Below are 228,529 nucleotides of genomic sequence, written 5' to 3' on the forward strand. Positions count from 1 at the left end.
TGTCGATGTTTGGGTCAGAGGGAGCTCACGGAGTACGATTAGGTTAAGCTCCGCCTAGAAGTTGCTTTCGCCAAATTGTCGGTAAAACTTATTTTCACTTTTGTTACTAAGTATTAGCCAGATTCCGAAATGAAGCTGGGGGGATCTGTTCCTTCAGATTTTTCAAAAGATTTTACAAATATATTTTTACATTACATTTTTTTATGTTAAAGGTATAGAATAATCAACATTTAAATAAATCTAATTTCGTGTTGATAGATTTTAGGTGAAATCCCTATTAAATATATATACGCATACCGCCATTTGGAATGTAGATTTTGTCAGTAATTTAATTCGTTACGTAAGTTAACTGCGTGCTTCTGCGTTTATTTTATTTTTATTTAAAAAAAAGTAAAAGAAATGTAAAAAGTAACGGCTTTTTAACGAATAATCCGCACTGTATTTAAAAGTGAAAATAGATTTTTGAGCGCGATTTTAATAATAAAAATTATTGAAAATCTGCCACCTTCCGACCTGACATCTGATACTATGCGTGGTCTTTTATCATCCAGACGTCGAACTATTAGGGATATTTCATATCGATATTTACAATGCCATACATCATACATACATAGAATAAATCCGATGCTTTGACGAGGTACTGAAGTAGCAGTTATTTAAAAAAATGTTAATATATTATAATGATTCTGTAACTGTGACAATGTAAAGAACATTGTACAATCTATGGTATTTGGTAATTGTCAATTGTCATAGTTATTGTTAAATATTTACTAATGAAACATCAATAGAACAATTATACCAAATTATTTTACCTTAAAAGTTATTATATATTATTAAATATTTCCTTTAAATAATGGCAGATGAATATGCAGCTGTTAAACGTAGCAAATTGGTTTTTAAAGGAGATAAACCTAAGTAAGTACATACAGTCTAGTAGGAATAATTCAAAACAGTAGTTTTTATGGTGTACTTAAATATATTTGTCTTATACTTATATTTGTCTTTTATAAATTGTGTATTTTAGTAAAGTACATAATCAGCATTCTATGCAAGACACGTCTTCTATTATTATCTCTTTGACAACGGTTCCTACACTACATGTATCTTGCTTGCTGTATTGCTTTTCAAAAAACCCATAGGTAGACCTCATAGGGTTGAGTGTGGATTAACCTCTGGGCCAAGTTCATATTAGTTGTCTATAAAACATAAAATTTATAGTGTACTATAAAGTAATATGCAAATCCTTATTGGTTTAGGTTTCCGAATTCCCAGGATAAGAAAAATTACAATATTTCATCCTACTTCTACTGAAAATATATTGTAGCACTTCTAGTAATTTTTACAAAAATTTTTTTAGAGCTAAAAAAAGAAAACATAAAAATAAAGATAAGTCAACACATTCTAAAATTGATGAAGATTTGGTAAAACATGGAAATTGGTGGAAAGTTGAAAAGATTGAGGATCTGACTGGTCCCATTTCCATTGAATTTGGAAATCTAACCTATATATCAGCATTAGATAATGGTTTATTTACTTTGGGTGCTCCTCACAATGAAGGTGAAGGTCCATCTCCCGAGGAAATATTTACAGCTTTTCCTGCAGGAGAAAACAAATTTGCTCTCAAATCAGGATATGGAAAATATCTAGGTATATCCAAAGATGGTGTAGTTATTGGAAGATCTGATGCTGTAGGACCTATGGAACAATGGGAACCAGTATGGCAAGATGGTAAGTTAATTGCTTTTACCTTTATATGCACAGAAAAAATAAGAGTATTGGCGCAAGTAATACAGTTATATTTATAAATCTAGGTTAATATGCAGGTTTCCCCAAAGTATTGAGTATAAAACAATAAAATATAATAATAATCCAGTACAATCTGAATATGAGCATGGGCCTGGGCCTCTTTATTAAAAGTAATTTATTTATATCACAAGGTAACACAATGTAACTTGTGAATGTCAAAAAAAATATACATTAAATAGTATGCTACATGCTGGTGTTTGTTACAGGTAAAACAGCAATACTTAGTTCATTAAATAAATTTGTCTGTGTGAATAATGAGGATGATTCTATAGTAGCTATACGTTCCTCCGCGAGCAATCAAGAGTTTTGTAATATTCGTAGTAATAGAAGTAAGGTCGTGCAAAAAGTTTTAGTGCCTGAGGAAGAAGGGGACTTAGCAGAAGTTGAAGTCAACTATGTGTAAGTAATGGAAGATTTTGTGTTATATCTTTATTTTTTTTATAAATTGTCTCTAAAAATTTTAAAATAACAATCTGGCCTAGCGTAACATAACAGTAATAAGTAATTGAAAATAATATTATTTAAACTAATAATAATTTAGTGCATAAGTGCATAAGTCTTTTATCATAATAAAATGAATGTCTGGTGGTAAACTTTTCATCTATGAGAGAAGAGAAGAAAACAATGAAAAAAGATTACCCATATTTTTCATTTTCAACAATAAAGTGGTAGGGGTTCCTTTTTAGGCTTTTCTTTAGTAACTTTATCATTAGTACCTACTTTCAGGGACAATGAAGACATATTTTCTTTATTTCTGCTTTTCTTTAGCAAGTTCTTTATCTTGTTGGTTGGTTGGTGAGTTGACTGCCTCATTCCTTTGAGTTATAAGTTCATTAGGCATCAGGCTTTTTCCTTTTTGAGTTGACCAACTAATAGTTTGTATTTTTATTAAAATACACACTGATAATATTTGTATTTGTAACTGTATATTGATATTTCAATATAACAAATACTAGGTCAACGATTCATCGTAATCGCACGCTGCGTCGGCACTTTGTACTTTTAAACAATAATTGATACGCGATGTTTCTAACCGAAATGAAAACAACAGCTGGGAGCTATAATAATTGATTTTGTAAAGATGACCCAAAGTTTGAAGCTACATAATTTGTTTTTGATATATCATTATTTATTACAATTAAAGATAATTTAATATCCCTGAGTAAGGCTGTAGATATATTTACAATTCTATTAGCAATAATTTATTTGTTTCTTTTTCAGAAAAAAGTTTCAAAAATTCCAAGATAAAAAGCTGCGCATAAATGATACAGGTGTAGTAGAATTAAAGAAAGCAAAGGTGGATGGTAATCTTCATGAGACATTATTAGACAGACGGGCCAAAATGAAAGCAGACAGATATTGTAAATAGGCAATAAATAGCTCATTGTTATGAGACTCTTTGATTAATAAAAGAATAATATCATAAGAACAGCCAAGTTTTTTCAATATTATATAATAACATAACAACAATGTTGGTTGCATCTATCGGTTCTTCAGTTAAGATGATTACCAATAGTTTGACATCTTATCTTTTTAGAAGATGCTGACTTCAAACTCACTAAGTACACAGTAAGTACGTATGTTACGTTTACATGAAACCTTTCTATTTCCCATAGATTTTTATGGGAAATTTGCTAAATAAACAAATTTACCTTTGTATATTTCAGTGTAACTATTCTTATCAAAATTTCAACCAATTAAGTGTAGATATTAATATTGCTATGATTTTATTTTATTTGCAGGTCAATAATATTAAAACTGAAAATATTTTCCAAATGATTTATTTTCCTTGAATGACATTCGGTAAGAGGGCCTAAACAATTTAGATAAATTTGATATACCATTTATCTTAAAGAGAATGGTACTGACTATGTCCCGCAGAAAATTTGAATATACTAACTACTTGCTTATACAAAACGATATCTACATCTAAACCTAGGATTAGACTAGATATCTAGTCTATCGGAACTTGTTTCAGAGACAAAAGTCATGATACCTAAATATAGTGTACAAAATAGAAACATTGAGTCTTTAGAATATTGAGTAAGTCTATATACCATTTGTTAAAATATTCTATAAAAGAAAATATATTGAACGGGGGCTTTATATTTAATTAATCCAGGTATCATGAATAATGCCTATAAAAATGTATTCATCTGAAATTAAAGCAAATCCAAATTCTTTAAATTCCTTTGCATTTGAACTTATCTTAAAATTAAAAAATATTGGCATAATTACAGAATGTTCAATATTACTTAAACATCCTTCTTGAAGATAGTTCTTTTTCAAATATAGAAATTTTTTTATCAACTTCAATTATGAGTAATCATTCTGCAATCATTCATACAAACATCATAAATTCAATAACATTGGCAGTACTCGTTCATACATGAAAATGACACTATACAAGAAAAATAAATTTATATTTAGTGATTTAAATAAATGAAGACAACTGTACAAATTAAATAAATAGCCCATCAATTTTTACAATATTAGCCGACTGACTTTATATTTATTAAATGTTGGGTTGGCTAAATCATTTATTTTCTTTGATTCCAATAGTGCCATAAATCAACCTGACCCATGTCTTCTTTGCATTCTAAATATACACTCTTAAGGCATATGGCAAAGTTTCTACTTGGGTTCAAATAAATTTTTGGCACTAAATAAAACTTTTAATGACGTTAATAGTGTGGTTACAAAGTATGTGTTCCAGAATATTTATTTATGTATATTATTGTTACAATGACTACTTGTACTATTAAAACAATGGGTCGGTGGGCATGAAATAAATTATCTAATATAATGTATTGGAGTATTACTACAAATTTCGTGCGATGAACAAGGAAAATATAAAATGTTATGTTATACAAATTTAATATACATATACCGCGACCACAATTCAATTTAAACAGAAAGCCGCAAAATTAGAGATCCAAATATTTTCTATTACGCAAACATATTAAAGACCAATTATTTTATAAAAATGAAACATCAATTACCGGAAATTTTAACATTTTCATAACAAAGGATGTATGTTGCGTAAAATAATAAGTCAATATGAACAGGTATAGTATGCTCATCTCATTTGAATAACGAGTAATGACGCCATAGATCATTTGAGAATAAAGTATTTATAAATATTATCTATGGCATTGGCTCTATTAGAATCAGTCAACCCGTGGCATTAACATATATGCCAGTGAAACTATAGATATAACTGCGTCAAATATAAAGTAATCGCGGTATTAATAAACATTAGGGTTATTATTGTAGGGTATGTGTAGAACATAATATACATAGATAAACAATATACACTTAAATCTATAAGGCAGGCCCACAATGAACCATCTTAGTGCAAGCCTCACCCAATCCTGAAAAAAAAAATGTATAAATATTTTTAAGTTATGTAAATATCTACTGTTTCCGGCCCAAATTATTAAATAAAATATAGAGCAATGTCAAACATAAACCATAAATCTCATTACTTTATCATTGAAGATCTTCTAAAATTAAAACGCCTTTTTTTAAATTCAAAGTAAAGAAACTTTGAAAATTTAACGAAAATTTTGATTAAATTTTAAATAAGACGCCTATTTAACGGATGGTGGACTTAAATAATTAAGGCTTACCCATCTCAATGTGGTCTCAGCTGGCGTGCATAGCTGCGTCTCCACGTTCTGCTCTCAGCCATTCCACAAATTCATCTAACATTACAGGCCCTGGAATAATACATATAATTAAATAGACTAATTAATTCTAAGATAACAATTTTTTTAGTCCCACTATAGGGTATGTTAATAAGTAAGTCTCCTCTTCTTGTCCCCAAACCCAAATCACACCAACTCTAACCCAGGATATCTGGGATATCAAAGCTATACTTTACATAATCATGATTAAAATATATTGGCAAATATAAGAAAAATAAGAATTTACGGTACGCTCTTACTAGATATGGTACTATCACGGTACGAATTGAGTACAGAAAATATAATACAAACTAAATAATAATTTCCAGCCAATGTGTAAATTTTTTCTGCATGAATGTTGTATTTATATTTGAGTGTTCATTTTGTTACAACCCAACCAGATAATATTGTTTAAAACAAAAAAGGTCAGACTACTTTTCCAAAAAAAAAAAAAATTTTTTTTTTTTAGTTAATTTTTGTTGTTAGCTAAAAACACTTAATGTCTGCTCCATACATATATACTTACAAGCTCCATCCGCGTCATAAGCAGTGAGGTGCGTGTCGACAGTGCGGCTGAACTCGAGTATATTACACCACTGGTCACGGTTAACGACCCTGTACCGCCGTCCATGAGTCAGAAACTCTGCGAGGGGTAGGCGAAGAGGCCAACGCGGTAGAAGTACTCCTAATAGTGCACGAGCCGTACTCGTGTCTAGTGAACGTTGGTCTTTATCCTGAAAAAGTCAAAATTGTATTGAAGCTAGCTAAGTAACAACGCTGTTACGGCGAGTATTGGTAACTTATTTATTTATTTCCAGTAAATTTTCCTATCCTAACAGTTACAACTAATGCGATAGAATTCCATTATATTACCCACACCAACTAACCTACATACAAACATTAAAAAATTAAACCTAAATTCCTAAATCTTATAACTAACAATATAGACTTGGCGTCACAGCGGAGAGTTTTGATTTTGATTTTGATAGCTTTATTTTATTTGGGGCAGTAAATGGAAATATAAATAAGATTATTTTTTTAGTGACGTTCGTAAATGTTCATTGTATACAAATCAATTATTTGCAACCATATAACATTTAAGTTAATAAATATAAAACCAAATCAGGTAAGAAAGGATTATAAGTTATGAGTTATATATAACTAGGGATTGACTGCAGCTTCTTCTACTTCATTAAACTTTAATCCCAGTTATGTATGTACCCTTAGTGGGCGAATTTTCAGTTATCCATCCTTACAATTAATTTATTTCTAAAAGGTAGTAAAACCCTGTAGTTTAAATGAAATCAATCTAATTGAATGGCTTTAGCAATTATAATGGCACTTATCACAATGCAAGTACTATAATAAAATAACATATAGCACATTCTTAGTCAGAAAAACAACTTTAACTCACCCTTGCAAAATCGTAAGAATATCTATATATTGATTTAAAGACATATGGATCATTGAGCAAACTTCGAAGATGGTCTAATTTGGTCTGCAATTTGAGTACGCTGTCACATTGTAGATCTGTTAAACCTGTTATAATAACAATTGTTAGAATCTTACTTCTTTTGCGAAGCCCAAATCTCACCTTAAAAGCTTAGTAACTATCACAGATTTAAATTATTAGGTACAATGATGGAATATTTAAATAATAATTGACTACCTAACAACAATGTAGTTTTTATTTGACCTTATTACATAAACTTAACTATTAAATACTTTTGCAAATATTTGGTAAGATACAGCAAAATGCAAATCATTTGTGAGACTTGCTTTAATTTTGTATAGTGATGATCATACCAACAAGAACTTGTTTTTTAAAGGTTTGATAAAATTGTCTCTAGCAAATCATAAAATTAATTAATACTAAATTTATATTATCAAATCTTGCTTATAGTTTTTTATATGTAATTCATGCTAACTTTGCCAAGTTATATTGTTCAAATTTCATTACCTTATAAAAAGCTTTGGCAAACAACTTAAGCTTTGTATATTATTTAATTTGATTTATAGTGTTTTTAATCTTCACTGAAAAAATTAAACAATTTCTATATCAATACAAACCTTTCAACCACTCTTCTTGTGTGAAATAACCCATTTGTTTAGCTCCCATTTTATAAGCAATGACCAACATAACCACATTTTCTGGATCCACTCCTATATCTTCACAAAATTTTTCCATACCTTCAGGCCCTGAAATAAATAATAACAATTAAGAACTTTTAGAACCAAAATACATGTGAATTATTATTATATTGTATAAAAAACTGTCTATAAAGTTTATACAGAATTTAGAATGATGACAGTCTTACTGCTATTATAACAATAGAAATAATTTAAGACATTGGCATATTTTATATATCACATTACATGTACAATCAATTAAGTGATGACATGATATAAAATACATGGTTGTAAAAGTAAAATTTCCATAAACTAATGAGTGCCTTAATTGTTTGATTCTCAATGTGTTTAGATTTGTGAGATATTTGAATTTCTGTAGTAAATTTTGTCTATAATAATTGTTTTATTTATAATATTGTGGTATTTAAGTTGTAAAAATACTGATATACAGTATATATATTTCCTTACCTAATACATCTGGTTCTGCAATTGTGGTATATTCTTTAAACCAGACTAAACATTTTTTAGGACTAAAACTTATATCTTCAGTTTTGGAATGTCTTCGAGAACTGAAAAAAAAATAGCATCATATTGAAAACAGCTTGTGGTGTACAAATTAAAATTTCAAATACTTATACAATAGTAATATTATACACTGCTTGAAATTGCACCTTGATGTATAGTTTGAAAAATCTATATAATTTAGAAACATTACAAGGTAACACAAGTTAAATAGGAATATTTGTAGAGTAGGTAAAATTAAGCAATGTTTTTTGTATGTTTACTCTTGCAAACCAGTAAAAACAGTCAGCATGACAAATGTATATTATATTATCTTATATATGTTGCAAACTATTTATATTCCCTTGGATAAACCAGTCCAGTTTCATAGGTATTTCATGCCAAAATTTCAAGGTTAATTTAAAGTATATCAAAATTTTTAAATTCATTGGAAAAAAATGGATATAACAAAACATTATAAATTATATTACATTTTATTTAACAGACCTTGTGTTCCTTGACCTTTTGTGGTGGTGGTGGTCTTCAAGAGAGGTAGTACCTGGCAGCAAATCAGCTGCTGCACCTCGCGTGCGTTTACTGCATCGCGGCATTGCTCTACCACCCTATACACAATTTGCAATATGGAACTACATGTATTATATATTTAGAATAAAAGTATTTGATAAAATATAATATTAAATGTAATTACTAAGTCTCAGAATATATACTATACTATAAATAAAGCTATGGATGTTATCTAAATTACTTCTAGATTGCTGAGACTTCATAAGTTAGCTTGCTGTACTCAATGTCTATTGTTTATAGCTTAAGAAAAACAATGTAGACTTTAGGAATGTTCAGTTACTCTAGCATTGGTGTCTACTAGTAGTGACAACTTTATAAAATGTTTTCTTATTTCAAAGCATTGCAGTTAGAATAATAAAACCTAAGTACTTTTCATTTATACTTCTAAACAAAATCTCACCCACGCAGGAATAAGATCACGTCAATATGAAGAAAAATAATTATAGCATAAATTTACATTTTCAGATATATCTATCAAATATATTTCACTATCAATGTTAAGTTAAAAGAAAGTCAATGTATTTGTTAAATATTTACATAACATTAAACCATACTTACGATCGGTGGTAGATTTGACAGGAAGTTTGAGAACTTGAATGGATTTTCGTCTCCTATTTTGCGAATTTGTGGAGACAGCTTGACGAAAAAATGTCCTCTTGACAGGTCGATAATAACCTGAAATAAAAATCAATGTGAAAAAAAAGTTTGAAGGACGTTAAAAAATATAGTAGAAATTCAAATTATTAATATAATGTAAAATACCTTAAAATAATGTCAAAAACCTCTACAAAAGAGGTCTTTCTGTTCTCTTAAAAAACTACAAACTTGCAAAAATTCCTTTATCGATGTTTTATCTAAGGAAATTATTAAATCAAGCTTTTGGCAACGTAAATCAAATACTGCTTAAACCATATTAAAATAGACAAATTTCTAAAATTTTTTAGTTAAATCTAGAGTGCAAATAGCGGCTGCAAATACTTAATACGAAAACCTCAAATTACACACTTTTTTATTTACGCTACTTTAACCACAGGCTAGACATGTCAAATTTATTGCTGAAATACAGATTGTGTAGAATCTATGAATATGTAATAATGAAGCACTGTCACAGATAAATATCTTCACCCTTCACTGGTATAAAAACATTTGATCAAGATAAACATTTAATCCAACTTAAATTAAATGACCTATAATCGAAAGTTGAAGGCCTTGAAAAAAGCGATAAGTTGATCTAGAACAAAAGTCAATTTTGTTTTAAAAGGCAAAATTTAAGAAATAAAACCACTAGATATTTTTTTGTATTGTATTTCATAAAACAGCAAAATATTCAAAAACGCTAACAATAATTGGTAATAAATAACGAGGAATCTTTGAGCACACTTATAAAACAATTCTTAAATCTAGAAGAAGTGATTACCACGCGTAGGCAAGACCGAGGCCGTTAGTGTAAGTCATGTGGGAAACTGCGGGTGCAGCAGAATAAGCCACTCCCAAAAGGCCACCAGCGACCTGAAACAATAATTTTTTTTTCTTCAAATAGAAGTTAACATAGGTACCTAAAGCTGTTTACATTTGGGATTTAAAAATCTATTATTTTTCAGTCAAAGTGCGTAATAATAATAAAAAATACATATTTAAAACACATCTAGGTATCAAGTTAAAGAAAAAACTTATTCGACAACACACATCAACGGTTTGGAAAAGTTTGTTGTCATAGTAGTGTAATTATCAACTTACTCTAGCGGTTGCTAAAGGAGCAGCGACATGTGACACGACCGGGCTGGCAAAACCATGATAAGCTGGTGCCACCGCAAAACCAGGGTTGCTTACGCGAATATCAGCTTTACGAACACTCGAGAATGGTGTGTCAATTGCTTTGCTGTATGTCGATATCTAAAATAAAGGATATATTTTTAGACGTAGACTTTAAACAACAGACGAGAAAATCCTTTGGTGTTTTACAAATAAACTTTTACGAGAATTGAACCATTGAAAATTGAATTCTTCCTGGGAATATTGTAAATACCAAAACATGTTAGTTTTCCTCTTTCAATCTATTAAGATAATATAACGATTTTTTAATTATAGAATCTATATCAAACATTTACATTATTAATTTAAATTTCAAGAGAAGGTTTAGTTATTATCACAGTTTTAGGAAAAACCGTACCCGCTAATTAATATAAATTAAAAAGCTTATACGCTCATTTTTATAAGATATAGTTATACCTGACCCAAATTGAATGGGGACCGCAGAATATTGGAATGCTGAGTAGCAATTGCAGGTTGCGCGGGGTATGAACTGTATGGGTTCCAAGCCCCATATGCATACGGAGTTCCATAAGAAGCTGGTGCCAGAAGACCTCCGGCTTGAGCAGCCACCGCAAAGCAAGCAACAATCAGTACCTTAAATAATAGAAAACTTTTACGTGTATCACTTTTAAGAATTATAGTAGAGTACAGACGACTGACTTTCTTTAAATAATTAATATTTAAAAACAAAAACAGCTTTACAACGGGCATTTATTGCTTTTTACATTTTCAACTAAAATTTTAGATTTTTATTTCTGTGAAAACTAGATTTAACTTATATAATCAAAAGAACCACTATAACGTTTAATGAATGGTAAAAAGTATTTAATTTGAAAAGTATTACTATTTTATATGTAATTTTTTAATTATCTTCGAATCTTCGAATGGGTTCCGTAAGCTATCCTCAAGACAAGTGGATAGATTATGTTTTACTTAAATGTTATTGTCTAACAATATGCAGACATATACCTAATGGATGTTTTTAACTGGCGTATAAACGTGATACAACCTTTTAGTTTCCTATAGTATGATATCAAATTTCAACGGAATTAGTTAACATTTTCGATGAAAGCTTTCAGTCGTTCTCCCCAAAGACTTTTGTTATCAATTATTAACATTATCATCATAATTAAATTTTATATATAAATAAATAAATAAATAAAGAATAAAACATATAATCTTAAACTTTTCTCTATCGGTTTCAAAAAATACAACCAACAGTGTAAGTGTATATAACTGACAGCTAACAGGTAGGTACATAATTTCTAAGACAATTTATTTAATTTCTTACCTTAGCAATCATGGTTGTTTCCTTTCACGCACTAGACTGATATGAATTTAAACGGTCAGTGTAACCCTTTTATAGTAGGCTTAATATAAATACAAGGAGCTTGTATAATAACTAGATACTCATATATTGTCTCACATTGTATGCGTGAGCTTAAGAAAAGCCTAGGTGTGGTAGAGCAAGGACACCTCATTGGGTCAAGACAAAACAGCATAGCATAGTGTGCAAGATAATAAATAACAATAATATATTATGACCTATATGTGTCATATATGCATTACTAACGATATTTGCACAAATTATATACTGGAAAATGTAATGGCATTAATACATTTCAATCTAGAACTTTCAATAAAAACACCATACATTTTAGCTGATTTATAAATTACTAAATAAATTATGGAGAATTTATTTTGATCGGGATAATTGTCTCTTTTATAAATCTAAGACATGAATCTTATTTCATGCGGTAAAAGTAGAGCAAATAGGAAAAGCATAACGATTTCTAGATATTTAATTATATCCGTCAAAGAAAACTTACGTATAAGTCTATCATTAAATAATGTTGTGAGTTCAGTTGAGAGATCAGTTTATTAGTTTACCCAGTGTGAAAACGTATAGCGAATTTTAAATAATGATTACCATATTAATAACGATGTTGTCTTGTTTTACAACAACTAGCTCGCGGTGGTATTCTGCGAGTTTACAAAACAATAGTGCTGACGAATCATTGAAAGAAGTTCAAAACTTTTCTCCAATATTGACTATTGATCCAGAGCGATATAATTACATGAAGGAAAAGTTTAAAGAAGGGGACACAGAGATCAACTATAAGAATTCCGAGCATCGAAAACGCGAAGATCATACCGAAAATATTAAACATCAAACTCAGCATACCTTTAAACCGAAAAGAAAGATTTCAAGTTGCAGGGAACCACCAAGAAGATTAAAAAAATTAAAGACAAAATCACCAAGAGATAATCGTTTTCTAGATATATTCGAGGTTGTTGAATTTGATCATATCCCTTGTACATCTTCTAATGGATTGGAAGGATTATGCCTTCATGAATATGATTGCCAGAAGTCAGGTGGTACTAATATGGGAGTGTGTGCTGATGGCTATGGAACGTGTTGTATCGGTAAGGGTTACATGTGTAATTTATTGACAGTAAATTAATTAATAATGGAAATTTGAAAAACAAAAATGCCGAATCGCAGTTATAAATGACTCAGTTCTGACAACTCTCTGAATAATGTTAAATTTAAAAAGTATAACTCAATGGAACCCCCTTTTCATAGTTAAAAGTAAACGTAAATATGCCGTATAGAAATGAAAAGTAATAAATTTTGCCAGTTTTTTTACTAATTAACATAATTACAGTATTAATTTTCGTGCCAATTCATGCTGCGCCCGGCCTGAAACTTTGACGTTCATAAGTGTACATTAAGTTACCTAGATGAATAAATGATTTTGAATTTAACTTTAAATAACCAGTCACCAGAAATCGTGAGGTAAAAAATAGACTCTAATGTAAATACTTGTTAAGATTTTATCATAATTTCAGTGCAATTCACATGCGAGAGTAGATCTGCATCTCCTAACGGGTGGTTTACTAATAGAGAGTTTCCCTTGCCAACCTTTGACAGATTATCGTGCACCATTACTTTGGAGAAAGCATGGCCAGAAGTTAAGCAAATAAGACTGGATTTCTTAACATTTGAAGTATGTATAGCCAGTTGATTGTATATACTGTCTCCGTGTTTTAGCAAACAAATTTTAATTGTTTCAGCAGAAGGGTATATGGCTAAAAGACCTATTAAGAGTTACAGGACATCAATAACATCTCATAAACTATATATTATATGATTCAGGATGCCTAACAATAATACACAAATACGGAAATATACATACATATATGAAAACTATTTTTTTTAGTTGTTGCCTCCCAACTCTGGAAATTGTGAACAGGACCAATTTATAATAACGGGACAAGATGTCAACAATGTTTTACCAATCCTATGCGGAATCAATACGGGCCAGCACGGTATTTCCTATATTTTTATAAAATTTGCTTTGACTTATAAAACTGCCTGATGGGTTGTCAATGGGTGATAAATAATATCTAGTCCAAAGATTGTTCAATGTTAAATATATACCTACATTTTATTAATCAGAAATTTAATCATTTCTGAATAATCTTTAATAAATTTACTATCGTAAAGATTACGAAAATAAGAATTTTTTTTCGTAATCTTTATCTATTTATTATATTAAAAATATTTATCTATTTTATTTATTTTAACCAAAGTAGAACAAGACAAATATGTTGTTATATAGAAACTTGTTAATAGGTTTTCCTCGTCATCTATTACTCAGGTCATGCCGCAAACAAACACACATTGTGTTATCACATTAATTACTTAAATATATATGACACACAAAACACAACTCCTTGGTACAGCTGTTGTGATCACTGATCCAGTTTTCTTAATGCGCTCGTAGATTTTTAAACATCTCTTAGTATCTTCTTTATGTGTGAGTCTTTAACCTTACCTCAACCGAGACTTGTAACGATAAATTTTTATGAGCGTTAGTTTTGTGTTTTTCAAGAACCTGAAAGCAAATGTTCATTCTTATATTTTTTGCACGAATACCTATTCGTTTACCTATTTGTTTTTAGATTTATTGAGCAGTTTAAATAGACGCCCTGGGCACCCTGGATGGTTTAGATTCACAAATCAGCCCGGCAAATGGCGCTGCAGTCGGTACTTTCATACTTTGTTAATTATCGTAATCCCTGGAAATATCATGTGCGACAACGTCTATTGGGTCCGCTAGTATTGTATAGATTTTAACATATTTTTCTGTTTGCAGTCTATGTAGAAGTTGGAAATTCAGCAGGCCCTATCAATTTGTCGATCCAAACTGTCACACCTGAGAGTCGTATATTTGCTATAAAGGTATATCAACTGATAATAAAAGTATAAAAATATTCATGTAGATAGCTTAATGCACACTAATTGTCGTTACTATTATTGCCAGTTTTCAACTCCAAGCGTAGGACAGACGAGAAGTATTGGCCACTCTCCGTTAATCTTAAATCGCCAATATATTTTTTTACGAAATGATTGTAAGCAACCAATATATCATGCTCCTCGTCACATGTTATTTATTTAATGATTGTAATTAAAAATCTAATAAATAAATAAGAAAACCGAACGTTTCACCTTTATCAGCAAGTGGCGAAATAGGAGCATACACTTACACTACCTACTGTGGGAAGAACACGGTAGCAATACGAACAGTGTATAAAAAAAGTAAAGATTTATTTGATGTGTCTAAGACATAAATTAAGGAACTCATTTGGTAAATTCTGACACCTTTAAATAAAAACTCCCACGATCAGCTAAGATAACATAACATAGTTATTAATTTTTAATTTAATCACAATAATGTCTCCCCAGCTAAGAATTAATAAACTGTCTACATGGCCTTAATAATAGATATACCTAGATATAGGTATAGGTATACAAAATGCGCGTTCTTTAAAAATTTCAAAAAAAGTACAATCACGATTAAAATCCCCAACCTTAAGTACTTAAATAAAAATACGACGCACAAATGTATCTACAAACTTAACAGAAGATACACTCAATGACATGCAAATTTGATGATAAATTTTCCTTATAATGTTATATTTACTAAGGATACAAACATCAAGTCTGTATTACCTAAGTGTGACCTAATGCGGAAAATCTATTTTGGCAATAAATCCCACAGTAGAATAAATTCTCTTATCTCGACTGCCTGAAAAATCAATCAATAATTTAGGGGCAATTGCTAAGACTGAAAATCAGAGAATAAATAAAATTAGACATTTTATATTGTTTTTTACATTAATTACTTGATTTGTTCAGAACCATTATTAAATATTTGTTTTGACTGTTTAATTCGTAAATTAATACATAATATCTACCATCACTATGAATACATAATAATGGCATGATTATGAGGCAATAATTAATTACTCTTCTAATAAGAAGTTATCTTACTTACATCAACTCATTATTCGTGGGCGATAAAAATGTTATAGATAATTTGATTGCCTATCTTTTTTAATTCCCTTTGTAGAATATACGTTGGCTTTTATCTAAATAATATGATGAATTCCCCTTTTTTCTAGATTACACAACTTTTGCCAAATAATGCCTTATCACCACCGTCTGGATGTCTCCAGTATTTCCAAGAAGAGCAGGGATATTTGGTATCTTTTAACTATCGGGACATTTCCGAAATATCGAATGGAAAAACATCATCTTATCTGGTAATTTAGTTAGGTATATTGTATAAAAATTACATTTTGTACTATTATGTAATTTTTTAGAGCAATGCTATTTATCAATTTATTTGCAGAATAATCTAAATTATGTAATTTGTATACAACGTCAACCGGGTTCTTGCAGTATCACTTATAAAAATGCTGGATACATGCAGATTGTAAATTACGATGGTGGTGAGTGGCATGTATTTATTATTAAATGAAATTTAATAATTTTGTAAACAATTGAACCAAGGCGTTATAATATCTTAATTATCTTTATCAGTAGCGGTTAAATTAATACCGGCGGAAAACCATTAAATTTACAGTTTTTGTACATAATCTTTAAGAAAAATATATATGAATTTGATAGTCCTTCCAGAGTTATAAATACTTTGCCTGCCTTATTAATATATGTAATTTTAGAAGGTCTTCCAATATTACCTCCAAGGCAAGCAGGAGTAGAAATCTTTAATTGTCCGTCAGACTGGCTGTTAATATCTGCAATACGACTTTGTGGAGAAAGATTAAATGATGGGTCTTCCATTCAAGACTTCTCTTTTGATGCACCAGTTACAGGTACAAAATATAGATAAACTAAAAAATAAATTTAATACTTTGCATGATCTTCATAGTTTTACAAACCCCGGAGTCTATCAATAATTATTATAAAATTTTTCACAGATCATACATGTGGTTAGGAATAACAGTTAAACATCCAAAATATTCTTTATTATTTATTTTCAGTCAAGTTTAAAAATTAAATAAATGCATTTTTCATCTCTTTCAGATAGTGCTGTTGGTCCTATTATGGTTTTGTTTAGATCTGATAGTGTTTACACTGGCCGTGGATTTAAATTACACTATCAGCAAAATTTGTGCTTAAATGCTTCATAAATTATAAAGATATCATTCATATTAATCTATTATAAAAAAAGTTAAACTTAAACTGCAGAAATTATTATTTTATTCTTGTTGATGTAAAAGGTAAACCGTTTTATATTGTAATTAGTTAAGCTATCTATTATACATTTTTTAATATTATAATAAACATTTTAATAAATTTTTAATGGCTACTTTCTTTTTTCTTTTTACTTAAACCATCTCTTACAATTTTGTGAAATGATAACATGATGACTACTAAAATACCACGTAAAAATCCCATAGTCACAATTTGAAGGAACACTTGACTTACACTATCTATATTTCCACAGTATAGTAGGGATAAAAGCTGCCCACTAAATCCAAAAACTGAATAGCATTTTCCTTTCTGAAAAAAAAAATTAAGCTTAATTGAATGGACATAATAATATATAAACTGTATTAATATTTGATGGAACCTATCACAAATTGTCCTTACTAGTGCATCCTGAAGCATCTTCCTACCAACTTCAGATGGAGAATGAAGGCCTCCTGAACCCGATATCTGTTTGGTTTCTGCAGGTTTTGTGAGTTCCTCTTGTTTAAACCCAGGTGTGTCTGTATCAGGAGGAAATGCAAGAGTCAGCCTTACATTTGTTCCTACCAGTTCCATAAACACTGATTCTGCTAAGCCTCTAACTGCCCATTTTGCTGCACCGTACGCACTGTAGCCATATATTCCTGAAGAGTAAAATTATATATAACTTTAATAATATCTTGAACCTCAGTTCATATTATTGGACTTACTGAACTTACCTAATAAGGCAGCTTCTGTTGAAACAAAAACAACAATACCCTCATTTCTCTCTTTCATCTTTGGTAAAACATACTTTGTTGGATATGCAGTTCCAAAATAATTTAAATCAATCATTTGTTTAATTTCATCAATTTTCATTTCTTCAAATTTACCACAAATACACATACCAGCACAATTAAATAACATGAATATTGTTCCAATTTTATTTTCCAAATCAGATAAACATTTTGCTATGGTATTATAATCAGATGTAACATCCAATGATGCATATTGTACTTTTTGTTCTTTATTTATAAAATGTCCTTGCATCTCACTAACTACAGATGATAGTTTCTTAATATCTCGACCAATAACTGTTACATTAGCTCCTAATTTTACGGCCTCGATGGCAACAGCCTTACCAATGCCACTCGACCCGCCAGTCACAACAACATGTTTATTATTTAAATTTTTGTAGAATATTTTTTTATCTAATGAGAAATGTAAAAAAAGTAAAAAAATTGCTAGCCCAGATACGATTGCACTGATACTTATAATACAAATCATCTTTTGAGACACTAAAAGCGTTCTGTTCTCCAACTAGATTAAATAAATAACAATTAATTATTTTAATTATTGGGCACAATTTAGACTATACATAAAAATATACTTCAATATAACTCAGAGCACATTACAACTGACTAGTGAGTAGTGACTACATATTATTTTCCAGTCAAGTGCTTACAGTTTACACTGTAGTCTTGCTTTTTTTTTAAATTTATTTATTAGCCGGATTGTAGTGATGGGCCGAGTTGACTATTTGGTAACTCGAGTAACTCGAGTTGAAACGGATACCAACCCGAGTTGCAACTCGGTTTAACTCGGTTTGCCGCTTAGAGTATTAAGCCAGAAAGGAGTCGCCTTTACGCGCGTCCCCCTCTGTCAAAGTACGAACCCGCTGGACATACCCGTTATATAAAACTGTTTCTCGACCCTTCCGCGCCATTCCGGTACGACGCTTGTTAGTGTAAAGAGCTCCGACAAAAATGACTGGATGCAGTGTATTCGGCTGTAAAAAAAGGTCTGACACATCGAGTGTACAAAAAGACAACGTGACATTTCATCTGTAAGTATTTTCTTAAGTAATATTATCGTATATTATAAGAATACGTGAAAATTAAATAAATATTCATTGCCGAGTAATGCCGAGTCAATGTTGCCAGTTTATTGCAAAGTTCCGCACTATGACGTTTTTTGTGGCTTAATTTTTTATTTGCATAATTTTTTTACTAACAGATGGTACTTACATAGGGATCATATTGTTCAATGACTTAAGTAAATATGCTTTACTATTGATTATTAGTTGTCCTGTTCGTGGATTCGCTCAAAAGTACTTTGAAGGTTTACCCGACACTTCAAATTTTCTTATTATACTAATGTCTTTAAATAATGAAGAAAGGGCGTGAAAAATTATAAAAATTTATCACATGAATTTATCCTAATAATGGTTATTTTCCTAAGTTGGTAGTTAGCCACACCAACTTTAAATGTGTGCGTTGCGGTTACTCTTGTGTAAGCAAATTAGGTTTGTGTGCGTGTGTACAAACATTGTGCAATTTGTTTCTGTAGTAAAATTTTGTCTGTGTGAGTGCCTCGTCCCCCGCCGATGTTTTGGCAGAAAAATTAATTAGCATCGTTCGAGTGATGGCGTCTCCTTTCTGGCTTAATACTCTAAGGTTTGCCGTAAGCGTCGCGTCGCCATGTCGTCCGTCCGAGTCAATATATGCCGACTCGGCGTATCGTTCCGTAGGTTGCTAGTTTGCTACGTTCACGGTTCGCCGGGTCAGTTCCAGGGGGCTGCGTCGAGTCTTCGAGTCAATGGTAGTCAAATAAAATTGAGCCCATAAAAAAATCAGACGTTTATTATTATTAAAAGTGACAAACGTCACATCACAAAACGAATTTACTTATGTAGCGCAAAATAAAATTATGGTAACATTTTTAAATTGTAAATAATAAGAAACTAAAATAAATCTAATGGCACTTTATTCCTTAACTTAAACACAACACAATTTGGTATTTGGTCATCTATCTATGAACTAATACTTATTTGAAAAAAAATGTAATCAACATCTGAGTAATGACATTTATTTTTATTTTTTTTTAACACTTTTTTTATTTCCATGAGCCATTCTGAACTTAATAATGTCTACAAATCAAATAACAGAAACTTATAAAACTGCAAGAAAACAATAACAAAAAATTTAACAAAACAAATAAGCGAGCTGGCTGTTTATCTCAAAACTCTCTCATAAGAAGTAAGAACGGAAACCAACAACGGTTCGAGCGACGACGACCGAACTTCGGTCGTCGGGCTGATTCGGGTTGTACGGGCCTCGCGAGTCGCGAGCTAGCCGAGGGGCCCCAGCCCACCACACCGCCCGCAACCGAAGGACGAAGTAAACATACTTTCAAGTAGTACAAAATAGGTCATCTTACATAATTATAGCCTTCTGATATTTCAGTTTTTTTATATATACAGGGCGTATCAGGCACGCGATCAGGCAGTTATATGACCGAGAGGCTAAGCAGCAGGTGAGTGTCGAAATCTCCCATTTCCTAAAAAGGATGTCTCTTTTCAGTCTCTGTTAACTAGGCCCGGCGCCGGCGACAATTACTCCAAAAATATCGTCATAATATTTATGGGCGAGTCGGGGCCCGCTGCCCGGCGCTACCCGCGTAACCTGTCGTGCTATTTTAGTGACATGTTTGACAATCTTTCCGCAGAATTTTTCCAGCTGCGATCTGTGCTCAAGCAACATGTCGGATAGCCCATCCCGGGATACTCTCATGGCGATCTCGAGCTCTAGATCGCACCTCGCCCTTTCAAAAGTAGCACAGTCAACAAGTAAATGAACCACCGTTTGGTCGGTTCTGTCGGTCGTCACAGTCGCACGCGGGGGTGACTTCAGTTTGAGTCTGTGTAAATAGTGTCCCAAATCCCCATGGCCAGTCAGGACCTGCACCATGTGACGTGCAAAACGCCTTGTCTTTAAAGATTCACTTTTTGAGTTAATTATTTTTACCCTAACTAAAGGCGTAATAAATTCATTGTAACAGTGACATTTATAATTGTCATCTGCCATGTGCGATATGTCAATTGTAATAGTTTAGTTACTAGTTAGACTTAGTATTGTAGTGTTATTGATCATAAAAATAGATGGCTAGCAAATTAACCAAAATAATACATTAACTAATTACTCTTTAGTTTTGCTAATTGTTATTTTCTTCTGCGTTTACTAAATTTTAGATATTTCATTGATACATCGCTTAACTGTTGAACAGCTCTTCGAATAAAACGAATACTTCTAAATGTATTCAGGAATTGATAAGTTCTCATGTTTTATTTAAATTTTTATTTAAATATATATCTATATCAACAGATTCAATTGAATATCACGTCGAATCAACATGAATATAGAGGCAAACAGGCTTAGTACCTTTACTAACTGGCCTTCGTCAGCTCCTGTTGATCCAATAAGAATAGCCCGAGCTGGATTTTTCTACACAAGTAATGGAACTGAGGTTGAATGTTTTAGCTGTGGTGGAAAGATTTCTGAGTGGAATTATGGTGATCAAGTTATGGGGCGTCACCGTATGATGGATCCCAATTGTTTGTTTGTTGTATCACCCCATCTATCTGGAAATGTTCCTTCTGTAGTTAATCCAGCATATACCTTAAGAAGTGAAGAGAGTAGTTCATCAAGACCTGTAGATATATCTGTTACCCCTATGCAATATGAATTAACTCAAGATGATCTTATGTATAGAAGTGATGCTCTAAGACTACTTTCATATGTTAATTGGGATGTAAGTAAATAATTGTCATAATTGTTTACTTATTACTGTAGGTTATAAATGGTTGTGTAAAGTTTAAATTTAATCTGGTTACTATTAAGTGCTGAAGTATTGCATCATCTCTCTATCTTCTATACATATATAACAATTACGAAAAACCAGTGTCTGTAAGCAGAGAGCATACCCAATCATATACAACAGTAACCACAAAATGCAATCATTGAATAAATTAATAAGCCAATACATCCACATCTCTATCAGAATTATGTGGAATTAAAATGTTACAAGAAAAGCAGATTAAAAAAGTTTATCTGCTATGTGTAAGAGTAGATGAAGATATTTTTCGATCAAATTTAATAATAACTGAATTAAAAAATTAAATGTGGTTATAAAAAATTGTAATTTAATGAACTTTTTTAGGACTCATCTTTTTCACGAGAAGCACTAGTGAATGCTGGTTTTTATCATGCTGGCGGTGGGCGTCTGCGATGTGCTTGGTGTGGTGGTGAATTGAGATCATTAACTAATATGGGATTAGAATCACCTCTTGAGATACACCAGATGTAATCAATTATTTTAATTTTATATATATATGAAGCAAGGGTGAATAAAAAACTACCTTCAGTAGAGTCACCTACATTCAACACTATTAATTATTTAAGTAAATAAAAATAAAAAATTGTATTATATTGTACTGTGTAATATGAACTCTTAAGTATTGCTTGCCATTTCAGGAGAAATTAAAAAATTTCATTACATGTTGTTTTTTCAAATAGTATAATAATTTCAAATATGCAGTTTAATAAATATAAATTTACAGGTATTTCCCAATGTGTGAATTTGTAACTAGAAGAGCGAGAATAGATAATGTTAATATAGAGATATCAGAAAACATACATGACTTACCAGAGTTCAGAGTTGATACTCCTCAACCACAGGGCACAATACCTCTGCAAACGTAAGTAATAGAAAAGATACTATTTGATATACAATGTATGTGTATTATATAAGTTGAGCAAATTCCTGAGGATGGAAAGAATGTACTCTGTGTGTGGGATACAGAGCATAGATATTATATATGATATATGTTACTAATAAAAGTCTATTGATGAAAGAATTTACAAAATCAATATGGTAATTCCAGATGTTTCGATTATCTTACTTAGCAGACATACAAACATAAACAGAATGTCAGCAAACAAAGCAATATCTTATTTATATTGTATATTAACTATTTCAAGGTCCAGGTTAATCCAATGTCTATAGTTTATCATGTAGGTTAAAGTTTCAGTGAGTTAGTTATTTCTTGTCTACTAAATGATATCAATAATATCTTATATATGAGATTTATATAGGTATATTTTACATTAATCAAAAACAAGGGCTCTTGTATTTCATTAATGTAATTTTATGATCCCATATCAGTTTTGTTTAGAACTTTACAATTTTTAAAACATTTAATAAGATTAAATTTTGAGCATCTGTATGTATGACACTTGTAGTTTATTACATTAGTCAATATACTTTAGAGTTACTTTTATTTAGTTTACTATTGTTGTGAAATGTCATAACAATTCAATAAGAGGCATTACTATGTTCATAATATTACCAATATTTTAAAGCAAGAATGTAAAGTAAGTAAGCCTTGTGTATGACATTCAAATGCATTGTATTTCCAAGCCTCAAACCTCTGAACAGGACCATTAGCATATATAATTTCTGTTTTGGAATGCATTCATTTTTTTTATAATATAAAAACCCCCATGATTCACCACAAACAACGACTACAAATATAAAAGGTTTTAAACTTAATAATGGTATATATTAAATATAAATTTCTTAAACATTTCTCATAGTTCTTTCATATGCTGTGTAACTTTCAGAAGTGGAGCGGAACATAATGAGCAAGTAGTAGCAGCTGGAAGTACCTGGAGAGATCTGGGAGTTGTTAGCGGAGGAGCTAGGCATCCTACAAAGGCCTCTTTGGCAGCCCGAATGGCAAGTTTTGATTGCAACTGGCCCCAAGATCGGCCTCAAGCACCTTGCTCATTAGCTGAAGCTGGCTTTTTCTATACTGGATTAGAAGATCAGGTATGTTTGAAAAATTTTTAAAACAAAATTACTTTAGTGCTAGGTAGTAAATATCTTCTGTTTTATAATATAAATATAAATTATGTAATGTATTGTGGTAAATTTAGTAACAGTAATAGAAATACCTAATAAATAATTATTTTTGTAAAATAACATATATTTGACAATTTGCATTTTGCAAAACGCTCCTTTGACAACTGACTGCCTGCCTTGACTGCCTTTTTTATTCTATCAATCATTCTCTTTGATATACTTTCCATTATACTCTAGTAAGTAAAGACTTTATTATGTTTTAATATGTATAAAAAAATCGTTTTAGGCAGACAAGCAGACATTCAGGCACGTCACATGTATAATACCACTTTTTTATTTTTATTTTATCTAGGTTCGTTGTTTTTATTGTGACGGTGGTCTGGGTAAATGGGAGGCGGGCGATATACCGTGGCGAGAGCACGCGCGTTGGTTTCCACAATGCGGATACGTGTTACTCGTTAAAGGACAGCAGTTCGTTGATACGGCCCGTAGCAGTAACTCACGACGGACGGTAAGTTAAAATTAACCGTTATGCACAAGCTTATTATCAAATTCTTAATCATTAGGAACTTTTTTAAGGTTTCCAGGGATTTCTTTAAATAACAAAAAAAATCTTTGTTATTTTAAATTAAATTGAACTACTTATCAAATATATAATACAATCATAAAATCAGTATTGGCCTAGAGGCTTTATCGTAGGACTCTCATACTTGACATCTCATGTACCCTGCTGTGCACTAATAACCTTTGTCTGGCATGTCTTACATGCAAAAAAAAACACTTGTCAGCAAAAGGCTAATTCTTACATATCTATGAAAAAAAATTGTCAAAGAAACGGATAATCCAAGAGCGCTGTACCTCCACTAGATTATTATTATTTACGAAAGTTATTAGCTCTGTTTTGTTTACTTTTTTAATGTTTGTGTGACAGTAACACTGTACTAAAAGTTTGACGATCATGTGTGGTCATTACGATCACACATAATTTTTTTTTTAACTTTAAATCACATTTTATGTTCAAAATATACTTATTACATTTGTTGCTAACCGAAACTGATGTACATAATAATATCAAGCCTTTATCCACATCGTATTTTCATATTATATAGTCAAATAAATATGTGTATATACCATTTTTATTTTTTGTCGACATTATCAAATTATTGCATAATTGTATACTCATACATATATTTGTATAATTACATAATTAATAATAATTTCAAGTTACAAATATAGAATAGAATCATGGAGTCGGAGTAATCTCGGTATATTGTCATTTTCATTTATACTTAAATCGTGGTTTCATATTTCTGGTCAAAAATTTGTTCCTGACTTTCTCTTTCTCCCTTTGAACTTCTCGTTCGGGTTCATCATCGTTGTCACATTTTCTCCCTCTTACTGTGTTATTAAAACTGATGTAAGACATTCAAATTATTTCTATATTTTAATTTCAGGTGTCATCAGCTGAACGTGGCATACTAACTTCAGGACCCCGTAATGCTTCTATAAACTTTCCGGTTACTGAAAGTCAGGTAATTATTTTTAAGTTAATCATCAGGCAGGATGCTCATATGATGTTTAATGTATTGTTTGTGGACTCAAATTGCTAGAAGGCTCCTTTGAGAAAAGAACAATACCAATTGTTAAGAAGCCGGCAACGCACTCGCGAGCCTTCTCTGAATGTCTATGGACGGTGGTATCACTGATCATCAGATGAGCCACCAGCCCGTTTTTTCGCCTGATAAATAAAAAAAATCTTTTCGTAATGATAAAGTGTTTTTAGATAGAGAATTGTATGGAAAGCAATGCGGCGGCTGATGCCCTTGGAGCCGGTTTGGATGCAGCGCGAGTCAGACGGGCTATTGTTAGACGGTTGCAGGCCACAGGTCAGTATTTCTAATATATAAAATTCTTGTGTCACGGGCTTATTAACCGAACTCCTCCGAAACGGCTCGACCGATTCTCATGAAATTTTGTGTGCGTATTGGGTAGGTCTGAGAATCGAACAACATGTATTTTTCATCCCCCTAAATGTTAAGGGTGGTCCACCCCTAAATTTTTTTATTTATTTTTTAGACAAAATTTTTCGTTTTTATTTTTTTACGATACACCATACAAAAATACATGCAACCCTAAATTTTCACCCCTCTACAATCATCCCTTATGTTTTTTTTTGTTAATTATAAACTTTAATTTTTAAAAAAACTAAATTGAATCACCTTCCTAAAAGTTATAGATCACTGATGTGCAATCATTTAAAGTTATGTGATTAAATTTTTAAAGGTAAGTTTGACACCAATTCTAAATAACTTAACTTACCTAAACCTTTACTAACTAAAAATAATCTATTATGCGTATTTCATGTTGCATTTTTTTTAACCTCGTCGTTATTTTATTGTAATTTTTAGGATCGCCATTTCCGAATTCCGAGTCGTTGATAGATGCTGTTCTGGATGATCAGTTGAACGAAGAAGCCTGGAGTACGGTCTCCAGTCAGCGATTTGCTAGGGACATACTCGCTGAGACACTGCGAGTCTTTGATACAAGAGCTAGGTATGTTTTTTTATTCTATTTTTTATTCTACTTGTTATTAATATTATCTTTACATAAATATTTCTTCTATTTTCAGGGCCCTACACCTGGATGAAGACAGGTCCGACAGCAGGCAGTCTTCCGAGAGCTCTTCAGCATCACCCCTACCAGAACAGCCTCGACCAATTAAATTAATAAATTCAGAGAAGGAAAGACCAAAGACACCAGTTGAAAAGAAAGAGATGACCTTGGAGGAAGAAAATCGACAGTTAAAGGAAGCCAGACTATGCAAAGTGTGTATGGATAATGAGGTAAGGAATAAGTTTTTTGTTTTAATTAAATAAAGCAATATTTTTTTATTTAATTCTTTTTGTAAAAATCAGTAGAAATTATAATAAATTATAGGGAAGGCAACGAGCGGCCTTAGTTTTTCAGCGATCATTTCAGGCATATTTTAACCTCTAAAGTTTTTATCCCTAGACCTAAAAATTCTTCTTAACTTCTTAACATTGGATTTCACTAAAGATTAAGATTTTCGAAATGTGTATTAAATAATTTTAAAGCTAATATTACAATTGATAAGAGCTCATCAGTCAAATGTATACGAAAGATGTGTATGCGCAGGTCAGCATGGTATTCCTGCCATGCGGTCATTTAGTGTCCTGTGGCATGTGCAGTACGGCCCTAACATCATGCCCCTTATGCCGTGCCTCGGTTAAGGCGCTCGTCAGGGCCTACTTCGCCTGACAACCCACCAGGTGATGCGAGACAATTATAATAATTAATTTGTTTTAAGCCTATACAGGGTGTTCCAAAACCGACGACATGCGAAATTGCATTTAATCTCTATTTTTTTTTTTTGACGTTTATGAGTGTACATTTTGTTACATATATTAATTAATTATTTTTGACTTTGACTCTAAAACAATAATATTTATGTAATAGACGGGAGTTCGCCATTTTTTTTTAATAATTTTTAATACTGAGTGTGCTTGGTGGATCGTTACCATGGTAACAAAGCAACAATCTTTAGTTCATGTTTTCAAATAATTTTGTGGTTTTATTAGGCTAATAATGTACCGTGTGTATATGTAAAAATAGAATAATTTTTATTTATATATTTTAAACTTATGGATACTGTGAAGCAGAAATGATGTCACAGAGCGTATTTTTTTATTTAAAATATATTTTTGGATAACAATGTAGGTTATCATTTTACTGATTAAAAAATGTTTTATTACAGCACGAATACCTTATTTTGCCGACGCTACTTGAGCTTGCAACCAAACCACGATAGCACATTGTCGTTATTATTAAAATATTTATTTTAATATATGTGATAGTTGATATTAATTAAGTTTATAATTGTTTAAAATGTTTGACGAAATATTCTGACGTGAAATATGGTATACTATAAGTAATAATTAATGTATGTATCATGTGATTGCTGTCTGAAGAAGATTTTCGAAATATGGCGCATTATATAATTAACTTTTTATGTGAATAAATTTTTTAGTATTATAAAAACATATGATTAAGAACAAAACTTTCCAAATAAAATAGTTTTTTTAACAAAGCAAATTACCGTTAAATACATGGTATTAATTCTACTTAAGACTTTTGTCATAACTGTTAATTTTACGGTAAAATATATACTTATTAATTACATTGTCTAAACATATAATGGGATGTGGCCGGTCTTATAAAATTATTGCATGTACACTGTTTCATTTATGTTTGAAATAAAATTTTACATAATTAATTATGAAATTCCAAAATCTACGTAGATTGTAAAATTTGAAACACCTTTGTAGTTGAATTAATTGGATCTTTGTTTATGTTGTAATAAATCAATCAAATATGTATCTGATCTTATCATTAACTTTATATTGTATTTTTTATAATCATTCAATGACTCATTTGATGACGTGTTTAAAATTCTTTTTTTTTTTTTTCCTTTGGCTCTAACACTGTTTGTGCATTAGCCAGCGTCAAGTATGGGATATTTAAAATTCTTAAATTCAGATTTGATACACCGATTATAGATAATATTTTTTTTATAGTTGTCAAGTGTTGCCATTTATTTGCTTTTTAAACATACCAGCTATAGTCTACTTATCGTTTAGTATCACATCCGTACTTTACGCATTTGATTTGACATACGCTAGACATGGCTAAATTTCGACTCTGAATGGGTATAGACTTCGCTCGTCTGGTAGTTAAGATTATTGTTTGATTTCTAAATATCATCTGCTAAAACATTGCTATTCTTAAATAAATTCAGAGACTATTTTAATAGGTGTTTAAGTGTCTCAGAATGTTTGTGTATAATTAACATCTTGTTTGCGATTAGCAGAACGAACAATGTTGGGAATACTGTTTCCAAAATATATATTTTATAAAAAATGCAATATGAAGTTTCGTTTTCTAGCGTTAGAAGTCTAGAAGTATAAAATCATTTTTCTCGACGATATTTGACTATTGACTCCGATTATAACACCGAGATATGTTTTGAAATATGAGATGTTTTTGTGGATTGTTACAAATGTCTGTCAATTAAATGTGTAATAGTACGACTGACAAATCAAGATACATAAGAGATATTTTTAATGTCTTCTATTAAGGGAAATCATTAAGATATGTCTAAAAAATATATTGACATTAGAAAATAATGTCATTTAAAATGTCATATTGCCTAACATCGCAAGTCCGTAGTGTCACTCAACAATATTGATACTTGATAACATTTTATAGATTTTACTTATTTGCAATTGTACTGTAAACACATATAATTGACAGTCTACCTATATAAAAAAAATTTCTTGAGTTTTTTTAATATGGGCCTAATATAAACTAGACTTCTTGACCAATCATGTATAAATACTTGGCGAAATTGCATTAGTTAATTATATTGATAATTGTTTGTGATATGGGATCGTTATCAATAAGCGGAGTGGATTCATGGTGATTTCACTTTACATATACGAGAAGAATAGAGCGAACAAAACTCACTAAACTGTAATCCAAACCTTATTACTTGTGTATTAAAGCTGATTTTTCATTGTCATAAGTTGGTGATGTCTGACGATGACGTTTTCCAAGGGTCCTAGTATGTAAAAATGAACAAAAACGTCTTTTTCAGTATAAACATTATTATTTCTTGAGATTTCAAATATGAATTGCACTACACATTGCGAATTCATGATAGCACATTTACTTGGATGTTTTATTCCGTTCCGCTTTTGTTGATTCGTTTCAAATGCAATTTAAGTCAAGGTTTTCAGTAATAAGTGTGTAGAGTATATTGTTATTGTGTTATGATAAGGATCTGACTTTGTCGAAATATATTGGTGGACTGAATTGTTCACTTAGTTATACTGCGTTTTATTTCGTGTACCATTCGTATAAAGAAATCTGCGCAACATTTTTGAAAGATCTGCAACACTTGTAAACCTTCTGGCACACTTAACATTTGGTGAACCTGCCCATTTGCCCCTTTTCTATAAAAATATATCAATATTTTTTTATGGAATCTCGCTGTTGGCCTTAAGGGGCCTATACAGCCCAGCTCGGGCTGTTTTGGCGAGAGTATCTTGGGCTGAATGGGTATTTTTTCCGCAACTAGCGCAAGGGCGTCTCTTGTGAACACGAACCTCGGCTTGCGCCGTCGCGGGGTGATCAATCGCCAAAAATATCAAAATCAATCCATAAAGTTTTAACAGATTTTACAAAATGAAAGCAGATTTTAATAACTAAAAAAAACCGTTACCGATAGCTATACTTAGAAGTTTAAAACAAAAACACGAATTATTTCCCTAACAATAAATAATGATCTATACTACGATTAACTTATTTTAATACAATGTCTTATGTTTGAATATGGATGATATCGTGATGAGGACAGGAAGTAAGTGTAAAGGGAAAATCGTGAACTCCTAATTTCATAGGATAATACATTCAAAATGCGTGCGCGTTATTGACTTAGGGCCTGTTTCACAATGTATGGATAAAGTGTCAAATAGCTATGCAACACATAAATTATTCGAAAGATAAAAGTTCCAAATAAGATACTTCGAATTTCATGACGTATAGCGCTATCTGACAGTCGTGAAACGCAAAAATACTATTTATCCTACCAATAAGTAATAAATAGCTTATTTGGAACTTATCCGGACATTGTGAAACAGGCCCTTAAAATTTCAATTCTGTCGTGGACATAATTGTACATCGGCTTTATGTCGATTGTTTATTTTGGCTTTCATGGAACATACAAGTCTATTAGACGCTTTGTGTGATTTTATATACATATTTCATGCAAAAAACTTCACCTTTGATCTGATCAAGTATCGGAACGATGATAAACAAGTATGATTTAAAACAAAGTGTTGTCATTTAATATTTAACTACATTTGTAGTGTGTTGTGACGTAAGATCCTAAATCGTACTAATGAGCACCCAATTTCCTGTATTTCATCAGATTTGTTTTAATTACCAAACGGCTGTAAAACGAAAGTTCAAACGTCCATCATCAAAGGCAAGAGCGATTTAGGAAAATTGGTTCCGATACTTGGTCAGATCAAAGGTGACTTTTTTTAGGAAATATAAGTACACGGCGCCCGACGTCTGGACCAGAATAAACCGAGATCATGTTCAGAAATATCTCAGACGACGCAACTAATGCTTTTGGAAACATTATTTATATAAAGCTTCACGCGGAAAAGCTAGACTGTTACACAAATCACACTTATTCATTCATAATTTAGGTAGTTTTGCAAGAAAGCAAAGTTTACTAGGCATTGAATTGTTTAGTCACGCTTCAATCCCTGGAACTATATAATGCATTTCTCATAAGGTCGCAAGCTTTTCTATATAATATAGTATGTGTAGCTACTTAATTTCTATAAAAAATATGAGATTTAATAATACATCATAGTATAGTAAGTAGTAATTGCGACGCATGCAAATTACACGTAGTTCTCTCAATATTCGTAACCGTATGATGTTGCAGCCTTGGGATGGCGCAAAATCTCAACATTTAAGGTTGTATAGCAATCAGTCCCGCTATTGGAAGTTAGAAGGAAGAGTACGGTACTGATGTTATGTTCGGTGTTAGAAGGGGCCTTGAAATTGCAAACAACTTCAAGAAATTGAAAAACTACCAACTAGAAGGTTTGAACATTTATAACAAAAATTAAAGATAAACAATGTATACAATCATGACAAAAACAAAGTCGCTAGTGATGGGCTCTACCCATTTCGACTCTACGCATTTATCAACTCACAAATATAGCAAATAATAATATTACACTGGCCGTAGTTACCTACAGCCATGTAGGTATAACACAACAACACCCCCCCTTAAATATCCCCAAGTGTTTTTAACTTAAACATGACTAATTGTATTAAAATGCAATGTATAATTAATCGCTCATAGGATGTTTATGATGAAAATGACTTACGGAATTGTTTCTTGTAAACAAAAGATGACTAAAGCGTTTAACTTGCGCTATCTAAATAGAGCACATATCATTTTGATTAATGTCACGGAATAAATAAGAGACCTTTGGACGGCTTGGATGTAAATATTTACTGTACCCACTTTCCTTATTATAGATTCCTCCGATTGCATCTGTTTTTTTATGTAGGTGATCTCATTGACATTAAACATATTGATTTTTTTATCTAAGACATACCGTTTTGCTTACGATAAATATTTTAATTTATTTTAATGTACCGTAACAGGAGGAAAATTGTCAATTAGAGAGAAATTTCCATAATGAAGAGCCGAGTTGAAACGCATGACTTTTAGGGTTTCACGCTTAAACCATCACGAACACTGCTCTTTGATGATCCATATATATTATTTATTAAATATATCTTAACATAACGAAATTTAGTTTACAGATCGAAAATATTGAATTTATGTTCACCTAAACATTTTAAATCGAGTTACTTCTTCTAATAGATGGCGCCATGGCGGTCTCCGTCCATTTATAGCATAATTTAAGGCCAACGGAATTAGAAAATAATAAAGTTGTCATTTTGAAAATCTACCGAAATGTTAGCTATATGTAATAAGAACACGAAATTAAGATTAATTTTGCGTAATTATTCTCTATAAGTTTCTAAAGGTGTATATAGCATTTATTGAAGTATTAAAGTGAAGAGTTTAGTTCAGTTATGATTTTACATTTACTTATAGGAAATAGCCTTACACTGTATTAGGAATGTTAGGAATGATGAGGTCGAGATGTTCCCACAGATCCACTCTCTGATAAAGGAAGCAGGAAGACAGACTTGTTGAGCAAGTAATCAGTTAACACTTAGTCATTTTTATTTGTAAGATCGTGCTTTCGTCGCACATGTTCAATATTTTTTATAACAGGGCATAAACAAGAGGAAATAATTCTGCAAATAATCGGTTCTGTCGAAAGGCAAGAAAACATAATAAGAAATTTGACTATATAGAAAATTCTATCACACAAAATTATCTAAATTATAATAACAAATTAATAAAATTACTAAAAAAAAGATGAAACATAGTATAAAATTTAATTAAATTTATTTAATTTAATTGTATTTTTTATAAATTAAAAATATTTTTTAATTTATAAAAAATATTTTTTTATAAATTAAATTGCTTAAGTCAAATTCACATTATTATTGTCACTACACTCTTTCATTTTACGTGTTGTTTTTCATGAATGTTTGGAAATCACCATCAAAGTTGTGGTTTGCCGACGCCATATTGACAGTTTTAATAGTTTCTGATTTTGTTTAAATTAACAGTCAACAGGCTAGGCAAGTAATGAAACGTCATTAATGCAAGTTATAAATCCAAGTCATTTGCCTAACTGTTGATCAACTGACTGAACATTTTTCAGGCCGTTAGTTAAACGGCTAGGCTGTTAATTGAACGGCTGATTAAGCTAGTTGGCTGCGACATATATATATATATATATTTACAGATTAGATATAAGAAAATGACGCCATCTAATTCTAGCAATATTGACGTTTCTATGGAATTGTAATATGACATTTCCTTTCGGAGCGATTAAAACAGGAAAAGTTTATTAGTCGCTTCCATTGGAACCAGGTGATACATTTTAAAGTTGTTTTTCTGTATAATATTCCATCGTATTAAGTGTTGGAAGTTGGAACTAGCGAACAAGCGTTTTTTTTTTATTTGTATATAATCATATAGTGTAAGTTGTACAAAGGGTACTTACAAATATGTGTATTTTAAATATGTATTAAGCACCTGCGCGCATCCTGTTATGTTTAAATAGGAATGCGCGTTGCACGAACAAACATACATACTAAAATGTATCAAATATATATTTCTGCATTGCTATTACAAAAACAGCTCATAATACTTTTAGATATCATAATTTCCTACGGACAGAGGCCAGTAAAATTCTATTAAGTAACCACAAAGGCAAATATAGTCTTTGGTTACCAAATTTTGTAAATATCCCTTACTTTAAGGCATTAAAATAGGCATTAAATGCTATGCTACCTAAATAAACAAGAGAATTTGCTAAATATTTTTTATTAATAGAATGTTAAACGGTCCTAAATACCTTGTGAGTTTAATCGTTATGTCAGTACCTAATTAAATTAGCCATGAACTCGATTTCCTCTTTGAATTGAGATCATGGCTGTTGATTAAGGGAAACTAGCTGATGTCTTTTATAAAAGAGTTAGATAGATATATTGAGTTAAATATTTCAATGTAATTAAAACACTATAATGCAATTAATTCCAAGTTTCAATAAGACGTAACATGTATCTGATAAAAACTCTTCTCCTAACACCTTATTTGAGTTTGAGATAATATTCTTAATAAAACTTTGTTCTAAGTAATAAAGAGTGCATTGAATAAGGGAATAAACTCGGGACTTCAATGGATAATGGTGGCGTGGACTTTGATCGGTGCCTCGCTTAACATTCCGACCGCTAGATGGCGATACCCGTTCGACAACATTAAGTTGACCAATCTAAGCGGCGAACGATGACTCAGCAATAGGTTTTAATTAAATATAGGTGTATAGACGCGACGTCCTTGCAAGGCTGCATTTGCCTCTCTCCCCACCTACGTTACGTAAATCCTTGTATTAAATTATCAACGGAAAATGTCTATATAAGGATTTCTTATGATTACTAGTTCTAGCTAGTTAGCTAATGACCGGATTACGCTTTTGATATCCGGTGCAGTAAGTTAATTAAATCTTATTACAGACATATTTAATTTGTTTCCCTTTTAAGGCTTTTACCATTTCACAGTTTTAACGAATCATAGTGTAAATTGTATTAAAGGCGTGTTTATGAAAAACTATTATAAAGTTATTCTTTAACAAAAAAAATTCTTATATTCTTTGTCTTGCTAACTTTGACGAGTATTATGTAGATCTCACTTTTCTAAGTTATTTAGCTTTTATTAATTACTTTCCCCTGGAAAATTATTAATTATCGATTTGAGTAAATTAATGGAAACTCAATTCCTTTTTTTTTAGCATGCATGCAAAGCATTTATTTTACCATGTCCGTTTTTAAGGGTACCTAGTTACGTATGTTATATTGGTTATTTTAGCAATAAAAATGGGTTTCGAAGAAGGCTGTTCAGTAATACGTGCATTACAAAAGGATTTAGTGATATCACAGTGGCGCCATCTGTCTCATTGAATTTAAAGACTGCGTGGGCGCCATGCACATGAGTCATAAGACACTCCTTATATTGCATCCCTACTAGGACTTAAGGTAAAGTACACTATCACGGCCCTTCCTTACCATTATTAATACATAGATTTATTTAGACTACGCTCCCTAATAGCAGCCAACTAATTTGTTTATATTTCAACAAGCTTTTACCCAAATCGTCGTTCATGTTAAATGAGATAGATTCTCCTTAACGATAAAGGATCATGAAACAATAAACAATACTCGCTGTTATTTGGGCTCATAAAAGCAAAAATTGGTGCATTAGAGTGACTTACCACCCTAGAGTTGATAGGATCTCGCTTGATTTGACATCACCTTGGCTAGCTCGTCTCACCAAATTTCCAGAACTTAGTCAATGTAAGACGCCACTATCGACATCTTTATATGTTCGCAGAGTAAGTTTAGAGTAGCGATATTGTGTAAGTATGTTTTATTTTTTTCCACATTATTATCTTATCACTATAATAACATCCGACAGATAATATATAAACAAAATTAATGTATATATGAATAATATAATAATAATATAATATGTGTCTTGGTCTATCTAAATGGTATATGCGGAAGGCAAAAAAAGCAAGGCTAAGCTGTTACCGTGGCCTGCCTCGGGCGATTGTTGGTGGCGCCGTGGGGTTTTAGTGGGTATGCACAGTGGCGAGTCCCACATAACCCTTCACCTTCAGACAATCGTGCCGCGGGAGGGTATGCGTAACGCATTTCCCCACGATAAAAAAAAACTAAATGGTATATAATGTCGAATATCCTAGAATACGATAATATATAGCTAGTAAATAATTTAATACCAAACAAGCTAGAGCTAACGTTTTTTTATAAAACTGGAACTATTTATTCAGCTGTTCTGAAATAGGGATGTTGCCCGTTGGTTAATAATTCCTTTATTCCATTTAACCGCTATCAGTTTGTACCCTGTAGGTCAGATAAATGCAATATCATGAACACTGAACATTCATATGGCATGTGGCTGATAACACAAGTATGACAAAACATATTTTTGTGGGAGTTTCGTACACAAATAATAAATTTTAATATGATATATATCATAATACTGGTATTATGAAAAATAATTTATATCCCATAATCTCTTAGATTCGATTGTGTTTGAAAATTCTATGAAGAATATTTAGAGTCATACAGGTTTTTTTTACAATCATAAGAACCTGTATGGCAAACGAAGTAACTTAAAAATTAAGATGGACATGTTCCCCGGATGGGGGTTGGTTGGGTACCACGGAGGCAGTTAGATGGAAGCTCCATGGATTGGTGAATCCCCGGCAGGCCAAAGTTACGATGGCTGGATGAGTATACGTATGTTAAGCCTACAAGCCATGCTAATTATGAACTTTAAGCAAAAGACAAATACACAGGACTGAAGGTTTTTACTCGACCAGGCCAAGGTTCGAAGGCGCCTAACATATGTTAGTGGTGACTACGGACAAAAACTCTTACAACTAATAATTTAGTCTTACATAAAACCCACAAACAATCAATTTTTTCTTGTTTTCTATAATCGGTAATATTCAATCCCGATTATAAAGAAAATAGGCAGGCAAAGACGGTAAGTGGATACCACGCCTAAAATATACCCATTTGCAGAGAGCAAGACCTCCAATTTTTGCCAAAGACGTATGTAAAGAATTCATCCATCCATTGTCTACAAGGTGTGAAAACCGATAATTAAATTGGTTTTTGAAATCCCAATGTAATCCAAGGCAAAAGGATATTACAATTCACGGGAACAAAGCAACCTCACTAGTGCTTAGAAAACACACATTTGACTTACAAATACTAATAATGTATCCGCTATTTATGCAAGTATTTCTAGTTCTTAAAGATGTAATGTTCGTAATTCAAGATGTATGTTACTACACTATATAAGTTCTACACAGCTACCAAACCAAAATGGCTACAGGAAAACTGTTGAGATTATTAGTATGTAGGATAGCGATAGTTGGGGCTCGGAATATCCCTGTTGATGTGATTCAACGCGTGACCATGCCTGCGCGTGCGCCTATCGGACATTGTTTCACCGACAATAGCTCAGCTGATGTCATCAAACACATGTGACATGCTTTAGAATCTATATACTAGAATGTGTATGACTTCTAGGATTTTTTTAATGACTTACGCAATTCTGTTACATTAAAAACGCGCGTTTATAACCCAATTGAATGATATAACCTACCAATTCCCTACCATTGACAGATACTACTAGATGAAGGTATGGTAACGTAGGTATTCTATCACAGAAGAAGGTTGTCAACATCACATTCAGAAAATAATCTAGATGTTGTTGGCATGCTGTTGTTAAACTCTAAAATATATATACCTATTACCTCAGCAACTTCAGTTATATTTTTTGACGTTTTTTTTAACTCTTGTAGAAATCTCTTCTCTCTTCTTCTAATCTCTTTTTATTTATGTTATTATAACAATATTTATTAATGATTATCTCATTTTTTCTCTTGAATTCCAAAGAACGATTCAATTAATTCTCGTTAAGTCATAAGTATAATTTAGATTTATTAACTCTTAGATGAGCCAAGTTTGTTTTTGTTTTCGCAACCCTTCTACCCCTAATTTTGTGTTAGTTACAATCTCATATTTTAAACCATTAAAGTGAGTTGTTACTCAGCATCAAACAAAGAGTTTTATTTAAACATGGCCACAGTTAAACCGTCACCATACTTTATTTAATTCGAGTGTATCTTCGCTTAAATTTCCAAATGTAGGTATCTAACATAATTCAATAATGTTCAACAAAGTTGCAAATTATTGAATAATTCTAGTTTTTAATGTAAACTTCATCATTAATTACACCACACTTTTAATTAGCCATTATTCCAAATTAGAAAATTAAACCTACTGAAACGTTATACATAAATCTAAGTTGAAAATGTGTACCTATCGGCATTACATAACACTGTTACACAAGAAATTAATCACGTAGACGGAAAATCGTGATGAAATTCGAGTTACACGAGGCTATATTAGCTCCAATGAATGGGCAATTGCTTGTTGCCCAAGAAGTCTTTAGTCTACCTTCCGCAACCAGTTGACGCAATGTTCTATGTAGGCACTCACATATTCACTAACTAAAGCTTTACGCAAATAGATAAGCCATAGAGATTAAGATAACACATTTCACAACTAGTGTAAAATGTCGCTATCTAAAGATACTTATATAAAACAAAGTGGCATTATCATATAGGTTCTTTGTTTAAAAATTCCAGATAAATACAATAATGTCTTAATAGTATATATTCTGACTGTCTGCTAAAACACAAAAAAGTAAAGAAAAGTATATATCGCACAAGACGTGTAAATTCAACTACTCTATAGCCATTTTGAATACGAACATATTCTTCGACTTTGAGCGTGCTTTATCCGCGTACACTGAGTAATATCAGCTGGAATTTCGAAGCAAGACTTGTGTTATTCCGACTACTTAGAAGTTGAAGTGGCTGGCGCCAATGACACGTCATACCACTATTTGCAATAACAACTTAAATAGCGAGAGAATAATGTTAATTCTATTTTAAGATTATACAATTATGGGCGTATAATAGACGACCTTTCCTACTACTTTGTTTTGATGTGTACATTGAACGGTATAGTACCTTCCGGTTAAATGAAGCTGCACAAAGTATTATGTTTTATATATATGTATTAGATTGTATATTTTCTTATACAAAAACGTTGATAATGGAAACGTCAGGCTAAGACATATGACATCCGGACCTAAAAGGTGGTACCGTGACTGTTTTTTTTAAGTTTAGAACACGGACCAGTAGGAGGTACATATATTTTGTCTATATGTTACAGATATCTATTCAAATCTAATAAAGCGGTAAAATGTCTAGCAGACTAGTCATCTTTTCTTTTCACTTTGTAAGTTCCAATCCGATTCTCAATAGTCTAAACTAAACTATGCATTCGCTAATATCAATCCATACATTTTTCCTCACTTTTACAAGTTTTTCTGTTTTTATAAAAGAACGGTTCAAAAAAATACTCTTTAGTTGGCGTGATAAGCTAACATATATTTTTTAGGAAAATCGTAAGCTTTTAATGGTAAAATAATTTTTGTAATAAGATAGATAATAAAGTTTTGTTTTCGGTTCACGGTTGTACCTTACACGTTTGTATTTAATCTAACATTAATAAAATTATATGTATACATTTTGTGTTTTGTTGTAAATATTTTATTTTCGTAAGGCTGAAAAAAAAATCAAAGGCTTATTGTTAAAAATAGCTTTAACGTTCAATACGTTGAAGAGAAATAATCGTGATTGTGCGTTTTGTAAAGTATGAATGATCAGGTAATAGTATGAATGGTTGCAGTCAAGACTCAGAGACATCCAATTAGGGCGCGTGCTTTTGTAATTAGTACGTAGGATGTTTAAAGACCTTAAAATTTCCACGAGACCATGAAGGTTATACAGAAGTGATATTATCCTTAAATTAAAACATATTTAGTATAAAAGGTAGATTTTATTTTAAGATACAATTTACATTTCTTTTTTTACAGTAAATAAGTTCATATCGAGTCATCGAACTTGCTTTGTTTAAACGAAATAAAACAAATATGCCAATTAAATGCCTATTATGTATTTGTCCTTGTGTCTGGAGTGTTAATTGAATAAATGATTTCTTTGATATAAATTGCATTAAATAGCAAATTATTCATAGTAGCATTGTGTGTAGAGAAAATAAACCTGTAGCTTTGTAATCACAGAACGAGTGTTTGTTCGTTATGACTGTGGGTGGTGAAACCTGCAGGTGTGTTATTTGAGATATGGAATGTATGTCTTAGTTTTGTTTGTCTTTGAGTCGTAGAACCTCAGATGAAAATTAAACACGTATGTTACTGTGATTTTTCTAACCACCGTTTTCTTTGGTATGGCCGCCGTTCGTATTAAGAATACATACAAATAATAAATAAAATAAATAAAAATATATAAAATACTTTTATTTTGGAACATAAGATCATCATAATATAATTTATTCCTCTTTATCTTATTCGGGATAAAAAAACCTATTGTAGGTACATACTTACTGTGTTATTTGTTTTCAGTGAAGACATTAAATGCTATAATTAATTATTATGAAAAGTCTAAACACTCGATGACGTCATCGACATACCAAAGAGTCAGAGTTGAGACAAGGCTTAACTTCATCTCCCATATGTCAAAATCACTGGAGTAAAGGGGTACGAAGCAGTCAAAAAATTATTAGAGTTAGACACGATACGGAACTCATATTTTGCTAAGACTCGCCTCCAAATCTTACAATAACCTGGTAATCATGTAAAAATAGAATGTCTTAAAATTCTATTAACTTAAGTAACCCTTAACCTATTATTAAAAGGCATTCGTAAACCATTAAAAAGTTACATAACGCAATAGAATACATTGTTATTAATTTTATTAAAGCCTTTGTTCAAAAATTGAAATAGAGGCAACCCTAATGATTATTAAGTCTGTTGACTACGCACTTCCGTCAGCAACTGTTCATATCCGCCGATAAACAAAGGGTCAAAGGGTTTCCGTTCACCACTTACCGCTTACATGCTATTTTAGTTGAAGATAATGGAGGAAGCCGTACATCCTTATTGGAGACCCGTTTTAATATTAAAATGGCTCAAATACTATAAATACTTAAACAGACACGTTTTTGTAACAATTAATTAACAGTCAATTAGTTGTACTGCGTCATATTATTGCAGGTTTTATTTCTACGTGCTTCTCGAATCTCAATATTAGTAATGTACCTACTTGGAAAAAATAAAGGGCTGCTTTTTGCTGCAAAGTATATTTAATTTTATCTTGTTTTGTGAACAGAATAGTGATCTGTATATAAGTATAGTAAGTATAAGTATTCTGCACAAAATAAATTTGTATAATAAACTAGCGGATCCGACAGACGTTGTCCTGTCTATACGTCTTTAATTTGAAAATTTCAAACTTTTTTTAATAAGCTAAAACATTCTGGACCATTTTGATGAAAATTATTATTCAAATGTTATGACACACAGCACATGGTCTACAATAACACAATGATAACAAAACTTTTTTTTAATTTGATCGCAGCGCTAACTGTCGGGACAGACTAAAATTAAAATTCGAATATTATTTAAAATTTGACAGTGCGATGGTAGCGCCGTCTGTCGGATCCAATGTAAAACATTCCAAAATCAACAACTACTAATTAATTAAAAAAAACATTGTCCAGCGGATAGAATTGTGAATCTAAACCATTCCCAGATCCCCTTGAACACACACAAAAAAAATCGTCAAAATCGGTCCAGTCGTTTGAGAGAAGTTCAGTCACATACACACAAGAAATATATATATTAAGATTTGTAATAGCAAAAGTAATAAACAGTATAAATATGTATTACTTCTATAAATGTGTGTGATGAGGCAATTAAGATATAGTATTACTAAAGATCTTTTCACATCGCTATGATAAACAAAGACAGCACAGCAGAATTATCGGTCACAAGATAGTTATGATCATAAAACATTATTATAAACTAATCCTATAGTAGATATATGTACTTATATCGAAGTCTATGCGACCAATATAAACTTTAGTTTATAAAAATGGAGAGGAAAAATACGTGACCATTTAAAAATATATCAGGGTTTACCCCAATTAACTGTATTAATGATCTGATATATTTAACGATGACCTGTTAGTAAACAAAATAGGAAAAAAGTTTGTTATGTATACTTACATTGTTTAAAGAAATTTTCCTTTGTTAGAATCTTGTCATATGAAGTTTGGGGAGCTTCGTCTATAAGTTTAAATACAAATTTTATTTTGTAAAATAATTATCCTTATAATTGCATGCAAAATATAATAAATAAGCGTTGTTTATCACGCATGAACAATTAAAACGCGGGTCGTTGAACTTGCCAACAATGCGTGCAATAGAATCTTTGTCCTTAAAAGAAGCCCTTACAAAATAAAGAGGTTGCTCTTTTAAGCAAGTACAATATACATTGTCAAAGAATATATTTTTATATCGGCATACATGTTTGTATATACAAACTTTTTTTTGACGCCAACAGAAGCAGCAGGTTGTCATTAGCGCATCTCATGTAGCTAAACTAAAAATCGGCTAATTGTAGGTCATTGTTTTTCGAGAATTGAAATCTTAGTTTCTGTTTAAAAGTGTAACTAAAGACTATTTTCTCTTGAAAATATAAGAATAAATTGTAGGAATAATGGAAAACTATATTTTTATCGCGGTATGTAGAGTATGCAATTGAGTACGAATATATTTTGATTAAATCCACCTTTCCGGCAAATATAACAATCCTTGACCAAATTTGGTCTAATCAAATTCATTAATATAATTCAGATAATTAAGTTTTCTTACATAAACTCTGGTTGGTTAAATTTAAAAAGAAGATTTAAGTTTAAATAATTGAAACTTTGATATGCCGCCACATTGTTAACAATGAAATGACTTTAGCTTGTATAGATGAGTATGTAATCGTTCACATATTCATCAAGCCAAGTCAGCTCTGAGATGAAAGCTTGACCGACTCGAAACAAGCTTAGATACTGCAAGTGACAAATGAGCTCACTATATCCCGCATTATTACCAAAGGCGTTATACAGCATGTAGTCTTGGTCATACGGCTGTCCGCAGACCTTCAAAATGTGTGAACAAACCAATACCACGCAACACTAGTCTTAAGGAAAGTGGCGAATGTCTCATTTTTGAGAATGATTCTTTGTTTATTAATTTACATTCAGTGTGTCTTGGTTCTAATCAATGTTAGATTAATTAATTAGTTATTATATGAGTAGATAGATCTACTCATATAAAATCGCATTATTTTGTTAATAAATAAATAGAAACAAGAATTGCTTGTTGGTAAAGTTCTTCAAAAAGAATTATATTAATCTAATTCTAACAAAAAATCCTTCTTGTTTTCAAAAATTCAAGCGAAAAGCCAAAACTCGCGTCTTTTTTCATACACTAACAAACACTCAATATAATAACTAAATTAAACGTCTGTTTTGACACATGACACATAATTCATTAACAATCTGAAAGAAATATATTATTATTAAGTACTCATATATTTTCAGACGAGGGATCGATAATTTAAAGAAATGCTTTTATAAACAGTGTGCTACAATTTCATGAATCAATTTGCACAGCTGCTTAAATGGACTAGATTATTAATGAATTATTAAAAGCAATTGATTGTCATTTTTCCAATTATGAATTTTGAACCATTCACCCAATTTATTCTATAACTCCGGCAGTAAACATTTGTAGCTTTAGTTGAAACAACTGACCTATGTTGAGTGAATATATAGATTAAATCAACAAGTGTGTGTTTTATAACAGAGGACAAACATTGCCCGAAGACTTGGAAATGCGTTAGAGCGCATCTTGAAGGACCAGGAGTTGCTTCGGCAAAAGTATTTGTGATTTCAATTTTTGAACAGGCTGTATATTAGAAAGAGATCACTTGGAAACATTGGAAACAATTATGCATGACAACGTCGTGATGACCACAAAAGTTCATTGTGGTAACCACCGTCATTTCTGCGGAGAACTATTTTAAAAATGGATTGCAATAAATAACTTACAAACAGTGAAAGTAATCCCAAGTCTGCAACATTGTAGATTCCGACAAACAATCGTTTTGAGATGTAATAATACAGTTCATAAATGGAACATTTTTTTTAATTGTTGACATTAAGTGATTTTGTTTTAGTAGTTGTCAGTCAGTTAGTTATATAGTCTCCTTTTATGGTATTATTTTCTAACAAAATGTTCGTTCTTTGCACATTAATGGTCTCCAACTTTCTAATTCAGACTCTAACATACGCCGATGACTTTGAGGATTTGACCTCTACTACAAACAATAATTTACTAACGCCATCTAGTCTAACAAAATAGTGAATAGTCTAACAAAACTACGTGAATACGAAACCAATTATTAGCTAAATATAAAAATTTACAAATAAATATTGGTCTAGAAAAAATGGTGGCTGCCAATTATTTAACTAGTACATACATGATTTTTTTACATGTTTAATTCGTTCTGAGGTTAAAACTTTTTAATGTCAGTATTGCTAAAATACCGAAACCGAGTCATCATCATCAGCTGACGATGGACTCTGATGGTTGGTACTGGATCTCGAGGATGGTAAGCAGCAGACATACCGTCATTGAGCTCGTTGTAATCAGCTCAGCGAGACGATACTAGAAATGTAACTAAATGAACCTGATGATGGACTCCGAAGGTGGGTACTGGGTCTCGAGGATGGCAAGCAGTAAACATACCGTCATTGAGCTCGTTGTAATCAGCTCAGCGAGACGATAATAAAAATGTGACTATATGAACCTGATGATGGACTCCGAAGGTGGGTACAGAGTCTCGAGGATGATAAGCATTTGACATACCATCATTGAGCTCGTTGTAATCAACTTAGCGAAACGATACTAGAAATGTGACTATATGAACCTGATGATGGACTCCGAAGGTGGATACTGAGTCTCGAGGATGGTAAACAGTAGACATACCGTCATTGAGCTCGTTGTAATCAGCTCAGCGAAACGATACTAGAAATGTGACTATATGAACCTGATGATGGACTCCGAAGGTGAGTAGTGGATCTCGAGGATGGTAAGCAGCAGACATACCGTCATTGAGCTCGTTGTAATCAGCTCAGCGAGACGATACTAGAAATGTGACTAAATGAACCTGATGATGGACTCCGAAGGTCGGTACTGGGTCTCGAGGATGGCAAGCAGTAAACATACCGTCATTGAGCTCGTTGTAATCAGTTCAGCGAGACGATAATAAAAATGTGACGATATGAACCTGATGATGGACTCCGAAGGTGGGTACAGAGTCACGAGGATGATAAGCATTTGACATACCATCATTGAGCTCGTTGTAATCAACTTAGCGAAACGATACTAGAAATGTGACTATATGAACCTGATGATGGACTCCGAAGGTGGATACTGAGTCTCGAGGATGGTAAACAGTAGACATACCGTCATTGAGCTCGTTGTAATCAGCTCAGCGAAACGATACTAGAAATGTGACTATATGAACCTGATGATGGACTCCGAAGGTGAGTAGTGGATCTCGAGGATGGTAAGCAGCAGACATACCGTCATTGAGCTCGTTGTAATCAGCTCAGCGAGACGATACTAGAAATGTGACTAAATGAACCTGATGATGGACTCCGAAGGTCGGTACTGGGTCTCGAGGATGGCAAGCAGTAAACATACCGTCATTGAGCTCGTTGTAATCAGTTCAGCGAGACGATAATAAAAATGTGACGATATGAACCTGATGATGGACTCCGAAGGTGGGTACAGAGTCACGAGGATGATAAGCATTTGACATACCATCATTGAGCTCCTTGTAATCAGCTCAGCGAGACGATACTAGAAATGTGACTATATGAACCTGATAATGGACTCCAAAGGTGGGTACTGGATCTCGAGGATGGTTAGCAGTAGACATACCGTCATTGAGCTCGTTGTAATCAGCTCAGCGAGACGATACTAGAAATGTGACTATATGAACTTATTAATATTTAATATTAAATAAATATTAGGTAATATTTACTATAATACCACTATATTTCTTTGAGTTTATTGAAAAAATAATCAATTTCAACGATTCGTCTTCCAGTTGAAATTTTAAATATTTTTCTTGGTTCTGAAACCTACGAGTGCAGCATGTTATATCTAAGCCCGAAAATGAAATCAGAGTCAATCAGACCCAGTACCCACCTTCGGAGTCCACCATCAGGTTCATATAACACATTTCTAGTATCGTCTCGCTGAGCTGATTACAACGAGCTCAATGACGGCATGTCTACTGCTTACCATCCTCGGGATCCGGTCCCCACCTTCGGAGACCATTATCAGGTTCATATAGTCAAATTTCTTGTATCGTCTCGCTCAGCTGATTACAACGAGCTCAATGACGGTATGTCTACTGTTTACCATCCTCGAGATCCGGTCCCCACCTTCGGAGACCATTATCAGGTTCATATAGTAAAATTTCTTGTATCGTCTCGCTGAGCTGATTACAACGAGCTCAATGACGGTATGTCTACTGTTTACCATCCTCGAGACTCAGTATCCACCTTCGGAGTCCATCATCAGGTTCATATAGTCACATTTCTAGTATCGTTTCGCTAAGCTGATTACAACGAGCTCAATGACGGTATGTCTACTGCTTACCATCCTCGAGATCCAGTACCCACCTTCGGAGTTCATCATCAGGTTCATATAGTCACATTTCTAGTATCGTCTTGCTGAGCTGATTACAACGAGCTCAATGACGGCATGTCTACTGCTTACTATCCTCGAGATCCGGTCCCCACCTTCGGAGACCATTATCAGGTTCATATAGTCAAATTTCTTGTATCGTCTCGCTGAGCTGATTACAACGAGCTCAATGACGGTATGTCTACTGTTTACCATCCTCGAGACTCAGTATCCACCTTCGGAGTCCATCATCAGGTTCATATAGTCACATTTCTAGTATCGTTTCGCTAAGCTGATTACAACGAGCTCAATGATGGTATGTCAAATGCTTATCATCCTCGAGACTCTGTACCCACCTTCGGAGTCCATCATCAGGTTCATATAGTCACATTTTTAGTATCGTCTCGCTGAGCTGATTACAACGAGCTCAATGACGGTATGTTTACTGCTTGCCATCCTCGAGACCCAGTACCCACCTTCGGAGTCCATCATCAGGTTCATTTAGTCACATTTCTAGTATCGTCTCGCTGAGCTGATTACAACGAGCTCAATGACGGTATGTCTACTGCTTACCATCCTCGAGATCCAGTACCCACTTTCAGATTCCATCAGGTATCAGGTTCAGCAACTTATTTTACTTGGTTGTACAAGTTGCACTTGAAACTTGACAACTCTAAATTTGAGTTTTGTTTGGGTAGGTACTTATATACATATACTTATAACATACAATAATTTCCGAAGTTCATGTCCTCGCCTCACTTGATATTTCTTTTTATATTTTGGCATTTCTAAAAAAATCCGCGGGTAAAAACTAAAATACGCAAATATTTAATTATTATTGGCTTCTACACACAAGCGTAGTCCTCCCGTCGCAAAGCGTTGAGGTGGACTGAAGACAAGCCGCATGCAGGGCTCGCGGGTGTGAAATTGCGGAGGGAAGCCCATTGCGCTTGAGTTTATTTACCTTTTATTACTTTCCATGCCCAGGAAACGAATTAATACAAATTTTTTTTTATCAAAATAATAATATATGCTATATCTAATAATACGTGTAAGATTAAAATAAATCGCATAAACCGTTTTGGAGCGAATTTGTAATTTATGTCTAATCTACGGTTCGATGGTAAATTTTTTTTTGGGAAATTGGTATTGCTTTTATCTTTTTTGATTTTATCAATCGATACAGTAAGCTTCAACCCACAATATATATTTTTTTCAAATGCATATGAGCGACAGTTCTTCCAACAATTTAATTTAAACTAGGGCTAGTTGACCGATTTGAGCACTGTTCAAGCCTTCAGAACCGTGTTTGTTGTATTGCTTAAACCAAGAAACCTATCCTTCGTTAAAAGCTTAAAGCTTTCCATTAAATAGGGTTTCATTAGAAAATACCGTAGGAACATTCTTAAAACAGGGATTAGCAAAGCACTAACAATAATCATATTTTATGGTAATTTAAGCTGTCTGGTTGGTTTAAATTAGAAATTAACTTTACTTCAAGTAGTACTAAAGTTCTGTTTTATGTGCTGCCCTCTAGCAGATGCGAATTTAATTAGTTATGTGTAAACCTAGTGAGAACTTATCTTTCCTGTATTCCTAAATAAAATATGTTATTTGAATGTTTTTAAAACGCTTCTTTTACAATCGTGATGAAGCAATTTATTTTCTGTGATATAATCATAGACTTTTAGTTTTCAACGTATAATTTAAGATAGATTTTCTGTAACATTTAAAAGTAAAAGCTTACCTCAAAACAGTTAATAAATACTGGTATATCATACAAATAAATCTGGCCCATACCACATTAGGTTAATTTTCTTACATTAATTCCGTATGGTATGCTTAGGTCAGAGGCTCAGTTGATTTCCAGAATGAAAAGATATGCTTTTGAAATTTAAAGCCACGCATGAGAATCAATATAGCGAAATTTTTTGATATATTCATAATAGGTTACAGTCAAATTAAGTACTTTTCTGTCTCTTTTCATCACATCGTATGCATGATTTGACAGGAAGAGACGCAACAGTTGTTATAATATAATAAAATGGATCTCTAACTCGGTATTGGTGTATAAATGGATTGCAAAAATGTCCCAAAAGGAAATATTTATACAATCGGAAAATTTCCACAACATGTTGACATCAAGAACCACTATCGAGTATTGATAAATTGTAGTTGCAATTACGTACACATGTGTCCTACATCGAGTAACATTTAAGGCATTTAGACTAAACGTGATATTGTAACAAAATGAGAACCGAGCTAAAATAAACACGAAATTTTCCTTAATAGCTATAATTATTTATTTTATTTAAGTTGGACAACGTAATGTCCTGTTGTCCTGAATATGTCGGTAATAATGCACATTTTAGATAAACAGCTTCTTAAAGTCGTTATAAACTGAACATTGGGAAAAGTGGCATCGAGCGAGTGTTGGTTTTTATTTTATACAAATCCAAACTAAAAAATTACCTATTATTCTTAAAAGGCCGGCAACGCACTCACGAGCCCTCTAGCATCGAGATGTGCATGTCCATGAGCGACGGTATCACTTAACATTAGGTGAACCTCCTGCCCGTTTGCCCCCTGTTCTGTAAAAAAAACCTTAAGCAGTCCTTGTTTCTTATTACTTTCTGATTCAAGAAAGGTAACAGCATTTTTAATTGTCACCTACAAAACTGTACATCTTTCTCGTTCTCTTGACTATTAAGTCGATCTTATAGAGTTACAGTTCGGGATTTAATATAATATATTCGTTTGTATATTATTTGAAAAGTTTTGACTTTGAATGACTTATACATATACTGTATTCTATCATATGAAAATATTTTATGGACATCTGATGATCTGTACAAGATTTTTTGTTTAAATGATTGCAGAATATTGTAATACTTTCGTTACTGGTTTGCTCGTAATACATATATGTAATTCAAATCGTTATGGAATTATTAGGTGTTTCGTACCTTTGCAAAAGCGCATTTGGTGTGCCTCTAGTTATTTGATACCATTTACAAGAACATCCTAGGTTTAGTTTTCTGGAAACATCGGTGGTGTCGTCTTAGGCGGTATCAAATGTTAAAATTGTATCTAGGCGAGTAGGTAAGAATCGCTCGCATATATGAAGCAGCAATATTTTATTACTTACATGCCCCAAACTGGATATTTTTTTCTGCTAGCGGATACATTTTTTTGAATGTGAAATTTACCTATCCTGTATAATATGTCTGCTTTCAGTCTTTCGACGTGTTTCACCTGCTTTAGGTAATTTTATGGAAAGTGAAGCGGACGTGTAGCAGATGGTGTCCTAAATATAGTCGTTTCCTGCAAACTATTCGAGTACGTGAACGATAGTTCTCAGAAAGTAAAATGTAGGCTAATGAATTGGAAAATCCATAGTTGGTAATCTCGATTTGACAATGAACGAATTCACGTTTCCGTCAATGTGGAGAATGTATTGAATAAAATAAAAAATAAAGGTAACAAGTTTCTTGTATTAAAACATTTTTCTACTACTACTAGTACTACTAATGCTGTGCGTACATTCTGCCTCTCATAAACACTTCATACTCCTGTGTTATCATGTCACTCTTTCACACATACTCGTTATTATATGTATTGGTCTGAAGACAAATATAGAAACTGAGGCGACGCATAAATCTCGAAAAATTTACAAAGTGTCGATGTCGCGAATATTATGTTGTTTTGAACTCGAAAACAACATAATATTTGTTGGTGAACAACTTGGTGTATTACTTTTAAAAAAAAATGTATTATTCAATAAATGATTATTTGCGTGAGACATTGTAGTTGATATAAATTTAATAATATATGATATGATAGGTACGATACAAACAATTGCCCAATTCAAATAACTAATATGTAACTAATAATGTTAAATTCCTTTAGGCCATTGTATGGCAGAATATGAGAACTAACGATTGTACCACCTTACACATTTTTGTATCATATTCTTGCCATAAATTATTATTATAGATACTTGCATTTCCTGTTGATGACATGTGAGTGTTTAAGTATTATTAATATGTTTTATAATAATAAAGAAATGAAAAGTTAATATAATAGGTACTCACTTTCGCATTGAGGGAATTATGTTAGAAACCCAAATTAAAACAGACTTCGAATTTGTTTATTATCTAAAGGCGCTTATTGTTTACCACAATCGACACCTTATCAAGATTTACGTCACAGACTCTTATCAATATAAACGATACCTATAGATAAATTATTATCTAAAGTATTTCAGAGGTCGATCTACTCATGATAGATTATAAATCATCACTCAATCATGATAGTGTATGGTAACAAAAAAACAGTGCTGCCTGTCCTGTAGCAATACAACTGAAGAGACGGCGTTACATGTTCTGACCGACTAACAACTGTCCTATGTTTGGTACGACAGGTAGAAAAAGAAAAAGAAGAAGAAGAAGCTATGGGAGTAAAAGTTCCAGAGGCGAACTTAAATAATGTTAAACAATACGAGTAGCGCCCAAACCCAATAACCTATCTCAATCTAATTTTAACCATTTGTGATGGACATCTTAATCCAAATATTGATAAAAGTGCCGTAGGGTTTGGTTATTGGGATGCAGATGTCACGGTCTGATCTCAGATAGTTTTCAATATAAGATTGTGGATTAATTCGGGAGTAAGTTAAGAGTCATCTTTATAGAATATGCTGTAAATGTCATACAAAAAGTTATAAAAAGAAATAGGTACATAGTAGTGTTTAATCATCCGGTTTATATATATATATACCATTTACGTACGTATAATACCTCTGACGACAACATAGCTTTGAATGTTAAGAATTTTAGTGTTGGGTATTGCATTTAATAAGCCAAATAATAATATTAAGATCAGTTGGAAGATATTAAATTTTAATTGATATTGTAGATTTTAGCTAGGTACTGTTAAGCAGTCTTTTGTTCTTGGCAGCCGTGTTATATCGTCCTGCGGAGTATTTGGAGAGTACACACACATTAAAATTAAGACATTTATTTATTTTCATATAAAATCCTTAATTGAACGTAAGTTATGACAACAATATTAAGAAAACAAATATTAGGAGACGGATTTATCTAAAGTGTATCATATGTAATGTTTATTAGTGAGAAAGCTGTAAACTGACAGAACATGTCCATAACTTAATCATCGTTTCTATATACTATAGTGTATATAGAACGAGGTAAACGAGACAGGAATTTGTAGGGTTCCTATGGCCCGTGTTTACAAATCAGAATTATATTTTAAATGTTAAATGTTAATTGGGACAGTACTCGTTAATAATAAAATCTTGGAACACAGGCTGATTGTATAAATTCCTTTCATTCACCATTGTCTGCTTCGTTAACTGTTACAATGGAAGTTATTTACTCAAGGATATCGTCATCAGATGAGATATGTATTAAGAATAGTTTAGATCAATTAAGAGCGTTCATTGAGTGACTCAGTCTCCCATTGAGATATCATGTGCGGATGCCGTGTGATTGTGTGCACTATGTACTATGCAAATTATTCGCCAGCATCACTCACTTTACTCGCATTTACACATATACTTCGAGATATGGAACATATCATTATATCTATATATTCGGTGCGTGGGTTGGTAATTAAACTCCTCCTAAACGACTGGACAGATTTTAAAGAGATTTATTTTTATCTTATACGTAAAACAAGACAGTTTCTATCGGGTCTATTATAGATAATGATGATTAAGTTAACCTAGGAAATGTATAGTCATGAAGTCCTGGGCTCGATTCCTGGCAAAAGAATAATTGTTTCTATTGGTAGGCGTAGACTAAACAATATAATACTTATTTCTATGCCTTTTTTTGTTTATATGTTATGTATTAACATGTCTAAATATATTTAATTGTCGAATCTATGTTTATTAATGGAATTTTTATACTTGGACTAGATTTACTCAAACTCAAAATAACTTAATTCATATATATTAAGTTTCGTATACGTAGGTATCCAAGTACACTTATGAACATCAACTTAATTGGTTTACTTTAAATTTAGAATTTCGGGGAACAAATGTTTATTTTGTGTTCTATGCACCATGGCCCATGGGAAGCATACAACTGGACTTCAAACAGGTTAAATATTTTATTTTGTAGATCGGCAATCTCTTGCAACTTAGTCATTGTTGCACAGCAACAAATATAAAACTGAGCGGAGGCGGTCACTCAAGAACATTTAAAAGGACATCGCAAGTCAAGGAACGTAATTATACATAATATAGGTTTTACTTATTTTAGTAAAGAAGGTTATTCTCCTTAAACAAAGCTGTGACTCACAATTTGCTGCGTAAATATTTTTATTTCGGCTTCCTCCGTTGCTCTTTGTTTTGCAAATGACTCGTAATTTGCCTCTGCTCCGCACCAACGTTTATTTTCATATTTTGAGGCACCGCATATGTTCTGGTCAAAAGGATTATTATAGTCGCTCCTAAGAAATGTACATTTCATTCTTTTTGGTTTAATTAAAACCGAACTCTTCACTCCTAGGCGCTTTATTATGCTTTTGCCATACTGGTCTGCCTTAAAGCTTCTTATGTCACTTGAAAACTCTTTTTGTACTAAGTGCAGTTTTTAAAAGGCTGGCAAAGCACTCGCGAGCCCTCTTGCATTGAGAGTATCCATGGGCGGCGGTATCACTTAACATTAGGTGAGCCTCCTGCCCGTTTGCCCCCTGTTCTATAAAAAAAATGAATTTAAGGTTAATTAAGAAATTAAAGATTGAGCAATTATCAACCATCAAATATAGAAACTATAAATAACATTCGGTTTTAGGTTAATGAAATAAGCAATTTTAATCGTCGCTGAAGCACTTAAACTATAAACAGAGTCAATTAAAGGTCTAATGAATGTCTCATTATAATGTGGTCTTGACAAGCTTTCAAATTACCTGGCGTTCAGCAATATCAGCTGTATGAATATTTATTATTAAACCGCTTAATGGAAAGGCTAATGCCAATGAACCGCGCATGCAAATCCCCGCCTTTGACAAACTTAAAAAGGATCTGTTCCGAGATTTCTGCATTGACACTAATTCTGTTTTGGTTACAAAAGACGCGACTGCATACAAAACAGGTGCAAAACAAAACGTTCTTTGCAATGAGGTCATGTACTTTCTACACGGATACAAAATTGATCCCGATTTTAATATTGTGGACATGTGTGAGGTATTTGTGGATGAAGGACCACTGGGGGATGACGCAAGTGTTTACCACCAGAGAGAGCAGAAATAAAGTGCCCAAGCTATCGTCTCTCGCCGGTCAATGTACAATAGTTCACATTTCATACTTAATATTTTGATAACATTGCATTGTTCTGCCTATCGTATGACTTTGCTTCTAGAAATAAAGTTATCGGTAGTTCATTATACACAGTACATGTTGGATGCTATACGTAATCGTTATGAGATGCTATTATTTGAAATAACACTTCCATTATACTAAACTAGGTGGCAATTTCTGCATTATTTATTTGACAGCGTCCACTTATACTGTCCTCTCGTCAGATTTTATGAAAGTTATGACTCAAAATATATATTAAATTGGCGTGGCTTTGATAAATAAGATGGCGTTCGTATGATAGCTGTGTCACGGACCTTTGGAGCCGTTGAGCCTTCTGACGGGGGATAAATTGCTGTCACTTATACATTTAATCTTGCAAGTGCTGTTTTGCTCAATAAAAAGATTGCCCTTGTGAATTAAGATGTGCGGCGCGCCAGCGGTTATTGTTCAAGTATTTGTGTATGCATATTTTTTGAAAGAAAATACTATACTACTCGATTTTTATTTCTATCGTCTACAAGATTCTTTCTTCTCCAAGATGAAAATTATTGATAGCCTGAAGAATCAATCTTTGTTTGATTTTATCTTTATAGTTTATGTCTTATGTCAGGTACATGATGCCTTTGAAACTATACATAACTTTATAACTTATCTTACAGATATATTGTGATGGACTGTTGAAAGTTGCTTTTAAATTGATGACTCATCGGATTCATGGCAATCCTATTTGAGATTGTGAAGGCTTGAAACATAATTTAGTTTACACAAGTATGTTTGTGCACGCTAAATTTGTTTCAAATCGATTGGCCGACTTTTAGCACGCACGGCAAGATTTCTACACTTTTGTTTTGAATTTAGTAATAAAACAATGTTTGTTCTTAGAATACTTTGTTATATTATTCTTACAAAACTTTTAAATATTTATTGTAACTCTTAAGTCAGTAAGTTAAGGTGTTTTCCAGTATACAATATTTAATTTTATACACTTTATATTCAGAACCTAAAACCGTAAATAAAACAATTAAGATTTATTATGATTTTTAAGGATTACTACATAATTAAATCCCTATATTTACTTTTGTAAAGCCGTCAAACACAAATTTTAGTAATAAATAACTCAACCAAAGCATTTATATAACATTCGTACGCGGAAGTGTCTGCGCAATTCGACAATTTAAATAATATCACCATAGTGTTCGATACCAACAGTACAAAATATTTCAACGAACCGTTATCCACAAAGTAGTCTAGATGGCGGTCTATTTGAGTTGACCCTACACGGCGGGTCCCACCATTCAGCTCCATTACCAGCTAACTTGCTATTGATAAGTACAACTTTGAGACCAACCTTGTTAAATTTATCTGATTTTCCGTTAAGAGTTTCCGCCTTTTACTAGACATTTGGTATTTATTTTCATGTAAATTTTCCAAACAATTTTTCTTAAGTAAGTTCATATAAGATTAAGTATTTTGTTTTCATTTATTAGTGGTGCTACAACCTTTTATGGAATGGCCTTCAGATTTTGTATCTGTTTCATGGTCATTAGTCAATCTAATAGGCAAATAGGCGATCAGTTTGACACACGTCGTCGACAACGAGGCAAGCCGCCTTAGAACCAAAAAGTTTCCTCACGATGTTTTCCTTCCACGTTCGAGCGAATGTTAAATGAGCACATAGAGAAAAGTGTCAATTGGTGCACAGCACGGGGATCGAATCTACGTCGTCAGGGATGACAGTCGCAAGCTGACGCCACTGGGTCAACGCTGCTCTATAAGAGGAAGTATAAAATATCTAAATTGTCGAAATTAGAGTATAGTAGGATATTTGAAACAACTATAATATAAATAAAAATTGTTAATTTAATGAAGTGGGTTAATTGGATTTAAAAATCATTTTTTATCAATATATATTAATCATTATTCACAAGAATCTATAGCAATATAATACATAAGAATATAAATAAATAGACATATTATATATAAATAAATATCATAAATAGGACAAAATAGTAAAATATTCTACCCATTAGTTTTACGTTTTAATTTGTGGAAACTATAGATTTTAATTATAATTTATCTGGAATAACATTAATTTAGTTTAACAAATAAAAAATAATTTAGTTTAAAAACTAATAGTTTTATAATATTATTATACTGTTTGGCAGGTTCAGTCGACGTTTGGAGTTTGTTCTAATATACAAGACAGTAAAAAGGTATTATTAGTTATAGTTTGTAATGATTGTAGCGCCACTATCTGAATACCGTGAATATCTCTATTACCTAACAGTTCAACGCGAGGACATCACATAAACAGAAATTGTGACCATTAGAACCATACTCTATTTTAATCAATCAATTTTAATAATCGTAAAATATGATACACATAATTAAATGTGAACATACTACACTTGCATTTGTTTTATTTTTTATAAAAATCCCAATATATAATAGTACATAATATAATAAAATAAAAAAATAAAAAATAAATTTGTTGAACTAAGTGTTTTGTCTAGAAATAGTCATTTATATACAGTTACTTTTAATACCTTTCTTTTTGTCATTGTTATAACGCTTATAACTTATACCATAGACAACAGAACTGATGCATGTCCACATTCCTTCGCGACCGTCCTCGCCTTAAACGGGTGGTTGTCGCCAACAGCCGTCTCACAAATGCCTGACATCACTGGGAATATTCAATGTTAGACAAGTGCATGATATAATGTGATATAACTCCTAATTTACCTAGGAAAAATTGCGATTCGGACACAAATGTTGTACGCAACATTTGAATTTTTTTCTAAGAGAAAGCGTGGTTAACCTGTGAGAGTGCTCGTCACAGTGAGAATTGAAGGAAGGTTTCATGAGAATCTCAGGGAAGCAAGAATATTTGGTGATATGAAATAAAGTCATAGAGCTAGGCTATACGGACGGTATACGGACGATAGACTAGGTGAGAAAATAAAGGCAAAATGTTATAGAATCACAAAACCACCACCTTGTCTAGCGTGAATGTTCGCTCTTCTCAAAACTTTAATAACGTAGATATTTATTATGTACTTTGTATTTTAGGTTAATTTTACAGTGCATAAAATCGATTTCAATCATATCATTTAGCCTTGCGGTAACATTTCTGCTATCAAATAAATCTGATGTCAGCATAGATAAAGAATATTAGATGTACTGGTGATTCGCATTTCGCAAGCACGGTGGCCTGATACCGTTACATTTCGGAATGGGACCGTCCGTTGTATCGGTTCGTAACCGATATTACCCATTTTGCATACCTATGATTTATCTTAAACTACTAGGAAACTAGGTTCATTAACTACTATTGGTGAGCAACACTACTACTATGACTACTAGAATGGCGGGTCCGGTAAAATAATAATAGGAAAAAAAAAAAAAAAAAAAAAAAAAAAAAAAAAAAAAGTATTTTATTGAATCACAAACATTAACATACATGTAAAATTGAGGTAGCCCCAGTAAGTTAAATAATACTTGTGATGGAGCAACCTCGCAACTTCCCTTAAATTATAGATTACAATGTTTGGACCAAAACAACTGAAATATGACTTGACAAACTTAGTTACAAAATATATTATTTTTCTATTTATTTATTTTTGAATTAAAAACTAACTAAATTAAACAAATAATAACGCACGGTCTTTGCGTGCGTGCGTGTGAGTGCGTGCATGTGTGTTTGTGTGTGTGTGTGTGTGTGTGTGTTTGTGTGTGCGTGTGTGTGTGTGAGTGTGTGTGTGCGTGCGTGTGTGTGTGTGTGTGTGTGTGTGTGTGTTTATCTGATTCTCGTCAAAATTAATTCTGTTTCTTCATATGTGATAGTTTTCAACCACCCAGTTACGGTATTCTTACAATTATATAATAACATCGGATATATATTTAATTTCTGATTCAGTTTATTATAGATGTAGGCAGCCTGTGTAGTATATTGACGTTGAGCAGAAACTGTGTGCACGCGTGGGGCGTATGCTACAATATCTTTACGTCTCTTCTTTAGTTTACCTGGACTAAATGGTAGTGTTTTGTGCATACGTAGGGTGATATGCAAAATGTATAATTTTCTAACGCTCAATAAGCCACTATTTCTGTAAAGGTCATCGGTAGAGTATCTATATGGTTTGTAGTTCATTACTTTAATAAGGGCCCTTTGAGATCTCTCTAAATCTAAAAACTTAGTTTTAGTTGCTCCTCCCCATACGGGAATGCAGTATATTATAATAGATTGAGCCAGGGCTAGATAAACTTTATTAAGCAATGACGCGGGCATGACGTAGCGTAAGTTTTTAAATATCCAAATAAGTTTTCTAACCCGGGCCATAATTGTTTCGATGTGTAAGTGCCATGATAACCTTTGGTCCACTGTAACTCCAAGATATTTGGTAGAGTTGACACGTTCTATGGTCTGACAGCTACAATTCTGGGCAATCGGATCACCACACCTATGAATCCTAACTCCAAAGTCGTAACCCGGCTGAGATCTTTGATTCGCAGTAAAACATATAAAATTTGTTTTATTAACATTAAGTGAAAGTAAGTTGGTATTAAGCCAGCCAGCTACTTCAGCCAGACCTAGTTCAGCTGCGGATTTCACAGCCATCCAAGTCGCTCCCGTGTACACAATCGCGGTATCATCCGCGTATGAGTAGATCCGTCCGCCATTGCTCCGAATATTACAAAGGTCATTTATATATATCAGGAACAATGTCGGGCCAAGCACGCTTCCCTGCGGGACGCCATATTCCACGGTTTCTTCTTCACTTATCAAATTATTAATTTTAACTTGTTGTTTTCGACCTTGTAGATAACTTCTAAAAAGGGAGAGAGCTGTATCACGAATTCCTATGGCTTCCAGCCTGCGCAGAAGAATGGGAACGGAAACGGTATCAAATGCCTTTTTAAGGTCCAAGAATATTGTTACGCATTTAATACCTCTGTCTACATTATCAATTATGTCATTAGTAAGTGCAGTCACGGCATCTTGTGTAGACAGGCCCTTCCTAAATCCGTACTGTGTGTTGGATAAAATTTTGAATTTATTTAAGTAATTGACCAGTCTATTGTTCAGTAACTTTTCTAATATTTTAGAGATACATGGCAGTACGGATATAGGACGGTAGTTATTGACGTCGTTCAGGTCCCCACTCTTATGCACAGGCGTGATCAACGATCTCTTAAATACGGCTGGAAATATTCCTGTTTTGAAGCAGGAATTAGCCAGCTGGCTAATGAGCGGGACAATAAAGTCTCTGGACATTTTCAAAAACTTTGTGGGTATACCATCCCAACCAGGTGCGCTCCCAGAATCGAGACCCATGAGTATAGCATCCACCTCACGAGGACTAGTCTCAAGAAGAACAAACGAAGACACCCGAGAACAAATGTCTGTAGTTGTTGGGTTACCGAAGTTAAGTAAAATGTCCTCAGCTAAAGTTGACCCTATTTTAACAAAGAATTGGTTGATACGGTTTAGTGAGTCAAGCGGATTCGGAGTAATATTCAGTAGACATGTATTTGAGGATTTGGGGGTTTTAAATTGAGTTACTTCATTAATTTTTATCCAAAGCTGTTTAGGATTTTTAACTGAGTTAGCTATTTGAGTTTTATGAAATTGTCGTTTAAGTTTTTTAATTAAGTTTGAACAGAAGTTACGAAAGCGTCTAAATGTTATTTTTAAGATTACGTTAAAAGGATTTTTCTTTAGTTTAAGTTGCATTTTATTGCGAAGTTTAATACAGCGTAGGGCTCCTAGTGATATCCAAGGTTTAAGAATTCGCTTGCTATTAGAGATTGTCTTAGTTTTAGTGTTACAAAGTAATATGGTTTTTATTTCATGGATAAATTTATTAGCCAAGGTCTCCGGATCATTGTAAATATTGAAAAATGACATGTCTGAGTTAAATAAGTCTTTACACGCGTTTTCAAAGTCAATAGAAGTTGAATACCTATGGCAGTTTCTAGTTACAGTTTTTTGTGCTAGGTTTAATACTACCATGGCATGGTCCGTGATAGTTGTAGTCAAGACAGCCACAAAAGCAGAGCTCTTAAGTTTATCGAATTTCAGAAAAACATGGTCGAGGCAGTTCGACTCTCTAGTAGGTAGACAGTGCCCGGGAAGCAGCCCATGTCCTGCCAGCATGTTTAAATAATTTAATCTATTGTGACGCTGTTGTAAGGATTCAGACTCTCTACCTATTAGGTTGATGTTTATATCCCCAGTTATTATAATATTTTTAGGAATAGATTAGGAATTATAAATTTTAATATGTTATATCATAATCCTATATAAAATATATTTTATGGCAATACTATACAAAAAGGGAATATTGTCAATAAAATTACAAACGTCTAATCAAAACGAAAACTGTCATATATGTTGACACGTAAGCGAATTTCAACATTCCGTGAAAGTCATTGCTCCTTGCGGTTTTACCTACATTGTTTGTACCTAACACCTGTACTCAATAACAATACAATACTGTGTTAGTATTGTTAAAAATTTAACTCCGAATATCTGAAACAAAAGACGATCTAAAAAAAAGCAAACAAGACTAATCTACTCGTAGACAAAAAAATATCAGACTTATGTAAATTGATGATATATTCCAAAATCACACGCAGATTTCAATGTGAGTAATTGATAACATCTATTTATTCCCATACGCCATTCAAATATGATTTTAAAATTCAGAGTTCACATCAAGTTATTGTAATTTCTCAATCCTGCGCATCTGCGACCCAGTTGAACCAAAAAGCGTTTCAAAAACATTGAATATGAATGGAAACTGGATTGAATTTATTAATACGTAATTAGGTACGGGCCCAGTATTAGGGGGGACACAAAAGGTAGCGAAAATGAATAACAAACTCATGTGACCCCTGGCCCTCTATTAAATACTAGAAAACGTGTTCAAACATGTATTACAGGATATGTTTTAATTTTCATACTTTTTGTCATCTCGTTATGGCTATTAAACCAACTCGTTTTTATAACGAGTACTGAACGATTTAGATTAAAGATTAAAATGTTTTGCAGAACTCGCTTGCGTATAGCAAATAAATGTTTGGAGAATCAAGGTAAAACTGTATGCCTAATCGATTGCTTGTTTTCTTGATATATTCCAAACTTAATATGAAACAGTGTAGTATTTGTATCAAGAACATGTAAATCACTTGCTATTGCCACATTATTTTTCACAGACGCGCGCCACTCGCATTTGTCTATGTTCTTTTAAGGTTCTATTCCTATACAGTAGTGAGTACTTGCTTTATACGTATGTGGATCAAATATATACAAAGGCGATGCTGATGTCACTCCGCGCCCAAGATGGCCCGCTCCTTAGATGACGTCAACGGCGTCTCAAACAATCAGCAGATAACAGATGGCTACACTTATAGATAAGTTTTATCTTAGTACAAAATTCTTTTAATTTCGCTTACTATATGTTTTTAAAAGACTTGGAAATAAATAAAAAGACAGTCATACCTTTATAAACTTTATTCATATGAAATGGAACATTTTCTTTAAATATAATTTAAATTAACTTTGTAATTTTGTCCTAAACTGTGAATATGAAATGCTCCATGTCTATGCGTGTATGTTTTATGGCTTGTATGAGAATTAAAATGATGTTGGCGCCTTCACCTCGTTCCAAATAAGTGCTCTGGTAAAAGATATGTAATATGTTTCAATATTAGATTAAAATTAATTTGTGCCTTTTCAGAAATGAGATTAATAAATCAAATGTTAGAGAAATTGTTGTTTTAATCAAAGTCACAATACATAAAAGGCAAAACATAAATATAAATAATTGTATAAATTTAGTGTAACTGTGGTATAATTAACACTATTAAAGATGTGAACAATGTAAGCGGGTTTTTAGGTTAATTTCGTGTGACACTAAGGAACAAACGACAAAAACAAATGATTGTGAATTGTACAGTTTAATTTTGTGTGCCCCTTATGGCCATATTGAGAACTGATGATCTCAAGCGCCACGTCATATCCCTACAAGAGTCATACGGCAAAAATAACTTTTGCCAAGCCCTGATGCAACTTCCCATTTGAGAATGGGCTACCAGCTGCCCGATGCAAATATAGGGCACGTAAATTTATAGGAGTTCTGATAGACGGATATTTTTGATTTATCCCTATCATGTTTGATTTTAACATTGAAAAAGCGATGGAAGACGTGTCTCCATGCATGTAAAACTGCGGATTAATGTTCTTAATTTATATTAAGTCGCATTGGAAGGAACACAAAGCATCTATTTACTTGATACGATTTAAAAATTATATACAGTTTTTTATTACTGCCATTGTCCTTAAATATTATATATTAGTCCTATTTCAATAGGTAACTACTGATAGCCTACGCCTTAAATGTGTTAAAACAGCTTTTATTATTAAATTTCTTTGTAGGAAATGAATCATTCACCTTAATCGTAGAAAAAGAAATCTATAGCTTTTAGGTCGTGATAATGGCTCGACAGTTATAATTTTAGTGGTCAATGGACTCGTGAACTTGCAGAATTTGGCAAGAGAATAGTTATTACCGGCTGCGGGCGTTTTGATATGTTTAAATAGAAAACTATGTCGAGTTTTATCATTATGTGGTTACATATCGTTGAAAAAATTCCTTACTTTAAACATTGTTACATGTATCATACAATTATATGGTAACTTCTAAAAATAAATTACATAATATAATTAACATAACACTTTATCGAATCTCATTTTTTAACTTACTTTAACGTACCTTTTTGTGTAATGTTTTCTATAATTTATAGAATTATTAAATGTCTAGTTTTAGCTAGTAGTTGCAAAAAAACAAAGTTTTGCGTGTACTAAATGCGCTCTTAATTTTTTCAGCAAAGTTACAAAAAAGCCGTTTAAAAACCTTAGTTACTTCGCGAACATGTTACCGCGTTATAAAATGAGGACCGATTTTTAAGGAACTGGAAACAGGCTATTTTAGTAAAAGGAAATCAAATAATGTAGTAGCTATAAAAGGCGAACACTGAGTGTCTCAAATTATAGCTTAATTTGTTCCAATATTAGGCTAACCAAACCTATAAAAGTCGGTCATAAAAATGTAATTTAATTGATATTAACTCAATTAGGACAGATCATTAGTATTATACTGCCATAGTACGTCAGTTGATTTTTTTAATTTTAAGATATTAAAAATTTATATATTTAATGAGCGCCAAATTTGCAGATTTCTTTGTTCTTAAAGGATATTTAAGTCGGTTAAAGCTTTGCTTCTTTTTTTATTTCGTTCTTATTTTAATGTTATCAAAATTCTCATACTCATATCACACATAGAAATTAATAAATTTTCATGCATTATAGAAGAGTCTTTAAGTCCGGTTTCTTAATGGGGTGATTTTGCAATGCTACGGAATTCAGTGATTTGAAATAATGTACAAAACATTTATTTTTATGTAAACATTTTCTGCAGTTTCGAGCTATCGTTCAATATCGTTCATCAGTCGTGGGCGAAGATCAACTGAGTCATATTCTGTTATTCTAATGGCCGCCTCTGCATGTCTGGTTATGCACTAGCCTTCACTTATTGCGTGTTTAGTGACATTCTTGGGACCTAAACTGTCAACATTGATGTCATTGGTTATTTTAGAATCTATCGCAATATTTCTGTGACATAATCATGTGATTTACGTAATTGTTTAGTGGGCGTAAATTGATAATGAGCACTCATTGTGTTGAAAATTCACTGAAATACACTGCTTCGTGAAAGGTTTTAAACTATGTATTTATTGTTAAAATTTTATAAATATCATTATCAATAAATACACATATAATATAGATTAAACGTTTAAAATACTACTGCAGCTCACAACGATAATTAGATATGAGTTACCGACCCATAGAGAAAGATATATTTAATTAAACAGTAGTCTAATAGAAGTCTTACAAAACAAATATAAAAAGTAATGATGTATAATTTGAAGAATATAATTACTACCTATCTATGTCTATTGCCTAAAATCCGAAGTTTACTAAATGCTCAGTTCTGTCCATCGACTGTTGCAGAATAATTTCCGATTAACTTTGAAAAAACTTTGTTTTATATTAGGATGAAATATGTTTTATGCGTAAATTATGAAAATAATTTTGTAAAAAGTTGTTAAACAAATTAAACTGTTTTCTGTAAAATGTACATCTTAATACTATGAGTACAATTTATAGTATTTTTGTAATGGAAGAGCTGAAGCATAGTAAAATGACACGAGTATCTTTTAATAAAAAGGGCCCCAAGGATGCTTCCACGAACTTCGTTTATCCAAAATGTTTTTTTTAATTTAAAAGCCTTTATTTTTCCATGAAGTTTTTCCAATTTTTCCTCCATACATACCTAAAGAGGTCCAGGAATGCGACAAAAAATTACTCGACTTGGTACAGCCTGCTTCGACTTTTGTACTTAGCAACAAAATTTGCGTTTCATTTTTATTTATATAATAAAAACAAGGTAAACATGTTTCTATAGGCGAAGTAGCAGGGTATATGATAACCGTATGCTGTGAAGGTAAAAACTGGATGTATAAGACAGGACGTAGAGTGGAGCTTGTCAAGCGGTCGCACCAAAAGCAGATGCATTCCATTGTTGATTGGAACGGGTTAAAGCCGCGGCCTGCGACGGAAAAGTCGTACCTATGTCTGCGATGTCCAAAGGAAATATTTGTGGAGCGGGTAACTATATTTATCGCTTTTTTCTTAACATTAAGGAGCTCATTTAAGTGTACTTTTGTCAACAGACAAGTGAATTGTCTATTCCAAATTTATAAATTGTGTTAAAAATCAAATTTAAAAAGATTATTAATTATTATTATATACTGCCAAAGTTTACACGTAAATAAAATTTTACTAACAATGTCAAATCGTAATAAGCTTTTAAACTTGTGTGATATAATTTGTAAGCGGTTAAGTAATATTGAAGTAGAAAGGTTCCTAACTGGAGGAGGTCTATACCCGCGAAGGGGTTTTGATCGACGTTACTGAATTTAGCTAAGATTTTTTTTAATAGAACAGGGGGCAAACGGGCAGGAGGTTCACCTGATGTTAAGTGATACTGCCGCCCATGGACACTCTCGATGCTAGAGGACTCGCGAGTGCGTTGCCGGCCTTTTAAGAATTTGTACGTTCTTTTCTTGAATTGGAATTGGTTCGGAAATACATTCAGTAGGTATATAGGATATTTTAAAAAAATCATGTCTAAAATGTAAAAACTATATGCTGTATATCTTGTCATGATTGGAAATGAAACGGGCTTTATTATTATTACTATTAAGGCTTCTAAATAGTAATTGAATCAAGTAAATTAGTATAAGTGATGTCTTATCCAGTATGGTGCAGACTTATGTGGTATTGTGGCGGTGATTGCAACGCGCGTTCCCGTGAGAACGCGACCGCCGCCCGCGCCGCATGCCATGTGAAAAAGGTCAAACACCGAGATACTTTTGCAAAACGCAGATTCGAGTGCGGTGTATTACGAAAATTTAAAGAAAAACACTTTTTTACGGATTATAGTTATGTATTATTGTATTTAAACTTATAATTATTTGGACATAATTTTAAAGTTAAACCGACGCTTTACGCTGTAAAGCACGCGAAACGTCGGTAAAATTGTAATGTAACGTCGGTAAATGTGTAAAAGTTATGTTAATAAAAGACAATACTATACGAAAATTTAATTGAATTAATTAAAATATCGTTACATATTCCATCGGTAATCATGCACTTTCTGGATTTGGTTTCGGGTATTCTCAAATCAGAATTGTAGTTATGAATTACTAACATTTTTCTTCTAAGACTAGCTGTACCTACAATTTTTGTCATACAGACATATTATGGCATAATTAGTCAGAATTAACCATTTTGTGGGATACAATTATTAATATCATTATTATTTTTCCAATTTATCGGTTATTTCAATTCAATCTATTGGTGATGAATTGGTACAATTCAAAAGGGATTTTTTTTAAATCAATGGTTATATTCCAAGCGTATTCAATGTTCTCGAAAGCCAAAAAATCCACACTTTTCTTGTTTCACAGCCTGACTCTTGGGTTTTCTGACCAATTAACTAATATATTTTTAACGAGTACAGTTGTAATTCAGGCCGTGTCGGTGACCCGTAATGGCTTGAAGGACGGACCGAGCAACATTCCGATCTAGCAAGAAAAATATGTTTTGCTTTATTTGTCGTTAGTCAAGGCCACGCAGCCTGAAAAAACATTGGTAGCTTAGTTAATCTAATTAATGAATAATATTTTTATGTTCCCACTAATATCCCAAGTACAATTTTTATAATTTAATAGCTGTCTTAGACATGTTGGACGGTTTTGTGCGGTTACGCACTACAAAGCAGTAACTCCTAAATCAGGAAAAAACAGAAATGAAACTGGGTATTAATTAAAAAAATATTAATGGTAATTAGTAATTCTATTGCGTAATAAATTATCTTTTAGGGCGTTACCCGTGTACTCATCTATGTTTCATACAGCAAGTTGCGTCATATTTGCTGGGAAAATATTTTCATCCTACATTATACTGCGCACTTTGCTCCTAAGTACGCCGTGTGAAATCAGCGAACAATGAATTTCAAGAGACATTTCTCAAAGCGGCTCATTGAAGAAGTTACACCGACCAGTCATCGTTGGCCTAACCTGCCCCTCAATAGTCATAGTCCTATAACGCCGCACCAGTAATCTTCATACAAATGAAAGGTCTAAACAACTGGTCGTCTGGTTCACATACTGCATTCATTGAGCTTCCTTCACACGGTCAAAGACGACAAAAAATAATACAAAAAACCGTTACGCTCCCGAAATGTTCCCATAATCGTGAATAACTCATTGATAAACCCTGTATTGACTTTTGATTTCTTCATACAAGCTTTGCCTTAAAAAATATCTTATCAAGGTTTTCGGATAAGCTACAGAGTAATGGTAAGTTATCTATTGAAAATATTTCCAAGAAATATTCATGCGGTCACAGTACTTACATTATATATGAGGGTAAATATTTCTTGTTATTAAGCGATAATTATACGTGTTTTTAATTCATTCTTATTCTTATATTAGGAACACAGCAGACATTGTACATACTTTAATATATAATAACTTCGTTAAAACGAAATTGCATTATGAGAGTTAGACCAGTAGTTCGTAAGAGGTATTCGTTAATTCCTCTCAATTTAAAGCAAAAATTGTTATATGCCTATCTGATACCTAATCCCCTAATTTCGCCTATTGTTGAGCAAAAATTTACATAAATATAATACTAGTGAAATATGTTTTTTTTTAAAGATTTATGATTTCCATAATTGTCATGTGTTTTAGAAAATATAGCTTGTCACATATACATACATAATATGATGGTGTATGTATATTTGATGGTGCAATTTTAATAATTAATAAAATAATTACAAGCTAAAAGTTGTTATTTTATATACATTAACTGTGTCTCATATTTCATGGGTTCGAGCTTTTTATTCGACGCCATTGACGTCGACGCTTGTTTAGTGCTTCAACTGAAACAGATGGGTCACAAATGTGCGTGGGACCATTATAATTATTCTGTGAATGAACCGCTTGAAGGATCATAAACATTCCCACGATTCACTGAATATGATAAAAAATTTGACCCAAGTTCGTAGTATAGGACTATAAGTTAGATAACTTATTGAGAACGGAGTCTTTACTTTTTGCCATATTTTTTGTTATTAAACGCTTAGCTAAATTTAAACTTGGAATTTAGATTTTGTAAATTTTAAATTGTTTAAATATAATAAATTCATATTTATTTATCCAATCAAGTATACTTACAATATATATTATATTATATATTTATATATATATAAATTATATTTACAATTCTTTTAACCTGTAAAGTTATAATAAAAATAATTAAAAGTTATATATATAAATTTTTAAATAATTTGGTATACAAAACCTTTAAATTATTTATTGAATATAAATAAATTTATATTTAAGGATGATCCGACTAAAATCATTTTTATTGTTTTTAAACAGTCTGAAATGTTACATTTTTATGTGAGCTTAATCGAAACTAGTCGATAAACAGCTGCGGAGGCTTGGTAATGAGCTTGATACTCGCTTTCAAATTAATATAAGGGAACAGCCAACAATGATAATGATACAGCGAGGAATGTCGTTAACAGTGTAACTTTAGTGCACATTAAGCTATCAAGGCATCAGCCTCGTCTGCATTCTTGGGTCGGCTCCCGAGGCCGGCTTAGGAATTTCTGCAACCAGCAACCCGAGACGGAAGGAGCACGGCGGAAGCGGTTCATGGAATTGCTCTGAAATCTACTGGAAGGTTCTATATCACGACAAGCTGTATTTAAATTTGAACCGTAATAGTATGTTTTCAATGGTTAAAGTAGCTCAACACAAACACTGTGTCTTCTACACTTCGTATTCTCGTGAAACCGTAAACTTTATACTGGTTCAGAAGACTTATGAACCAAAGTTGTGCCAACGTAATTTATATCTTATTACTTAACGTTAAGTTTTATAATCAAAAATATGTCATTGAAACTTACGTTGTAAACGTTCGAGATATATCCGTGCTACGGCGCGCAACCGTTTCGCTCCATCGTACCGTGCATCCTGCTATATGTTTGTTTTCTTAGTATTTTTTATCTGTAAATAACCTTTTTAATACATCCAAAGGTCCAACTAAGGATTAAACCATGTAAAAATACAGCAGTTAAATTAAATATTACAAACTTTGTCAAGAAAGCTTTAAGTATTGTTAAACATGATTGCGTTATGGCGACACGGTTTCGAAAAGAACCGTTTATTTCTCAAAAGCCCTTCGACATTGTGAAAAGGTAATATTTGTTGATGAATACCCGACCTCCCGCCGAGAAAGTATGTTCCGAGGCGCCTATATTTTGAAATACGTGAATGCCGTCACAAATTCTCCTATTTGATTGTTGATTAAACAATCGAACTGGACCCGCATCGTTCATCCGTTTCAATTGTAAATAGTTATTGGAAATCAATTGACGCCAGTTAAACAATTCAAGTTGAATGAAACCTTCGAGGACGATATTAATGTCAATGACAATAAGTGCCTATTTAATATTAATATATTTCGGTATTTTTGTTCTTGATTTATAACCTTTAAACACCTGTATCAATCAAAATGCTTTAAATTTTTTAAGCAATATGAAATATAAAAACATATAATAGAATCAATTTATTATGCATAGCTTATAAAAATTACGAAACGTAACCCACTCTTCCATTTACAATATTATTTATTATTATTATTCTTATTTATTAATTATATTACATTTTAAGATGAAAGCAAGCATTACTAGATTTAGAATAACCAAAATTCATTTTTATACCAATGATAGATTGCTAAAAAAGGACTAATTTTATTTATTAGGACGTATATAATAGAAATTTCTGATGAATTCTTAATTTGGTAAGACTGTTCTATAGGTGTGGTATAAGTTAGTCATACAAGTAGTTCGGTCTATTGCAGTATCGAGTGGAGTGAAAGTGAGGTCGCGGCGCTTTCTATCCGCCAAGCCGAGTTTCACAGAGGCTTGCGAAAGCTGTAATGCGAAACTCTATTGAACAGGAATTAGACTAGATAATTAAACTATAGATTTATATTGAAGTAGACTAAAGGGCATACGAAATTATTGTTAAATTAATATACAAAATAAACTCTAACAACACTCAAGCATATTTGTATCGTTACAAAGAGTTGTCGTTAAATAGAAAGAAAAAACTTTATTATTAGAAAAAAGTTTCTTACAGTGTAGTCTTAGTAATTAAATAAAAAACAAACTTTTGAGAACGCTATTGCGTATAACTAGTCTGTTATTTACACCTGATGTCTTATGCTTCACCAGAAATTATGTTGTATTTTAGTACTAATTTTATTGATATCTTACGATATTGAGGCATTTTCGTGATAAAGCACGTTCAAGCAATCCCAATTTGTATACAAAAGAACGGATTGAAGAAAGGATTGCTTAGAAAGTTTTAAATGTATTATACATAAGCCGATAGTCGATTTTGTTACGGGCTAGAAGAATAAAGCGACCAAATAACCTACATATCTCCGCAGTATTAACTAATTTCGCCAACATAAAAGAACTTTTCATTATTTTATTGTCATTATTGAGGGTAGGTGTCAGAAATAAAGATTATTTATTATTATTATTAATGCCATATAGAGTGTATCAATGTATGGAAAACATGCTACACCAACCAAAGACTAGTGATATCGACGCTTCAGAGGATTTATCGTTAAATCGAGGTACGTTGCAGAGAATATCGAATTGAATAGTACTGTAAAGTTAATGGTTTTAATTGCTTTTGTATAATTAGTTTATTAGAAGCCATGGAACTGATGCATTCCTGTCCCTGTGTCCATAGGTTCAATTGCTTATTGGGCAATCAGTGTTCTGCGACGAACAGATATCGGGGTTACATGCCAGTAATCTATAGAGACGTTAGAAACAGCAACGGTAAACAATTACGAAAATAACAAGCTATTTTTCGGCTATGTAACAGCACGTTTCAGGGGTGTAGAGCGGCCAATATTCTGTCAATTACTCTACATAGACAGTTCTATTGCCTTGGACTATCCCAATGGCTTAACTGCCAGACGTAATAATAATTGTTTAGACAAAAATAGTACAATTTTCTCTATGATGGTCGTGGGACGTCAATTTGCAGTAATTAGTTTAAACGTCACAATCATATATTAACCTAAACAAAATCGAGTAGGCTTAAATATGGCGTTCAGCTTACGTTGCAGTATAAGTAGTCGGGGCAATTTGATTTACATAATATTGTTCTCTATACTTTCGCTTGTTTCCCTAGTTCCTCCAGTATATGTATCATTTTATACAAACGCTAAATGTGCTGAGAATACAATGGCTCATTTTTATTTATTCAAAAACGATACTGGTTTCTCCGATGGCGACATGCTTGCTCCACCTATATAGGATCAAGGAAAACGTATTTACCAAGAAATTTAAAGTTACCATGACGAAGCACATTCAGCTAGGTTGTATGATATATAGCAATAACAGGTTTTGGGTAAGTCATATGTATGGACCATATTGGCAGTATGTTTTAAATAAATCTGTGAAAATTCCATCATTACACTGTTGAGTACTTTAAGATTAGTTTTTTTTTAATAGGTTTTAAGTTGCAGTTTTGTGTTGTAGAATTAGATAAAAATAACTATTATACTACGCTCAACAGAAACAACTAAAGTCATAGTCAATCGAGTACTTTATTTATTTATTAAAGATTACCACACCAACGATATATGTAACAAACTCAGTCTTAAACGTACAACAACGTAAACATTTTAAGAAAGCATAAATGTTACAAAAGGTAAAATTAAAATGCCAGAAATTTAAAAGTACCTAATATAAAAAAGTAGAAAAAAAAACCCAGGAAAACAGCGAATTAGGTTTGAGATAGGAACTTAACAATGCTTCCTTTAAAATCGAGCATCCAACTACAGATGTACCGAATACTTTGGGTTAATAAAGCAATTATAGGCTTTTAAATAATAGTGAATATAACTCTTAGGAACTACGCGATACCTTATCTCAGATAGCGTTTTCTCAAAAGGTCTCCATATTAGGAGTACTTAGCATATAATTAATGTTACTGCGCATATCGGATCTATGGCATCAACATGACAATCATATTAAATAGAGTACTAGATAATACGTGTAACACTTACTTGGGCCTTCGCGAAACAATGGTCACGTGTTGATGGTTATGCGCACACAATGTCCATTGTGCAACTCCTGCGCAACCATTGAGAAACGAGATCCTCAGCCTTAATCTCAGCCCACGTCTGTCTAGAATACTGACGTTTTCATTAGTGAGAAATTAATTTTCTAGATTACACTAAGAATTATATCAAACTGGACATTTGTAAATTGTTCGCTAGGTACATACATTATTTTGAAAACATGTAATTGAAAGACATCATAGTTCTTTAAATGTCCTTCATATAGGTGTTGCAGAATTCTTTATGAAAATAATAAATTATGAAATAATCCTATGAATTATGAAACACGGCAGGTTTCAAAGCAATTTTATTAAAGTACATAGTACATCATACGATACTATCTACTTATTCTAAAATACATGGCAATAATGGTAAACATACATTTTACAAAAAAAATAATCTAATATTACACTCCTTATTTTAGGTTTTACTAGTGTTTTTTCTCTTCACAATGCGGATTAGGTATCAGATAGGCGCTTAAGAATTATAATCAAACTATAACATATAAAAATATATCAAACTCTGGATTGAATGCTCTACTGCGTTTATTTTGTTTGCCGAATCCAAATAAAAATGTCTTTGTTAAACATTGTGGTGCGATCTTTGTCTTACAAATTAGATGAGTGTTTCATTGGTTTTGACCGCGGTTTATTAGGTACTAATCAACCTTGTACGAGTTCTAAGTATATAATACATTGCTCTTTATCTAAAGCATTCTAAGAAACAGCGCACACTTAACCAGCTATGGTAACGCGGTGAAGCAATCGTAAAGCTTATTAGTATAACATATGACGTCATTTTTTAAATTTGGTAATGCCAGCATTCGACCTCGCTGTTGTGGCGTCGTGAGTTCTCAGACAAACTGCGCAGAATAAAAATAGTATAGAGTTTTTTTATATAAACGTGATTCGTTCTATAGGATATACTTAAAATACTTAAGGAAAACTTATCTATGAATAGTAAGTGTCTTTAAGTACCTATTCCAATTAATATAAGTATACGAAGGTCAAAACCTCGAACATAATACTGATAAACCTAAATTCCGCATTCGGCATAGTTAAACAAATAAACCATATTGATTATATTATCAATGTTCTAAATGCGACTATCGCCCCGTTTTTTTTAGGTTGTAATCAGTGTAGTATAAATATACATCTATCTATTTATAAAAACTAAATGAGTTTGCTGCACGAACTGCTGCATTTTAACTAAGGTACCTACCTACCCATTTGTCTCTTTCTGTCAAATTGTGTTTACACTGTAATGAAAAGAAACAGTTTACTTTGGTTGAAACGGTCCAATTCTGAATTGTTTTTATTACTTTATTTGGGCTTCAGACAAGTACAGTACATCGCATAGGTTACTTCTTTAATTATCCCGTATGTACGTGTAAAGATGAAAGCCCATATGAAAGATGATGAAAAGATGAAAGCTTATATTACCCAAAAGACCACGCCTTTTGGGTAATATAAATATTCACAAACTTAACACTCATTCGGGAGTAGGTTCAGACTGTCTCGTGGAATGATGGTTTCTGAATGTAACCATTAGCACAAATGATTATGCAAACGAGACCCGTTTTTCGTTTCTTCGTTCTTCGTTCTTTGTTGATGAGTTGGTGTACTTCTTTCAGTAAAATAATTCATAAAATAATTAATACGAATTCCCGGAATCACTAATTCCGGGAATTCGTACAACTTTTAGGATTTCAACGACTCTAATGTAGATTTTTAAGTATTTAAAAAATTCAGAGCTGCTTCCGCGAATGTAATTTTTTTACTTGGACCCTTTTCCAAAGTTGTTCTACTTTGAAACCTTCTTTAGGATTAAAGAATTAAATAAAAAATGCTCGAATTCCCCAGTCGCCTCTTAGTCTTTGCACTTAGCAACATATTTTGCGATTTATTTTTATTTATATAGATTAATAAAGTTCACGAAAAGATGTGCGCTATTTTTATTTAATAGTGTGTTGCATGCATTTCTGACTTATACAATAACATAATATATTTATTATAGTTATTTCCAAATAAACGAGAAATCTGTACAATTTAGTTCATTATGTTTTATAATCTACTTTTCTTAATTACTTACTGTAAATATAACAATTAGTTAATTACAATTACAAAGTACTTTTATTATTAATTAAAATACAATAGTTTTAGTGAAGTCATCATTAGTTAACAATACTGAGGTCATTTTTTATCCAAATGTCCAGTTGATTGCGTTTGTTCTGATTGCTTACAATTTTATTAATAAGAGCCGGCCGTGGGAACCATTGTTATGAGTTTATGGAAAAATAAGTCTTGAAGCTTTAACAACCGCAAGAGTTAAGTACTTAGTGGTGTAGAAGATATTTATTTTCCGAGCTTTGATCAGAATTCTAAACTTTCTAAGGATTACTTTCAGGCTTTTGAACTTGAACGAATTTTATTAAATTGAAAACACATGGGCCCCTTTAATGATAAATCGATTATACCATACTATCGTAATCTAGTTTTTTTGTGACGTCATTGTCTGACTAGTTAGTCTTAACCTAAAATAATAATTTATAAAGCATATTTTATTTATTTTACGATTCGATACATAATTTCATGACAGGTTGTTTGACAAGATTTTAATAACCGTTTAAGGTACTAAAAACTTTTGTAATTTTTATTTTTAATTCTGTATAACTTTAAAATTCAAACTAAACCCGACAATACGTTTCTCTATGCAAGATGGCGTCGCATCAGTCCTTGTGACATACCGTCCTTGTAAATACGTAAACAAACGTCAGGTTTTCACGTTATGCTACTACACAAACACACACATATTTTATTTCGGTCAAAACAGTCTCCGACGAAATTAAACTCAAAGACACCATAAAGATTAGACTTTACAATTTTATTTACTTTAAATTTGAATAATCCTGGCTGTTTTCACTAGACTGACGAATAACTTATATATTTATAATTATTGATTTTTTTAAATTAATTATAAATTATATTACTTCAAAACGTATTTTAAGTAAGGTTACCTAAGTATTACTTTAAATAACAATTTATTTTACTTCACTTACTACTTGTGTTTTTCAGCTGCTGGGTAGGTTAGGTTAAGTATATAGTGACTGACATAAGTTTGCGTTTGTCAGACAGAACTGTCGATATTCATTGCTTACTAAGAAGTTATTTTTATTAGGATAGATAGGTGGGAATATAATAAGACAATAAGTAATAAATATATTTCGCGACTTACTATAACTAAGAATAAGAAATATAAATTACAATATATTTTTTTAATCAAAAATTTTCTTAATTAACAGAAACACATCTTAACAGTTTCTATTAGTAGTTTATTTTAGCTGCTCTATTTAAACCATTGTTTGGTTGGTTGATCTCGAAATCTCGCAAGATATTAATTCCTAATCCCACGAGATCTCGAATTAACGATCTCGAATCGATATCGAATACAGTACCTTCTAGATCTATCATCAGAATAACTCAGCGGTACCATCATCCATACCACTATATGTTTGATAATAAATCTAATAAGTAAGTATTGTGAGTATAAAATTTCTGATTTTTATTTAAGTTTTTTTTTCCAGTCTATTTGTATAGGAGAACGATGCTATAGACAGACCACACATTAAAGGCACTCCACTTTTACGTCGGACGTAAAACAAGGATACAATTTTTAAAGTTCTATAGTACCGAACCTGTTACTGTTTTTTGTTTTATACTAGGCCACCTTGTTTAATTCTGGCCCCAGATGTTGTAGGTCACGATTTAAAATCGCCATAAGGGTGTATCATGTTTCTTGTTTTACAATGAGGCTTCAAGGTTGCAGATGTCTAAGTTAAAAAAGGCCAAAGTAAACTAGAATAGTTATATTTTATGTGTATAATAAAATATGTGGTCGTATTTTTATACGGGTAGCAAGTGCGGGTAGGTACCTATATTTTTAAATTGGATTATTATACATTATGTAGTAGTTAATGTTAAATTAAACGCATTTAATGTGTATAAATATAATATGTGTTTCTTCTGTATTGACGTTTATATAGATTTTTTTCTTGATATTTGGTATAGGTACCAAACAAGACAACAAACGATGGTAAGTAAGGTACGGAATAAATGCTCAAGGTGAATTGGAGACATAGAAAGATCAGAAAAACTTATAGTTCTTAAAAACAATTAAAAAAATATTTTTATTATAAAGATTTATTTTTGAGGCCGCGACCATTAAGGTGCTTTAAGGAGAATTAAGGTGGAATAATCTGATCTGTTAATTATTTCATCAAAAAAACCTGCTTTTTTCTTAATGTCACTTTTATCTTTTAATATTTTTATTATTAATAAAAGATGGAACGAATTATTATTCCAAATATTAAAATGTTTTGAAAAATAATGAAATTAGATTAAAACCTTTTTGATCCAAGGAGTATTACTTTGAATGTATAGAACATTTTATACAAGCTATATTTTTATAATGACAGGTTAAACTTATAATATTTTTTTCCTAGACAGTATAAATACAACTTTAGACCATTACAATTCTATGTACTAGGCGAACGCTTAAATCGGTGTATCGAGATAACTACTAGGAGAAGGGATTAGAGCGTTGAGTCAGCGTCTTGCCCCAAATTCCAGAGAACACCATCCGCTGCGCAACCTTCAATGAAATTCCATCTACAACTCAATGGCCTGAAGCGCTAGTTTGGCGTGAATCAATGAAATCAAAGACCCGTTGTGTCGTGGCCTGACCAAGCCATGTCTAGCAAATACTTTATGGTTTCGATGGCTGAAATTGTTCGGTTTCCTTTAGAAAATTATAGTATACGGAAATGGTAAGGTCTGTGATTTTGTAACTACCTACTACAATATTAATAATTAAGCTTCGTTTATTCCTTGAACATTCTTCCATATTTACAAAAGTAACTTTTAATTAGGTCCTTGGTACGGAGGACAGCGTATATCAATGATGTGTTTGTCACGGAGAGGCGCTCTTGACTTTAGCAACACCCAACGCAACAAAACATTTTAGTCTATTCCAAATTGCTATAGTCACATCAAATCTAGATTACACATAATATTATAAATAAGTATAAAATAACACAATTGTATTCAAACTGAGAGATTCAGGCTTTCTTGGTGGAATGCAAGGTACGATACTAAGTAAATGCCAATTTAGTCTTTTCTTAAACAGCGCTGGAAAAGTTTAACGTATATCTCAAACTATTTTAACAGACTATAAATATAATATGACACAATAGAAAAACAGGAAACAGATTTTGTTAAGGAAACTCAGAATTATTTTTTAGTCTAATCTAATCTTCTCGTACCATTATTGCGAATAAGGAAATAATTTAACACCAGCAGGTTGCAGTAACGGTTTGATTGTTTGACTTGGGTATTTCAATGCTACAAAAGATTTGATGTAACTTTCTGGACCCCATTCCCAAATCACAATAGAAACGTGACAAGGAACACGATTTCTCAAATTCCATAAACGCTTTTATTCAAAAATACTGCCTGCGTCTAAGAGAAGTATTGGAATAAAAAACTTAATTGAAAATGCTTTGTTTTAGGTATATGAAGCAGTATTTAAAAATGTGACTATTGTCTATGCGCTATTGGAGGTATACCTTTAGGGAGAGCTCCTCTACCTAGCAGCGATTTCAAGCCTTGAAAAATATATATAAAATATAGACTTTCGACGAGACGTATTAAATTATTAGTGAGACGACCTTCAGGGATACTAGCGTCCCGGAATGCCTTCGCTGGCTTTAAAAGTCCTATTTTCCAAGAATCGTGATGCACGCGCACCAAGCGTATTTTTTTACTTTATATAGTTTAATCAATAAATTTTGATCGTCTACTTTAGTATTTGGCTCCAGTACAAATCGGTTCTTCGATACATACTACTGTGCCTCTAATTAATGCAATTTTTATATGAAACTATCCTAGGAAGGTCGGAGACTTATATTTGATAAGGCATTTGGTTTAAATTTATCTGATTCAATTCATACAATTGATCAAATATGACTCTACAATGTTTTCAATGACAATGTGTTGTAACATAACAACGATGTTTAGTTAATAAATGCCATTCTTCGCGACATAGCTAGTTATACAGCATTCCATTATACCGTATTAATAAGAAAACATTACCGAATGAATTCAGTTTTTTATCAACCTTTCTTCTGTTTTTATAATTTATACGATTGCATATCACATTGAACAAATCCGATAAGCAGGGCTTTATCTTAATAAATGATAGAAAAAGATATCAACTATTCATTTGGATATAATTTTATTTTATATTTTATGCCTGTTTAAGTATAATTAATAAGTAAATAAATAAATAAACCTTTATAAAAATCATTTGACAGATTATACTAAGTAAAATTTTTGATGGCAAAATGCAGGATTAATATTACTACTAGATATTCTTACGCTTACATTGGTAGAAATTATAGAGATGACAAATACTTGTACTTACAATACTAAAAATGGAGCATAGTAACAATAACGTTTATTCTAAAAGTATCAAGATGAGTTTGTTGTATTGTAAATTCCTTTGCCTTCTTAGCGCCAGCCTACCTGTGGAGTAAAAAAAACATTCTGGCTGTTGGGCCGAGTCGGCGCTTTTGAGATAATTTATAAGGCTCTGCCTTTCTCGGAATTTCGAAATCTCGCCAAGATAGCTTCGAGCCCAGCTTCAGGGAATGGAATGTAACGGATTTTGATAGGAAAAAATGGCTTGCATTGGTTCGTATTGTAAATCAGATAAAAAACTCCAATTATGTGCAGCTGTCATTTTAGTTGGTTTAACGAAGCTATTTAATGTTGTAACAGCGAGCGTAGAATGGAATGCACTTTCAACATAATATAGAAATAATTGTATATATTTTCAAATAGAAGAAACTATTACAAGTTATTTTCTGTAGGTTATTTCAAGAATTCGCTAGACGACTTTGCGGATTGTCAATAATGGCTTTGATATTTAAAAAAAAACTAGTAAACGTGTAAATATAATGAAAATGTATTCGTCTAGTATATAGTTGAGCATTATGGAAATTGTATAAATATATAATAAACGAAACATCACACAAAAAATCCGTAAGAAATTTATTCTGAAATCTCATTACATCGTTTTCTTCGTATATAACCGCGTAGGCTGTAAAGCTGGTTTATGTACTTTAAGCTGAAGTTGAACCCCAGCCGTCCTTACATGGAGTTCTGGGAAAAGAAGGCCGCATACCAAGCCAAGAGTTTCTATTGGTAGATCACGTGGTTCAAAGATTATAGTCCTAACAGACCTGACATATTCAAAATGTCAATTAAAATTTTGAAATTTGAATTCTCTTGGTGATAAAAGAAGGTTGTTTATCACATATCAGTTTATTAGACAACAGACAGTTTTTTTAATGCCAATAGTTAGTGTAAACAAAACGATCAGTGATTTTTAAATTCTGTACATCTATAAGAAATAAAATTTATACCTAGTAAGGAACCATTAAGTCGTAATACCTGAGTAAACACGATCATTAATCTGTATTTACATTTAGCTACCTACGTTATAAACGTTAATTACAGTATTTTTAAACATATTACGTATAAAAATAATCTCGGATAGCTATGTTACTTTATATAATTTTGGAGGCCTACAAAATAAAACAGTACCAGTATTTTTCCTCTTTCTCTATAGGTACAGTTTATTGCTTAGTCACGAACAAAACCAGAGAACGGCTACACTACACCTCGTTAGGAAGGTTCATTCATTGAAACTACGCTAGGGATTTAATACAAAACCATATTATCATATATGTTAACAATATTGTGTTATTATTAGATAGACATTTTTTTCTAAAGGTGATCTTAAAATAGTACTGTAACTACGTCTGAAGTATTTTGGCTGTTCCTAGTAAGGCGAAACCAGAGTAGTGGACAACGAGTTTCTCATGAAGTGGAAGGCTCGCACATGCGTTGCCACTGTCTATGCTCTCTGCCCTCACTGTAGACGCGCTGATGAACTATCAAAGAATTATTCTTGGTTATTTAACAGACAGATTTCATCAGTCCATTTAAGACGCAAACATGACTAGGTATAAAGTTAGTGCTGTATAAGGAAACCAAGAAAATAGGTAAATCGATTTTCACGCCAACCTACGCTGTGGGCAAGGCATATGACGACGTCGTCCACAACCTACGCATTGCAAACTGCATATAAATCATAATACATAGGTATTTTTCCTAGTCAGTGAAGTGAACTGAAGAGTCAGTTAAAAGTCGAGTTAAATTTGTTCTAATAAACAAAAGGTACGGTGCATTTGTGCCTACACAAGTATGTATATAATTTACAAATAGTTTGGAAATGTTAGGACTTAGTTTTTATAATTATAAGTTAAACATAATGCATAGACGCATGACAGCATCGATAAGACAGAAACGTATTAGTTTTGTTTTGTGATTTTCATTTTCTTATCTACCTATAAATATGTACCCAACTAATAATAGTTATATACATATTTCCGGTAGGTTTTTCGTGTATATTGTTTCCTTTATCCCGATTTTGATGAGGGATGATTGAGACAGCTGTTAAAGCACGTGGAATGGCAGCTGACACCCGCGCACGAGCAAGCTGCATTCACACCTGCGCTTGTTTCGCGCCAAACTTTACCTTACATAATAATATTTTTTATCTCTATGCACAACAGATGTTAGATTAGCATCTGCTTAAAGAAGTATTTAATAGGATTCTATTTCGATTTAATCTCTCTATCTGAAATATTGCTGGAAAAACCACTGTGCCACATTAACTTTTTAAATCATTAGTGCCCAGTTGAGTTTTCATGCATATTACCTCTTCACAGTTTTCAGTATTTCACAAAATTATGCAATTATCTGCATCTGTAAGATGAAAATGTATCATTGTTGAAGTGTGTAGGTAGGAATAAGAAGGCGTAAGAAATAGTACAGATTATTATTTATCCTTTTAGAAAGTTATCATTTAACACGCTTATGCCAGGGGTAACTTATATGTTAAAGGTTAATGAATGAAAACCGCGGTGTATATTAATATATTAAAAATGAGATTTCATTGGATCAGATGTTTATGCTAGCAGATTGTAAACAATAAGATAAGTACTAATACATTTTACGTAACAGATTATCGTCGTATCTCAGTCACTATTCGTGTTCAAGCGACACTGTTCGCGGTTGTTTGATTAGGTACAGGTGAATTCAATACAATTCTGAATTTAAATGTGGTTTCTGTGATCTCAGTGCATAGACAATTTATTTCGTTATATTTTTAAATTGTCAATATAGAAGGATTTGTAGAAATAAATATATTTTGGAATTAAACTTATTAATATTTCAAGTGAGTGGAATTAATTTGGATTTCACAATTGACAGACGAATGGAACATGGGCTGGATACCGATGGAAATGAAGCTGCCGTTGCAAGCACATCAGCGGGTAAGTTTAAAACCAAATGTCAATTATTAACGTTTGAAATAATAACATAATTTCTCCTTCATTTACGTTGGGAGTTTACTATTACTGGTCAATAATAAAAATAAAAATAAATCTTACAAGGAAAAGTTTTCGCCTCTAAAATAAAAAAAATATTAGGTACCGAAAATCTACGTGAATTACATATTAATTGTTATTTCATAACATATATAAGGCGTACAATAAACATACACTTGGTTTAGTAGAAAATATAATAATAATTAGGTAATACATTTTAAACAATTTTTTTTTGGAATTTAGAACCTTCCTCTTGCAAATAACGTGCATCATGTTAATAATGTCATTATTATTGTGTTGAATATATATATATATATATATATATATATATATATATATTGATTTATATGTGAAGAATGCAATTCATATCTTTTCATTATATAGGGTTGTCACCTAGAAAAGAAACAAAACACCAGAAACATTTTTTCATTGAATTTTGTTATTTATCTATCACATACTAAAGGATTGCTATAGGCTAAATTCAATTAAAGCATTACAATTTCTTTTCGCTTAGTTTACGGGAATACACATAAAGCGTAGGAGGCAGCCCTACGAACTAGCCACTTGGCGCTCAAAGTCGAACGCCCGTTCGCATCGCGGTCGGGACTAGTCGGGAGTCGGCAGTGAGCACGGCTTGGCAGTCAGTGACTGGCGCACGGTGTAGAGTGTAGACTGTACTCTGTAGGCTTGAGATTGGTTGTGTAGTAGGGACAGTTTTTGAACGTCAGCGTGACTGTGACGCACATTTTATCGGAGTATACCGAGCGCCACTCGCTCCGTTTGCGGATTGACTCGAAGACACTAACGTCAAATAGTTGCGAGTTTCGCACTCGTGGATCAAGAATTGTAGTGTTTGTTTATCGGTTAAAGAATTCAAAATTTAAAGTGAGAGTGATCATAGTGACTAAGTAGGACTGGGTTCTGATGTGCTTTAAATATTTAGTGTATTTACTTGGATTGCAAATGGATTCTTTGAGAGGTGAATATTTTTCTTACATAACCTATTCGCGTCAATATGTTGATGATTTGGAACGAGGGCAACGTCATAATAGTAGCTTTCCTGTTATAAACATAATTTAAGGAAATATTCGCAAGAAAAGAATATATTATGTTGTTGATCATGAAGTGGTTTTTTCCCATTGATTTTTTTAAATATGCTAGTGATACATTTTATAATGGTGTAGCCCTGTACATTAATTACCATTATTTAAATTTAATGTTTAAAGTATAATTCTCTGATGTTCACGATACATAGGTAAGAGGTTCTGTTAATGGTAATAATTAATTTTAAATCTAGTTGTGGTTGATCAATAACAGCTGTTTGTCTTGTGAAAGTTGACACAGCTTTGTCCTTTATTTATGAGTTATGGTATTCAATGTCACATAATGCTTAATTTTTTAAAATCTATACCAAATTGAAATATCTCGTAGGAGTTATTATATTTAAAAAAATATCATATGATATATAGTAATTCAGAATGTGGTAAATTATTTTATATAATATAAAATTAAGTGAAAGTAAACATATCATATATTATATGGATATAAACAACCATTGCACTGTAAACAAATGTTATTGGGAATGATTTCCATCCTATTTATTTTGTTGATATTTTGATACATGCTTGTAGCGCCATCTGTATCAAAATTGAGTAAAGCATTTCTAATATCCTGAAGCCGTAAACAATACAATCCACAATACAATACAATCTATTTGATTGTAACAATAATGTTTTCCAAGTATCAATGACTATTTATATATAGTGTTAATTCTAGGAAGTGTTATGTTCTATTATCAGTTATTGATAGCTTATCAAAGATATTTAGAATTAAAAAATAATGTGTGAATAACCCCACCCAATATTATAGAGAAAAAGCCCATAGAATAATAGGTTTTCATGGTTGAGTTAGTAAACCCTAGTGAGCCTCAAGCTACACAAACTTTGTATGACCTCACCACTCAATGCTATAATAACAAGTTGTTTTTTTGGCAACAGCCAATTTGATTTACGAAACCAAGTCAGAAATGTGATGAATAAGTGTTTATATTGAAGTTTTCCATTTTTAGCTATACTGAGCTAGGCTTAAGAGACTTAAGCCATATAGTATAAGCACTATTTCCTTAAAAACATATATTATTTATTAAAACCCCACTGTTATGATATAAGTTTTTTATTTGGTCGCATATCCATTGGGTTGTTTAATGTAATATATAAAAAAGCCTATTTTAAATTTTATAACAAGGACCATATAATTTTTTGAAATTAACATATTATAATTGTAAGTTATACTTGGGCATGATTAAGTAAATAAGTTAATTGAAATGACTTCATTTTCAACACCACTAATTACTTAGGTGACAGTAGTTATTATTGTTCTAATTAAACAAAGTCAATAATCAATTAACAACATCGAACAGTAAACTGTGTTCTAAGCAATATATTATTTTGTTTAAAGTCTTCATGCCATTGTTATAGGTAGTCGACCTTCTCATAATCATAGCTTCTTTGTATAAAACAGCTAACAATAATGTAAAATATATCTTAGACCTTAAATAACATTACTTTTACCATGCATTATTTTAAGGGTAAAATTAAATTGTCTCATTTGACAGAAATCTAAATTTTTCCCTGCGACATAGCTTTACCGATTAAAGTTTATAATTATTACCTAAAATTTGTATACTATAAATTACCCATAAAGTATTCTGAGAATCTCGTTGCTATATTATGTAAAGCAAAATGGAAATATAATAAAAAGTCTATACAGCATTATAGACCTATAATAGGGACAATGTATTTGTAAATTGTGTGGGAACAAGCCTAGGAAACTGATCGTGGAATGCAGTCAGCCCGCAGCTATCGTGGGAGTATCATTATACGGACCGCCTTGTCGTTGGCGGCTAGCGCCTAGCGGCATTACTCCTAGCAAGATCTATGTAGATTCGTTAAGGATCGTATTGTAAAGGAATATTAAGATTAGATTATTGATACTTCAGTTTCATATCGTAAAACTGCACCTCCTAAAAACAAACATAACTATTAAAAATAACAGGCTTAGATCACATTATTGTATTATTAACTAATTAGTCAAACGCTGAAATACATTTTATTTTACATGCGTGGGTTGTCACTTACTCCTTGGGTGGGAATAATTTTTTAATATGTTTTCGTTAACGCACTAAAACGAATTTTTGAAGCTTTAAAAATCTCTGCGTCCACTCACTCATTCATTCAGCTTTGTTATCAACATTTCCCATCTGGCGGATGTTCATATCCACATTTCCGGGCCGCGATCGTTTAGTTTATTTTTAAAGCTTTATGATGACATTGTTTGTATAGGAGCGAACCACCCATTCATATCCGATTCATTAAGGACTCATTCAAGTTGAAATCAGTATGATAAATATAGGTCTAGACTCCAGGGGCTTGTGCTTTGTGTCTACTTTCTCAAGTAGTAGGTAGTGCGTAGGCGCTATAGGCATAGTGGAATTCGAAAGCTGAGCGTCGACCACCCATAGGCATGAAAACACCGCCCCTCCCTCCCTCCTATGGACACGCCGGCGCCGCCTCTCGCCGTTCTCTTAAGGCACAATGCTGAATTTCATTTGCGGCATGAGCCTTGGACCTTGGAAGTTGATTCTTTTGTTTTGTTTCCCATGAGTTCTTTGTCTTTTTTTGTCTGAAAGTATCTTGACAGAACGCCTGATATAGCAGCACTCCACTTATGCATTCTACTTTAAAACCTTAATTTTAATATAAATTTTGAATTTATTGTGTTTGTAATGACAAATATGTATTTGTAATATGTTATAACATATAGTTTCTAGGCTTTTCCTCCTACAGGCTACAAGTGTTCACAATACTGCAAATTTAAATGTTATCAAAATTATCAAAATCAATCAATAACCATAATCTTAAAATGCATTTATTTCATTTTCTAACGACAGGTACTCTTTGTAATAACGGAATGCAAGCCCACATATACTTTTTACCTAAACATTACGCATTTAGTAAAACCGAGATGTATTGCAGTCTGCGACTAAGTACTGTCCGCATTCCACAGCGTCACTTTTTATTCGGTACTCGCTTAGACCCGCCCTGCGGAGCCGCCACATTCCTAAGGCTGTTTTTTACGCTGTGTGGTCGCGGTTTCCGCTGAGGACGGCAACGCCGCGTTTCAAATATGAATGAAATCCGGTCGGCGGGGGCGGTGCGGCAACGTCGCTCCAGACGCTCCGTTGATTGAGAACTACATCTCCCGCGTCGGCCCTTCTTTCGTACCTCACTTGTTTGTAGCGACTGAGTGCATACGCACTATACATTAATAGTTATGTCCCATACCGCGGTCATAACATCTGTCAAAATCCGCACGTGACGATCGATTCCTTAGTTAATTATATGGTAATTCACGTTGGTCAGGGATATAAAGTAATTTTCTTTGATACTAATGTATTCATGTAGGTTATCGTTATCAGCTGTTTCTTAGTGATTTTATATGAGATTTATATAAGAAACCTGGCTTAAGTTTCGTTTCAATAGAAAATTTTACATCGACCCAAGCGTATAATATATTCATTGTATATTTCTGTGGGCCTTTAATTTGATTTTTGGCTTTAGATAATAAATCAGTCATAAACTATAAATTTCATAATAAACTTCACACAAATACATAGAATATAAAATCTGCAACTTTGATGTTATGTGAAACTTGAAATCGTATACATTTTGAAAACTGTAGCAGACCCCACACAGCTGTAACTGTACATGGCACCCCACGTAGAAAGAACCCCTCGTATACGCACGCATGCGTAGAGGGGCAGTCAATATACCCAATGCAGTCAGAATACCAGAATACGTACGATGCCCGAGTCCATCTGTCCTCCATCAGAGTATTACGAAAAAAACATATTTTTTTTACTGTTAGCTTTAATGTTATCTATAGAAATGTGTGATTTGAGTGTTACGTGAAAATAGTGTTTCATTTAACTACAAAATGCCTATTTTAGTGGATAGCAAACACAGAAATGGTAATTATCGATCGGTTGTGTTCGGCCATTATGACGTGATAGATTCTATATTCCAGTTTGATTTGGCTTTTAGCGAAGTTCTCGCTATAGTGTTTCTATATGTGTGTGAGCTGAGTGATTATTGATTGTAAAACAATAAATGACGTCTTAATATTTTATATAGAAAATTGTATATAATATTAATACATTGCATCTTCATTAATCATAACATACACAAACACTATTATATTCTTAGTCGCTAGACACAAACGTTTGTATCGGTAGGCCTTTATATTTAAGCTTAAAAAATTGATTGTACGAGCCGAGTGCATGCGCACTGAGTGCAAGAGGTCTGGGGTAGGGAGGAAGGGAGGGACTGGGAATGGAATGTCGATGACGAAGCCAGGCGGGCCGCGAACTTGTTGTTATGTGAAACTGTACTTGAACACTTGCCTTTAGTTCGTCTATCGCTCTCGGGTAATATGAGAGCTGCATTCTTGGTAAACAAGATGTTAGGCATGAGAAATGAATCTCGCTATTTACGACATGGGCAAAAGTCAAAACAAAGAATGAAATTAGTTCGGATTAAACCCTCTTACATGAACTTTACTCAGAAGTATGATAATACATTTATTATGTCACCCTTATAACCCTAAAATTTGGGTGAAATTAAATACAATTCAAAGAATGTTATTTATCTTTTGCGAGTTTTGTATTTGTGCGAATTAAAAATAGTAATTTTATCTTTTCTTCTTTTCAGTGGCCAACACTGCTTCGCCCATAACGCCTCAGATGATGAGCCAGTTGTTCAAGAGACGACCACTAGTAGGCCAACTAGTCTTACCGACGTCAGGATGCGAGTCAAATTCAACTTCACCATCAACATCACCCACGGCAGTTTCGCCTACTTCTTCCACCGATAAAACTGACAACCGGGATCCACTGAGCTTCTATCCTGAAGACATGCACAGGGAGGAGGAGAGGCTCAAAACATTCGATAATTGGCCAGTAACGTTTATATCGCCGGAACTTCTCGCTAGAAATGGATTTTATTACCTCGGTCACGGCGACGAAGTGCGTTGCGCCTTCTGTAAGGTGGAAATAATGAGATGGGTCGAGGGAGATGACCCAGCTCAGGATCATAGTCGCTGGGCGCCGCAGTGTCCCTTTCTGAGACGTCAGATGGGTGCTGGAAACGTCCCTCTCGATGCAACTGTCAGCGGCGGTCGCGACGAATGCGGTGTGAGAGCGCCAGTAACCGCGGCGCCTGTGCGTATGCCAGGCCCAGTACACTCCAGATACGCGTCCGAGGCCGCTCGTCTTCGCACCTTTGCCGACTGGCCTAGAAGTATGCGCCAAAAGCCCGAAGAACTGGCGGAAGCTGGCTTTTTCTACACGGGTCACGGCGACAAAACCAAATGCTTTTACTGTGATGGGGGCCTGAAGGACTGGGAAAATGACGACGTCCCATGGGAGCAACACGCCCGTTGGTTTGACCGATGCGCTTACGTCCAGTTAGTGAAAGGTCGCGACTACGTACAGAAAGTCTTAGCCGAAGCGGCTATCGCCGAGGCGCCTAAGAAGGAGAAAGATACGTCAAGCGGAGACCCCGCTCCACCCGCGACTACAAACACTAACACAAACACAAACACCGCGCCTGAGAACGAAGATACCCCTGTGGAGGACACGAAATTATGTAAAATTTGTTTCGCCGAAGAAAGAAACGTGTGTTTCGTGCCCTGTGGCCACGTGGTGGCCTGTGCCAAATGTGCCCTGTCCACAGATAAATGCCCGATGTGCCGAAGGACGTTTACGAATGCAGTGCGCCTGTACTTTTCGTGAGGCGAGTTGTAGACTGGACTCGATGCTAGTCAGATCCGCGGGGTCTGTGCGTGCGCGAAACCACGCTCTATGACCGCTTCAAACTGTGATTTTACCGTTTAATTGTTTGTTTTAATGATTCAAAGCGGTGGGGCAGCTCTCGTCACGCCGAGAGTTGTTGGACAATTCTCGGCGCGCCGAGAGGATTTCGAATAAGACGCGATTCACGTAAATGTAGATGTTAAAATGATTTTAAATTATTTATTGTTTAAAAATTATAATGTCGTATTTAAATAATCTATTGTAAATATTTTATAGCTTATCATTTTGTCCCACCGGAAAATAGAGAATGTAACGTAGTTGTGTGACCCGTGCAGTATGCAATGTTGACAATTTACACTTTGGAACCATACATTAGCTATACATGTCATTAACTATATACTTTATTCTATTATCTATTTCATCTACCTTCTTCTGAAAATACAATACATCTGACATTGTGTACTGTATTGGATTCAGCTAAACATGTATAATTTTGATGTTTTAATTATCTATTAATTTATAATATAATATTTCAGATTAGAAATTTAAAATTCAGTAATTGTATTTTGATGACATTGAATGATAATGTAAATAATTTTCATTTGACAATAAAGTAAAAATTGGAATATTAGGTAGACATAATGATAAGCGGGAATTTTTTAGAATGGTCACTAAATCATAAAGTGCAAATAAATTATTTTTTGTCGCCAGATTGCACCACAGAGTACTGAAAAATATTTTACTCTGCATTTAAGTTCCACGAAGTCAACAAATACGGAATCGATACTGAGAATTTTTAAAACAATAAAATGTAACAAGCCATATCATAATATATAACTTTTCACGCAAATAATAGAACTTCATACTGATTTTTAGTTATAGACATGCAATTTAGAATTACTATATCACTGAAAATAATTATTATTAATGAGAGAATTTATAAAAGTCAGATTCAATTTGTTTTTGTCATAGGTAATTATTATTTCGCCCTGTTGATGTTATAATAAACAAAATGTTAAAAGATATGTTGTTTGATTTATACTATTTTAAGCGTTTTCCTAAAAAGAGTAATATTGCCTGCAATTTCTAGCTAAACACTGGTGATGAGAGAGACCAAAGATATTGAGTGCTAAACCTACCATTTTACCCAGAAAATTAGTATATTCTCTGTAAATCAAATGTAAACGCCATTTAAATACATATATATTTAGAAAGTCGTGTTAGTTACACCAGTAATGACTCTAGATCGGCTGGACCGATGTTAGTTATCTTGTGCTCTTCTTTGATGGATTCTTCTCCGCTCCGAATACTAGAATAAGTAATAAAATATCGAATAACAATAAATTAATTTCACGACAGCAAACAGCATGTGGTGCCATCTGTTGACAGAACTACGCATCATATTACATAAAATGTGTGTCAGTAAAAGAAATTTGGAATGAGGAGATGCATAACCAGGCTTAGATCTTGATCGAAGTAAGCCGCAATATTAGCGCTAGAGAGAAGAGGCCTTATGTGTATAGCTTCCATTCTTCTTTGGCAATGGCAAGCAATAATTGTTTATGTTATTAGCTTAATTAAATCCTAAAATAAGTGTAACCAAAGTAACAACGACAACAACAAATATTATTAGACTGTAAAGTGGAACGAAATTAGCCAGATCATAGTTATTCATAAAAATATTTTGTACAATACGTACACAAAGTGAATTTATGAACTGGGTATGAAAGTGTTCCTTGTAACATTTAAATATTCTTCTATCTTTCTTGATAAATTCATCACAAACTGTTAATAGTTAATTTAACAATTTTATTTCATTTGTGTTAAATTAAATAAGCAGCTGCTTTTAAGCATATATTAGTGATGTCCCTAACATATTTTATTATTAAAATGAAATACGCATATTATGAGTTTATTTATTTTATAGATGTTTCATCATCGGACGTCGAGGCAGAATACGAAATTCCACCCGTATCACCTCGACGTCCGCCGTTCCACAACTGCGCGTTTTTCCAGGCAGTTTTTGCCGCGCACCACCACTCTGTGGAACCAGCTGCCAACTGAAGTATTTCCGAACCAATTCGACTTAGGGTCCTTCAAGAAAAGAGCGTACCAATTCTTAAAAGGCCGGCAACGCACTCGCGAGCCCTCTGGCATTGAGGGTGTCCATGGGCGGCGGTATCACTTAACATCAGGTGAGCCTCCTGCCCGTTTGCCCCCTGTTCTATAAAAAAAAAAAAAAACTTCTATACAACAAATGCAGTACACTTAAATTATTAAATAAAGGTTGCTGGCGGCTTTCGAACGATAACTTCCAGTCCAGTTTACTCGGAAATTGTTAAATGCTTAGCTAAAACAATAACAACAGTTAAATAATAAAATGTACTTTTTAAGTGACCGAAATTACTAAAAACTGCGGAGCAGTGTTCGTTATGGTCCCTTTATTGTCCAAATCCGTAATAAACTCGACTATCGACATCATACGTACCGAACTTTCTAAGAAATCCGTTCTTTAGTTTACAAATTGTGATTGCTTGAGCGTGATTTATCACGAAGATGCCTTAATATTGAATAGCAAGTTATGAATAAAAAATACAACATTATTTCTTGTGCGGCAAAAGACGTCAGGCGAAAATAACAGACTATATGCAATGCGTTCAAATAAGAATTTTGCTTTATGTAATTACTGAGACTAGCCTGTACTCATTTTCTTTTTTTAAGACAGAATTTTCTTTTTTCCATTTAACGACAAATCTTTGTAACGTCAAAATATGTACAGTCTCGCGGGTGTCATTTTATAGAGTTCACACTGTATATAACTATGAATATTTTATTACGAGAATTAATAATAATTGATAAGATAGCCGAAAGACAAGGAATAATAAAATATACCTTAATATTTAAGTTTTTAAAGTGCATTGTTTTGTAAGTTATACTTCTTTTGGTGCGATAGAGAAAAATGATGAGTGAATTTTTACGATGCGCGGGCACACCTAAATTGGACATCGTAAGTTAGGTCTAGGTGGCATGGAAATCGATAACTATGTTCAAGTTGTATATTCTGGTATTTTTATAGAAATTTAAAAGTGTTTCGTAACAGTACAATTAAACACTGTGAATAAATAAATATTATTTTATTGTTTTTAAATCAATTTCATATACGACGGTGATAGTATTTACTAATAATTTATATATTTAAATAAAATCTTTTTAATTAATTTTAATATTTACTTATTACTATCACGACTGCGTATTAGTCAATTTTTTTTCCTTACATCAAAGAAGTATAACAACTAACGCGTGTATATAAATATGTACACACACTCTTTTTTATTTTATAACATACGATTTTATAGAGACAAACTTCCGTCAAAAAGATTTATGTTCGAAAGAAGAGATAATTTTGTAACGGTTAAGATTAAAAAAAAAACAAAAACAAATATCAAATCATTTTATTTCTAATATTTACGCAGCAAGTAAAGATTTTATGTATTTGCTGTCAGAACGAAGTAAATCTTCTTTCATCTTATTAATTTCCAACATCATGTCTGCGTCAGATTTGACAGTTTCTTGTATTTTCTTGCATTTTCGTAGAAATTCTTCGATTAACTGCTGTCCCTCCAAAGTGTCTTGAGTTTTAACCGAAGCCTCGATTTCAAATAAATTTGTTTCGAGTTGGGCCTGTTTGGCTTCTGCATACTGTAAATAAATACGGATATTATTAATTCATACTTTTGTAAAGTATAGTAGAGGAATCATAAAAACTTTTTTTATTCCATAGACACAAATATGAAGTTACATTTTGGAATATACTAATGCAGACTTCAATTGCTTTTTTTAATTACAAAACACAAATTCGGTTTTAATTGAAAGTATAATATATATTGGCATTCCTATACAAAATTTTATAATATTAAAAAAAACATTTAAAAATTTGAAATTTATTTTACGGTAAGATATATTTCTTGTATTTTTGGTATACAAATTCTAACACAATGTGTATGCCAAAAAAATACAAGAAAATATGACATCACAAATTTAACACACATACACATCAATTACATACCAAAGGAAAAAACTTAACAAACACAAAATTAAAAAAAAAAATGTTTTATACTTTAGCCTCCAAAAAAACAAACCTCAATAATGGATTCCGGTAAATCGGCCAATTTGGCGACATGCAATCCTAGAGAATGCGTTGCAGGTCCAGGGACGATTTTATGCAGAAGTAGCAATTGGGAGTCCACCACGGAGGCTTCTGCATGTGAATTCACAATTACATTCGGATGGAGACTCGGCAATCGAGTCAACTCGTGATAATGTGTCGCGAAGAGGCAGAAACATTTGCTTTCTGTCGCTAGTTTCCTGAAAATAGTGTAAGCTTTCCTTTACGTGTACATTTAAATACAATACAAAACATCCAAGGGAAATGTATGGAAATATAATTAAAAGTTAACATGAGTATAGCTGGCCCTTGGAAATGCATTACGCTCCATCATCAGCAGGTGGTGATGATAAAGCCCCGGTTTAAACCACCCTTAGAAAATCTGTTACAATAAAATTAAAAAAAAAAATGATTTTTTTTAATAGCAACAACTCGAATTGTCAATTGACTTTAATTGTTATTGTTATCGCAAAAAGCATATTAAATCACAAAATAACGGCTTAATACAACTTTAAAAAAAATTATTATCGAAAACTTCGTTGGCAATAGAGTCGCAGTCGAATTATGTAAATAATGCAATAAATATGTATTTATATCCGTTAGAGGTTTTATTTTTAAGCGTCTATAAACGTTCTAGGTGAGATCTCTTTAGTCTATCCAGACACATTATGGCTAGATTTTGTATTAGAAACCATAGACCAATACTTATTATAGATGTCATGTGGAATATGGTGTAATGTTTGCAGTTCCTTACAAACGTTGTTTTAAAAAAATTGTCTATTAAAAGAGTGGCGGAGGGTTTATTGCCAGTTCTTCTCTTCCGTTCTACGACCTTGATTTGAGAACTGGCTATAAATCTAAAATTAGAAGCATTTTTTTCGTTCATGTGTACAATCTTATTTATTATGAATATTTATTACCAATATGAATATTTATTTAAATTGGCTTATAATTTTTGCAATAAAACGGGGTAAAGACTCACCTGATATGAGTGATAAAAAATTGAAACATTTTTTCACTCACACTGCCGGCGTTTTACTAAAATTATTAACGTATATGCGTTAATCATTATTTATTTTATTTATATAATAGGGGGGCAAACGAGCCTGCGGGACGCCAAAAAAGAGCAGTCATCATCATCATAGCCCGTAGACACCCATTTTTGTCGGATGCGTTGCCAGCCTTTAAGGGAGGAGTACGCTCGAATTTTGAATAGTCCAACTCGAGGACTATTCAAAATTCGAATTCAAGGAAAACCCCCGACGGTAGTCGATTCCACAGAATCGCCTTGTGAAACAGACTGTGGAAGATTTAAAATTTTCCCTTACTCAGCAATAGCCCAGGCGATGCCGCATCCCTCGTAAGTCGATGTGCCACGCCCAAGTTCATCTACTAGTACTAGTGAGTCCGGAGTTGCCGTCTGTAAAATATTATTAACCTTTTATTGTATGTCGGTTTAAATTAATTTATTAGAACTATATACAAGAAAATGAAAATCAGATACCTATTGTAATTTCTTACTTAAAAATTAATTTTCAAGTATAATAACTGTTTAGGCTTAAGTAAAATGTGACAGCTTAATTTTTTTTTTTTTTTTTTCTATATACATGTGTCTTCACTGAGACATCATGGAACATTACGATCTAGCCTAACTTAAGACTAATAAGTAATTTAAGTCTAACCTAATTTACTAAAAAGGATTATTATATAAGTGAGTGTCCAATAACACTACTTACAGTCTCTATTAAAGGGAAGAAGACACTCTGTTCTTGTGTTCTATTTTGCAGACACTCTTTAGCACTTGATATTTACGTACATTATCACTAAATCACTAGTTCAAATGGTTTTGTCCTTTTCAGTCTTCTCACTAAGCCCGTGGTGTCAAGGAGTTGGATAGCCTCGACATTCACGTGATGGTGGAGCCTATGTTCGTGTGCTCCAGCAGTCTTTTTTATTACTGTAGCGACGTCCTCAACATTAAGGTCCCGGTGGAGGTCGTAATTGCGAATGTACCAGGGAGCATTGACTATTCCCCTGAGCACTTTGTTTTGGAAACGTTGGATCACTTGGATGTTACTATTACTGGTGCAGCCCCACAGCTGGCAACCATAAGTCCATACAGGTGTCAGGACTTGTTTGTATATCAATAATTTATTTTGTACTGATAAGGTGGAATGCCTTCCGAGCAACCAGTACAATTTAGTGTAACGGAGATCCAACTCTTCGCGCTTCTTTCTAACATGGACCTTCCATCGTAGTTTAGTGTCCAGCGTCATACCTAGGTACTTAGCTGAATTTTCGAACGGAACTTTGTCGTTATCAATGTATACTGGCAGGTAATTTGATGTCTTGTTGGAAAAGTTAATGTGAACTGATTTCGACTGATTTAGTCTTATCCGCCACTTCTTGGTCCACAAGCCAACAATATTTATAGCTCTTTGTAGTTTTGCTACCGCTTCCTTTTCAGTAGCTGCCGTAGACATGATAGCAGTATCATCGGCAAAGGTCGCGATTATGTTATCTTCTAGTTCAGGGATATCGCACGTGTATAAGAGGTACAGGACCGGACCTAATACACTCCCTTGCGGCACCCCAGCTTTTATTTGTTTCAGTTCTGAATAATCATCTTCTTGTCGTACCCTAAACGTTCTTTGTGTTAAATATGACTCGAGGATATTTGAAAATTGACGAGGCAGTAGTTTCTTCAATTTGTAAACAAGTCCTCGGTGCCACACTTTGTCAAAAGCCTGAGCTACATCTAGAAAGACCGTGGAGCAGACTTTTTGTTCTTCTAGTGCTATTTCAATATTATTTGTAATTCTATGGACCTGCTCTATGGTAGAATGTTTATCTCTGAAACCGAATTGGTAATCCGGTATGAGCTGCTTTTTGGCAATAATGGGGTTAAGACGTTTGAGAAAGAGTTTCTCAAATAGTTTTGCTATAACAGGTAACAGTGAGATTGGCCGGTAAGATGTTACTTCGTGTGGTGGTTTTCCTGGCTTGGGAATCATTATAACTTCCGCAACTTTCCACATACTGGGAACATATTGAAGTCGAAATGTGGCATTAATTAAGGTTGTCATTTTAACTACGGCTTTACGGGGGAGATGCTGTAGTACCTCACCCGTAATTAAATCAAAACCTGGCGCCTTTTTCTTAGTTAAACATTTAATTTCTCTTATAACTTCTTTCGGTGTGACTAGACGGATGTTTAACTCTTCTAACGATGTTTCTTCGAAGTCAAGTGAATCTTCTTCATCGATTTGAAATATATTTTCTAGGTGATCAGCAAACCTCCTAACTTTTTGTATGTTACTTGCAGCCCAATTCGTCATGTGACAGCTTAATGAGCATAATTTCAATAAAGCAGCATTTTATAACTGTTCTTTTGGTTAAGGTTTACAAATCAATACTTTGTAATAAATATACTAACCTAACCTAACCAAACTAGATAATAATTCGTTTTTTGGACGCTTAGACTCGTACATACTCAATTTAATCAAATTCAAGGTATTGAATTGTAAACCCAACCCGTTCTTTTTGTAACGAAAATTAACTCATTGAAAATGTGAAGAATAAATGATTTGACAAAGGAACATTTAATAGAAAAAGAATAATAATTGAAAAAAAAAAATAATTGAAAAAAAATTTTTTCTTTGAATACTAATACAAAATTTACTAGTGCAAACGTTTTTTATATTACAAAACAAAATATAAAAAAATGTGACGTTGGATCAAATTATGAATTTCCCTTCCAAAAACGTCTAAGTGTACATAGTAGCCCAGTCATATTAGGTAAGAAAAGGGGTCAACCTCGGAATGAAAGATAATAAGCTGCAAATTGGTATGAACCTTTGTTTTGTCATTCTGAATGTTGTCTCAAAAGTCACAATCGTTATCGTGTCCGCGTCTCAAGATATTCAAGGTCAAAGGTCACAAAAATCGGTTTTTCGCGAATATCTGGCTTCCTATCGGTTAAATGAGATTTGCATTTATTATAAAAGTTGTAGGCTATAAAATTCCCTACAACTTTTGTTTAAACTTTTTTTTCATACGACCAACCGTTTTGAAGGTAGAGCGCGAAGTGCACATCGTACAGACATAAACCTGTACAACTGTCAACACTTCCACCAACAAGTGCAGCAGCTCATCAACACATAAAACGTGTCTACTACCAGATTCAAACGTGGTTAGGGAAGGACTTAGAACCTCAAGAATGGGGCTGGATGCTTGAAAATGAAATCCTGGAGCCCATACGAACGTTATTACCTCCAGCACCAGCCGAACTACTAAACGTAATATTTTGCAATTGCAAAAATGGTTGTGGTTCCCGCTGTGGATGCAGAAAATCAGGGCTACAATGTTCTTTAGCTTGCGGCCAGTGCAACGGACAAGCTTGCCTCAACGCTTCACTGTATCCAAGTAATCCCGATGAAGAAAATACATATGATCCCGATATTCTGGAAGGTTTGGAGATGAACATGACAGATAATGAGGATGATGACAATGAATCGAACATTTTTGAGCGACAAGAAGAAGAAGAAGACGAAGAAGAAGAAGATAATTAGCTTCCATTTCCAATTTCATTAATATTAAAATCAACAAAGATACTTTTGATATTTGAACTCACATTTTGATAAATGTATATTATGCCGTATTTAATAATAAATAAAAATATGTGTAAAATATATACTCTTACTATCATTTTAACTTAAAATAAAACTAAAATATATAATCCAGAATTAATAATATTTTATACTTAAATAGTTAAATATGAATAATTATATATAAATAATCAAGTTACTTACTTTAATTAAATATAAATAATTAATAGTTAGAACATAAATAATAGGCATTGTTTAATAATTATAATTATTGTAAATAATTGACTTTATAACGTACTGATAACCATAACTCACGCTTGACCTTGCATTAGGCCGTATATGACTGTACGATGTGCACTTCGCGCTCTACCTTCAAAACGGTTGGTCGTATGAAAAAAAAGTTTAAACAAAAGTTGTAGGGAATTTTATAGCCTACAACTTTTATAATAAATGCAAATCTCATTTAACCGATAGGAAGCCAGATATTCGCGAAAAACCGATTTTTGTGACCTTTGACCTTGAATATCTTGAGACGCGGACACGATAACGATTGTGACTTTTGAGACAACATTTAGAATGACAAAACAAAGGTTCATACCAATTTGCAGCTTATTATCTTTCATTCCGAGGTGAAACCCCTAATATGACTGGGCTATAGATACTTTAACGTTAAAGGTATTTGAAAATGAAAATAACCTCACCCTTAAAATAGCAGCCGACTCGATCATCTCCAACATAAAAGTGCTCTGTCCCTTTTCCTCTCTATCAGCCGCTCCCACTCTCGCACAAAGGGCCCTAAGTTTCGGCACCGTAGCACTAGAGGCCGGGACCAAACAGCCCGCGTGTGCAAGTAGCGCCACAATGCCACAGGACCGCATCCACGTGGACTTGCCGCCCATATTGGCGCCTGTCACTATGTGCATTAAACACGAACCTGGAATCAAGGAAACAGAATTTTAAGAATTATTTCAATCTTATTTATTAAAATAAATATATTTAGTATGGATAGCCAATATATTATATCGTAAAAAATGCATTTTCAAATGTTGCAAAGAAAAATGATTGAATTAGAAATCATAACCCAATTTTTTTATGCCAGAAGCACTAGAACGCAACAAATTGGATTTTGAAAAAAAATTCTATGCTTCTCAACTCTTGTTTAAAATATGCTAATTTTTATTATTAATTTAATGTGCTCAATTTTGCTTAGTAATTGACCAAATGTAAAATAACTTTTTAAGTAGTAAAAATTTATATGCTTGTCATAAGATACATCTTATTTGGTCCTTCGATCCGGATTTCAATGAACATCCTATTAATTATTAACATTATTTGGCCTAATATATAGTATGTACCTCGTTTAAAAACAACATCATTCGGTATGAAAGAGACGCCTTCTTGCACTTCAAGACATGGATGTCTCACATCTCGTAGGACGAACTCATCCAAGCTTTCCGTAATGGTTGGTCTAGTGTATGGATATGGGGCAGTTGAAGCCGCAACAGCGAAAGAGACAAGCACATCCAGTTTTGATAAAATATGAGAGAGACTGAAGAGACATTCCGAATAACCAGCTGAAAGAGATGATTAAGAAGGTAATTTACGAGACATTGGAGGATTATTCACCCTATACTTTTTTATATAAAACGGGGGCAAACGAAGCACCTGATATTAAGCGACACAAAGCTTACGAGTGCGATGCAGGCCTATGCGCTTTTCTTAAACGACCTATTGTGTCATGTTAATCTCATAACCATGACTAGTGGTCATGGTTATCAGATTAATGAGCAAGATTGTTACATAATTAGTTAGAGTTTGAAGAATTGTTAGCTTCAAGGTGCGTTTTACAAATTTTTACATACAATTATATAACAAAATAAATATTTTGTTATATTTTCAATCAAATCAAGTCACATCAAACATACCAGCGATACCAATAATCTCTGCTACCATTTTATCCTGTTCCTTTTCATAGTTCATTTTACTTTGTACATAGTCTTCTGTTATGTCATCTAATGCGTTAGTTTTGAATCTTACTCCACCCTTGACAGCGTCTATTATAGTGTATTTTTTGTTTCCACGTAAAGCTTGTTCCTCTTTTAGTGTTACCCTTTAAAAAAAATAGTCGTTAATAGCCTTTCACAGAGCATACGATAGGAAATTATTTTCTTTCATCTGACATGTAACAGCAGCACAATTTCTATAGAAACTTTCCCATACTGTAAGAGGATTGACCATAGACCAGGCCAAACAACGTGTCCTTTGACTAAAGCACTTTGTCAGGAGCCATCAATACTTTAATGAGTGAAACCCAGATTTCGAAAGAGTTCTAGTTATTCGCAGTTTTCGTGATAATTTCTTCAACTAGGATAAATTTGGTTTATCTACAATTTGCCTACTAAAAATAAAAATTCCACTAGAACGCTGTTTTGTCTGTTTTCATCAATAAGTAAAGATAATTTTACAGACACTGTTTGTGTCTGTAAAATTATCTTTACTACCTTTTAAAAATTACCTTTACTTAACATGTTATTAAACAGATTTCTATCATCAATACTCTACTGATTTTATATACCCTTTTACCGTATTTTCGGTGAAAACAGCAGCTTTTTGTGATACAAAGTGATTTATTTGATCATAACACTGTATTATTGAAGTAGAATTTCATTGTTCTTTCCTACTCAAAAAAATTCTAAGTGCGACAGTTCAAATTGTCGATTACAGTTCCTAAAGAATTTTCGGTACAAAATTTATTTATACTCTCACACTCATCATCTACTATTACACTACCTTTCACTGACACAAATATGTCAGCAAGATGTTAAGACTTACCTAAAGTAAAACCCATTTTGTGGATTATTTTCAAGTTTAATAGTCTTTTTGGCGTCCATTTCTAGGTCTCTGGCAGCCTTCTTCAATTCTTTTTCGGCGGACAACTGAATATTCTCCAACTGCTCATGAAGTAATTGAAGTTGCTCGTCAAAGGATGGCTTTACTAGGAAATCGCCTGTAAAACAAATGCCAGAGATGAATACAATAAATTCTGTATTACTAAAAAGAGTTAAATATGTATGCATGTCAAAACACATGAAAAAGGCTCAATGTTCCAAATTCGCCTGTTTCCGTTTTGCTTAAACTAGTTACAAAATAAAAACTATGAATGTTAAGCATTTCTACAGATAGTCTATATACTAATGTTTAGCTGTTTAGGTACAATACCTTGGTCTGGACACCCTATACAGAAGACATTTAAGAAAAAATAGCATGTTAACAATTACAATAAAAGAATAATAGAGCAATAAAAAATATCAGGCTAACTAAATTTTAACACCATTGAACACATAATACTTTTTAAAACTAAAATCTCCTTCAAGTAACATTTACCATATCCACACTTTACAGTTCTTAGTTTTTAAAAATTCTATTTAACATATAGGTTTCACAGGAATAGAATTCCACCGGCAATCAATTCCAGAATTGTGGACATTGTACCATGCATGTTATGAAAAAAAAATCGTCACCGCTAAGTATGTATTATGTAAAGACTTTAGGGGGGGTTTCTTTGATATTCTTAGCTTTTACCTTACACATTACCCAAGGAGAGGGGAGTGGGGCTTAATAAATTGCAGTTCATCTGCTTTAGAATATATGAAAATGGTCACGTGACAAAGCGTGAGACGTATCCATGCCAATTCGTTTAGCTTTAATGAGTGACGATTGTCAAAGATTGTTATCTTGAGCCCATGGTCAAATAATATTCAAAATTAACGAGAAAATCACTGACGTATTTAAGTTCAGCTAATATACCTCACCTCTGTCCGCAGCATCCATGTCGACAGTAGCCTCTATCATCTGCTGGAACTTTTCTAAATCGTCATTCAACTCGGCAATCGGTTCGGCCAGTGAAGAATGAACAGTTGGACTGTTGGATTCTGACAAACATTGGAGTAAATTCGGCAGTCTTTGAATTGCCTGTAATTAAAAAAAATGCTATTTAATAAAACTTATTTAATAATCATTAACCATTATCAATCTGTAAAATCATTTTGAACAATTTGTGAATGTTGTTTATCATTTAAGGACAACTCTTTATAACAACAAAAAACGCCTTCGCGTCCCTTGAGTGTCGTTATATAGAGTATACACTGTTTACGTAAAACACGTATTTATCCTGAACATGCTTTATCAGATTTTCTCGCCTGTACTATATATATACTTATTTTTACCAAATCGAGATGCAAAGACAAACATATACCTGATATATCCTATAACAGTCATGTAAATTTGCCTTTTTCCTTGTAAGTTTCCTGGCTAAGGCCTGCAAATCCGGAATCCTTCGCAAATGATCTTCATGCAACTGTAGTCTCAACTGTGAGTTCTCAACTAACAATTCTACAATATCTAACCGCTCATTAATAAGGTTTATATCTCTGAGAGGCTGACGGAGCCATTGGGCTAATAGCCTGAAAATAATTCAACATTAATTTAAAACTAAACTAATAGCGACACTTTTTTTTTTTTATAGAACCGGGGGCAAACGGGCAGGAGGCTCATCTAAGTGATACCGCCGCCCATGGGCACTCTCAATGCCAGAGGGCTCGTATACTTATCAGCGTATACGCACCGTTTCCCTTGTTGGGTGCGACATCTATCGAGTAATCCAAACAAACTTCTCGTAGGCGCATGATTGGAGTCTCCAAGCTCCGGTAACACATTCAACGCGCTGAGCGCCGCCGCGTCCAAATGCAGGAAGCACTCTGCTTTTATTGAATTCAGGTGAAATCTGAAATTTATTTATTTATTTATTTATATTGTACTCCTACAGCTAACACAAAATACATATAATAACAAACAAATACACCGAGAACATAGCCACAAACGGAATACATGATACATTATAATAAAAAGATTTAAAAAAGGGAACAAACAAACAAGGTATTTAATACAATTAACTGATTAAATTTAATTAATTAAACCTAAATTGGTTGTGTTGTGTAATGGTGTGTGTGTGTACGTGATGGTGTGTATGTATATATATACATATTCTCACACTAAATCGCATAGCTACCCTCCATTCTTAATTATACACTATTTTTTAGCTTTGCTATTGTAATAGCTTTTTATATATTTCCAATTTCCTTGGACTCATGCGACTTTTTCGATACAAAAAGTTCAATCGGGATTAGAGTGCCGCAATATTGCGGGTAACAAGATTGGGAGGAAGTTGTATAGATTTGGTGAGCGCTGTGTATGTTCTCGTGTCATATGTATTATCTTCGTCTGAAAGTGTGTGATGTTTGAGAGAGTAAATAACCTAGAAAATAATTAAAAAATATGTTTATAATAACATATTTTTTTAAAAGATACACAAGGAATTATACTTATTCCACGTCATTAAATTTTAATCTGTAGGCATCTGTACTCGTAGGCAATGAAGACAAGAGGGTGTAGGCCGAGAGAAAAAGCCGGGATAAAAAATTCTCGGTACTCTAGAAAAGATTTAAAAGGACTTATGTTCCTACAACCATTTTCAGATCTGTTGTATCCAAATAGGAAAAATCGCGCACAAATAACGAAGTGTGAACTACGATGGTTGAAGTCAAGTGGTATGATATCAGAATTTGAAAAGACTTCATATTGCGATTTATGACATCATATTGATTCTAGTTGCAGATCGTAGATGTCGCTACAGGAGTAAACGACGCAAGCATCACGATATTATCAATGTTTATACAAATAATTAAAAAGAATACATTTCTGAATACAGATTTTTATTTCTAAGAAGTGAGAGATGAATGCCATTATTCAAGTTTGAAGATAATTGTGACTAATTTGAGTTGAGGCGATAATAATAAACATAGTTAAATCACAAACAATATATCACATCTGCTAATAATACAAAGTAGACATAATATGCAAAAGTGCTTAGAGCAGTTTTTTTTAAACTTATATCGTGATTATTATTTATAAAGATAATAATTTAAGGATGAAAGAATTAAAAAAAGGGAAGAGTAATGATCTATATTATGGACGATGAGAAAAATATTGTACAGAAAGAAAGAAGTCTTAGGTTCCAGAAGCATAACAACACCATATAATAATGAGCTTTTTACATTAACATTTACAATGGATTATTTTATTTGATTATTAATGGAATTAGAAACGAACTTACATTAATAGCGTTAATTAATACATTAAAGTTGTGTTATATGTCACAACAAAAAGCCTTCAAATAAATATATGCTGATGATTTGTTTAATTTGTCAAAAGTGTGCATAAACTGTATTACGAGGAAAACGCTTGCCATTTATAAATTAACCCAGTTTCGTGCAAATAAAAAACCCACGAGGCATCTAGGTCACAAACAGAGTAATAACCGTATCAATAGATGTTTCTAGAAGCACGCGCCAATGATTATTAATTAGTTGATATTATGATTTGATAGTTACTTCCTTTATACGCAAAAGATTATTAGATAAAGCTGAGCTAAAACACTAATAATACTGGTTTTGTTGTTATCAAAGAGTAATTTCAAACGCCAATTACGAAGAAAAAATATAAAACTTGACATGAAAAATATTATTCCTATATTAGTGTGCCAAATAAAATAAACCAATTAATTAGTTTAGTTCTAGTTCAGGGAGTTAGGGGAAAAAATTACCTTTTTTCAAAATTAACCCTATCTACCTAAATTAATATATATATATTCGTCTTATAAATGTTCTAAAAGTTCAGAATGTATCTTTTAAAATCTGATATTAATTTTATCCAAAAATATTAATAATAACAAGTATATTTAAACTAAACGTTGTTTTTTTAAACGCTTGAAATTGCGGGGATGTTAAATAACTCACCTTCCAAAATTAGTAGCATCGTTAACGAGCGAAGCATATCTTATAGCTGCGGCTAAGCTCAACATGGCAGATGCCATTCTTGTTTCGGGAAAGGCATTAGCATCTTGTACTTGAGAATCCTTGAACTTTAGAAGACGATTTAGATCCTGTATCAGACCTTCAGTTGAAAAATCGATTTTTTTCAACCTTGTCACTGTTATATTGGCTCGTTCCATTACTGTATTCAGCGCTTTGTACTGTAAATATATGCAATTATAAAAATCGTTGAGACAGATATTATACTGACATATCTCAAGATAAGTGACCAATGATATGTATGCCTGCATGTAAGTCTACTGTATGAAAATGAATTAATAATTTGCGACCTAAATAACACGGCTTACTTTATGAAAAAGTCGAGTTTGTACCCATTACAATTAAAATATGTTTTTCTTAGAGCGACATTTATTAATTCATTTTCAAAAAACACAATATTTTACAAAAAAACCATATAGAACGGGATACATAAAATATATATATTTTTTTTATCGAATACATATGGGAATTACTAGATTGAATTACAGCAATCTTGGTCAGGACTTATATCTAAAAAAAAGTGCGAGCGTACGAAAGTATACATATAAAAAGTGAAACTTTTTTATAAATTATAATTTATAAAAGACGTTTTATCCGTAAAAAAATTACCCTCATGCGCCTAAAGATGTTTCACTTCAAAAAAAAATTAAATGTGTAGTACTCATAGACAACGGTCACATTAAAGCCTTTGTCATTTCAGCATCATAATTGAGGCACATATTATAGTAAGTGATTTCAATACAAAGTTAAACTCACATCAGCGTTTTCCGCTTGCGGTATAATACATTCCGTGGGCGCCATCTGCACGGTAACAGTTTCCAATTGTGTCAGCAAATCGTCATCGGTGAACTCCGAGACGGACATTTGGTAGTCATTACCTGATACGCACGCCACTCCTATGAGGCGACCCTGGAAACGATTGAAGGTCTTAAATAGTAGAGTGACATATATTTAGAACTTATTAAAAAAACTGGGACCCATAAATGAACAGGTTAATGACCCACTGCTAGGCATAATATAGAAAATATATAAATAGTTAAAAAAAAATATCCTTAAAGTAAAATATTCTTGGAAAGAGTGTTTTTGTTTATACTCGGGTTATCTTTGCTTCTAGTAAATTAAATGCCATCGGGTCAAGAATCCGAGCCCATATCAGTTATCATGGTCAAGTTTAGATACTAAAATACGTTAACTCAATTTCTTGTACAAATACATTTTATTATTTATTATTGTATACATGATTTAAAAACAAAAGAAGTTTACAATAATGTGGTGGAAGGATAAACTGTCCACCATTGTCATTAAACTCCGTACTAATGATATATACGTTTAACATACAATTATATGACACGTTATATATAAAAATACAAGCTTTTTTTAAAGCACCGGTTTCTTCACAATGTTTTCCTTCACCGTTCAAGGGAATGGCTAATGCACACATAGACAGAAAGTCCATTGGTGCACAGCAGGGGACTGAACCTACGACTTCAGGAAGCTTCTTCGCATCTTTATGTATATAAAATTATAAAAATATTTTTTTTTTAATTACCTTAGTGATAGCATCAGTCTTAATATTGATCGCAATTAAGCAACCATTTTCATTAGTGAATCCTTCACCTAACACCTCCTCTAGTTGAGTCATGCATCCTGGCGATCCTTTGTACTTGAGGACCCATTCGTTCTTACTTGATTCAGATACGTAGATCTCAACGCGGTAACGACGGACCTTAAGATTTTAATTTAGGAATTAAAAATAGCAATTGAAATATATTTTTATCCCTTCCCCTAACAGTAACTCACAATCGTATTAAACTCGTACTTAAAAATGACGCTTACGTCATTGACTTTTAAGAATTAAAATTATATGTTTGATGATGATTTATGACGTGATTCATACGCCTTCTATATCGACTCATTTATTCGTATTTAATAAATTATAGTTTTGCATTTTTTTGCATTAAAATATAATTCCTTAGTATGGTTATCTGGTCGCTTATAAGGGATAACATACGTCCGCAGCCTTGTTGTACAGACATTCTTAGAGGTTAATTTAGCCTACCCTTCCAAATGACGGGGATGACGGATATGCTCCAGGAATCTTGGTCACCGCATGAAACGCGACTACAATAAGGCGAACCTATTGCATTACCTTACGCCGGGTTTCGGAGAGTGTTACTGCCCTGATAGTGCCTGCCTATTTGGCTAAAGCTTTAATACATGAGCATGGCAATCCCTCTAGGCAGAGGTTGACTGATTGCGCGGGTATAATAACCTCTATCAAAAGATATTTTCAGTGAGCAATGTCTTCACATCACACATGGCACGGGGTTGTCACCACGTTTTCCAAAACTCTCGTATAGCTCACAAGATAAAACATATCATAGTTTGAACTTCGGTTTTGTTAGTTGTAAATAGGCCCACAAAGTGCTCATAAGTATTCCATACATAAACTAATTGTTTGTCTTTTAGAACTTTTGGTATTTTCCATATTTTTGTACGGATCAGAGTACGGGTCACTTCGTGCAGCGGAACGGAAAAAGAAAGAGTCATTCGAGATGTGAAGTTGTAGCAGAATTTTGCGAATACATCCGTGGGCAGCAAAAAGAACCAATAAGTCCAAGGAAAAATCACCACCACTCGCTAAGAGAGAACCAAATAGTCTCGACAATTTGATAATTATAGGGATGAGTGATGGCAGGAGAATTTTGAGGTCTGATCAGATAAAAGACAATTCAACTCAACATCCATAATGCATTGAGACAAGCTGAGGATAGTATGTTATGCTGTGGAGGCAGCAAGTCGAAGTATGGCTTTTAAAGATAAGCAGTCAGCTTCAGTAATGAATTTTACAAAGTAAAAGGAGAAACTAATTTTTCAGTTTTTAGTATGCTAATTATTTTTTATATGTAGGGTAGTGCTAATAGAAAACATTAATATAAATAATAGTAAACCGAAGTGCATGATTAGATACAATTAATATTCCTATTATATAAGTGATATAACTTACCAATAATAACTTCCGAATCAATATATCAAAGTTCCCTTTCGAGAGGACGAGATAATCTTGGCGATTAGGTTCAATGCCCATCTTCTTGATGTTGGATACTGATGAAAATACCTCCCTCGCAGCGGTGGTTGCATCCGCACCATGGACACTGTAGTAGTCATTGCGATCAAAGATTCTTACGGTTGTGGGAGGTTTCTGAAAAATGCTTTATAAGATTAAGCTAACTGTATATAACAATTATGAATAGACTTAGTGTGTGGATCCACCCATTGGATGTCTCATAAACCAAGTAGTTGTACAAAACAAAAATATTTTAAATCTGTTTGAATAAAATATCGAGTGGCTATTTTCTGGATAAGGAAAAAGTAATTTATATTCTTTATAATTGTGACTGTATCCTTGATAAACTGACCTACATTTATAACAGGAACAATGTCACATTATAAAACTTGATTTATACTTTAAAGGAAAAATAAAGTGTATTATAAACATAAATTAAAATGTCATATGAATTGAGACAAGCACAACACAATTTGATAAACAAATTTCAGGTCTATTTTAATATTATGATCTAAACATGTTTCAAACGGCTTTACCAATCAGTGGCTTAGACCGTATTTCGCCACATTTGATACACTGTCATGTTAACTTATTGAAGAAAAATAAGTATTGCTCGCAGTCGTTATTTTTTCTAACTTATATTTATCAGTTCAAGTGTGGACACTTAAGAATAAGAATTTTCATCTTTTTAGTAGAATATTAAATATAGCTTACATTTGTTACATAGCAATTGGTCTATGTATTGCGATTTGGTTACAATGACAAACGAATAAAGTAAATACATAAGTAGATGATTCAGGCATTCATCACAAATATTAATAAATATGTTGTCATATAATTTGTCAAGGTTTTGTGAGTGCGACGCATTGACTGCCGTATTTTGCTCGTTGGATTTTCTGAGAAGAGTCATGACCGGTCAGGGGCTATCATTCTAAGATATAATATTAAAATCTGAATAAATTCTCATCTCCTTCGCGAGCAATGTCAGTGTCTTAAAGTTAACGCTGTGAAGTGCTTGTAATTTGTGTTTAGTGTAAAATAAAACAAAGTAAGTATTTTATTTAACGGTTAGGTTTCTATATTTATTTTAAAATTCTTGAGTCAAATTCACATTATAATTGTCAGCCATTTATTTAGTTAACTCCATCAAAACACCATCAAAGTTGTGGTTTAGCGACGATAACGACAGTTTGAAGAGTATCGTTTCGAGTTTTAGTGGAATTAAATTTAAATTAACAGTCAAAAAATTAACAAGGCTAGGAAAGTAATGAGACGTCATCAATCCAAGTAATTTAATCAACTGCCTAAATACGGCTAGGCTGTTGATTGAACGACTAATTAGGCTAGTTGGCTGCGACATATATGTCTTAAAACTATATTCAAGTTGAATTTTTCAAAATAAAGGCGTAATAAAATAAAATTTATTACTTTCAGATTTAAACGGAAGCCAGAATGAGGCTTTTAATATTAATAGCCACTATGTGGGCTATAGCTTATGCGAAGCCTGAAATGTACAGAGAAAGTGAAGATTTTCAGTATTCAAGAAGTTCTTCAGACGAAGGCAAAAAGTCGGGATTCTATGGATCTCAGAGAGGTAATATGGGAGGTAATTACGAAAGGGCACACAATATGGACGGATTAGCTCAGCACCAAATGAGTACGGCTGTTCGGCAAGTAGAAGGTGAACTCGGCGAAGGAGCAAAGGCAAAGTCAGGCAGTGTTTTCACAGCCGCCAACTCAAGAGGAATTTTTGGATCCGGGCACTACGATCTCAGTCTACAAGGAAGAAATTTCGACGAAAGTAGTGATAGTGACATACTATCGCATTCATCTTTAACCTCTCAAAATACTGGCTACAGAAGCTCGGCGCATAACTCCGGTTATAACCGCGGGTACACAAAGAGTTCTAGACAAAGTACGGGATTTGCATCAGCCGATTTATCTGAAGATCATTCTACCGATTTTACCCAAAGTAAATTCGTAGATGGTGCCCAACAAGCTATTAATCAACACAGCTACGGTAACCAAGAGGCTTTAGGCAGTGATTACAAAATTTATTCTCACGCTGGAAATCGGGCACAGAATCAAATGGTCGGTACAAATCTTCACAGCACTTACGATGCATACGGTAGGCGAATCACAGATACTCCCGTAAGAGTTATTATGAGACCAGGTACAAGTGTAACAGTACCAGTTTCTGCTCAAACATACGACGCGTCATCTTCGTCATTAAGAGGTGCATCTTATGGTCAAAACTCTTTAAACACAGAAGCTGAAGAACTAAGCAATAGTGATAGCAGTGTTTACGTTAAACCAAATACAATTTATTATACTAAGCCAAAACATTATGAATCATCTTACAATTATCGAAAAGAATGGGAGAAACACAGTGCATACCCGGAAGGAAATATTCCGACAGAAAACCCATTAACAAAAAATAGTGAACTTTATGACGATTCCCTTTTATTACAAAACGCTAAGGGGCAATACAATGCAATAGATTCGAGTAGTACTCACGGTGGTAGCGATGTTGTCCGGTCTAGAAACACTAATATTGGTCACTTGAAAAGCGTGAATGCTGCTCAACAAACTAATAGCTATAATACAAAGTCTTCATCGAGACATCAATCTCAATATAATTATGAAACTGCAAGTAACCAAAACGCAGCAGCATCGGCACATTCAAATTCTTACACAGTGGTAACTCCAAGTACCGGAGCTGCTGTAAATGCTTACGACTTAGTGGAAAACATTGACTCAAAACCGAAAACTTATCACTCTTCTTACGCCTATCATAAGTCATGGGAGCGACGCGGCGATCCTTACGTAATAAAACCTATTGGTGGAGATAACAGTGCACAAATATCACAGAAACTTGTATCTGGGTCTGCTAACCAAGGCATGTATTCATCTCATCAATATGGGTCTCACTACAATCAGGCGCATCAGAGTTTAACGAAAGGTGGAGTAGATTGCGACGAAAACGGTCACATCCGAGTTGCCCGGTCATCTCAGGGCCAACCTTGGCAAAAAGATGAACAACAATTTGAGGATCTAGGACAAGAAATTCAAAATCAGTGGGGCGGACTGGAGGACCTGGGACAGCAAACACAAAACAAGTGGGACAACCTTCAAGGACAGTTAATTCAACAAAGTCAGAAATTAGAAGATTTTGGTCAACAACATCAAAATCTGGAAGATCTTGGACAACAAAATCTAGAAAATTTTAGTCAACAACATCAAAATCTGGAAGACCTTGGACAGCAAAATCTAGAAAGCTTTAATCCTCAACATCAAAATCTGGAAGATTTGGGACAGCAAAATCTAGAAAATTTTAATCAACAACATCAAAATCTGGAAGATTTTGGACAGCAAAATCTAGAAAGCTTTAATCCTCAACATCAAAATCTGGAAGATCTGGGACAGCAAAATCTAGAAAATTTTAATCAACAACATCAAAATCTGGAAGATCTTGGTCAGCAATTACATAACCAATGGGACAAATTTGACCAATTTAATAAACAATCATCAAGTAAGTGGATCTAGTGTAGATTGTGTTAATATAACCTACAGTCATTTGTGTAACTCTATGTCTTTCTTTAAGCATTAACAATAAAAATGGATACTTGTGGTTTTAACAAATTATAAGTTATTTTCATAACACTGCATTTCATTTCTCATTTGGTTTTGTTTAACTTATATAATTTTCGCTTTTACTTTTTATATCTTTACTTTCAATAACCCTCCTAACATGTACCAATAATAATAAAAAAATTAATTTAATAGTAAATGTTCAATGCAATATAATATTGGGGATACATTAACATGTAAAGGATGCACTTATACATAAAAGTTTTTCAGAGATCATTATTTCGTTTACCCTATGCTAACAATTGTGATCTTGTGTTTCCTAAAAGCCTGGTTAGTTAGTACAAGATAAACCACTTAACAGGTGTAAAAACTGAAGTATGGAAGTAGCAATCAAGTAGTACACTTCTAATACACTTATATATTGATAAATGTAATGGAAGGAATGGAATCACTAAATATAAGTCATTAGTACTCATTTGGCTTTATGACAAATGATAATTGAACAAATTATATTCAAATCTTTTTCAATTTATTAGGCATTATAAGTGAAGAAACACCAGAGTTAGAATCCTTTGAAAAACCAAAGGTGAATAAGGAAAGCATAGGTCCATTATCAGACTTTAACCAACATCAAGAAAGTGACAAACAAAATGCAAATACCTTCTGGAATCAACACAAAAACTTTGATGCTGGTGATGTTTCACAAAATACCGATCAATTAGAAGGCTTCACAAATGAAGACTTTCAAATGAGAGACAGCCAACAATTACAAAATCAATTAGAATTGCAAAAGAAATTAATTGGAACCATGTATGATATTTTAAGCAAACATAAAAAAAATGACGACTTTCAACCTTCAATCTCTTATAGTAATCCAAGTAATTACCATCACAATATAAACTACAATGATGGTGAAAACCAATATACCGGATTCTCTCATTATAGTCATGAGGCTAGTAACAATGGTATGAGTTCAACATGGCAGAAACAATACAATATTCAAGGAAGTCATAATAATAATAAGCCAACAGCACCATTACAAAATTTTTGGAGCAAGCTAGATAATTTAGATACACAAGGAATGATAAATACAAATAAGGGCACAAAAGATGAAAATTCATACTCACAAATGTCAGATATGGACTGGAGCAACTCAAATTGGGGACAGTTTCATGCACACCATGATAATCATATGTTTGATGGCTCCTTCACTCATGATGAAAAAAATTCAATAATGTCTCAAACTTTAAAGGCAACCACTTCAGTAAATAGTGTACTGTCAAAAGAAATTGGCTCAACAACATCTAAACCTACATATAATCCAATATCCAATATGCCTATAAGCCCTGTTGATGTTGGCCGTGGAGACATAGGGGCAGATGAAACAACTGAACTAAACAATGAAAATGAACGCACAAATGTTTACATTCCTAATTCACCTCACAAACATTATAAAACTACAGATGAAATTGAATCTTTGAGTTTAACAGAAGAAAACAATAACAGTGCAAAAGTATCACATGTAAACTCACAACAGACTAGTGAAGACAAGTGGAACCAATTATTTAAGCACCATGATGTAATAGAGCATAAAGTTGAGGATTATTCTTCAACTCAAACGTCTGCAACTACCAAAGCAATTAAATATAAACCAACGGAAAAGTATAGTAATACTTACACAGGTAAAGATGCTATTGCTAGTATAGAGAAAATAAATAAACAAAAAGATACGACATCTGATATCGTTGAAGATATGGCTCATAAAATAGAACAATTCCCATACCATAATGAACAGAAAATTAGTAATCAACAAGATATACTCAATTCATATAACTTTGAAGAACAAAGTCACGAACCAGCAAAAGAAAGCGAAATTCAACAAAATGTGAATGAACAATTTGAAGAGTTTGGACAGCCAATTCAAAACACTTATGATATTGGGCAATCTAGCCAATCCTTCTGGGAACCAGCTAATTCAGAACAGAGTGAAGTACAACAACTTGAAAATTTTGGAAGTTTTGAAAGTATTGAAAACCAACAATTAGAAACATTGGAAAGAAGCAATGATAAACTTCAAAGTCAGAGTTTGTTGAACTTTGAACAACACACTTCTTGGGAACCAGTAATTGATAATCAACCTAACAACCAGCAGCAAAAACCTATGTCTACAACAATTAAAACATTTAGCCAAGAATTAAATGAAAAACAAGGAGATCCCCCATCCCTCCCGCATGTAATTACTTCAGAAGAAACAGCAACCGAAAAAGCAGGCTTTTGGAAATCTTTTGGTAGTAAATTTACAGGAGCAAAAGACACAGTAGTATCTTGGTTTAAAGGTAGTTAAAATATAATACGTGTGAAATAATTAAATGTTAGAATTAAGTTATATAAAACTATTTTTATAATTATTTCTCTTACCTCAGGTAATGAATTAAAGTATTTAACAAAGGCTTGCTGCTTGACCGAGTCTGAAAAAAAAACCTTAGTATTTAAAATATGATAATGTTTGCATGAAAGATGTGGATAAAAATTAAAAGAATTACGATATATATGACCTGAAATTTTATTTTATTATCTGTTTTAATGTTTAACTCATTTAGGTGTTGAAATAGTTACCTAGGTTTAGGGCTTGAATGGGTTGAAGTGAAGACATTATTAAAAGGTCACAATACTTGCACTCTACTAAAAAATACAATAACAAATAAACTTTTATTCAAAATACTTAAAGTAAAAAGTTTTAAATAAACTCTATAGCTAAACGTATATTTGAAATTTTCAAATTGGATCATGACAGCTGACATTTAACATATATATTATAACGTCTAGAGCCAAAGACCTATATTATATTGTAGTCTGTACTCTATAGTCCACTCTTACTTTTTACAAGATTTTATTTCTATATTTATTCTTTTTCTAAGATCGAAAAGATTCCATTTTTTATAATGTTGAAGATGGGTCATCAATGGCACGGTAAAACATAGAATGAAAGCTTTAATGCGCATATTTGTTATGACAATTGACAGCGGGCAGCACCGTCAGATTACAACTTCTAGATAGTTGAACTTTCTATTTTTTGGTTCGAAACTTCGGGGACACCTAGGCCCTACCTAGCACTTAGCAGATTGCAGAAGTCAGCACTGTCAGCAGTAGCACTGTCAAAATTAATAACAGAGAAGGCTGGCTACAAATTTTTGAGGCCGTAAATTGCATTATTCTTTAAAATGACTCTAATAATACTTATATGATAATATTATGTTGGTTTTCCTGGGTAACTTAATTAAACTATAATAAATTACAGGAAATGTGTGAGAAATAAATGAGTAGATATGTTAGTTTTCAAATGTGCTTTATTATTCTTCTTTTCGACTTTTGTGTTGTCGTAAGTAAAACAAAAATGTATATTTTTAAATTAAATTAAATTATTTTCTTCTTAATATTGAAATAGCGAAGATTAATTCTTTATAAAAAAATAATCTATTTAAATCTGAACGAAATACTATTGCTTAGAGTCCTTTCACTTTCCAAAACACGTAAGACTAATGTTTTGTTTTCTTTTAGACTAAGTTCGCAAGTTTCAAAAGTTTATTCATTGGGAATTGGTCTTGCCTGTTTATACTTTATCAGTGGAGCATTCGGTAAGTAGGAAAACTCCAAAATTTTTAGATTTTTTTAAAAAATATATATATAATATAAACTAACATAATGTTTTTAGCTGGCAAAATCCTGTATGACAGATACCAGTACATTCATATACTAGGCTCACTAACACCAAATCCAAATGTGACCTCGTATGTAAACAGAATAGCTTCTATTTCTGCATCATTCCTCTCATTGGGCTTCCTCAGTTACCTTTTTCTTGTTTTATTTAAGGTAAGATTGACATATTTATAAAAAATTTCATTGAATTGTAAACCCAAAATTATATAGGTTATTATTACAGTAAAAAATACTCATCAATATCTTAGCCAACATCATTTTTAGCCGGGTTTTCAGGATGTTAAGTAACAAGATTACCAGAACAGACCAATTATGAGTCTAAGTGTGGAAACTGAGTCCACCATGCATAAGTAACAAGAAAGATCTCTCTTTGGTTTAGTTGACAAAACTAATAAAGTATAGTTATAGATGTAAACAATGTAATAAGAGCATGAAGTATGTGGTAATATGATCTAAATGGCCAGCATTCACTAAGGTTAATGTCTTAAAGATCTTAGTAAACCACTAGTTATGAAACTGGGTCAGCTCTATGTAGCTTGCTGTATAAGTGTGAATGTTGTAAGAATTACATACAATTTACCAAACAGTTTTTATTGAAATATGTATTTCACTTAAAATTATATAAAGATAAACTATGTTAGTACAGTCATGCACTAGTTGCTTTAATAAATTTTCAATATCCCGTTGAATTTAAAGATATCAACATATACTTGAGCTTTGATGCAATTAGTGAAGTTAATAGAAATGTGCTTTACATGACACCAATTTTTGACTTGAAACTTTTTTACCTAAATTTTTTATTGACTACAAATATATTGATATGCCTCATAAGCCACACTTTTCATGGCTTTAAAGAAGTTTAACATGTTTGCAGAAAGATGAAACCACTCTCAGAGCACTTGAAATATTTTTATGTGGATGTGGCACTCTTTATATGTGGGTACAGGTATGTATTTTTTTAATATTATGTTTTCTTATAGCAGTATGTTTTTTTTTCTTAAATACATTTTTCTCAAAGATTCTGCACATAGATATTTATTTGTATAATAGAGAAAGGAAAACACAATATGCCATTATTCACTTAGAAATGGCCTTACTTGTATTTTTTCCATATTTATGATAGTTATAAACTTATCTTTCAATAAATTTGTATACCTATTTTTTCATTTCCAGAGTTTACTCACAACATATACATCAACTTTATTTTATGAGAAAAAACTGACAGTATTGAGACAATACCTAGCCAACTTGAGCTTCCTGTTTCTAGTTCTTATGGCAATATTTGGGACCTTATCTGTATTTTTGCCAGAAGGTAAATATTATATTTTTTTTTATTGGAAATATTAATTAAGTTTTTCTGTTAGCCAACACCAAACATATGCTTTTAAAAAACAATATAAATGTCCCAACATTTTGTGAGAGATTAGAATTCAAAATATTTTTTAAATACAGTATTATTCTGTTGGAAATAAATGTTAAGCAAGCAATTTCAAGAATAATATTCTTTAAAAAGTTGTATCTATTTTCTTATTAATTTCAGGTGATTCTAGCGTAATGTACATATGTAACATATTATCATCTCTCAGCAGTTACACAATGACAACTATTTTCTGTATATTTATATTATCATTTGAAAAGGAATATGTATATTTTTCGGAGGTAAGATTTGGTTGAATATAAATATATATTAAATCTTTAAATAAATCAGCGGCGCTACAACCTTGGCTTTAGATTTCTATATTTGTTTTGAGAACATATATGCAAGAAGGTGATCAGGTTTCCGCACCCAACTTATGTTGAAGAAATGTTGGTTTCCTTACGATAGCTTCTATGAGAGCAAATAACACCTGCTTGGGGTATTTGTGGCTCATGTATAAAAATTCAATGGGTGCACAGCCGTAATTCGAACCACACCTTATATTATTCTAAATTCTACTATCAACCACCACACCAGACTTACCCAGAGATTCCGAGTTGAGGCTAAGCGCTAAGCGGACTCCCGGATGTCACAGTTTCCGCTAAGTTAGAATCAGTCTGTGAATTCCTTAAGCAGTCAAATATAATGTAATTATATAAGAACTAGTATTACATGCTAAACATTTTGAAACAGTAATGTATCTGTGTTAAAATGTCAATCTATTGTACAAACTATAAAAACTTAATAAATGGCAGTAGGATTGAGTGTCAGAAAATGAAGAATGTATAGTGAGATATAAAATTCCACCATCTATCATGTGGTCTTCGTTATTATAAAAGTCATATTGATTTCAGGGAATCCGTTCCAATATGTTAATAGATGACACCTGTTCATTGAACAATGCGTCAGTCGACGAAAGTTTACTAGACACACATACAATAAGGAGAATATTGCCCCGTACTGTGTCCTGACAAGAAGCCGTGCCCACGGGCACGGTAAAAGCGCCATCTTACGGCAGCTTTAACGAAACGAATTTCGAGATTTTGGATAACCATTTCTCGCAAGAGTCGAGCCCCGATAACGACAGTGGCATGTCCTCGGGTGAGAACGATGACTCTCTTAAAGTCAAGTGCCTAAACGATAGTGTAAGGTGGAATGAGATTCCCAGTTGTTCTAATATAAATGTGATTCCCAATGATTTCATTGTGATCAACGTGACATGTGATGTCGAAAAACCTGAAAGGACGGTAGGTACAAATATAAGTGATTGTGATAACTCAAGTATTTTAAGCGTAGAGACTAGTATAGTTCCCGTGGCGAACAATGAACTCGTCCAATCGGATAGTCAGAAATTGGTGAGCCTCTCTCTCTCAATACTCTTGGCCGCGATTCTACAGGCGATGCGTTGTTTCGCCCAGTTCTTAGAGGACATTGTAGCTCCTCAGCGGTTATGAGAATTAAGTTCCTGTTAATTTTATTTGCACATTGCTTTTTGTATTATTTAGTGTACGAGAAGGGTAAAAGCTATCGTATCAATGTATTCGAAACGTCCAATTTAATATAAGCATATGTATGAAAGCGCATCAAGGACTCTTGATAGTGTCTGTGTGGAAGGAGAACCGGCGTGGCACGCAAGCATATATGAAATTTGTTGCTCGTCATTTAATTTATTCCCAAAAAAAATCTAATTTATTAGTTCTGCTACCTTTTGCGATCTAGCGACGGTTGTCTTTCCGTATATACTGTCTGTAAATAGCATATTTTTTCATTTCTTAAGTTGTACTTATAACTATACAGTTAAAAGAGCTCTAGTTTCGATTCGTATGTCATAGACAGACATGTTTCTTTTTTTTATATGGCTTTTATCAGTGTCATCTGCGTTAGCAACATTTTTTACTTTTCAATACTTGATGGTCTCTTTTATAAAGCATTTGTTTGGCTAATGCACAAACCGTGCTAAAGCCAAAAAAAGCATTTGTTTTTTTCATAGGTTGTCTTTGAGACCATAGACAGAGATATTTTTTTTTGAGTAAACGGAATTGTTTATCTCATAGAGATTTTCTGCTGTTTTTATGGCTATTTACCCTGTTTTCTTAGCTTTAGGAGCGTGCCCTTGCTTGTGGCTTATTTCACTTTTTTTTAAAATGGTTGTGTTAAGTAGTACAATTTTATAATTGTTCCTTATTGGTTCCTCATAGGTAATAGAAAAACATTTTTCGTTATTCATTATATAAAGAGAACCTATACAATGTTTTGACGAAAGATTTTGTTGATGGGTATTGGCGGGTATAAAAATCCCAATTTATAAAAAAAAATATTAATTCTATTAATCAACATCAAGCCAAATACGTGAGTCATACGAGGGGGTAAGAAGAAAACACATTTTCTAATAATAATTTAATAAATTATTGAAATACACAAATACTAACACACATCAAATAAATTATGAGGTTAAATAGGTTTATTTTTCTATTTATTGTCTTTACATGGAGGCCTCGTTGATAACTGTTATCAGTCTGTTGTTTGTGTTATGGCACTTTTTCTTCCATTTGATGGAGTGTTCAGGCGTGTCGTGGTTCGAAGGCTGTGGCGAGTTTGCCACAACTATGGACCAACGTCGGCCGCGACGCTCGTTTACATTTGGCAGTTCTGCTATTAAGTTGTTCTCGTACTCGCTTAGCATTAGATAGTTTTCTACCTGCAAATATATGAGGCAAGTAATTATACATATTAAGCATTTATTTTGTAAGAATTTGTTCCATTTACAGAACGTAGATTAACGCTAATATCCTTTTAATATTATTAATCGTATATGACAGATCTGGCAACCCTAATTCCTGACTATAGTACGGACGCGGAGCACGAAGAATTTCGTACAATGACCCCTCATCTTATGTCTTTGTCGCTCGCGCATAAACATATTGCCGTTGCGCTCACAAAGATGCAGTGACCGCCGTATTCAGAGATTGTAAACCTAAAGTCATAACCATAAAGACATGCGGTGGTGCACATGTACTTTGGTTTGTTTTGTTATAAGTAGTATATATGTTATAGTATAGTATATAAGTAGTAACGTATCTGGCGAAACATCTGATAGTTCATCAGAAATAGATGCCTCTGACTAAAATTAAATGTTTTTTTTAAGAGTATTTCTGTTTTTTTTACCAAATCTTAGTCGCAATCATAACTTTTCCTTTTTATAAATTCATCAAGCCGTTTAGTCTAAATAAAAATCAAACCTAACGTTTTTAATATTCGTACTTATAAAAAAAATGTTTTTAACCACTGGCAGTAGGCCCAAAGGTCATTGTACGAAATTCTTCGTGCTCCGCGTCCGTACTATGAGATAAATCATTTAAAAACTGTATTTTTTGTTAACATTTGGTGCAATATTATGACGAAAAATTACAAAAAAATACGGAGGAAATTCAACATTACTGTTACAATATAAATACTGAAATAATCATGTCAACATAAATAGTTAAATTTATTTTGAAATGTATACTTGTACTATATGTTAATTACGTTTAATAATGGGTCAATTAAAATATTGGATCATATGTGCATTTTAGAATAAGTTTTTTCTAGAAAAAAAAATATAGTTCAGGTGATATCACAATGTATTTGTATGCAAGTTAGTTTCTTTAGTAGCCACGTATAAAGTTTAAATAAGTTGTTACGCTTAAATGCTTAAATTGCTGAACAAATATTGAGGAATATTGTTGTTTTATTTGTACCTTGACGCTCAGAGAGTAGGAGCTAGCTTAATACTTACTTAAAACCTATATGTAAAGTGCCAAAAACCTTTCATTTGGCAATTGTTACCGGCATCACCTTCAAAATGATTATTTTTATTAAATAGTTTACGGAATAGTTCAGATATGTATATTATGGCACTGTTAATGCTCAGCTATTAGTAATACTGTGATTTTAAAAAGCTCTTTAGACCCGTAGTCAATTATTTTTTATTTTTGTATTTTATCGCATTTATTTGATTATTATTACGAAAAATGTAAATTTTTTACGGGCTTTAATAATCAATTTTGTAATCAAACGCCCGAAATTATATTATGAACTTCACATATATAATATTGTATTAATGAGTTATATCGTATAATTTTACATCACATATTGGCAGTGTATTATTATGTAGCACTTTGTATTTTTTTTAAATATAAACATTATTCCTGAAAAATAGTTTAGTATTTTCTCACCTTATTACAGCTAGTAATACAGTCGCCCCCACAATCTAGATCCTCTAATAAATGCTCTGGGATGTCTAAGTCCAGATCTAGGTCTAAGCCACCCTCTTCGCTAATGCACGTCAGCTCTGGCGGGAGGTTAGGCGGTGGTGACCCGAGACTACCTGGACCTATGCTGTCCAACAGGTCGCGCCCAGTTCGACCTGGGGCCACGAGTTCTGCACCTAGAACTATTTTGGAAATATTGGCAATTCTAAGCGTAAATAAATACCTAATAAACAACTAAAATATAAAACAGAAAACTACATAAAGACAATCGTCCTAGGCTTTGAGGTCGCTGCAGTGCTAAATTACTGTATGTTAAAAACACACGTCAGTATAGTTTGACAGATTTTTCAATATGAAAAATACTTTTTGTAAAACAACGAAATAACGAGTACGAATAAGAGTGGCTGGCCGCGCTGTTTCTCTTTTTGCAGACTCTTTGATAATATTGTTCTGCAATAAAATACAGAAATAAAGGCCTTTCAGTCAGGTAGGCCTGGTCAGTAATAAATAATAAATACATTACATACTTTTAAATATTTATACTATATGTATACTTAATTGGTTAGTGTTGCGAGTAAGCACTGTCTCCATAAAAAAGAAGGATATGTCGCTGTCAACTAGCTTAATTAGCCGTTCAATTAACAATCTAGCTATAACTACTAAAGTTTGTTTTCAACATTTATAAACTGGCTGGGTAATGCTTAGGCCATTCGTACGATAGAGTCGTTATTTGACAGAAAAAAAAAATGAAACATGACAAAAAAAATTGCTTTAAAATTAAATTGCTTGAGTCAAATTCACATTATAATCGTCGCTACACTTTTCCATTGTACTCGTTGTTTTTCATGAAAACACCATCAAAGTTGTGGTTTGCCATATTGACAGTAGTCATTCGCCTAGCTGTTTAATCCACTGGCTGAAAATAAACGGCTAGACTGTTAATTGATTAGCTAGCAAGCTAGTTGGCAGATACCTGCATGTATAATGAAATCACATACTATAAGAAAAAGCCCTGGTGGTTATACGATTAGTAGTAATATACCTAAAGCCGTGGCTGCGCCAGTAGCTGCGCGCGGTTCTCGATCCCGACTCCGGCTGCGTCGAGCCGGCCCATGCGCGGCTTCGCACGACGCTGTGCCGCCATTCTCTCTGTAAAAACATTATAAAAGAAAAGCATAGAAAGTATGTAAAGAGAGCATCGATTAATCTATCCATAATATATAAAAAAAAACTTGTAAATTTTATACTTAATTAAGTTAAATATTACAAATATTAACGTAGCGGCAATTAGTGAACATTACATATAGCTATAATACTCATATAAAATAAAGAGATATCAACCTAATAAAAATATATTTATCTATAAAAAAAGTTTTAATAAAATATGTATCTCGTAAAACCAAAACATAATTATGTACGTACTTGGTTTGTTTGTGCGCTACACTCCGTCGATGCAGGTCAATACAAAATAGCGAGAGCGACCCTATGAGTGAGCACGTCGAACTGAAGTAGTAACCGGCCTTTCCGCCGCAGCCAACGTTTATATACCCTAGAAGAATATGATATATAAGTTACGTTTATTTTTTTGGAACATAAGATCATCAAGGTATCACTTATTCCACGTCGTTAAATTTGAACCTGTAGGCATCCCTACTCATCGGCAAAGAATATAGAGTGTAGGCCGAGAGAAAAAGCCGGCGTAACAAACTGTCGGTACTCTTTTTATATCATAGACTATCGACGGAGAAGGATCACTAGTTAGCTGTGGGCAGTTTAAGCACTTAAATTTTCCGACATTAACTTCACCGTTCATTCCACAGCCATTTTCTTATTAAAGACCCTAAATATTTCCAAAAAATTAAGATATAATATCAGGTTGCGATCATAAAAAAAGTCTTTGCTTTGCACCATTGCAAATCAAAAATTGGATTTTTGATTTGCAATGGTTGGATGTTTGGTATAAGAAGTATGCCAATGTATAGTTTAAGGTTTTTATAAGAATTATTAATCAAGAGGTGCTTTTTTAAATTTAACGTATACTACTTAAAGTTTAATATCTTTAAATTTAAGTTTAGAGCATATAAAAATATGAATATAGACGATGTTTCGCACATTCTCGTAGTACTTTAACCTGTTTTGCCGTTTAAGTCCCATATATATACAATATCGATAATAAAACAATTTTATTCAATCTTACCCGAAAGCGGCACTCCAATAGCGATAGGCACAGCTTGTGAACATTGCACGAAACCCCATGTGCGGGCGAAGTTTCGGGATCGCACGCGTTCGTAAGTGTACATTTTTAAGGAGTAGTGGTAGCCACCACAGAATATACCTAGAAACAAATTAATGATACGAGTATACTAATTTTATAATATTTAATACTGCGGAAGTGTATGTTGATTTATGCCAATGGATGTTTAGCATGCATGTTATTGTCATCAACTGTATTATCATCACTTTATTATACATACTATTGATTTGTTAATGAAACCGTTACATAATAAGGTCTGTTAGAACACAAGTGTATTCTTTTAGTTATGTATCTACATATTATCTAATCGAATATGTCGAGATTAAACCTAATAATTAAATATTACAATGGCGCTAATATGTCATAAATTATAGAAATTTCACGTCGCAAAAAACATTAAGAGAAAGTTCTTGGTGAAACAATTTTGGTATAAGCATTATAGGAAAAAATATTTAAAGGTGTAATGTAGGAGGCTACGTACCATAAACCCAAGCAAACATGACATATCCACTATGCGACCCTTCAACAGCAGTAAGAGCCATTGTCGCCAAACCACAGACAAACACCGCAGCCTGGGTCAAGTACTGTCTTGCTATGCGGCACTCAGCTGATTTCTGACGTACCAGTAACCCAAAGGCAGCACAACCTACTGCCCAGGCTAGGCCTAAGTACGCTTGGAGTATTTCTGCTGTGTCACCCAAACCTTAATACATAAAATTAAAATTATACAAACTATAATTTGCAAGTACCTATTGCTGAGAAGGGTAACCTGTTGTTAAACTTTATCTAATTTAACTTCATTTTATCAATTTCTGTGAAGTTGCATTTAGTAGATCATTTTTCAAAAATTAAGGTCATAAAGAAGTTCTTACGTGTCTGCACTAGTACACGCAAACATTTTTTTAAATTGATTATGTTTCTTTATATAAGAAACCTGCAGCACAAAGCACCTATCTAAAAATAATTCGACTGGTCGATTGATCTCCTATCTACGTATAGTTTATGTGACTACGATAATAGTAGGCATTGTTACCCTGCGGCACTTAATAGTTATGTCATCATCATTACCGGAAAACTGTCATCTATTATTACAATATGATTTATTGCAATGTCGCTTAAAGTTCTATTTGAGGGGCCAAATCTTGGTCCAAAGGTTATTTAAATTTTTCTTTCCCAGTAACGAATACAGCTGATAGTTAAAAAAAATGTGTTTATTTTCGATTCTACGCACAGAACGATTTCTAAAATCAATTATTAAACATATCTTAATTAATGTGAAATCAAAAACTAAATTAATTAAGGGAACCTAATATTTTTTTTACTATAAAACACTTTTTATCCCAATTGTGTTTATTTGATGTCCTATTTTGTATAAATGTGCATTGATAAACTCACCTTCTTCTTCAGCATGATACGCGAGATAGAAAATCGGCGTATTAATCCCAAACGCAGATATTCCTGTGGACATGAGAAGTATACGCACTGTCTTGGATCTTAGAGTAGAGAAGTCAAAGAACGGCTGACGATCATCGGATTTATTTCTATCTTTCATTTTTCTCTTGATCTTATTTTGGTTTTTAAGGTGCAAAATTGCCCGGCGTTGTGGATGATACAGAGATGCTGAGCGGTAGAATGTGCCGAGTATGAATGTTACAAATACGACTCCTGTTACTGCTTGTAGACCAAGTCTCCAACCGATCGCTCTGAAAAAATCAAGATCTTCGGTATAAAAACACTTCCTTTTACCAACTACAACATTTTCGTCTTATTAGATATTCAGGCGCTTGTTAAGGCCCTATCCCAGCACGAATTGCTGTGTCAGTATCCCGGGCTCTACTGCGATGCATCATGCACAGTGAAGAGCTAGAGCACTGAGGCGCGCCGGCCCGTAATAACAATTTGTTATGTAAAAATAAATAAATTAAATTTGTTGTTTTGTATTTTTTTATTTAATTACTTGGCTTGCGATAAAAAATATCGTGTAAATTTCAAAATCATGTTCCATATAAATTTTCGTCATAAACTGAATTCAAAGTGTCAAAAATTGGCTGTTTGGATTTCTTTTCTATCGAGTGAAGTTATATCAATCGTGTATCGATCTTTCTAAATGGATACATAAACAAACTGCAATCTTTATCCTCACTAAAGGTTGCAGTGGCGCTTTTCTTTTTCTTTTTCTTCTTTACGTGTCATGTGAGGTATTTTATCTCAGGTGTTTTTTTAAGTTTCACGTTGTTTATTCAGTTTCAGCATTCATGGGTCGAAGAAGCGCGCGAACATAACAAGCGCCCCTTAAAGAGCGCTTGTTATGTTCAGAAAGAGTGTTTAACATTAAACTTAAACTTAAAATATTCTATGTTCATTTATTAACCATTTTACGAAAATTATTCTTTACGAATCACTACATATTATAAAACAAAGTCGCTTTCTCTGTCCCTTTGTATGCTTAAATCTTTATGAAACTACGCAACGGATTTTCATGCGGTTTTTTTTAATAAAGATTTTCATCCATTAAATAGTGGAGAAGTACTGTTATTTTTGAGGTTTCTAATGTGATGTCGTAAATAATTACATTTTTTCCGCTTACATTGCAAACGCAGGCTGAACCCTACGAGTTTTATCAAAATAATGTACTAAGTATTGTACACATTGAAAAGGTCTACAGAAAAGTCCGTGATGGTATATGTCTATCTCTTATGGATAACCCACATTTTTATATACAACGTTCACAGATTTTCTGTAGTGTATTTAGTATCAGCATTGCACCCGTGCGAAGCCGGGGCGGGCTATTTATTTACTTATTTATTCTAGTCGCTAGTGTATTATTTAAAGTATTGTATGTAATATATAAAGGGAACATATTATATATCACTAGTGATATATAAAGGGAACATATTATATATCACTAGCGACTATATAGAATTTGGATGTTAAATGTTGAAAAATCTATTTATTTTTTACTGTACAAATTTGGCTACAAAGGTAAATCCATATGTTATGATAAATCAGTGCATTGCGACTTATGACATTTACCATTTTATCACTATACCTGATCGCCCCTCTGATGAATGTCGACATGACAGCAATACCGAGTCCACTTCCGCTGACTATAAATATTTCTACTAGCTCTCGGCGTCGCTTGAAGTACTGGGCCACCATCAGAGTGGAGCAGTCTCTCGTTAGCCCCACACCCACACCGACCACGGTCCCTGGAAATTGTTAATGCTCTTCATTTTTTAAAATTAAATTGGCAAGTTTTGATTAGTATTCAGGATAAAAAAAATGCAAGATAAATTGCTTTTTAACACAAAATACAATTTTGGATTATAGAATTTAACTGTTCTACGCCCTTGATTTGAGAACTGGCAGTAAATGTAAAGTTAGATTAATTTAATGTACATTTAATTTTTTTGACGTTCATGTATATTATGTTACCTATATGAATGAATGATTTTTGATTTGATTTGGATTTAAACGATGTCTAATGTTAATATTTATATATATATATATACATATATAAGCGAGGTAACGCAACTTTTTTCGCGTCAAGTATAACGCACACAGTGTAATTGGAGCTATGTTCAATATTACCAACACTGCAACTGTCATCTTTAATCTGTGATTAATACAAAGAAATTGAGATCTAAATGAGTGTCAAATTATTTTCTCAAAAAAGGAAAGGAATTTACCGACCCAAATATTTTGTTTGTATCAGCGTAGATAATAGGTATCCAATTATAAGTGGGCAGCCGTATTTCAATAGTAATAATTTGGTACAATTACAAAAACAAAGAGGTAAAGTAATATGTTTTATTGTATGTGGCTCCTATCATGCCAATTTATTTTATCAGATTAAATTCGGTCCAAGTGTATAATGAAATGAAATTTCCGTCCATTGGTTAAATTAAGCTAGGGTTGTCATTCTTAAGAAAAAATGGTAAATCGTTTTAAAGTAATTTGAGTTTGTACGTCCCATAATGGCATTGGGTCAGAGGTCCGTTCAGTTAGTCAACTAATTTAATGATCAGCCTACTGTGCCTGATACAAATGAGAATTTTTTTTCTCATATTTTGTAACATTTATAGGTATTGGCCGAAATTACCAAATGCCTCGTTAATCCACAAAGGCATTCTATCAAAATCTGATTTCCGTTTAGTCCAAAAAACCACGTTCAACAGTAAGTTTGGATGTTTGTTATTCAATAAGAATTAGCAAAATTATTCTGGAGCAAAGGTAAAGAGTCTAAAATATCACTCAGGACTTCATTAAAAAGCTTAGTACCTGGCAGGATAATCATTATTTTAAGACACATAAATATATCTGTGTAACATTACATTTTTCTATGGAACCTTAAATATTAAATAGCCTATATCTTACTTCGCAATTCCAAATAGGGTAAAATATTTATTCATAGAATTTACAATGCTATGAGTAATGTAATAACGGTGTCATAAGCTACTCAAATATGGAGAATCATAAAAATGTTTCTCAAAATTCAATATTAATCTTATAGATTTTAGAATTCATTCAACGAAAGTAACATTAATTACTTGTAGTAACTTAATTGTTTTGTGAAATTGTGAATTATGAAAGTTTAAATTTTACATTCAATTATGGATTATACCTCTTCAATTTTCATTTTGCTTGTCTTGTAGTTCAATAGCGACGTCACCAGTTTAAGATGTCTATTACATTACATTATCTTATTTCCGTCATTGTCTTGCAATTTTTAGTACTTTCATTTCATATCAATTTTGTGGATGATCTATTTCGGTTGCGGTATGTTTTGGAGACGTTGAAAAAAAGCAGATACATTTTTATCTCAACCAAACTGGCTTCATCATGCGACTCTCATAACAGAGGTCGTAAGTTTGATTTCCGGCTGTGCACAAATGGACTTAATTCCTATATGGGGATTTAAAATACGTTCGATCGGCGAAGGAAAACATCGTGAAGAAACCAGCTTGCCATAGACTAAAAAAGTGGACGGCGTGTGTTAGACAATTATCATTAAGCAGCTACAGAAATCTTAGGCCTGAACTAAAAAGGTGTAATTTTTTTTAAACAGAATGCAGTCAACTTTAGGGCTCGAAAGATCTAGATATTTTTTCTGACCTCCCATATGATAATATGAAGGGCTTTCTGTTAGCATTTACTCTTAAATTCTTTTGTTATTTTAGGTCATATTTTGTAGTTCTCTTTCATTTGTGTAAACTAATCACTAGGTGCACGACGTTCGCACCTATCGGTGCACGCATTAGTTCTAGTTTATTGATGGGACTAATAAATAAATAGGCTCGTGAAGTGTCTAATCTCAATATTTCTCGGGCACAAAGTGAAATCAACTCATATACTGCAGTTAAAGGATAATTTCACTAAAAACAAGCATAGAATTTCAATTTGCAAACCTCGAAACAGCAGCGTTCGAGGTTTCGTTTTATGCGCGAATCAAAATTTAAAGGCAATTGAAAATTTACGATTACGCATGCTTTACGACTTTTGCACAATTTACAAGAAGGAAACGGGACCTTTGTCTCATCCGATGCTGGAAATAACAGAAACATCTCGAAATTGTATGTTTATGTAATAAAACATTTAAATAGGTATAAAGCGTAATAATTAAAAGTTTTTAGGAATGAAATTGCTCAAATTTAAATGAGTAAATCTGATTGCTATTAGTGCCAATAATATTATAAAGAAGTTGCATAATATCAAAGTATAAATTAAGTGTCAAAGATTTGTCTATAGCTAAAAATATAGGGCTGGTGCATGGCTCTCATATTCTTTTTTAAATAAAGAACAATTATAATCTATTTTCAAATTCATTTTAAATTGTTAATTATTTAAAAAGTGGGCAATTACATGACATTAGGATGTAGTATTTCAAATTTACCTTAATAATAACAATATAGCGATAACCTAAAAACCTTATAATCAATAATGTATGACATAGTATGTATCTATGAAAACGTTGGTCAACTGGATACTTGGCTACAAGTATATTGACAATTTAAATGCTAATACAAGTGGTTAGCAAAGGCACTTCATTCTTGACGATATGGCATTTTATTCAATAGTTTTCGTAGTTTACATAATTTAACATAAGTTTAACTACTACAAATTGTTTTTTTCTTAATACGAGCTAATTTAAGCTTTGGTACAAATAACAATTATTATAAGTAAGAAGTTTAACAACCTTTTTATCTACATTATTACAAATAGGTGCGTAGGCGATATAACTTTCAATGTATTTGCAGCAAGATTACATTCAAGTCCATACCTACAAATTTAATTTTAAATCTAATAAATGGGAAATGTGCATAGTTATAAACACAGAATACTAGATAACGTAATACGGAAACTTGAAAATATCCTCAATTCTAATATTGTCATTTTGCAGGATAATAAAATAATATCTACGATATTCGACCTCGCTGTTACGTGAAGACTCGTATCAATGAGGCACAAACAAGTTTTCTTTAAAATTGAATTATATACCAAATTGAAAATAACAGGTATTTTTACGATACGTGTAATTTTTTTTATATACAACACGGGGCGAACGGACAGGAGATACACTCGACGTCTGATATCTAGCGAGTGCGTTGCCGGCCTTTTAATAATTGGTGTGCTCTTTTACTGAAGTGTCCTATGTCGAATTCGTTGAAAATACTTTAGTTGGCAGCTGGTTCCACATAGTAGTAGTGCCAGGCAAAAAGTGACGGACGTCGAGGTGATACGCGTGGAGTTTTGCTTTTGCGTCCACAGCCTATTACGATATTTATGGATGTTTAAACTTCCAGAAGCTAAGTAGAATCCTAAGATGCGGCGATGTTGCGATGCAAATCGCCAAAAATAAAAGTAATAAGGTGGCCTTCAGTATGTTTACAAAACAATATTAATAAGCAGTATGTGTAGTTAATTAATGCGTAATAAAAAGTACTAGGTCTCAATAAATTCAGCGCATTATCGTTCGAGCATTGAATATCCGCTACTCACGCCAATTAACGAATTCCTTTGATGTATAGCGACGCCAAATAAATTGAGTCAACGAATAATATTAATTAAATTGTATATTTTATGAAATTTATATGAACTGACATAATATTTCAGTCATGATTTCAAATTCATGTTTGAGAGTCTTTTGATGTCATAATTTTGTCTCAATTTGTTTTACGCATTGTAGTCAGTAGAATCAACAGGAGGGAAAATGAACATGTTAAAAGACGTTACATCTTTGTAACTGACTTCTACGAAGGCTAGTTATAAATTGTCAGAATGTTATTTTATATATGCTACTCGATTACTAGGCTTTCCACGTAAGTTCTATTTCTGCCACTATTTCCTTCGGGCGGACTATCAGTCTGAGTATGGAGGAATCAAAGTAATTCTTTAAAATTATTTGATGAAGTAAAACTAATCTAGACTATATTATGTATAAATTATAATAAATAGTTGGAATAAGCTTGTACGTATGACACATGAAGTAAACTTTACGATCAATGCTATTCGAGAATCGTAAAGTATGACTCCCGTATGTCAAAATCCAATCCCTTTTCCACTTACGGGAGTCACTTAGCACACTCAGCGCTATGGTATCGACTTCAAAATTTATTCCTAATATTGGGATTTCTTTTATAAACTATTTAGATAGTTTTCAAAAAATCTGTATACGTTCTCAATTCGAACTCGCCGCCTATGTTACCAATATGAATTGAGGTAACATGATTTGTAAACAAAAAGCGTTTTTTATGTTCCAGTGAAACCACAGGTGTATGGAACATCGCCAAATACGTTTACCCTGTTATTGCTAGAATGCACATAAAGACCCACTCGTCTATACTGACCTCATAATGAAACAGCGGGAAAATTTCCGCCGAACTCATTGAATTGCATGCATTTCCTTTAAAGTGCTACATCGACGTTTCAATGTCTAATAAAAATTCACAACTGACACTTTGCGTGTTTAAAATTGACCAGAGCTACCCTCATTTTATTACTTTAGCAGTTTCTGATTGAATAAATATTTATGTGGCGTCCCACAGTGCGCGCTAATTGTTTTGTAATCCTTGCGGTGTTAAGATCATAAAATTGCTGTAATTAGCTGTAGCCTTATTGTTTATAGGTGTCTTTTAATTGGATTTTTTAATTTTATATACATTTATTTAAGTATTGGTAACTTTTGTCATGTTACACGGATGTTAAGAGAAACCGACTGACGTCACTAACAAACCTAAGTGACACCTATTATATAAACTGTCTGCTTTCTTCTGGAAGTAATACTTCTTTTGGCGCGTTATAAATGATGAGAGTAAATTTTTAAAATGCGCGTGAACACCGCCACGAAAAACCCGACACAAGTTTATCAACATTTCAGTTTTTCTATTGTTAGTGTCGTTTATTCTACAAACGAATAAGGCAAAAATACATTTTTTGGAACGATTATTATCTTGTTACACCAAAGAGGTATAACTTATAACCCGTGTAGATAAGTACAGGTAACATATAAGATATTGTGAGGTAGATACCGCCTTGTGAAACCTTGTAGTACAATTCTTACCGTAACTGAAGAATAGCTGGTGAAACTGTGTCGCGAAAGAAGTAAAGAGACATCCGAGAGCTGCTACAAGACCTCCAACAACAGCGGTGACCCGTGTTGATTTCCGAACGCAGAGCGCAACCGTCACAGGTGACAGAGCTAACGCCACGCTTGCTGACATTGCCCCAAGACATCCTGAAATTAATATAAAATATTTACTTTATCTTAAGTAAAATCACTATTTTGTTTTGGCTTTGTGTATTGTTTTAGTATTTTGTATAATAATAATGTATTAAGTAAGCTGTTAGATTACTTATAATTATAGAAAACGATTAGACACTTAGATGTGTGGCTGGTCAACGGTCATGGCCGTTAATGCTAGTATTACCTATATTATAATAAGGAATATTATTAGCATTCAAATTATTTCTAAATCACGGTATCATCCATGTATAAATAGCTATATATAATTTAATATTATAGCCTTTTTTCGGACAAGACAGTATTTTCTTTATTTTTCTTTATTGTTCTTTTGTTCCACTTTTTCATGTCCGTTTGCCAGGTGGCAAAGGCCTCCCCCAATCTTCACCATTCTGGCCTTTCTATGGCCACTCTACCGCATGTTGTCGCGACTTGTCGAATGTCGTCGTCCCACCTTTTTTTAAATTTTTCGATCGATCGAATTTCTTAAAGGAATGCAATTGACTAGTCATTGACGAATTAAATCTGTTACATAAAGCTTCTACTGGGTAATAGTCAAATAAAATAAGCATTAACTCGCAGAATTTGAGCAGGTTATAAGTAACTCACTCTTAGCGCATCATTACAAGTCCAAAGCCAGCTGTCCAAAACTTTCGGACTACCATAACTTCAGCAAGTTATTTTGATAGTGTAGGCATAAAGAGCGTTAATGTCACATATCTTTGAACAATTCATTTGGGACGAATGGGGAATTAAAATGCTTGGACAAACCAGAGATATTAATAGAAAGGATATATTTATTAAATTACGTACGTATGTACATGTAATGTATGATACAGACATGATACGGACGAAATCACGAGTTTTCCTATATTAAGCAGATATGTATAATACAAACGACTTCTCCAGGTTGATATTACATTTGATCTTTTGTACCATCCTTCAAGAACTTTAAATTGCAGTTTAATTTTGTAGAATGAAAATTGTATAGGTGACATTTCAAAACATCTTTTAAAAGCAACTCGTCGAATAATGGATGCTGGATCGCTAATTAATTGTTATTTAGAAGTTTTACGGTGTTTTAGATAGCGTGAAAAATAAATCAAATGATTCATTACACCTATCTTTCATGCTTTGTAATTAAGGTTTAATCGTGCGGTATTTTTGTGTACGTGAGGCGTCAATACATCATCGTTAACAGAAATTAAGTAGCCGCTAAAAGCAAAATTGTCTTAATGACGGTATTAAACATTGCGATAAACAGAAGGTATCGTTTGAGCTTCACCGACATCATGTTCTGTGTTAAATTGAATTTAAATGTACACTTTTTGGCTTAAACTTCTTAAGGCGCATGAGGGTAATTTTTTTACGGAACGTCACGAAGATATGCAGCGTTTTTGGCGCAATTATCAGCCTTTGCCAAATTAGATACGAAGTCATGAATTTTCGAATTTTGAATTTCAGGCAGAGTGTTAGCAATTAATGCTTGAATGAAATGTCACTTATATTGTCGCATACGTATTAAATCACAAAGGGTAAGAAAACAACTATAATTTAAATAGTGGGATTTTTGAAGTTATACTTCTTTTGGCGCGATGGAGAAAATGATGAGAGTGAATTTTAACGATGCGCGCGCACACCAACACCTAAATTCGACATCGTAAAGTTAGGTCTAGGTGGCATGGAAATCGATAACTATGTTCAAGTTGTATATTCTAGTAATTTTTTATTTAGAACATGTGTTTCGTAACAGTACAATTATACAGTGTGAATAAATAAATATTATTTTAGTGTTTTTAAATCAATTCGACGGTTATAGTATTTACTAATAATTTATTTATTTTAATAAAATCATTTTGATTGATTTTAATATTTATCGTTAATTACTACTGCATTTTAGTTATTTTTTTCCATACGCCAAATAAGTATAACTTCTAACACGTGTACATAAGTACATAGACTCTTTTTTAAAATAAGAATAACTACATGATAAGTCTACTGAATAGTAAAAGGGTAGCCTTATCAATAATTTGTCAACATAGAACTTAGTGAATTTAATTTTTTGTAAATTCTTACACCAATAAACTATAGTAGACGATAGTGCTTGAGGCTGAAAACGAGCTCTGCTGAAACCTTCGAGTCCATACAGCACACGAAATTTGAGTAGCCTTACAGTATATCTAATAGATTAAATTGTCCCTATTCCTCTCGTATCACTTTGCAAATATAATCATACTTTAACTAATTGAACCTTATGAAAAATACTATTTATTTTCATCTATAAAGCAGATGCGACTGACAAAAACGATTGAGATTTACTCTATTAAAAAACTATTTTGTTTTGTATAAAGTTTTCTTTTCTGATTTTTTTGTGAAATTTAATACATGCAAGTATATAGCGCGATTAAAGTGAGGTGTTTGAGTTCCACTATAGATGGCAGATGTATTAAGCAAAGATCAGCTGATGTAAATAAACATATCCATTTAAATAGCTTCATCTTCAATTAAAAATGTAAACTAAGTCAAATTTTGAGTTGACTAGTGGAAAAAGCTGATTTTAACACACGCAAATTCACACACACACACACACACACACACACATTCAATACTCACACTACACGCCCATTTATACCTGTATACAAAAGTACAAACTCACACCATACATTCTCTTTATCATATTATTGTTAAGTCTGTAAACCTTATAATTGGCGTTTCAATTTAAACATTATTTTGTATTATATTAATTGCAATTAATCACTGTAAACATTTCAAATAGAATTCGAATGCAATTGCATGCAAAATGCACATTAAGAAATATCCTGACAGATTGTTAAATGACTTGCCATTATACAAGTATCGGTATAGAATATCCAATTAAAATAATGTTTATTGGCAACGTATGTATGAACGAAACAGATTTAGTGTCCCATTCATTTGCCATCTTCAGCATTATTGAAAGGGATGATAGATTTAATGGTTTACATTTAGAGTCGCCGAGCCATGTCCTGAATATCTGAGTAAAACAAATAGTTTCCTCTTGTATAAGTCATGGTTATAAAGCCATTTGAGTCTACATAAATGTTGACTTGCTTCAGAGATATTTTTTATATCAAGCAACGATGTTGGTCAAAGTGTCGTATATACTAAAACCTAAGTTATTACTAGAGAAAATTTGTTTCCGTTGAAACTGAATTCGGTTACTTTGAAATTTTCTTGTAAATTTGTTTTTCGCCAGACCGTGTGTTTAGTTTAACGAATGGTTTACATTATGTTTAGCAGTTTAAATGGTTTTCTTTCACGATTGTGTATTTAGAAATTTTCACACATTGTTAACGGATATTTTGTATAGATGGCGTAAGTACCCTGGCATCCAGTACATTTTATTTCATGTATTCTTATTTATTAACACTTCGTTGCATACAGAAATATTATACAATTGACATAATTAAATAAAAAGGATTGCAACTTGCGCGCCTATTCCTTTCGAGCGATCTCTTCATTTTTTTTATAAATGATTTGTAATGTTTATGACGATTTATCAAGTAGATTGTAAATTTTAAATCTTAGTCTCTATACCTCTGTACGAATTTCATAATCTCAACAGACTAATAACGTTGAGATTTTACGGCTTTATTAAGCTTCAACAAAACTTTGTTATAGAAGTTTCGCTTTACGACAAATAATATATAAAATGTTATAATAAAGAGGAATTTGCGCGGACATGACGTGACCAAGTTTAAAAGACATTGTACAATTCTCACTTGTTTGTTTTAAAGCAATGAGATTTAGCTTAAGAGCATACTTTACTAAGGTGTTTGAGATGCCACGAACGTAGAATTTATGAAGGTTTTTATTTATTTATTTGGAAACAAAACGGATATAGCTTGACAATAAAAATAAAGTTAAAAATAAAACATAAAATAAACACATTAGATGTATCCACGATAGGTTTCACTTATATACTATATGATACAAACAAAACAAAACATGACAACGACACATATACATGGCAGAGTTAAGACATTAACAGTTGTTTTATTTTATTTTTAAATAAAGCAGTAGTGGAGTGCGATAGATTGTCAATGTTTTTGATAGAATCTAAAGAAGAACACATCCTGTGAAGAGGAAGTTTAGGTGCATTGTCTAAGGGTTTAAATAATAAGGTATCCTTGTTTCCTTCGTTTGTCCATAGATTGAACTCATATTTACACAGACACTGCGAAGAAATGGAGCGTAGAATGAGCGGGCGTGTGGACGTCAAAGATTATCATATACGTGCATGACTACGGCTTATCATTACTACAATATTCCTGTACAAATATTATCTTAAAACATTCGTCAGCTCTCCTACTAACATTTCATTGTAAAATAAACGTTGTGGTTGACAAACGCTCTTATTGAAAAACTTTCTACGCCAAGGTTCGTCGACATTTCAACTACAGAATGGCGTTTGCTGAATAAATCTTTTCGACCGTGTTAAATCAAGCATTACTGATTGATGTAACATTTGTCGCCGACTTATCAAATTATATGTATATGACGATACACACGAAGCAACACAGTTACATATATTTTACATCCGGTCTGGCTTTGTTCCGAATTTATAGCTTACGGTTTCAAATAATTTTAGTAAAGGGAAATATATTGAAAGAATAGCTATAAATAACCCATATAGTTAAGATTAGATTTCTAAATCAGTTTCTATCAATTGTCATAATCTATAGACTACTCTGTCTTAATCTACATTTAGTTTATGCACATGTAACATACATTTTGGTAGCTAGTTGCGTAAAGATCGCAACGCACTTGCGAGCCTTCTGAAAATGTTAGTGTTCATGGGCGGCAATATCACATACCATCAGATAAGCCTTTTGCCCGATTTCTTCCTATTCTATAAAAAAAGTTCATAGAGCCTTTTTCTCTAAAATACAGATGCAGTGTTGTAAATAGAACGACACTTTATCACGCTAATTGAACAATATATTAGCAACTGTTTAAGATGTCATATTTCAGAGCTTGGTAATTTATCACCACGCTTAAAACTGCTATAGCTAGGTGCAACTTCAAGACTGAATACGTTATTAATAATAAATAGAATATAAGCAGGAGGATAACAGGTAAGTTTAACTTGAAAATGTTCTTTTTGCTGAATTTGATTTTGATTCTCTTATTGTTTTTGAATTAATGCATTGAAGAAGAAGCGCAATCGACTAATCATCGCATTGAAGTAAGTTTGTAAGTGAACTCATGTTATAAGTTTTGCAATATATAATAATTATGTAATATATCTGAACTGAATTATGTAACATACTGAAGACAAATGTCCTATCTTTGAAATAACCCTTTCATTCATAAAAATAATATCACATCACTAGTAAAATAATATAATAATTAATAAAGACATTGTGTGTCGACGGATACAGTATAAGATTTTGTTAAAAAGATGGTTTGACACTTATCTAACAATCGTTTTGATAATAACCTTATTTAATCTACTAATATAGACTTTGTCTTAGAAATAAATTCATAGTTCTAGCTTAGTGACGTAACCTGTTGATAATATCCATCATTGGATATCATTTAGGAGGATAATATGTTTTTCAGATCGGCTAGAATAATTAACAGAAGAAACATATTCGTCAAAATGGCGCTAAAACCCAGAACACAACACGAATGAGCGCACACCACCGCAGGACTGTCGATACGTTTAGAAGTTTGTATGAATTAAATTAAATTAAAATTATTATTATATGAAGGATTTTGTACAATAATTAAAAGCTTTCATAATAATTTAATCAAGTAGTACTGTATTTTTCACAACCGTATAAACAAAGAATTTCGCTAAACAAAAGTATAAAGCCACAATCACATTTTTTAAATTCAAAACTATTCCCACAATTTCTATGAACGAGCTGCAGTTGCGGCGAAATATAACTTCATAAATAATGGCCAAGTTTATTCTTTAGACAACAAATGCACTGGAACATCTATATTCTTGCATAGTTCTCGAAACAGAATAAAGAGATCGCTACCTCATCCCCTTATAAATGAATGAAGTTTGTAGTTTCTATTCAGAAGACTACCGGATGTAACATGTATATAGCTATCAATATACACAATAAAAAATATATTTTTAAATCAATATAGAAGATATATAGAAGCGGGAAGACTCTGATTTTTTTAAGTAGTAGTTTTAAATTCTTAGTATTATTTGTTGCTTTTAAATGTCAAATTTCAGTTTTTTATTATTCTATTTTGGCTTTCTGTATTGTCTTAGTATTTTGTATTATAATGTGTATAAGTGTAAGCTGTTAGATTACTTACAATTAAATAAATAAATAAATATTTTTTAGGTTAGATCTTTATGGTTACAATAATCGGAAATATGGATAATTTTGATAAATGTATATATATAAAGTATCTTTGAACCGAAATATCGTTAATTATGGAACATTATGGACAGTATCATTTATACTTATCGTTTTACATTTAAACTTACATTTTTGTTATTCATTTGTAATTGTTGTTGACAATTTCCACACTTTACCTAACAAGAGAAAGAAGTATATGAACACAGAAATAAATGTATGGAAAACAATTTTGCTGTCATAAACTAAGTTATGGAGAATGTAATTTATAAAGAACCTCTATTATGTTATAGGATTGCTTCCATAAAACATATATATAAAGTTTATATTTTATGTTATTAAAACTTTATTTTTGTTACATCAAAGTTGAAATGATGAATGACTCTTTTTAAGAATTTAGACAAAAATTATTGAAACGAAAAATTATAGATTTTTACACCAAGAAAAAACCTATAATAACAACCAAAAACAATTATCTGTGGCAACCACTTCACGCATTGGCGCTTTTAAAAGATACACCAATTACCTTACATCTTTTCTGCCAAATTGCCAAAGTTAAGTATTTTCTCTTGAACTTTTAATAGCATCTAAAATATCTAGCTCTTCAAAGGATTCTTGATTTATTGCTTGTTATACATCGATGACTTGTTTCTTTCATAGAACTTGTGACGTTATTGACTGATGCGATCATAAATTAAAGTTTTCCCTTTGAACGCTTGAATTCCCGTTTCTTATATTCAATTAATGGACGTCTGAAAGTTGTTTCAAGAGTTATTGCCCCTTTGTTACTTTTAAATTTATTAACTCTGCCATTTCGAGTTGCTAATAATAAATAATACTAATGCATCACATATACAAAATATATATGTTTGAAGTCCCGTAACCTAATGTGCCATGGCACACATTCTCGTATGTATCTGTTCCATTAATCAAGATTATTTATAACTGATAAGCGTTCCAAAACTATACGGTATGGAAATATTACATATACATATAATAGTAATTATGTATGTTTGTTTAAGCTTTTTTTATCTATTCTTTCTGGTCAAACAAATAGTAATCTGGTAGCCGACGAGGACAGTAGTATTTAAATTTGTATGCTATCTCTTAATCTGAATCATATAAAACTTCTTTTTTGCAGATTAAAAGCCACTTGTCTAAGCTAACCAGACTCTAAACAGTAAATAAATACGCTTGTCAAAAAAAGCAATTACGAAGTTTTAATTACGTCCATAAAATCGAAAATTAAAATTACTCGAAAACGGAAAAACGTCCAAAACTTATTCCAAATTCGAGATCGAAAAATTAATTACGGTCTGCTTAATAGAAATTACGCAACTTATCCCACAAATCATGTTGTGATAATTCTAAAATTATATTAAAAATATATTCGGTCTTATCACGACTGCTGTCACCGAGCTGAAACATATTAAACGCCAGTTTCGATGATAAATGTGCTATGAGGTTGGCAACACTAATATATCGGTATCACCCTACGTCGATCCTAATAAACGATTGTCGATGATTGGCAGTTAGGGCGGCCACCCGCTTCACCAGCCTTTTTGCCAGTCTAGCGCTTTTTGCGAATATCGTGCGAAACAGACGTTCGTCATAATCGTGTCTTATATCGATACTTTTTCCACCTTTGGCTTTGCCCAAGACATCGTATTTTGCTATGGCGAAAGATTTTACAGTGCATCTACTTTTATAGTGCCGGCAACGCACTTGCGAGCTCTCTGGCATTGAGAGGGTCCATGGGCGGCGGTATCACTTAACATCAGGTGAGCCTCCTGCCCGTTTGCCCCCTGTTCTATAAAAAAGAAAACTTTAACATTTACTTAGACTTTCTTAAAGATGACTGTCTCATAGAATAGAATAGAAATAAGGAAAGATAGGATCGCTTCTATATCATTATATGATTTAAGGAAAGGAAAATGACATATGGTCATTTCAAAAATGTAAATCTTTGTTTTAACTTGCTACATTCTCTGGTAGATAACAAAATATATTGTTATAAATGGATCGCACTCCGGTCCCATGCAAGCTATTAAATAAACATAGAGCTTCCTGTATAAGTTGTGACTTAAAGCTTATCTTGAGTTAATGCTGCCATTCGAGGAATAAAGCGAGATACCACTGCCAAATGACAGTATTGATTTAACTGTTTCTTTTAATTTTAACCATATCTCTCCAGTATTTGTACTACTTTGTAAACTTATATGGATTGCAGTACTAAAATGGTATCTCAGGGCAATTATGCATTTATATCTATTATTAGTTTTTTTTATTAAGATGAATAAATTACTGTTATTTTTGACATTACAATTAAGTAAAAAAAAATATTAACCTATTTTTAGAATAGATCTCAATTACATTTCTTACTTTGTGCGCTCATTTAGTTTAAACTTTATTTGCGGGCTTTACTTTTAAGCTGCCTATGATGTCCAAGAACGATGTTCCAACTATGCATAGATGCGTAGTTGCATCACTATACTACTATGTTCTGTGTGAATTGCAAATAGATTTATTTTTATTAATTCAAAAATTAATGCTACTCGCGAAAATATTCGCGAAAAATCGTCACGTGATTTATCAAATGTATCAAGGGAAAGTTCATAAATTGTGTGAGCTATAAAATTATTCATTACGTGTCTTTCGCAAGGTGATGATTAATGTAACCGTTTATCAGATAGACGATATCATTCAATTTATACGCAGCGAGAATATAATATTTAGAACGGATTTGGAATTTATAACACATTTGTGTTGAAGAATTTTTCATGCGTATTTTTACGTAAAATCCTTTGTTCTTTTGACGGGTTTTCCCTTTGCTGTTCACAGGTCTTTAGATAGAGTACAATAAACAAAGACAACGCAATTTAAATAAATACTAACAGCCGTAAGTAATCAGATTCGTTCATTAAAAAACCCTTGTTTAGGCCATTTTGAGATTTTGGTAAGTTTATAATCCAATCGGAAGCTAAATAATATCTACTCTGCCCTCATAAAATACTATACTAAAAACACTCACATATCACTTCTTTTGGTGCTTCAGTTATCTCATTCTTTAGATCAAGATATTTATAAAGATTTATCTACTATTAGAGATAATGACGAAACAGATACAGGAATCTGTGACCAAGACGTAAAAGGTTCAAGCGGCATTTTTTTATAAGAGATTATTTATTAGACGGTAATTTCATAAAGTAAATAATACTATTTCAACCTTTTTGCCACATTTCTTTGCATTATTCAGTCATAAGTTTTCTATTAAATATAATCGGATTGTGGCAATTGTAAATGTATTATTGACTGTTAGTTTTACGAGTGTCGTCCCTTTATATATTTAAACCGAGCATCCAGACTAGACAGATTCGTAGCAATAAAATTACTTTACTTGAGTCGATTGCCAAGTTTAAATATATTCACTTAACTTAAAACACATGGTAATTTTTGTAACAGTCTTACCCTACTAATATAAATTATTTATTGTATTTAATACAAAGAAAATATTATAAGCATACAATATATAGTATTGTTACTTCAGAAGTGAAGACACCATAATCATTAAGTCAGGAGTATCCACTTCAATTCTCGATACCAATATTTTGGCTAAGAACATGAAACCTATAACCCATAGGTACTAAAATTGAAAATAATTATATACACAGACTTAAAAGTACTAATTCTTCGTGATTTACAATTACCTGGCAACTCTTTAACTTTCTCTGCTACCGTCTATACTCTATAGTTTTCGTAGTACGGTACGAGAACCTTCAATCAACTTTAACTGCACCCACAACACTATTTAATTATAGAATAGATTCAAACTTGATTTAAGTAAACAGGCTTTAGTTAAATTAAGGTTTTAATTCTATCCAAAATTTGATTAACACAAGCCTTTGTCTCGTGTAACGCAATTTCGCTGCAACATATTATGTATGAGTTGAATTTTCGATTAGATTTATTTTTTTCATTATTTATATTCGGGGGCATTGCATTAAGACTGTGATTGAATGTGTCACCACTCTATATAGATATCACATTTAATTAAACTTACGAATCATTATTTGATTAATGAATCGTAGAACAATAATGGTAAACAAAATAGAGATGGTCAATGTTTTTTTTTCTATATTAAGTAACTCGTTAAGACACAATAAAGTTTTTTGACAAAGATCAAAGATCCACAGGGTTAAGCCGATGAATAAATAAGTTTATACTTAAGTGTTGTCTCAAGTGAAATATGATAAGCTTGAAAAGGATATGCAATTTCAAGAATTCCTACAAAAATCATACGTTTGTATAATTTTAATTTATAACTGTACTTTATAAATTACAGTATAGAAATACAATTTATTTTATGATGTACTATTGTTAATACAACATTTAAGCCCTAGAATAAACTATCGCTTTTCGTTCAAAAAATCTTTAAGATCAATCAGCACTTTGTATTCGAAGTCAAAATACGTCTCTTGTTTTATCTTGATAGCAAAGCAATCTTGTAAAGCATAGACTTCGTTAGAGAAAATCGGATCGGTGAAACTTTCAACAACTATCCAGACACTATATGAACGATTTTAAGTAAGTATTGTCGAAGGCTTGGAAATCTTCCAAATCTAGAACTTGTGGAGGCGCACATTATTGACGAATTTAAAGTACCACTCAATTCTATTCTTAAAACGGAAAGTTGAAGTGAAAAGGGTTTTATTTAAAACGGTATTGTTTCAATTACACCGATTTAGTGAAATATTTATTAAAGTTTAATTACTACGTTTTGACATTTTATTGATTTTATCTTTCCGAAGGTCAGTACTGCATAATAATAATATAAAATAATATACAAGAAGTCCTTGCCTACTCAAAAATGAGTAAAAATAAATAAAATAACGTAATTTTTGTAAACAAGTTTGCTATTATTAAAAACAATAAGCGTGTGATCCGGTATTGAAGGTTTCACTTGTCATTTAAAAGTAACATTATAATGTAACTGTATAAGGGTTGACATATAAATGTTGTTTAATTGCTGACTCAACCTTTCTGTTAAAATCATTATTATGTAATTGGCTGTAATCGAACTTATTTACTTGGTAAATAATCCAGTAGATAATTATATACTACTGTATTACGATATTGACAACATATTTTACCATTATTGAAGGTGAATTGATTTTATTGTGCACTTAAAATTGTTTTAACAATTAAAATAATTTTAGGCCTAAACGCTATTAATTTTTTAAATAAGTATCCTTATTAACTATGGCATTTTGAAGTGGCGACAGTGCCGTCTATTACTCTCAAGCAATCTCTCACAAGTAACGCTAATAAGAAAAAAGTAATAAATAAATCTAGTAAGTAAGCCCGATACAGTTACAAGTTAATACAATAATTCAAAACATTTTGTATCGCCCCGATACAAAACCTTATCCATCGTACAGTGAACTGTCATTCTGGTTACTTTGCACATACCTGCTTGCATTTGCACCTCCGGACCGAACCGTTTGATAGCTTCTACAGCGATCACTGCAGAAGCCTGATGCAAGCCGTGGGCAAGAAGCTGGGCTATCGTCGCCGCTACAGCGACCCCCCACCCCCAACCGCCCTCGGGGTAGTAATGTCGGGTGAGAGTCAATAACTGCCGAGGGTCTAGCTTTGTCTGGCGAGCGGGCACACCGCCGCTGGCCTCTAGCACCAAAGGCAAAGACCTCGTACGCAGCAGCGGCCCACCGCCCGACGACCATGACTCTTCCATCAAACCGAGCGCGCATCATGCGCCCGCGTTACTTGCATCACCGCACCCTTTTTAACACACTCATGTCCGCTCACTCATCTCCCCGGAATTCACTTTAATAAATGGCATAGAGGCTCACAAATCACTATTCCAGTAAACTGTAACTTTATACATCCACGTTAAACTTTTGATCATCGTGAAAGAGAAGACCAAATAAAGAGTCTTTATCGAACCATTTGACATATCTATGAGTCTGATAATAACGTCGGATAAGCGTTTGAGATAGAATCGTGAAGAAACCGCGTCTCGGCGCATTCAAATATAAATCTCTTTACTGTCGCTGTTACGCACTAAAGCTTCGAAAAAGAGCTTAAAGCTTTTCTTTGATTATGTTCTAAATGCAATTGGTTAGACGTCTACAAAGGACATTGTTGATAGCTATTGCTTTGCTCTATTATGTTTTGTGGTAGTTAAATAGAATTATTATCTTGTTGTGTATGGATTTTTCATTTTAATAACTCAATAAATAATATTTAAGGTTAGGTTCATAGCAACAGATTATAGTGTAAGTATTTTTCGCCTTTGATCGTCGTAATACGTGGAGAGTGGAGACAACAGTCAAAAATATCTCTAGTAATTCATAAAATTATTTTACGACTGCGAAAGTTTTGGAGCGGGAAGGAAGACGAATGATTGAAGTTAAGTAATTGTATAGAAAAACTTAAGATTTAAGTAACAAAATACGTCTATAATATTTCTCCATTCATTATATATTTTATTTACCCACGGGGTTACCCTGATTGCATGGATAATGAAAAAAGATACACAAACTACCACATGACAAAAATAGATATGTATTAAATTTTTATAATCATCATTCAACGTAGTCCACTTAATATCACACGCAACGGAATCTCACATCGCTAAAAATAACTGTAATTCACAACTAATAGGATATGAAAGATATAATAATATCATACTGGTAAACAGATGTTTCATACAAATTTGTTTTTGCACTCGTTCGGCGACAGGAAACTCATTTATATAAAGATCTTCACGCGATTTTTATTGGCTAATTAAATGAAAATGTTCAAGAATGTCGGGGTTTGATTACAGTTGAAAAGCATTCGTCATGGCTAACTTTTGAGCTGACTTATAAAAGGTTTTATTTTCTTTTCATTTGTTTAAGGACAAAGGAATTAATGTCAAGACTGGACTGGAATTTTTTGTTATATTATAAATAGAACCGCGGACTAGCGAGATATGTTGACAATAAATTTTATTTACTTAGTTTGTTAGTATTAATTCAGAACAGTAGGGTGATTCTGTAAATGACGATGAGCCAAAAACTTGATTAGACATATCTCTAGGTTGGTTGGAGTAAATTTGCAAATTAATTCTATACATTTACAGAATGGCAAGAAAGAAGGCAAATTTCTTTGTTACCTGACTCAAACACGAGCACACGATCAGCTGATTGTGAATGTTTTAAAAACTATGCTACGTCATGACAAAAGATGTGTTTGCCTGCATTATTTGAGTCTTAAGACTATTAACATAACACCATAAACTAAAGTATAATGTTCATTATGGTGTCGTTATGTGAGATAGATGTCTTGTTTAATGGAGTAGAAATGTAAGATGTTATGTCTAAATCATGTAAGTATCTGGACATTTTGAGGGTCTTTTATCTCTTATACCGTGATTTACTTAACGAGCCCTTTAGTAAACTTAAAATGAAAATGTAAACCGAAATTATCATACAAGTTTATAAGACTAATTAGGATAAAAAAGGCTACATTGAAAATAAAATATTACGTATGAAATTGAATGTGTTCGAAAGGAGAAACATATGAAATTCTTTTCTCTATGTCTGTGTATGCTTATACAAAACTGCTTGCCTATTTATTTTTGTATTTATATAAATTTATTAAACTTAGATAAGAGGAACATGAAGAGACGGAAATACATCCGTTGGAAGTCGTACCAACTTGTTTTTACACTAAATTTCATCGATATAATGTTAGAAACTGTACTTAGAAAATTTGGCTTGTATTAATGTATTATGAAGAACCCAAAATCGTGTATAAAAGGCTTTATTTCTAAATCACAATTTATCGCGAAACATTATCGAAGTAACACTGAAAGTTTTGTGAGAAATCTACGGTTTGTTTACTCATGTTTATTATTTCCTCACTGAAACATAACTGCTTTATTTATGTCTAAGCTAAGAGTCGGATTAAACAGCTACGTTTCTATCAATGAACAATAGGTATGCGAACCGCACAATTTCTAGATAAAAAGTAGATGGAAGATGTTAAACACTAATTGGCGTGGATGCGTTGGCGCGTTTGATTACGTTTAGTCAACAATAGAATGCAATAAGGAATGCAAAATCAACACCGCGTGCCATTTTACGAAATGATGAGATAAAAGATATTAAGTTACAGTAGTATCGAAAAAGTTTTTATTTTAGATCCATATTGTCGATTGTCTTTGAGCGTCGAATATATGCAACGTCGTTCCTATATTTAAAAAATCCTGTAATTATAAAGAAGACATGGTACGTCGCGAATTGAAAGGCGTCTAAACTATTTAGAAGAGAATCTAAGAGTAGCTAAAACTCCTTCTTGTCTTTCTGTGAAAGGAAATAGATTAGAGTCACTCATACAAAAAGAGATGAATCATGAGTATGGGGAACAAGGGGTATCTTTTTACACATATATTGGCTTACTCATGCTGGAGCCACTGGTTCTATTGAGACTGAGAAGCAATTATCGTATGGGGAGATAGAAGTAATTCTGTGAATAAATGTTTCGTAACTAATTATAAATAAAATGTTTATCAATAATAGGAATAGATGTTATAAATATGAGTAACAATAAATATTTTTCTTTCGTATTTTCGACAAGTATCCGAGATCTCTAAAATACCGAAATGTCTCGATTGCAATTCTTAATCCTACGATATCCTGTTTTGACGATGTCCAGATTTAATTTACATCTATAGTTCAAAACGCATTGACACGTGACACGATACTTTACATAATTAACATAATACGTCCAGTGTGATCAAACATATGATATCGTCTTTTGTTTTAATAATAGTTCATTGATAATATTCAAATCTTGCCTAATGAATGCTTGGGGAACCAGAAACCAAGAGAGAAATAAGTTCTACGGACTTGTTAGAAACATAATTTCATTATGTTATATATACACTGTGTTGATAGAATTTTATTTTAAATCTGAATGAACAAGACCGAGTTTCTTGTGGGTTAACATATAATCTTCCCTATATGCCAATTCTAAATGTCGCTAAGGAATCCGAGACACTCTTATAATTATTTATGGGACTATTTTGGACGTATGTTCTTACAAAAACAAACACTGAAATTAGAAAGAATATAATGAATGTAAGGAGTCCGATGGAGCACGGAGCGTATACTGTTTGCTACACTGATGATTCAAAAGTCCGTCTTCTATGCCTTTCCAAAATACAGCGACCTTATATATATCATATTCTTTGTTACTATGGTTCCGATATTTCATCCATTGTACGGATGGGGTATAGACAACTTCTCAATCGTACGGATCTGTAACCAATATACAACTCTCCACCGAACGGACCTTGGATGCTTCTTCAGCAAAGACCTCCACGCGTCATGGAACGTTTGAACAGAGATTAGCTCCCACCACTCACGGATTTCTTTTAAAAATATTAGAAAACTCTCCTGTGTTTGTGAACCCCAACCACACACTGTGGTTGTAGTATAATTGGAGACTTTAGTGATTAAATTACTTAATTTAATTTCAACCTATTTTTTTATTATTTTAATATAACCTTGTTATAATTGTAGTTGTGTTTCTAGTTGTATCACCATGTAAATAAACCCGTTAACAAAAACGCTACTATGTTAGCCCACTTTATACGAACGGAAGCTACGTAGTTTTAACCACATTCCGTATATTTTGGCTATTTTTTTGCGACCTCTTTAATTATAAACGTCACATATCAATCAATTTACATTTGGCTTTTATAGATACTGATGAACCTTCACTCACTACCTACTCGCCTATGTAAGTACCGTACAAATTTAAATCGGTAGTTTTTACCAAATCCAGTAGTAGCCGCAAATACATACAACTGGGTTTTCATGAAGCGGTTAAAGCAACTTAAATCAAATAAAACAGGTTACAGATGTTCTATAGCTTTTTATCAGGAAACAAAAACATTAATTAATTTGCAATTGCACAATAAATTAGTTTGATTGTCGACAAATAATGGTTATGCAAATTAATGAGTACACTATATCTGTTACATTTAGACCTGTTTTGTACTGGTTTTGATTAAGAAATCAATAAATGTAGGTACGTAATTTCGAGTTGGAAGCTTGAAGAACTTGAATTGTTATTAAAAAAATTATGGCTCCACAGTCGGTCTACCGTTATCCCGAACTTTTGGGAAAAGCTATATTTTTAATAAACTTTACTAATAATTTCTGAATTCTACTTTACAGATGAAACTTGGTTTGTTGCTTTTACATGGAAATATTTATTTTTTGTGTATAGCACATTTAAGTTCAACGGGTCATCGCGTACATACGATATTGTTTTTTCTTTTTTATTCAAATCGAAATCAGAAAAATCAGGATATGTATTAATCGCTGAAAATCACTGGAAATAATCGTTAAACTATAGAAAAAGTTTCGTAAAAAAGCGAAGTCATGGGCAGATACTGGTATGATATATATAGATAGTGGTAAGTGTAATTGATCTGACTTTCCCAATCGTGCGTTCAATAGAAATTAGAAAGTAAGGTTCAAGTTCATAGGTGTAGGTTAAGTTGGAGGACTGGAATTAAAGCAATTACTGTTGCATAGAATTTTCAATACGAATTAGTAAAAAGTTATATGCACCCATTTAATGTTTGCTGTATTTGAAAAATGTTTCCGCCATTTTATCCCAAGCTTATATACCTTATCAAATTAACTATTAAATATCTTAGAAAGGATTTTAAAATTATTTGAAATTTTAATTTTTTAAACATGACGCAGTTCATAGTAACTTTCAACTAATTTTATTTGTTTAGTCTGATATTAAAATAGACATTTAGACTAAAGAAAATTTTATTGTTACACAGCCGGGATTCGAATGTCCAGCATATTTTTATTTGTTCAAAAATAAATAAATAACTATTTGATAAGCAAACATACACACACACACCCACCCACAACAGATGGGATTCTTTCTATGAACCACGGAAGAACTCTTCCATTTTTTATACAAAAGTGGAACAAAGCAAAACATTTAAAGTTAATAAGTAGTATAAAACAATTAATATTGTTTATATAGCCAAAAAAAAACTGTACTGTCTGTTTAATAGTTTGTTTAAAAAAAATTAAAACTTCAAAACTTAATATAAAACAAAAAAGAATGTACACAAAGTATAATATTTAATAATATGTAAATAATTGTTTTTAATATTATATATAAAACAAAACACGAATGTTATTCTTTATTTATACCTAAATTTATGTTGCTTTCAAATAAATGTATGATGATTTACATTGTAATCATGTTTGTATATTTTTAGAGATAAAAAAGGGAGAAATACCACGTCTTTTAATTTGGCCTACCGCAATTAACTTGTCCACAGGCTTATAACTCGCGCGCTCGGCATTTTTTCAGATTCATTTAGAAGATAGATGTGCCATACATTAGTGTCTGTTTTATTGCCCGCGTGTCACCATAACAATTACGTATAAAGGTTTATGATTTATAAGGAGATTAGAAATCATAGCAAAGAAATAGTACAATAGTAATACAAAAGTATAAATATGTTCCTTAATATAAGTATATTTCTTATTATCTAATATTAAATTAGTATAACAAACACAATCTCTGAGATCTATGATCTGTGATCTATGTATGGTAAAATATGATATAATGGCGCGTGACCCCAAATATTAGTAGAAGTAGTCTTAATGTTACTAATTGAATTTAAGTTTTACGTTTTTATTGTAGATAATATCAAAACGTGGATAGTTAGCATTATGTAGCTTTAGTTTAGTTCTGGGACTCTAATTTCTGTTTACCTTCTTCTTCTCTTTCTTCTTCGTCTCTTCCTCTAAAATCAGTTGTTTTTTCCTATAGCCTAGATGAGTAGACTTCTGTGCCTGATACACGCCGTCGTTTGTTTCCGTCTAAGGCATATTTTTTCCTCACGAGATTTTCCTTCACCGTACGAGAGAGTACTAAGTGCCTAGAAAGTGCACAGCCGGGATTGGAACCTACGAACTCAAGAATGAGAGTCGCACGGTGAAGCTAGGACGAAACACAAGTTTTCAATACATACCGTCTGCTGATAACAAAAGCTCACTTTTGTAAGATTCATGCCTAATTTGATTATATCAGTTGTGTCCCAGAAAATATAAAAATAAATTTTCCGTAAATAAGTTCTAGAAAGAAATATTAAAATGTTAATTGTCCGTTACATTACACGGAAAATAAAAAAGATACTTGTGCACTTTTTGGCATTTTGATCGAGATAGTTATTTCGTTATATCCTCTGTTTAGGGCATTTTACGAGCACTAACAGAGGTTTTTTATTGCTTGTGCCATAGCAGGCGCCGCGTTGGATGACATTTCTTTTTAAAATTCTTACTGAAATCATTTCTGTCGCGAAATACCTTTTAAGGTATCTTACGTGTAACAAGCATTTTAAGGGTCTTGTCAAAATGTGCAAAATAACTATACCAACATTAACAAGTTTGTTTCATTATTACTTTGAATACTACAGGGTAATTATTATTTTTTCTTTGCGTTATATTTCATGGTCGTTAAAGTTTGTTGCCATGGTAACCCTACGAGAAAATTTATTACACTATGTTCTAAGCGCGTTTAAAGCGTGCTTTGGAGTTATCGTTATCTACTTGTTGTTTTATTGGTTGCTTAAATTATAGGCAAAATATATAGAGATTGTAATTTAATTATATATTTCTCTGGTATATACGCAGATGTTTGTACAAGTATATGTTTCTATTTCCATTTTTTTTAATTAAATTGATTTATTAAGTGAATTGGCGTGTTTATCTTATTTTTGTATATTTAGCTGCACACGGAAGCCATACCTCTTCATTTTGACCGAACAATACGCGTTATAACTCGAAATGATACTTAAAAGTTCCATTAACATATATTTATGACCGAACAAATTTGTATGACACTTAAATGACACATAAAACCTATTTAGTTAATTAATACGACTATTCGACAATCGTAAATGTCAGTTTTACACACCATATAACTCTTTCGAGATTGACTCCCATGAAATGACGGCAGTGAATTCTTCTTTTATCTTACAGTGATATATATGTTTCTATGCATCTATTAATTCACGTCGGTGTAGTCGCCTTGATATATGCAGATTGCTCTTTTTGATGTATGATTTGCGACACCTTGTCTCCGACTTATTTACCTTTATGCAGGGAATAAATTGAATTTAAAAACGAGTGTCTATCATCGTTACTATTTATTCTATATACTATTTTATAAACTACAAATTTGTCACGTTAATAAATTCTGTATTTTGATATTTTATTTGAAAATATGTACCTACTTCGAAAAGCATTTACCCTATATTATTATATAGATAAACACACTAGCAGCTTAATAAGCTGATGTGCGCGTTTTGCGCATTTGGTAAAATTATCCAACCTGTTGTTAAAAGAGTTTAGCGAGGGAAATAGGTGTCTAATAGTGAAATAATTACACTGTCAGAAAGCCTATTTCAGTCAGCCACTACTAGTTACCAGTAGTTTAATATAAAAAGATTTATGTTATAAAAATTGCTTGTTGGCACTTTAATTTGTTTGCAACGATATATTCAAGTTCTTTCGCGCGAATATTGCACAGAAGCGAATACCTATAAATTGAAGTCTTCGTATATCTGTTAGTTTTAGAACGGTGTTAGTAATTGATCCCACAGAATCGTGCACTCAATTTAAAGTATTGCATTTCGTGCTGAATTGAACGTTTTTAAATGTTCCAGGCTTTTATGTACGTTACTCGCATTACAATCATTTTAATTGTTATCGATTTTAGCGAAATGTTTCATTGAAGTATCATTATAAAGTTATAAATAGAGAAATTAATTTTCCTAAGTATGGATTTGATTTGACAAAATGTTTTATTTAAAACATATGCAGATATTTACAAATGCTTTCAATTTTTTCCATACGCTTATATCTACTCGATAGTACTATACTTTAAAAAATAGCGGTGTACTACACCTTTATATATAAAAATCTAATGATCTAGTGTTTCATATAAAACTCCTTAGCGGCGGGACTAATTTAATATATTGATTTTTTGGTAAGTTGTGGATTCGAGAATGATTTAAATTTATCATTAGATGATATGTTGGTTTTTATTTCGGACATGTATACTGGACAAATCTGTCCACTAGTATATATAGTATAGTAGCAGCTAGTATAGTTTATTCAATATTATCGTAAGCATTCTGGATTATTATATAGATATTGGATGGACTGAATATTGATTGGATTGTAATAGTATATTTACTGAACAAAGTTGTTGCAGGAAAACAATGTGAAGAAGCATTCTGAAGCGATGTTTTGATTCACAGTCTTTGCGCTAGTTTTCATGACGTACATAGAATATAATAAGTGAAATTCATTCGAATACAGTTGGATACAACATATGACTGTTATTTTAGAACCTTACTCGTCCACTAGGATAATACTGCTATGTTATTTATTGCAATTCGTGGGCTGCAGTATTCCGACGCCTATGTAATTGTGTGAATATTCATAGATGACAAAATGAGAATGTCCACTAGCCTGTCACATGTGATTGCGAGTGAAGTTTTGTGATGGGTTTGTAACTAGGTCATGTCTAATCCGTCCTTTTGAATAAAGTTCGATTTTACATACAATGTTCAACAATGTATGAAAAGCGAAGTGCGGTAGGAAGGAAGTTCGGTAGATATTTTCAAATTATGAATATTTTCCGGTTTCTGACAAATGTTTTTAAAATAGATTCATTATTTTAGTAGCGGTATGCTGGGTTATTTTATTTTTACACAAAATTATTTGTCGATTTGCACACATTAGCGCAAATTATTAGTTGTATAACTTTTCTTTTATAAGCCTTTTTGCTAAGGAAATTAATTCATAGACTTCACATAAAAATACAAATTTACTTTATTTAATCACCAACGACGTTACAAAAAAATATATTATAAAATTATATTATTATAATTAATCAAATTCCCCATTAGGAGTTCAATTACAAACACACGCTCAAAAAATTTATATATATAAACATATTGGTAACTATGCCAACTTAGGAAGGTTAATGTTAAAAAATCATATAGACTCATATTTGTTATACATCTTCAACTATGAGGGTTTAGAACTACCATACTATTCTTACACCCTAATATACTGTTGCTATTCCAAAATGTTGGCAATAAAGGGATATCCGATTTCTTTGAAAGTTAGTGTCATCAATCGTCAACCCCCGAGATTTAAGATATATCGTGAAGGAGTCGATCACTTTTACGTTCTTATCGTGCCTTAAATATCTAATAACATTGAACGCTCCTCCCGGGGAACGAGGTTCGAATTGTTTCAATTTTCCCGTCTATACATTTAATTAGCTACTTATGACAAATGTGTTTCAAAATATCGGTGGTAATAATCCTACGGTCATTCATAAACGCTTTAGAGAGAGATTTGACACGTTAAATCATTAATAAAGTGACTTTAGACATAATTTTGTAGTTATTTCAAAAACTTAAATTAAATTTAAATTTTAGTTTAAAAACATTTGTTTAGCAGAAAGCAGATGTTAAATGTACATACATGTACTCTGATGTGTATTATACGACTCGTAGGACCTATAACTGCTATTTTATATATAAAAACCCGGTTAATCAATATAATTTTTAACTAAAAACTACACTCTCGTCACCCAATAATATAGGGTAGATGAAATTCCGCGTTTTCAGATGATGTCTGCTTCAAAGAAGGTGATCAGTTTTCTGTGCGGACAAACCCTAAATAGTTATTTCTTAACCGAGATCGTATCTAGGAACTCCTGATTTCTATCTGCGTTGAGCAATAAAGTCAAGTTAAAGTAGCCATGTTGATGGTTACCTTTGAAATGACAACGAAGATGAAGACATCACAGCAAATCGCCCTTGACATGGCAGTAGCTAATGTAAATTTACAATTAATTTAAATTCTTTTTGATCATAAGTGTACTTGTTCACGTATATTAATAAAGATATTAAGAGTTTAGGTTTGAGCTAATTCAAATAAATGATCACTTTAAACCTCCTCGACCGAGGAAAATGTTGAGTGTAAAATGTAAATGTATATGTAACTCGATGCGAATGCGATGCTAAAGATGCGAAAACTCTTAAAAGGTAAGAATCGATCAAAATAACAATTGATAATAATGTTTGATTTTTATTCTTGGAAATTTGTTCAATAATTTAGTGTCAGGTCGAGTGTGTTATTAAAAAGTAATCTTTGATTTAAGACAAATGTATCGACTTTATAATTGGTATAAAGTTACATATTAAAGTTATACATTGCTAAGTGTCAGACATTCACCATGTATGGAAATTCTGCGCATAACATGCGCCCCGCGGTGCGGGTAATTAAAAATGAATGTATACATAAACATAATTTAAATTTGCACAATTCGGACCAAATTAATAAGCGGTAAAATAAATTCTAATCAAACAAATTAAAATTGTATCAAGTCTTCAGGAATTTAATAAGATGTTTATAAGTTGTGAACGCGTCTGCTTGTATATGCGCGTATATACAGGTAGTGCTTTGGAGTAGGATCTTTCCAAGACTCACTGTAAATAATAAACTGCTTGAAAAAGCTGTATTTTTATTCTAATCATACTTTTCTCTTAATTTTGAATTTATAAACTCAATCCGGCTCCTATATATAAACAATACAATATACCCTAAATCCAATACAATTCTTACAATAGAACAGAGATAAATAGCATAGATAATAAATACGTACTCTTGGTAAAACTTATAAGCCACAGAGTAATAAACAAATAGAACATGTTACACGTCACAAGCGAAAAGTTAAGAAAGTGTAATCAAAATAAAGTTATGTGCGAATCCTTGGCTGCTGCTCAAAGGACACAACGTGATCAGAAATATTTTTGGCATTGCCTTTGATTTTTATATCTATGTGGTGAACTTAACCAAAATTACGAGTTTACGCAAGTTTTAAGTACTTGTTACGGTAATGGACAAATACTATTAACATTAAATATTATCGTTTAGTGGATGTTAAGAACTTCAGGCAGCGATAATTTTGAAGCGAAGGTTTTACAAAATATAAAACCTTGTGGCTGAATTATCGCACATTTGAAGGAAATATTAAATTAGATTTTAGTAAATATAAACATTACGTTACGGATTTTTTTAACTATATTTTTATAGTCTAACTCATAGTTCTTAATTAGAAAACGAATATTTATTTTTAATAACGAATACGTACATATTCCTCTTAATTATAATTTAATTCATTACAATTTAGTATTTACAATATTCTTAACCTACAAAGTAATAATAAAAATTATTAAAAAGAAAATCAAAACAAATTTAAAAAGTTTGGTCCCTGTGGAAGTGTACCTTAAAGGCTGGCTCTAAGTAAATAAGAATCGTAATACAACGAATGCCTCGCTGTATTACGATACTTATTCAGTAAACCAGGAAAGCTCTGAGTTCACCGGTACTATCTACCAGGCGCTAAATATTTAATAATTGCATGTGCACTTGAAGTCCATGAGTCTCTACTCCAAAGGGAACTAAATCGAAGTTGGAGGAAGACTCTTACTCTGTACTGTTGATTATTTTGTGCCTGCTCTACGGCCGGCCCAGCTTTATTACTTGTCTTTAATAAGTCTATTTAATAAGTCTTGTAATAAGAATGTACTATTTTTAAAATTATAAAAAAAATATATTTTGTAGCAGTATTTGTTTTTTACTGTTTTGTCAGAATATTATTCTGTTACTTATAATGTCCTTTTATATATGTAATTAGAAGTCCGCGTAATGTTTACGTATTTGCAATATGTATTTATGCTATTTTGGTATCATGAGTACAAGTGTTACACTTTTACAATATTAAAAGTGAAAGTACGATATGTATCTTAAATTGAATACAGTTTATATTATAATTATAACATAAATTGGTTTCAATATTCAATAATATCAGTTAAAATTAATTACTTCGATAATTATACCTTAATTGAACGGAGATTGCTATAATTTATGGGTAATTTTTTTCGCGTCGCGGTAATGTGTATAACTTGAAATTAATCTCTAGATATTATTATACTATACCACGACTTACTTTAAGAAATTGCGTAAAATAAATGATTGTCACAGTGGTCCATTAAATTATCAGAAATGAAAAATAATAATAATTTATAGAATTAAAAGAAAACAGCAGTTAAAGACTAAGTCAAGAAGTTTAATAATAAAAGAACCACGCGTTTTTTTATTATTTAACTTCTGAGTGAATAAAGTCACTTAATAGCTTCTTTTTATTTTACGGTAGGCAGACGGGCAGGATGCTCACCTGATGTTAAGTGATACCGCCGCCCATGGACACTCGCACTGCCAGAAGGCTCACAAGCGCGCTGCCGCCCTTTTAAGAATTGTTACGCTCTTTTCTTAAAGGAAAGTTTTTTCCTAAGTCGAATTGGTTCAGAAATACTTCAGGGGGCAGCTGGTTAAGTAATCTTACATACAAAAACTCAGTACCTTAAACTTTCCTAAAGAAAACAGATCAGCCTCTAAGTCTTCTTGAATTTTTTTAAAGACAAATTTATTTAAGATTTTATATTGGTTAATACGTCATAGTTTTTTTAATGCGTTTTCGTATTTTATATCTACAAAGTAAAGAGGTTCGTGCTACATAAGCTTTGTCCTAGACTCAAAAAGCTTCATACATGAGTAGCCCTTTTTGGCTGAGCAAGTAGAATAAGTGAATGGTGAGCCTCAACACGTGCCAAGTCGTGACTATAATAGTTTTTATCAACCATATGTTGCTAACTTACACGGCTATTGAACACTACACTTCTAAAATCACTTGAAACTTGGATTTGAGTTAATAAAAGTTTTGTGCGAACTTTGACGTCGTTCGATTGCGGTACGGGGTTTCGGGAGCTGGTACGCGTCCGCAACGCGTTAGTGTGGAGCTTACACTGATTTTTTGCTGGAGGCATCGCCGCTTGCCGCCTGCTCCAGATTCGACGACCGGTGCGAACGCGACGACACAGAGAAGGCTCTGTACAGAGCTTTGTTGGTTTTACTTACGGAGCCATTGTTACGGAATCTAAGTATCTACTTTCTATCGTACTATGATGTACGTTACCTGCTCAGTTTAAATCTAGGGAAAATAAAGTAGTTTTCAAAATTAATGTTTTCACTACGTAAGCATTACCGGGGCAGAGTGGATAACGCGATGTATAACCACTTTGATTCTCGACTATGTATGCCTATAATAAGGCAATAATTAAAATTGATATTGTTATAGTAGGGACGTTATGAAACGCGATTCAAATATGTTCCCATATAATATAGTCGTTGATTGAATATTTCTGTATACAAGATGCTCTGTGTCATATGTCTACTATCCTACTGTAGGAGTAGTACTTGACTTAGTACATGTTGCGTTGTAACAGTCAACTCTTTAAACTAGCTGCATTACATCACTTACATGTACTAGACACTATTATAATTTATCGTGTTTCGCAATTCGATATCCTAATATTATAAATGTGAAAGCGAGTTTTATTACGTTTAAAATGCTGTGCAAACTTTGATAAATATTAATGGTATAGACAGTATTTGTGGGATTATCCGAACACTAAAAGCAGTCTTACACACTGGGTATTAACTATTATATATAACTATACTCCTAGTCAGCAAGAAACGCGACTCTCAACTCGGAGGTCGTATGTTCGTAGCATGGTTGTGCAACAATGGAAGTGACTATTACACATGTTCAAGAATAATTGTTCCACCGTGAATCAAACTATGGATCTCGCTACAAGCGCTGCTAATCAAAAGTCTTAAGAGACATTTGACTCAATAAAACATTTATCAATTCGTCATAGATGCGACTTAATAAATCCACTTCATATAAAATATTTTTCTTTAATTAAAAAAAATAAGAAGTATTTAATTAATATACTTCTGTCAAGCTGGATATAAAGATAAAATTGTGAAACATATTGAATTAAAATATGTTTGTATGCGACGTGATGTCAAACACCCGACGGTTACACGAGAAGATTAATTTTGTATTTTGTAATACACTAATAACACGCTTTTACTTTTCAAAGGGAATATAAATGTATATTAATATTAAAAACCAGAATGTATGAAGTAACCTATATCAAGGGGTATATGTAAAATACACATGGAAATTAAAATGGAGCAATGAAGCTTAGTCAGTGATAATATTTTTATAAGCAAGTTTGTAATAATTCGGTGTCGCTTCTAGGTATAGGAAGTTTTGTATGTAAAAACGAAATCTATTGGGTAGCCGTGATCGCAACACATTACCTCAGATGAGGATTGCAGATCCTAAGATAATCTCTTAAACAAAGCTAAAACTAGCGAAGCTAGGCGTTTGATATGCAAGTTTACTTTGTCTATGGTAGGAATGCGATAATTAAGAATTTTCAACTGAACTATTCATACTACTATTAATTAACCGTATGCACTATGTCCGACGCACTATTCAATGTTGCAACAACAAATTTATAAATGGAAGCCACAGCTGATAAATAATCATAACAGAATATAGAAGGAGGATGAGGTTGGTTCAGAATGATTGGGCCAATTGGCCGGCCTAGATTTCATATACGCCCTGGTATCTGAGTTCAAGTGTTCACAGAAACACAAGATCGTTGAAGGTGACGTTCTCTTGTCTTGGAGTATAAGGCTCAATTTGGATCGTTGCACCAGTAGATATATAGAAATATTTTATTAATTCAAACAACCAATTCCACGCTGTCATTTCATTACGCACATGAAAAAAATGAGTTTGCCCTCAACGGGAAATAAACATTCATGAAATCATTTATTAAAAGTAACGCGTTTTAAATTTGATGCAATCATCGCATTTTAAAAGTTAACATTAATAATGTTTATTTGAGCGAATTCTTAAAATATGTTCCGTCGAGAATATGTTTTAAGAATATGTTCTCTTCAGGTTCCATCTGTCTGAGATGTAACTTTATCAGTTTCTTTCCTAATGGTTTGTATCATTTACTGAAACATAAAGGAATACAAGAAACTTTAACCATTCTTAAAGCGTCTCCAAGTTTAGTTAACAATAGTTTTTTTGTTAACATAATATAATAGGATATTTTAACTTACATAAGTCTTTTTTTTAATATTTCGATATCTCTGTAATTTTATAATTAATTTTGGTTATGTCAATAAAATAGTTTATGCATTTGTCATTGAATCTGTATCTATATGTTGATTTGTAAAAGAAAATTATAGCCAATTTTTAAAAACTCCAAAACGTCGTGAATTGTAATCAGTACTTCATAAATGAATCGTAAATGAATTGTTTCTCATAAGAAATACAATGTGATCGTTCTACCATTAGGAGGCGATGCGGAAACGAAGTAATTGAATTGCAATAAAATATTCACAGAATATTTTTCCATTCGATTTTTAGAAGGAAAAAGTTAATTGAATTCTAATGGAATTGATTAAAGAAAACGTGCCGTACTTAATGCTCATGATATAAAGTATAATGAAAATATTTTACAGCGTTGCGGTACATTGGACTTTCGCCAAAAGAATATTATCTCTGGTACCACTCATTCAGCCTCCTATATTTCAGCTTTAGCACATCCGGTACGATGTTAATACTTAACACTTTTTGGATTCATTGATAATTTGTTACGTTAATTGAAGATCATAGAGAATTTATTTCAATATTATGATTTAATCTTGATGTAGTTTACAGTGACAAGATATAAAGCGCTGTCGGCGCCAGCGGAAAACATTGTATGACAAATCTTAGTGCTGAAGCATGCGCATTAAGAGTGTTACAATAGGTTTAATTAAATAGCATAAGCCACAAATTTTATTGAAATTTGGATAAATCAGCCATGTATTTATAATAATATAAAATTGCGAATATTAAAAATGATAACAACAAAATTAAGTGTCTTAAACCTACCAAAGCAACTGCAAACTTTCAGGCAATACGAAAATATATTCCGGAATACTTTTGTGCCAACTGGATATTTTTCTAAGTCGCACAAAGAATGCGGCTTAAGAAAATAAACCAGGAGAGCAATTCTCATTACATCTTTGCCGCGGACAGTAAGAGGGCTGTGCAATTAAACCTAACCGAAGGAATGCGTGGTTTAAATTCTTTGCATAATTATCTACATAAGTGAAAATATACCATGCAGATTAAAGGGTAGTTCCTTTACAACACATAATAACAATATATTTTCGTATTACTCATACATTTTTAGAACCCATTTTAGAATAAGCGAAGAGTAGTGACAAATGAAATCGCCCTTTTGTTGTAGTACAATATTCGGGACGTGTCTTAATCAGCTCATGTATAAACATGAGGTAACTGTGGTCTCATTCAGTCAGAAGCACTAAATGAGTTGCATTTAACGAACCCTTTTGTTAACGTGGCAATTACTTCGTGGTAGATTTACTCAAATGGAAAATATAGTCGAAAAAATGTAGAATCTGTTTAAGTATATGATGTCGTCTGGTTGAATCACAACCAATTAACACTTTACAATGTTGGTACAGAAGTCCTTCTTTGCAATGTTTCAAAAAGCTTCTAGAAAGTGTAGAAAATTATGTACAGAGTAATTGTTTGTTGGTCCCGCTCAAGAGAAAACGAAGCTCAAGCTTCAAGATGTATGGTGAACAACCCGAAACAAACCGAACATGAAACGCTATTTAAGCTACGCATGTGGTCAAAAAATACATACGTATTCATAATTCTTCAGCACCTATTAATATATACTTAATGGTTTCAATAAAATGTGTCGTCACTCCGTCGCTTTTTAAATTAAACTCATTTCCCGATGTTGACGGAAATTCAGCGTAAGAATTTCTTAATCAAAGCAAAAGATCCATTCATTAAAATCAACTTTTATCATTTCCTTTTGCTGATCCAAGTTCAAAAAAAGATGAATCACACAATCCATCACATCTGTCGACATGATGAAGATGCGTTTTAAGATCTCGCGTTAAAACAAAGTTGCTGTCAATTTTACAACATTTAAGTAAATAGCATGAACGTATTTATTTTAAAAGAAGAAGTTTTAAATAATTAATGGCGAGCTTTTTGTAATAATTGCATAACCAAATAATGACTCAAGGTCTTTAAATTCATTAAATAATTTTCTGCTTTAGCGTTTCTCTCCTACGTTATATTAATCCACTTATTAATAAGTAATATAAGCATAATTATAATAAAAGAGAGCATGATGTCATTTGTTTTATTAGAATGACAGCACCACGCAAAATCGTAGACATCTAAGGGGTTGTAATTGTCAAAGCTCTCAAAATTTGGCTCAAAATGCGATCGAATAAAATTAATATCTTTTTTATAGGTATTCTGAGTTTTACGTTTTTAGCTAGTCCTTATGTTGCGCAATAAGAGCTGTGGTTGTTGAAATAACTACGTATATATGTATATTAAATTTGTTTACAATAGTGGTATCGCTGTAGAAATACCGGCGCAATAAGAGCATCAACGTTGTAAATAGTACGGTGTACTATTTACAACTTGTACATTCGTATCATGAAACTGTTACAATGACGACAGTTGTTTTAGTACAAAATTTAATTAAAGAACGTTCCAAGATTCAATCATTAGTCTATTCCGTGAGAAGTCTGAAATCGCCAACAGAAAGGGTACCTTAAAACATAATAATAACATTATAAAGCATTTATTGCCGAATCTCAAAAACAAAAAAATAAATTTAATACGAAAAATGTATAGAAAGTTTTCACCAATAAAGGCGTATGAATAAGACGTTTTACAAACTAGTATCATAAAATTTGGCGCCAAATGTTAATATTTCCTTCATACATCGCAAGTTTTATCTAAATAAACAAATTTACTTGCATAGTCGACCGTTTAAACATATGTTAAACTAATACCAAATACTTTTGGAAACATAATAATGGGCGATAACATTTTATTTAACTGCCTTATTAAAGTTTTCCTATGATAAATATTTATGGTATTAGAAAGCTCACTTTGGTTAATAAAAATAATATTTATCTAAATATAAATATAATGTGTCCTATTTTTATTGTCTCTTTCACTGTCGACATTAATTTTTATTCCTTTGTTTTGCTCCGTTATTTTATTTCTATATATAATTATGTCTAAGTATATCTTACATGCAATTGCACTTCTTGCACCTTATCTAATTTCATATGTTTTTCTTACAAATTCTCCATTTCATTTAATTATTTTAATTTTCCTTAACCTTTGTTTCAGTAACGGAGTGAAAATAAATAAATAAACTGATTGATTGAAAAATATATTCTTACTATTGGCCCATATTTTATGAATTTTGATATCTTGGACCAAGAGTTAATTCTAAGTCTAAATCTATTATCTTCAAAGATTATAGAGTTGCTTTTGACTACCGCCCTAAGTTAGCCGTAAACGATGGAGTTCCTGTTACGATTTCGGTAAAAATAAGAAATTTTATTGAGCTTAATTTCTTTGAAATAGTAATGCTAGAGTTTTTAAATACCTGTAGTAAAGTGCAAAACCTATGTGTAGCCTATATATATATCGTGAGGCTCTAACAAATGCGAAAAGAGAAACCAATAATAATAAACACAGTGTTTCTGGTCAACTCTTCCGAAACGGCTGGACTGAGTTTATTGCGTTCTTTATATATGTTCGGTAGGTGTGAGATTATATTAAGTATAATTTATTTCTTGGGGCAGGACTAATCTACTCTTACATTATAAAGAAGAAAGATTTGCATGTTTGATGCATAGAATACGCTCTAAAAGTACAGGATTGATTTAAAAAAAATCTTTGACCATTTGAATACCCTTCGTAAACCCTGATCACGTAGAACGTAGACTAATTAATACAGAAAATTTAAAAAAAAACCATTAGGCTTCTAAAAATTCCTAAATCGCTGACGCTGCGGAATCTAATGAGAATAGGGAAAGTGATGTACTGTAGTACAGTGTTTTACAAGACTTTAATATCTACAAAAAGTCCGTTATAAATATTGTGGAGGACAGACGCTGATATTAATAAGCGTATTAAATTAAATTTAATAAAAATATCTTGTTGTGTTAGCCTGCCAACTTAGTTGTCTATATTGTCTTAGATAAATATAAAATTTTGATAGATACTTGTATGTACGAAGAAAAATTTAGTGTTTATCTCAAATTATATTACAAAGTGATGGATATTTTATTTGTATGAGTTCGGGTTCAATCTGTTTATTTATTCGAATTTATTTCTTTTAATATAAAACCGTATACTTTAGATTTATAATATTTACAATATTGTCTTAATAAATGACCGAAATAAAATACGAATGAGACGATTGTACCTGTATGCAACGCTTTCTTAGAATAACTTATTTAAATATAACAAATATTAACAAATACCGTACTTTTCTTGCTTTTGTATAAATAAACATGTCATTATTTCAAAGCACGCATAGTTGGCATAGTTACTTAAGCGACTTGCAAGCGTGGGTTCGAATCAAGGCGGTGCACCAATTTAATTTCCTTTCCATGTGCGCAATCAAAACATGCTAATACAGTGCAGGTAAACATCGTTTGAGAATGGCATGTCTTATAACCCAAAATCTACAAGGGTCACACTCTACTTATCGAAAATTAAAATTAATCTGCGGGCAAGACCACTGGATTCTTTCAACGCAAAAAAGTCAGTTAATGTAAGTAATCACTGAATCCATACAAATGTACTAACATAAGAGAGAATGGTGACGGATAGCGACTCTGTTGATAAAACCATTGATTGTTTCAGGGTAGCAGGCACAGGTGGTTTACTGAAGATATATTTATATCTTAAATGAAATAGACTTAGAAATATGGCTTTCCCATACCCAATTGATTAGAAAAAATTACGTATACGCGCTTCAATTCAATAGTAGAAATGAAGTTCAAGGAACTGCCGCAGCTATGCGTATATGTAATATTATACAAAAAATTTGGGTCTATGTATATTTGACCTCATGTCTCGAACAGTATTGCTTAAAATGTTCACTATAATCATAGTTAGACTTGGCACCAATTTCGATATCTATTATTTTTACAACGAAGATGAGTTGTTAAAGTACATCGTATATAATGCATATATAATGCATTTTCAACAGTATATGTTACAATCTATCTATTCTTAAATACATGAACTATAAAAAAAATACAATACAAATATAATTACACATATAATTTTAATATTAACTAGTAATTTTTTGCCTAAAAATGCCTCTGTATAAGTGTTCATTCTGTTATATTCGTAAATAATTGGATTGAGATGCGCCTGGTATATTTGTGATTTGGATACTTATTTTTGTTAATTCAGGCATTAAAAACGCGTAAAACATATATACATATATATTACAACATATATATTGCTTGAAACTTGCTCGTATCTTTTATGTTTTTGTTCACTGACATAGCGGCATCGCGAAGACGACATAAAAATGGAACATTTTAAGGCAACAGTCAGTCTTCATTACTTGGTTTCTTGAAATGTACAGTTTAGTTCTAACTATAAGACTACGATAAATAACAACAGAGAAACAGAATGGCTTGGTTCTTCCGGCGATATTTTTAATAGAAAGGAAACATTAGTTGCAAGCCTGCTGTAGCTAAGGACCATAAGAGAGCTTTGAAGCTTTTATTTTAATTAAAAAGTTCAACTACGGTTGTTTGAAGTGGCAAAACGTTGTGTTTAATGTAGATAACTTATAAACAACGTGTGGATACGGTTAGAATTGCAATTGTCTCGTTAAATGTCTTTTACGGCCGAACCCAATGATTAATTCACAATCTCAGATTGAAAACAATCTGAGATCAGACCGTGACAGTATCGATCGATCTCGTATCTGCATCCCAATAACCAAACCCTACAAAGACAATCCATTTTTGGCGACGAATAAAATGCTATCACTTCGCTCTTTAAACTCATATTTGATAATGAATATAAACAAAATAAAAATAATAAAACCGTACAAATAATATTAAAATATACACTTCTATGTTTAAAACATATCAAATATACCATCGAGACTATTGATGACCCACTCCATAATATTGCGATTCAAATATTTTACACCTTGAACCATTTCTGAAGCTAAACTCTAGGATGAATTAACTACTCTTTTTTTATAATACGGCTTATTTTAATGCTTTCATCATCAGTAAATAGAAGAAATTGCCAAGAATTTATTAAATGGCCATATTTATTGTTTAAAAGTCATCCAGTATTTTCAACGAAATAATTATTGATTGCAAAAGCATATTTATAAATTAAGTGTTATGCCCTTGTCACTCACGTCTCATATATCAATAAACATGACAAAACATAATTTAATTAAGGTATATAGCGGGTTTATGAATAAGACATATATAACTTCTATTATTTAGTTTGAATTACATTTGTAAATGAAGTGAAGTGCATAAAATTTTCCGATATTTGTTTATTAGTTCATTGAACCCTTGTTTGTTTTCCCTGTTTTTCATTTACCTTACCAGGAAATCTCGATACCTCATTCACGAGCATATTAATTTTCTTACCCCGAACCATAACTTCTCCAATTTGTTGCATGGAAGTGACTTATAGCTTGCAATGTTTGAAATTTGTCTTCCGCCCCTTATGTAGTGATACATGTGCAGGGAAAATGTGCGATTGTTTAGTGACGTCATTTTCGACAACATATTAATTCAAACATGTAAAATAGAAGTTTAGTTAGGGTAAAGTATAGTTTATTGTCGCATTAAACTTGGTGACATATTTTTAGACAATTTAAGTGTCTTTTCATAAATGCTGTTTATATTTAATAATATATTAATTTTGGTAATAAAATTAATGTTGGTAAACACGTGTAAAGAAAACTAAACAGTTAGATTTATTGTTAATCCAAAGGTGAGTAAAGAATCGTTCAAAATCATTAATCTTAAAAATATGTTCATCGAATTGTAAAGCGACTACCATAATTATTTAATGTTGGTACAAAATCTCATAACACCTTACGCAGGTGAGATTCAGATTCATCATTTTGCGCTAAGTTTGATTCCTGTATAAATATAGAATTCCACAGAGGGCACTCATAGTTTGCTCGAAATGTCTTAATCGCAAGCAATAGAATTCTACCTCTTTTATACTACTGAGGTTTATCTTAAATCCCACTTTAGTTAGGCCTCAGTCCATCGTATCCGTTGTGTTATTGGGTCGTCATAAATTGTTTGTTATTGCCTAAGTAGTATTTTATGACGGTATAACGTCGGTTAAAGGCATTAGTTTGAAATATTACACATTGTCAGACATACATGATCACTTGTAAGGATAGGCAGATTTGTAAAGAGAGACTATTTCGAATGTTAGGTACATGTAAAGTTTAAAACCTGAGTTAAAACTATGAAGTAAGGTCATAAACAGGCTATAAAACGCGACATTTCTTCATTTAATTACTAGTATACATATCAATAATAAAGAAACATCAGAATTGTACAATTATCACTGAATAAAATCAAAGTGTTTTACACTCTACGATTGCAACTAAGAAAAACGAAGTTGAACATGGAAACCCACAAAGAGTTGCTTGTACGTTTCCATATCAGACACAATACGACGTGTCAACAGTCTTAAAGTGTGAAGCATGTCCAGATCGGTTATGATAAAGAAAAGTGAATGTAAATTGTACGTGCATTAAGGTTGCTTCAATCATGTGGAATAAATACAGATTATAAATGCGCTGAATTGTGACATTTTGTATTACAATGCTGGAGTAAATTCCATTTTTAAATAATCTGTGACTAGATTGATTAGTTTTAGACGGGAGAGTTACTGCGCACTTAAAACATAATTGTTATAACAGGATTTCCTTGTAGCTTTAAGCCTAGCGAGTCCTTCAGGTAATGTAGGCATTATACACAAGGAATAATCTTCGTTTTCTAAAGAAATCTCTTAGCTAGATTTCCCTCTATCAATATACCAGTGAGGACAAAATGTAACGTAATATATCGCGATAAATAGTAATAAGATACCCGACTTTATTGATTTATGAACTTTACAAACGGACACATGTACTAAGGTTATCTCAAGATTTACTGATATATCTGAAGTGTAACACTCCTTTTCCATTAACCAACAACGCTAATAGCTTTGCTTTTCGCTTAACAATGTACGAAATGTAAGTAATAAGTAGCGATGTTGTCTTTGTTTTTGGCGAGTTGTTTTCTGATAAGTTTGTCATGCCGTAATTTATAGCTTACAATGGATGAATGTTGCATAATAATATAGTAACTTAGTAAGATTGCTGATCTTAATGTAATAATTATAAAGAGACAATTTCCAGCGCTCATATATGTGCCTCGCTTCATTCACGTTTGACCAGACTGTTTTCTGGTACGTCCTGCAGTAGTTCTAGGGATGTACGACAAAGCTGACCTGACTGCACTATCCAGGATTTCCAAATTCAATTTCAAATTCATTTATTCATATAGGTATTGCATTTACTCTCAAATCAACATCAAGTTCTCAAATTAAGGGCGTAGAACGGAACAGAAGAACTGGCAATAAACTCTCCGCCACGCTTTTCATATGTACAATATATATGTATATGTAGTACTCATTCTTTAATATATATATAAATATTATAATTTAGCTTTACTATACCCTTTTGGTAGAACAGCGTCAAGCTAGCTTCAGCGTGCGACTCTGTTGTACACCAATGGACTCTGTTTATGTGCACACACACATATGGTTAACACTCACTCGTACGGTGAACGAGGAAACGGCCCTAGATACAAAACCTCGACGGCGTGTGTCAGGCACAGAAGCCTGACAGTTGCCTATTATACATAGGTACATAAATATGAGACCCATACTTAAATATCCCAATATCATATTAAGCCCATTTGGAACTAGCTTTAGATGGCAAAATTAAATTTTATTGCGTCTTTTAGCTGGTATGGGCTCCATTTAAAATTTTCTTTCTCTACGTACCGTTTCGAATCCTAAAGTGTTATTGTATGTCTTCATTGAGACACAATGTCCCTTAAATGTCGTAAAATTTGCTATTCCAGACGTGTTGAATCAGACAAATTTGCCACTATTCTAATCCTTATGTCCTTACTTAAAAACGCTTCTCAAAAAATCCGTTAATTCATATTTATACTTAAACTATGGTCGAATTTATTTATTGACGCTTATATTTTGTAATGAATGGTATATACATATATGAACAATATATTATAGCAACCAACACGTATAAAAAGTTTAAGTTACTAGCAGATAGGGGGCACCATCTGGGGTTTTTTTATTTCATTATTTGGTGATTACGTCAAAAGTTATTATTTATTTTAAATTGTCTAGGCTTGAAAATGAAATGTTCTTTCGAGGATACCCCCTATTATTTATGGGGGGGGGGGGGAGAAATTGCATTAAAGTAATACTTAAATGGCTCCTTAAAATATTAACTCAACCGTGTTAACTAAAGTGCTATTTTTCTCTATTTATTTTCTGTTAGGAACAATTAAAAAACAATTTGACAGAAAATAACGAAATAGGACTTCAATTAAAAGAGACGATCATACAACTAACCTGACTGTCACAGCATACGCTAGCTAAAGTATAAATTAGATTGCGCTGACCACCAAGGCTTTCCATATAGAGCGGTACAGGCGGCTCTATCCATCTTTATACTTGATTTATGTCAAGGATCGGTTATGATTTATAAATGAATAAAAATTAACCGCAAGATTTATTATTTTCTTTTTCGTTTATTTTCTCATATGTCCATATTTGTTAAGATAATGGTGACGGATCGCATGATCCCGTCAAGGATACGTGTTTGTTTTACACCAAAAGATTTATTTACTTAAGTCACGACAATGTTATCTTTAATCTCGTGACACGTCTGTGCTTGTTATTTAAAAAAAAACAATGTACCTGATTACGTGTATTGTTAAAAAAGGTTTTATCCTTAAGAAAGTTAGGCGTTTTAAAGTCATTTAATAATGACTAACTTAATATCATACAGACAGACTTATGCGCGTAAGTAAGTTTCTTTCGCCGTTGCAAATTATTTCTTGCTTCTGGAGTGCAACGAACACCGATACACTCATCCATTCCACCACCACAGCATCGGTCTACCGAGGTTTCTCTTGCTACCAAGTTGTGATTTCATTAACGGCCTGGATATTACTTCTACGTTCGCAAAATAAGCGTATTATATATCGATCTTCGATGTTCCATAGCCTCTGGGACTCTGGAGTGGACAGTACCCCATTTGCATATAGTTTTAATAATAATATTGAGATAAATATAAAATATATGGTGAATATCGTTTCGTATATATGCGTAAAAGCGTTGACACACAGCCCTAAAATCAGAGTCAATATTGGGAAAGTGGTGGGGAGCACCCTAGATCGCTATCTAGGAAGTAAATCGTACCCTTATTTGCGTATGCTACTGCCTATTCGAACTACGAGCCTATTTCATCCCCGCCACCATTTTCCCAATATCGCCTCTGATTTTAGGGCTGTGTGTGTGGACGCTTTCATAGGAAGTCTAGAATAATTTATTAATTCTACATTTACTTTTATCTTTTCTCATAGCTGTCAAAAACTTAAAACAAACACTTCAGATATTAAACATCAATACAAATTTTCATTATACATAAGCTGTGGTGAGAAATCAGGTTTTCAGTTTTGTATTACGTTGGATAAAAAAATATTTTCCCACTATGAGAAAAATAGGTTAAATGTTGCTTGCTTTATTTAAGCATTTGTATTTCTTTGTACCATCCATTGTTAATATTATTTAACTTAAAACGTTGAATAATTGCCATTTAAATAATTGTGGCTTAAGCCATAGTCCTAAATACATTGAATTATCTGAAATTGTATATTAATAATTAGAAATTTAAAAAATTGCGTTTTATAAGTAACTTAATAATAACTCTTTATCCGTTCGTTGCTTTAGACTGGTCGAGCTTATCGTTAATTTATACGACGTATGAGTGATGGAGAATCTGACGTGCGATTTAAATCATTCGGTAGTCGAACCCATTAAGACCTAAAGTATCTCTGGTATTTAAAAACAACTTAATATTTCATTAGAGATTGATAATGAACGAATAAAAAATAAGTAAAATACGATTGTGTGTGTAAAAATAAACAGATTACCTTTACATTGTTGGTTAATTTTTTATAATTAGAATTTTAATTACCAATTATCCAAGGTTCTGGTAGCTGCGATGTGATCGCAGGTGGCTAAAAGTCCTTAAGAACAAAAAACTTTCTAGTCTTTGGTAAGATAATTTGCGTTCATTTATTTTTTTAAATTTTAGCCTCGGTTGAGGTTTTGATGTTTTGTATTTTCCTTGGAGACACGATGGACGGTAAACTAAATGAGGTTTTCATGTTTAAACTTATGAAGTAATATCATAAACAAAAAATATGCATAGATTATTATTATGAAATTATTTTTTGAATAAACCAGTTGGGTAAAGTCACTGTATTCGTATACCTTCTGTGTAAAATAATATTTCATAACAATTACGAATTCAAGTCAATTTGTCGAAACTGCGTTGAATCTCCGACATATATATATATATATAACATTCAAAATACTATATAATAGATATAGCAATTGATATTCCAATTTAAGTGTTGAAATTTTATGTCGTACGAACTCAAGGATGCGACATCAGTGCTCACACATTAAGCTTTGGAAACTGCATATCGACAAGTAGCGACCGCCATCGCTATTGGTAGTTACGGACGGCTGGCTGTGATAAAAAAGCTCCAGAAGAAGACATAGAAAACCATCTTTACCATAGACCACGTCGCTTCGACAAGGCTGAACACCATCCCAACCCATTGCAAAGCATTAAACAATTACCCCTTCCCTACAATAAAAGGCCCGAAAGAGGACCTGACACGTTTTAACGTATCTATTTATAAATTAAAAGCCGCGGCAAAGCTAATTCAAATTAGCGTATTTACCGCCTTTTTATGACCTTAACCGGCAAGGGCGCGGTACCTTACTTCGTACTTTGCTCACTCCGGTAAGCTTCCGTCCTGCCCTTCAGGCGATTGAATACCCCGTGGTGGCCCAAGCTGAGTTCCAAGACTCGAAGAAGACAAAGCGCTAGTCGCAGGAACAGCCCATTCCGGCCGAGGTACACTCGAAAATGCAGCTCGTGCTGACCTATCAAAGCCATCCATTAAAAAACACGGATACTGTCTAAGAATGAGGAGACAACTAAGATTGGAACCAGATAGAAATGATGGTATTAGAAATGAAATTATTGTTCGTTAAAGTTTTCTTGTTAAAAGTTCTGTTTGCAATCAGGAACTGTTAAGCGCAGGTAACGTGGCAATTCATAGATTTTACTCTCCACTGCTCACTTGACTTCCATACTTTAGTGCGCTTACAGCAAAGGTAAAACTATTTGGATGTCATTCAGTTTTATATAGAAGTAAATTATTGTTCTATTTAGCCCTTACCAATTTGTAAATGCGATGGAGGTCAATGTCCTTTTTTAAACATTTGCATAATTGACATTTATTTTTATTTTCCATCAATGATTTAATTGTTAAATATTTTTGATGCAATAATAAAGTATGAAATCTGCGTTTAAGTTGTTATGTTAACGTATGTTACATATGTAATCGTGTACCGGATTTTTCGTTTTATTTTAGTTAAAATAATGCGTTGCGAAAACGGATCATTTGGCCGAAAGGTGGATCGTTATTCCGCCCACGCAAGTCAAATCTTCAAACACAAATATCTAGCGTGTGGAAAACTGAAAAGTATTTATTCAAGTGTAAAAAGCGTGTCTTCATAGAAAGTGACATATTAATTAGAAAACAAAAATCGTATTTGGAAATTCTTCAGATTATGTTAGATTCTCCTAATTTACTTTTCTATTTATAGTCTTTATGTTAGAAACGCAATTTGTAGCTCTATTTATAACTGCACTGTACTTGTATAGGAATCAAATAAATGATTAATAAAATTGCTGTAAGACTTTTTAATGACGGACACCATTGAACTGCAAATAATTATTACACTACTTTTAAAACTAAAATATTACTAAATTATTTATGTGTAGTTAAATGATATAGTTTTATTTATATGTTTACAATTGTAAGCATTACAAGAGCAAACAAAATAGTAGACAATGATATTGCTTAGAACTGTCCAGTTAGAAATTTCTAATATTAGAACTATTTGGTAACGTAATGTATATTGTCGTTTGTTTTTGATAATTGGCGCTTGTAACTCTTGTTACATGTGAAAATGAACCTAACGCGAGTATCGCCAAATATTAGATAAGTTCAACGGCTGTGACTCAAATGCTGTATTTGATATCCAGCTCTGAAAGACAATCAGCTCAAAAGAAGTGTCATTTCGGGGATCGGCGAACTAGTATGTCAATCGCTGTTTACTTTTCTTTGAAAAAAATCGATAGCAGCGCCCTAGAAGCAGTATTCTCCTTCAGCACAAGAATGCTTCAGCGTACTCCGCACAACAGACTCTTGAATATTTGACTATAATCGGTGTCGAGATCATCCGCCATACAATCCTGACATGGCGCCCTGCGACTTTCATTTATTTCCAAGAACTTAAGATAAAATTCGAGGTATTCGCTTTACGAGCCCAGAAAATGCGGTGAAAGCGTATGAAAATGCCATAGAAGAGACCCCTAAGGAAGAATGGGCCCACTACTGTTATCAGTGGTTCCATCGAATGCGACGATATGTAGAGAGGAACAGAGATTACTTAGAATAACAAAAGTTTTGGCTACTTTCTACATTAAGCCGTTTTTCATTTTCTAAATATTATTACGGTATTTTGAAACATATGACATATTTTTGAATTTCGAATTTGTCAATTTATTTTGTTGCCATAAATGTTTCAACTTTTTTTAAATTGAGAACAACTTTAATTTTTCAATTTATGCGTGGACGAGCTAAATTGTGCACGTTATTATCTTAAATGTCTTAATTGGATGTATCAAAGGTCTAATTGTTCTTAAAAGGTAAACTCAGTTATTAAAATGTAAATTATTTGACAGATAATTGATGTTAAAATCCCATTGAATCTCTACCTTCATAATGATTGCATATAATCGTTACTCATTCCGTATGTTCTTGTATACAATACAATATATACCTGTTGTGTCATTAAAGCTTTTGAACCCTGTGATCGTGCATTCGCAACTCGTTTGCGCACCGATGATTTTTTTCATAATTAGAAGAGAAGTAAATAGTAAACCATATATTTAAAATGTTTGTGTCACGGTGTTTGTAATTCAACTCCACCGAAATGGCTCGAACGATTGTTGCGAAATTTTTAGTGCATATAGGTTAGATTTGCGAATCGGAGAACTATCTATTTTCATACTCTTAATTAAGGGTGGTCCTTCCACCCCTAAATCTTAATTTTATTTTTTAGACAACATTTTTTGTTTTTATTTTTTTATACATTATACAAAAATACATACAACCCTTAATTTTCACCTCTCTACGATCAACCCCAGTCATTACAGAACTACTGACTTGAAGTCTGAGTTTTATATAAAAAAAAATTCACAGAAAACCATAAAAAGTTTTCATTCGGAGAAAAGACTGTTCGGTTGCTATGCTGGCAACATGTTCCATTTTGGTATGTATTAAAAAGGTAGGCTAAGTAAAATCATATTAATGAGATATGAATATCGCTAGGGCGGATAGTATATATATAAAATGCACTGAAGTCGTAAGCTATCACATTTAATTAATTATCACTTGCTCTAATAAAGTATCTATTATTATGAAGATACTACGTTAATTGATAGGTTGAACTTCTCACTTCTCTTTCGCCTAAGCTTCGACTCAAGACATCATATTACCATAAAATTACTACGTATGAATAATAAATTATTCGTTGATGTCATAATAAAATATGACGAGAATTCAATCAACGTTAAATGATTTATGTTCTCAAAGACGTTAATTTGTTGAACAAATTATGCAAGAATTTTGCAGTATGGGCATATTTTAAGGCCATTTTAAAAAGGTTTATTTTTGCAGTGCGAAGAATTTTAATATGACGAACAAAAGACGGTGTAACCATATTTGTGTTTTAGTACTCGCAAATAACTCCGCATATGTTTATAAAAGCTATTTATCGCCTGTAATGCAGGTTTAAGGTCGAGTGACCGCTAAAGTTATTTACTTGAAAAAGCTTTAAATAATCTAAAGTCATATCTTTATGTAAAAACGTACCAACAGGCCATTTAATGTTTTTTTTAATTTTTTACGGTCGTCCACTATTTATAATGAGATCAAGTTTCTTCTACCAACTCGAACTCGCTTTGCCGGCAATCAGATCTAGGAGTCCTAGGCTAGTAGGCATTGAATAAACCAACCATTGATTGAGCATAACGGTTGATTGCGATTGGTTAACGACTGATTTACGAATTCAAAGTACAGTGAAAGACCTTCTAAATGGATCTATATATGGGTTTAGTAAGCATTTTCGCTTAAGGGACTATGAAATTGTAATAAGATTGCCTCAAGCGTATATCTAAAATCTAGTCTTGAACTCTGTAAGAAGAATATTAAAAGAACGTTTAAGAAAATCCAAAAAAGTGACTAATGGACATTAAGTCGGCTTGAAGAATGTTGATTAGATATTTTTTAAATCCATTCCAAGTTCGAAGTTTGAATCTGACAGCTTTGATGTGCACAAAAACTTTGCGGAAGTGCTACTAATGGATTACTAGTTATCTGTCACTTACACAATGTGTCATATTGTCTGTGCATAAATTATGTTACTTCAATAATGCCTTCTAATATAAAAAAGTACCTTAGACTGTATTCTATTATAATATTTTATGGAAATTTCATGAACCGCTAAATGGTGCTGTCTAGCAGACACGAAGTAAAAATAAAATATCTCACTCGTCGTGTGTGTTGCCGACCCTTGCTGCAGGATTAAGCCTTGCAAGAAACCTTTTTTCGCGTTCTTCAAATCTATTAATAATCAGAGTTATATTTTGAATATTTGGATGTATATTTTTACGCGCATCAACAGCAATTATTATAGGCAACTGTTAATGTTTGTATGGTCGATAATAATGTAAACAGAATATTTTTTCCTTTACTTTTGTAACTTGATCCTAAATCATACTTAGAAAGCCTACTCGGGCTTTTATAATGTATTAGCTTGCCATTGGCTTCGTACTGTGTTTCATGTTGTGTATGTTTACTGTGTGCTTCATAGTATAGCTTGGAATAGTATATCGCGAATTTTCTGGTTTTTCCATTTGACATAGCTGCTGCCAATGTCCAGTATGATGATCGTAGAGGATATTTAAGCTTTAGTACAATAAAATTTATCAAAAATAAACATTGTATAGTTATTGATCCTAGATTCTATTTATTATATGTATTGATCTTATAAGAGAGTCATCTTCAAACGACAGTGTAATTACAGTTTTACTATATCTATTTTTAATGTTAATTATGTAATGTCGAACTTTCGTTTGAACGATTTTCAAGATTTTTTTAACGGACGAGAAGAAGTTTGTTTTATTCAAATAATTGAACTAACGTCTATTAAGCATTAAAATTTATAAGTAATGTGCAAGTTAATTATTATTAATACGGTCGATTATCTCTGTATTAACAATTTATTTTTATTGTCAGTATGGTTTATTATTCGCGTAAATAAAAAAGATGTAAAACGCTAAAACGCCCTTCTACTTACTATGCGAAAATAGACAGGAAAAAATACTAGGTAGGTAAGTCGTAAATCCCGAATAGGTGAAACTTGATAAAAGGCGAATGTACCATAAATACAATTCTATATTTAGAAACAGTGAAGACTATTCGTCAAATAGGATTGAGACTTAGATTAGATTTCTAATATATTTCTATCTACAAAATATACATTTTGGCTAGCATATATTTGTTTTACTTTACCTATACCTATTAAATTATCAAAGAATACGAAAAAACGATAATAGTATTTGTTATGTATTAGCAAGAATTCCTTTTGCGTGATGTTAGTAATTGTAGTCATCATAACTGATCTGAACTGTCACAGACACATGATCAGTTATGATTACCAGTAATTATCAGTAACAAGATGTGGAATAGCCAAATCTTTTAACCTTATAAACTCGCGATCATAGTTCCTGAAAGTTACTTAGCCTCGGGGTACTTATTTTAGAATGTGTCTTTATCGTAAAATATCGAATGTACTTAAAAAGGAACCTACACATATCACATAATTTTTTATCCAGAACTTGACAGACGTGTGGCAACACTTGATGTTAAATCAGATCTGGGCCGGTTGGTAGCCGTGCCGGTCTAAGACGGTTGCGCATTCAGATGACTGCATAAGGTTATTCTTTACAGTATATAGATGAGTTGAACAATGATGATGAAGATAATAAACAATGTAATCAGATCTGGCCTTTTGGAAGGCACGCCTGTTCCGGAGATACCCGTTAAACTACCGCTTACATGAACCTATACTGTCTAAATAATTTTATTTTGAATGCCACCCCTACAGTAAAATAAAAAAATCTTAATAAATTACAGACATAAACGCTTATTAGGATACGCCATGAAAAGAAAATGAATTTTAAAAATTGATTTCGCTTAACGCTAAAATGTTTGGTTAACTTTTATATTGAAGATGTCTGCTTAAGATTATGACAGGACATATTGACACCTACGCTTTTGTCATTCCAGTTTGAGGTATTAGTTTCAAGTCTTGAATTTTATATATTAAATACATCCTACGCAATTGAAAATGTTGGGAGCGAACAATAGAATAACTTCTAATGCAAGATGATTCATCTAAGTTTGAGTATAAAAACCTTTCCCAACATTTTCAATTCGGAGCTCTATACTGGGAGTAGTCACTATAAACTAAAGTTGGTAGTTCGACCAATAGGTACTTATAAAGACAATTAAAGTATTAATTATATTAAGGACTTCCTTTAAAATGTGATTATAGTTAATATAGTAAGAAACGGATAAAAACGTAAGACTCAGCATACTACGACTTGTCTAAGCACTCGAAACGAATTTTGAACTAGTTTTTTTTCATAATGCAAATAGCAAACCGGCAGGAGGTTCGCCCTTATTGTTATAAATTTATAGCTGTTGAGATTCCGAGTGGATTCTTTTTGCCCCGCGTGCGCTGTAATAAATAGTGCTAAAAGTAGACTTTACCACCTAACCACAATATGTTGTTGAAAAAAAGCTTCCGCCTATTAAAAGTCCAGACTTACCAAAATAGTAACTCATTTAACGTGACTTATAAAATTTAAATACAAAAGTCATACAATTGTTTTGTTACAAGAAGTTTAGAGATAAAATTAACACTTTTGTATTTATAATAAGTATACGCTGTTTTTATAGCTTCAGTTCTTATCAAGAACGTAAATTTCATTTAGTTTTCAAGTTTCACACAAACATAATTTACTAACTGAATAGTTCCAACACGACGTTTGCATAGTAAATACTTATTACTAAACCACGTTATCTCACATAGTTTCGCATTCTTGTTTTTCAATTGTTTTTTTTAATATAATTTAGGGCTTTTAATACATATAATAATGTAAGTCCATAGTGTGTATTAGGGAATTACTATCGTTATTTAACTATTTATTTTATTTAATTCACTTACAGCAGAAGCTCAATGGGAAATGTGTGGTGCAAATGACATTATGTTAGTAAACAATGGAGCTTAAAGTTAAGTTCGTAGTATGGTTGCATTTTGTTTGGTTTAACTACAGACGATTGCTTTTTGATATGAGTCCTAATTATTCTCTTTCTAGAAGTGCTTTTGAAATAATACAAATTCTTTACATTTATACGGTTAAAATGTAAGGGAGGAGACTCTTACATTTTTCTTTATTTTACCATTGGATAAACTATTTGGGTAAATTGAGCCGTGGTGTTCATGATTTAAGTCAAAATGTAAGTTGCCGCCTGGTTGACAGTACCAGTGACTCCATAGGTGGTGTTTTTCTCCCTCAACGAATAAATATCGCAATACAACGAGGAAATCGTTACTGCCAGCGATAAGATATACTTTAAAGTATACTTCAGTGTTCTTTTATTATTATAACTTTTAGTTATGTTATTATTCAATCAGATATTTGTTTAGGTTAAGTTTATATTTAAATTTATGACCCGTATAATAAATAAGTTGTCGCAGAAGAATCATAGCTTGCATAGCATAGCACTAGCTTGTTTTAAACGAATCACATGTGTTTAAGTGAATATAAATAATAAAATACTGTGTAAATTCTCAGAAATATGGCAAACGTACGTGACGCGCCATATTTGTTTTCTACACGCAGCTTGATATAGCAGCTAATAACATTTTTATCTATATTATTATAATAAATCCTTTTAAACATTGAATTCTAAGGAAATATTTATTGGAATAACATTTTTATTTTGCTTTAAATAGTCCTTGTATGAAGGAATGATCGACTACATAACAATTCGCTACGAACGTATAACGGCGCTACAACCATAGAATTGCCTTGACCACAAATTGCATCAATTTCTCACATATATTTTATTGACCAGTAGGTGATCAGCTGTATCTAACAGGAGTCGATTTTTGTGTTTGAGACATGATGGTTTCCTCACGACTCTTGCCTTCGCGGTAGGAGCATGTGCTAATTGCATACATAGAAACTAAATTGGTGCACAACCATACCTATGCAATTTCTTCGATACAATATTCCCCTCGGAAGTTGTGATGTGGTGCCGATTAGGGATCTGGCATGGATATAGTTAGCGCTGAGTCTTCTGAAGTTCTCATGTCATTTTCTATTATTATCATAAGTATTTGATTGAAAATATTTTAACGTGTGTCATGTTTGACAGTTTATAACAAGAGCCGTAAAACAAATCCAGTTCAAATCAGTTAAAGGTCGCACCGTTAAGCCAGTGGACTAACTCTGCTTTGTTTTCTACAAGCAAATTAACAAGAGTAAAACTGACGTACACTAGACAAAAGAATACTTTCTATCATTTGTGTGAATTTGTAATATGTGAGAAATGGCAAGTCTTTAAATGAAGTGACCGCAGCTAGACCACTCAACTGCAGACTTTCTTCATATAATTCAAAATGTTAATCCCTCAATTCCAACAAACAACTCGAGTTTTTCGGCCACCTCTGACCATTACTTACAAAGAATAATGTGTTTTAGTAATCGCCTGGACGCACTTGTCTAGATAATTCAGTATTGTTGTACACGACTTATGGTAAGCTTGAAGAAGATAATCGTATATTATTTTATTTACATTGCGGCGAACAAAGTCTACAACTGAATGACTAAAGAACGAAATTTTTTTTTAATAAATTAAGGATTGAATTCCGATAATCAGCAAAATAGGCATGACACACAAATGGGTGCGATTAAGTCGTTGTTAGTATTATAATTATTGTTTGGCATGTATGCTGTATACAAATAAATAAATAAATGCATAGGCTAAGACCGGCATACATTTATTTTAACACGGACTTATAATCTATAGCACATTAGGATCAACATACCCCTTGTATATACCTATTAATAATAAATATATACCTACACTTTAAATTATTTCATTTTCAATTTTTTCAAAAGGAATTGAATCGTTGTAATGTCGGTTTCAGGATGTTTTTTGGTGATATTTCTGTCATCGTATATAGGCAAAAATAATTAAGTGCACAGCCGCGCGGTTGAAGCCCGACTGAATGAGCAAAAATATAATTCTATTTTTTATAATCCGTTATGTGTAAAGTGATACTGCCGACACTACAATAATGGCTCGTGAGTGCGTTTCTGGCCTTTTAAGAATTGATTAAAGTCGAATTACTTCGGAAATACGTTGCGATACGATAAATAATAGTTTAATAATTTGGAAAAATCTTAAACTTAGTGTAGTAGTGTTTGAAATATATTAATAATCTAATATATTTGCTCGTTTGAAAATCTGAGGTTAGAATTAAAGAAAACCATTTTTTAATTGGGCCCAGCCCAATCAAAGACGACTATAATATTATGTTTAATAGTAGCAAAACTTTTTTTGGCAGGAGGCTCACCTGATGTTAAGTGACACCGCCGCCCATGGACACTCGCACTGCCAGAACGCTCGCAAGCGCGCTGCCGGCCTTTTAAGAATCGGTACGCTCTTTTCTTGAAGGACTCTAAGTCGAATTGGTTCGAAAATACTTCAGTGGGCAGCTGGCAATACATTAAATTCCGCATTATTACGCTTGCGTGTGGCATTTTTAGCAATATAAGGCAAGCGAGGGCTTAAGTAAGATACCGTAAGATCATAAACAGTTCGAGCTTGATAACGTGCATGCGAGACGTTTACTAAACCTACAAGCTCGATAAATATTGTCCTACATATTAAATTATCCTGAATGAGATGGTGGATATAAAGACGGAGTAAAAGTAGGCTTTTCAAGGTCTTATATAGTGCAAGCTGAAGTTTTTGTTGTGTTGAAGTCTATGCTGATTGGAAAATATTTTGGCAGTACATGGAACGCAATATAGCAAGGCCCCATGAGTAACGCGAGCCGTTGGTTGGTAGTAAAAAATACAATTACTTAATTTTTTATTTTTTTTATATTTTCTCCACTTGCTACGGTCCTGACATAGTCTCTGGTTTTATCCACATGCATGACTTTCACCATGATGGTTTCGGTTTAAAAAAAATAGGTCAGTTCTTAGATCTCTTTGTTAGGTGTAATCGGCGGTAAGTACATATGGAAAAAATATTGTGTAAATCAATTTCGTGGCATATAAAATATCTTCTTCTAAAGTCTACGCATTATACTTTGTGATCAGTGTATGTTAAATCTGAATATGAAGTGAATCAGGTTATTAATTAATTGTATAGAAACAATGACAAGATTGATTGTTTCGTTACTAACACTACTTGGTGGAAGTAATTTGAATTTCGAACAATGGAACCTACCAAAATTTGTTGATGATTTAAATGCATTGTTATAATACACGCTTTAGTAATGTCGGTGAGTTACATTTGCTCTGCAAATATTTATTAATATTTATTGTCAGTCTAAAAGATACCGAATCTACAAATTAATACACACAACCACTCAAAACAGCGCAATAGCGTTCGTAATTGCTTCTTATCCCAGACGTACAAGACAAAAGATAAATGAATATATCGCTGTCAGCAGTCGTTGATAGACATGACTCAGTCTACGCCAGGCGATGTTTTCTTGTTTTAAAGTAGCAACAAATTATGCTAAAAGAAGTGAGCTTCTTTGGGTACGAACCCAAACGGCTCGTTATCTCGCTGACGATACAAAAACTTGCGAAAATGTATTAAAAAAGGGTTCGTTGCCCGACCACGAGTGTCTTTATTTGATAAATAGTAAAATCTATACATATATAAAAACCGATGCCTGTATGCAATGTTGTTAACATATTCGAGATCAAATTATGATAAAAATGCGTATAAAATTGCTTAAAAGTAACACCGAGTTTGATTAATAATTCTTGCCTAAAATAATAATTTTAATTAAGCAAATTAATTCGGTCTAGGTGTCCTGATGTAAAAAATATTAAAGAAATAAAGTGCTCATTAACTTTGATATAACCTAATATAATAAACGTGACATCCTGTAGGACATACTGTAATATATGATAAAAACTAAGCATAAAAAATAATTACTAAAATATATTATTAAGAGATTCATTCATGGCTTCATCTCACTCTTAAGCATTTTTCTGCTAATCTTCTCCAGCAACTTCTTTAAGCCCACCGAAGATGACTTCTCTTTATATTCCCTCCTGGGCTTCTGCACCGTATTACCCCGTTTGTCCATTATTGTTTGAGCGACCCGCTCAATTCCACTTGAGGTTTTGCAATGGTGATAGTGTATCAATAATATTTGTTCTTTCCTATTTCTGTTCTTTTCTTGTCCTTTAGTTTTAATTTAGTACATACTTGCTCTAATCATTGTATAATTGAGATGCTTGTTTTTAGTGTATGTTTGAACGAGCGTTTTATTACCACAAGGGTACCTCTATTACATAAAATATAAAAGCTAGTAAAATAATTACGTATTATGTATTTCTATTTCACATCCACATAGATATTATAGACATAGAAATGGAGGATAATTCATTTTATAAATTATGTTGATTTACTATAAATACATGCAAATATTGTATAGCAAAAATCTATGAATGGCTACTCAAGTGAAGTTGTAAACAGAACGTGTACGAATTGAAATTTATCTGTGTCCAACTGACCGAGTTGGGTTGGGATTGTCCCAATCCCGTCCCGCCAGGAAGCTTTGAACGGGTTTTTGTCGCTTGTTTATAGTTATCGCTTCCGTGTTTGCGAGCTTCCAAAGTTGACTGGGACGAGGTTAGATGAGGTTAACGTTGTTAGTGACCATAAAAACGTAGCGGTGTCTCCAATACAACACGACGCTGGTGTTTTCAAGTTACATTGCGAAAAAAATATTATATTTGTTCTCATTAATTTGATAAATGAAACCGTGAATAATACTGATATGTAAATAACATATTTATTTTCGGACTTTCTATAGCTATGTGCTGATCTGACACTCGCTCTTACGGTGAAGGAACATATCGTATATATATATATATATATATATATATATATATATATATATATATATATATATATATTATTCACGTCTTCTCTTGACATATATTTCAAAAGCTGCTTAACCGATATTATTGAAGTTAGGCTGTTCCCTAAGGTGGCTTAGAAACATTGTGGACATGCTTGAAATCCTAAAATTGAGTAGAAATATATGGGCCGAAAAAAGAATTGAGAATTATTTAAAAATTTCTAATAACTTTTATTTTAGTCAACATTAGTCTGGACCAAGATTTATATCCTCGCATAATTATGTCATAATTTTCCTAAATAAATCTTGTTTTCATTTTTTATATTGCTTTTAAGTTTTAGCGCAGTCATCATATAATTAAGATAAGAAGGTTACAAGGAAGATATATTATTCGTATATAGACAGAGGCACCTGTTGTTGAGAAAAATAGGCCGTACTCGTCGGAAACAAAACAAAGTTATAAGGATATATTTTTATCTGAATAATCACTTTTGTTATTACCCTCGGATTAAATCGTGATTTATGAGATCAGACTGATAGTAAAACCTCTAAATTACTGTATGTGTATGGTTTATTGCGATTTTTCGAAACGAAGCGAATCGATATCTAATTCCATTGCAAGGGATTAGATATCGATTGATATTTACTAACGTGAGGACATAAAGACAATATATATCTTCGTTAGTTATTTTAGAAGACATTTAGCATTTTTAAATATGGAACTTCTAGGCAGGCATTAAATAAACGAAGTAGTGTTTATGATCTGTTTATAGTTGATAAGGTGTTTTGTTGTAGTTATTAATTAATGACTTCAATTTTGTATGTTCCGGATAGCGTGTATTATTAGTTCAATGTATTTTTCTTTGGTCAAGTGTGTTAAGGTAAGTAAGTTGTTTTAAGTTATTCCTATTAAAATTACTTATTGTAAAATACTTTTAACGAATAATTAAACAGTCGCGTTTTTTTATAAATCTTTACTGTAAAGTTCTGATGGAACTCGGCATATAATTTTCGTTATGCAACGCAAAAGAAACTAATATGAAGAAAAATCTATATCACAATCTTTCAGTTTCAAATCGTTTATCAGCGCCATCTAGTATTTAATAAGTGTAATGAAGTACTCATGTAATGCCATCTACATTTATTTTATGTAAACTTTAGAAGAATATAATGCTTTGGAGAAATTGGTTTCAAACGCTGAACAAAGATGGCGCTTGTACAGATTTTAATACATTGTTTAGTTTAGCCGAATGTAATATAAGAGCGGGGGAGGGGGCTCCCCAACCCCACCGACACACAACAACGAGTGCTGCTAGAGCGAAGACACTCCACAGCACCAGCCACCAAGAGGCTCAGGCCCATTCCAGGCCCGCCAAAACGGCCGCCACGCCGTTGAGGTGGGCGTGAAACTGACACCCCCGCAAGCCCACGGGCGTAACGGGGCTCTCGCCGCCACCCACAGGTGCAGGGCGGAAGACAGCAGACCCAAATGTATGCCTTTTTTAAATGTCGGAATAAAGATGGTAATAACATTTTATTTATACAGTCATCATAGTTCTTGTAAGCTTGTTAATTAAACATAATATTATATCTAATTTGTATTACTTAACTAGATTCTTTATAAAAAACAATGAACATTTAATATAGCTAATATTTATTGTAATGAAATGTATTGTATTGTATTCAATACCATTCTTTATTCGAATAAATCTCGTATGGAATTTTATGTTTAATGACGCTCGGTATCTTATCGTTTCGATCCCTACAACATTCCTGAAGAAATAACGTTTTATCGAGAATTTATAAATACCTCAGTGGAGGTGAAATAATAAAACTCAAAGGTCATATATGAAGGCACCTATTAGGGTGTGTCGCCAGAATGTTACACTGAGGCTGGACCATGTTATAGGCTAGTAAACACTATTTATGAGGTCGAAAATGGCCTAAACCCGCTCCATTTTATTTCAAGGATAACGCGTTAAAGCGTCCTTCAGCTAAGTATTATGTAGGCATTTGGTGAAATACCTTGACATAAACGACGCGAAATTAATGAGCATTTTTTGATCACGTATTGATATTCTATTTGAATATTCTATATCCAAGTTGCAGTGTCATTGGAAAAGGGATAATAACAACTTGCATTTTAAAATCTAAGTAAAAATAATAAAAATATAAAGAATTAATTTTACTATTTTTAGATAAAATATTCTGCTAATATTTTTAATTATTTTACTTTTGCGATAAATTCTTATAAAACGTTCTTATGTAAAAAGTCTTATCAGAATACGTGTCATTCCTGTATGAATAAATCTTTTAAATATAAGATAGATCTATGAATAATAAAACGAGAAAAGCGAGGTCCAGTTACAGGATAATAAATTTCGAGGAATGGACACAAAACATGGAATGTCAAAAAATAAGAGTGACCTTAGCTGGTGAAATTTATAGCGGTCTTCAGAGGATCATCTCAGATTACGTGTAAATGGTACGTTGTAAAAAAGTTTTACATTAATCTATACAAAAGAAAAAACAATATCGCATTACTTGACCAGCTCACATGTATGTTTCGAACGGAACGGATTTTAATAATTAAGTTATCTATGACAGACACACGGAAACACACAAAATAATAATATATCAAATATAATACTATCATTATAATAAAATCAGAAGCACACACACACAGAAACACACAAAATAATAATAACAATATTCAAAAAAGAAAATAAAGCAGTAGTAACTATGGACTATCATTATAATCCTCGAGTCTCTACATACGAAGAAACAGACTGTCGTCTAATTATGTTACGTTTTCCAGTTTCTGCGTAACGTCGCAGGAACAATTGTATGATAAAATATTTATTAAATAACCCTTAATTGCACAAATTCACTTGTGGTTAAGAGGTGTTGATCGAAGGAAAACGTAGTTTTCCGACACTAAGAAAATCGGAAACAAAATAAACACGTTATATTTATAATAAAATACCTCTATACGAACATATGTTGTTGATATTATGAATTAGGCAGCACATAAGCATGTTTTACTTCGCTGTTTGTTGATAATAAATTACACTTGCAAATGTTGGATACGCTGTCTTTCAGAAATTACGGTTTTATTTCAATCGTTCCCTCATTACATTTCAATACTCGTCATAAATTGGGATATGATTATTATATTTCCTTAGATTTTATTTTTATACGGCAAAAATTGTTTTGACATAAGCGAATCCTATATTCGCTATTTTTATAAATAATTATTGTTACTTATATGGAATAGAGTATTGTTATAATAAAAATACGTTTATTTAAAATAAAATACGTTTATTTTGGAATATAAGATCATCATGGTATCACTTATTCCACGTCATTAAATTCGAACCTGTTGGCATCCCTACACATCGGCAAAGAAGACAGAGGGTGTTGGCCGAGAGAAAAAGTCGGCGAAAAAAACTCACGGCATTATTTAAAAAAAAAAGCAATGTTATTGGGTTACTAGTCGTAAATGCGTTAAAAATGATTGAGTTTTATTTGTTTTTAAAGTCTCATTAAGTAACGACTTTGTAGGATTTATACTACTAATACGTTTTTGATAACGTGGCGATTGACGTTACGTTACGGGTTTGGGTGCTAAGCAAAACATATCAATGCAAAAACACTTCCGCTGATTACTTGTTTGTCCTTAATGTCTACCGAGTTAACAGATGATAGAGTCTTGATCATGTAATATTTTAATATGCTCCATTTACCAGCTTTAGAAACCGATTAGCTGAGTATAGACAAAAAGCAGCGGATTGCTTGGAGTTGATAAGTTATCTGGCCCAACGCCAAACTAAGTAGGATGTTAAGTTGAGGTAAGATCAAGTTGAGATAGCTACGCATATAGCAACACGCTATTTTATGTAGAAGTTTTTTATACGATGCTTATTAGAGAGCTGTGTTGGCCCTAATGTCTTCATATCCATACTATCATCCCTGTGTCTGCGTGCACATTTACCACGCGCCCGTACGGTAAAGAAAAACATGGCGATCATCGGAAACTCACTTGATTATTATAAAAAACAAATGTCACGAAACAGATACAGAAATCTGAAACCCAGACGTTTTAGCGCTATTTTCTCCCAAATTGCCAATATAAAGAGCAAGTAAAGACGATACTTGAAGTAACTGAGGGGATAAGTACTATTTAATTTGCTATTTAATGCGTAAAATCACCGATCCTCCTACACTGTATTGGCCCTGTATCTGTTTTAGTGATAATTTTTCTTTTATAATTATCATATCAGTATCTGTAGGGCCGCTGTATGGTTATTTTCCGTTGAATTACAACACAATATTTATATGTACGTTATTAAATATTCCAAACGGTGCATATACACCAGTATATCAAACAAATCGTAAAAACCGTGTGAAAAGAAACAGAACAAGAAATTAACGGGGATATGTTTTCTGTAAATTGTGTTTTAGTAGACATACGTATTTTCATTTTTATTACATATATTCATAGCACAATGAACAGATTGAAAGCTCCATTTAGAAGCACACCTATAGTTGGTTGCTACATCGTCCATTAGCGAATATTAGTGCGGCGAGCTAATCGCAGACCATCATTTATCACTAAAGACCAGTCATCGGACGCTTAGATAGGGTTCGTGTGCTACAAAATTAATTTTAACGTGAATATTCATTGCCTAGCCGTTGGGACTACTTACGTATCTTCAGGACAACGAGAAAAGATTGCTTTAATTTAATTAAGTTTGAATTGGTATGAAAAGAAGATTTTCAGGTAAAATCGAATCTGTACAATGTGATACTGGACGTATAGGATAGATCTTTAGTTAATGTTAACACAAGGAATCGATTTTCGATTTCCGTTTAATTTTTGTAAATTTAATTATTTTGTTTGGTATTTGTTTGAGTAATTCAAAACGAATAGTTCCCAGTTAAAAATAGACAACATAAATTAGTCGTCCGTTATAAGACGACGTAAATTAAAAGTACAATTTTATTTGATATTGATTGATAGGAAACTTCTAAAATAATTATTTAACTTAACCAAACCAGACTGGGACATATTCAAGGGTACGAATCTCACTTTTTGCCTTGTAAACCGTTTCAGGGATGTAAAGCACGATGACTGAGCTATACACAAGCTCAATGACTTCAGTGTAGCGTAATACATATATATTATTTTAATACATATACACCAAGACAAAACTTCTGAATAAGTCTGTGCAAATTAATATAATGGTTCATTCGGAAAAATCTGCACTGTGTTGGCTTTTGCGTGCGACCTAGAGATTGTGCGCTCAAATTACGCCTCTGCACCGATAGACTTTTCTTTCTTTGTGCAAATTTAACAGTCGCTCGTACGGTGAACATTATTATGAGGAAACCAACATGCCTTTGACGCAAAAATAGCTACAGTTGTCAAACGCTAAGTTCGATATATTACATGACATGCTTGTAGACATTCGTATCAAAATACATTCTATTAATTTGTATTCTAATAAAGAGATAATGGTGATAAGGGTTTGTTCCTGTTCCGTCTATAAAGAGGCGCATTTGTATTCCACAGGAGTACAATGTCTAGAGATTGGAGTTTTTCTCAGCTCGTTCCGGCATCAAATTAAAAGATATTTAGAACTAGCCAACGGTGTTCAAGATATTTATACACCTTTGGCTACGAATCTCTTATTTTTAATGAGTTTTGTATAAAATATTTATATCCAAAACTCATTAAAAAATGTATATTTTGTATATAAGTAATCGCGAAGGGTTTTACATATGGCAATAAGTATTCATATATGTTTATTGTATATAGGAACGGAAAATTGCCTACAGTAAAATTGTTACTACGGCTGAGTCGAACAAATGAAAGTGGTGTTTTAAAAACGGAATTTAAATCAAAAGCCGAATTAAGCTGAAAGCAGTTGTTATCTTTTTAAACAGTCGGGATTCATTTATTATAAAATTTTAATATTGTTTCACTGTTTTTACTTATGTAATAATCCTGAAAGTCAATACTTTCATTAGACGGCTGTAGCATAGCTGATGACTAAATGAAGCTCATATAAACCGTTAAAAAATAGATTTCTAAAGTTTTAAAGAAATTTGATAAATCCGCTACTATATTAAAAAATCTTTAACGTACTATTAAGTGTTGTTTAAATTTTACGTCCTGAAAGGACCCTTTAGGGATGGGCCTAAAACAATATTGTTTTATATTTCGTACCATTTAAGGCTGTAATTTATATTGATAAAGATAATCATAGTATAATTTCTAATGTGATAATAAAAGTAATAATCTCGTATTAATTTTAATTTCATCTTGTGACTGCTTTACTGCAAATATTGAAGTTCCTCCTATATGAGATCACTCTAATGAATACCGCAAAATGAATGACCCAGAAGCGCTAAGTATGTCAATTGTCAAAGCAATAAATATTTTTAAATAGGCATATTTTAGATATTGCTTTATCTGTGTTTGGTCTCTTATAACGAGGCATGCGATGGACACTTGACTACCTTATTAATCTCTTTATAAGCCCTTAGCCGCACGCGTTTTCGATTTTCGATTCAAAAATAGGTGATTGGTGGCGTTGTGTTGGTTTCAGAAACTGAAGGAAAATCCCTCGATGCACTTCCTATTTACCTCAAAATGGTACAATTAGTTCTTCTATACTGGATCTCTGGATCCTAATCCTTTGGATTGTTTTGCTACAGTTCAAACAATTTTTATTAAAAACTTGGCGATTGAAAAGAGTGGCGGAAAGTTTCTTGCCAGTTCTTCTTGCCCGCTCTACGCCCTTGACTTGCGAACTGGTAGTAAATGTGAATTAACAATTAATTTTAGTATTTTAAATTTCATAAGTGTACTTCTTTATCTAGATGAATGAAGATATTTTGTTTTGTTTGTTTTATATGGTTGTTCTCTTCGTCCATAATACATCTTAAGTTTATACTATAAACTACAATAACGAAGAATATAACTCAATTCCTTTTCAATTGAAATTGATCTATTCAACAGAAATTATGATTCTAGTAACACTGAAGACTTAATTAAATTGTCTTTGAGGAGTGGGTAATTATTATTTGGCGAAAGGTGTACATTAGCATTTAGTTAAATTAATTACATAATTTCGTAGGGATCACTGTATTATTTTCGGGCAACTAATCTTAAAATCATTATAATTAATATTTAATCACTTTTGTAACCGTTAGCGTCGTAACCTGCGAAGGTTGCTGTAAAACTTTTGTGTATGAATATTTTGTGAAATGGTATCAAACAAGTTTTCAAGAGAACATGTGGAGTACAAGGAAACAAAGTTATTTATGCGAATTGAAGTTGTACGGTGTGGTGTTGCGGTAACTCTACAAAGTATTAAAGGATAGAATCAGGTACTCTGTTACTTTGTTTAATATCTCAATAACTGACAATGTGACCTAGGTAAGTTATTATAAAAGAATTAGATTAAAACGTATTATTTATATATTACTTATTATTAGTATTGTCTTTTATTAACAAAACTTTTACACATTTAAAGAAAACACTTTTTTAACGGATTAAAGTTATGTATTATTGTAAACGTTTCGCGTGCGTGGTCACGGTGACTGAAGACAAAGGTGTTAAATGTCAAAAAGTATCACAGCTGTAGAAAATGTTGTATTATCTGTATTTATTTCCCCGGAGTTGATATCGACTAAAAGATGTAGGGTTTCTGCAGAAATTGCTCACGGTTAAATTCCAATTATGTTTAAATAATTATAAGTTTAATGGAGTGGCACTTGAAGAAGAAGAAGAAGAATAATAAATTTTAATCCGTTAAAAAAGTGTTGTTTATTTTAATTACTTCTTATTACTAACGCTACGGCTGAATGTATTTCAGGCCGCCGGTTAAACGGCGCCGTTTACTTAAAATGATAGTTTAAAAAATGCTAGTTGGCTACAACATATATATCTTGTGCATAAATTTATAGTATGTACTAATGAAATAAAAAACAGCGAGACGCGTTCACGCTTTATATCTTTACCTATATATTTATACTATATATATACCATGATGTTGCGGCAAATGGAACACCGAAAACAGGATCAAATTACGTGGAGCATTTTCCATGTGCTTTCGTAATCAGAGGATAATACGGCAAATTATTGTTTCGACTTCTCTTACGGTTCAGTTGCTAGACCCCTAATTGCGGTGGCATTAATGCAAGGTTCTGTTATTCTGTAACAATATTGGCATACAAAAGAAAATTTATTTAGTCAAGACTCATTTCTACCACTCAAAACTATAGGGGTATACGACAGGAATAATTCTACTAAGGATAATTCCAACACGAGTATCTCAGAGGCGCTCGGTGTCTCTTTCGCATTTTACTATGAACTCCGGCAAATATGTTATATTATATATATATAGTATAAATAGATGCACTAAAGCAATTCTCTATGAATTTTCTAACTAAAAGTACATGCAATACTTTCCCCCACTTCCAATAGCGATATCTATATCCTAATTTCAATCATGAATTTTTGTTCCCGGTGGGCTCAGGATGCCTTAACAGTAGTGTATGTAGAAAGTCTAAAACTGAATTTGTATGAAAATTTGAACTTCTGGAACACGAACTGTCATTTTCATACAAATTTAGTTTTCGACTTTCTTCATACACTACTTGATATTAATATTATTATTATTATTATTATTACTACTTGAAGCCCCGTTATATCCCAAGGATTCGACATCAGCGCAACGGATATATATAAATTAACATTGAACTTGCAAACAAAAACGTCAGGATCCGTATTGTCAGCATGGGCAATTATCTTCTCTGACATAATTAAGAAGAACCATTTAGAAAGAGCATTTACATGACTCTATACCTTATCTCCTAAATACAGCTTATTCATCGAATAATCACGTAGGAACACCTGCTCAGAATGTAAAATGTCGTGCGAAATGGTGCATAACAGCCTGTGAATACCACATTATTACGTGAACATCTGTTTAAAATAGAAAATGACCTTTTTCTTCTCGTAACATTTTACTATTAATGTTATTGAATACGTAAAAGATATTTTTGTAGTAGATACTTTAAAAACGGGATTAATAAACATTGCTGTAGTTTTTATATATTTTACTATAAATTATTATAGAAATATTTATGCCTTTTTAAAAAATAGTGAATAAAAATTCAATGCAAGATTTATGATTTAGTAATACTCATTATTACTATAATATTATTTTTTGCTTAATTTTATAGCCAAACTAGCTGCATATATCCTATACTGGTATATTAACTAAATACTTGAAAATAAGTGAAACACATCACAAATACTTACCTACTACAACGATAAAAGGTTGTAGTTACACTGAACTGCCACTGCCTAAGATTTCTGCATCTCTTTCGTGATATATATAGAAATATTTTTGATATGTATGTAGGTGAACAGCCTTCTGTGCCTGACACACGACGACTAATTTTTGGTTCTAAAACATGCCTTGAGATGTTTTCCTTCACCGAACGAGCGAGTACTAAACTACTAAGCGTGCACATGGAAAGTCCGTTGGTGCACAGGTTCGAACCTATGAACTCAGGGTTGAGAGTCGCAAGCTGAAGCCACTGGGCTAACTTTGCTCTTAAATAACTTATAAAGGACAACAAAACTCCTCAAAAATGTCTGGACTGCTTTCAAAGGTACTTTTATTGAAATATATTAGCTTATATAACTGGGCGGCAGTCAATAAACAAATATAAGGAAGTGACATTAACCAATTGTTATTGTATTTTGCCTTAGTACACGTCAGTACAGTATCAGCACATTTATTTTGTCATATAAATAATTTAGTGTGACAGCTATAAAAGACAAATAAATGTATTACATCAGGTTCTGTACAAGACCAAAAAAAGAAAAAGTTTGGTTACATAATTCTACAACTATTAGTGATAAGAACAAAATATTTGATAGTTATTTTTGGTACTTGGTAGTTTTATTGCGCTTATTCATTTATAACTTTGTTCTCAGATGGAAAGGCCTTTTCAGAAAACCTTTTTTTACTGTGAAGGTTTTGGTACCATCTCCACTTTTTTACATGTTGAGCCCATATTTGTATTCAAGTATCAGTCTCCTTTCTCAATATGTTACATTGATTTATGTCTCTCAATCTGTTACTTTTCTCTCATATAGTGTTCTAGTGAGAACATTATATGAGAGAAAATATGTTATCTAAACACGTTTCTAAGGTTTTTGTCTCTATTATTGTTACTAAACTCATCGTAATATATAAAACAAAGTTGATCACTTATAAGTGGGAAATGGTTTGACCTATTATTTTTAGAAATGGTTTTCATAACTGGTAAATTTGTTATGTATTTAAGGTTTGAATCGAGAAGATATATCTAATATTACATTTATAACCCAGTGAATCAAGACGAACAACTAGTATCCTTTTTTTTTTAATCCTCAAATTTTTGATACAAGAGACAGTTTCGCTTCCTCAGACTTACTGAACCTTCTATTCTTCTATCCTTCTTCGTCCTACGTCCTGACTGTTCAGGATGTGCGCATTTAAAGAAGAAATATGATATGATTCGATTTTGGTTGATCAACAGCATCTCTATTCTCTAGTCCACTCAATTACTTACCATATTTTATTAAGCCGGGGAGCAATAATTAGTTGCTTTATATAATGTTATTTGGCTTGTCATACCACCGCGTTCCCAAAACTGTAAAAGTTAGTTCTTTGAAATTTCACGTGAAATAAATTACTAATTATAGGACTACTATCCAATACATAAGCTACCAATTTCTACGAACTTTAGAATTTAATTAATCGTTTGTTGACATTACACTGGAAATGAAAAGTCGATTACACTGTGATTTCTACTATAAACTATTGTTTGTGTTCGTGTAATTAAACGTTACACATCCACAATGTCAATTTATAATCCAAGTAAATAGTCCCGAAAACCATCAAACATCCATCAGCCTATCAAAACATACCCAAGTTTGTTTAGATATGGAAAGTATCTCCTAAAATTATACTTCCGACTTTTATTCGCAAAATTAAAATAAAAATAACTTATCTATTCTATTCTATTCTGAAGGATGTCTATTTATAGAAAACAAATGAATTTCATCTTCGTAAATCGCATATTAGATACGTTGGCAAAGTGAAATGATACATCAATTGTGTTTAGTGGTACAAGCGTGCAGTAAGCAAAGATTTCTGGAACTTTCCTTCTTTTAAATTTTTTAGTCTTAGGGCCAGATTATTCTTGCGCTACCTTCAACAACGTACTGGCCAACGATTGACTTGTAGACAATTATATAATGAATTATTTTAAAGTGTACCTCACCACGTTAAATCTGTTACTGTAATGCAGGTCATTGACATTAGTCCAATGTATATAGGTTTAGTCACGAGTAGTGACAATTGTTATCCAGCATAGTCTTAAAGGCGCTTCTTTCAATTCAAGTATATAGCGCGAAACATAATCTACTTCGATCATATTCGTTCTCTCGCGTATATTCTCACTTCGTTTGTTTTTTATTGTTTGCTAAACAGCTCGCTGTTGGTCTCAAAGTCTATAGAGAGAGAGAGAGAATTTATAAAATCATAACTTGAAATTGTGCTATTTCATTCCATGAATAATCTATATATTACTGGGGATTTAATAGATGAAGAGATCTGACGTAATCATGACTCAGGGATCTTGGATATAACCCGTTTATTTTCAACGCTTTAGTCCATCATCGAGATGTAGGTTTACTCTACACTTTAAACAACCTATAAAATTTTCAAGTACCTGTAGTTATTTTAGAAATTAGAGAACTATCACTTAATAAATTCAAAGCCCTTGTTAAAAGTAAATTAATTAATAAATGATCCTAATCCTTGGGATTGATTTGCTCCAATTCAAACAATTTGTATTAAAAACTTGGCGATTGAAAAGAGTGGCGGAAAGTTTCTTGCCAGTTCTTCTTACCCGCTCTACGCTCTTGACTTGCGAACTGGTTGTAAATGTAAATTTACAATTAATTTAATTTGTTTTTTTTGACGTTCATAATTGTACATGTTTCCCTATATGAATAAAGACATTTTTGAGTTCAAATATAATAAGCTCAGACCTGAACTAAACAAATAAATCTTACTAAATTTCCACTTACAATTACAAAATTTATTGCATTGTTACACTTTATAATTTTTCTTGCATTCATTGGCCTCGAACCTCTGTATGAGATGGTGATGTGCTGGCTGGATGTTAGGCTAGGTCAAGAATTATAATTATGATTGATTAGATATATGTATAGAAAAGGTTTTTGGAATATTTTATGCGGTGATATATAAGGGGTGAAGGTCTACCGTCTACACCGTGAACGGAAGCGAGGCAGCCATATCATTATGTTGATTACCTATTCGCGGCTAATCTAATATATTTAAATATACATTAACTATTATTGTAAGGATTTTGTTTATGGAAACCACGCGATAATACGTAAAAGTCAAAAAGTAAAATAATATATCTATAGTCCTGATGTATTTTGAAATGTTGTTTATTGTCAATGTCTTGTTGGACCGCAGAGTTATCTAAGTATATCCCAGAATCCTTCGAAGAAGAACTACCTCCTTTAGTATTAGTCAATGATGATTTTTAAGTTATAGCTTTTTCTTTTGCCTATCTATTTCTACTACAGCAATATATATCAATATATGTTGTTGTCATAATTATCATATATAATATGATAAGTGTCACAACAATATAATCCTGTTCTTTTATTACTTCAAGTGGTAGAAAAATAATGAATTTCCATATAAAATTAATTATTCGTATTATATCATCGTAAATCCTAATATGTGATCTGATTGACTATGTAAGTAGTCTAATCACAGCCGCCATTAATGTCAAACATGTAAATTCAAAAGTGTGTCAAGTAATTTATTCAAACTAGGTTCTGGTTTTTCTATAGACGCTTAATAACTATCATTACTTGTATCAATTACTTCACAAATTAATGCAAGTGAATGATACATGACTTATTTGTATTAATTGTTATTATAACGTGTATTAATAGTTCTCTTATGGGTATGGTAACTCGTTGAGCGTACTTAAAAGGCATATAAGAGCTTCATTTAATATTCTTAATCGTGTCCTAAGTGTATATTTTATATACCACCTAATGTTTCCTGTTATTAACCGACTTTAATCCAAAATGTTAAAGATTTGACGCAATTTGTGTAAAAAATTCATCTGTCCTGCTGTTGCTTATATATCTAGCTCAATGGTCTCGTAATTCTTTTGATTGATTTTTGAAAAACTATACACAGATTTATGTAGGCTTTAGGACCTGACACATTGCCCGTTTCGGATCTCAGACATACTGGTTTCCTTCCAATATACCTTCACCGTAAAAGCAAGAGTTGCACTTGTTTTAACTGCTTGAGAAGTCATTGATCACAAGGCAATGTTGTTTATATCGTTATAAATATTAAGTTACTCCAGTTGAAATAGAAATGACATAATAAAAAAATGTGTAACTTAAACAAGAATAATATAGTTTACATTGAAACAGTCAAAAATATTACATATTGTCTCGACGTCAATCAAGCTAAAGTGTTGGCATTCGTTTGTTTTGCGTAAAAATTCATTTTTTCTACCTTTTATGAATGATAAGTACTATATCACACTTGAGTTGTTAAGGGAAGTGCCGCTTATACGGCTTAGTAAACATAAATCTTTAGACGAAGACAAATAAACAAAATGTTTAATCAAGAACAAGAGCACAAAATTTCTGAAGACGTCAGCCTAAATATAATTAACATGAAACATGACTGTATTTTGACAGAAAGAAGAGTTAGTTCGCTCCGGGCGTCTTTGAATCAAAGTAAGGATTACAATAAGGTTGAGGGTAGGTTAGTAAAAAAAGATACTGACAGTGATCGCGGAGTGATTGACATTCTCGATTATAAATTGTATTTTTGGAAAATTATATTCAATTTTGGAATTTACTGTAACTTTCTAAGGACTTTGGGAATCGCCTTCAAATACAGTGTACTATAGAAAAACAATATATTTATGTTGTAAAAATTTCACAAAATCATGGCCCCTACCATTATTAATTTAAGCTAATTATGTATATATTTTGTATACAACATTATAATACTTCCAACGTTTATCGTAGCTCTTGTGGCTCGAAATATTAAATGGTTGCAAATACAAATAAAGTAGACTGGATAGATACACAAAGATCAATCAAACAATCCGAACTAGTGTTTTATAAAAACAGGCATTCAGTGTGCTTATTAACCCTTAAATTGTTATCTAGCTTAATGTAAACTGTTTTTGGCAAGGTTTTAGCTATTTATAGAAACTTTTACTGCCAATGCCGTTTGAGTTCATCAGTGGGATTGCACATTTTTCAGCCAAAAGCAGTCCAAATTACAGGTTTGTTTTTTTTGTTTAGTGTTTCTCTAGTCTAGTAACGAAGCTTTGTGTATTTGATTAATACTCCAGTCTTATATGACTATGTAAATCTAATGTTTAATTACCGTTTTAGTAAGCCATGTATTTATAAAGACAGCTACGAAAAAGATAGCAAAGCTTTTACTCAAACAATATACACTTGTGCTTCAGTGGGTAAAGTGTGGTTTCCATATTGCGTTTGACCAGAAGCGCGATTTTTATGTAAAAGGTATTCAAATCAGACGAGGTTAAAGCAGAGCAGTGTTGGCCTAGTGGCTTCAGCGTGCGACTGTCATACCTGAGGTCGTAGGTTCGATCCCGGGCTGTGCACTAATGGACTTTCTCTCCATGTGCGCATTTTTTTTGCTCGAACGGTGAAGAAAAACATCGTGAGGAAATCGACATGTCTTAGAACCAAAAAGCGACGTGTGTCAGGCACTGGAGGCTGATCACCTACTTGCCTATTAGATTTAAAAATGATGATGAAACAGATTCAGAAATCTGAGGCCAGGACCTAAAGAGGTTGCAGCGCAACTGATTTATTATTTATTAATCAGATTATATATTTTTTATTAATCAGACGAACCCCGAGTCCAGAAAAACTAGCTTGTATTCTCTATTAAAGCTTTATTATTAAAACTTGTAAAAATATCCGATACATAAAAACAATGCCTGTCCAAAGCACATTAAAATGCTTGACATGTCGTATATTGCGTTTTAAATCTGTCGATAAAATATTATCTGTTTTGTATACATTCGTCGATGTATTTGTCCGCATCGTTTTTTAATTTTCGTAGTTAATTTTGTGTCAATTATATAATGCAAGCTACGCTACGCTACAAAAGTCTAGATAATTGTTTCTGTCGCGATGTTTTCTTATGCCAAAAATGATATATAATTATATTATAAAAAATCGGCTGAATTTATCATTAAGAATAAAAACTGCATGCTTAACAGTCTGTCATAAAACAAAGCCTAAATTAGATCTCAGAATGTTGTCCGGTTACTATATACCCATATGTTTAGCTGAACATCTAGTGCATTTCGAAGAATCCTTTTGATCATAGCCTGTATCTGTAGTACGTTACATATCATATGTTAAATCGAAAAATACAATTAAATTTATTCTTTGGAATCCTTCATATCACAATTTAGATGACTGGCACCACTGGTTAGGTATATAAATTTCACGCTACTTCCTTCATTAATATTAAATTATTCTGATTGTTTACGAGATATTCTCAAAAAGGTCAGTCGACAAAACTTAATCCTGGCAGTTATACATCATCATAAATTTACGGGTTTCTCTTTCAATCAAGTTCCGTAAACCATTTGGTAAGATCTATATTTAGAAAAGGAATAATAAGAGATAAAGAGTTAAAATGTATTTTTTATTTTTTTTTATTACAATCGGACCTGATCTTATGTTCTAATATAACATCAGGTAGGGTACGCCTGTCCAGGATATGCCAATTTATTCACCGCTTAAATTCATATATTATAATTGTCAAGGGTTGTGGAAGAGGAGATCCACTTCGAACGATGAAGAGAAGAGAAACGGCGATCTAAATGGCGCACCTCGTTGTCTAGCACCTCGGAATGTTAGCATCGAAGGGCAGCGTGCTTCTAGATGAACGTTGTTTGGTATTTGACCATACATTGTTACAATATCTCTTAAGCAAATTAGAATATCCACGACCAATTATTCATTCAGGAATCGACGTGATGGTAAGAATATCTTTTATATAAACTTATTGATAAGTTTTTCTTAAGTCACTGTAGCGGAATAATGTTCCGGATCAAGAATGAATGTTCAATAAGCCGACGCTTTTGAATTTGTGAATTATTGCTTGAGCCATGGCCTTATTGTTTGTAACTTTATATAACTTTACATTTTGTGTCAGTTTATTGTGTTGATTTCAATGATAAAGGGTTATGGCTATAATGCCCGTAATTTATGGAACAAATTATTAAAGCCATTATCGACGGTTTACTGTAATTAATGTTCCGCTAGTCAATTATATATAGTGACCATACCAAACATATATAATTAATTATTTTAAATACGTATAAAACACTCACCATACGTGTAAATTGGTGCAACACGGTACTTGACTGCAGCTGTACAGGCAATAGCCCCAGTGCCGCCTCCAAGTTGCAGACCATGTGAAAGTATTTGCACTATAGTACCAACGACCGTAACGGTCCAACCCCAGCCTCCTTCAGGGTAGTACCGTCTCGCGAGAGTGAGTGCGGCTCGAGCCCTCAGGGCCGCCGCTGTCTCGGCACCCACCGTTGCACCCGCACTAGCGCACCTAAACCACCACACTCATTAAAAAAACAATCAAACAACACCACTATATATAAAAACACTGCACTAACCGACGAAATTGTGTAACCTCACGAGTAACTTCGTAACCAACACTTTTCGAGCGGCCGCGTTCTGCGAAACTCTGTTTGTCCTTGATCTGATTTCTGATACCACACGTGCACTGAACGTCTGTGCGAGGATATGATTGACGTGATCTCGATGCGCACTGTCCTTGGCAATCGCACTCGGGGGTCCGCCAGGAGAGTAGGCGTTCCAGTAGAGTTCGTCTTCGTACGGTACTAGGCCGTCGGTTTGGACACCCTTGCCCCATGTCCAAGGGAAATGATGAACTGCGATCGACGTCTTGACACGCAATTGAAATGTGATTGCCATAAGTAATCTTTTTACGACGGAGCCTATTCTTGTATGGAAACTTGTGATGTGACTCGATAATTTTATCCGATGGTATATCAATTTTTGGATGACCATTTTTTATTTTTGTGATGTCGGTGTGCAGGGATTTCCAAGTGGCTATAACTTCATCTCGCACAAGCGTGCCTCTGAAATTTGGGACGGTGTTCGAGTCCGATATTTTATTAGCGAAGGGTCGACAAGTGTCAGGGCTTGGGACAGACGCCTCCCGGAGTATCGTGGGCAAGCTGTCACACCGACGAAGAGTCATTGTCACTTATATTAGATGAACACATTTTTAAACTTCGATCTGTGGCTGTAGGCTGTTCACGTCAAGGCTCTGTTCCTGAAACAAAATTAATTTATGTTATATAATTTAAAATTACAAACATAATTAATAATATAATATTTCAGTATACATAATTTTTGTTTTAAGATGATATTCACAATTTTTAAATATAAAACAGCTCAGTATTACAAGTTCTATTAGCGGGTGCATTTAAGTTTAATATTTTATGCAATTTGGGGCGGCCTCTCTACCGAATACTGAAGTTTAAACATTTTATTTATTCTTAAAAAGTATATCTGTAACAACAACAATAATTATTGATTACTGTAATCAGAACGACGTCGTTACGCACGTTTAAACTATAATAACAGTATTCGAAATGAACGCTAGCTATTTCATATTACCAGTACATTCATTAAATCGACATTGAGTCCCATTTCCCTTCTAAAATTTATTCTGCAGTAGTATTAATATAATATGAATTATTCATTATACAATGGTAAACTAAATGCTGCTTATGTAAATGTATATTAGGGAAAATGTGATCAATTATGTGTCGGGGTCTAAATCCATAGCATTAGGAAGGAAATATTTAGAAAAGGTACACAGATTATCTGTGGATTTTCATTGTATTATAGAAAACAGAATTAAATTCTATGACAGTAAAAATATATGTGTTCTTTTAAAGTTCCCCGGAGTTGGTATCGACTAAAAGATGTAGGGTTTACATATACCAACTCCGGATACTAAATATAGATAATACAACATTTTCTACAGCTGTGATACTTTTTTGTCATTTAACACCTTTTGTCTGCAGTCACCGTGACCACGCACGCTGTAAAGTACGCGAAACGTCGGTTAAATTTAAAATTATATTTAAATAATTATAAGTTTACAATAATACATTACTTCAATCCGTAAAACAGTGTTTTTCTTTAAATATATAAAAGTCATGTTAATAAAAAACAATATTGTGTTCTTTCCAAATCCTATCTAGGACCAAATTCATCAAAATGTTTTTATCGTTAACATTACGGGTTACTAAGTATGACATACGGAAGTTATATTCTTAGCTCTTAATCTCGACCCGATGTCATATTATCTTTTCGGGCATTAGAGTTTAATAAGAAGAAGAATTCACACTTATTTGAATGAATATTAAATAAATAAACAAAGAACACAAAAAACGATTTACTAAGACAAGTATTAAAACTAGCGATGTGAATAACAGATTGTGAAAACATCAATTCCAAGATGGTTAAATGGAAAGTGGACGAATGAAGCTATATTTACACTTTGGAATTTACAAAGTTTTCAGACAATGTACAATTCCTCTGGTCATTCATTGTAAGTAATTACATGCACAGATTTCTTTGTTACCTCATTACCTAACAGACAATTGAATTTCTCGACAATTCTGTTATCTCGGGATGATCCTGGATTTACTTTTTTTTAAATCGCTTTCTATTAATGTTTATTAATATTGTGTCTGGCTCGCTTAGTTAAGATTTCTTAATATTTATAAAGTCGTTCGCTTCTTTTAATTTACAAATCGGTTGCATAGAACGAGGCTTGAGATAAAGTAATTCTCTATATATCTAAGAACGCTACATGGTATTTACTATACAGGTTTAAATTTTAGAAGTGTAATTCGTTTGTGTAAAAAGTATATAGGTTGTTCTTGTGGCATTCAACGAATCATAATGTTGGAACATTCTATATTATTACATTTAAAATCAGATTATCTCTCAGATTTTTCATAGAAGTTTGTATACGTTACATAACACGTCAACTTATCTTATATATAAAATTCTCGTGTCGCGGTGTTTGTGGTTAAACTCCTCCGAAACGGCTTTCCCGATTCTCATGAAATTTTGTGTGCATATTTTGTAGGTCTGAGAATCGGACATCATCTATTTTTCATAATTAATTTTAGATAAAAAAATTTTTTTTTTATGATACAGCATTAGTAAATACATATAACCCCTAATTTTCACCCCTCTACGATCCCCCCTATTTTTTAATTATAAATGATATACATGGCTATCAAAACGACGTTTGCCAGGTCAGCTAGTATACATATACGTGTATTATTGTTTCTTATCCATATTTTTTTCTTTTATATGCATGCAATTCAGCTTACTCTACTCACATGCAAGTCATTTTTGGGTCTAATAGGTATATGCCGCGCAATATAATGATAAAACCATTACTTTTTGTATAAAGCAAGCCGGCAACTTGAAAAACAACATAATAAGCCATTAAATTTTAAAAAAGAAGTCAAAATGCGGCGGCGGCGGCTTTGTTTCATATTAAATAATTAAAAATAAGTACTATCGTGTATAGTGAATTCAATAATTGCAATAAAATATAAACTCGCTCGTGTTAATGGTTCGAAATTGTTTTTAAAGACGGCAACGCATTTTATTGGCGCTAATTTTTTGACATGACACTGGTTTGAGAAAATTGACGCACGCGCAGAAATCTTGGGCTATAAAACTGGAAACGTTTTTGGTTTTTCACAGTTCGCAAAAAAATAATTTAAAAGAAATATTAAAAGATGTTACTTTCGTTCTATGTTAATGAAATCGGAGCTAATTTACCGCTTTACATTTATTAATATATCGATCTAAATACATATATATATATATATATATATAAACGAAAATTATTTTTTGAAACCCTTAATATAAATAATAATCTTTAATTAATTCATTATGTAAATCTTATTTCACCGGATTTTGTAGAAAAATTGACAGTACTTTAAAAAACCAACACAGTTTAGTTTGTTGAATACTTTTGTTAGTCTTTATCGAAATTGCTTAGATATTCTGTTCAAAGCACATTCAAACGCTTTCAAAACAGACCTTTTCAAAATCGTTTAAGAAACGCTAAAACAAGGTAAATAAATCAATTCATCTATGATCTATGGAACAGTTGGCAAAGTTCCTACTTGATGATGCTTTGGTCTGTCGAAATCCGAATGCTCTTCAATGATAGGTAAGTACTAGTAATTTATTGGCAATTGTAATTTATGGAAGGCAATGAATCAAATGCAACGATTTTATTTGCATAGCTTTTGGCGCACTTTGTTAATGCTTTATCCTACTAATGTTATTATCTGTGCTCGCTTAGAAGCAGAAATTGAATTATTAAAATTACCTGTTCCATATAATACGCCAATATTAATATGAAAAAATATCACTTTGAGAGGAAGTTCAGCGTTCCGTCACATCGATCTAAGAAATACATATTTATGTGCACTTATAATGTTATGAGACATTTTGTAAATTATGATTATCATTTACGCATTTTTGTTCAATAGGTCAAACAAGTATTTTTTTATGACATTTAATATCCTATAACCATGTTTAAGCGATTTTGTGAACAACAATCGTCTTTAAAATCGATATAAATAAAAATAAATTCATTCACATTAATATTCGGAAACCCCTTTAAAATGTTTTAAATTCTGCACACAGGTATCACAGTTACAGAAGTTTATGGTTCGGTTCAGTTCACCTTCCGCTCACATCTTAAGCGGGGCGATAGCGGGTAGAATTATCAAAGGAGAGGCATTGTGCTGCATGTGTTTAAACATACCCTTATATCATGAATAATGACAAAAAAGGAATTCATTTTACAAATTGAATATTTGTTGTCATCAAAAAAAGAAAAAAGGTAAAGAAACGATATAAACGCTTGCGTGGTTGTCTGTTTTACAGTAATACAAAAAACATCTTGTATAGTATCACGGGATGAAAGCTCAGTGATGTCATGTGATACCGCCAGCTTCCGGTGAATGGAAATCTCGCGATTGCCGGCCTTTTAAAAAATGGTACGCTCTTTTAATTAGTTTCGTTTGTCCCAGCACCGAAACGTTCCGAAAATACGATAGGTACCTGGGGTAGTCTCTCGTTGAAATGCACTTATATATGTCATATTTATATTGGTTTGAGTAAGCTTCGGTAATCCCACTCGCTCCACGAAACGCGTACAATAAGGTGAACCTATTCCATCAATTAATGCCTTTCTGTGAAAAGTCGTGCCGGCCCTTTGAATTAAGATCTGAAAGGCAAAACCCATTAAGTCCGTATAATATGCCATGCCTGGATTGTGAAACGATCGTTCTCATCAACCAATGAATTAAAAAACAATGAATATACAAGATAGATTGTATAACTGTGACTTTTTCAACAACTGCAGTTATTTTAATACACTTACTTACTATTTGAAGTCATATGAGTTTGGATTATTTTATATTACATAAAAAAAATAGCTTTAATCCCTAATAGGTGATCTCTTCCAGGCAATCCTAGTAAGGATATAATCGCCAACTCTTTGCTGCTACTATTTGAAGTCATACGATATTATTGTCATCGAACCTAATCCGCTACGTCTAATATGTGGTCGAAGTATTACAGTTTTACGACTTTTATTCTATGTAGGGGTGTCAGAGTGTCCCAAATACTTGTGACAGACGCTTGAGACTGCCTGTCTTTGTGATAAATCAGATGCGATCACAGTGATTTCTTTAGAATTAAAAAGAAAAGGTGGCGGAAAATCTCTTACATAAGGAAATTGATTGTTTTTTCAGGTAAATTAAACAATATGACATTGCTTTGATAATAATAATGTATGCCATAAGACGCCCTGTCTCCGCAGATCAGTTTATCTATGATAGATTAATATATCATAACGGGGATTTTAGTTTGTTCTCGGGTAAAAGAAGGTTTTATTTGATAGGTTGATTATATTTTTTACTATAAATTATTCATAAGTTATTATCTAAGTTTCAAGTAAGTGCGTTCTAAATATCTTAAATAAAGAAATGTTATTCTAACTTACATAAGGAAGTCTAAATACAGAAAAATAGAAATGATTTTATCTCTAGGTAATTGTGTTTTATAATAATAATCTTAATGGGCCCGCAGCCTTAAATAGCGCCAGGCAATATTTATTCAATTATAGCTGAAAAAACTAAACTTCCTTACCAAGACAGGCATTTTATTGCAAAGATTTTCTTCGGTTTTACTAACTTTTTTGGTATGTATGTTTCAGTGATTTTCAGCCGTTTTCAGTCTTCCATAATCTAATCTCTACCGACTCTTTAGCTGTATTATTTATAGAAATGTATTAATTATACTGATTTGCGCATAGTCTCTTGTATGTTTCTACATTATTTTATTCTTAGACGTTTAGTAAACCATAAAATATAAACAGCCACATAATTTAATCCCTTAAAAAATAAAATAATCAGCTGAAAAAATATATAATAAATAAAAACTAAATGAAACTAACAGTTGCGTGTGATTTTTGTTTATTTTTTTTGTGTTTCAACATATTGTCTAAATTCAACGTATTCACTTACACAGATTTTTTGCTTCTCTTCACGTAAATATTTTACTATACCCTTTTGATTGCGTAAGTTTAGCATCAGCTAAGTCCGAATTTAACAGTGGCAATTAAAGAATTCGATATACAATTACACAAAAGGTCACAACGAAAGGTGGACCCTACCCGTTGAATACTGATTGAAACGAATTTCGCGAACTGCATAACTTTAATAATTCAAGTCTGAGAAATTATTTAGAATGACTCAAACGACTCCGTTTTCAATCTTCGTTCAGCGCTGAAAGTTGTGCAGAACTTATTATATCTAATTGGACGATTCATATTATCCTCTTAACACTAATTACTAGATACAATTGATCTAAGCTCAATAATTATGTTCAGTTCAGTGAAAATACAATTAGTTTAACCAGTTGCTATGAATATATTATTATTCCTTATTACACTAGATGTCATATGGAACATGGTGTAATGGTTGCAGCTCCTTACAAACGTTGTGTAAAGGAAAAAACTTGGCGATTAAAAAGAGTGGCGGAGAGTTTATTGCCAGTTCTTCTCTTCCGTTCTACGCCTTTGATTTGAGAACCGGCAGTTAATGTAAAATTAACAGCATTTAATGTATATTTCTTTTTTTGGCGTTCATAAGGACATTATATAACCCATATGAAGAAATGATTTTTGATTCGAATAACAATACTGATAGCAAAATAGTAATGTAGCAATGCCGGAGACTTTGCAATGAATAAGTTTATATTAATATTCACTGATGGTCAACTATTTGCTAGCCAAGAGGACTCAAGTCGATTATCCGCTGAATTTATTTCAAAAAAGGGGCCTCGGAATTCTGCATTTGTTATTTTTCTATTAGAAAAGCATGTGACTACTTCTGTGCCTGACACGCGCCGTCCACTTTTTGGGTTTAAGGCAAGTCGGTTTCTTCACGATGTTATCCTTCTCCGTACGAGCGAGTGTTAAATGCGCACAATTTTTTTTGACATCAAGGTCATTGGTCCACAGCCAGCCAACACTGCTTGAATACAGGTAATCTGACTATGTGAGTTGCCTAAGTATCATTTATTTCCGAAATATTCAAGAGCTGTGCAAAGTTGGGACAGTTAGGCGAACAATGAAAGAAAGGAACCAGTCACCTTTCTTTATGGGTTTGCACATTTGCTCACGATTCGAATGTATGCTATGTTAATTTATAACAGTATATTTTTAAGAGAAACATATACCATATACATCTATCAACAATCAACACCTATCCTGTAAGTTAAAATAATTCATTCATTTGACTTCGTTTTTCTGCTTTTCTCAATGCAATATTCGTAGTATTTTGATTAATCCTATTATTTTAAGCAAGCATGTCAATTAAAAATATTATCACTACATTTTGAAATATAATTTAAAATGCCTACGTTTATAACAAGCGACCTCGGTATGAGTCAGTTCCATATAATTTTAAGACATAAAAACTATCCTGTGTTAAAATGCACGACATGCGCCCGCAGTCTTTCAAAGTATAAAACTATTGAAATAGCTTTGCATAAACCGAACCACAAAATAAACCTTATTTGAGAAAGACATCAATCTCCTTTCATTCCATTTAATTTTTCGCCAGACTGATCCATTCGAGAAAGGAAACGCAAACAAACTATAACCAAATTTGAAGTTGTCGTTGTAGACACAAACTTTAAAAGTAAGTAAGAGTTTTTCAATCAGACTTATCACCGGTCCACATGATATGCGTCTGAAGATGCTTTATGTTTTCTCGAGTGGGGGCTCAAAGGAAAACAAGGTGATTTGCACTAATGAAATCCCTAGAGTTAAACAAGTATTTGCTTATACATACGTGATTCATCTAAGAACAGCGTACGTACTTCCCATGATATTATATTTAAAGTATATATTTCCACCTATTACTAGTAGATAGTAGGTTTATTCAACAAATTTTATAGTCTTATTATTCGTACATGAATAAATATTAGAAATTGTTGTAAATGGTTTTAAAATTATAATTAAAAGGTATAAAACATTTATATTAATGTTGTTATGGTATAAATTTGGTTATGGAATAGCTAAGAACCCTGGCACAGGAATTTATATATAAAAAAGGTTCCCAAAACATTCACATCGTAATGCGTATTAAATAAAGAAATAAACAGGATTTAACACAGTAGTGTCTAACTGTGCTTCAGTGTTACTGGAAAAAATAAATTCAATGGTATAATGATAAAAACAACATCTAACGCGTAGCTATAACATTCTGGCGGTAGATTTACGCTAAACCCAATAACCCATCTGAATCCATTTTTAACCATCTGAGTTAGACATCTTAATCCAAACATCGTTGAAAGTTCGGTCGGATCGGTGAATGTGGATAGACCTTTGTATGAAAATGACAGTTCAACTGTGCCAATATCCAATCTTAAAGTTTTAACTTACACCAGTTTCTTAAAGAATTTAAAAGCTATTTGATATGTTTTAAACATAGATTTTATTTACTTTATTTGGTTTATATTGATAATCAAATATGAGTGTAACGAGCGAAGAGATTGCATTCTATCCGTCACCAAAAATGTTTTGTAGGTTTTGGTTATTGAGATGCAGATAGGAGATCGATCGGCTGTCACGGTCTGCTCGCAGATTGTTGTCAATCTGAGATTGTGGATTCATTATTGGGCGTTAGATGGTATCTTGAAAAATACGTACGGTACGTAATTGCTATCGAATTTGGTTAAATTTAAAAACAGTCCATAATTCATATTGTAAAGGCTACGTCACTAATATTTCGTGAACAAAGCCTGAAATGTATATGCTATGTTAAAGCTGTGTCGATTGTTGAACTAACAATAGTTGAACGTCAAAGGATCCTTTCAGTAGCCGGTAGCGAGTTAGCCATCAGTATTACAATGACAGCTTTATTATGTATAATTTTAGGCGTCCAATCCTATTCATTTATAGTATACTGTTATATTATGGCATCATAGTCTAACCATGTCTTTATGGGTTTAAGGACGTAACTGATTGGTGATAAATGTTGCAGCCGCTGAATAATATATACATATTTATTCAGATTTATTTGAGAGTGTTCTATATATATATATATATATATGTGTATATGTATATGTATATAACACTCTCAAAAAACACGCTGTGTTTTAATAAATTTATTCAACGGCTGCAACATTTATCACCAATCAGTTACGTCCTTAAATATATATATTTAATAAAGCAGTAAATGTAAAATTAGAAGCATATAATGTATTTTTATTTTTTGACGTTAATAAGTGTACATTATGTTACCTACATGAATAAATGATTTTGAATTTTGAATTAAAAGAATATTAAAACGCACTATTACTTTTGAATATAGAATATCGATCTTTTGTCTGTAGTAAAAATAACAATGAAAGCTCTTTAGCGATACAGACTTCGTAGTATTGACATTTGGCTAAAACGTTCTCAAGCAATGGAGATATTTTTATAAACTCACTTACAAGTCTGTCGACATTCAAATATTAGGATTTGAGATTGAATAAAATATGCATGCATTTTTACTTAGAATACTAGACTAAATAAATTTATGGAAATAAAGTGGTTACGTAACAACATTAAATACGTAGAAATAAGATCTCTCAAGCATATATAATATTTACAATATGTCGGTACCCAATTTGGGAATTGAGTTTAAGCAAAATTCGCTTTAAATTACTCTATATATTTTGATAAACATTACGGTTTCTATACGTTAAATACTCAATGCTGTGTAAATAAACATAAAATCGTAGCATTTTTAATTAACTGTGACACTTATTATGGAAAGTTACAAATTTAATTAAGTACGATTCGATGTCGTGTTCTTTAAACATTAAGATTTTTTGCATGTATTTTGATTGGTCTCATTTACATGAAAATGCACACTGAACCGCGATTAATAATAAGATAGTGCGGAGTGAGAATTTTATGTAAAAAAGGGCTACTAAAAACTTCGAAGTGTTTAAATATACCAACACCTTATAAGATTATAAGGCATGACATCCTTGCCTGACCATAGTCACTTTCATTATTATCTTCATTTGTACGAAGGAAAATACTACTTGGAAATCAATCATGTTTTGTTTTTATTATATAGGATATTTGGTATTCTTAAATATTATTAAAATATATATTTATTAATATAATAGTTTTAAAATATTATTTCCGTGTACACGGTTTAATAATTAATTAACGCTTTTTTAGTAGATAGTAACATTAACATTTAACATTTTTTCATAAGTTAATTTGCTGTGAAAAACTTCTAGTATGTATATAAATAACATTCATACTCCAAATTACCATTAAACGTAATGTTAGTAATATCACTCAGCCTTAATAAACCGTAGAAGTTTTAATGAAATATAATTTTTAATTCTCCGCGAATTCTAATTTCAAACTGTACTCTAAAGTGAAAACAATTTCATGTTATTTTAGCCGCCACTTAAACTTCTGCACCGGAAGTTGATTCTGGGTGCTTTTATCTCATACTTAACGTTACTTGTATTACTTAACACATAATATGAAAATGTATATTACAAATTTAGTTTCATAAACCATCTTATATATCTGTACGGATCGAGCTTTATGAGCGTATTTACTTAAATTGACAATGATAAATGAACCTTATAATGTACCTGTTTATCTACTTCTTGTTGAATATTACTGGCAGTAATGCCTTATAATTATTGTTATGCTTTGGAAACTAAGGCAGTAGTAGAAAATGTGCATTTTGTATATCAAAGATAAAAATACAGATAAACATAAAAGGATGTTTATTCAACTTCTTCCTACGTTTTTGAAGGGATTTAATGTTATTCTTAACATCAAGGCGAGGTTATAAAGTGTTTTGCCGATGGTCAGGGAGCTAGCTGATATATATACGCTCCAATAATATATATTATACATATTATATTGTAATATTAATAGTATTGTCTTTTATTAACATAACTTTTACACTAACATAAAATTTACATCTTTTAGTCGATACCAACTCCGGGGAAATAATATACATATAATACAACATTTTCTACAGCTGTGATACTTTTTGACATTTAACACCTTTGTCTTCAGTAAACGTGACCACGCACGCTGTAAAGCACGTGAAACGTCGGTAAAATTAAAATTATGTTTAAATAATTATAAGTTTAAATAATACATAACTTTAATCAGTAAAAAAGTATTTTTCTTTAAATGTAATATTAATATTGTTTTAGTTGTTACTTATTAATGGTAACTCAGAAACAGCGATGATAAAAATATCTTCCTTCCTTTAAGCTATATCTAAATTCAATTTAAGATTGATTTGAAAATGTCCTTCCAACACATCTTTATTTCTCTGTAGAACTGGAAAATACTTTAAAGCAAAAGGGCCGCGCGCACTCATGTGTGTCTTCTATTCTTGACTAATACATTTCAAGTGTCAAATAGAAATAAGTGCCATTGACTAGCAGATCCTGTGTGATGTGTGTAATGCCTTCGCCATTATTAATAAATATAATTTACTAAAAAATCTACGATACGTTAGTTCTAGACTATGAATACAAAATCCATTAATTGGATAGTATAAATATCGCTTGAAACTGTAATGGCAATCCAATACGTGTGTAACCCCGGCAGGTGACAGAAAATAAAACCTATCGTTTTTTATGCGGTGTTACGATATTGTTAAATGCTATCATTATCATGAATATAGCTATTTTTATATCCTCAGTTACTAATGCCACTAAAACAATGTTTTGTAGTATGGTAAGTATTAATATAGATTTGATTTGATTTCTTCAGCAAAAACTTTGAACATTTATTTCATATATATTTATAAAATATGTACATTGACCTAATCGGTCTTTGTACATATTCTTCTCTAGGAACTCTTCTTTTGCACTTTTTATCCAGATTTCATTATTTTTCTCAAAAAGCATATATCGAACAAAGTATTGTCGTAAAATAATCTTATCTTTATTTGTTATGAAGTTAAACGAAAAAGAGTATATTATATGTATAAAACAATAAAACACATTTGCATTTAACAAAACTTAACAAGATCACTTGATTGATTTATGACACCAAGAAGTTGATTGTAAAGCAGTCGATACGTCCGTTAATTTCAAATGTATTAACATATTCTTTTATAGAAAAGGGGGCAAATGGGCAGGAGGCTCACCTGATGTTAAGTGATACCGATAAGTGCCCATGGAAACTCTCAATGCCAGAGGGCTCGCGAGTGCGTTGCCGGCCTTTTAAGAATTTTTTTTTTCAATGTTTCGTACTCACGTATGAGAAGACATTGTTGAATTTAAATATTATAGATATTTATTTATTTATTAACACTTCGTTGCATTGCATAAAAGGAAAAAAAATATTAAACATAATTTAATGAAAAAGGAACTGGCGGCCTTATCGCTTTCGAGCGATTTCTTCCAGAAAACCAATGTGAGTAAAGAAAAAAAAACATGGATTAAATTACAGATATGTTAGAGACCACTGAAACTACTTAAAAGATATATTTTTCTTCTTCGTGAAGGATATCGTCAAAACACCTTAGCCGACAAATACACTGATAATTTTTGCCTAATCTTGCTTTATAAAGTTGACTAATTGATTTGATAAACTCGGTTTAACAAAATTGAGCTATCAAGATTCAACATGCAAATAAGGTGTTAACCCAATGTTATCGGAAAGTAATCATTTCAGTCACGTCATTGATGCAATGTCGGTCGCAAAACGGGCCGTTGGAATGCGATCTCGCTCTTCGTGGGTGTACTGCAAAGTGCCAATGTTCACTGTACGTCAAGATCACGTCGACGTTCTTTTTTTAAATCACGCATATCGTCAAGTTATGATTAAATTATGTAGATGTTATTATTTTTATTTGATCGGTTTGTAGCCTGTACTTTAGACATACCTCAGTAACTATTTTATTTATAACACTACGTTACATTACAATATAAAAATTGAACATAATTAAATAAAAAGGAGGGCAATTTGCGGTTTTATTGCTTTTGAGCGATCTCTTCCAGGCAACCACTGTGAGTAAAGGAGAAAAATGTATTAAATTACATAAGGAAGGCAAGAAGTGCAAAAATACATATAGCATATAAGAATAAGAAAACTAAACAGGAACAAAAAAAATTAAACTAAACTGCGTTTAGTTTGTTTTTTTGCGTTATTTTGTAAAATGGTTGTACTGATTTTAATGTCGTGGATCGAATTTGTTTGTTTGCCTTTATTTCATACTTCGAATGTTAGCGAGCAACTTTTAGTTTTATAACTTTATGCTTCCCTGCTGACTCACACAGACTAGGTATTTTTTTAGTTACTAAAATACGATATAAGATTTTACTCCAGCAAATAAGATGTTTTTTTTATTTAAATTGTGGGCCATTGCATGTTGTAAGATGGAATAATGGTCTGGTTCGGTCTTTAATCGTATTTAATTAAATTAAGAAATAAAATCGTTTTCCAGAAATAATTGAACTTATTAGCATGTAACGAAATCCACGATATTTTAATGAGACAATTATGTTTACTTACATGGAAAAACATTTCTAAAGGGCCGCGGTGAGTTTGTGTTTACGAATAGCACTGGAATTCTTGGCATAGCTCAGATATACTTTTAAAAAAACAAAGCAGCGTTTAGTTTTTATTGGAAAAGTTTTTACACGCTCTCTTTATTGTCTAGTGTTGGCTACACAGGGTTCATTTATTTCATATGTAGGCATATGTAGGCATACAAAAAATATCTGAAATGTAAGATAAATCGTATATTATAGGTATATTTATATTATTATATAGTTGTATGTATTATTTGTATAGTTGTTTTTTTTCTCTTATAGGTAAAATATAATCTACTTATAGAGGCAACATAATAATTTGTTTATATAATTTTGTTTTACTACTTCAGAACCTAATTTAAGATTTATGTGTTCTTGTAAAAACTTTAAATCTTTTGATTGCCGTATGCCATGAGACAACCACTATCATATTCAAAACAAATAACTAAGATTCACTAAATTTAACCTGAAACATGTATTTGTGTTAAATTAAGCTATATCGTATCAACGCTTATTCTAATGTTATTAAAACGTCTAAGGTGAATTAGTTCGCTTCGAAGTATAGTCTGGAAACTGAACTGTAAATATTTATAATATTTAATTATAGGACCTCGATAGGCATCGATACTTTGAATAAATTTGTTTAGGCTTAATTAGATGTATATTAATTAAAAGCCTGGAGGGATATTCAAAAAAGAAATGTGCGAATTGTGTACCGCTAGTAATGCCTACCTTTCTGTTACCTCGTTTTATAGAATTATTTTTATCCTGTTACATTGCTTAAACGCCTGCGTTACCGCTCGTCATTTTGCCACCTTGCATTTTCATCAATGTACTATAAATTCATACAATTTCTAATGAAAGGTAAATTTACCTTTTTTTTGAATCTGTTTTAAAACAATTCTTTTATTAAATTACATGTAACAAGCGCGTCAATCTTTAAAAAAACACCTTAAGGTAATGATATCATCAATTACTTGCAAATCTGAAGAGATGACAGTTTAATATAATTGCCAGCATCCTGCAGCAATTCCATTATAACCTCTCCAATTACACGTGCAGGATTGACTCTTAATATAATTAGTACTTTGAAGTTGTATTCACTATAATTTAGCTAATCATAGAAAACAAACAGCAGGTCGCATACATCGTATTTTAATATGAAAAGTAACGCAAAAACTTTGGAAATGTTTCTATTCGAATTTTGTATGACATGCTTTTCCGTTGACAGAACTTGGTTATTTATGAAGTGTATATTGTATGAAGAAAGGAAGTGTTATACTTTTATTTATTTATTTACACTTCGTTGCTAAAGAAATACAAATAACACAAAATATATAAATTACAAGGGATGCAACGGGCTTTTAATATTTGTTTATTTGTTCGGTTATATACGGTTCGAGTTTAGTACTTCAAAATCGCACGAACGAATACGAATTAAATGCCTTTATTGAATTCAAAAACACTTCAATAATATAGTAATTCTATCTTCGATATAAGTTGGAAAAACTGAGTATTTTAAGAAATATATTATTTACGAATAATATTTTCAGCTTTTTAAACATCGAAACAGCACTTTCATTTAATATTTAGACAAAATATTTTAAGTAAGTAATTATCCACTTAAACTCGCTTACCGGACAATTAATTTGAAAACTTTGCAAAGCTGAAAATAGAAAATTTAAAAGGAAAACATTTTCCGTTATAATTCGTGTCTCCTTACCGAGGTTTTTAAAATTTTATACAACGTGTTATTAAAAATCACTGTTTCAAGTTATATTATATTATACTTACGGAGAAATAAAGTTACGAGACATTCGCGAATCAACGGACGACACAAACCACGCTCGCTTGGTGCCGTTGGCGGGCGAATACTGTGTGATAAACGTAGAACGCATTGATACCGGGGATGAAAGAACTGCGGACTGGGGCCCGATTTTTGAATTTCGCCTTATTCAGTTTTAGTATATATAATATTGTTTGGTTAAGATTGGAAAACTAGACTTAGCACTAACATTAAACGTCCCCTGTACGTATAAAACGTATTAAATTTTATTCCCTAAGATTATTTAGAATAAATATAGTCAATATAAGCAAATGTCTGTGTCAGTCAAATGTATGTATGTACATTTAATTTTAAAATTACACTATATATAAAAGAATTTACTACATACTTCGATGGGCAAATTATAAATGTAAAAGGGGACCTTCACAAAAAAAATCTTTGAATTGAAATATGTATACTCTGAGAAAATTATTTTCCTGAACGCTAGGCAGACATGCGTCAACCAACCCAAAACAAGAATCGTACAGAACCGTTTAAGCAACCAACATAGGAGTTCAGGCACTTCTCTTTCAAATTATTTTCAATTTGAACGGATTAAACAGTACTAATCCGGATCTGGATATGTTCCGTATGATAGGATGATCGATCTCAAACCCAGTGTTTTGCGTTATTATATCTATATTATCTTATTTTTGTAACATTTATGTTTACCTAAATTATCATACATTTTAGATAAAAGACTTTACAACATATACAGTAGATGTAGTGCTATGTATGATGTGCAAACTTTATTAAATAAAAAATAATACGGAGGAATGTGAATTTTTAATAGAGTAATTACTTATTACTATAACTGCATTATAGAGAAAATAAAGGATTATACAAGGATTAAACAAAATCTAATTAAAATTAAGAGAAATAAGGTTTAACATCCATGGCGTTGGTATTTAGCATAAAGGAAAAGTGTTTTCCTCTTTCGAGAGTAATTAAAGAGAGCGTTTTGCGACCGCACAAACACCGTCATTGTTTTAAATTAATTTACATTACTCGTAAAATTATTAATTTTTATCAACGAGTGTATTTTCTAACAAGCATGTATAACTATAAAGTAATAAAATTGATAACACTTTTTACTCCCTTCGCTGTCTGTGTGACCCCAAAAAGTATGTTTGTGCCATTTCTCGCCAATTGCTGCCTTTTAGCTGCTCCTCTCTATCAGCACTCTGTCGTTCCACACTTTATTTACATCGCAATAACTAAAGAAGAAAAAAAGTAGACGAAGGATTTAAATTGGCGGATCAAAGTGAAGTTTGACTTACAAAGAGTGATTTTATTCAACGAATCAAGTAATTCAGGTCTATCAATTTGTCTATCAAGTTCAATTCTAGGTCCTAGATTTGATTTCCAGCGAAACGATAGTTTCGGTATTGTCTACAATACACAAAAACTGAAACCGATGCAGTCGGTATATTTCTGTAACAAATGTAATTTTTCTGTAACAAATGTAATATTTGTTTTTTTTTTTTTTTTTTTTTTTTTTTTTAATTTGTAAAAATACTTTTAATATACCTAATAACTAACCTTAAAATTTAATTATTAAAAAATATTATTAAAAGGAGTCCCTTTAGGCAAGGTTCCGAAGATACTAGCAGCGTTCCCCCTTTGAATAGCTAGACTATTTCTTTGTGCGAGGTAGCTGCCAGCTCTTCGTTCTCCTGTGATGTCGACTAACCTTTTTGATAATTCTCTAAAAAGCTTTAATGCGCTAGGACCCCACGGACCAAGGGTCTCGACACCGAATGGGACAAAATCATATTCAGAGCCTAGAATAATAAATAAATATATTTGGTCCAATTTAAAAGGATATTTGAACGAAGTTCCTTACGGCAGGCTTGGAGGGGATAGGGATTTTGCTGCGCGACCGAACTGAAAAAAATGCGTGGTTTTTATAATATAAATCCTACGCAAACTAATTGGTGTAAGTCCAAAGTAACTACCGCATATCGACATAAAATGTTGACATATTAAAAAAAAATATATTGAGTGGATAGCGATCAAAACCAATTCAGGGCATACATGATTCTTTAATTTTTGCCGCTTAGCTTTAATTAACCTACCGCAATCGTATAATTTTAAATGGATATGAAAAGTTAAACTCCGAAAATGTTATTTTAAAATTATGTGCAATACGATACAAGTTTAATTTACAGTTAAAGATTATTACAATTTTTCATGTCAAACTGTTTTTGTATAGTGTCGATAATTATATACCGAGTAAAGTGTCGATTGGGAAGTCTGAGAATCAGTGTTAGCTTTAACTATAGCGTGCGACTATCAACGCTGAGGTGTTGGGTTCAAATACCGGAAGTGCACTATGTATTTAACACTTGTTCGTATTTAAACGTTGACAGTGAGAAACTAGAATGTCTTAAAGCTAAAATAAACGACATTTGTCGGACACAGAAGACTTATTATATCTATATATCTAATTGTCTTTAAAAGAAATGCAGTCTGAGGCTAAATCCGAAAGAAATATATTAGACTGGGCTATTATTAGAGTCAAGCCTGAACATTATGGATTACGCCTACCCACAACCATTTTGACACCTAATTTATTGATATTTACGATGCCGATCGGGATCGATTACAATATATCATTATGACTTTCAAGATGTCTTACGAAAATAGAAATAGATAAAAACGTAAACCGTAGAGCTTACATGTGACACAAAGATTGGCATAGTAGAAGAAAAAACCTTAATTAGTATTTCTAGAACCTACTTCTATCTTTGGAAACAAAGTTTATTTTGTATAAAAATAGACAGACGTTACAAGGTTTTCCGTTCCAAGACGAACCATTTAAATAGATTTTATATAAAAGAACTCTAGCGGCGTGTGGGCGTTTCAAACCCCGTAGGTCGTAGCAAGTGCTTTTAAAGATACACTTCCATTTTTAAAATCAATAAATGTCTAGTTGCTCTTATATTTCCGCCTACGACGTTTGCAGCTAAATATCAAATAACAGTTACGAAGATTAATTTTCTAATTGAAGAACAGCGCTATGGACTAATGATATTTCATGTACTTGGCAAACTATTTTATTATATTACATTTTACGAATAAGTTTTTTTAGGATTGGTCGGCATATTCTATATTTAAAATAATTGTAACAATAATGAAGAACACTTGTAGTTTGGTTTTGCATATCTAATAGTTCCTGGATCCTCAACGATCTGATACTCAACGGATCAAAATTCAAAGCATCATACGCAGTAGACAGCTCAAAATAGCGTATTCCAGGATATTGGCAGGGGAGCATGTCGTTTTTTCAATTTTGATCATAGATTTGTCGGAAGCCCCGCAGTTGTGTGAATTCAAATGTGTGATTACTGTCCAATATTATTAGAACAGCTTGTGATCCACAATAACGCACCATTATTATATTGGGTAGAGGGGTGCATTTTTTTCAATACGGTGAATGCGAATTCCAAAATGGACTCCAATAATCATGTGTGTAAAAAAAGACTGCGATAAATTGAATGACGTTATTTTAAAACTTGTATACAAAAACTGCAATACAAAATCAAATTTTTTTGTCTTTATTCTCTGCCAATGAAACGTAAGTAGAAATAAAAGGTTTGATCCCTCTTAGCATACTTTAAACATTTTTAGCACGTTTTTTACTATTAAAAATAAATAAATATAAAGCGTTAAATCGTAAAGGAATTCTATTCGCCGCCAAAGAAGTAAACTTTTAAATACTATGTTTAAATTTCTAAGACATTCAATTTATATACGTGGGTAACACTGAAAAGTTTAGAATGAAAATAAAAGTTGTTATTAAATAATCTTATAATTCATTCTTCATTCATTCTCATTTCTTGCTTTCTGCCAAATTCTGTTTCCGCTGTGACCTAAAGTTAAATTTTACTTTAACTAAATTGATACAATAACCTTGATTTATTTTAAATAAATAATATAATAATATATACATAGGTTAGAATAATCTATTCTAAACAAATGAAAGCTGAAAGTGCATTGCCGAATCCCAAAAGAACTTACTGCAGGCACTCTGCTGCTTACAGAATGAGATATACCCAAAATCCTCTCAGGTACTCCCAGCACCGCCACATAAGAGAGGATTTCTCATTGTGTACGGGTTATCAAGAGAATTGTTAGGAAATTTTGGGAAATCTTAATTGCAATATTCTTATACCATATCTGTGATAGGTATGGTATAAGATCGACGTCCGTGTTTCCACAACTGAGCTTTTTAAGGCAGTTGCTCACGCACCACGAAGGATTTTCGAACCAATTCGATTTAGGTTCCTTCAAGAAAAGAGGATAATATAAAAAAAAACAAACAACAATCATTCAAATTATTAAAATTATTAAAAAAGTATATTTGCACACGATGTTTAATTTATTTTTCCTGTAGCATAGTTGACTTTTCGTCTTTTAACATTGACAATTTTGGCACGTAGCCCAGTAATTACATTTATACCTTTGCAAATATCCTTAATGGAGTTTGTTTTTACGTGGCTTTTGGGGTATGCGTAGACTTTTGTGGATGTTTATAAGGAGTTAACAGCCTTGAAGTTTATGTTGTTTATTATTATAATGAATATATGAATGTGAATATAAGTGATATGTAGTAGAAAATTTGACGTTTTGATAAAGATATTTTTAACAACTAAATTATGCGCTTCGTTAAGGAGAAACTATTTTCTAGTGTGAAAACTGGCTTTTACTCACTCTTGGAAAATTTTCTATTAATTAATTATGCCATCAAAAACATAACAACATCTATAGAGACCATATCAATATTTAAAACCTTTTATATTTTAAATAAAACTGGGATTACTGAGACTCTGGAAAAGTGGATCGAAATTGCTTTATATTATAGTTTTTCCTTGATTTATACACTAAACACTAATTGTTATCAAAAATTTTGAAAATTATAATAATAATAATAGTCATTGAATGAGTGCGAGATAAAATGAAGAAACTTTTTCTCGTTACAAATCTCAAACGGCTGGTCAAATTGAATTAAATTTAAAATATACCGTGTTTATAATATAATGCCTGCTTGGCTCATAAGGCTTGTTATATGCGCAACAATGTTATAGAGGGGTCGAAAATGGCAAGAACTGTTTCGAGAAAAGTTGCCGCCGTTTATTTGCTCGGCGTGGGCACTACAGGGCTGATAAGCTGCAAGAGCAATCACAGTGTTATGACAAAATATCTCAAAATTTTCTCTCGACTAGTACAAAATTTCTTGTTTTTTTTTTTTTAATAGAACAGGGGGCAATGTATGGTATGTTTCATGATTCAATCAATCAGATTGTGAATTTATATAAATAATTGCGGTATATCGGTTTGTTAAAATTAATAGCAATGTAATTAAGATGTCACTTGTAGATAGTACAGTATCGGTCAGCTGCACTTGTTTGAACAAGCCAATATCATGAAATGTTGTTTCGGTGCAGGGCGTATGCAAACTATGAACGTTAAAACGCAAAGGTTTCGTCGTTACGTTGGCATTTAATTCAGCTATAATTTTATTTTTGAAAGGCATATTGCTAGCAATAAATGTCATTCTGTCTTTTACAACTGTCAAGTTATTTACTGAAGGTTCGAGACTTACGAATAGTTATTACCACATAATTTTTTTTTTCTTAAGTGTGTTATTTTCCTAACCGTTAATTGTAATGTTTGGTAATTTTTTTATTACTAGTGATTTGTCGTCTTGAATTCATTGTTTTTAGTTATTAAAAGGTAACACAGCTAAAACAACATATCACATAATGACAGACATACATATTGCAAAAAAATCAAAGGTTTTTTATTTATTTAAAATAATTAAGATGAATAAATTATTAATTATATTTAATAAGTATTTTTTTCATATAAAACAATAGTTTATAATAAACAATTTATAAAAGATATGTTGTTCCATTAAGAAAACTGTAATAAACATAATGTTCATGTTATTAAATAAATAGTTTTGCATAATTTTCAATTTGTATATACCTTAATATTAATTAATTTATATGCGTCAGCTGGTTTATTTATATATCGCTACTTACAGTAAATGATTGAATAAATTCTCTCTAGACAGACTTGTAATTTTAAGTGAATAAAGTATAAATAATTTTCAAGTGTAATTAGAGCGTAGTAAAGCCAAGTGTGCCTAATTTGAAGGCTTTGGTGAAACTTTAATAAGAAAATTACTTAGGTCATTTTAATGCAAAACTTAACAAATTCAGCGCTACTTGTATTTTCGAATATGGATTTAATTACATTCTTATTTATTTCTCTCTATTACTGGAGGCTGGCCGTCAGACTATTGAAGCGTGTCTCGTCCTGTGCCAGATGCAGCAACTCTTCCGCACTCTTCCTTCCACTCTCTAGCGTTGCGACAATAGCACAGCCGTACAAGAACAATTGGTCATATGTAACAAACGATAACTCGGCGTCGGAGCTTAATGATGATTGAATTTGTAATTTGATTACATACGTTTATGTAATAATGTAAATATTGTCATGGTAATGTAAATTGGGTATATAAGTAGCAGAATTTATTTATTTAGGTGGCACTTTAACAGCGAAAGCTCCAAAACTTTACACGTTTAAATATTTTAAGATGTTATATTAAATATATATTTTAAATCCCTTTAAAAAAAACAACGACGCATGCGCTTTCGTATAAAAATATTTTTTTACGTTGCCACCCAATTCAAAAATAATTCGAGAACTGGGAAAGACCCGTAAGTATTCCGACTGAGATTATTATTGTCAAATGGAGCGGAAGATGAAAATTAAGTTGATTTTAGGTCGGTTTAAATTAAATCAAGTCTTTAATGGTTCGTAGGTTTCCGCTATTACGGTGATCTAAATGACTCGTGACATTCAGTAACTTACTTGTTTAAAGCTTTTCGAACATGGCTTCAGTAGCTTTTTACTTAAAGTATTTTTTTAATTAGTGCATTTACTTTATATGTATGTTTGGCAAAATTTATTGAAAAATTGTATTAAACTGCTGCCCAAGGTGCAATAAACGCAATAGAGGAATTAATTTGGATGGTGGATAGACCAGATTAAGGAAACAGGGTCAAATCCATGGGTCAAAGTCAAATCGACAATTGTCATCCTTCTTTGACTGACACCGATTTAGCGCGATCAATACATATTAAATAATATATTAATATCGAGAAGGAATTATTAATATTACTAAAGTTTACCTTAGTATATAGTATAAATATATAATTTTAATCGTGGGTACGTAGCGTATGGGTAACGTAGTTTTCTACTTAATTGTAGCTTTTGTATGTAATTTTTGTATTTCATGTAAGTTTGACTAACATGCTTTTACTTGTTATTATATTATGGGAATTATAACAGTTAACAATATGCCAGTTTTATAAAATAAACATTGGCTCTTTTTCATCGTATTTAGTAATTTACAAGCGAATAAATAAACACATGTCTGATTGATCCTTATTTATAAGCACTTAAGAAATAATAAATTATGATCATGTTTAACATATTTAGTATTATTTTGAGAAACAAAGAAATGTAAGACAAAGTTACTTAGATAAAAAATGGACGATCGAAATATAAAAAAGTATATATAAGTCTCCATTATCTAAAATACATGTTTAAATATTTATTATTAACTTACCACTTATACAATATTTACTAAGAAGTAAGATAGTTATAAAACTCTGTCGTAAGAACGACGACGACCAAAAAAAATTATACCCCTTAATGATTAATTTAACTTAAAGGAAATTTTATGTCTCAAGAGCTTTATTCTTAATACACCTACTATAGAACTGTGCATGTATTTTGAAATTATACGGCGTATGTCGGTGTAAGCTTTGTGGCAAGTGGTGGAAGTAATTGACCTATATTCGCCCATCTGATCGAATCAAGTGTTTAATTTATGGGCTTTCATTGTTCTTGCAGTGATTATATTGAGGAATAACAATTGACACGTTGTTATCAAGTATTTGATGTGTTATAGTCTATTCCTTTGAAAATTTGTATGCAGGTGTGTTCCAAAACTATGATTTCCTCGTCCAGTATTGAACTAAAAAGATAAAAAGGTATTTGATAGGAAAATGTTATCAATATAAAGCGGCTTTTATTTAAACTAAAAAGTTTCGTGGATCCAACGTAGGTTCTTATTACGAAAATAAAATACACTGACCTCGACAATCTTTGGCTGACTTAATGTTATACTTAGAGTTTTCTTTGTTTTCTGTGCAAGTTAAACTCTCTAATTGCGTAGTCATCCCCACAGAACCTTAGTTGCAATTAAGTCACCGAGTCGTTTTAGCCTTTCAATATTAAGTATTTTCTTTTGCCATATATTTACGGATGATTATTATAAATATGCCATGAACGAGTATCGCTTATACAAAATAATTTTGTTTGTCAAAATGTTTTTGTATTTAACTGGAGTCACAGGGACAGTTACATTTGCAACCGGCTATCTATGGCTGTCAAGTGTCATGTCCTCGGATCCATTAGAAAACCGCACCAAAGCTGTGCCAAAATTTATTACACAACATAGATAAGCGGATTTCACACGATAAATACGAACGTAAGCAACTGTTACATATTCAAAAGTGAAATTAAATAAACCTCATCTTATCAGAAAACTGAGAGAGCTGAGTTTTATCATTGGACGTCGTTCCATAACTTTAGTTTAAAGTACATTTACAACGCACCACCAGTATTTGGAACCAACCCACTAAAGTATTTGCAAGCCAATTCGACTAATAGTCCTTCAAGGACGTGCGTAAAAGCACGCCGGAAAGCGTGTTTAAAGCATGCCGGTTTCCTCACGATGTTTTCACGAATGTTTAGTGCTGCACAGCCTTAGGTCGACACTCCGATCTCAATAATGAGAGACGCTGAAGCCTCAGGGTCAACACTGCTAAAAGATGCTGAGAATGTAATAAATAAGCTTATGAAATATTTATGTCATTAACAAGGTCGGCAGTCAACCATAACATATAAACATAATATGCTGACGTGGAATTTTACCCCTTGAGAATTACAATATTATCAGTTAATGTAAAAAGCCTAGTTTTTAAACGTGCTATTCTCAAACCTGAGATCGTTGCTTTAGAACCCGAAAATACACTTGCAGGAGATGGATTATCTTCGTGACTTTTAATAACAAAGATCACCTATGAATACGTGTTGTTTAATGATGAAATTAATAGATAAAATAATATGTAGGTAAATTTACGAGTAAATCTGCAAATACAATTTGGATACTCTAATACATCTAGACAGATTTTTTATACAAGATTGATAGCTCTACAGTAATAGGATTCTTGTGAATTCGTTTTCATACTAGATTAATAGTTTTTCAAACTTATATTGATCATTTCAGAAAACAATTCATTTTAATATAAAAGTGTCAATTTTATCTAACAAGGCGCGTCATATTTGCAATATAATCTATATTCCGTCTATCGTTGAATTATTCAAGAAAAATTGAAAAGATGCTATGAACGATATGATATGACCAGACAGAGTGGGTAATAAACTATTTTAAATCCTTCAGAATGACGTTATAAATTGAATTCTTTATATCTAAGTGGTAATTATCTATTTTTATAGACTTTTAGAAAAATTGTTATTACATCTTGCTATAACCAACTTCATAGTACAAAAATTTCACAATATCTGTGTTTTAATAGATAATTGTCTATGTTTGTTTCTAACTAGAAGATGTCTTAAAGTCTCATCATCAATCAAACAATTATTCTTAATAATATATTAATCCCCTGAATTGGCATATTAACATTTATTTTTCTTCATTCAGGGCACTGTAAGACATAATATAACCAAACCTTAGCGCAGTCGAATCTGTCTATGTTTTCATCTTATAGAACCCAAACCAACATGAGAAGCCAAATAGAAACCAAATCAGAGAAGATCGATGTTCAAGAGCAAAAGATTCTACAAGTACCTGACATTTTCTAATAATTCTAAACAGTGATTTCTGAATAAATTTCTATTTATTAATTATACATATGTTTTACCGAAATATGACCGATCAAAAGTATCAAAACCTTAAGTAATCATTGAATTTAAGCAGACTATAAAGCATCGTATTTATTCACGTGTCTTTTTAAATTTTTCGATTTTGTGACAAAATATTATCTTTCATTATGTTCCGAGATTTCTTTATATTCTTGATCGTAACTTTAACGACGATTAAAGTGGATCGACTCGTCTCGAAAACAAAATTCACGAATTTTAGAGGCTTTAAAAGGAATGCAAGATGTTTAAAGGCTTTTATTACCAATTACTGATATTTTTATCAATAAATGCCATATTTATATCGGATTACCGAGTAACAATGTTTTTCAAGTTTTGTGTATAGCATTGACCTAATAATTGATGTAAAACGGTGTTTTATATAGGCAAGAATAAAATAAATTATTTGACTTTCAAATAATACAATTATTTTTTTCAGTTTCATTAAGGTTGGGTTTTTGAAAAAACTTTTAGAGATGTTTGTTCTAATTGGAAATTTAAATCTTTTTCTATTTTGTATAATCAATAAAAAAAAAACACTTTTTAAAGTTATTTATTGAGAAGAACTTAGTTGGCTTAAAAGTAACGAATTACAAGATATAGGTCGGTACCGGAAATATTTAGTAATGTCTATATTTATCAGGAGAACACATTTGTTTTAATATAGGTGACGATTTCAAATAATAACAAAACCCTTGGTACGATTTTTTTATATTCCGCTGCTCAAATTTTCGCGGAGAGTCTGGAAACGGGACAATTGCGTCCCACTGTTCATTACGGGGACACCGGGTTTCGTAATTGTAAAAATGGACAGTCCCGGTCGTCTGGTCACGTTATATTATATTATGTGTATATTGTATGTTTCTGAAAAATCCACGATGTCACATTTCAGATTAATATAATGATGTATTTGCAAATTACTTTTAAAAGTATTAAAAAATTCTTAAAAGCAGACATTGAAATACTCAAGGAATGTGATTAAATTGCTTAATAAAGGACGAAATATCTTTACAAAAGCAAACAATTGCCAATCTCGAAAAACTAGACAAAATTGGATGTCTTTGAAGCGTTTATGATGCTTCGGGTTGCCAGAGTACATATAAAGCTTAATTGGCATGTTGTAGGGTAAAATAATATTAAAAAAATTATAGACTTATATATAACTTTCTTCCGTTGAAGTAGCCATATTAATCCCCAAACAATAAATTGACATATTGTTACATGGATTTCAATAAACGTTTTGGCCAAAACGTGTAATGTACAAATCTCTTTTAAGATATTCATTCAAATCTAATTGGTACTATACTCTCTCAACTATTTTATTCTTATAGGTAAAAAAGTACACTTATGAACGTCAACAAAAAAGGTGTTAAATAGATTATAATCTAGATTTACTACCAGTTCGCAAGTCAAGGACGTAGAGCGGGCAAGAAGAACTGGCAAGAAACACCCCGCTCTTTTTAATCACCCAGTCATGTAAATTGTTTCACCTGTACCAAATCATTCAAAGAATTAGGATCGTTTCTATAACCATCAAATTTACAAAATGCTTTATTGATTAATTTACGTTTGAAGAGAATTTTGAATTTCCAGTGATAATGCTTTAATTTCCTAAATTTCTTGGGAGTTTGTTGTAAAAACGATTACGACTTGCATATGACGAGTGTTTTATCTTCTGGAGTCCACTGGTACACTACTGGTAAAATTCACCGTTTGTTTTAATATCGTTTATATTTTTTTACATAACAGTATATAACACAAACAGTAGCTATAAACCAAAGTATTTACAAAGGAGTTACACAAGTTATAGTTGGAAATAAATAAGACATCGTCGTCTAGACGCCTCTAGATTATTGAGTATAAAACAGCTTATAAGCTTAAATCAAACCAATTTTTTTATAAATATTTCAAAGCCAATCTAAAGTTAGACAGTATATGTAAATTTTTTGGACGTCTTGGGGCAAAGCACTATATAGGCAAGGCACATTCATGTTAAATAATCCATGCGCGTCTATTGCCAGTTGCAGGCATGTACTTATATCATTTGTATATTGTAAGTGCGACTTCGCATACATCACTCGTACTTGGTATTAGTTAGTACGCGAAGAAGAAAGAAGAAGAAACTCGACGCTCTGTGTCATGCACACCATACCCACTTGCTTATATAGAAAAGTGATATATGAAACAGATGCGGTATAAGCCCATGCACAATACAGATAATGTTAGTCATACATTTCGCTAAATTTCAAGTATTGGTTGGTGACAGATTATTTATACGACATTTATCATTTCCAGAGACGAAGCTTTACGTTTATAAAATAAGAGTGCTGTTGTTGTTTATCTTTGGAATTAGGTTATCAGTTACGGAATAGTTGTATTAGAGAGTAAAAGAAAATTGGTTTTTCCATTTAAATGTTTATTTCCAGAAGTAGGTTATAATATTTTTCCCGTTGACTTAATCAAGATATCAACAGACCTCCTATTCTTTAAATACGTTATACTCTTTACTATAACGTAAGTGTATATGACATGACATAACAATGACATCGCATTTGAACTTTTTAAATTCGTACACTAACTCTGTACAATATACTATAATACCATTGATGTACATATAGAAGTAATATTCAATTTAAGCATTCCATTATAAGATACATAATTGTGTTTGCTAACAGTATTTGATAATTCAAATAGCTAACACAGGTACAATACAGTACTTTTGATGTAATGTAAATAAAACACATCAAAAAACATTGTGGCGACTACAATAAAAATTGTTGACACTTCAATAGAAGCCAGCTAAGTACAAAATAAAACATATATTTTCACAGTTGCGAATCCAGACTACTAAAGTACACTGACGGGTGACTAATCAGCGTTAAAGTTTATTTGTCTTCAAAACGCAGTTACAAACTGTTTTCCAACAGTTCGCATGATCATTTACGAATCGGAAAGTTTGACGCATGAGTTATATGTTTTATCGATTTGGGATTCCAAAATAAATGCAGATATCCAATAAACTGCACAGTTAAGAGTTATTTAAGCTGTCCATATAAACACTTTTTATCACTTCGCAATTTATTTCTTTTTTATGAACTAGACGGTCGGCGATCCGCAAAACGATATTTGTAACTGTTTTGTTTCTCGTCTGGAAATAGTCTTAACGACTGTATAATATTGTGCTTGCTTGTCTTTTGTGGAGTATGCCCCAAAGGTAGACACATTTTCGACCAACTAATCATTAAAGAGGTATAATAATAGAACTACATAAAATGTGTAGGATATTAAAACATGCTTGGCTATGTGATGTTTCATGTGTTTTGAAAGCTCGTAATAAAAAGTTACAAATTTAAAAAAGTATATACTTATATTGTATATCTATTCAACTGATTGTTTGAAAATTATTAACGATTATATAAGTACGAGATGAAAGCTGCATTGACATGACATTTTTTTATGTTACAGGAGGCATATGATAATCATTCCTCCATTCATGTGAATTTCCGGAGACAGCTAGTGTCTCCTATTCTAAATAATACTTTCATATCATTTATATACACTTATCTGTCTCGCGATAAGCATTGAATTCGTAACCACATTTTTAAATACCTTTTGAAAACATTGACGACAGATTAAAAGGACGATACGGTTTGCGGTACTGAACTGTAATCACCAAAGCCAAGTGTCTCCTTGGATAGTATTTAATGTTGTGCATTCAGAGTACTGTGCACGCAACCTACTGCCACACTTAGAGATTAAAACTAATTGCTTTTACGACGTGCTCTGTACTATACCAGTAGCTCTACCATGTGCAAAGTATTAAACGTTAGCAATTGCCAATATTTATATGAAGAATATTAGTTTTGCTCGTTGTGACAGTTTAACTACTACGCGAAAACTCTACGCGATAAAGCATATGATTAAGAAAATCTTAGTGGTATTATAAGAAATGTTTACACTTGGTTGTTAAATCTCTGCAAATTACTGAAAATAAATACAGTAATTTAAACATTAATTGTCATTGTCCAAGATTATAGTAAAAAATATATTTTGGTAATTTTTGGTTAGTATAAACCTATTAAGTTTTTTTATTTTTTACAATATTATTATTTCTTGGCTTAAACTTAAGTAAGTGGTAGAAAGGTTTTATTTAGTTTTGCTTCGTTTACCAATTCGTCTCTAATTCATTCATTTCTAACTACCAACCTGAAAAAAAAAATGTTTCACTTAGAGTTAAAAGTTATTATACCCATGCGCATTAAGGGTTATTAATTAACATAGGCATTTAATCATTTGAAATAACGGCACTGAAATGCGTTGTTTTATTCTGAGCACGCAGATACTTAAGCGGGGTGTTCATGCGTCCAAAAGGAGGGCTTCTGACGCATCCTTGCAAGCAACCAACTTTCCCCAGCTCTACAAATCAGGGCAAAATGGCCGATGTAATGGCCCTTGGTGCACACCAAAGTCCATTTCACAGCATTCCCAGCCATCGCAGGTGATTTCAGCGGCTGATCGCGTGTCGGGATGCAGACAAGGCTACGCTGTAACCGCTTCCTGCC

General features: G+C 32.4%; 11 protein-coding genes and 2 long non-coding RNA genes across 23 annotated transcripts; 6 read left to right on the forward strand and 7 right to left on the reverse strand.

The window, feature by feature from the left end:
* The first annotated feature begins 771 nt into the window (after positions 1-771).
* Positions 772-3,237, forward strand: LOC110993163 (protein FRG1 homolog). The gene is made up of 4 exons (XM_022259305.2): positions 772-915; positions 1,358-1,728; positions 2,013-2,205; positions 3,028-3,237. Exons 1-4 carry the CDS (start codon positions 854-856, stop codon positions 3,173-3,175), a joined length of 774 nt encoding a protein of 257 aa, XP_022114997.2. The 5' UTR covers positions 772-853; the 3' UTR covers positions 3,176-3,237.
* Positions 3,238-3,571: 334 nt separating this feature from the next.
* Positions 3,572-9,749, reverse strand: LOC110993164 (DCN1-like protein 4). The gene is made up of 9 exons (XM_022259306.2): positions 9,474-9,749; positions 9,270-9,386; positions 8,634-8,749; positions 8,094-8,194; positions 7,566-7,694; positions 6,910-7,034; positions 6,022-6,229; positions 5,439-5,528; positions 3,572-5,180 (listed from the first exon to the last, which is right to left on the reverse strand). The coding sequence occupies exons 3-8, from the start codon at positions 8,735-8,737 to the stop codon at positions 5,455-5,457; spliced, it is 741 nt and encodes a 246-aa protein (XP_022114998.1). The 5' UTR covers positions 8,738-8,749; positions 9,270-9,386; positions 9,474-9,749; the 3' UTR covers positions 3,572-5,180; positions 5,439-5,454.
* A 251-nt stretch (positions 9,750-10,000) lies between these two features.
* On the reverse strand, positions 10,001-12,143 carry LOC110993166 (pupal cuticle protein C1B). The gene is made up of 4 exons (XM_022259308.2): positions 11,815-12,143; positions 10,941-11,117; positions 10,449-10,604; positions 10,001-10,220 (listed from the first exon to the last, which is right to left on the reverse strand). Exons 1-4 carry the CDS (start codon positions 11,824-11,826, stop codon positions 10,125-10,127), a joined length of 441 nt encoding a protein of 146 aa, XP_022115000.1. The 5' UTR covers positions 11,827-12,143; the 3' UTR covers positions 10,001-10,124.
* A 632-nt stretch (positions 12,144-12,775) lies between these two features.
* On the forward strand, positions 12,776-17,147 carry LOC110993157 (the record flags this gene model as incomplete). The annotated part of the gene is made up of 8 exons (XM_022259291.2): positions 12,776-12,950; positions 13,377-13,534; positions 13,748-13,856; positions 14,687-14,772; positions 15,996-16,136; positions 16,226-16,325; positions 16,557-16,709; positions 16,921-17,147. Coding segments are annotated over 8 exons (1,029 nt in total), but the record flags the coding sequence as incomplete, so codon positions are not given.
* Positions 17,142-18,505, reverse strand: LOC110993159 (3-ketodihydrosphingosine reductase). The gene is made up of 3 exons (XM_022259298.2): positions 17,808-18,505; positions 17,491-17,732; positions 17,142-17,400 (listed from the first exon to the last, which is right to left on the reverse strand). The coding sequence occupies exons 1-3, from the start codon at positions 18,352-18,354 to the stop codon at positions 17,197-17,199; spliced, it is 993 nt and encodes a 330-aa protein (XP_022114990.2). The 5' UTR covers positions 18,355-18,505; the 3' UTR covers positions 17,142-17,196.
* A 2,160-nt stretch (positions 18,506-20,665) lies between these two features.
* On the forward strand, positions 20,666-29,676 carry LOC110993152 (baculoviral IAP repeat-containing protein 7). Of its 2 annotated transcripts, none has more exons than XM_045634494.1 (11): positions 20,666-21,657; positions 22,066-22,208; positions 22,466-22,603; positions 23,532-23,736; positions 24,122-24,280; positions 25,224-25,301; positions 25,553-25,655; positions 26,178-26,322; positions 26,399-26,612; positions 26,926-27,059; positions 27,545-29,676. In XM_045634494.1, exons 1-10 carry the CDS (start codon positions 21,259-21,261, stop codon positions 27,046-27,048), a joined length of 1,707 nt encoding a protein of 568 aa, XP_045490450.1. In that variant the 5' UTR covers positions 20,666-21,258; the 3' UTR covers positions 27,049-27,059; positions 27,545-29,676. The 2 variants fall into 2 exon arrangements, with proteins under 2 accessions (XP_045490450.1, XP_022114975.2); XM_022259283.2 differs by having other exon boundaries at positions 20,669-21,657; positions 23,529-23,736.
* LOC110993168 lies at positions 21,439-39,924 on the reverse strand. Of its 2 annotated transcripts, XR_002600177.2 has the most exons (4): positions 35,298-37,289; positions 23,574-23,719; positions 22,552-22,595; positions 21,439-21,524 (listed from the first exon to the last, which is right to left on the reverse strand). It is a non-coding gene; the product is annotated as an uncharacterized LOC110993168 (long non-coding RNA). The 2 variants fall into 2 exon arrangements; XR_006751277.1 differs by having other exon boundaries at positions 22,552-23,719; positions 35,298-39,924.
* Positions 39,925-67,690: 27,766 nt separating this feature from the next.
* Positions 67,691-71,577, reverse strand: LOC110993167. Of its 2 annotated transcripts, XR_002600176.2 has the most exons (4): positions 71,443-71,577; positions 70,491-70,679; positions 68,252-68,351; positions 67,691-68,015 (listed from the first exon to the last, which is right to left on the reverse strand). It is a non-coding gene; the product is annotated as an uncharacterized LOC110993167 (long non-coding RNA). The 2 variants fall into 2 exon arrangements; XR_006751278.1 differs by lacking the exon at positions 70,491-70,679.
* An 8,153-nt stretch (positions 71,578-79,730) lies between these two features.
* LOC110993158 (death-associated inhibitor of apoptosis 1) lies at positions 79,731-88,904 on the forward strand. Of its 6 annotated transcripts, none has more exons than XM_022259296.2 (3): positions 79,731-79,796; positions 80,895-80,956; positions 86,779-88,904. In XM_022259296.2, exons 2-3 carry the CDS (start codon positions 80,899-80,901, stop codon positions 87,858-87,860), a joined length of 1,140 nt encoding a protein of 379 aa, XP_022114988.2. In that variant the 5' UTR covers positions 79,731-79,796; positions 80,895-80,898; the 3' UTR covers positions 87,861-88,904. The 6 variants fall into 6 exon arrangements, with proteins under 6 accessions (XP_022114988.2, XP_045490451.1, XP_022114987.2 ...); XM_045634495.1 differs by having other exon boundaries at positions 79,746-79,821; XM_022259295.2 differs by lacking the exon at positions 79,731-79,796 and adding an exon at positions 80,597-80,708.
* A 2,417-nt stretch (positions 88,905-91,321) lies between these two features.
* LOC110993151 (DNA mismatch repair protein Msh2) lies at positions 91,322-112,997 on the reverse strand. Its single transcript, XM_022259282.2, has 16 exons — positions 112,857-112,997; positions 112,659-112,708; positions 106,590-106,784; positions 105,132-105,308; positions 104,339-104,491; positions 103,508-103,743; positions 101,278-101,436; positions 100,909-101,116; positions 100,466-100,625; positions 99,486-99,660; positions 98,579-98,763; positions 98,009-98,227; positions 97,355-97,587; positions 93,375-93,466; positions 92,021-92,246; positions 91,322-91,580 (listed from the first exon to the last, which is right to left on the reverse strand). The coding sequence occupies exons 1-16, from the start codon at positions 112,891-112,893 to the stop codon at positions 91,347-91,349; spliced, it is 2,739 nt and encodes a 912-aa protein (XP_022114974.2). The 5' UTR covers positions 112,894-112,997; the 3' UTR covers positions 91,322-91,346.
* On the forward strand, positions 107,539-112,791 carry LOC110993149 (homeobox protein 2). 2 transcript variants are annotated; one of them, XM_045634660.1, is made up of 4 exons: positions 107,539-107,697; positions 108,084-110,010; positions 110,119-110,181; positions 110,777-112,791. In XM_045634660.1, exons 2-4 carry the CDS (start codon positions 108,102-108,104, stop codon positions 112,582-112,584), a joined length of 3,780 nt encoding a protein of 1,259 aa, XP_045490616.1. In that variant the 5' UTR covers positions 107,539-107,697; positions 108,084-108,101; the 3' UTR covers positions 112,585-112,791. The 2 variants fall into 2 exon arrangements, with proteins under 2 accessions (XP_045490616.1, XP_022114973.2); XM_022259281.2 differs by having other exon boundaries at positions 108,084-110,181.
* Positions 112,998-113,358: 361 nt separating the features above from the next.
* On the forward strand, positions 113,359-116,479 carry LOC110993165. Of its 2 annotated transcripts, XM_045634662.1 has the most exons (8): positions 113,359-113,439; positions 113,539-113,619; positions 113,799-113,875; positions 113,953-114,110; positions 114,832-114,903; positions 115,131-115,269; positions 115,498-115,616; positions 116,229-116,479. In XM_045634662.1, the coding sequence occupies exons 2-8, from the start codon at positions 113,567-113,569 to the stop codon at positions 116,343-116,345; spliced, it is 735 nt and encodes a 244-aa protein (XP_045490618.1). In that variant the 5' UTR covers positions 113,359-113,439; positions 113,539-113,566; the 3' UTR covers positions 116,346-116,479. The 2 variants fall into 2 exon arrangements, with proteins under 2 accessions (XP_045490618.1, XP_022114999.2); XM_022259307.2 differs by having other exon boundaries at positions 113,369-113,619.
* Positions 116,480-117,856: 1,377 nt separating this feature from the next.
* On the reverse strand, positions 117,857-213,980 carry LOC110993185 (monocarboxylate transporter 10). Its single transcript, XM_045634661.1, has 12 exons — positions 213,911-213,980; positions 198,547-199,232; positions 198,247-198,479; positions 130,439-130,612; positions 124,928-125,087; positions 123,274-123,581; positions 122,360-122,581; positions 121,822-121,959; positions 121,047-121,173; positions 120,667-120,773; positions 119,589-119,806; positions 117,857-118,072 (listed from the first exon to the last, which is right to left on the reverse strand). The coding sequence occupies exons 2-12, from the start codon at positions 199,155-199,157 to the stop codon at positions 117,857-117,859; spliced, it is 2,514 nt and encodes an 837-aa protein (XP_045490617.1). The 5' UTR covers positions 199,158-199,232; positions 213,911-213,980.
* Positions 213,981-228,529: the final 14,549 nt, after the last annotated feature.

Source organism: Pieris rapae, chromosome 3 (genome assembly GCF_905147795.1).
Source record: "Pieris rapae chromosome 3, ilPieRapa1.1, whole genome shotgun sequence".
Lineage (NCBI taxonomy): Eukaryota > Metazoa > Arthropoda > Insecta > Lepidoptera > Pieridae > Pieris > Pieris rapae.

Coding starts and splice junctions, on each gene's coding strand:
- LOC110993163 (XM_022259305.2), top strand. CDS start 854: ATGGCAGATGAATATGCAGCTGTTAAACGTAGCAAATTGGTTTTTAAA. Junction 1,729..2,012: donor GGAACCAGTATGGCAAGATG/GTAAGTTAATTG, acceptor TGTTTGTTACAG/GTAAAACAGCAATACTTAGT. Junction 2,206..3,027: donor GAAGTTGAAGTCAACTATGT/GTAAGTAATGGA, acceptor TTTCTTTTTCAG/AAAAAAGTTTCAAAAATTCC.
- LOC110993164 (XM_022259306.2), bottom strand. CDS start 8,737: ATGCCGCGATGCAGTAAACGCACGCGAGGTGCAGCAGCTGATTTGCTG. Junction 8,195..8,633: donor AAAAGGTCAAGGAACACAAG/GTCTGTTAAATA, acceptor TTTTTTTTTCAG/TTCTCGAAGACATTCCAAAA. Junction 5,529..6,021: donor TTATGACGCGGATGGAGCTT/GTAAGTATATAT, acceptor GTATTATTCCAG/GGCCTGTAATGTTAGATGAA.
- LOC110993166 (XM_022259308.2), bottom strand. Junction 10,605..10,940: donor CCCCATTCAATTTGGGTCAG/GTATAACTATAT, acceptor CCTTTATTTTAG/ATATCGACATACAGCAAAGC. Junction 10,221..10,448: donor CTCCTTTAGCAACCGCTAGA/GTAAGTTGATAA, acceptor TTATTGTTTCAG/GTCGCTGGTGGCCTTTTGGG.
- LOC110993159 (XM_022259298.2), bottom strand. CDS start 18,354: ATGATTTGTATTATAAGTATCAGTGCAATCGTATCTGGGCTAGCAATT. Junction 17,733..17,807: donor AACAGAAGCTGCCTTATTAG/GTAAGTTCAGTA, acceptor TTTACTCTTCAG/GAATATATGGCTACAGTGCG. Junction 17,401..17,490: donor AGATGCTTCAGGATGCACTA/GTAAGGACAATT, acceptor TTTTTTTTTCAG/AAAGGAAAATGCTATTCAGT.
- LOC110993152 (XM_022259283.2), top strand. CDS start 21,259: ATGAATATAGAGGCAAACAGGCTTAGTACCTTTACTAACTGGCCTTCG. Junction 24,281..25,223: donor GCAGTAACTCACGACGGACG/GTAAGTTAAAAT, acceptor TTTTAATTTCAG/GTGTCATCAGCTGAACGTGG. Junction 25,302..25,552: donor TTCCGGTTACTGAAAGTCAG/GTAATTATTTTT, acceptor AAGTGTTTTTAG/ATAGAGAATTGTATGGAAAG.
- LOC110993158 (XM_022259296.2), top strand. CDS start 80,899: ATGGAACATGGGCTGGATACCGATGGAAATGAAGCTGCCGTTGCAAGC. Junction 80,957..86,778: donor CGTTGCAAGCACATCAGCGG/GTAAGTTTAAAA, acceptor TCTTCTTTTCAG/TGGCCAACACTGCTTCGCCC.
- LOC110993149 (XM_022259281.2), top strand. CDS start 108,102: ATGAGGCTTTTAATATTAATAGCCACTATGTGGGCTATAGCTTATGCG. Junction 110,182..110,776: donor ATTTAATAAACAATCATCAA/GTAAGTGGATCT, acceptor TCAATTTATTAG/GCATTATAAGTGAAGAAACA.
- LOC110993151 (XM_022259282.2), bottom strand. CDS start 112,893: ATGTCTTCACTTCAACCCATTCAAGCCCTAAACCTAG. Junction 98,228..98,578: donor AGAGATTATTGGTATCGCTG/GTATGTTTGATG, acceptor CATCTCTTTCAG/CTGGTTATTCGGAATGTCTC. Junction 92,247..93,374: donor ATCGCCTGGGCTATTGCTGA/GTAAGGGAAAAT, acceptor CACTATTTTCAG/GAAACTAGCGACAGAAAGCA.
- LOC110993165 (XM_045634662.1), top strand. CDS start 113,567: ATGTTAGTTTTCAAATGTGCTTTATTATTCTTCTTTTCGACTTTTGTG. Junction 113,876..113,952: donor CTTTATCAGTGGAGCATTCG/GTAAGTAGGAAA, acceptor TAATGTTTTTAG/CTGGCAAAATCCTGTATGAC. Junction 115,617..116,228: donor AATATGTATATTTTTCGGAG/GTAAGATTTGGT, acceptor TATTGATTTCAG/GGAATCCGTTCCAATATGTT.
- LOC110993185 (XM_045634661.1), bottom strand. CDS start 199,157: ATGACTCTTCGTCGGTGTGACAGCTTGCCCACGATACTCCGGGAGGCG. Junction 130,613..198,246: donor TGCACCAATTTACACGTATG/GTGAGTGTTTTA, acceptor TATTAATTTCAG/GATGTCTTGGGGCAATGTCA. Junction 119,807..120,666: donor TGGCGCAGCCACGGCTTTAG/GTATATTACTAC, acceptor TTTCCAAAATAG/TTCTAGGTGCAGAACTCGTG.